Source organism: Odontesthes bonariensis, chromosome 14 (assembly GCF_027942865.1).
Source record: "Odontesthes bonariensis isolate fOdoBon6 chromosome 14, fOdoBon6.hap1, whole genome shotgun sequence".
Taxonomy (NCBI): Eukaryota; Metazoa; Chordata; class Actinopteri; order Atheriniformes; family Atherinopsidae; genus Odontesthes; species Odontesthes bonariensis.
In genome coordinates this window covers 36,711,281-36,999,638 of record NC_134519.1, presented here as the reverse complement: position 1 = coordinate 36,999,638, position 288,358 = coordinate 36,711,281, and the positions used below count along the sequence as shown (strand labels likewise).

Sequence of the window (288,358 nt, the reverse complement as noted above, 5' to 3'; positions counted from 1 at the left end):
CTCTGTGTAGGATCCACTCTGTGCTGAGGGGCCACTCTGTGTAGGGTCCACTCTGTGTAGGGGCCACTCTGTGCTGAGGGTCCACTCTGTGTAGGATCCACTCTGTGCTGAGGGGCCACTCTGTGTAGGGGCCACTCTGTGCTGAGGGTCCACTCTGTGTAGGGGCCACTCTGTGCTGAATGTCCACTCTGTGCTGAATGTCCACTCTGTGTAGGGTCCACTCTGTGTAGGGTCCACTCTGTGCTGAGGGGCCACTCTGTGCTGAGGGTCCACTCTGTGCTGAATGTCCACTCTGTGTAGGGTCCACTCTGTGTAGGGTCCACTCTGTGCTGAGGGGCCACTCTGTGTAGGGTCCACTCTGTGTAGGATTCACTCTGTGTAGGGGCCACTCTGTGTAGGGGCCACTCTGTGTACCGGCCACTCTGTGCTGAGGGTCCACTCTGTGTAGGGGCCACTCTGTGTAGGGGCCACTCTGTGCTGAGGGTTCACTCTGTGTAGGGGCCATTCTGTGTAGGATCCACTCTGTGCTGAGGGTCCACTCTGTGTAGGGGCCACTCTGTGTAGGATCCACTCTGTGCTGAGGGTCCACTCTGTGTAGGGGCCACTCTGTGTAGGATCCACTCTGTGCTGAGGGTCCACTCTGTGTAGGATCCACTCTGTGCTGAGGGGCCACTCTGTGTAGGGTCCACTCTGTGCTGAGGGTCCACTCTGTGTAGGGGCCACTCTGTGCTGAGGGTCCACTCTGTGTAGGATCCACTCTGTGCTGAGGGGCCACTCTGTGTAGGGGCCACTCTGTGCTGAATGTCCACTCTGTGCTGAGGGTCCACTCTGTGTAGGATCCACTCTGTGTAGGGTCCACTCTGTGCTGAGGGGCCACTCTGTGTAGGGTCCACTCTGTGTAGGGTCCACTCTGTGCTGAGGGGCCACTCTGTGTAGGATCCACTCTGTGCTGAGGGTCCACTCTGTGTAGGGGCCACTCTGTGTAGGATCCACTCTGTGCTGAGGGGCCACTCTGTGTAGGGTCCACTCTGTGTAGGGGCCACTCTGTGCTGAGGGTCCACTCTGTGTAGGATCCACTTTGTGCTGAGGGGCCACTCTGTGTAGGGGCCACTCTGTGCTGAGGGTCCACTCTGTGTAGGGGCCACTCTGTGCTGAATGTCCACTCTGTGTAGGGTCCACTCTGTGTAGGGTCCACTCTGTGCTGAGGGGCCACTCTGTGCTGAGGGTCCACTCTGTGCTGAATGTCCACTCTGTGTAGGGTCCACTCTGTGTAGGGTCCACTCTGTGCTGAGGGGCCACTCTGTGTAGGATCCACTCTGTGTAGGGTCCACTCTGTGCTGAGGGTCCACTCTGTGTAGGGTCCACTCTGTGCTGAGGGGCCACTCTGTGTAGGATCCACTCTGTGCTGAGGGGCCACTCTGTGTAGGGGCCACTCTGTGTAGGATCCACTCTGTGCTGAGGGGCCACTCTGTGTAGGGTCCACTCTGTGCTGAGGGTCCACTCTGTGTAGGGGCCACTCTGTGCTGAGGGTCCACTCTGTGTAGGGTCCACTCTGTGCTTAGGGTCCACTCTGTGTAGGGGCCACTCTTTGTAGGGGCCACTCTTTGTAGGGGCCACTCTTTGTAGGGGCCACTCTGTGCTGAGGGTCCACTCTGTGTAGGGGCCACTCTGTGTAGGATCCTCTCTGTGCTGAGGGTCCACTCTGTGCTGAGAGTCCACTCTGTTCTGAGGGGCCACTCTGTGCTGAGGGTCCACTCTTTGTAGGGGCCACTCTGTGTAGGGTCCACTCTGTGTAGGGTCCACTCTGTGTAGGGGCCACTCTTTGTAGGGTCCACTCTGTGTAGGGGCCACTCTGTGTAAGGTCCACTCTGTGTAGGGTCCACTCTGTGCTGAGGGGCCACTCTGTGTAGGGTCCACTCTGTGTAAGGACCACTCTGTGCTGAGGGGCCACTCTGTGTAGGGTCCACTCTGTGCTGAGGGTCCACTCTGTGTAGGGGCCACTCTTTGTAGGGGCCACTCTGTGCTGAGGGTCCACTCTTTGTAGGCGCCACTCTGTGCTGAGGGTCCACTCTGTGTAGGGGCCACTCTGTGTAGGATCCTCTCTGTGCTGAGGGTCCACTCTGTGCTGAGAGTCCACTCTGTTCTGAGGGGCCACTCTGTGCTGAGGGTCCACTCTTTGTAGGGGCCACTCTGTGTAGGGTCCACTCTGTGTAGGGTCCACTCTGTGCTGAGGGGCCACTCTGTGCTGAGGGGCCCCTCTTTGTAGGGGCCACTCTGTGCTGAGGGTCCACTATTTGTAGGGGCCACTCTGTGCTGAGGGTCCACTCTTTGTAGGGGCCACTCTGTGTAGGGTCCACTCTGTGTAGGGTCCACTCTGTGCTGAGGGTCCACTCTGTGTAGGGGCCACTCTTTGTAGGGGCCACTCTGTGCTGAGGGTCCACTCTTTGTAGGGGCCACTCTTTGTAGGGGCCACTCTGTGCTGAGGGACCACTCAGTGTAGGGGCCACTCTGTGTAGGATCCTCTCTGTGCTGAGGGTCCACTCTGTGCTGAGAGTCCACTCTGTTCTCAGGGGCCACTCTTTGTAGGGGCCACTCTGTGCTGAGGGTCCACTCTGTGTAGGGGCCACTCTGTGTAGGGTCCACTCTGTGTAGGGGCCACTCTGTGAAAGGTCCACTCTGTGTAGGGTCCACTCTGTGCTGAGGGGCCACTCTGTGTAGGGTCCACTCTGTGTAAGGGCTACTCTGTGTAGGGTCCACTCTGTGCTGAGGGTCCACTCTGTGTAGGGACCACTCTTTGTAGGGGCCACTCTGTGCTGAGGGTCCACTCTTTGTAGGGGCCACTCTTTGTAGGGGCCACTCTGTGCTGAGGGTCCACTCTGTGTAGGGGCCACTCTGTGTAGGATCCTCTCTGTGCTGAGGGTCCACTCTGTGCTGAGAGTCCACTCTGTTCTGAGGGGCCACTCTGTGCTGAGGGTCCACTCTTTGTAGGGGCCACTCTGTGTAGGGTCCACTCTGTGAAGGGTCCACTCTGTGCTGAGGGGCCACTCTTTGCTGAGGGGCCCCTCTTTGTAGGGGCCACTCTGTGCTGAGGGTCCACTCTTTGTAGGGGCCACTCTGTGCTGAGGGTCCACTCTTTGTAGGGGCCACTCTGTGTAGGGTCCACTCTGTGTAGGGTCCACTCTGTGCTGAGGGTCCACTCTGTGTAGGGGCCACTCTTTGTAGGGGCCACTCTGTGCTGAGGGTCCACTCTTTGTAGGGGCCACTCTTTGTAGGGGCCACTCTGTGCTGAGGGACCACTCTGTGTAGGGGCCACTCTGTGTAGGATCCTCTCTGTGCTGAGGGTCCACTCTGTGCTGAGAGTCCACTCTGTTCTCAGGGGCCACTCTTTGTAGGGGCCACTCTGTGCTGAGGGTCCACTCTGTGTAGGGGCCACTCTGTGTAGGGTCCACTCTGTGTAGGGGCCACTCTGTGCTGAGGGTCCACTCTGTGTAAGGTCCACTCTGTGTAAGGTCCACTCTGTGTAGGGTCCACTCTGTGCTGAGGGGCCACTCTGTGTAGGGTCCACTCTGTGTAAGGACCACTCTGTGCTGAGGGGCCACTCTGTGTAGGGTCCACTCTGTGCTGAGGGTCCACTCTGTGTAGGGGCCACTCTTTGTAGGGGCAACTCTGTGCTGAGGGTCCAAACTTTGTAGGGGCCACTCTTTGTAGGGGCCACTCTGTGCTGAGGGTCCACTCTGTGTAGGGGCCACTCTGTGCTGAGGGTCCACTCTTTGCTGAGAGTCCACTCTGTTCTGAGGGGCCACTCTGTGCTGAGGGTCCACTCTTTGTAGGGACCAGGTTCTATGCCTTGTTCTATACCTGGTTCTATACCAGGTTCTATACCAGGTCCCACACCAGGTTCTACACCAGGTTCCATACCAGGTTCCATACCAGGTTCTATACCAGGTTCCATACCAGGTTCTATACCTTGTTCTATACCAGGTTCCATACCAGGTTCCATACCAGGTTCCACACCAGGTTCCACACCAGGTTCCATACCAGGTTCCATACCAGGTTCTATACCAGGTTCCATACCAGGTTCCATACCAGGTTCTATGCCTTGTTCTATACCTGGTTCTATACCAGGTCCCACACCAGGTTCTACACCAGGTTCCATACCAGGTTCTATACCAGGTTCCATACCAGGTTCTATACCAGGTTCCATACCAGGTTCTACACCTGGTTTTATACCTGGTTCTCTACCAGGTTCCATACCAGGTTCCATACCTTGTTCTATACCTGGTTCTATACCAGGTTCCATACCAGGTTCCATACCAGGTTCTATACCAGGTTCTATACCAGGTCCCACACCAGGTTCCACACCAGGTTCCATACCAGGTTCCATACCAGATTCCATACCAGGTTCTATACCAGGTTCTATAACAGGTTCAGACACAGACACTCAGAGACACAGAGAGACACTCAGAGACACACAGGGACACTCAGAGAATCTCAGAGAGACACAGGGACACTCAGAGACACACAGGGACACACAGGGACACAGAGAGACACACAGGGACACTCAGAGGCACACAGAGACACACAGGGACACACAGAGACACTCAGAGACACACAGGGACACACAGGGACACTCAGAGACACACAGGGACACTCAGAGACACACAGGGACAAACAGAGACACACAGCGACATTCAGAGACACACAGAGACACTCAGAGACACACAGGGACACACAGGGACACTCAGAGGCACACACAGACACACAGGGACACACAGGGACACTCAGAGACACTCAGGGACACTCAGGGACACACAGGGACACTCAGAGACACACAGGGACACACAGAGACACACAGGGACACTCAGGGACACACAGGGACACTCAGAGACACTCAGAGACACACAGGGACACACAGGGACACACAGAGACACACAGGGACACTCAGAGACACTCAGAGACACTTAGAGACACACAGGGACACTCAGGGACACACAGGGACACACAGGGACACTCAGAGACACACAGGGACACACAGAGACACACAGGGACACACAGGGACACACAGAGACACACAGGGACACACAGAGACACACAGGGACACTCAGGGACACACAGGGACACACAGAGACACACAGGGACACTCAGAGACACTTAGAGACACACAGGGACACTCAGAGACACACAGGGACACTCAGAGACACACAGAGACACACAGGGACACACAGGGACACTCAGAGGCACACAGAGACACACAGGGACACACAGGGACACTCAGAGACACTCAGGGACACTCAGGGACACACAGGGACACTCAGAGACACACAGGGACACACAGAGACACACAGGGACACTCAGGGACACACAGGGACACTCAGAGACACTCAGAGACACACAGGGACACACAGGGACACACAGAGACACACAGGGACACTCAGAGACACTCAGAGACACTTAGAGACACACAGGGACACTCAGGGACACACAGGGACACACAGGGACACTCAGAGACACACAGGGACACACAGAGACACACAGGGACACACAGGGACACACAGGGACACACAGAGACACACAGGGACACACAGAGACACACAGGGACACTCAGGGACACACAGGGACACACAGAGACACACAGGGACACTCAGAGACACTTAGAGACACACAGGGACACTCAGAGACACACAGGGACACACAGAGACACACAGGGACACACAGAGACACACAGCGACACTCAGAGACACTCAGAGACACACAGGGACACTCAGGGACACACAGGGACACACAGAGACACACAGGGACACACAGAGACACTTAGAGACACACAGGGACACTCAGAGACACACAGGGACACACAGAGACACACAGGGACACACAGAGACACACAGCGACACTCAGAGACACTCAGAGACACACAGGGACACTTAGAGGCACACAGAGACACACAGAGACACACAGGGACACACAGAGACACACAGGGACACACAGAGACACACAGGGACACTCAGGGACACACAGGGACACACAGAGACACACAGGGACACTCAGAGACACTTAGAGACACACAGGGACACTCAGAGACACACAGGGACACACAGAGACACACAGGGACACACAGAGACACACAGCGACACACAGAGACACACAGGGACACTCAGGGACACACAGGGACACACAGAGACACACAGGGACACTCAGAGACACTTAGAGACACACAGGGACACTCAGAGACACACAGGGACACACAGGGACACACAGAGACACACAGGGACACACAGAGACACACAGCGACACTCAGAGACACTCAGAGACACACAGGGACACTTAGAGGCACACAGAGACACACAGGGACACACAGAGACACTCAGAGACACATAGGGACACACAGGGAAACACAGGGACACTCAGAGACACTCAGAGACACACAGGGACACTCAGAGACACACAGGGACATACAGAGACACACAGGGACACACAGGGACACTCAGAGGCACACAGAGACACACAGGGACACACAGGGACACTCAGAGACACTCAGAGACACACAGGGACACTCAGGGACACTCAGAGACACACAGGGACACACAGGGACACTCAGAGACACACAGGGACACTCAGGGACACACAGGGACACTCAGAGACACACAGGGACACTCAGAGACACACAGGGACACACAGAGACACACAGGGACACTCAGAGACACTCAGAGACACACAGGGACACTCAGGGACACACAGGGACACTCAGAGACACTCAGAGGCACACAGAGACACACAGGGACACTCAGAGACACACAGGGACACACAGGGACACTCAGAGGCACACAGAGGCACACAGAGACGATGGGAGGAAGCCGGAGTCCCAAACAGAACCCAGAACATGCAGACTCCACACAGGCAGAACCAGCTGAGGTTTCCAGCAGGCAGTCCAAGTCCTTGTTTCTGCCACCAACAAGCTTTGACTGTTGGAAGATCAAAGGTAAACACACAGACTGCAGGTTAGCTGTGGGGTGGATATGCATATACTGACACATTTAGCAGTTGTCCATGGGTCCTCTTTTAATTAAGTCAATTTAGTCAATGAGCATCTCCAACACGCATAAAGAACCATCAGAAGCTCAGTACCCATCTGTCACTGTCAGTCCTCATTCACTGAGCTGTGTGCACCAGGGGCCACTCTGTGCTGAAGGGCCACTCTGTGCTGAGGGTCCACTCTGTGCTGAGGGTCCACTCTGTGCTGAGGGACCACTCTGTGCTGAGGGTCCACTCTGTGCTGAGGGTCCACTCTGTGCTGAGGGGCCACTCTGTGCTGAGGATCTACTCTGTGCTGAGGGGCCACTCTGTGCTGAGGGTCCACTCTGTGTAGGGGCCACTCTGTGTAGGATCCTCTCTGTGCTGAGGGTCCACTCTGTGCTGAGGGTCCACTCTGTGCTGAGGGTACACTCTGTGCTGAGGGGCCACTCTGTGCTGAGGGTCCACTCTGTGTAGGGGCCACTCTGTGTAGGATCCTCTCTGTGCTGAGGGTCCACTCTGTGCTGAGAGTCCACTCTGTTCTGAGGGGCCACTCTGTGCTGAGGGGCCACTCTTTGTAGGGGCCACTCTGTGTAGGGTCCACTCTGTGTAGGGTCCACTCTGTGCTGAGGGGCCACTCTGTGCTGAGGGGCCCCTCTTTGTAGGGGCCACTCTGTGCTGAGGGTCCACTCTTTGTAGGGGCCACTCTGTGCTGAGGGTCCACTCTTTGTAGGGGCCACTCTGTGTAGGGTCCACTCTGTGTAGGGTCCACTCTGTGCTGAGGGTCCACTCTGTGTAGGGGCCACTCTTTGTAGGGGCCACTCTGTGCTGAGGGTCCACTCTTTGTAGGGGCCACTCTTTGTAGGGGCTCTGTGCTGAGGGACCACTCTGTGTAGGGGCCACTCTGTGTAGGATCCTCTCTGTGCTGAGGGTCCACTCTGTGCTGAGAGTCCACTCTGTTCTCAGGGGCCACTCTTTGTAGGGGCCACTCTGTGCTGAGGGTCCACTCTGTGTAGGGGCCACTCTGTGTAGGGTCCACTCTGTGTAGGGGCCACTCTGTGCTGAGGGTCCACTCTGTGTAAGGTCCACTCTGTGTAGGGTCCACTCTGTGCTGAGGGGCCACTCTGTGTAGGGTCCACTCTGTGTAAGGACCACTCTGTGCTGAGGGGCCACTCTGTGTAGGGTCCACTCTGTGCTGAGGGTCCACTCTGTGTAGGGGCCACTCTTTGTAGGGGCAACTCTGTGCTGAGGGTCCACTCTTTGTAGGGGCCACTCTTTGTAGGGGCCACTCTGTGCTGAGGGTCCACTCTGTGTAGGGGCCACTCTGTGTAGGATCCTCTCTGTGCTGAGGGTCCACTCTGTGCTGAGAGTCCACTCTGTTCTGAGGGGCCACTCTGTGCTGAGGGTCCACTCTTTGTAGGGGCCACTCTGTGTAGGGTCCACTCTGTGTAGGGTCCACTCTGTGCTGAGGGGCCACTCTGTGCTGAGGGGCCCCTCTTTGTAGGGGCCACTCTGTGCTGAGGGTCCACTCTTTGTAGGGGCCACTCTGTGTAGGGTCCACTCTGTGTAGGGTCCACTCTGTGCTGAGGGTCCACTCTGTGTAGGGGCCACTCTTTGTAGGGGCCACTCTGTGCTGAGGGTCCACTCTTTGTAGGGGCCACTCTTTGTAGGGGCCACTCTGTGCTGAGGGTCCACTCTTTGTAGGGGCCACTCTTTGTAGGGGCCACTCTGTGCTGAGGGTCCACTCTGTGTAGGGGCCACTCTGTGTAGGATCCTCTCTGTGCTGAGGGTCCACTCTGTGCTGAGAGTCCACTCTGTTCTGAGGGGCCACTCTGTGCTGAGGGTCCACTCTTTGTAGGGGCCACTCTGTGTAGGGTCCACTCTGTGTAGGGTCCACTCTGTGCTGAGGGGCCACTCTGTGCTGAGGGGCCCCTCTTTGTAGGGGCCACTCTTTGCTGAGGGTCCACTCTTTGTAGGGGCCACTCTGTGCTGAGGGTCCACTCTTTGTAGGGGCCACTCTGTGTAGGGTCCACTCTGTGTAGGGTCCACTCTGTGCTGAGGGTCCACTCTGTGTAGGGGCCACTCTTTGTAGGGGCCACTCTGTGCTGAGGGTCCACTCTTTGTAGGGGCCACTCTTTGTAGGGGCCACTCTGTGCTGAGGGACCACTCTGTGTAGGGGCCACTCTGTGTAGGATCCTCTCTGTGCTGAGGGTCCACTCTGTGCTGAGAGTCCACTCTGTTCTCAGGGGCCACTCTTTGTAGGGGCCACTCTGTGCTGAGGGTCCACTCTGTGTAGGGGCCACTCTGTGTAGGGTCCACTCTGTGTAGGGGCCACTCTGTGCTGAGGGTCCACTCTGTGTAAGGTCCACTCTGTGTAGGGTCCACTCTGTGCTGAGGGGCCACTCTGTGTAGGGTCCACTCTGTGTAAGGACCACTCTGTGCTGAGGGGCCACTCTGTGTAGGGTCCACTCTGTGCTGAGGGTCCACTCTGTGTAGGGGCCACTCTTTGTAGGGGCAACTCTGTGCTGAGGGTCCACTCTTTGTAGGGGCCACTCTTTGTAGGGGCCACTCTGTGCTGAGGGTCCACTCTGTGTAGGGGCCACTCTGTGTAGGATCCTCTCTGTGCTGAGGGTCCACTCTGTGCTGAGGGGCCACTCTGTGCTGAGGGTCCACTCTTTGTAGGGGCCACTCTGTGTAGGGTCCACTCTGTGTAGGGTCCACTCTGTGCTGAGGGGCCACTCTGTGCTGAGGGGCCCCTCTTTGTAGGGGCCACTCTGTGCTGAGGGTCCACTCTTTGTAGGGGCCACTCTGTGTAGGGTCCACTCTGTGTAGGGTCCACTCTGTGCTGAGGGTCCACTCTGTGTAGGGGCCACTCTTTGTAGGGGCCACTCTGTGCTGAGGGTCCACTCTTTGTAGCGGCCACTCTTTGTAGGGGCCACTCTGTGCTGAGGGACCACTCTGTGTAGGGGCCACTCTGTGTAGGATCCTCTCTGTGCTGAGGGTCCACTCTGTGCTGAGAGTCCATTCTGTTCTCAGGGGCCACTCTGTGTATGGGGCCACTCTGTGTAGGGTCCACTCTGTGTAGGGGCCACTCTGTGCTGAGGGTCCACTCTGTGTAAGGTCCACTCTGTGTAGGGTCCACTCTGTGCTGAGGGGCCACTCTCTGTAGGGTCCACTCTGTGCTGAGGGGCCACTCTGTGTAGGGTCCACTCTGTGTAAGGACCACTCTGTGCTGAGGGGCCACTCTGTGTAGGATCCACTCTGTGTAGGGGCCACTCTGTGTAGGGTCCACTCTGTGCTGAGGGGCCACTCTTTGTAGGGGCCACTCTGTGTAGGGTCCACTCTGTGTAGGGTCCACTCTGTGCTGAGGGTCCACTCTGTGTAGGGGCCACTCTTTGTAGGGGCCACTCTGTGCTGAGGGTCCACTCTTTGTAGGGGCCACTCTTTGTAGGGGCCACTCTGTGCTGAGGGACCACTCAGTGTAGGGGCCACTCTGTGTAGGATCCTCTCTGTGCTGAGGGTCCACTCTGTGCTGAGAGTCCACTCTGTTCTCAGGGGCCACTCTTTGTAGGGGCCACTCTGTGCTGAGGGTCCACTCTGTGTAGGGGCCACTCTGTGTAGGGTCCACTCTGTGTAGGGGCCACTCTGTGTAAGGTCCACTCTGTGTAGGGTCCACTCTGTGCTGAGGGGCCACTCTGTGTAGGGTCCACTCTGTGTAAAGACCACTCTGTGCTGAGGGGCCACTCTGTGTAGGGTCCACTCTGTGCTGAGGGTCCACTCTGTGTAGGGACCACTCTTTATAGGGGCCACTCTGTGCTGAGGGTCCACTCTTTGTAGGGGCCACTCTTTGTAGGGGCCACTCTGTGCTGAGGGTCCACTCTGTGTAGGGGCCACTCTGTGTAGGATCCTCTCTGTGCTGAGGGTCCACTCTGTGCTGAGAGTCCACTCTGTTCTGAGGGGCCACTCTGTGCTGAGGGTCCACTCTTTGTAGGGGCCACTCTGTGTAGGGTCCACTCTGTGTAGGGTCCACTCTGTGCTGATGGGCCACTCTGTGCTGAGGGGCCCCTCTTTGTAGGGGCCACTCTGTGCTGAGGGTCCACTCTTTGTAGGGGCCACTCTGTGCTGAGGGTCCACTCTTTGTAGGGGCCACTCTGTGTAGGGTCCACTCTGTGTAGGGTCCACTCTGTGCTGAGGGTCCACTCTGTGTAGGGGCCACTCTTTGTAGGGGCCACTCTGTGCTGAGGGTCCACTCTTTGTAGGGGCCACTCTTTGTAGGGGCCACTCTGTGCTGAGGGACCACTCTGTGTAGGGGCCACTCTTTGTAGGATCCTCTCTGTGCTGAGGGTCCACTCTGTGCTGAGAGTCCACTCTGTTCTCAGGGGCCACTCTTTGTAGGGGCCACTCTGTGCTGAGGGTCCACTCTGTGTAGGGGCCACTCTGTGTAGGGTCCACTCTGTGTAGGGGCCACTCTGTGCTGAGGGTCCACTCTGTGTAAGGTCCACTCTGTGTAGGGTCCACTCTGTGCTGAGGGGCCACTCTGTGTAGGGTCCACTCTGTGTAAGGACCACTCTGTGCTGAGGGGCCACTCTGTGTAGGGTCCACTCTGTGCTGAGGGTCCACTCTGTGTAGGGGCCACTCTTTGTAGGGGCCACTCTGTGCTGAGGGTCCACTCTTTGTAGGGGCCACTCTTTGTAGGGGCCACTCTGTGCTGAGGGTCCACTCTGTGTAGGGGCCACTCTGTGTAGGATCCTCTCTGTGCTGAGGGTCCACTCTGTGCTGAGAGTCCACTCTGTTCTGAGGGGCCACTCTGTGCTGAGGGTCCACTCTTTGTAGGGGCCACTCTGTGTAGGGTCCACTCTGTGTAGGGTCCACTCTGTGCTGAGGGGCCCCTCTTTGTAGGGGCCACTCTGTGCTGAGGGTCCACTCTTTGTAGGGGCCACTCTGTGTAGGGTCCACTCTGTGTAGGGTCCACTCTGTGCTGAGGGTCCACTCTGTGTAGGGGCCACTCTTTGTAGGGGCCACTCTGTGCTGAGGGTCCACTCTTTGTAGGGGCCACTCTTTGTAGGGGCCACTCTGTGCTGAGGGACCACTCTGTGTAGGGGCCACTCTGTGTAGGATCCTCTCTGTTCTGAGAGTCCATTCTGTTCTCAGGGGCCACTCTGTGTAGGGGCCACTCTGTGTAGGATCCTCTCTGTGCTGAGAGTCCATTCTGTTCTCAGGGTCCACTCTGTGCTGAGAGTCCATTCTGTTCTCAGGGGCCACTCTGTGTAGGGGCCACTCTGTGTAGGGGCCACTCTGTGTAGGGGCCACTCTGTGCTGAGGGTCCACTCTGTGTAAGGTCCACTCTGTGTAGGGTCCACTCTGTGCTGAGGGGCCACTCTCTGTAGGGTCCACTCTGTGCTGAGGGGCCACTCTGTGTAGGGTCCACTCTGTGTAAGGACCACTCTGTGCTGAGGGGCCACTCTGTGTAGGGTCCACTCTGTGTAGGGGCCACTCTGTGTAGGGTCCACTCTGTGCTGAGGGGCCACTCTGTGTAAGGTCCACTCTGTGTAGGGTCCACTCTGTGCTGAGGGGCCACTCTCTGTAGGGTCCACTCTGTGCTGAGGGGCCACTCTGTGTAGGGTCCACTCTGTGTAAGGACCACTCTGTGCTGAGGGGCCACTCTGTGTAGGGTCCACTCTGTGTAGGGGCCACTCTGTGTAGGGTCCACTCTGTGCTGAGGGGCCACTCTTTGTAGGGGCCACTCTGTGTAGGGTCCACTCTGTGTAGGGTCCACTCTGTGCTGAGGGTCCACTCTGTGTAGGGGCCACTCTTTGTAGGGGCCACTCTGTGCTGAGGGTCCACTCTTTGTAGGGGCCACTCTTTGTAGGGGCCACTCTGTGCTGAGGGACCACTCAGTGTAGGGGCCACTCTGTGTAGGATCCGCTCTGTGCTGAGGGTCCACTCTGTGCTGAGAGTCCACTCTGTTCTCAGGGGCCACTCTTTGTAGGGGCCACTCTGTGCTGAGGGTCCACTCTGTGTAGGGGCCACTCTGTGTAGGGTCCACTCTGTGTAGGGGCCACTCTGTGTAAGGTCCACTCTGTGTAGGGTCCACTCTGTGCTGAGGGGCCACTCTGTGTAGGGTCCACTCTGTGTAAGGACCACTCTGTGCTGAGGGGCCACTCTGTGTAGGGTCCACTCTGTGCTGAGGGTCCACTCTGTGTAGGGACCACTCTTTGTAGGGGCCACTCTGTGCTGAGGGTCCACTCTTTGTAGGGGCCACTCTTTGTAGGGGCCACTCTGTGCTGAGGGTCCACTCTGTGTAGGGGCCACTCTGTGTAGGATCCTCTCTGTGCTGAGGGTCCACTCTGTGCTGAGAGTCCACTCTGTTCTGAGGGGCCACTCTGTGCTGAGGGTCCACTCTTTGTAGGGGCCACTCTGTGTAGGGTCCACTCTGTGTAGGGTCCACTCTGTGCTGAGGGTCCACTCTGTGTAGGGGCCACTCTTTGTAGGGGCCACTCTGTGCTGAGGGTCCACTCTTTGTAGGGGCCACTCTTTGTAGGGGCCACTCTGTGCTGAGGGACCACTCTGTGTAGGGGCCACTCTGTGTAGGATCCTCTCTGTGCTGAGGGTCCACTCTGTGCTGAGAGTCCACTCTGTTCTCAGGGGCCACTCTTTGTAGGGGCCACTCTGTGCTGAGGGTCCACTCTGTGTAGGGGCCACTCTGTGTAGGGTCCACTCTGTGTAGGGGCCACTCTGTGCTGAGGGTCCACTCTGTGTAAGGTCCACTCTGTGTAGGGTCCACTCTGTGCTGAGGGGCCACTCTGTGTAGGGTCCACTCTGTGTAAGGACCACTCTGTGCTGAGGGGCCACTCTGTGTAGGGTCCACTCTGTGCTGAGGGTCCACTCTGTGTAGGGGCCACTCTTTGTAGGGGCCACTCTGTGCTGAGGGTCCACTCTTTGTAGGGGCCACTCTTTGTAGGGGCCACTCTGTGCTGAGGGTCCACTCTGTGTAGGGGCCACTCTGTGTAGGATCCTCTCTGTGCTGAGGGTCCACTCTGTGCTGAGAGTCCACTCTGTTCTGAGGGGCCACTCTGTGCTGAGGGTCCACTCTTTGTAGGGGCCACTCTGTGTAGGGTCCACTCTGTGTAGGGTCCACTCTGTGCTGAGGGGCCACTCTGTGCTGAGGGGCCCCTCTTTGTAGGGGCCACTCTGTGCTGAGGGTCCACTCTTTGTAGGGGCCACTCTGTGTAGGGTCCACTCTGTGTAGGGTCCACTCTGTGCTGAGGGTCCACTCTGTGTAGGGGCCACTCTTTGTAGGGGCCACTCTGTGCTGAGGGTCCACTCTTTGTAGGGGCCACTCTTTGTAGGGGCCACTCTGTGCTGAGGGACCACTCTGTGTAGGGGCCACTCTGTGTAGGATCCTCTCTGTGCTGAGAGTCCATTCTGTTCTCAGGGGACACTCTGTGTAGGGGCCACTCTGTGTAGGATCCTCTCTGTGCTGAGAGTCCATTCTGTTCTCAGGGTCCACTCTGTGCTGAGAGTCCATTCTGTTCTCAGGGGCCACTCTGTGTAGGGTCCACTCTGTGTAGGGGCCACTCTGTGCTGAGGGTCCACTCTGTGTAAGGTCCACTCTGTGTAGGGTCCACTCTGTGCTGAGGGGCCACTCTCTGTAGGGTCCACTCTGTGCTGAGGGGCCACTCTGTGTAGGGTCCACTCTGTGTAAGGACCACTCTGTGCTGAGGGGCCACTCTGTGTAGGGTCCACTCTGTGTAGGGGCCACTCTGTGTAGGGTCCACTCTGTGCTGAGGGGCCACTCTGTGCTGAGGGGCCACTCTTTGTAGGGGCCACTCTGTGCTGAGGGACCACTCTGTGTAGGGGCCACTCTGTGTAGGATCCTCTCTGTGCTGAGGGTCCACTCTGTGCTGAGAGTCCACTCTGTTCTGAGGGGCCACTCTGTGCTGAGGGGCCACTCTTTGTAGGGGCCACTCTGTGCTGAGGGTCCACTCTGTGTAGGGGCCACTCTGTGTAGGGTCCACTCTGTGTAGGGGCCACTCTGTGCTGAGGGTCCACTCTGTGTAGGGGCCACTCTGTGCTGAGGGGCCACTCTGTGTAGGGTCCACTCTGTGTAGGGTCCACTCTGTGCTGAGGGGCCACTCTGTGTAGGGTCCACTCTGTGTAGGATCCACTCTGTGTAGGGGCCACTCTGTGTAGGGGCCACTCTGTGTAGGGGCCACTCTGTGCTGAGGGTCCACTCTGTGTAGGGGCCACTCTGTCTAGGGGCCACTCTGTGCTGAGGGTCCACTCTGTGTAGGGGCCATTCTGTGTAGGATCCACTCTGTGCTGAGGGTCCACTCTGTGTAGGGGCCACTCTGTGTAGGATCCACTCTGTGCTGAGGGTCCACTCTGTGTAGGATCCACTCTGTGCTGAGGGGCCACTCTGTGCTGAGGGGCCACTCTGTGTAGGATCCACTCTGTGCTGAGGGTCCACTCTGTGTAGGGGCCACTCTGTGTAGGATCCACTCTGTGCTGAGGGTCCACTCTGTGTAGGATCCACTCTGTGCTGAGGGGCCACTCTGTGTAGGGTCCACTCTGTGCTGAGGGTCCACTCTGTGTAGGGGCCACTCTGTGCTGAGGGTCCACTCTGTGTAGGATCCACTCTGTGCTGAGGGGCCACTCTGTGTAGGGGCCACTCTGTGCTGAATGTCCACTCTGTGCTGAGGGGCCACTCTGTGTAGGATCCACTCTGTGTAGGGTCCACTCTGTGCATAGGGGCCACTCTGTGTAGGGTCCACTCTGTGTAGGGTCCACTCTGTGCTGAGGGGCCACTCTGTGTAGGATCCACTCTGTGCTGAGGGTCCACTCTGTGTAGGGGCCACTCTGTGTAGGATCCACTCTGTGTAGGGGCCACTCTGTGCTGAGGGTCCACTCTGTGTAGGATCCACTCTGTGCTGAGGGGCCACTCTGTGTAGGGGCCACTCTGTGCTGAGGGTCCACTCTGTGTAGGGGCCACTCTGTGCTGAATGTCCACTCTGTGTAGGGTCCACTCTGTGTAGGGTCCACTCTGTGCTGAGGGGCCACTCTGTGTAGGATCCACTCTGTGTAGGGTCCACTCTGTGCTGAGGGTCCACTCTGTGTAGGGTCCACTCTGTGTAGGGTCCACTCTGTGCTGAGGGGCCACTCTGTGTAGGATCCACTCTGTGCTGAGGGTCCACTCTGTGTAGGGGCCACTCTGTGTAGGATCCACTCTGTGCTGAGGGGCCACTCTGTGTAGGGTCCACTCTGTGCTGAGGGTCCACTCTGTGTAGGGGCCACTCTGTGCTGAGGGTCCACTCTGTGTAGGGGCCAATCATTACTGAAAACATGTTTGGCTTTTAGCCTTTTCTACTTTGAAAGAAGTGAGCCAACAGGCTGGCTGCACACACCTTTACCCCCCCCCCCCTCCTGGAAACACCACCACCACCAGTCTTTGGCCGCCTCTTATTGCCCCCGGGGTAATGAGACTCAAAGGCACACACTCCCCCAGCATGACCCTACCATGTGGTCTCAGGCCACCTCCAGCCAGGTCCCAGCCTTCCCCGCCCCTCTCCCCACCCTGCGCAGCTCATGGAGCTCTATTGACACATCAGTAATTGAGCAGGGATAGATAAGGGCCCGTGGACAGGGCCCAGGGGTCCTGACACTGCTGAAAAGCCCAGAACAAACACTGTGTGTCCCCATGCAAGGCTCATTTGGCTGTGCTGTCTCTCAGTTCCCCGATTCCCCGTCATCGTGTCATCCATCCTCTCAGGTCCGAGCTGTGGTCAAGATCAACACATCTTTCTTTAGCGGCCTCACTATCAGCCGAAGACGTGTTTCACTGCTGCTTACAGACAGCTTTAGATGCTCAGCTCATTGTTTTATGTTCAGTCCTACTCTCTACAACCCTTAGAATTTGTTCATAGGAACATAAAAACAAAAAATAATAATAACATTGCTTTTATTTTGTGCTGAAATGACTGTTGATGCGTTTGAAATGTTAAAGCTGTAACATCAGCAGAAGTTGACCTGTTTGCACTGTGAAAGAGGTGAGCTGATGTCAGCCCATATCACTCCTCACAGCAGAGTAGTGAGTGGGACAAACATCACTCTGAAATGGAAAATAATTGTAGTCTCCTGTATCCAGGAATTGGGGGGCCATGGAGCCCCCCACTGCAGCTGGAGCACATGTCACCTGACTGTCCTTTATCCACCTTGTTCCTGAAGTGGCCCTTTTCAGAAGTATGTGATTGATTTGTGTCAGCACAAATAATTCATACATGTTTTACTATTTTTCCTTCAAATCCGAGGTGATGAGCCAACATTGGACCGCAGTGTGCCCACCCTGTGCAGACAGTTATTGGGATTGTTCACAAAGCAGGAACTGTCACAGCTTTCATTTTCATCAAAAAAAATGTTTTTTCATTATAATTTCAAATACTGAAATCATTGATCAATGATTGATTCTAATTTCTTAATCTAATAAAATAAGTTGTTATCTCATCTTTGACTTTTTATTATCTGATCAATGGATTGAAAATCTATCTAAGTCATTATGACGTGAGGATTTAACCTAAAGCTGTGCTCCAAAACTTTATTTCTCAACCTCCTTAAGAAACCAGAAACATGGACTAATAGGGCTCTGATTGGTTCAACACCAAGATGTCACCATGGGTTAAAAATGCATCTTTTTTAAAGCAGTCTGATGATTACAGTTCCAACAAATCTGCAGTGCAACAACACGGTTTCCCATCTGAGTTTAGGATTAAAAGGCAGTAAGGTTTTAGATAAAGAGAGGCAGAACATGTTGTTAGCAGGACGTACAAGCGTGATGAATTTCTCTTCGTCTTTTGTCAGTGAATACGTCTGGGCCCATATGCTGGACTACAAAGCTATGTGAAAGCAGCGTTTAAAAAGCCAGGCCTACCACATTAAAGCCTATAACAATCTGTGTTCATGGTAAGTTATCACTCTCAATTAATCACCTCCCACAATAGGATTTCTGATGTGTTCAAGCCGCATGAAAGCTGCAGGTCAGGCCAAGGGCAGACTGACTCTCAGCCCCCATTCTCCAGCTCCTCTTGCTTCATCACGTCCCTGTGCTGCTGCCAACTTTACATCTTTTTCTTATTTCACAAGCTTTCTTAAAGAAAGACAGAGCTGAGTATAGCGCCATCGAAAATAAACAGGAATGGATGTAGGTGTGGATATCTGAGTGCTTATGTGAAGCAATGGCCTCTATAGTGTGGTGACTGGCTGACCAACTGACTGGCAGGCTGGCTGAGAGCCTTTCTGCCTGATTAAAACCCCTCCCTGCTCATTCCACTGGGACTGTGTTAGCCCATGAATGGTATTGTATTGTTAGCACTCTCCCCATTCCTGCACTGTTGAATGGGTTTAACCACTGGTTTAGATTCAGTTACACGGTTTTGGTTGAAAGTGTCTCCCTCCCACTGCTTTGGACTCCATGGTTTCCTCCGCTGACCTGTTTAGAAGCCTCCATGGAAATGTCATGTTGCCCCTCCCATGGGCTGGACCCAACATTTACTTTGATAGATAACAAAAGATTCATTCCAAGATCGGGTCTATTTTAACCATAAACTGTCAGTTTATGCTGGAATACAAGAGTGTTCGGCTTCATCTCCGGAAACAGTTTCTGAAAATTCCAATATGATAGCACATATGTGTAACTTCTTTTTGGCAAATCTTAATGTGTCATGCTCAACATTAATCCATCCAGCATTTATTAGATATCAGCCTACAGTGTAAAAACTGAATTATCTGTATGACAAAGTAACTGAGTGCAAGGGTAGTTTAGGTCAATTCTTTTTAGAAGTCCTTGTTTCCTTTACACTTGCCGTTTAGTTAGGATTAGACATCATATCTACTGTTTTAGGTTTAGGCAAAACAAGGTGTTGGTTACTGCTTGGCAATAAACGAGGTGGTTAGGATTTGGAATGAAAACTATTTAGTAGTAAGGTTTCAGGCATGTAAGATTAGTCACTTATTGTGGTTTAGAGTCCAATCCTTCATAACTTTGATATGGTGTGTTGGATTCTGGCATGGAAACACAGTTTCAGGGACTTTTTAAATCTGTTGATGTATTTTTTTTTTTAAAAACCATTTTAAACAAATGCTCAAAACTGCTATTTTTTTTTAACCACCACTGTTCCATAACCTCCATTACTGTTGGTATTTTGAGATTTCTAACCCTAACAATGCACTTAAATGAATGCAAACTGGGTTTTTCTGTAAACATATTCAATAAGTTTTTACCTACACCTAACCCAACCTTTGGCAAGTCTAAATATATAAATATATTTATGTGTATGAGTGTATTATATTATCTCTCATTACTGATTGGAACAGTTTATCTGTGGCATTTCTTGTGGTACTATAAGCTTAAAGGGGTCAAACAAACATCTGTGTAATTTAAGGTGGAGGACTCAGTGTGTTGGACACTTCCCATACCGTTTCTCCTACTAAAAGAGAAATTCAAGTTCACAGACCCAAAATTTCTCAGTCCAATTCCCATCAGTCCCCTGGTGTGTTGGCACAGGACAGCCCTGTAATCAATTAGCACTTTTCCCCTTGTCAATTAGCTTGGTCAGTGATTGGGGATATGACTATTTTATTAGAAGAGCCAGCTGCCCTCCACCCCTGCTAACTACATCACCTTCAGCTGGTAACCCAATAACAGCATGTTTACTTGACATTTATTAGACAGATACCACCGACTCCAGCTTTGAGCCCAACATGATCCTCAGTAAAACAGCATTTCCATGACTTTTCACTTGGATTCTGATGTGGAGAATTTCTTCCAAAGGATTTGGTTCTGCGTTTTTTCGGAACTAATATCTGCAAAAACGGCCACCTCAGCTTTCTTTCAGCTCATTGCAGTGATGTTTCGGCCACTTGGGATTGTAAAGAAAAATGCAACCATGTTTCAAATTCCAAGTTTCAATTTATTTACAGCATTTATTTGTTTGTTGTCACGGTGATGCAAAATGTTGAGTTGTCCTTATGATCCTGATCATCTTTATTTTTTCACAGTACATTTAAAAAGCAACCATTTAAAACATTTAGTCAAAAAAGATTAGTTCACAGGAAAAAGGTTGATCCTTTTTTCTTGATAAAAAGACCAGTTTATGTAAGAATTAGTTTACTCAACAATCAATCTTTTTTTCATGCATCTCAGATATTTAAATAAGAGTATTTCAATGTTGCAGCTTACCTGAAGGCTAATTTTCTACATATTCATGAATTTCATCATTCAGCTAAATCAAGAAAAATCAAGGACCTGGCAACTCTAGAACAGACATGTGCATCAGAATATAAGCACTAAACAATAATAACATTGAGTACACATCTGAGCTTTGGCGGACTTTTGTGTTCTTCACACGGCTCTAATACAGAAGGGAGTTTCCGTGGATACCCACTTTGGCTATCTTATACAGCTTGAGGGTGACGCTCCGGAGGGTTTCCTGCTTTATGCGTGTTTATCCTTTCACAGCCATTGGTCTGCAGGAACAACACTTATAGTGTAGGTACCGCGGCTCAATGTAAAAGTAATTGCTTTAATTGGAGATTGGATAAAAAGCGGTGGCTGGTTGTTGAGGGCTTCCTGCCGAGTGTGAGCACTTCTGGGTTAATAACGGTCATTCTGGGGCTGGAAGTGGTCCCAGTCAGCAGTGGGCTCAGGCTGACGTACAGCACAACCAGCTGGGCTTCAACTGCAAAAAGAGGTAGAAGGAAACATTCAATGGATATGATTTAAGATAAAAAGATATGTGAAATATTGTCATTGCTCCTTTTCAGTTCAATTCAATTCAACCGAAGGGAAGAAATTGTTCTTACTTCCTTTCTGTCCATTTTGTTCCTGCTCTGCGTCCTGGTCCTCTCCATTTCAGCTCATCTGGATTTAGGGTCTCATTCCAGGAATTAACTGGGAAGTAAAAGCGTAATCCACTGCTGATGCAAATAACTTTCCTGCTGCCATGGATACACATCATAACAGAAGCAGAGATCATATTTCTCCAGTTTTAGCTTCTCTTCATTGGCTCCCTGTTAAATTCAGAATAGAATTTAAGATTCTTCTCCTTACATATAAAGCTCTTAATGACCGAGCTCCATCATATCTTAAAGATCTCATTGTAAGATATTTTCCTAACAGAGCACTTCGTTCCCAAACTGCAGGTTTACTTGAGGTTCCCAGAGTTTCTAAAAGTAGAATGGGAGGCAGAGCCTTCAGTTATCAGGCCCCTCTCTGTAGAACCAGCTGCCAGTTTGGCTTCAGGAAGCAGACACCCTCTCTACCTTTAAGACCAGGCTTAAAACTTTCCTTTCTGATAAAGCTTATAGTTACACTGAAAAAAACAACTCATAAGATTTACTTAAAAAACTCTTTGTAAGTATTTGCACTCAAATGATTTAAGTAATATTTAATGCTGCAATATCAAGTAAATTTGACTTACCATAAAACACAACAGTTTTGAAGATATTAAGTAACATTTATTTAATTACATCTAAGTTTTAAGTTATATTTATTTAAACAAATTAAGTAAACTCTACTTGTTTTTCATAGGCAGGAATATCATTTTACTCATATACTCAACATAATTTTAAGTAAATGAGTTTCAAACTTAATCACATTTTAACTACTGATTTTATCTGATTCTATCTGATTTTATCTATTGTTCTTATTTCTTTCTTTTTTGTTTAAAATTTAAATCGTGCTTTTTATTTCTACTGTTTTAATGTATCTGTAAAGTACTTTGAATCGCCCTGTAGTTGAATTGTACAGATAAACTTGCCTTGCCTAAATTTTATATATCTGTAGTATTTGCTGTTATGAAGTAACTTAGTAGATTTTAACGATACACTTTCAGAGTAAAGTTTATGTAGTATTTCTAGCTTTATGTACATACAACTATTAAACATTTAAATTGTATGAGGAAACCTAAGTAAAACTTACTCTTACCCCATAATTCATGTATTACGTTAATAAAATGTTTAATTTTACTTAAGAAGCTCGAGTTCTTACTTGTAGAAATGATGACAGTTACTCTTATAAAGTTTACTTCACCAAAAAGTCCCTTTTTTCAGTGTAGGGATGGCTCAGGTGACCCTGAAACATCCCATAGTGAAGCTGCTATAGGCCCAGACTATTGGGGGGGCCTCCCATGATGCACCTCTCCATGTACATGTGACATCATTGTTGTCATTAACTTGTGTTTCTCTAACTTTAGGTTCACCATGAAAAAAAGTATTTTTATGTGTTGATATTTTAATCAGTAATTGCACATATATTTTAATTTCGAACGTACCATTATATTATATTATATTATATTATATTATATTATATCAATTCATTTAAATGAATTTACTGGCAGTCTTTATTGACTGCGCTTTTCGAGAAAAAGCGTCTGAATCGCATTTATTCAACTGAACGACAAAAGCAGAAATCTGTAGCCTACATCAAGTGGGCCAGATTCCACTTTCTTTTTCCAACACAACCAAAGTTTCCCCTGTTCTCCTAGTTTGAATCGGAATATGCTTCAATTTGAACCCATAAACTCCATAAAAGTATGTTCTGCATGTGGGCTTTTGTTTTTGATTGATTTGACGTCCACATAATACCAACTTTCTCCATCCTAAAATGGCCTTTTTGTGCCACTTGACTTTCTCTCACACACAGCCGCATTTGTCTTGCAAATCCTTCCCTGCTGCGTGGCGTTCAGGCGAGGAAAAGAGAGCAGTCGGACATCAGTGAAGTTCAAGCTAGCGAACAAGCGGAGAGGCTGTTCCAGAGCAGAAGCTTTTGTCGATATCAGAGCGGAGAGCTGGTGAAAAATGATGCATGCTTTTACACCTCTGAGTCCTGGCAACTGACGGGGGGGGGGGGGGGGGGGGGGGGGCTCGGGTATAAAAAAAATCCTTCCCTGGAGGCTGAAATCAGTGTTGAAGCAAACAAAAGACCCCCGGTCTTAACGGGTTGAGTGCCCGCTAGCGCGCGACGGGGATCACCAGCGCAGAGTGGAGGAGATGTATGGAGACGCACACGTCCAAACGGCCGTGACTTCAATTTGCATTTCAGCAATTTATCACTTTTTGTTGAGTTATTCAGGGATTTAAAGAGTCCGAGAAAGAAGATCGATCATTTGTCAAAGTCGGGGTGGAGCTGTGAGGTCCAGTTCTTCATCTGGACGTTAAACTGCGCGCGAGCGAGTCACCGTCCATGGCGGTTCTCAGTTTACCTGCGGCCACTTGTCTTCCTTCTGCCTTGAACTGCAGTCTGAAATCTGCCCAGCCCAGTTCATTTCCATTTCCAAAAGGGCCTCTGTGTGAATAGACTGTAATATTTCATGATGGGGCACGGAAAAGCTGTGCACAATGCCTCTCATATCCACCCTGCTTTCAGCGGGAACAAAGATCATAGCGAGAGGTCTTTATGACTAATTCATTCAAAGGCGCATCTCCCGTCCTCTGGCGCGGAGGTCAGCGCGTCGTGTTCGGTGCACCAGGAGGGTTTTCAGGGGCCAGAGGCGGCCAGCTGGCTCTGTCTCACACACACACGCACGCGCGCACACACACTCACACACACGCGCTCGTACACACACACGCACGCGCGCGCGCACACACACACTCACATGCGCTCGTACACACACTCGCATACACACACGCGCACGCGCGCACACACACACGCACACACACACACACACACACACGCACTCACACGCACTGACACACACACACACACACATTAGGCTAACTTTTCCCCAATGCCACAGTGAGCAGAGAGGAAATAGGCTCGAAAAGGCAGGCCCTAAATTCCACTGCAGGAAAACATGCAGCACGCACGCACGTATGTTTGTGCGCGTGTAATCTACTGGTGACATGATTTTCACTTGTGGCACTCGTGTCGGTGTTATTTCTGACGGGTTAAAGTTGAACGTGCTGAATGATGGCAGTGATGTACCAGTTCGAACTTTCTCATTTTTTAGTAACCATGGTGAGTGGATGCGTCATATAAGGCCGCACTAACGAGATGACGTCACACGGAGATGACTGCTGGGCTCTGCTTAGGCTGACCAGTGTCCCTCCATCTTTCAGACCTCCTTTAAGGTCAGTGATGGACAAAGAACCCGCCACACAGCGCGTCCTCGGCTTTGCTGCCCTCGGTGACGCGCTCCATGCGGCCACACCGCAGCACGCAGCAGTTGTGTTAGAAATTCAAACTGGAAACAAGTATTTACGCATGAACACGCAGGAGCCAGGATCATAGATACACCAGGATTAGAAGTTAGAGTTCCAGCTTGTTCAGTACCAGCTGACAATGCTGTGACAGCGTGCAGTTTGTGGGGGGGGGGGGGGGCGGGGCGGCGGCAGAGCTCCAGTTTTTGGGTAACAGCACTTTTTGTTGCCTTCTCAGAAGAGATTCCTTACACGTGCATCATTTTAATGCCAGTGCGTCCTGTTGCTGTAAATATGCTTCCTCTACAGCTTCACTTGATCAAATCTACCCCTGGCCAGAAACATGGGCACTTTGCTCAAATGTAAACCAAAAGCTACCTTAATGAGCTCAAATCTTTATCCAACCCTTTATCCTTTTACAGGAACCACCCGCTCTCTTCTTAATGGGGGGCTCTACTCGCGCGCGCCTGTGCCACTTGTCGCACAGGCGCATAAAGTTGGATCTTTCTAGAAGTTTAATTTCACAGAAAGAACATAAGTTTGAATCTCAAGTGCTTTGCTGGGACAAAAAGCAGCACCTTAGCACCATATGTTTAGTGGCTCCAGCCGTCCAGTCTTTATTAAAGGCAAAAAGTGGTCCTTTAAAAGTTGGAAAGGCTCCTTTATTTGAGTTAGATGGAGCACTTGCGCACAAAACCAGCAGCGCGCATTGCCATTGACTCGCCCTCTTTCTCTTTCTTTCAGCAGTCTGAAGCGGCCACCGTCATCGCTCCAGCATAAGCTTTTCATCTCCAGGCTTTGTCCTCCGTGAAAGTAATGCTGCGAATCAAAGACATGACAATATTTTCCATCAGCTTGGAGACCTGGGACAAGAGCCCTCGAGCTTTGGCAAAAATCAGGGCTGGTTATTCATCCTGTCACTCCGCACCTGTGGTCCCGCATTGAACGTATACAGACCTGTCCCTATTAACATTAATTATTCACAAACAACACAAAGGCTGAAATAGAGCAGGTTGAAGTCTGTTTATGGCTCCTAAACGTTTTATTCCTCTGAAGATGTGCCCACAGCTTTTCTCTTTACCGCACCCGAGTGCCCGTCTCTTTTTCAGTCTTGAGTAGCCCTACAGTTCACATTTTACAATCGCAGCATCTGCTTAATCTACCGGATGAAAATATGACAAAAAAACCGAGCTAATAAAGGATTTGTTACGTCTCAATAATGAGTTGCCCTCACGGGAAACAAAGATGCGTGATGGTGGGAGCCGTATGGTTCCGGGGGCACTCGGGAAGGTTTACGCTCTTGTGAAGAAAGCACCAGGTGATGACAAGAAAATTGCCGTTCCCAGGAGGAGAACACACCAAATCCACCTCCTTTCTCTCCTTGAAAAAATAGAGGACATAAATTAAATTGGTTTATCAAGGCGCAGCCAAAAGAGCTCACTGTTAATTGGCTGCGGGTGCACAAAACAAGCGCAGGACACGTTTGGCCTGTCTGGCCCGCGTTGCGCTTTCAGCATGGTGTCACGTCATTGAAAATGTGTTTTTGTTATTGCAAAACGTCATGCTTTACAGCAGCCATATTGTACTCCGGACAAAGGCTGATGGAACATTAAAGACGTGGAACACGGTGCCAAATCCATCTCCAAGACACTACAAGGGCCTCTCTTTGCTTGCTTTTAGGCAGCTGCTGTCCAGGGACTCGAGCTCAAGGAAATGAAAAGAGACAAAGTTTGAACAACCAGGTGCCTCCCTGGAGACAGATCCCATCTAGTGGGACAAGGACACGCACATAAAGATGTATTTCGGACCAGAAGGTCACGTCTGACAACAGAGAGCGTGGTGAGGGGGGGGGCGATCCCCTCTGACTCCGCTTTCTCTTGCTTCCTTCTCGGTCATTGCCAAGCAGACATCTGTTGGATACGTGCGGCTCATCCCCAAAGCAAATATGTCCATACAATGCACCGGCGGAGTGTTGAGCAGGTCAGCCTCACAAACTTCCTGCAGCATAGAGAAATGCTTCCGAGGTTTTACTAAGACTGCAGGGCTCTGCTCCCCTTGCGGGATAATCTGCAAATCAAGCCGATTTGTCGCTCTTGTTCGGCGTCTCCGCAGCGCGCTGACATGTGGCGCAAAGCGGATTGGGGAGAATTACAGATGGTGTAACCTCTTACTTTCTTCCAAATGTGTTAATCTAAAGCTAATGTTGCTTTAATCACAAAATACTTCGTGGCCATTATAATAAGTTTATTTTCTTATTTGTTCATTTAGGGTAAAGCACAGACACCTACGTGTCAACCACCGACGCCTAAAAGCTCCAACTGCTGCTTCTCACGCCGACAGAGACCTTAATAATCCTCAAAGAAGTTTAGAAGATTTAAAAAAGCACTGCCAAAAAAGTAGAATGCCTAACTGCTAAATATCCGGCGGCTCAGCTTATTTTAGAGCTGTGGATGAAACATTTAAAAGTAAAGTTCCGATTTTTTCTGATTTCTTCCGACTTCTTCAGATAGTGACACATGTGAGCTCAGCTTCATATCAGGAGGAACCTGTTACAGGTCAGGTGGCTAAGCTGCGGGGGCTTTTGGTGCTCCTGAATAAGTCCCAGGAGTTCATTAAAGGTGGAGTTCATTAAAGGTGGAATTCATTAAAGGTGGAGTTCATTAAAGGTGGGCCTACGCGTTTACGGTAAATAGTTTAAAAAAGCTGAATACACAGAAGAAGCTGGGTCTGTTTGAAATGTGTTTTCACAGAGTGTGACCGGCGGCCTGTAACGGGCCAGGTGATGGAGGCATAATGCTGGCTGCCTATTCTCTGAAAAGGAGACTTTTGCTAATTTTACGTTTTATGTCAGAATATCAAAGAATTTAGTTTATTGATTTTTTTCTTCTGCTGACAGGCAGTCCGGCTTTAGTTAGAGGTTTGGTTTCAGCATTCAGAGAGCTTTCCAAGGTCAGATGTCCATCCTCCGCGGATCCGTGCGTTGGTTCTGCGGCACCGAGGAGGAAGCGGCGCGCTGCGTGTCTGCGCGCAGCGTGTCTGCGCGTGAATCAGCGGCCTTTGAGCTCAGTGTCGGGGCTTTTCAACCAAATTACCGCTTGGCGTGGCTCATAATGTCCCCGCCTGGGGAGGACGGAAGCAAATAAAAGCTGTCAGACAGTAAAATGCTGCGGCCCTTTTAAGGCTTGCCAAGCCCCGACCCGGAGTGAAGAGGTAGCCGGGAGTATTTCAGCCTGTCCCTTCCGCTTGACTGCAAGCACACCAAAGGATGTAGAGAGGCTCTTTGCGCCCAGCGCACTAAAAAGCATCAGCTGCACAAAGGTGCGAGAAACTACAATGCTGCCCCTGTCCCCCACCCGCCCCCCGGTAATCAAAGTGGAACTGGCCCTCCCGTCAAACAGATGAAGTTGCACTGACTCGCTAACATTTGACTTTCTAATGGCTGTAATAGGATTACATGCTCCTGGAATGAGAAGAGGATGTGGACAATCTGCTGAGAGAAGGGAGAGAAAGAAAAAGCGCTCCCTCAAAGTGTGGGATAACCCGGAATCTTTAAGGAAAGGACACCGCGTGAGAACTCCCGCCGGGACAGAGACCTGCGCGCACTCACCTGCTGCGGTGGACGGCTCCAACACGAGCTTCTGGGTCTGAGGAGCGGCGTCGGAGCAGCGCTGCAGCGGTTCCCCTTCAGCCGTGTGTCGGCAGCTCGGGCCCACATGGCTCATATAGGAGGCAGCATGTTGGCGGAGTGGGGGCGGACACAGGATGGAGGGATGCCGCTACCACGGGAAAATGTGTCCCGGCAGCACCTGGTAGCACAGAGCGGCATTCAGCAGCTTCCCACCACAGCGCTACACGCCCTCGTGCGCCTTAGACGCCCTCAGCTGCTGTGGGTATACAGTCTGTTCATTAGCATGTTATTTGCATATTTACATCACATAAATATGTCCTGCATTAGTTTGCTTTAACAGCCAGACTCTCAGACGCTCAGAGCGGGCAGCTTTTATCCGCCTGCCGTCCCACGTGCGCGCGTGGAGCTATTCACGGGGACTTTTTTCATGCCGTAAAGTTGATGATAAATTAAAAAAAAATGTCTCAGTAATTTAAAGTAAAATATAATTTTAGGCATCAATTCAATTCAATTAATTTTTATTGATGTAGCGCCAAATACAACAAATGTCATCTCAAGGCACTTAAATCATCATCATCACTTAGATTACATCAGAGCCAAAAGCAACAAAGCACGAGATGTGCGTGGGAAATGGAAATGATGATTACATTATACGCTCATTTAATGTAATCATCGTGATAATTCATATTAATAATGTTTCCAATAAGGAAAGGTTGGTTAGTCCTGCTAACCGTGTGTTAACGACATGCTGATACAGTGACTGTGCAGTAAAGAAGCAGAAGTCTTTCTTCATCAAGTGCTTTTATTTGCAGAATAAATCCTTACAGAAAAATAAAAATAGGATTTCTCTCATTGCAGTTAAATTAATAAAATATATTTGTATATAAACTGTAGAAAAATAAATACACGATTGCCTGTTGCTTAAATTACAAAAAATAAAATTATCAACATGATAAAACTATCGGAGACAGCACAGTGCGCGTGGAAGAGCGCGAGTCCCCGCTCGCATCGCGCACATTAACGTAATGACTTCACGTGCAGCCGCAGCAGAGGCCCGGCGCTGCTCAGGCCACCAGGCCCAACGGGGGCTCGTTTTCAATGTCTGTGAGGCCCGCCTTGCTGTGAAGTTTTAGGGGGTCTTCGGGTGTCCAGACCTTGGCGGTGCGGATGATGTTCTGCTCGCGCAGCTGCTTTTCATCGGACCAGGACAGAGAGTGCCCGGCCAGCGGAGGCAGGCCGTAGTCCGGGTCACTTGGGGAGGGAGACCCTGGGGGGAGAAAAGTGACAGCACAAACATTACTGGGATGCTCTGAGGGGCTTCACCTGCAGCAGCGGCACTCAGAGGGACGGGCTTTAACCAACTTACTTGTTCCTCGGTGGCAGATAATGACCTTCTTAGGCTGCGCGTGCGTCTCGCTGTTGGGGTTTCTAATCGGCAGGTCAGACTGCACCAGCTCGGCCAGGAAGTTGATGTAACCGATGGCGAGCCGCAGAGTGTCCACCTTGGAGAGTCTTTTCTCGTAGGGGAGGGTCGGGATGTGGGAACGCAGCCCCTCGAACGCGTCATTGATGGACTGCATCCTGCGGCGCTCCCTGACGTTCGCGGCCTGCCGCAGCTGCTGCATCTCAGTGTCAGAGCGCAGCCGCCGCCTGCGCTTCAGCAGCGCGCCGCCGCGGTGGCCCCGGTGTGGGGACCGGTCAGGGGTGCTGTCCGCGCAGCCGTAGGAGAAGGTGGAAGAAGAGGAGGAGAAGGACAAGTTGCCCACGTCGTAGTCTCCATCGCGGGGCGCCGCTCTGCCGCCGCAGTCCTTGCTGTAATAGTCTTGGAGGTGAGTGGTGAGGAAGTCCACGTCATCATCTAAGAAGTCATCAGTGTCCAAGTGCCCGTCTCTCGAGGACTGGTCGGTGAAAAACTCGTCATCGTCAAAGTAAGGAGGGGAGGAGAGAGAGTCGAGTCCGGAGAGCGGGTCCAGCACAGAGTCCATGCTCGCGCCTCTGGCTCCTGCTGCGGAACAAAGACACTTTTCTTCTTCCCAAAGCGCGTTGTTCTGAGCTGGTGCTCACGCTCAAAGTTTTAGTTGAAGAAAAGGCACGCGAGGGCTCTTTATAGCGACATCCATAGTCGCGTGCCGCTTGCAATGTGGGCCAACCAATCACAGCTCTGTCCGTGAGGCGCACCTCGAGATAATCCCCAGAAAACCACGCCCCCAGCCGCTGACAGCCAGGACGTCTCAACTGTGCGCTGACAGCGGCTGTTGTCCCGCAGGAGAGTCCGCGGGCAGGCCTTCATCTGCTGGGTTCTGATTAAAGGACGGAACACCTCCCACCGGCAGGTCGGAGAGGGAGCAAACTGCAGGACACAAAGTGTGCAGAGGAAAGATCAGAAATATGAAAGCAGTTTTTCTTTTATTTCAGCCAGCCACCATCCTCAGCCTCAGCCCCAGCCCCAGCCCCAGCCACAGCCTCAGCCTCAGCCTCAGCCCCAGCCTCAGCCTCAGCCCCAGCCACAGCCTCAGCCTCAGCCTCAGCCCCAGCCACAGCCTCAGCCTCAGCCTCAGCCCCAGCCACAGCCTCAGCCCCAGCCCCAGCCCCAGCCTCAGCCCCAGCCACAGCCTCAGCCTCAGCCTCAGCCTCAGCCCCAGCCACAGCCTCAGCCTCAGCCTCAGCCCCAGCCACAGCCTCAGCCTCAGCCTCAGCCCCAGCCTCAGCCTCAGCCCCAGCCACAGCCTCAGCCTCAGCCTCAGCCTCAGCCCCAGCCCCAGCCCCAGCCCCAGCCCCAGCCCCAGCCACAGCCTCAGCCTCAGCCTCAGCCTCAGCCCCAGCCCCAGCCCCAGCCCCAGCCCCAGCCCCAGCCTCAGCCATGACAGAGCTGCGAGCCCAACCCTGCCCTTACTGAGCAGGAGACATGTTTAAATAGTGTGTTAACAGCAGCAATGAGAAGAAGAAGAGTGACAGTATTAATGATTAGAAGGGAAGAGGCGTTGGAAGCATCAGAGAATGAAGCTCCGCAGAGGCGGGCTGAATGGGGCACATTTGCTCGGGATCTGCAGGCTGAAAGAGTCTCGGATCAGTTTTGCTGTTCCTGAGCCCAGCAGCGCAGAAAGCGCGTTTGCTCCCAGTGTGCGCGGGTCACAGCTCATTTATTCAGCAGTAAGTGGGCAGCGCTGCTGCCATAAGCACGTGCACCAGTGGAGTGGTCGATGCGCCACTTGTGCCAGACACTGCGGTTTTGATTGGAAGAACTGGTCGGCAAATAATAGCTCAGTGGAGGGCTCCGGGGCGCGCGCCTCATTGACACCTCACGCGACAAATTAAGGAAGCGCGGTATAAGCAAAAGAAGGCTGCCCACTGATCTGTAAGTACACATCTATTCAGCCCATTCAGTGAAAGCACTCACTTTGTTCTGCGGAGAAAACCAACCTTCTGCAGGGGCAGGCTGCGCGCGCGCGCGCGCACCGTGCGTGTGCGCATACTGGTTGTGCGATAGAAAGCTGCAACCCGGACCCTCGTGGGAAGAAGGCCACTTGTGTCGCTTTGGCCGCTCAATACAGCATGCCGTGGGATAATGAGGCGCGAGCGGCTGTCCGCGTGATGGAGCTGAGGTGGAGCTGAGGTGGAGCTGAGGTGGAGCTGAGGTGGAGCTGCTATAGGCCCAGACTGCTGGGGGAGCTCATCTGTCACACCTTTCCTCACTTTACTCTCTTTATGTATATGTGATATTATTGTGGTCATTAACTTGTGTTTCCCTGTTCCAACAGATATCCTTTGAATGGTGTTACAGTGCCGCCCCCCCCCCCCGCCCCCCTCTTTCCTGTCTTCTCAAACCCCAGCTGGTGGAGGCGGATGGCCACCCTTCCTGGTTCTGGTTCTGCCAGAGGTTTCTTCCTGTTAAAAGGGAGTCGTTTCTCTCCACAGTCGCCTCAGGCACGCCGCTCAGGCCGGGAGATTGGACTGAAGACAAGTTTCGGTGCAATCTGTTGGTTTCCTTAGCTAGGAAACTGTTTTTGAATTGGCTCTAGATCAAATCAAATCAAATTAAATTTATTTATATAGCACATTTCATGTACAAACAATTCAAAGTACTTTACACAAAATAAAAGCATTGCAGCAGGGAGTGGAAGAAGCATTAAAATACATAAAAGAATATAAAGAGAAACAAATAAAATCATTTCAATAATTTAAAAACAAGCAACAGTCAAGATAAGTTAAAAATATTTCATGCATAGACACATGAGAACATATGAATGAATTGGATTATTTTATAAATTATTATGATTACAATTAATTGAATTCCAATTGGCTTGAATTGGACTTTATTATCTAAGTGCCTTGAGATAACATTTGTTGTATTTGGCGCTTTATAAATAAAAATGAATTGAATTGAATTGAAATGTGTGTGTGGATAGATTCTATTTGAAAAAGGTGCGCGCACATGGCGCAGGGACTGGAACTTCTTATTTTAAAATTAAATTATAGTTTTAGAATCAGCCGTGTGTGTGTGTGTGTGTGTGTGTGTGTGTGTGTGTGTGTGTGTGTGTGTGTGTGTTGGTGTGTGTGCTTTGCAGACTCTCTGCAGACAGCCGCCCCCCCCCCCCCCCCCCCCCCCCCCCCCCCGAACCTCTTGATAATTCGAACCGTGCAGGTTTTTAACGCACCGTGACCGCGCGCTCCACGCCGCTTCATTGATGAACGTGCCGTGTTTTCAACAGGCCGACCTGCGCGAGCGAACAAGTGTTTGGGTTCCCATGCAGGGCCCCGCTCTGCAGCCTGCAGCCTGCTGGATGCGCTCAAAGCCTCCAAACCTGCCCCACCGGCCGTCGGGCACGGAAGGCACGGCGGGTGAATGCGCGCACTCACAATTAAAAACAAGAGGCGCACAAAGGCCGCAGAGCAATGTGAGAAGGTGCTTGTGTTGTCAGACAGAGACGGAGAGCTCCCAGGCTGCTGGGGGCTCTTCTGTTCACATTTACCCTCCCAGTCCTTAAAGGACGCAGCAAACAAATGCCCCTCATTTCCCTTCCAGGTCATCTTCCAGGAAACCTTTCCAGGATTCCCTTCCCCACAGAGGAGGGATGTTTTCTGCACTCTGATCCTGAAAGATGACTTGATAACGACCATGAAATGTAGCTCAGTGTGCCCGCCAGACTGGAAAAGGAAATCCAGAAAGTGAACTATGGAAGACAGACGTGTGGAATTAGAGCTACCGCTAATCCTCCAACACAGTGCTAATCCCTGTAATCTCTGGCTACAAGGGATTATCCATCTGGATGACTGTAACAAATTAATGGGATTTACTGCCGAGTGATTTGATGAGTTGAATAGATGCATCTTCAGCAGCTTTCCCTCACAGGGGAAAGGTTTCAGAAAGGTGCTGACTATATCATGTTTCAGCCAAAGAGTTCTGCTTCCACCTCCATGTTGTATCGCTCTGTGTGAGACAGAGAACCTGATGTGTACTGATGTGTAACTGATGTGTACTGATGTGTACCTGATGTGTACCTGATGTGTACCTGATGTGTACTGATGTGTACCTGATGTGTACCTGATGTGTACTGATGTGTACCTGATGTGTACCTGATGTGTACCTGATGTGTACTGATGTGTACCTGATGTGTACTGATGTGTACTGATGTGTACCTGATGTGTACCTGATGTGTACCTGATGTGTACTGATGTGTACCGGATGTGTACCGGATGTATACTGATGTGTACTGATGTGTACCTGATGTGTACTGATGTGTAACTGATGTGTACCTGATGTGTACCTGATGTGTACTGATGTGTACTGATGTGTACCTGATGTGTACTGATGTGTACTGATGTGTACTGATGTGTACCTGATGTGTACCTGATGTATACTGATGTGTACCTGATGTGTACTGATGTGTACCTGATGTGTACTGATGTGTACTGATGTGTACTGATGTGTACTGATGTGTACCTGATGTGTACTGATGTGTACCTGATGTGTACCTGATGTGTACTGATGTGTACCTGATGTGTACTGATGTGTACTGATGTGTACCTGATGTGTACTGATGTGTACCTGATGTGTACCTGATGTGTACTGATGTGTACCTGATGTGTACTGATGTGTACTGATGTGTACCTGATGTGTACCTGATGTGTACCTGATGTGTACTGATGTGTACCTGATGTGTACCTGATGTGTACTGATGTTTACCTGATGTGTACTGATGTGTACCTGATGTGTACTGATGTGTACTGATGTGTAACTGATGTGTACCTGAAGTGTACTGATGTTTACCTGATGTGTACCTGATGTGTACTGATGTGTATTTGATGTTTACTGATGTGTACCTGATGTGTACCTGATGTGTACTGATGTGTACCTGATGTGTACTGATGTGTACCTGATGTGTACTAATGTGTAACTGATGTGTACTGATGTGTACTGATGTGTACCTGATGTGTACTGATGTGTACCTGATGTGTACTGATGTGTACCTTATGTGTACTGATGTGTACCTGATGTGTACTGATGTGTACCTTATGTGTAATGATGTTTACCTGATGTGTACCTGATGTGTACCTGATGTGTACCTGATGTCTACCTGATGTGTACCTAATGTGTACCTGATGTGTACTGATGTGTAACTGATGTGTACTGATGTGTACCTGATGTGTACTGATGTGTACCTGATGTGTACTGATGTGTACTGATGTGTACCTGAAGTGTACTGATGTTTACCTGATGTGTACTGATGTGTACTGATGTGTAACTGATGTGTACTGATGTGTACCTGATGTGTACTGATGTGTACCTGATGTGTACTGATGTGTACTGATGTGTACCTGAAGTGTACTGATGTTTACCTGATGTGTACTGATGTGTACCTGATGTTTACCTGATGTGTACTGATGTGTACCTTATGTGTACTGATGTGTACTGATGTGTACCTGATGTGTACTGATGTGTACCTGATGTGTACTGATGTGTACTGATGTGTACCTGATGTGTACTGATGTGTACCTGATGTGTACTGATGTGTACCTGATGTGTACTAATGTGTAACTGATGTGTACTGATGTGTACCTGATGTTTACCTGATGTGTACTGATGTGTACCTTATGTGTACCTGATGTGTACTGATGTGTACTGATGTGTACCTGATGTGTACCTGATGTGTACCTGATGTGTACTGATGTGTACCTGATGTGTAACTGATGTGTACTGATGTGTACCTGATGTGTACTGATGTGTACTGATGTGTACCTGATGTGTACCTGATGTGTACCTGATGTGTACTGATGTGTACCGGATGTGTACCGGATGTGTACTGATGTGTACTGATGTGTACCTGATGTGTACTGATGTGTAACTGATGTGTACCTGATGTGTACTGATGTGTACTGATGTGTACCTGATGTGTACTGATGTGTACTGATGTGTACCTGATGTGTACCTGATGTATACTGATGTGTACCTGATGTGTACTGATGTATACTGATGTGTACTGATGTGTACCTGATGTGTACCTGATGTGTACCTGATGTGTACTGATGTGTACCTGATGTGTACTGATGTGTACTGATGTGTACTGATGTGTACCTGATGTGTACCTGATGTGTACTGATGTGTACCTGATGTGTACTGATGTGTACTGATGTGTACCTGATGTGTACCTGATGTGTACCTGATGTGTACTGATGTGTACCTGATGTGTACTGATGTGTACCTGATGTTTACCTGATGTGTACTGATGTGTACCTGATGTGTACTGATGTGTACCTGATGTGTAACTGATGTGTACCTGAAGTGTACTGATGTTTACCTGATGTGTACCTGATGTGTACTGATGTGTATCTGATGTTTACTGATGTGTACCTGATGTGTACTGATGTGTACCTGATGTGTACTGATGTGTACCTGATGTGTACTGATGTGTACTGATGTGTACCTGATGTGTACTGATGTGTACCTGATGTGTACTGATGTGTACCTTATGTGTAATGATGTGTACCTGATGTGTACTGATGTGTACTGATGTTTACCTAATGTGTACCTGATGTGTACTGATGTTTACCTAATGTGTACCTGATGTGTACTGATGTGTACCTTATGTGTAATGATGTGTACCTGATGTGTACCTGATGTCTACCTGATGTGTACTGATGTTTACCTAATATGTACCTGATGTGTACTGATGTGTACCTGATGTGTACCTTATGTGTAATGATGTGTACCTGATGTGTACCTGATGTCTACCTGATGTGTACCTGATGTGTACTGATGTTTACCTAATGTGTACCTGATGTGTACTGATGTGTACCTGATGTGTACCTGATGTCTACCTGATGTGTACCTAATGTGTACCTGATGTGTACTGATGTGTAACTGATGTGTACTGATGTGTACCTGATGTGTACTGATGTGTACCTGATGTGTACTGATGTGTACTGATGTGTAACTGATGTGTACTGATGTGTACCTGATGTGTACTGATGTGTACCTGATGTGTACTGATGTGTACTGATGTGTACCTGAAGTGTACTGATGTTTACCTGATGTGTACTGATGTGTACTGATGTGTAACTGATGTGTACTGATGTGTACCTGATGTGTACTGATGTGTACCTGATGTGTACTGATGTGTACTGATGTGTACCTGAAGTGTACTGATGTTTACCTGATGTGTACTGATGTGTACCTGATGTTTACCTGATGTGTACTGATGTGTACCTTATGTGTACTGATGTGTACTGATGTGTACCTGATGTGTACTGATGTGTACCTGATGTGTACTGATGTGTACTGATGTGTACCTGATGTTTACCTGATGTGTACTGATGTGTACCTGATGTTTACCTGATGTGTACTGATGTGTACCTTATGTGTACTGATGTGTACTGATGTGTACCTTATGTGTAATGATGTTTACCTGATGTGTACCTGATGTGTACCTGATGTGTACCTGATGTCTACCTGATGTGTACCTAATGTGTACCTGATGTGTACTGATGTGTAACTGATGTGTACTGATGTGTACCTGATGTGTACTGATGTGTACCTGATGTGTACTGATGTGTACTGATGTGTACCTGAAGTGTACTGATGTTTACCTGATGTGTACTGATGTGTACTGATGTGTAACTGATGTGTACTGATGTGTACCTGATGTGTACTGATGTGTACCTGATGTGTACTGATGTGTACTGATGTGTACCTGAAGTGTACTGATGTTTACCTGATGTGTACTGATGTGTACCTGATGTTTACCTGATGTGTACTGATGTGTACCTTATGTGTACTGATGTGTACTGATGTGTACCTGATGTGTACTGATGTGTACCTGATGTGTACTGATGTGTACTGATGTGTACCTGATGTGTACTGATGTGTACCTGATGTGTACTGATGTTTACCTGATGTGTACTAATGTGTAACTGATGTGTACTGATGTGTACCTGATGTGTACTGATGTGTACCTTATGTGTAATGATGTGTACCTGATGTGTACCTGATGTCTACCTGATGTGTACCTGATGTGTACTGATGTTTACCTAATGTGTACCTGATGTGTACTGATGTGTACCTGATGTGTACTGATGTGTACCTGATGTGTACTGATGTGTACTGATGTGTACCTGAAGTGTACTGATGTTTACCTGATGTGTACTGATGTGTACCTTATGTGTACCTGATGTGTACTGATGTGTACTGATGTGTACTGATGTGTACCTGATGTGTACTGATGTGTAATGATGTGTAACTGATGTGTACCTGATGTGTACTGATGTGTAACTGATGTGTACTGATGTGTACCTGATGTGTACCTGATGTGTACCTGATGTGTACTGATGTGTACCTGATGTGTAACTGATGTGTACTGATGTGTACTGATGTGTACCTGATGTGTACCTGATGTGTACTGATGTGTACCGGATGTGTACCGGATGTGTACCGGATGTGTACTGATGTGTACTGATGTGTACCTGATGTGTACTGATGTGTAACTGATGTGTACCTGATGTGTACTGATGTGTACTGATGTGTACCTGATGTGTACCTGATGTATACTGATGTGTACCTGATGTGTACTGATGTATACTGATGTGTACTGATGTGTACCTGATGTGTACCTGATGTGTACCTGATGTGTACTGATGTGTACCTGATGTGTACTGATGTGTACTGATGTGTACTGATGTGTACCTGATGTATACTGATGTGTACCTGATGTGTACTGATGTATACTGATGTGTACTGATGTGTACTGATGTGTACTGATGTGTACCTGATGTGTACCTGATGTGTACTGATGTGTACTGATGTGTACCTGATGTGTACTGATGTGTACCTGATGTGTACCTGATGTGTACTGATGTGTACCTGATGTGTACCTGATGTGTACCTGATGTGTACTGATGTGTACCTGATGTGTACTGATGTGTACCTGATGTTTACCTGATGTGTACTGATGTGTACCTGATGTGTACTGATGTGTACCTGATGTGTAACTGATGTGTACCTGAAGTGTACTGATGTTTACCTGATGTGTACCTGATGTGTACTGATGTGTATCTGATGTTTACTGATGTGTACCTGATGTGTACTGATGTGTACCTGATGTGTACTGATGTGTACCTGATGTGTACTGATGTGTACTGATGTGTACCTGATGTGTACTGATGTGTACCTGATGTGTACTGATGTGTACCTTATGTGTAATGATGTGTACCTGATGTGTACTGATGTGTACTGATGTTTACCTAATGTGTACCTGATGTGTACTGATGTTTACCTAATGTGTACCTGATGTGTACTGATGTGTACCTTATGTGTAATGATGTGTACCTGATGTGTACCTGATGTCTACCTGATGTGTACTGATGTTTACCTAATGTGTACTGATGTGTACCTGATGTGTACTGATGTGTACCTGATGTGTACTGATGTGTACCTTATGTGTAATGATGTGTACCTGATGTGTACCTGATGTCTACCTGATGTGTACCTGATGTGTACTGATGTTTACCTAATGTGTACCTGATGTGTACTGATGTGTACCTGATGTGTACTGATGTGTACCTGATGTGTACTGATGTGTACTGATGTGTACCTGAAGTGTACTGATGTTTACCTGATGTGTAACTGATGTGTACTGATGTGTACCTGATGTGTACTGATGTGTACTGATGTGTACCTGAAGTGTACTGATGTTTACCTGATGTGTACTGATGTGTACTGATGTGTACCTGATGTGTACTAATGTGTAACTGATGTGTACTGATGTGTACCTGATGTGTACCTTATGTGTACTGATGTGTACCTTATGTGTACTGATGTGTACTGATGTGTACCTGATGTGTACTGATGTGTACCTGATGTGTACTAATGTGTAACTGATGTGTACCTGCTGTGTACTGATGTGTAACTGATGTGTAACTGATGTGTACTGATGTGTACCTGATGTGTACCTGATGTGTACTGATGTGTAACTGATGTGTACTGATGTGTACTGATGTGTACCTGCTGTGTACTGATGTGTAACTGATGTGTACTGATGTGTACTGATGTGTACCTGCTGTGTAACTGATGTGTACTGATGTGTACCTGATGTGTACCTGATGTGTACTGATGTGTAACTGATGTGTACTGATGTGTACCTGATGTGTACTGATGTGTACCTGATGTGTACCTGATGTGTACTGATGTGTACTGATGTGTACCTGATGTGTACTGATGTGTACCTGATGTGTACCTGATGTGTACTGATGTGTACCTGATTTGTACCTGATGTGTACTGATGTGTACCTGATATGTACCCAATGTGTACCTGATGTGTACTTTATGTGTACCTGATGTGTACCTGATGTGTACTAATGTGTACCTGATCTGTACCTGATGTGTATCTGATGTGTACCTGATGTGTACTGACGTGTACCTGATGTGTATCTGATGTGTAACAGGTGAAACATCGTGCTCTCTGGATGCTCAGGCAGAGTTTCTCTGACATCACTGCCTGCAGTTCAGGTTTAGAACAGGAGGTGGTGCTGCAGACAGGTCCTAAACAGAGCCGTTTATAGAGATCTCTATAAACGGCTCTGGTCCTAAAGGTCTGAAGAACCGCCCCACATGGACTGAACGGGTTGGTGGGTTCAAACTGTACATCTAATGATCCGCCTTTTCTCCAGCCCAGAGTTTTAGTTTTAGTTTTTCTATCTGGGTGGGGCTGCAGGGTGGTGTCGTGGCCAGCACCGTCACCTCACAGCAGAGGGTTCCAGGTCCAACTACCAGCTGATTCCTCCTTTCTGTGTGGAGTCTCCATGTTCTCCCCGTGTATGGGTGGTTCTCTCCGGGTTCCTCTGTTGGACAGTGTTAACTGAGGTCAGAGGGTGGAGCAGCTACTCCACCCTCTGACCTCAGTGCAGCTACTCCACCCTCTGACCTCAGTGCAGCTAATCCACCCTCTGACCTCAGTGCAGCTACTCCACCCTCTGACATCAGTGCTGCTACTCCACCCTCTGACATCAGTGCTGCTACTCCACCCTCTGACCTTAGTGCAGCTACTCCACCCTCTGACATCAGTGCAGCTACTCCACCCGCTGACATCAGTGCTGCTACTCCACCCTCTGACCTCAGTGCAGCTACTCCACCCTCTGACCTCAGTGCAGCTACTCCACCCTCTGACATCAGTGCAGCTACTCCACCCTCTGACCTCAGTGCAGCTACTCCACCCTCTGACATCAGTGCAGCTACTCCACCCTCTTGACAGTGCAGCTACTCCACCCTCTGACCTCAGTGCAGCTACTCCACCCTCTGACCTCAGTGCAGCTACTCCACCCTCTTGACAGTGCAGCTACTCCACCCTCTTGACAGTGCAGCTACTCCACCCTCTGACCTCAGTGCAGCTACTCCACCCTCTTGACAGTGCAGCTACTCCACCCTCTGACCTCAGTGCAGCTACTCCACCCTCTGACCTCAGTGCAGCTACTCCACCCTCTGACCTCAGTGCAGCTACTCCACCCTCTTGACAGTGCAGCTACTCCACCCTCTGACATCAGTGCTGCTACTCCACCCTCTGACCTCAGTGCAGCTACTCCACCCTCTGACCTCAGTGCAGCTACTCCACCCTCTGACCTCAGTGCAGCTACTCCACCCTCTTGACAGTGCAGCTACTCCACCCTCTGACATCAGTGCTGCTACTCCACCCTCTGACCTCAGTGCAGCTACTCCACCCTCTTGACAGTGCAGCTACTCCACCCTCTGACCTCAGTGCAGCTACTCCACCCTCTGACCTCAGTGCAGCTACTCCATCTTCTTGACAGTGCAGCTACTCCACCCTCTGACCTCAGTGCAGCTACTCCACCCTCTGACCTCAGTGCAGCTACTCCACCCTCTGACCTCAGTGCAGCTACTCCACCCTCTGATCTCAGTGCAGCTACTCCACCCTCTGACCTCAGTGCAGCTACTCCACCCTCTGACATCAGTGCAGCTACTCCACCCTCTGACCTCAGTGCTGCTACTCCACCCTCTGACCTCAGTTCAGCTACTCCATCTTCTTGACAGTGCAGCTACTCCACCCTCTGACCTCAGTGCAGCTACTCCACCCTCTGACATCAGTGCTGCTACTCCACCCTCTGACATCAGTGCTGCTACTCCACCCTCTGACCTCAGTGCAGCTACTCCACCCTCTGACATCAGTGCAGCTACTCCACCCTCTGACATCAGTGCAGCTACTCCACCCTCTGACATCAGTGCAGCTACTCCACCCTCTGATCTCAGTGCAGCTACTCCACCCTCTGATCTCAGTGCAGCTACTCCATCTTCTTGACAGTGCAGCTACTCCACCCTCTGACATCAGTGCAGCTACTCCACCCTCTGACATCAGTGCAGCTACTCCACCCTCTGACCTCAGTGCTGCTACTCCACCCTCTGACCTCAGTGCTGCTACTCCACCCTCTGACCTCAGTGCAGCTACTCCACCCTCTGACCTCAGTTCAGCTACTCCATCTTCTTGACAGTGCAGCTACTCCACCCTCTGACCTCAGTGCAGCTACTCCACCCTCTGACCTCAGTGCAGCTACTCCACCCTCTGACATCAGTGCAGCTACTCCACCCTCTGACATCAGTGCAGCTACTCCACCCTCTGATCTCAGTGCAGCTACTCCACCCTCTGATCTCAGTGCAGCTACTCCACCCTCTGACCTCAGTGCAGCTACTCCACCCTCTGACCTCAGTGCAGCTACTCCACCCTCTGACCTCAGTGCAGTTACTCCACCCTCTGACCTCAGTGCAGCTACTCCACCCTCTGATCTCAGTGCAGCTACTCCACCCTCTGATCTCAGTGCAGCTACTCCACCCTCTGACCTCAGTGCAGCTACTCCACCCTCTGACCTCAGTGCAGTTACTCCACCCTCTGACCTCAGTGCAGCTACTCCACCCTCTGACATCAGTGCAGCTACTCCACCCTCTGACATCAGTGCAGCTACTCCACCCTCTGATCTCAGTGCAGCTACTCCACCCTCTGACCTCAGTGCAGCTACTCCACCCTCTGACCTCAGTGCAGTTACTCCACCCTCTGACCTCAGTGCAGCTACTCCACCCTCTGACCTCAGTGCAGCTACTCCACCCTCTGACCTCAGTGCAGCTACTCCACCCTCTGACCTCAGTGCAGTTACTCCACCCTCTGACCTCAGTGCAGCTACTCCACCCTCTGACCTCAGTGCAGCTACTCCACCCTCTGATCTCAGTGCAGCTACTCCACCCTCTGATCTCAGTGCAGCTACTCCACCCTCTGACCTCAGTGCAGCTACTCCACCCTCTGACCTCAGTGCAGCTACTCCACCCTCTGACCTCAGTGCAGTTACTCCACCCTCTGACCTCAGTGCAGCTACTCCACCCTCTGACATCAGTGCAGCTACTCCACCCCCTGACTCCCTGAGCTGTTGGTTGTACTGGAGCTTAATGATCTTTGTGTCTTATTTGGAACATATTCAATTCAATTCATTTTTATTTATATAGCACCAAATACAACAAATGTCATCTCAAGGCACTTAGATAATAAAGTCCAATTCAAGCCAATTGGAATTCAATTAATTGTAATCATAAAATAATCCAATTCGTTCATATAGAGCCAATTCAAAAACAATTTCCTAGCTAAGAAAACCAACAGATTGCACTGAAACTTTTTTTTCTTTTGGTCCAATCTCCCGATATTCTGAATATCGGGGGCAGTGATTGGTTTCCTGCTCTGCATCATTTGCGCTGTTCAACCAAATTGAAATAAACAATTCAAATTTGAATGTTTTTGATGTTTTTGAGTGGATGTGATTCTTTCATTGGGAGCAGTGTTCTTTCTGATTTTTCTGGCTCTTTTTCGCAGAATGTTTATGGGATGTGTGTGTGCTCTGTAGGCTTTTCCTCACACTTCCAGAGCCTCTCACACAGGTAAGAATAAAGGAGCAGTACGTGTAGAATGATTTAAATGATTAAATCACTCCAAGGAATTTAAATTCAGATACTTTTTATAATTCTACATTATTAATCATACATTTCTTATTGGTGGAAGTTGAGCGATTTCCAAATATCAATGTAGTTTTACTTGTTAATTTATTGTAATTAAACCAAATCTTTAGTTTATTTAATCCATTTTCCTTCAGAAGTTCATCCCAATGATTATCACAGCACAGGAAGTTGTCATCGACAGAAGGTCTGGTTTTAGTGCTTTGGAATGAGGCCTAATGTTCAGGAAGAACAGCAGAATCATGGGAGAACATCCTTCACTGTCTTCACTCCTGTCCTCCTGCTTGTGATCGATAAATTATTCACAGATAAATAATTCTAAAGAAATAAAAATAATTTGAAGGATGTTTCAAATCCTAAAGGCACCTGGAGGAGAGAGCAGGCTGCAGGAGGCGCTATAAGCAAAGAAACCCCAATGGTGCAAGCCTTTAACCAACAACATCCTGAAGAAGCACGATCATCATGAAAATATCAATCCCAAGCCAGTTTGTCACAGAACTGCTCCTCTGACAGAAATAATGAAATGAAATCGAGCTCTGATTCCATATCTGTGTGATTCTTCAGTTCTTCAATATGTTCTTTAATCTCTGTTTTTCTGTTTCAAAAGGTTAATCAGTTGGTCTGGAACAAAGATCTTAGTGTCAGGATGAGGTGGATGGAGGACATGGGTGCGGACTTTTCAAAAGAAAGTTTGGTTTATTAACAAAGAAAAAACAAAGTATCAACATAAAACGCAGCTGAGCCGGAATCAAAAACGTAACTGAACAAAACAAACAAAAGGACATGGCATGGAATAAATAAGTACATCGAGGAACATGGAGAAAACAGGAATCTTGGCATGGTTGGCAAACAAGGTCAGGTAGGTTAGACAAAGATCCGGCGACAACACAGGGGAGACAGGAGACTAAATAGAGGGCTGGGAGTGATTGGAGACAATGACAGACAGGTGAGGGGAATGAACTAATTAACAGAGAGAAGGGGAAAACCAATGGCAAGACTGAAAAACTAAACATGAACTGAAAATCAAAACCTGGACCAAAAACATGAAAACTAAAAACAATAGTCCCATGGCGTGACACTTAGCAGCTTTGATTGGACTTCATGATCATTTTTATATTATGATGCTTTTTTCAAAGTTGTCAGAGCAAAATGTCATCCCAAAAACAAAACACGGATTTTAATACAAAATGATTTGACAAGCAAAGTTTTTACAATCATTCCAGTCATTACAAACCATGCTCTTTAAGAATCATGTTCTAAATATCTGTAAATACATTTTAACCACATGTTCTCTCCAACTTTTTAATACATTGCCTTGTCTCAACAAGGAAATATTGCGTACTAATCAGAATATTTGAATTGCAATGTATATTTTTTCTGAAAATGCAAATTGATTTAAATAATATTACCATAATGATTGAGCTGAATCCCAAGTTGACAAAAAAGCAACATTTTCTATCAAAAAACTGTATTGTGACGGTAATGACATAAAACTGAACCCTGGTGTTTTTTTTGTTGGTTTTTACAACAAACAAAAGATAAAGAAAAGACCCATTTTTAAAAACAACTTAACCTTCCACTGAAATGAATCACTTGGTAACTCACCACAGCATTGCTTGGGTAATAATATCTTCTTCTGGCTCGTTTCTGACATAAAAAAGGATCAAACAAGAAAATCAGCATGCTCAACTCAAATGTCCCACATTATGGGTGCCACTTCAAAAATGATCAAATAGAAAATAAAGTTGCATCTTTTTTTGTCTTCTCACGCTCCTCAATCGTATTTTTCCAGTTGAACCAGTAGGTCTGTAAGCCAGGATCACATCCACCAGTTTGCAGCTCTTTCCACTCTGTATGCACATTCTTTTGTTGGCTCTTCACAGCATAAGGTCTCCATCAACCTGTCAGCATTTTTACTTTGCATCCCTTTATCATACGCTGGCTTAAACTGCACATTGGCATGTGTTTGGCATTAGCAGGAATCTCTGTCGCGGGACGTAGGTGTCACAACCCAAAAAGGTCGGTATTTGCAAGACTGTACATGACAGCTTCAAGCGTGGCCCCTCCATGTTGAACTTCAGAGAAAGGTTGTGAAGTGCGTCCTTCAGGAAACGCTTCTGCTCTTTCACCTTCTGTCGGGGGGGTGTCTCCCTTTTCCCTGTTGTTGCTCTGCTGTCATCGTCTCGTCCCAAGAATATCTTGATGTTCTCAGTGGCATCCACACTGATTCTGTTTCTGTAGGGTTTCCTATGATAGTGAAGACCAGCAGGCCGTTGGCTGTTTTTCCACATCACCTTTCTTGAGATACCAAGTTGGTGTCGCACTTCTTTCACCAAGTGGTACTCCTTTAGAATCTTCAGTCAGAATTCTTATATATTTTCTTTTCAGCTGAGAAAGCACTACATCCTGAAACAGTAGTGTTCTTCGAGGGGCCTTCGGTTTTAGCTGCATTTGTTGCTTTCATTTCATTTTGGGGGATTTTGAAGTTTTCAGCTTCTCGGAGAGCCTTTGATTTCTCTTTTTATACGACTCTCCACCTTTCTCAAAGCATCATTAAGCTTCAGATGGTTCTCAGCAGAGGTGGGGACTTGGACTCGAGACTTGAGACTTGACTTGGACTCGAGTCCCGATTTTGATGACTTGAGACTTGCTTGTCCAAATCAAAAAAAGACTTGGACTCTACTTGGACTTGAGAGCAAAGACTTGAGACTCTACTTGGACTTAACCCTCTGGACTCGAGTCAAGTCACATGCAGCAAGCACAAATATTAAAATATTTTTTAAAAGTGTCGCATCAATACTGTAGCAACCAGCCAGAAATCACAGCCGTCAGTGACACCTGAACGCCGCCTGAATTTTTTATGTGCAAGTTTCAGCAAGTTTGTGTAGAAATAAAAGGAGAAATACCTCCCAAAGTCTATTGTCTATTGATTTACAAATGCACTCCTGTTACCAGTCTTGGCTGGATAATTAATGCCAATACACACAAAAAAAAGATACTAAAGATATCGCCCAATTTTTTCAATTTCAAATAGCTTTATTGGCACAAGAAGGCAGTGCTTATATTGACGAAGCATCTAAACACAATATTAATAAAAATAAACAAATGAATAAGTGGCAGAACATTAACAATAAAATATAAACAACTTAATTGAGGCGTGGTCATGATCCGTATCATTAATTATAATGGATTTGTTAGGACTTGGTTGGGACTCGAAACAAAAATCATAGGACTTGGACTTGACTTGGACTTGAGAGCAAAGACTTGAGACTCTACTTGGACTTGCAACATAGAGACTTTCTCCCACCTCTGGTTCTCAGCAAGGTCACGGTAAGCTTTTGCCCTATTTGCTCTCACAATTTTGCGTCCTCTCATACGACTTGGGGTTTTATGATGAGAACTGTCAGAAATATCAGGTGAGGATTCAAGAATGGGCACATTCTCATGTTCTCCCTGACCTACAGGAGATATGGGAGGTGTGTTTCCAGCTGTGTAACTTCTATAATCCTCTCTCTGATTTTATCACTGGCCCTTTTGTTTCTTTGGTTAACTTTCCACTGTCGTCTCCTGTATCTTTGTTCCCGCTTTGGTAATTGAGAGATGGCTTTCAGTTTTCCTGTCTCTTTTCTTTTTTGTATCTCTCTTTTTCTCTTTCCAGATATTGCTGATATTCCTCAGGATCTTCCTTGATTTTGTCTGTATTTTTTTGACCGTTGAGCTGGTTTAGCTGGTTTCATGTTGACATCTTCAAATGTAAATTACGGTTGGTCACTGACTGTTCAATTATGTGTCATAGTAAAGTAGTAAATAGTAAATTAAGCTAATATATGGTAGTTATAAGGTAATAAACAGATAAATTGTCATTACCATCACGTGTCATGACTGTGATGATAATGACAATTTTGACTTTTTGCAGAAAATGTTAGCCAAGTTTTAGACTTGCTAAGCTAACTGGCTAGCTGGCATACAATGTACACTAAATATACGTAAATAAAGTGAAATTTCCTATTAATTGATGAAAATACTCAAATAGTAACTTGTTTGGTAATGACGCCTAATAAACATACTCTCAGATCAGGATGTATAAAACATGAAATTACTCACATATGTGGGCATCCAAAAATCAGGCTTCTGCCTCATGTCTGGGAATGTTCCTCTGGAGCATCTCATCTGCATGCAACACTGTAAGTAACTTTTAGTAAAAACTTTATTGCTCTCTAAAACGCTGAGTGTGGTGGTAATGACAGATGTATGAGGGACAGCGATATTCAACTATAAATAAATTGCAAATTGAACAAATATAAAGTATGTGAATTTGAAAAATGTCTTTTTAAGTTGTTATGAGGAAATGCAAAGTAAAGTTTGGATGAATTTAGCATTGTATTTGAGATGACATTTGTTGTATTTGGCGCTATATAAATAAAAAAAAAATGAATTTAGCACTTTTTATTGCTTTATTGAAGAGGGAATGTGAAAATGTCTGGGTTGGGGACAAACCCAAAACAGTGAAATTCTTGCACATTTCAATTCTCAACAAACTGAAAAGGTATTAAATTGTCATCTTTGAGCAACCCAGTCGTCCAAACGTGTAGCTACGTTGGTCCACAAGGGAAAACGTGGTATTGTCACAATTTGGCCCCTAAAATTGTGACAATACTACGTTTTATTTGGCCTATTCATTTGCATTGCTTCGCAACCAGGTCACATGAAGTTTCCCTCTGTTGCTCTTTGCACTCTGGACTTCCAAGCTAAAGGATTTAGCTCGCCCCCCGTTGACTCAGCACCTTCTTCCCCACAGCCAGCACCCTCCACTCCACTCTGGAAACCTTCTTGGATTTACTCATCTTCTCTTGGACACATTAGCCTCTCTCTGACTCATGCCAACCATGTTGTTCTGCTGCAAACAAGTGGAACAAACTGCCAGTGGAGATTAAACTTTCACCAAATGGAGACATTTTTAAATCCAGGTTAAAGACATTTCTGTTCTCATGTGTCTATGCATGAAATCTGCACGATATCTTTTAACTTATCTGGACTGTTGCTTGTTTTTAATCATTTTAATTATTTTATTTGTTTCTCTTTATATTCTTTTATGTATTTTTAATGCTTCTTCCACTCCCTGCTGCAATGCTTTTATTTTATGTAAAGCACTTTGAATGTTTTTTTACATGAAATGTGCTATATAAATAAACTTGATTGATTGATTGAAGTAACTGCACCTCAGAACCAACAGGTACCTGTTGGTATATAAGTAACTGCACCTCAGTTACCCACCCAGACAGTCTAAGGTCTAACTACGTTGCCTTCAGTCTCAAAACAAACCCCCACCCCATCCTCCCCCACCCCGTTCCTTTCCCCAGCAAGATGACCGTCATAATCACCGTGGAAGTCTATATTTTAATCCTCAAAAGTCCTTGAGGGTGCGAGCTGGAGGCAAATGGGTGGGGGGAATCTGACTCATCAGTTGCTGGCTGTAATTGATTTGGGCATTAATCTGGTGGCTCCAGTCTAAGAGCTTGGCTAATATCTGAAGGCACTAAAGAGATCCCTCCTCTGCCCGGGGGCTGTTGATGGCTTCTGGGATAATTGAACAAGGTTAATGATTTCTGAGCGTCGTTCAGGAACAATTCAGCTGAGCTGTTTGTCTGCTTGTCTGTCAAAACAGGAAGATGGATGTATCAAGATACATAGATCCAGTTACAATAAAGACAACCTTTCTCAGTCAACCTACTGGGCTGCAGTGCAGAGAACAGCCATCGCTACAGTATTACATTTCTGATAATAGGGAACTTTTTGTCGGTACAGGAGCCACTTTAAGTTGTAATCACTAAATCATTCTGCATTTATCTGAAATGATTAATAAGAATGTCAACAATTCTCGAACTCTGTTTGCTATGGTTGAAAAAACAGTCAAACCCAGACCTCCTCTCCACTGAGAAATGCAACGAATTTGCCAACTTTTTTAGCCAAAAAATCAAAACAATTAGACAAAACAAGAAAACTAATCTGTGTCTAAAACCTAGAAATAACTCTGATGTTATGTCACAATTTAATATTGTTAATTTAAAAATCCTAGAAGAAACAGTTCGGCATCTGAAATCAACAACTTGTTCTCTGGACATAATACCATCCGACTTTTTAAAAACTGTTTTTACCTCAGTAGAAAGTGATCTCCTACGAATAGTTAACAGCTCACTGGCATCAGGCATTTTTCCCAAGTCACTAAAGACAGCTGCCATTAAGCTACTCCTAAAGAAGAGAACTCTAGACGCCTCTATGATGAACAACTACAGACCTGTCTCTAATCTCTCTTTTATATCTAAGATTATTGAGAAAGTTGTATTTAACCAGCTCAACGACTTTCTGAATGAAAGTGGAAGTCTTGATAACTTTCAATCAGGTTTCAGACGTCATCACAGCACTGAAACAGCTCTGGTCAAAGTGTTAAACGACATCAGGTTGAATACTGATTCTGGTAATGTTTCAGTCCTGGTTCTGTTGGACCTCAGCGCTGCGTTTGATACTGTAGATCACAGAATCCTGTTGCACAGGCTGGAAAACTGGTTTGGACTTTCTGGAGCGGTCCTTAACTGGTTCAGGTCCTACTTAGAAGGCCGGAGTTATTTTGTTACAATTGGCAGCTATGAATCTGAGCGAATGGCCATGAGTTGAGGAGTCCCCCAGGGGTCAATTCTTGGACCTCTTCTGTTTAACTTGTATATGCTCCCTTTGGGTCAGATATTGCAGAACTTTAACATCAATTATCACAGTTATGCAGACGATACACAACTTTATGTGTCTCTGTCACCATGGCGACTGCAGCCCAGTAGACGTACTGTGTCAGTGTCTGGAGGAAGTAAACACCTGGATGAGAGAGAATTTTCTACAATTAAATGAAGACAAAACTGAGATCATTCTGTTTGGTAGCAAAGAGAAGAGGGTCAGCGTTGGTAAATATCTTGAGAATCGGGCCCTTACAATCACTGACCAAGTTGGTAACCTCGGAGTGTTGATAGACTCAGATCTGACTTTCAGCAGCCACATCAAAGCTGTCACCAAGGCAGCTTTTTACCATCTCAGAAACATCAACAGAATTAAAGGTTTCCTCTCCCAAAAAGACCAGGAGAAACTCATCCATGCATTCATCTCCAGTAGACTCCATTACTGTAACGCTCTTTTAACTGGACTTCCCAAAAAGAGCATTAAACATCTGCAGCTCATCCAGAACGCTGCTGCTAGAGTTTTAACCCGGACTAAGAGATCTGAACACATCACAGCAGCTTTAAAATCTTTACTCTGGCTTCCAGTCAGTCACAGAATAGATTTTAAAAGCCTGCTGATGGTTTACAAATCCCAGAACGGTTTAGGCCCAAAATACATCTGTGATATGTTCAGAGAATATAAACCCAGCAGAGCTCTTAGATCCAAGGACTCAGGCCAGCTGGTCCAGTCCAGAGTCCAGACTAAACATGGAGAAGCAGCATTTAGCTGTTATGCTGCAAACAAGTGGAACAAACTGCCAGTGGAGATTAAACTTTCACCAAATGGAGACATTTTTAAATCCAGGTTAAACACATTTCTGTTCTCATGTGTCTATGCATGAAATATCTTTTAACTTATCTAGACTGTTGCTTGTTTTTAAATTCATTTAAATGATTTTATTTGTTTCTCTTTATATTATTTTATGTATTTTTAATGCTTCTTGCACTCCCTGCTGCAATGCTTTTATTTTATGTAAAGCACTTTGAACTGTTTGTACATGAAATGTGCTATACAAATAAATTTGATTTGATTTGATAAAGGATTGTCATTTCACCATTCACTGATGTATTTAAAGACCCCTCCACAAAGCATCTTCTTGGCAGCACACAGAATAAAACATTTCTCTGAAACCTTAAACATGTTCAAATTCCGTCTTAATGAAGACCTCATGTCATGTCCTCCACCAGTGAAAAATGAGTTTGGAAAGATTTCTCTAGAATGAGCATTTTATCAGCTCACAACTGAGCAAAGGGAGTGTTTTTTTCGGCAGGTAGAACATATTTTCAATGAATTGTTCTTTCCAGTCCAGACTGTCAGTTAACCAAATTTAAATCAAAACTCAGTGCTGAAATTCCACTTGAAGTTTTCAAGGATTTTAACACGATTTTAAGAATTTTATTGTGCATCTTACATTCATTATATTGCCAAAAGTATTCACTCACCCATCCAAATGATTAGATTCTGGTGTTCCAATCCCTTCCATGGCCACAGGTGACAGTCAGCTGTCAGTGGTGTTATAACAAAGTGGAAGTGATTGGGAACGACAGCAGCTCAGCCAGGAAGTGGTCGACCAGGTAAAATGACAGAGCGGGTCAGAGGATGCTGAGGCCTATAGTGCTCAGAGGTCGCCAACTTTCTCCAGGCAGAGAACAGGGAGCGAGGAATCCAGGAAGCAGGTTGACAGGTGAGATTTACCAAGCTGGTGGAGCAGGGCGACCCGGCAGGTGGGTGAGGACGTCGGACATGTGAAGCCCCTCTGCACAGACTGGTGGCAGGTGGCGTGATGTGCATAGACATAATAGACGTAGACGCCTCACGGCGTGCTGGAACGTAACAGCGTCGCCGCCATATTGGCTGGGTCTCCTCACTCTAGGCTAGCACCAGAATCAATTGGAGTCGACGGAGAGTGAGCTACTATGTTCGTATTGAGTGCAGTTCATGGTTACAATAACCGGCGCAGTATTGATACCAGATCGCGTGGGATTACCTTTCACAAGTAAGATTAAACAGTAATTTTGTTGGCTGTGAAACTCTCAGCTCATTGAGATCACTTAGCTCTGACACTGTCCCATAGATGGAAAACACAGAAGTCACTGAGCACATGAAAGCAAATTGGAGTGACTGAATGCTCTCTTATATGTAGGCCAAGATTAATTCATTTTCTAATCTTGATTAGATCAGACAATGGTTTTACAGAAAATACATCTATACCTAAAGCATGGCTCCCATGGTAACCCAATGCGCAACCTTCATGTTGTTTTTTGCAGGTTTGAAAATTCATCATCTACATCCCAATTTACTTCCATACAGTTCTGGTCAAAGGGATATTTTTCAGTAAAGATTCCAATCCATATCTGATACATTCGATGCAGAATATCAGTGAATCCTCATTGCATTGTATTTAAAATGCCAACATATAAATGTGGAAGACTGGCTGACCGATGACAGGTGAATTATTCTCTCTGAGTCAACAGTTCAACGTTTGTTCGATGTCAGTCAAGAGCTGTGAATAAGGTTTCAATGTCAGACATCAACCTTCAATATACTGCCTGATTTCAATGTTTTTTTTCCACTTAGCTGTCTGTGACATCTACCAGACCAGAGACACTTATGAGGACAAGAATCAGTTAAAAGATGATTTACTCCTTAAAGCTGCAGTAGGCAGGTTTTCAAAATTCCGAGTCTAAAGTCGGAAAATTCGAACTGATACAACTTTCAGGTCCCTCCCCCTCTGTGAACGAGGTTGTGCACGTGAGTTCACACCAGTGTGCGCGCACTCAAGCTGGGGGCAGACTCACGCTCAGCATGGTTGGTGACTGTTCTGCTCAGATAATAGATCAATAATAAACCTAACGTGATTGGTTAAAAACAGCCGGGAGCACTCGATTTTTGCAAGCACGATTACAGGCTTCAGAGGGAGCTACAGAATTCGGGATTTTTCCTAAACAGCCTATTTAATATTCTACTTCCAGAATCCCATGACAGTTCAAGCTAATATTACTAAAAAAAAGTTGGCGATGGCAGCTTTAACTCTGAACATGAATATCTCCGACCAGGCAGCGAGTCCGATATCAGTTACCGTGCTGATTTAAACAACTCTGACTGGAGGCTCCACTGAGTGCACTGAGCCTCTGCCCTGGCTTTGTTACAACACCCTTCTGGTCCTTCAAAGCCTGGCGTGAGATGTGCTGTATGTTTGTGTGAACAAGAAACAGATGTTTGTAGACCTGTTTGTAGACCCAGACGATTGGTTCAAAAATGCACTATATATATACACGTTTGGGGTGTGATCATTGTCAGTGAACATGGTTTGTAATTTCATCTATCCATAAATGCAAATTAATACTTGTATTGAAACCTTTTAAAAATCCTTTGTAAACAGGAGCCAGATGCACCCTTTTCTCTGAACTGAGCTCCTTTAAGCTGAGGCAAAGTGACAAAGTCATCTGCCCAGTCAATCAATCATTATTTTTTTAATCATCAACATTGTGTTCTTGCTGAGAAAGACTACATAAACAATATAGATGCAAACACTACTGTTTTGTGGTACCTCTGTTGTTTTGGCCTAATGTCGAGCAGATACAGCTCAACTGTAACCCAGTGTTTTGCTGCCATCTTGTGGTTACTGGGGAGAACACAGATTTAGCTTACAGTCCAATGGCTGGAATGCATCATCAATTTGTCACATATTTAGAGAAACTTAAAAAGCACATATGAAGAATAAACATAGTGAATCTGAAGAAAATCAGAGGCACTATCCAGTGATTTCATGTTTTTTTCCCCAGAAATTTCCAACTCGCTAGTTCCACCTTAAATCAAGTTCAATTCAATTCAATTCATTTTTATTCATATAGCGCCAAATACAACAAATGTCATCTCAAGGCACTTAGATAATATAGTACAATTGGAGTTCAATTAATTGTAATCATAATTCATTTCTAAATAATCCAATTCATTCATACAGAACCAATTCAAAAACAATTTCCGAGCTAAGGAAACCAACAGATCGCACTGAAACTTGTCTTCAGTCCAATCTCCCGTCCTGAGCGTGCCTGAGGCGACTGTGGAGAAACGACTCCCTTTGAACAGGAAGAAACCTCTGGCAGAACCAGAACCAGAACCAGAACCAGGAAGGGTGGGCATCCGCCTACACCAGCTGGGGTTTGAGAAGACAGAAAGGGGGGGGGCACTGTAACACCATTCAAAGGATATCTGTGGGAACAGGGAAACACGAGTTAATGACCACAATAATGTCACATGTACATAATATCATTTGAGAAATTAGATTAGATTAGAAAGCTTTATTGTCATTGTGCAACAGACAAACTGTACACAACGAAATTACAGGGGGCTCCACGAGATGCTGGTCCTAATATAAATAAGAAATAAAATAAATAAATAAAAATACCACAAGTGTAAAAACACAAAATGAAATACAAATGGAAAAATACTATCTTACATTATGGCACAAAAGATTATTGCACAGGGGGTTCTGTGAGGGTGGGGTTATTGCACATGAGGTTTTGCATGTTGGGGGCGCTGGTGCATGTGTGCACTCAGGATGGTGATGGCTTTTGGAAAGAAACTGTTCTTGAGTCTGTTTGTCTTGGCTCTGGTGCACCTGTAGCGTCTGCCAGAGGGAAGCAGGTCAAACAGGTGGTGGGCGGGATGGGTGATGTCTTTGATAATGTTTTGCGCTCTGCTGAGGCAGCGAGATTTGTATATGTCATTGATGGAAGGAAGGGGGCAGCCCACGATCCTCTGCGCTGTTTTTATCACTCTCTGGAGCTTCAACCGGTCTTCCTCGGTGCAGAGGGAGAACCACACAGAGGTGCAGTAGGTCAGGATGCTCTCAATAGAGGAACGGTAGAAGGTTAGCAGCAGCTTCTGGTTGATGTTGTTCTTCCTGAGCACTCTCAGAAAGTGCAGACGCTGTTGAGCCTTCTTGACGACAGCCTTGGTGTTGGCGGACCAGGACAGGTCAGCAGAGATGGTGCTGCCCAGAAAGGTGAAGGTGCGCACTCTCTCCACTGCGTTGCCCTTGATGGTGAGGGGAGGTGGATCTGCTCTGTGCTTCCTGAAGTCCAGGATGATCTCCTTAGTCTTTGTGGTGTTCAGAGCCAGGTTGTTTGCTGCACACCAGCTAGACAGCTGCACAATCTCCTCTCTGTAGGCTGACTCATCTCCTCCTGAGATCAGCCTCACTACAGTCGTGTCATCAGCAAACTTCACGATTGTGTTGCTGTTGTGGGCCGGTCTGCAGTAAGAGGTGTAGAGGTTGTAGAGGAGGGGGCTCAGCACACACCCCTGTGGGGAGCCCGTACTGAGTGTTCGGGTGGAGGAGAGGTAGGGACCAAGTTGAACTGTTTGGGCCCGGTTCGTGAGGAGGGCCTTTATCCAGCTGCGGGTGAGTGGGGGAAGTCCGAGGTCAGACAGCTTGCTATCCAGGATGTCAGGGATGATGGTATTAAAAGCTGAGCTGAAGTCTATGAAGAGCATCCTGATGTAGCTCTCTCTGTGTTCCAGGTGGTTCAGCGCGGTGTGAAGAGCGATAGCTATGGCATCCTCAGTGGATCGGTTTGCCCTGTAGGCAAACTGGTAGGGGTCAAAGGAGGGGGGAAGTAGGCTTGAATGTGTGTGAGGACCAGCCGTTCCAGGCACTTAGTGATGATGGGTGTCAGTGCTATGGGGCGGTAATCATTAAGGCTGGTTGTTGGTGTTTTCTTGGGGACGGGGATGATGATGGCAGACTTCAGGCAGGCTGGGATGGAGCCCTGTGCAAGGGAGAGATTGAAGATAGTGGTGAAGACCTGTGTGAGCTGATCCGCACAGGCTCTAAGTACTTTCCCAGGAACCCCATCAGGACCGGTGGCTTTCCTGGGATTGACTTTACGGAGCTCCCGTTTCACATCCTGTGCCTGCACAGTGTATGTGTGGGAGCTGGGGGTGGGTGGGTGGGGTTGGGGTTGTAGAAGTGTGGCTGCATATTTATGGGTTGGGATCTCGAAGCGTGCGAAGAAGGTGTTCAGCTCCTCCGCTAGTAGATCGCTTGAGTCCACAGCCATGTTGCTTCGCCCTCTGAACTTAGTAATCTCCTGGATGCCCTGCCACATCTGCCGTGGATTGTGGTTAGCGAGATGATCCTCTATTTTGCGTTTGTAGTCCTGTTTGGCTTTTGTAATTCCTTTTTTCAGGTTGGCTCTGGCAGCACTGTACAGTCCTGTATTGCCCGACCTGAAGGCGGTGTCGTGGTCCTTGAGGAGCATCCTAACCTGGCTGGTCATCCAGGGCTTCTGGTTGGGGAAAATCCGGATGCATTTATCCACTGTGACATTCCCCATGCAGAACTTGATGTAGGATAGCACAGCCTCTGTGTGTGCAGCCAGGTCCTGGTGTTCAAAGCTACTCCACTCAGTGTCGGCAAAGCAGTCCTGGAGCTGGAAAAGTGCATACTCAGGCCATGTAGTGATGGTCTTCTTAGTCAGAGGAGTGGAGCTTCTTCTGAGGGGGATGTATGCTGGGGTGAGGAGCAGAGAGAGGTGGTCTGACTGACCTAAGTGTGGGAGTGGTATGGCTCTGTATGCTTGTTTAATGTTAGTGTAGACATGATCTAATGTATTTCTCCCTCTGGTCGGACACTTAACATGCTGGTAGAATTTAGGCATGGCAGACTTCAGGTTAGCCTGGTTAAAGTCGCCTGCAATAATGTGGACGCCGTCGGGGTGGACCTGCTGGAGTTTGTTAATAGTGTCTGATAGGACCGAGAGAGCTATGCTAACGTTAGCATTTGGTGGTATGTATACAGCTGTGATTAGCACGACTGTTAGCTCTCTTGGTAGGTAAAAGGGACGGCATCTGATGGTTATGTACTCTATGTCTGGTGAACAGTGTTTATGTATGGTAGAAATGTCACTGGCCCAGTTATTGTGTGTATAAATGCACAGACCGCCACCTCTGCTCTTACCGAAGTTTTTATTGCGGTCCCAGCGGTGAGCGGTGCGGTCTGCTAGCTGTACGGCTGCGTCGGGAATCAGCGGGTGAAGCCAGGTTTCAGTTATGATAGAAACACAGCAGTCTTGTATTTGTCGGTTTCCCTTAATGAGTAGTTCCAGCTCGTCCATCTTGTAGATCAGCGATCTTGCATTGCTGACAAACATACTCGGGAGAGGAGGCTTGTGGGGGTCTTTCCTGAGTCGCAATTGCAGGCCGGAGCGGCAGCCTCGCTTCTGCTTCCTTTCCCTCCTTCGTCTCCGCCTCTTGCCGATAACAATCCACGGAGCTCCCGGTGGCCTCGCTATCTCTGTTGGGATGTTGTATGTGCGGCGGGATTCGTCTGTTATGGCGATCTTCGTGTTAAAACCAATGTCCAATACTTCTTGCCGACTGTAGACTGTATGTGTAGCAGACGCATAGGCGAACACATAGACGAACATGAAAACATGATCTCAAGGATCATTTTTGTTTACAGAATTCACCAAGCGTTGGATTGTTCACCCACTAATAGGGAACGTGAGCTGGGATTAGACCGTCGTGAGACAGGTTAGTTTTACCCTGCTGATGATGTGTTGTTGCAATAATCCTGAGCCACGAGTTAATGACCACAATAATGTCACATGTACATAATATCATTTGAGAAATTAAACGGGGGAAAAAGAGAGTAAAGTGAGGAAAGGTGTGACAGATGAGGCCCCCCAGCAGTCTAGGCCTATAGCAGCTTAACTATGGGATGTTTCAGGGTCACCTGAGCCATCCCTAACTATAAGCTTTATCAGAAAGGAAAGTTTTAAGCCTGGTCTTAAAAGTGGAAAGAGTGTCTGTGACATTTACTGGCAGCTTATTCCACAAGAGAGGGGCCTGATAACTGAAGGCTCTGCCTCCCAAACTGGCAGCTGGTTCCACAGAGAGGGGCCTGATAACTGAAGGCTCTGCCTCCCAAACTGGCAGCTGGTTCCACAGAGAGGGGCCTGATAACTGAAGGCTCTGCCTCCCATTCTACTTTTAGAAACTCTGGGAACCTCAAGTAAACCTGCAGTTTGGGAACGAAGTGCTCTGTTAGGAACATATCTTACAATGAGATCTTTAAGATATGATGGAGCTCGGTCATTAAGAGCTTTATGTGTAAGGAGAAGAATCTTAAATTCTATTCTGAATTTAACAGGGAGCCAATGAAGAGAAGCTAAAACTGGAGAAATATGATCTCTGCTGTTAGTTCTCATCAGAACTCTGGCTGCAGCATTTTGGATCAGCTGGAGGCTTTTCAGAGAATATGTGGGACAGCCCAATAATAAAGAATTACAGTAGTCCAATCCTGAAGTAACAAATGCATGGAGCAGTTTTTCTGCATCACTCTGAGACAAGATGTTCCTGATTTTAAAGAGGAACTGCGGTATTTTCAACATTAAGCCTCTTTTCTGAGTCGTCTGCAATGTTTTAGAACCCCCCTCACCGCTTTTTTGATGTTTACTGCTGTATTTGCCTAATTTTGATTCTTCTCAACCTGCTTCAGAATGGCAAGTCATGTGCATGTCCAAAAAGGTCCGTAAAAGCACCATAAATGTCCGTTTTCAAAATCATCAACTCACCGGAGTGGTTACTGGTGTGCACTGGTAATCCATATCAAATTTCGTTGCGAAAAGTTGCTTCTGTCGTGTTTTATTTGACATTTTGTAAATCCCATTGAGTTCTATTGAAGACTGGATGTTCGTTGATATTACTCCTTCATCGAAACGAAAAGTCAGATTCAACTGCTGAGCGGAAGTTTATCCACGGCTGTGAGGTGGCTAAGAAAATAGTTCGAGCATGAACGAGCTGCCTCGTATGCGAGGATACCCAGCGTGAGCAGCTCAGAGCACACATTTGCGTTTTCAACCCTTTAGACGGGAACGCGACGGTGGAGCGTCTTTAAGATTTCCACTCTGGAGCGTGGGTTCATTTTTTTGCGTTTTTAAGCCCCAAAAACACTGTCGCCGTCTAAACGAAAGGCACATCTGATCAAATATTTTGTCAGTTTCACCCGGGAGTGTTGTCGTGTAAAGCTGGCCTAAGAGGAGATCATTGGTAACTTTCAGCAGTGCAGTTTCTGTGCTATGATGCACTCTGAATTCAATTCAATTCAATTCATTTTTATTTATATAGCGCCAAATACAACAAATGTCATCTCAAGGCACTTAGATAGTAAGTCCAATTCAAGCCAATTGGAATTCAATTAATTAATAACAATCATAATTCATAAAATAATCCAATTCGTTCATATAGAGCCAATTCAAAAACAATTTCCTAGCTAAGAAAACCAACAGATTGCACTGAAAACTTTTTGTTTTTCGGTCCAATCTCCCGGCCTGAGCGTAACTGAGGCGACTGTGGAGAGAAACGATCCCTTTGAACAGGAAGAAACCTCTGGCAGAACCAGAACCAGGAAGGGGTGGCCATCCGCCTCGACCAGCTGGGGTTTGAGAAGACAGAAAGGGGGGGGGGGGGGGGGGGGGGGGGAGGGGGCACTGTAACACCATTCAAAGGATATCTGTTGGAACAGGGGAAACACGAGTTAATGACCACAATAATATCACATATACATAAAGAGAGTAAAGTGAGGAAAGGTGTGACAGATGAGGCCCCCCAGCAGTCTGGGCCTATAGCAGCTTAACTATGGGATGTTTCAGGATTACCTGAGCCATCCCTATTCAAGGTAAAACACAAGAAACGTGTGCTAACGAAAAAATAAATAATAAAATAAAGGACCAGACTCAGTGAGTAATTCCCTATACTCCCTATATAGATCTGCTCCTCACACCACAACAACCATCTTTTTACAGCCACAAGCTACCTCAGCCTCTCACCAACTGCACACCAGTCACAGCGGGGTGGGGATGCAAACCCTGTTCGGGTAGGGGAGAAATAAAAGAGGTAAGATAAGCGGGAATGGGATTCAAACCCTGGTTCGGGTAGGGGGTAATGAAAGTATAGAGGGTGCCAGAGGTGGAGGCAGGGACAAGGACACACTAGCAGATACACTAGCAGATTCAACAGACCTAACTATAAGCTTTATAAAAAAGGAAAGTTTTAAGCCTGGTCTTAAAAGTGGAAAGGGTGTCTGCTTCCCGGACATTTACTGGTTTGAAACTCTTCAAACAGATTATTTCTGTGGAAATGATCACAAAGCTGAGCTGCAACTATTTTTTCAAGAACTTTAGACATAAAAGGGAGATTGGGAGAACTTCCGGGAACCCATCATGGCAGCAGCGTAAAAGACGAGCTCCCCGACCTAGATTCTTGTAAGCCCGAATATATTGACAAATAAGCAACAATAAGTTAGGCAAATAATAATTTAAAAAAGGGAATTTCCATTCACCATTGAGGCAGAAAATCTCTAAAACCCGAGTTTGAAAACAGAGGGATCGCCGAAAGCGAAGCGTTAGCTTCGGAGCTAACGGATTTGGCTAAAGAAGTAAAAGACGGCCCAGAATCCAGCCTAAAGAGTCAAAACGCAGAGGCCCGTTACGCCTTAAGCATGGCAAACTTGGAAACGATTCTCCAGGAACTGCAAGATTTTCGCCAGGAAAGCTCGCACACTCTAAGCGAAAGTAAAGAGGAGATTAAAGTCGCTAACAGCAGGATCGATAACGCAGAGAAGCGGATAGAAGAAGCGGAGGAGCGCCTGCAGCACATTGAGGAGGCTACGTTTGAACTCCTGGAGCTACAGAAACAGTTCGAAACAAGGCTGATGGATCAAGAGGGAAGATCGAGGAGGGGGAATATCAGGATTCATGGACTTAAGGAGGGGCCAGAGGAAGGAGCCGGAAAGATGACGGAATTTGTAGAGAACCTGTTGAGAGAAAAACTGGAGCTACCGCTGTCCTGTCCTCTCCAGATAGAGAGAGCCCGTAGGGCTCTGCCATCACGTCCTTCCCCGGAATCCCCACCGAGATCTATTGTGGTAAAGTTTTTGGACTTTAGAGTAAAGGAAGAGATTATAAAGAAGGCATAGCAGAAGAAGGGATTCATGTACGAGGGGAGGAAAGTGTTTCTGGATCATGACTACGCTCCGGAGGTGCTGAAGAAACGGAAGGAATATATGGAGGCGAAGAGAGTTCTGCGAGAGAAGAATATACGTTTCCAGATGCCATTCCCAGCGAGAATGCGTGTGTTCTATGAGGGAGAGACGCGGGTCTACGACACGGCTGAGGAGGCGACAGAGGACATGGCGGAGCGAGGATTTCGGGTGGCGGTGGCGACACCGGCGGAGACCAGCCTGCAGAAAATAAAACGCCTGACTTGGAAAACCATCGGGGCCAAGAAGGGACAGACACCTAAGGATACAGTAGGAGGATATAAACAACGATTACAAGGTTTTAGGAGAAATTAGGATAAGATTTAAGAGCCAATGTCATTGAAAATGAAAAATGAGGTATGTAATGTCTTTTTAGTTATTTTGGAGGGTCTACCCAAGATAAAAGGCAGAAACGTGGACTTTTTAAAAAAAAAATTTTTTTATTATTTTTATTTCACTACATATGAGGGAATTCTAATCGGGTCAAAACAGTAAGGACATTTTCCTAATAGGTTAGATGGGTCGGGGTGCCACCTAACATTTCGTGAATTCTTTTCTCTTCTTTTTATGTTGGAACTTTGGAGCCGCGGACGGCACATGGACAAAGCTGCTGGCAACAGTAAGAGCCCGCTCCCTCTGGCAGGGAGAGGTCATCTCTTAGGGCATAAATTCCATCATAGCCCATTTGGGGTTATGTGTTGTTTTTCTGTAGCCTGAGGGTTCATCAGGGGAGGGGGGTAGATATGCAGTTACAAGGTGGAAATGAAAACGCAGAAAAAGTTATTAAAGTTGGTGTCTTTTAATGTGAATGGGATACTCAACCCAATCAAGAGGTCTAAAATATTAGGAAAATTGAGAAGGGAGGGGGTGGGAGTGGCATTGTTGCAGGAGACTCACCTGAATGAGAAGGAACATGACAAGCTTAAGAGATATGGGTTTAATCAAGTATATTACTCATCATACAGAACAGGCCATAGGAGAGGAGTGGTGATTCTTATATTGGGAAAATCCATATTTTAAAAGCTTTCAGAAATAAAAGACAACGAAGGGAGATATGTGCTGATTAAGGGGAGATTAGAGGGGCAGCTGGTTGCTATCCTGAACATATATGCCCCCCCAGGCTCTGATTGGTCCTTCTATAGAAAGATGTTTGATATGTTGACAGCTGAGGGAGAAGGTATACTGATATGGGGAGGAGATTTGAATCTCAGACTGAATCCACACCTCGACTGTTCAGACTGCGGGAAGCAAAAATCTATAATCAGTAATACATTTAGAGAATTAATGACAGAGCTGGGAATAATGGATGTATGGAGAGAGCTAAACCCATCAGGGAGAAATTACACATATTTCTCTCCGCCTCACTCAGTATATTCAAGGCTCGACAATTTTTTTATGGATAATAAGGATAGATACAGAGTGGAAACATGCGACACAGGGGTAAGGGATGTATCAGATCATAGTCCAGTATACTTAACCCTGGAATTGTAAAAAGAAACAAAAACAATAATGTGGAGGCTCAATGCAAACTTATTAAAAGGAAAAATGAAGGAGGAACTTACGAAAGAAATCAATATTTATGTAAAGGAGAATAATAATGGTGAGGTTTCTCCATCCACATTGTGGGATGCATGCAAAGCAGTAATGCGAGGGAAGCTGATTACCAAGGCTGCATATTTAAAAAAGCAAAAACAGGGAAAACTTAGAAAATTACAAATGGATCTAAAAGAATTAGAAAAGCAGCATAAACAACACTAAATGAATGAGGAGAAACTCCAAGAAATCAAAAGGATAAAAACGGAGATAAATTGCATTTTGGAAGATGAGATTAAAAAAAAACCTTTTGTACACAAAACAAAGGTACTATGAGGGAGGAGGGAAGAAAGCTAAGCTGCTAGCATATAAAATGAAAAAACAAGTGTCAAAATAATAATATATAAAAATTCAAGGATGCCTCAAATAAGATCAAATATAAGATGGAAGAGATCCAGGAATGTTTTGAAAAATATTACAAAAATTTATATTCACAAGCAGAAATCACTAATAAGAATCAAATGCATACCTTACTGGAATCATTAAATTTACCAAAAATAACCAAAGACCAAAATCGTATACTGACAAAGGAAATTACAGAAGAAGAGGTAAATTTAGAAATTTCAAATTTGAAAAACAATAAGATGGTTACATTTCTGAATTCTATAAATTGTTGAGAAAACCATTGATCCCCCTGTTAAAAAATACATTCAATTGGGTATTAAAAGAAGGAGAAACACCAAGATCCTGGAGGGAAGCTTTTATTGCAGTTATCCCTAAGGAAGGAAAGGATAAATTGGACTGCACAAATTATAGACCATAAACGTCCTAAATTTAGATGATATATTATTTACTGCAGTCTTGGCTAGACATTTACAAATGATTTTGCCAGACATAATTGATTTGGACCAAACAGGCTTCATAAAGCAGAGACAGACGCAGGACAATATTAGGCGCACATTGCTAGTCATGCAAAGTATTATTAAAAGAGGAACAGAAGCGGTAATACTGGGATTGGATGCGGAAAAAGCCTTCGACTCTGTCAGGTTGAACTTCTTACATAAGGTGCTCGAACAATTTGGATTTAACAAAACATTCATTGGAACCATAAAATCGTTATATTTCCAACCCACGGCTAGGATCAAAATTAATGGAAATCTTTCAGGTTGAAGTACATCGAGGATGTCGTCAAGGCTGCTCCATTAGCCCACTCCTATTTGCAATATATTTGGAACCTCTAAGCCAATGGATAAAGCAAAATGAAAATATAAAGGGTATACACATGGAGGGAGGGGAACAAAAGGTAGCGTTGTTTGCGGATGATGTATTGATATACATATCACAACCAGACAGGTCGATTCCAGCACTAGTGAAGACAATGGATTAGTTTGGTCTGATGTCGGGATATAAATTAAACACAAAGAAAACCCAAGTTCTCACCCTCAACTATGAACCGGATCAATTAATTAAAGAAAAATTTAGCTGGGTATCAGACTCAAAAACTCTGAAATACCTGGGAGTCGTTCTGACTCAAGACTTATCTAAATTAAAATCTATAAATTTTAAGCCGTTAGTGGCTAGAATAAAATCGAATATGGGAAGATGGAGTTTAGTTCCTTTTATGTTTAACATCGAGAGTAGAAATGATTAAAACAAATGTCTTACCAAGATTATTGTATTTGTTCATAACTCTTCCTGTTGAAGTGACAGACAAAGAGTTTGCAGAATGGGATAGAATAATCTCGAGATACATATGGCAGGGAAGGAGACCACGGATCAAGTTCAGAACACTGCAGTTATCCAAGGATCGAGGGGGGTTAGCTTTACCCTGCCTAAAGAGCTATTATATTGCGGCACAATTAAGGAATCTCCTGGACATGGGAAACCCATCATACTCAGCAAAATGGAAAGATATAGAATGCGGTATGACGCACAGGATACCATTACAAGCCATAATAAATGATAAAAAATTGAGAATACACTTTGAGGAGGAATTGGACCCATGGATGGGCCTGTCCCTTGACATATGGAATAAGATTTTAATAAAATATGGGTTGACAGAGCAGAGTAGAATGCTTAGGTGGATTGCATATGTTTCAGATTTTAAGCCTAATGTAATGGACAAATATTTTAGTAACTGGGTAAAGGGTCCGAAGATATTTTGGGAGTTAGTAAAGAAAAATACTGTACGAAGTTTTGAGGATATAAAGAGCAATTATGGACTGAATAATAAGGATTTTTTCAGATACTTGCAACTGAGGAATTATACAGAGGAACTAAAAAAAAAGATGGAATCGGGGATAATCAAGATGTTTATTTTAGCAAATGAATCAAACGTGGGAAAAAAATTATTTCTAAATTATACACAAGATTGGAAAATTTGAAGGGTAATAATACCGCATATATAAAAGGGAAATGGGAAAAAGAGGCTAGTAGGAGGCTTTCAGAGGAGAAATGGGAGGAAATATGTAGGCAACAGAGGAAAATAACTTGTTCCCTCACTTGGAGAGAGTTTGGCTGGAAGAATATTGTAAGATATTTTATTACACCAACACAAAGAAAATACCAAGATACAAGATGTTGGAGGGGATGCGGAGAAGAAAGAGCTGGTCACTTCCATGAGTTTTGGGACTGCTCACATATCGGACCATACTGGCAGGGGGTAAAGAACGGTATGGATATAGTTTTGGGGACGAGCATGCCATTCACATTTGATGCTCTTTACATGGGAAGAGGGACGGAAAGGTGGTCAAGATCAGCTGATAAATATATGTTTGGGATCATGACGGTGGCTAGCAAAAAAGCCATTACTAGGAAATGGATGAAGGCAGAGGACCCTAAAAGGGAAGATTGGGTTTACGTAATGCACAATGTTTATATGATGGAAAGGTTGACATTTTCCATCAGATTAGAATCTGGCAAATTTAAGAATTACTGGAAAAATTGGTTGGACTTTGTTTCACCATTGAGGTCAGATTTTGTTGAATAAAACCCTGGGGACAGGAGGAACCCTTACATGGCTACAGATTGTATATAGTTAATTTGCAGGTAAATTTAAATGAGAAGAAGGAAAATTAGGAGACAGGAGGTTGGAGGAACGAACAGTAAATGCCAGGTATTGAAAGTGTTAGGGCAGGTTGAAGTACATAAAGGAAAGGAAGGTTATAATGCTTCAATACAGATACAGAATGTGTGCACAATAGTTTGTTGAATACGGGAAGGATATTGTGAAAAATGTGGAATTGTGGTTGTACACCTGTATGGAAAACAAAAACTCAATAAAAATGTGCAAATTTAAAAAAAAGAAAGAAAAAAAAGGGAGATTGGATATAGGTCTATAATGAGCCAACACTTCTGAATCAAGAGTAGGTTTTTTTAAGTAAAGGTTTAATTACAGCAACCTTAAAAGTCTGAGGTACATATCCTGTCAACAAAGACAGATTGATCAAATCCAATATGGAAGTGTCAATTAATGGGAAAACCTCCTTGAACAGTCTGGTTGGGATTGGGTCTAGAACACAAGTTGATGGTTTAGAAGAGACTATTGCTGTTGTTAGTTCAGAGAGATCAACTGGGCAGAAGCCGTCTAAATACAAATCAGGTTCTAAAGATACTTCTAAAGCTGCTGTACTTGATGATACATCACTGATAATAGTGGGAAGGACTCCATCGATCTTCTCTCTAATAGAAACAAGTAATATGCAGAAACCTGCCGATGTTAGCTTGGCATCCACAATTAAGGATTGAAACATGTATCTTGGTGGGATATTTGATTATGTTCAGAATCTCAATTTTAAACTGAAGAGTAGCTCCCATGCATCTTCATCAGCTTTGGGAACATCAGTTTCAACTGAAGTGGAAACATTGCCAAGTCAAATTGGGCTCGACTGGAGAGGTGTGTATACATTTCATTCTAGGGTCTTTTCTTTTTTTGCCACCAGCCCAGCATGGGATGATTGCCTCATTAGAAACTGTGACGTTTAGCGAATACTTTGTTGACCCCAAAATGGGTCAGTACTGGTACAATTGTCATGTATCTTCTGTTTGGATGTCAGGGAGTGAGCATCAATAAGCATCAGCTTCCTAACCATCATGTGTCAGCCTAAGCAAACCATTCAGTGACAGCAACTACTACTGGAAAGTGAGAGTCAAGCCTTTAGCTTCCACGGAACATAAGAAAGGTTAGTGAACGTGAAGAGATTTCGAAGTGGGTTTATTCTTTGTGTATACCTGCACCACATATTCCAGTCTGTGTGTGTACTGTTTATACTGGGAGGATATGTGATTGGGGACTGGCGGTCTGTCCAGGGTGTACCCCGCCTCTCGCCCGATGACCGCTGGGATAGGCTCCAGCCCCCCCGTGACCCGACCGACGGATTCAGCGGGTATAGAAAATGGATGGATGGATGGATGGATATGTGATTGGGAAAAGCTAAGCTGAGCAAAAGAAGGATTACTTGTGTGACCTTATCAGATAAAACCAAGCTGCAGACTTTGTTCCTCCTTTAGCTTGCCTCCACAGCCCCACTGGTTCTGTTGCATTATCTAAAAAACAGGCATTTCATCTCTGCAAGACTTGGATCGACTTGCCCTGATGTTTCAGAAAATATCTACTCTAAACTACTCTACCATAGACACCATCATATATTCTGCAATTTGTATAGATATCAGTCACAGAAGAGGAGTTCATAGTTGATTTTATTATGGGTTCATCAATAGTAAGGGACATTTAATCATCTCTATACAATACAATCTAAGATCAGGGGAGCATGACAGATCACCTCAACAGAATCTCATAGTTAAAAAAAAGGATTAATAAATAAGAGCATGAATAGACCAAATACAAGGTTTCAAATTAGATATAGATTTATATGTGCTAATATTGTGTCTGCATGCGTCATGAAACACCCTCTTCATTTTCTGTACAAACACAAGAAATCGGTCGCAGATACAGGTTAATATACAGAATGACTATATGTGGCTACAAGATCATGAGGAAAGGCCCAATATAGAAAACAAGGTACTCAGGAAGCACTTCATAGACACCTCATCCATACAATGCATCTTCCAAATGGTGAATTATACAAACTTTATACCACGCAGTCATACGGACACACACACACACACATGCATGTACACACACAGTTTCAGGTGTGGATCACCACGTCTGGGAGATCCTGAGTTTATAGAGTACAATTCCCATCTCTTCCTGAGGAAATAAAGAGCCCCCCAGACCCAAAGAGCTTTACTTCAGGACTGGTTGGAGTTACAAGGATGTTAGGGCTGCAAATATCCAAAAGAAAAGCCCATCAAGTACAACTGAAAGTCCATTTCCTGTCTGAGAACACATGATCCATGTAAATCTAAGACAAATGTAAGTCTAAGTAAATGAATTACTTCATTACATCCACTTAACAATGATGACAAATCTTTTCTGTTCGTCTCATTCTTCGGGAAATTGAAGCTTTAAATATGACCTAAAACATCAGCAGTGTTAGTATCAAATTCAACCTTTCCATACTGTTCTGGTCAAATTGGCCTAATTCATACACATAATGTAAGGAGAGAAAGAAAAATATTTTTGGGGGGACTCTTGAGACTGTTAAATATCACATCTGTGTATTTTAGTTTTTTTGATGGCACAGGGGGGCCTTTAAAAGGGTCCTGATCACTGCCTGCATTCGCAGCCCATCTGCCCCACAGAAACAGTGTCATCTGAGAACCTTGATATGGTGAAAGGTCAGCATGACATGATAAATTCTTGACAAAGCGACAGGCACATACAGCTATAAGAGGAAAACAGTGCCCTGGCCTCCAGTTATACTCCACAACATCATTGACCCACCTGCTTACAGTGCCTTCATCATGTGAAGTGAGCTGAACCCGACCTGGAAGGCAAGCAAGAGGAATGTTTGTCCCCCTCACTTCTGGAGAAGCACCTCTGTGAATCTTTTTATGCTAAAGGAGACCCGCCCTGTTCCTCTTCCCCACACAGTGGCTTCAGTATCTGTACAAATGGCCCTAATCTGCTGAACCCGGCCCCGATCTGCTGAACCCGCCCCGATCTGCTGAAACTGGCCCCGATCTGCTGAACCCGGCCCCGATCTGCTGAACCCGCCCCGATCTGCTGAACCCGGCCCCGATCTGCTGAACCCGCCCCGATCTGCTGAACCCGGCCCCGATCTGCTGAACCCGCCCCGATCTGCTGAACCCGGCCCCGATCTGCTGAACCCGCCCCGATCTGCTGAACCCGGCCCCGATCTGCTGAACCCGCCCCGATCTGCTGAACCCGGCCCCGATCTGCTGAACCCCCAAAACAAGAGGACAAGAAGACAAGAAGACAGAGGGGAGTTTCTAAGTAACATGAGATTTCAGCATACATTCTGACTGGATGATAATACTCCAAATAAATCTTGATTCAAATCTGATGTTTTAGCTCATATTTATGCAGAAATTGATTTGATGATTGAAACTGAGTAAAGATTGATTGACAGCTTTTCTCAGTCACTGGGTTCCACTCCTGTGCATGTGGACTGTTATGAGGACAGTGGTCCAGTTAAATGACCAAGCTGAGCTGTAAACTAAAACTTCTCAACTCATAAATAATGCATCTCACGTTTCAATGTTGCACAGAGATGTATTCACCCCTGCTATAAACTTTCTTTTGGTTTAGCCCTGATCTTGTTTGATACCATGGCTTCAAAGTTGGGTCTCCCTTTGGGAGCCATTTTTTATCTCCAATTAAGAGACAGTGGCTTCATTCGAATACAATCCTGATGTCTGAGAAGTCATTAGGATTTTCATTTGATAAGCCTCCAGAGTGTAAGATAATACAGTACATTTAAGAATAACTTTCTGTTCCCCTAATAACTCACTGGAAATACCTTACAATAAAAAAAAAAAAACATCCTCATTCATCAGCCATGGCCCTTTCCTCTTGATAAGAGGGGTATTTCACATTAAATATGGCTCACTGTCATTGTTACTCTCATAATCATTGAAAAGCAGAGGTAATAAGATGCTGTACATACAGACACACACTAACTCTTTACAAAATAAGAAAATAACTACAGATTACTTTAATCAACACATCATTTTCATCTTAATCACTGATTTGTATAGAAATTCTTCTTTATTCTTCTTTTGATTGCCAGACTGTTGCTCATAACGGCAGTCCTTTAAGGGGTGGTCATAATTCCTTCATCACTTGTAAATCTATAAATATGAAGTGCTTCTTAAGGAATGAGTAGTTTCCATCCTTCCTGTTTCATCCATTCAGACCTAAGGCTTCATTTAAACCGCCTTCTAAAACCTGAGCGTTTTTGTGGTTTTTGTATTTCTCAGCCTGTGAAAACTCTAGAAACATCTGAGAGATTAAAGCTCCCACATTTCTGACACAATTCTGACTTTGTCCTCACATTTATCAATACGTTTTGAGAATTCCAATCATTTCTGTGTTAGTGTCTGATGGGGATCACTCGAGGCTTGAGCGGTGGGATGTAGCAGGTGCAGTGAGTTCAACCCGCTGGTCCACAGTGTGGCAGCCTGATGGCCTTCTTATGTCTTCTAATGGCACTTCAGTTCTCTGATCAGAAAGTCCACCAACATGTAGTCATAGCAGGCCGCAGCTCCACTCTTCACCTGGTTCTGTGACAGCACTGTGAGGGATGCTGCACAGCACATTTCCCACAATGCAGTTTAAAAAGATTTGAAGACCTTTTAAAGTGACAGTAGCAGAAATGGCAACCAAACTGATGCTAATGAATGCCAACCACCTGCTGTACCCGGTTCATCAACTGCCTCCTTCCTGTTTGCTACACTGCTTTACTTAATGCACCATTTCAAACCTCAGAGGTCCATTTATATTATTATCATTAAGATTACCACAGTTCATTGGCAGTATATTAGGCATTTTTTTCTTCTTTCACCAGGGTCACAGAAAAACTCATGAGACTTCTGTCACTGATGGAGAGGATGCACTAACTTCTGTAGGTGGAGCTGCTCCTCTCCATCCTTTCACAGAGCTTAAGGGGGACAGAACCACACTGATAAACAGGAGTGTGTGTTCATCTTCTCACCTCTTTTACACAATAATGTAGAATAGTACAAAGGAATCAATAATGGCATTGTACTGAGGCGTACACACAGATACTGTCTCACATTGCAGGATTTCTAAGTAAATGAAAGTGTGGTCACATTTCAGGACAAGGATTGAGTTCAGCTGAGGCTGAGGGCACAACGCTGCTCTGTCATGAACAGTGGAGTACTCATTATCAAAAGATTGATTTGCTCATCATATTAGCTTCAAGCTTCAGTCAAATCTGAGCTCAGCAGCTTATGTTTGTGCAGCCCATGTCAATGGTTAGAACTTTAGTCAAAGTTTCAGGAAACCTCAACGTTAACTGGACATGGTTGGATGTGAGCAGGCCCTCAGTCAGTGGAGTAGTTACACAGCTGACAGGCTTCCCCAGACATCATCATTTTCCCCTGAATGCCTCTATAAAGTGTCAAAGTGGGGCCTGTGTGTGGAACTGAAACCTCTGAGGTGAACACTTTGCTCAGGATCCTTTGATCACTCTCCTGATCCCTATAATATTACAAGGATCACTATACTATTTTCACTGTGGGACAACTTAAAAGACAGCGCTGAATGCGCACCACATGGCATTGTGATTCCAGTTCATCCCATCAGTTAAAGGGGCCTGTATGACACACTTAACACTTCCATAAAAGTCCCCACAAAATATTGCTTCAGTGTAAAGACACCTTGTTGAATACAAGTCAGCTTGAAACCCAGGATTATGAAGAAGGATAAAGGAAACTGTGCACAGGTGCTGATACAAAAACCCAAATCAGTTGACATTAGTTCTTATATTCCCCTTCACACAGCAGCATGACAGTAAAGCACTTTGTTACTCACTTGATGGCTTTCTGAGTTAAACAAGGAAGCTTAAATAAAAGGAAATTCATTTACAATTAACTGATTCTTTTTGTAGTTTTGGACATCAAAAGCTGAAATCCTAAAGTGAAATGGGGCAAGAGCATAGCTGCCCCAGAGTTGAGTTAGAAATGCCCCTTTGTGAATGTGCTGTAGAAAAGCTGCTGATGGCTCCTGTCCCGCAGTGAGTTTGTGACTGCACAGAACAGCTGTTCAATTTGGAAGTAAAAACCAACACCAGAAAAAGAACGATGCCCAGAACTATGAAAATACAACAAGGTCTGCAAAGCAACTGATTTCTGCATGAAAATCCACGAGGTTGTTCAGTTCCACAAAGAACCGATGTGCGGAGGCGGACAGGAAGCTTGAAGATAAACTGTCCAGAGGGAAGAGACAGAGCCCGCTTGTATTTTACACCAGCCTGTCTGCTTTCTATGGCCAGAGGACCTGAAAGAATCACCTGTGGGAACCATGTGCACGGGCGTGTCAGCCAGGGTTTCCACATCACGTGTGTGTGTGTGTGTGCGCACGATATGTACGATTGTCCATCACCTCTGTGTGAATGCTTGTATCACATTAAAGGAGCAAAGTCAATCCGGTAAGATCTGACCACAGCAGTTAGTCTGCTGCTTCTGCCTGGAGGAGCGCAGCTTTAAGACTGGTTGCCAGGCAGAGTCTGCAGCTGTATACAACTGGAGTCTGCAGCTGTATGCTGTATACTGTATACAGCTGCTCAATGCTTTACGGTGAAGAGGAAAGCAAGTCGCTTCACCTTAAAGCCTCTGTTAGACTCCTGAATTTGGTTTTTCACGTGAAAAGCTTCAGAATTGGTGTTGGATGTGACACACACACACACACACACACACACATCCTCACCAATCGGTGAGGCTGTGTGAGATGAACCATACCTGACAAACCTTTACCCTGTAATGGTATCCAATCATCCAAGGTAGGAAAGACCCATGGAACTCCAGTCAAGCTTTATTCTAATCTAATGGGAAAACTAAGGGTGAAATGTTTCCGTGTACCTCTGGACCCTGGTGTGGACATGTTGGTGTTTTGTGTGGACTTGTGCTGTTCTTGGCAACCCTGCGGAGGTCCCTGTTAGTCTCATAACCTTGTCTGCGCCTCAGGGATGTAGATCTCAATGCTGTCGGCGCTCTCTGTGGCTGAGTTCTGGCGTACGGACGCCGCTCTCTTGGCAGCCATCAGCCGCTTCCTGGCCTCCTGCCGCTGCTTCTCCGAGCTCTCCAGTGAGCGGTCTCTGGCCAGAGGGGGGTGGTGGTGGGGGCCCTTGTGTGGCTTTTTTGGCACTGGAGGTGGGAGCCTCCTCTCCTGGTAAGAGAGAATGGGGGTGTGTGTGGGGGGGGGGGGGGGTCAGGGGAGAGACATGTATTTGTGTACATAAGTGTGGCTGTGATGCCTACATTTAATGCAGCTTTTGCTTTAATGTGAGCTTGCACAGCTAAGAATATTTTGGATTTCTTGGGCTCCTTTTTAATAATCTAGTTTACTTGCTGGATTGATTTACGGACATGTAAACAGAACTTTGCATCCTTTTTATTTGCAGTCAAATGTGTTGGGTATTCCTGTCCTGTCGGTGGATCATCCTGCCCCTACTTCATCTCATCATCCATGAGCTGTTTATGATAGACATGATGGACTCAACACCATTCTGCAGGGAATGAGGAACTACAGCAATCTGTCGGGTGGTGTCCTCTTCTACTTAGGAATATTCTTGTTCTTTTCTATTGAGCTCTTATTAAAACTATCTGTATATTATCATGTTGCAATTTGTGTTGCTTTGATGGATTTGTTTCCCTTTAGTAAAGCACTTAGCTTTGTAAGATAAGAGTCTGAGCTGGACTGGGGGGGTCCACGCAGCTCCACCCACAGGATGCTGACTGAAGCTTCTCCACAGCCCAAAGTATAGAAAAACAAGAATATTCCAAGCATGTGAGAATGCAGAATGTCACGATGAGAAAAAGTCTCTTCTTGCTATTGTAAAAAAAAAAAAAATTCAATATAATAACTGTATAACAGGCTCAGGATAGAGGTTGAATTGAAGAGAAGTTTTGGTGTTGGTTTCTGAGTTCATCCAACTGCTCTTTGTGTTTGACTGATGAAGCATTTAACTGACTTCATCATTCTTTCTTCCTTGGCTTGCTAAGTAAACAGAGCACTCATATTAAAAAGATAGAGATTTAGCAGTAAGAAAGGCCACACACTCTTCTGTTCATCTGTCTTGCCATTTGCAGCAAGCACACAGAAAACATAAAGCCACACATGGTGAGATGGCTGCAGGCAGCAGAGGAGAGGAGGAGCAGAAGGAAGCATGGACGGGTGGATGGAAAGACAGACATGATGGATCCATGGAGGCCCAGACGGGTCAAGGCCCCGTGGTGCTGTTTGCAAGCGTCTTCACTGTCAACACAAAAAACAACAAGAAAGAAAAATGACAACAATGAGAGCAAATGAGGAAGCCAACAGAGTCGATAGTACAACAAAGCAGTCAGAACGAATAGAGCTGAAAGAGAGCACCAACATTTCCAGATACACTAACAGATACACCGAGTGAGGAGGATCTGTGTAATACTGCGTAATACTGCGTAGTCCTGCGTAATACTGCGTAATACTGCGTAGTCCTGCGTAATACTGCGTAGTCCTGCGTAATACTGCGTAATACTGCGTAATACTGCGTAGTCCTGCGTAATACTGCGTAATACTGCGTAATACTGCGTAATACTGCGTAGTCCTGCGTAATACTGCGTAGTCCTGCGTAATACTGCGTAGTCCTGCGTAATACTGCGTAATACTGCGTAATACTGCGTAGTCCTGCGTAATACTGCGTAATACTGCGTAGTCCTGCGTAATACTGCGTAGTCCTGCGTAATACTGCGTAGTCCTGCGTAATACTGCGTAGTCCTGCGTAATACTGCGTAATACTGCGTAGTCCTGCGTAATACTGCGTAGTCCTGCGTAATACTGCGTAGTCCTGCGTAATACTGCGTAATACTGCGTAATACTGCGTAGTCCTGTGTAATACTGCGTAATACCGCGTAATACTGCGTAGTCCTGCGTAATACTGCGTAATACTGCGTAATACTGCGTAATACTGCGTAGTCCTGCGTAATACTGCGTAGTCCTGCGTAATACTGCGTAATACTGCGTAATACTGCGTAGTCCTGCGTAATACTGCGTAATACTGCGTAGTCCTGCGTAGTCCTGCGTAGTCCTGCGTAATACTGCGTAATACTGCGTAGTCCTGCGTAATACTGCGTAATACTGCGTAGTCCTGCGTAATACTGCGTAGTCCTGCGTAATACTGCGTAATACTGCGTAGTCCTGCGTAATACTGCGTAATACTGCGTAATACTGCGTAGTCCTGCGTAATACTGCGTAATACTGCGTAGTCCTGCGTAATACTGCGTAGTCCTGCGTAATACTGCGTAATACTGCGTACTACTGCGTAGTCCTGCGTAATACTGCGTAATACTGCGTAATAATGCGTAGTCCTGCGTAATACTGCGTAATACTGCGTAGTCCTGCGTAATACTGCGTAATACTGCGTAATACTGCGTAGTCCTGCGTAATACTGCGTAGTCCTGCGTAGTCCTGCGTAATACTGCGTAATACTGCGTAATACTGCGTAGTCCTGCGTAATACTGCGTAATACTGCGTAGTCCTGCGTAATACTGCGTAATACTGCGTAGTCCTGCGTAATACTGCGTAGTCCTGCGTAATACTGCGTAGTCCTGCGTAATACTGCGTAATACTGCGTAATACTGCGTAATACTGCGTAGTCCTGCGTAATACTGCGTAGTCCTGCGTAATACTGCGTAATACTGCGTAGTCCTGCGTAATACTGCGTAATACTGCGTAGTCCTGCGTAATACTGCATAGTCCTGCGTAATACTGCGTAATACTGCGTAGTCCTGCGTAATACTGCGTAATACTGCGTAATACTGCGTAGTCCTGCGTAATACTGCGTAATACTGCGTAGTCCTGCGTAATACTGCGTAGTCCTGCGTAATACTGCGTAATACTGCGTAATACTGCGTAGTCCTGCGTAATACTGCGTAATACTGCGTAGTCCTGCGTAATACTGCGTAATACTGCGTAGTCCTGCGTAATACTGCGTAATACTGCGTAGTCCTGCGTAATACTGCGTAGTTCTGCGTAATACTGCGTAATACTGCGTAGTCCTGCGTAATACTGCGTAATATTGCGTAATACTGCGTAGTCCTGCGTAATACTGCGTAATACTGCGTAGTCCTGCGTAATACTGCGTAATACTGCGTAGTACTGCGTAATACTGCGTTATACTCTGTAGTACTGCGTAATACTGCGTAATACTGTGTAATACTGTGTAGTACTGCGTAATACTGCGTAATACTGTGTAATACTGCGTAATACTGCGTAGTACTGCGTAATACTGCGTAATACTGCGTAATACTGCGCAATACTGCGTAATACTGTGTAATACTCTGTAGTACTGCGTAATACTGCGTAATACTGTGTAGTACTGCGTAATACTGCGTAATACTGTGTAATACTGTGTAGCAATGCGTAATACTGCGTAATACTGTGTAATACTCTATAATACTGTGTAATACTGCGTAATACTGCGTAATACTGTGTAATACTGCGTAATACTGCGTAATACTGCGTAATACTGTGTAATACTGCGTAGTACTGCGTAATACTGTGTAATACTGCATAATACTGCTGCGTAATACTGCGTAATACTGCGTAGTACTGCGTAATACTGCGTAATACTGTGTAATACTGCTTAATACTGCGTAATACTGCGTAATACTGTGTAATACTCTGTAGTACTGCGTAATACTGCGTAATACTGTATAATACTGCGTAGTACTGCGTAATACTGCGTAATACTGTGTAATACTGCGTAATACTGTATAGTACTGCGTAATACTGCGTAATACTGTGTAGTACTGCGTAATACTGCGTAATACTGCGTAATACTGTGTAGTACTACGTAATACTGCGTAATACTGCGTAATACTGTGTAATACTGTGTAGTACTGCGTAATACTGCGTAATACTCTGTAGTACTGCATAATACTGCGTAATACTGCGTAATACTGCGTAATACTGTGTTATACTGCGTGGTACTGCGTAATACTGCGTAGTACTACGTAATACTGCGTAATACTGTGTAATACTGTGTAGTACTGCGTAATACTGCGTAATACTGTGTAATACTGTGTAGCAATGCGTAATATTGTGTAATACTGTGTAATACTGTTTAATACTGCGTAATACTGCGTAATAGTGTGTAATACTGTGTAGCAATGCGTAATACTGTGTAGTACTCTGTAGTACTGTGTAATACTGCGTAATACTGTGTAATACTGTGTAGTACTGCGTAATACTCTGTAGTACTGCGTAATACTGCGTAATACTGTGTAATACTGTGTAGTACTGCGTAATACTGTGTAATACTGTGTAATACTGCGTAATACTGTGTAATACTCTGTAGTACTGCGTAATACTGCGTAATACTGTATAATACTGCGTAGTACTACGTAATACTGCGTAATACTGTGTAATACTGCGTAATACTGCATAGTACTGCGTAATACTGCGTAATACTTCGTAATACTGCGTAGTACTGCGTAATACTGCGTAGTACTGCGTAATACTCTGTAGTACTGCGTAATACTGCGTAATACTGCGTAATACTGCGTAGTACTACGTAATACTGCGTAATACTGTGTAATACTGTGTAATACTGCGTAATACTGTGTAATACTGTATAGTACTGCGTAATACTGCGTAATACTGTGTAGTACTGCGTAATACTGCGTAATACTGCGTAATACTGTGTAGTACTGCGTAATACTGCGTAATACTGTGTAGTACTACGTAATACTGCGTAATACTGTGTAATACTGTGTAATACTGCGTAATACTGTGTAATACTGTATAGTACTGCGTAATACTGCGTAATACTGTGTAGTACTGCGTAATACTGTGTAATACTGTGTAATACTGTGTAGTACTGCGTAATACTGCGTAATACTCTGTAGTACTGCGTAATACTGCGTAATACTGCGTAATACTGTGTAATACTGCGTGGTACTGCGTAATACTGCGTAATACTGCGTAGTACTACGTAATACTGCGTAATACTGTGTAATACTGTGTAGTACTGCGTAATACTGCGTAATACTGTGTAATACTGTGTAGCAATGCGTAATATTGTGTAATACTGTGTAATACTGTTTAATACTGCGTAATACTGCGTAATAGTGTGTAATACTGTGTAGCAATGCGTAATACTGTGTAATCCTCTGTAGTACTGTGTAATACTGCGTAATACTGTGTAATACTGTGTAGTACTGCGTAATACTGCGTAATACTCTGTAGTACTGCGTAATACTGCGTAATACTGCGTAGTACTGCGTAATACTGTGTAACACTGTGTAATACTGCGTAATACTGTGTAATACTCTGTAGTACTGCGTAATACTGCGTAATACTGCATAATACTGTATAATACTGCGTAATACTGTGTAATACTGCGTAATACTGCTCAGTACTGCGTAATACTGCGTAATACTGCGTAATACTGCGTAGTACTACGTAATACTGCGTAATACTGTGTAATACTGCGTAATACTGTGTAATACTGTGTAGTACTGCGTAATACTGCGTAATACTCTGTAGTACTGCGTAATACTGCGTAATACTGCGTAATACTGTGTAGTACTGCGTAATACTGTGTAATACTGCGTAATACTGCGTAATACTGTGTAATACTCTGTAGTACTGCGTAATACTGCGTAATACTGCATAATACTGTATAATACTGCGTAGTACTACGTAATACTGCGTAATACTGTGTAATACTGCGTAATACTGCATAGTACTGCGTAATACTGCGTAATACTTCGTAATACTGCGTAGTACTGCGTAATACTGCGTAATACTGTGTAATAATGTGTAGTACTACGTAATACTGCGTAATACTGCGTAATACTGTGTAATACTGTGTAATACTGTGTAGTACTGCGTAATACTGCGTAATACTGTGTAATACTCTGTAGTACTGCGTAATACTGCGTAATACTGCGTAATACTGTGTAATACTGTGTAATACTGCGTAATACTACGTAATACTGCGTAATACTGCGTAGTACTACGTAATACTGCGTAATACTGTGTAATACTGCGTAGTACTGCGTAATATTGCGTAATACTGTGTAATACTGCGACAGTTCAGTGGGAGAGCCTGGATACAATGCCTTCTTACACTCCAACCTTATGCACCAGGAGTTTATCAGCACACTCCCATTTAAAGGAAGCATGAATAAACTGAGGAGAGATTTGACCATCCAAAGTGCTGCCACAGCTTTGCCTCTGGGCATCACCACCTGCACATTAAAAACATAAATACAATGGAAAGCTTCTATCCAGAAAACTGGGATTAGGCTCTGAGGGGACTGGGAAAAATTACTTGTGGTAACAACAGCTAGACCAACGACCAGTTCTATAGCTACATTTCAGGACCCTGTTGGTCTCCAGGGGAATCCCCCCACTCACCTGCAGTGAAAGTGGTGGACAAACAAACAAATCAATGAAACCTATCCCTAAAGCATGTTGGTAGGCTTAGAAAACACAACAAAAAGCCGGCTTTCTGATGCCAGTGGACCTCCAGTCCTGCTTTAGTTGCACTGAGGCAGACTGCTGTTGCTTTCAGATGCTCTAAACCAGTTGTGGGTAAAACCCCAAAGTTAGGACCCATGGTGTCTGTTTTAGGTGAATAGGACATCAAATGATTGATCTGCTGATAGTGTCTGAGGTCTCTGACAGCTTCTCTCTGATACACACTGATGAATCCCTGAATGATAAAATGATACAATGGGACTCTCACTCCCACCATGTGATTCCTACTGAATTGGCTTTCTGGCTGTATAGATATCAACCTGGTCCTGAATCAGACATGTTGAGGTATGGTCAGATTAACATCAGTGGGTGCATAATAAACTGGTAGTCTCACAGGGCCAGATGTGTCCTACTGTATATGCCAAATTGTCACAATGATTTCATTCCAGTGACTTTCTGTGATATTGACTGTTCTAAACTTGTGTTGACATCATTTTCTTTAAAGAGGCCCATTTGCTCACTTTAGTTTTTTTTAGTTAAAAATATTCTCTATCAAGTATTTATTGCATTAACTGAAATAAATGAATTTTCGCTCAATCATGACTGTGTTCTAAAAGCAAATGAACTTCCATGTTTGAGCTGGAATCCATTTCTTTATGCAAAGCAATAATAACATCCATTCAATTCTTTTGTTCAAGCATTGAGTTTGCCACAGTTTGTGTGAATTGATAGAAAATAGATATCACATTCTGGCAGCAGAGCTGTGACACATCCCCTTAAAAGTCCTTTGCTGCCAAACTTGACTTTCAGTTACATTCAAAACAGCCAATAAATAAAAGATTGGACATACTATTAAAGTAGACATCCAGACAGCAACGTTCCCGGACCACCACTATGCTTGATAAAATGCTGGAAATTGACATGCATGTACCTTTCTGTCAGGAGGATCCAGGGGTCTCCAGTTGTTGGCCCTCAGCTGGTGAAGCTCGTCAAACTTGAGGCTTATATTTTCTATTGACAGCTGAAGCATATCCCAAAAACCAGCCAGGTCTGAGGCCACGGGACGAGGGTGGGTGTTGGGGTTCTATTCCAGCATAAGAGGGAGAAAGAAGAGTTACTTAGTCATTTTCCAATTGGTCTGTAGTGATGTGATGCCTAATATGCCAACAAAAAGAGAGATATGGATACATTATATTACTGGTGTCACATGTCGAACTGAGTTTGATCAACTCTTCTTCAGCCCCTGATGCCATGGAAGCTGGTCTCCCTACCAAAAGCTATGCTTTCATGTCTCTTTAATAGCTTAAATGGGCAGCATATTATTTTTAGTTACAGGTTTGAGATATTATTTGGGGGTCAACTGTATAATTTCACGTGTTAAATGTTCTGTGAATTTCTTCAGAGTCACCTCCTATCTGTAACACTTGTCAGTCTGCTGCAGTCAGTTTGGTACTGGTCAAAATCACTCATATATTGTCACGCCCATGAACTCTCGTTTTTAGTTTTATGTTTTTGGTTACGTTTTTGTGTTCATGTCTTGGTTTTTGGTTCTTAGTCCATGTTTAGTTTAGTCATGTCTTAGTTTCCCTGCACTCTGTTTATTAGTTCACTCACTTCACCTGTGTTTTTTCCCTCAGCTGCACTCACTCTCACTCCCTATTTAGTTTCCAGTCTCCCCTCTTAGTTTGCCGGATCTTTGTTGCCATTGATGTCTGTTCACCCATGCTACCAGTTTTTTCCAAGCTAAGTATTTATATTTATTCCATGCCAAGTCTTTTTGTTTGTTTTTTCTACAGTTTGATTTTTGAATGTGGCCTAGCCGCGCTTTGTGTTACTTCGTTTTTTTGGAGAATAAATCCAGTTTTCTTTTCTTAAGTCCGCATCCGTGTCCTTCCCTTCACACCACCCTGACATATATCACTAAACAGTAATACCCATGCTAATGCTATTCTTTTTAGTTTTAAACCCAAAAAAAAATATGCTTCTGTAAGTAAAAATGAACTGGTTTAACCCATTTAGGCCTAAAACGCCTGGAAAAGAATGCCTGTAAAACCTATGGGCGATTTCAGAAAGACCCCCTAAAACCTGAAGTTTTTCTGGAAATTCAGCAATTGTGTCAACGCCTACTAAATGATTGATTTCTCAGCCTCTGTAGCAGATAGAAACAAAATTCAAAAAGTATTTGAGAGCTTACACCTGTGGCTTTCTTTGGACATTGAGTTTATTTACATACACCTTCACGAAAATAGAAAATGTAAAAAGTAAAGTGCAGGAACAGCGCTAGTTTCAATTAGAAAACAGTAATAAAATGTAATTTTATATTTAAATTATTTATCTATTTATTTTATCTCCAGTCTCTTTGTACTGGCAGCACAAGGAGCCCCATGCCCATAGACATTCCAATAAACGTTTTCATCTCCGGCACAGTTACGTGTGACCACCTTGCCATCTTTGCTCGAGCTGGAGTCTGAAGTACCTGCTCACTGTATCTATTCGTCTCGGACACGAGATGCGCCCAAAGCTCCTCAGTAAAAATATGATTAAATGCCTGCAACGGTGTGGCATCTGCAGGTAAATCCACTTTCACCCCTGGTGTGCGGTTGAAATCTCTCCGTCGATTACGGTGGTAATTGTCAGTCTTCCATTCACATTCAAACCCTTCAAAATCATCCTCGCTGTTATCGTCATCTTCAAACATATGTGCTAGCCATAAAGCTCGATCAATTGGGTCAGCACGTTCATCAGCATCATCAAAGCCAAGAAACTCCTCACAATCGCTACCGTCTGAAATGTCTTCCCACTGAAAGTCCTCCATGCTTGTTTGTAACTTACTTAAAGCTGCCGTCGGCAGGTTTTCAAAATTCCGAGTCTAAAGTCAGAAAATTCGAACTGATACAACTTTCAGGTCCCTCCCCCAACCTCTACCAAGCTCCAAACCCCTCCCCCTCTGTGGACGAGGTTGTGCACGTGATTTCACACCAGTGTGCGCGCACACAAGCTGGGGCAGACTCACGCTCAGCAGCGTGTGCACAAGCTGTGATTGACAGGTAGGATTCCTCCACCCTAACTTGATTGGTTAAAAACAGCCGGGAGCGCTCGATTTTTGCAAGCATGATTACAGGCTTCAGAGGGAGCTACAGATTTCGGGATTTTTCCTAAACAGCCTATTTAATATTCTACTTCCAGAATCCCATGACAGTTCAAGCTAATATGACTAAAAAAAAGTTGCCGACGGCAGCTTTAACTTCAAAACAATGACACGAGGAACATGACGACACTCTCATGTGTCTATTATAATGCATTTAATTGGCGCAGAGGTCAATAATTGGTGCAAAACAACCTTATACATAAAAAAAGACGTGTACGCTTTTTTCAGCGCCCCCGGCTTTAAAGGTAGAAATGCGGCAATGCTTTCCCGGCCTCAATGGGTTAAGAAAGTGAAAATGAATTTCTAACCTTAACTGACTGGAAAGGATATACAGTACACCAGTTCTATCAGTAATTTGACAAGAGGCATCGTGTGAGGGTCTTGAATTTGCCAAGGACAGAAAGCACTGTTGGATGACCTTCAAGCCTTCAGGCAGCACTGCAGGAGGAACTGTCATGAAACTATGATCAATATAACCGCATGAACTCAGTAGTACCTTGGAAAACCACTTCCACTAAAGATATTCCAGAAATGAAACTCAAATTGAATTGAAATTCAAAAAAGTGCCATGGCGAAGATGCTACTCTGCAAAGCCATCTCAACTGTATCCATGAGTTCAGAGAAGACAATAGGCCAAGCAATAGAACATTAAAAAAACTGACAGACAAGATTAAAGGGACATTATGTAATTTCTTCCCCCATCTAGTGGTGCAATTTTATTTTGCAAAGTTGAATGAATTTGCTCTCTAGCGCCTCACGTTTTCAAATGTGCGCTGCAACTTCTTGAACTACGGCAAGCGGAATGTGTCAAGATTCAAGAAGCTATAGCTTCAGACTCAAGGTCCATACAAACAAAAAGAAATCAAGACACACAGTACAAAGGATTACATAACACACATACAACAACACTATGAATACAGATGACAGATAACATGTCAGATAACATAACATCTCCTTTGGTGTGCAAGCAATGCAATTAGTCATATTCCGGGAGTTACCGGAAGTGACGTCGACGCAGCGTTAGCATTAGCCTGTGTTAGCAATAGGAGCATTAGCAGCGGTAAATAAACTCCCGGTAAACTTACAAACTTTCTAATGCCTCGTTTTGTGAGTTAAGAGCCTATGTGTACTACGGCAGAAGTTTGGTAACAATCAATGCATTATTAGTGGGATCATTTACAAGATAAAATCTATTTAGCTTTTTTTTTTTTTTTTTAAACTTTATTAGTAAATCAACAAAATAACAGTTTACAAATGTGAGCATAACGCCAAAAAGAAGATATCCAGGGGGAGCATAGGAATAATAATAAAAAGAAGAAGATGATGCACTTACAAAAAGAAAGCTAATGAACACAAAGACATATGTGCCAAGGAATAAAATCTATTTAGCATTAGCGGCTGTAAGCCATTTGGCGGAATATGTTGATTTGAGCTAATAAATGACTTAATTTATTACATAGTGTCCCTTTAAGCAGAGGGGAGAGTCTGAAACTGGGACTGTAGTCCTGGTAACACCAAGGCTAATAATGAAACAGCTAGTACAGCAAAGCTAACCTGGAGAACATGGCAGAAAAAAGGAAGTATTTTACAGCAATTTTTGCCGCTATGTCTTTCATGACTTCCCCCCTCAAAATGCAGTGAATTCCCTGAAGCTAAGAAAATGCTGAAAGAAAAACAGAGTTTCTGACACTAATCTGCAAAAATGCAAGATACAAATGATCAAGTCATAAAGTTCTACCAGAATACTGCAGAGAAAACTAGGGACATTGCCTCCTATGGGTCCAAAGTTAGGTCCCCCACTGCCCCAGACCATGAGGAGATCCAGCTCCTGTAGAGAAATTAGTCTCATCATGTTCACATATATGTATTACACAATTAACCAATGTGTGCAAAAATGAAAACTATGGATGTGCAGTATGTTGTCATCCACACACAAATACCAAGCAGGTATTTGTGGCAAAGCAACTTCGCAAATGTGCACATTGTTCCCAACAGAGCAAAGTTTCTAAAAGTAGAATGGGAGGCAGAGCCTTCAGTTATCAGGCCCCTCTCTGTGGAACCAGCTGCCAGTTTGGGAGGCAGAGCCTTCAGTTATCAGGCCCCTCTCTGTGGAACCAGCTGCCAGTTTGGGAGGCAGAGCCTTCAGTTATCGGGCCCCTCTCTGTGGAACCAGCTGCCAGTTTGGGAGGCAGAGCCTTCAGTTATCAGGCCCCTCTCTGTGGAACCAGCTGCCAGTTTGGGAGGCAGAGCCTTCAGTTATCAGGCCCCTCTCTGTGGAACCGGCTGCCAGTTTGGCTTCAGGAAGCAGACACCCTCTCTACCTTTAAGACCAGGCTTAAAACGTTCCTTTCTGATAAAGCTTTTAGTTAGGGATGGCTCAGGTGATCCTGAAACATCCCATAGTTAAGCTGCTATAGGCCCAGCCTGCTGGGGGAGCTCCCATGATGCACCTCTCCTCCCTCTGCTCTCTTTATTCTCCATGTACCAGCTGAGGGAGATTTTTCTTTCCACAGCCTCGTGCACGTTCAGGAAGGGAGATTGGTTAGGATCAGGCTACATTTGAGCAATGGTAAACTTGCCTGTGCATGTGTAGTTTTAAGTTTAGACTTTCTTATACTCCTCACTGATCCACAGAAGCATGCTGTGTTTCAGTGCTGATTTAAAGCTGGGCCATCTGGGCTTTCATCTGACTCATGTTATTTCCCTCTGTCTTTTGAGATGACAGAATAATTCATCACCCCTCAATGACAGCAGAAAGGCCTACGTTTGCATATCTAGATTTTAAAATTGTTGATCCTGACAGAAATACATTTGCGGACTGTACAAAAATGCGAATACATTGTTTAAATAAAGTGCTGCTCGGTGGCAGGCTTGGTGTTCTGCGAAGAAAACAGCCAGTCAAAGTGGACAGGGCATGACCGTGGTCCATCTTCTGAAAAGTCTTGTGTTACACAGTTTGTGTCATGAGTAAAGGTTTCAGTCCTGTATACTGCTCTGAAATTAAAACATACAACGTCTTTATCTTTTATCACATATCTCATTAGCATTATTATTAGCTGACATTAGTGACTGAGCTTGATAACATATATATATATATATATATATATATATATATATATATATATGTATGTACTTTTTGATTGGTCATTACTGTGTGCATGCTCTCAATTCTTCACTCACCACGTTCTCCTCACACAGCTCTCGGAACTGCTGAAACTTCTGGGACATCAGGAGCTGTGCACTTCCGATAGCGCTCCTCATCTTGCCGAGGACTCAGAGCACAGACAGAGTATAACATTTTACAATATGTCCATCTCTTCTTCAGGAAATGTACAAGTTTTTTTTATCTTTATGCACATTACATGAACATAAAACATGAAAAAAAAACATTTTTTTTCTTTCAGCTTATCAACAATATCATAATGCAGCAATTAAGTTATTTGACTGTGCTACAAATCTTTTGAGGTCCACTAAGCAGATATTAGGTGGTTTCGGTCTGTATCTCTTTTGAATCTCTGATTCTCAGTTTTTCCCACGCAAAGTGGAAATCCCAGAAACCTCTTGTGTTTGTTGTTGTGTATCGTCCACCTGGCCCTTATTCTGAGTTTCTGTCTGAATTCTCAGAGTTTTTATCCCAGTTAGTGCTGAGTACAGATAAAGTCATTGTAGTGGGTGACTTTAATATTCATGTAGATGTTGAAAATGACAGCCTGAATATGAACTTTAATTCTATATTGGACTCTATTGGATTTTCTCAGAGTGTACACAGACCGACTCAATGCCTTAATCACACCCTTGATCTTGTGCTGACTTATGGCATTGAGAGTGAACAGTTAACAGTGTTCCCTCATAACCCTGTCTTATCTGACCATTTTCTGATAACCTTTGAGTTTACATTACTTGACTATACAGTTTCTGAGAAGAAATGTACATATAGAAGGTGTCTATCAGAGGATGCTGTAACCAGATTTAAAGAATTAATTCCATCATCCTTTTCTTCACTGCCATGTGCAGATATGACAGAGGACGACTACCTAAACTTTACTCCAGCAGCACTTGACTCTCTTGTTGACAGCACTATAGTTTCAATGCGTACAGCACTGGACAATGTTGCCCCTCTGAAAAGGAAGGTAATCAGTCAGAAGAGGCTGGCTCCTTGGTATAATTCACAGCTGCGTGCTTTAAAGCAGACTGCAAGAAAGCTGGAGAGACAGTGGCGTTCCTCTAATTTAGAAGAGTCTCAGTTAGTCTGGAAAGATAGTTTAACAATGTATAAGAAAGCCCTTCGTAAAGCTAGAACTGCTTATTATTCATCATTGATAGAAGAGAATAAGAATAATCCCAGGTTTCTTTTCAGCACTGTAGCCAGGCTGACTAAGAGTCCGAGCTCTGCTGAGCCAGTTATTCCTTTAACTCTCAGCAGTGATGATTTCATGAGCTTCTTTATTAATAAAATTGTTTCTATCAGAGAGAAGATTGATGGAGTCCTTCCCACTATTATCAGTGATGTATCATCAAGTACAGCAGCTTTAGAAGTATCTTTAGAACCTGATTTGTATTCAGACGGCTTCGGTCCAGTTGATCTCTCTGATCTAACAACAGCAATAGTCTCTTCTAAACCATCAACTTGTGTTTTAGACCCAATCCCAACCAGACTGTTCAGGGAGGTTTTCCCATTAACCTTCATCTTGTGTTAGTTCCCTGTTACCATCTCTTATGTTAACGGGTCGGTTTAGACCCGTGTTTTAATTTAGTGGTAAAATACACTAAAAACAATCATCTATCATCCAATTTGTTTTCTCATCTCTTGGTTACCTTGTTAGGCTTCTTTATCCATAAAAATATTGGTTTTAATATTTTTGGTGTGGGCCCCTGGGCCTTGTTTTTGTCAGTATACCCCTCGATTTCAATAAAAAAAAAATGTAAAATCAACCTCAAGAGAATCAATAAATAAAAGGTTGTTATGTCACCTGACTATTACTGAGGGGATTTAGAACACATCTCTTAAATAAATTAGTTTTATTTTTTCATTTTAATATTATTAACTATAGTAACATCTATGGTGTTACGGGTCAGTTTCGACCCATATATTTACTTCAAGAAAAAGGCAAAAAAAAGTCTCTTATTTTCAGCAATAGAACTTTAGTACAAACACAAAATGAAAAGCAGTGTGTTGGCTGACAGTGAACTTGTGATTTCAGTTTTGGCTCTAATTATTACTTTATAATCTACCCTATAACTGGGTTGAAACCGACCCTAACAACACAAAGATCTTAATTTCAACTAGAGCATTTTATAATTTAGTGAAAACAATTTTTTTTGTTTTATTTTGTTGAAATAGAGGTTCCTGACAAAGTCATAAAGCCTTGATGCAATAAACAAATTTATATGGTTATTTTATGCATTTAAAACCTAAAAACGGGTCGGTGCCGACCCTAACACAAGACGAAGGTTAATTGACACTTCCATATTGGATTTGATCAATCTGTCTTTGTTGACAGGATATGTACCTCAGACTTTTAAGGTTGCTGTAATTAAACCTTTACTTAAAAAACCTACTCTTGATTCAGAAGTGTTAGCTCATTATAGACCTATATCCAATCTCCCATTTTTGTCTAAAGTTCTTGAAAAAATAGTTGCAGCTCAGCTTTGTGATCACTTACACAGAAATAATCTGTTTTAAGAGTTTCAGTCAGGATTCAGAGTGCATCATAGCACAGAAACTGCACTGCTGAAAGTTACCAATGATCTCCTCTTAGCCTCTGATAGCGGAGTTGTGTCTGTGCTTGTCCTTTTGGATCTCAGTGCTGCATTTGATACGGTCGATCACAGTATCTTATTACAGAGACTTGAACATGTTATTGGGATTAAAAGAACTGCATTAGGCTGGTTTAAGTCATATTTATCTGATAGATTTCAGTTTGTTCTTGTAAATGAATTTCTTTTATTTCTCTATTTATTTGATATGGACAGCAATTACATTGGACGCACCAGATGCATTGTTTAAATGTTTTAGCACAAGTGCTAATTCTCAACACTTGTCCATAGGCAGCTTGGAGAGGATAGGACAGTTAAGATATAGGACAATAAAAATAAAAAGGAAAAAACAGACAGAAATATGGGAAAAAAACAAAACAGCAACAACAACAACAACAACAACCACAACAACAACAACAACAACAAAAAATAGCAACAAGACAATGAGGAAATAAGTCAAAGAAATACAAGCAATTCACAATAAGGAATATAAAAAGGCAACAGAGCAAAGGCAGTATGAGTAAGCAGTAACTAGTTAAGAGCTATTCATGTGTGCACTGTTGATTAGATTTTAGCCACTGTTTGAGACCTTTGTTAAAAACTTTACTATTGGTCTCTAATTTCAATTCAGTGGGTAGAGAGTTCCAAAGTTTGGCCCCTTTTACAGAGAGAGCAGACTGGCAGAAAGAGGTCTTGCATTGTGGGATGAGACAATTACCACCAGTGGATGCTCGTGTGGTCGCTCTGTGAGAGCTCTGACATCTGATGGCCACTTCAGAAAACAGTGTAGACATATGATTATTCAAACATTTAAAAAAGAATCTTAGAGTACTGACATTAATAAAATTTTCAAAAGTTAAAAGGTTGTGTTTCCTTAAGATGCGGCAGTGATGCCATTTCATTGGTTTTTGGTCCATGATTTTTATTGCTTGCTTGTATATGGAGACTATAGGTTTCATAGTGGTTGTGGAAGCCTGTGACCATGATGTGACGCAGTATGATAAATGAGAAAGAATCATAGCATGCATGTACAGTTTTGCAGCTTGGTGAGACAGGTTCCTTCTGATGAAACAAAAACAGTTAAGATTTGGCTTGACCTTCTTACAGATGTACTTGACTTGACTGCTAAATTTCAAATGTTTGTCAATTATGATGCCTAAGTACTTCACCTCATTCACTACTTCAGTGGATTCCTCCTTAATCCTGACCTGAAATAGGTCATGATCAGGCCTGTTACACATTGAGAAGCAAATGGATACCGTTTTTTTTACATTAAGAGTAAGATGGGACAACTCAAGCCAAGCCGAGATGTTTGATAAAGCCTGCGTCAAGTGCTCGCCAGCCAGGCTGGGTGTTTTAGTGGACACATGGATAATGGTGTCATCAGCATACATCTGGCAGTTGACACTTGGGCAGCAGCTCGGCAGGTCATTAATATACATAGTGAACAGCAATGGACCAAGCACGGATCCTTGTGGCACGCCCATGCTGTTAGCTAACATACCAGACTTTACCCCATTGACCCTAACACACTGTTGTCTACCCTCCAGATATGATTTAAGCCATTTGAGAGCTTCAGGCGACAAGTTAAATTTTTTTAATTTACTGAGTAGGACACTGTGATTAACAGTGTCAAAGGCCTTTTTTAAATCCAAGAACACTGCCCCTACAACCTTTCCTTTATCCAGCGAAGTTTTGATCTTCTCCAGTAGATAACAATTTGCTGATTCTGTGGAGTATTTTTTTCTAAAACCAAACTGCTGTGGATAAAGCAGTTGGTTAGACTCTAAGTGCTCCATTAATTGCTCAGCTACAAATTTCTCTAAAACTTTTGAGACTACCGGGAGGATGGCGATAGGCCTGTAGTTACCTGCCAGGTCTCTTTCTCCTGATTTATAAACTGGAGTAATTATTGCAGTTTTCCAGCTTTCTGGGAACCTATTTGTTTGGATTGATAAGTTGACTAAGTACGTGATTGGCTCTAACAGACAACTCTGATGTTTCTTGATAAATGCAGTATTTAAGTTATGGTTATCCTTTGCCATAGAATTACTCATGTTAGCAATAACCTTTTGCACTTTAACCTGGGTTACTTCTTTTATGTAGAAGGAGTTTGTGTGATCCTGGTCAAAGTCATCACAAGGTGGCTCAGTAGATTTAAAATGATTTGCTAATTCTTTCACAGACTCAATAAAAAAATTATTAAAACCATTTGCAATTGACTCATTACTAGTAGTGAGTTCATCACATACATTCAGGCAGTTTATCTTTGGGTGCTTACGTTTACTTGAGTTTGTTAGTCTGTTTATGTGTTGCCATAATTTAAAACTATTGCTATTGGCCTCTTCAATGAGTTTGTAAAAATGCCTAGTCTTTGCTTTCCTCAGCTCAGACACTACTTTGTTCCTCAAACTAGTATAAATAGAATGGTCAGTATTGGTTTTAGTCATTAAAGACCTTTTAAGAGCTAAATCTCTATCTTTGATGAGCTGAAGGATGTCACTATTAAACCATGGAAGAGACTTTTTCTTAGGTTTACTTTTCCAGGTTTTTGTGTGCTTGCTAGTTATGTAATGCAGGATAGATGCAAAAGTGTTTTCACTATGGTCTGTATCTGGTTCTATAGTTGCCCTTTCCCAGTTGACTTCCTTCAGATCATGTTCAAACTCAGCCAATTTGGACTTAGGAATACCAGTTGTTAAAGTGTGATTTTCCGTTTTGGTATGATAGATTAGGCGTTTTTTAGTTAGCTTTCTTATAATCAGTGTCATGTTATGATATAAGAGGCCAGTAATAAGATACGTTTTTATTACTCTCTCTGGCCTATTTGTAAAAATCTATAAAAGTCTATAAGGGTTTCACTCGTTCTAGTAACTCGTGTAGGTCTATCAATCAACTGTTTGTATTTAAATTTACCCATAGTTGATTTAAGTTTTGTCTTGCCCCTTTTGTCTATCCAATTAATGTTAAAGTCCCCAAACAACATACATTCACAAGAATTTTCAACAATAGACAGAAGACTTTCTTAGATCCTTGTAGAAATTTATATCATGAGATGGAGGATTATAAAGCACAACTATATAAAATTTCATGTTTGGTGAGAGAATAACATTAAGTCCTAAACTCTCCACATTCACATTCAATTCAAGTTCTAAAACCTTAAACTGTTTCCTAATATAAATTAAAACACCCCCTCCCCTTCCCTTGGGCCTGTCTTTCCTGTAACATGTGTATCCTGATATATTAGGTCAGTAGGAACGTTGCTGGTCAACCAAGTCTCAGACATACACAAAAAATCTCTTAGACTCCATAAGTAAGTTCTGTATCTGATCTATTTTTGGTAGTATGCTTCTGACATTTATATGTCCTCCCAAAATTCCATTGAGTTTTGTGTCCGAGTTCCAAATGATTTGGGCATGATTCACAGTTTGAAAAAGTCTTGACCGTCTCTGTTTCAAAGTTGCGCGATTTGCTAAATGACTTTTGGCACTCACGTGACACCGTCTTTGTTGACATTCGTCAGTTGTTACAGTTGATTCACCGTGAGGATGGTAAACCATGGCCGGTAGGATGTTGTGTGGGTCTGTGCGGGCCACCGACCTGGCCGCGTTGTCCGTGCCAGCAGTCCCGAGTTGTTCCAACGTTACCTCAGCCGAAGCAGCTACGTGTTCTGGATGATATGGTTCCGTGTTCCCCACCGGGGCCGGAGGATACGACTGTTGCCGCTGCATGAACCCAATGGCCTCTCCGCGGGCACCTGTGGACCTCTGGTCATCTGGCTCGTCGTTTCCACCGACGGCTGCTGGACTCGCCTGTTCCCCCGTCAACAATTCCGCAAAAGAGCCCCGCCGACAGATGTCATCTCTGGCAAACCGACTCCCAAGCGCAGAACTTGCTCCGTCTCCACCGTGACAGACACTGTCCGGCGCCAGAGTCAGGGTGATTTGCGTGGAAGTTGTAGGTAGGCCTATCGGAGCAGTTCTGATGGACGAGATCACTGTGGATGGTTCTAACTGCAGCGGGATGATATTTTGCATTGTTGGGTTAACCTCTGAATTGCAGAGAGGTCCAGGATTTAGATGGACATTTCCTGATAGCAGTAGTAGCAGTAGCAGCATTTTGGCTGATGACGGGTTGGCCTTTCGCCTGGTGGTGGTTTTGCGTGCAGGCGTGAATACCTGAGCCCGACCCTCCTTAAGAATCCGTGTGAAAACTGTGACATAACCAAATCCGAACCAATTTAGTTGTGTTTTTTCTGTTAAAATGCCCAGCGGATCAGCGGTAATATTGTGGGCGTGATGCGCTTTTGCCGTGAGAGACTCCGGCGCGTTGCAGATAAAAAACATTGGCACCAGTAGGCCTAGTAAAACACCGCAGGTTTGCAGGTAGAGGCCGATATTGCCTTGTTCAAGTTTGCCTTTGTGTTTTATGCATCGTTTGATAGTCCAATGCAATAGTTTGCTAAACAGAAAGAAAAGAGTCTTAAAAAATAAGTAGAGGAGATTATGAACGGCGATGTTGGAAACGTTCTGCTCATGAGTGGAGCCTGCCGAACCACTCGCAGCTGCTGCCGCCATAGCCATAATGATGTCAAGCTATCCAAGAAGAATCTTCCTCACACACCAGAGTAAGTCATGGAGTTCCCCAGGGTTCTGTGCTTGGACCGATTCTTTTCACTTTATACATGCTTCCATAAGGTAACATTATTAGACAGCATGGCATACATTTCCACTGCTATGCTGATGATACTCAGCTGTACTTATCTATGAAACCAGATGAACCCAATAGGTTGGTCAGACTACAAGCATGTCTTAAAGACATAAAGACCTGGATGACTCAGAACTGTCTGCTTCTAAATTCAGACAAAACTGAAGTCGTTATCTTTGGACACATGTCCATCCATGAGCTCTATGAACCCCTTCAGTCTGGCTACCAAGTACACCATAGCACTGAAACTGCCCTCATTAAAATCCCTAATGACCTCCTCATCGCCACTGACTCTAGTTGTATCAGCATCCTCAACCGTTCTGCAGCCACCCCATTCTCCTCCCCCGCTTGTCCGATTACCTTGGCCTCACTGACTCCGCCCTTTTGTTTTTCCAATTGTACCTCTCCGGCCGGGAACAATTTGTCACCCACGCTGGCTTTCCCTCTTCCTCAACCCCTGTTAACCACGGTGTCCACCAAGGCTCAGTGCTTGGCCCCCTTCTGTTCAACATCCACATGCTCCCGCAAGGCGAAATAATCCGCCGCCATTATTTCAACTTTCATTCATATGCTGATGACACCCAGCTTTACATTAGCACAAAACCCTCTGCCCATTTCCCCCTCAGTGTCTGGTCAACTGTCTCCTTAAAATCAAAACCTGGACATCATCAAATCTACTCAAACTAAACAGCAATAAGACAGAGCTCATGGTGGTGGCCCCCAATACCCTACTCAGAAAGGTTGGAGGTTTTCTCCTGACCATTGAGGTTCAACCATCTCTCCATCCCCTGAGGTCCGCAGCCTGGGAGTGCTCCTCGACACCACCGTCTCATTCCAGACCCACATCAAATCTATCACCAAATTTGCCTTCTTTCATCTGAAAAACAATGCCAGACTCCGACCATCACTCTCCGATTCTTTGGCAGAAAAACTCATTCACTCCATCTCTCCTTCGTCACCTACCTTTTGGACTACTGCAACGGTATCCTGTTCAGGATTCCCAACAAAACCCTGGACAGGCTCCAGTACGCCCAGTACTCAGCTGCCAGGGTCCTCACTCACACCAGTCCCTGGCAGCACATCACCCCCACCCTCATTCACCTCCGATGGCTCCCGGTCAAGTTCCGCATAAAATATAAAATCCTACTCCTCACTTACAGGTCCCTCCATGGCCTGGCGCCCCCATGGCCTGGCCCCCCCATGGCCTGGCCCCTCCATGGCCTGGCCCCTCCATGGCCTGCCCCCCCGGTACCTGTCAGACCTCCTCCATCTCCACACCACATCCGGCCTGTTCTCCATTCCTCGCCCCCGACTCCGCACCTTTGGGGATCGGCCTTCGGTTGTGCCGCACCCACCCTCTGGAACTCTCTCCCCCCTGATATATGCAATGCCCCATCTCTGGACACTTACAAAACCACCCTCAAAACTCATCTGTTCAACATGGCTTTCAACCAGTAATCCCCATTCACCCTGTCTGTTATATTATCTGTGTATCTTGTGTTCTGCTTGTTTGTTTGTTTGTTGGTCTGAGACCATGTTCTTTGTTTATGATTTTGTAAGGCGACCTTGGGTCTTTTGAAAGGCTCTATATAAATCAAAGTTATTATTAATATTATTATTATTATCATTGGACCTGAGCGCTTCAGGGGGAAATTGTCTAGCTATATAGTTACTCTAGATGGTATTTTCTTGGCTTCTAGTCCTACAGTGAGGAACCTTGGAGTTATTTCTGACCAGGATCGGTTTCTAGACTGCTTTCTTTCACCTTCGTAATATTGTTAAAATCAGGAACATCTTGTCTCAGAGTGATGCAGAAAAACTGCTCCATGCATTTGTTACTTCAGGATTGGACTACTGTAATTCTTTATTATTGGGCTGTCCCACATATTCTCTGAAAAGCCTCCAGCTGATCCAAAATGCTGCAGCCAGAGTTCTGATGAGAACTAACAGCAGAGATCATATTTCTCCAGTTTTAGCTTCTCTTCATTGGCTCCCTGTTAAATTCAGAATAGAATTTAAGATTCTTCTCCTCACATATAAAGCTCTTAATGACCGAGCTTCATCATATCTTAAAGATCTCATAGTAAGATATTTTCCTAACAGAGCACTTTGCTTTCAGACTGCAGGTTTACTTGAGGTTCCCAGAGTTTCTAAAAGTAGAATGGGAGGCAGAGCCTTCAGTTATCAGGCTCCTCTCTGTGGAACCAGCTGCCAGTTTGGGAGGCAGAGCCTTCAGTTATCAGGCCCCTCTCTGTGGAACCAGCTGCCAGTTTGGGAGGCAGAGCCTTCAGTTATCAGGCCCCTCTCTGAGGAACCAGCTGCCAGTTTGGGAGGCAGAGCCTTCAGTTATCAGGCCCATCTCTGTGGAACCAGCTGCCAGTTTGGGAGGCAGAGCCTTCAGTTATCAGGCCCCTCTCTGTGGAACCAGCTGCCAGTTTAGCTTCAGGAAGCAGACACCCTCTCTAGGCTTAAAGGCCTACAGAAAGCTGACACTACACCCAATACATAATGATAATACATACACAGAGGAACAATAATGATCATTGGACTCTACACCAAAACATTTCATAAACGCATGAAATTTGCGATTTTGAATTTGCCGCTAGGAAACTTTCCTGGAATTCCAGACTGGAGTGCCATGGTTTTTCCTGGCTGCCTCAGTGTTGCCAATTTAGCTAGATTTAGCGACTTTTGGCCATCTCTGGCGACAAAAAAAAATAATCTAGCGACTTTCGGGCTCAATCTGGCTGAATCTAGCAACAATTCAACTTGTTTTGTGAGTGACAAATCAGTTGCCCCGCGACACCATACAAGCCGAGACAGAAGCACTGCAGGACGGTGGCAACCCGGCATTTCCTGTCAAAACCGCAGTTTCAAGCTAGCTACAACGAGGGTAGGTTCACTTCCTGTTTTCAAAACAACAGCACGTAATGGCTTTCCCTATGATAAAAGGCAACGGGTATTTTATTTTGTCAAAATAACCGGAAGTGCGTTGCTCACTGCGGCTAGCTTTAGCAGCGCCGAATTTGTCGGAACAAAATGGTAAACAGCCGGTATTTTGTCAGGTTTTCAACACGTTGGGGATCTAAACGACTACTTTCTCACCTGAAAAGTTTCAAATGTTGCGGGGACAGAGGAAGCAGAGAGACCTGCGGTCGGAACTTGTGTCTGTGCCTCCCTGTCCGCCTGCCTCCTCTCTGGTGAAATCAGCCGGAGCCATCCCGCCGTGTTCAGCACCCTGCGGTGCGGACACTCAGGGGGAATCCACCTGTCGCTCTGCCGGCTGATTTCCGCTCTCCGCCAGGTGGATTCCTGTCCGACCGCGGGTCTCTCTGCTTCCTCTGTCCCCAGTGGTGTGAGCTGCTGGTGCTGAGGGCAACACACGCACTTCGTACATCTACTCGCAATAAAAACTGCACTGAACCCAACGTTTTATATTTCCAAGCGACGTCCCGCGGCACACATCGAAATTTGCCGTGAAGAAGCTGTCCAGGTCTGGCAAACTGCTGGCTTCGCTACGAGAACTACTGGGGGTTGTTCCAGCAGCTGGCACTCGCGACGTCACGCACCTGTCGTTCCAGTTTGCCAAATTCGAGTCAAATGTGGTGATAGTTTATTGGGCCTAATCAGGACTATCCAGGGGCCTAAAATTATTTTAAAATCATAAAAAAAAATTCCATGGTATATAAGGAATCGATCTGCTATTTCAGTTTTGTGCAAAAAATCACCTTTCTGTAGGCCTTTAAAACTTTCCTTTTTGATAAAGCTTATAGTTAGGGATAGCCTGATTAACATAGACTTTCAAATCTCTTCGAGATTCTGGTCTGACCAAGACCATAACGAATACGATTCGAAATGGCCTGGTCAACCCGCCTCCCTCGGGTTGCTACTGGTTGTGGCCAGAAAAGGCTGTGCCTAAGCTTAAGCCAATCACACCCCTCTTTCCTCTGACGTATGATTTAGCTACCAGCGGGGCTAACTGGTAGATTAAACTCTTACCAAAGCCAGTAGGGAGCAAGGCGAAAACGTCTTTCCTGTCAAGAAATGATTCAAGGGCTGTTCTTTGCTCGATTTTTAACGAGAATCTCCCGTCGAACACTTTCATTACAGCATCTACAGCAGTGTCAAAAGCTTGACGCTGCTCCATGTTGATATTGAATGAAGCACTTCCGTGTACAATCCATGGGTTGAGTGGCAGTTCACCACGTCACTACCTTGAACACGCCTCTACCCTGGGCCGTTGGCGCTGCTCAAAGTTGATTGCTTCCCGACAAAGTGGGTGGAGTTCCCATTTTTTCGGGAACTCGAATCCACCTGAATGAGCAGTTTGCCTGAGTAAGTGTGGCAGAGCCGAAGGTGTTGCGTCACTGCGAGGGCGGAGCCTGGGTAAGTTAGGGATGGCTCAGGTGATCCTGAAACATCCCATAGTTAAGCTGCTATAGGCCCAGACTGCTGGGGGACCTTCCATGATGCACCTCTCCTCCTTCTCCTCTCTCTCCTCTCCATGTACATGTGACATCATTGTTGTCATTAACTTGTGTTTCTCTCTCTCAGCAGGTATCCCTGGCCTGGTGTTACAGTGTTTGTTGTCCCCTCTTTTCTGTCCTCTCAGCCCCAGCTGGTCCAGGCAGATGGCCGCCCTTCCTGGTTCTGGTTCTGCCAGAGATTTCTTCCTGTTAAAAGGGAATTTTTTCTTCCCACAGTGCATGCTCAGGACGGGAGATTGGATTGAAGAGAAGTTTTGGTGCAATCTGTTGGTTTCCTTAGCTCGGCTACTTTTTTTTCAAGTTGGCTATGAATTGGACTAATTTGGAATTAATCAATTGGATTTGATTGTATTACAATGAATTGGATTGCAATTGGCTTGAATTGGACTTTGAAGTGTCTTGAGATTGTAATTGTTGTAATGTGGCACAATTGAAATAAAACTGAATTTAATGAAATGAAATTGAATGATGTGTATCATGAGATGCATCACAAAAAGACCTACTGTCTTCAGGCAGGTCGTTCTCCTGCTGGTCCAGCTCCATCTGTCGACACCAGCCCTCCATGCGGTCGGTCTCAGCCTGCAGCAGCTTCAGGAACCAGCGTCCATCTCTTTGCACCACTGATCGCTGCACCACCTACCATCACAACATTTAAACTTTCACAAACTGTAGAGACACATGAAATCCGTACATTCACTATAATGTCACAAAATCACGACTGAGGAAAATCGTATATAACTTCGGAGTCTGCATTCTATTAATTCTGGATTATTATAGATTAATTTATGATGTGAAATTCATGGAAGGGCTGATAAATGAAGTTTCTTATAATATTTTTAAGAGGGAAATATTGAATATTTCTAATTGTCTAAAGCTCTTGAATGGAAATAGATTGCATGTGGACAGTATGTGCACACACTTCCAATTAGGGGTATGTGTGGGCAAACACCTTCCACACTAGCATTACAGTTACCTGGACGGAAAGAAAAAGAGCACTTTTGTTCATTATGTTTGGCTGGACACCGTGATAAAAGTCCGAAAGTTGAATTAATCAGGAGGTCAATCATCCCTACAATCATCCACCTCAGAACACCGTAAGCACATTTACTCCCATGTTCTGACCTGGAATTTTAGTAGTACCCTCTCAAATGAAAGTTTCTTCCAATCCAACTGATGTAATTGTTGCCACATTTTTTATCAAAGTAATGGACTCAATAGGTCTAGAATAGAATAGAATAGAACTACTTTATTCATCCCAGCTGGGAAATTATTTTGCAGTAGCAGCGTACAGACAGTAAAAATAAAAATAAGAATAGAAATAAAATAAATAAAATAAAATAAAAAATAAAAATAAAATAAATATAATAAAAATATATGTACATCAAAGTGCAACAATGCAGTTGTGCGGTTATGCAGTTATGGTATTGAGATACCATAATGACACTTAACTATTATTGTACAGGGTGATGGCATGTGGCAGGAAAGATTTCCTGTATCTGTCCCTTCGACAGCGGAGCTGAAGCAGTCTGTGTGAGAAGGTGCTCCGCTGTCTGTCCACTGTGTGGTGAAGAGGGTGCTGTATGTTATCCATGATAGATAACAGCTTCTTCCGTGTCCTCCTCTCCACCACGGTTTCCAGTGACTCTAATTTTTGTCCCAGTACAGAGCCAGCTTTCCTGATGATTTTGTCCAGCCTGTTAGAGTCGCTGGCTCTGATGCTGCTTCCCCAACACACAGCAGCAAAGAAAATGGCACCGGCAACAACACTGTGGTAGAAGGTCTCCAACATCTTGCTGCACACATTGAAGGATCTCAGCTTCCTTAGGAAATAAAGTCTGCTCATCCCCCTCTTGCACACAGCGTCAGTGTTGGATGCCCAGTCCAGTCTGTTGCCGATCACCACTCCCAGGTATTTGTAGTCATCCACCTCCTCCACCACCTCCCCCTTGATCTTCAGTGGCTGTGAAGGCGTCTTCTTCTTCCTCCTGAAGTCGATCACCATCTCTCTGGTCTTGCTGACGTTCAGCCTCAGGTGATTCTGTTCAGACCACTCCACAAAGTTGTCCACCAGTGTCCTGTACTCCCCTTCCTCTCCATCTCTTATACACCCGACAACAGCTGAGTCATCAGAAAACTTCTGTAGGTGACATGACTCAGAGTTGTACTGGAGATCAGTGGTGTATAAGGTAAAGAGAAAAGGAGAAAGCACGGTTCCCTGTGGAGCTCCTACGTCACTGACCACCACATCAGACAGGACACTGCCCAGACGGACAGACTGTGGCCTGCCTGTCAGGTAGTCAGTAACCCAGGAGATCACTGAGTTGTGGACACCCATCCCCCGCAGCTTCTCACCCAGTAGCAGGGGCTGGATGGTGTTGAAGGCACTCGAGAAATCAAAGAATGTGATTCTCACAGTGTCTCCTCCACCATCCAGGTGCATGTGGGCTCGTTGCAGCAGGAAGATGACAGCATCATCAACTCCCAAGTGGGGCTGGTAGGCAAATTGTAGGGGGTCTAGAAACGTCCTCACCTGAGGCCTCAGCTGGGCTAGGACCAGTCTCTCCATGACCTTCATCACATGAGATGTGAGAGCGACCGGTCTGTAGTCCTCTGGGTCGGATGGCCTCGACTTCTTGGGGACAGGAACCACGTGTGACGTCTTCCACAGCAACGGGACTCTCTCCTGACTCAAGCTCAGGTTGTACAGATGTACCAGTACAGGAGACAGCTGGCTGGCACAGGTCCTCAGGATCCATGGTGTGATGCCGTCAGGGCCTGCAGCCTTCCCCTGATGTAGTCTATCCAGCTGCCTCTTAACCTGGCCTGTAGTCACCGTTAGCTGGGGGCTGGTGTTGTTGTCCGCAGTGGAGGAGGGGGAGGAGGTGAGGGGGGAGGAGGAGAGGGGGGAGGAGGTGGAGGAGGAGGAGGTGAGGGGGGAGGAGGGGGAGGGGGGAGAGGGGCAGATGGAGAGGTGTCGTGCAGGAGAATGTCGGTAGGTGTGTTGAGCAACTTGGGACAGTGTGGATGTGTGGGGGGATGGGGGTGACAGGGGGGTGGCAGGAGATGAGCTAAACCTGTTAAAAAACTGGTTAAACTGGTTTGCCCTGTCCAGGCTCCCTGATATCTGCGTGTCCTTCCCCTTCATCCCAGTTATGTGTTTCATTCCAGTCCACACATCTCTCACACAGTTCTGCTCGAGTTTGGACTCCAGCTTCTTCCCGTAGTTGTCCCTGCATGTCCTCAGTAGCCCCTTTCACACTGCCGAATAACCCGCGTTTAATTCGCGAATTTAGCGTGTCCGCTGTTGTGTTCACACTGCCGACCCGGGCTGCCGCGTCAACTCGACTCGCCTTTCGACCCGCGTCGGACCCTATTCTTTTTGCCGAGCCGAGTTTGATGTGAACACAATCGACGCGGGTCGGACGTGGGCGTGACGTGAGGAGTTTAAAAGACAGAATGGACAGCTGATTCAGAACAACAGCGACAGGTGAGGACAAGTTTTACTCTGTTTTAGCCTACATCAAGTTCGAGACATTTTTTAATATGGCCAACTGGTGAGACAAGGAGGTCCACGAGCTCCTCAGCCTCCGAGCAGAGGACGTTATTTACCGCCACATGTCGGGGACGGTGAAAGATGGACCTCTGCTGGAAGGGCTGGCGAGAAAGATGGGAGAGCGCGGTTTCCCACGCAGCAAGACGCACCGTAAAGTAACATCTCCATGAACTGCAGTGCAAAAACGAGTTTTCAAGGTGTCCCGCCATCGTTTGTTTGAAAAATTTGATGCAGACAGGTGTATTTAACCCTACCTCCGGCCCATGGCTTGTGACTACGTCATTGTACACGCCCAGCATTTTATGTGTTTCGTGTGACGCTCTGCGATAGGCAACTCCCCCTGAACTCGGCTTCAGGCGACACGGGTCACCCTGACACGCCAAGCGTTCACATTGCTCGACGCGGGTCGAAGGTGCAATTTGGACCCGCTAAGGTAGCGGGTCGCAGTGTGAAAGGGGCTAGTGTCTCTTTGAGTTCTCGCTGCACTCTCCTCTGCTCCTCTCTGTCTCCAGACCTGAAAGCCATCTTCTTTTTGTTTAGAAGTGCCTTCAGCTCACTGGTAATCCAGGGTTTATTGTTGGAGAAGCATCGCACGGTCCGGGCTGGCGTGACGGTGTCCTCACAGAATCTGATGTAGTCTGTGATGCAGTCAGTCATATTGTCTATGTCCTCCCCATGAGGCTCACAGAGTGCATCCCAGTCTGTTGACCCAAAGCAGTCCTGCAGTGCCTCAGCCGCCTCCTGTGTACACCTCCTCACTGTCCTGGTGCGCACAGGCTGCCTACTCACAAGAGGGACATACCTGGGAGTCATCCTGACCAAGTTGTGGTCAGACCTGCCAAGGGGGGGAAGGGCTGTGGCGCAGTATGCATCCTTGGCATTAGCATACAGGAGATCAAGCGTTTTGTTTTCCCTGGTGGGACAGTCAACATACTGCTGGAAGTTGTTTAGAGTTTTTTCTAGTGAGGCATGGTTAAAGTCTCCTGTGATGATCATGAAAGCGTCCGGGTGTTGAGTCTGGAGTTTGGCAGCGGTCGAGCTGATGACGTCACAGGCCGCCGCTGCATCAGCTGATGGGGGGATGTAAACAGAAATAATGATGGCGGACGTAAACTCCCTCGGTAAATAATACGGACGCATTCCCACAGCCAGAAGTTCAATGTCCGGGGTACAGATCAGTTCCTTCACGTTCACATGACCAGGGTTACACCACCTCTCACTCACATAAAGTGCAATCCCACCACCCTTCTTCTTCCGACTCTTGGAAAAGTCTCTGTCCCCCCGCACCAAAGAAAATCCAGGTACCTCCACGCTGTAGTCCGGAATGAGCGAGTGCAGCCAAGTCTCCGTGAAGCAGAAGATGCTGCACTCCCTGTACTCCCTCTGGGTCCTCACCAGCGCCGTGAGCTCGTCCGTCTTATTTCCCAAAGACCTCACGTTCCCCACAATAACCGCTGGTACCGCTGGTTTGTGCCGTCTCCTCTTCACCCTCCGTTTAACTCCAGACCTGCAACCCCGGCGTCTCCTCCGTATCTCCTCTGGGATCACAGGCCTGTCTCCGGGCAACAGCACAGGCCCACACAGCGCAATCAGCTGTTCACGCGTGTACACAATGCCGCTGCTCCGTTCGGCCAGATTCTCCGTTACAAAGAGTAGAAAAAGTAACAAAAGAACGCGAACAACAGCGACCAAACCTCGTCCAGCCATTGTGTAAAGCTTTGCTGATTGTTTGTGTTATTTCTACTAGAATTAAACTAAGTTAACAAAAAAAAAAAAAAAAAGAACAAAGATTAACAAACACGACGGGAGCTGCTTCTGCAGGCGGCCAGCTGTGCCAGCGCCATCTTGAAAAAGGTCTCTCTCTCCTGACAATTTTTTGTATCTTTCTTCTGATTGGTTCTATTCCTTTGCTATTTCAAACTCTCACGTGTGCAACCACTTTTGAGGAAACCAGATCTTGATCATAATATCCTTCAAAATTACTGGCAAGTTCCTAAATAATCTTTTATCTGAAAGAGTTTAGAAAAATATGCATCTTTACAGTTACTTGTAGCAGCTGAAACAAATTTCAGTCTGGATCCAGAAACTCTTACAGCAATGAGACATCCCTTCTGAGGGTGATCAATGACTTGTTAATAACTGCAGATGAGGGGATGTACTGACTTCTGGTTCTTCTGGAACCCAGTACTGCTTTTGATACTGTGGACAATAGCATCCTGTTAGATTGACTGGAACACTGGATGGGATTATCAGGATCCGTTATACAGTAGCATGGTTGTCCTCTTATCTGTCTGACAGAAAATTTTCTGTTTCTGTAAATAATTACAATTCCTCAATCATTCCAGTTAAATATGGTGTGCCTATGTGGTCAGTTAAAGTTTAATTAGCCTTCTAGTTATTTCCCCTTGGTCATAGTATTCACAGACATGGTTTTTCATTCCGTTTTCATTCGATGCTGATGAGCTTTATCTGCTCCTCAAATCCTGGTAAACAAACTTCAACATCAAACACGAAACATCTTGAAGTTATATCTAGATAAAACAGAGATTGTCACGCAGATTAAACTAATGCCACCATCTGCTGGTTCCATGGTGGAGCAAATTCAGAAGATTTTTAAGAAATCTCCTTGTGAGGTTTGACATCACTTTAAGGTTTGAGCACCATGTCACCAAAATTTTCCAGTCATGATTTACCAGATTGCAAATATTTCAGAAATATGATCAATTTTACTTTTACTTTAAACATACAAATACGGTACTGCATGCGCCTCACAGCAGAGGGTTCCAGGTTCAACTCCCAGCTGGGGCCTTTCTGTGTGGAGTTTGCATGTTCTCCCCGTGTATGCGTGGGTTCTCTCTGGGTTCCTCCCACCTCCCAAAATCATGCATGTTAGGTTAACTGGTGTCTCTAAAATTGTCCCTAGGAGTGAGTGTGAGCATGCATGGTTGTTTGTCTGGTTTGTCTCTGTGTGGCCCTGTGATGGACTGGCGACCTGTCCAGGGTGTACCCCGCCTCTCACCCAATGACAGCTGGGATAGGCTCCACCCCCCTGCGACCCTGAATTGGAATAAGTGGATATAGAATATGGATGGATGGACTTATTATCCATCTAAATAATAAATCTTTAAACAGCTGCCAAACTTCTAACAAGAACACAGAAATATGACCTTACTCAACCTTCATGCTCTGGCTTCTCCAATGTTCTCAGATTGATTTTAAGATGTTACCATTGACGTTTAAGGTTCTTAATGGCTTCTCTCCTAGCTACATATCGTACCTCCTTGTCTTATACACAAGCACTCTGAGATCTTCTTGCGGAGGATTCCTAGTTGTATCTGAAGCACAAATTAAAACCAGAGGTGACAGAACCTTTACTGTGAGGGTGCCAGAGTTGTGGAATGAGCTGCCTGAGGAAATTAGTTTAGCAGATTCTGAGATCTCTTTTAAAATACTCCTCAGAACATACTTTTATTGGGGAGTTGTCACACCGCGGTGAGGTCAAGTGGGTTTTTTGTCTCGTTTCCATGTCATATCTCGTCATTTCCGGTTTTATTTTGAAAGGTTAACTCTCCTCTGGTTTCAGGTCACTTGCCCTTCCTCTCGTGCCCCAGTCTGATTGTGGTATGAATGATTCCACCTGTTCCCTGTTATCCCTGTGTGCATCAGAGTCTGCGTCTCCCCCGTCTTGTGCCAGTGTATCGTATCTGTTCGTCTCATGTGCATCACTCTCGCCTTTTCCAAGCCTGACCACAGCCACGTTCCAAGTATTGCCTTTCGTTATTTCCTCGTCAAGAGAGATTTTTTTGTTCTTGATAAAGTTTGATAAAGTAGTCCTGTTAAAGTACCAGTTTAAGTTTCTTTTCATAGCATTCTTGTTTTTTCCTCCCAGTTGGAGTGATTTCTGTTTTGTAGTGCCTCCGATTTTTAGGAGAGGTTATTTGTTTTTCCTCCGTAGCAGGAGTGACGTTTAGTTAAAGTTAAAGTTTGATAGACATTTTGTTTGTTCCTCCGCATATTTTGATTTCCCTGATAAGTTTTCATAGATACTGTATACTTCTCTCATTTTGGGAGAACTGTATAACTATATATATATAATTAATATTTCTATAGCCTGTTTTGTTTCTCTCTCTGGAGAGACTTGAGAACATCTGCTCCTTACGGGAGCAGAATCGGAAGCTGGATGCAATCCTTGCGCAGGTTCGCAGGCTGGCTGAGATTCCTGGACTCAGAAGAGAAGTGGATTGACCTGGGAGAATGGTTGATTGATCGCTTGGACCGGGCGGAAAGGGTCCACATCCCACAATTCGGCTGAATTCGGGACTTCGCCATGAGATACCAGCAATGGACAGAAAGACAGAGAGCGCAATCAGTTGTCTGTCTGACCTAAATTAATTGTTATTCCAATCTGGTGCCCCATACTGGCTTTGTAGCCAGCTGCATAATCATTGTCCACGTTTGTTATGATAACATGATGCTCTCTCCCATGTGCTCCCCCTCCCTTCCTGAGACTCCTGTGAGATTTGTTGTGGAACTGGCTGACATATTCCAACTTGTCAAGGACAATTGCCTGATCCAACATTCTGTGCAGACTTATTGAACAAACACACACGCATACACATACATGCTCAATTATAACACATGCAACTCCTCACCTCTTCACTGTCCCATTGCTTAAGGTGTTGTTTTGTGTTTATGTTGCTTTTTTCTGTGCTGAGGTTTTTTGAGATCTCAGACCGTATCCTAATAAGGGTACAGTGTGAAGTATGATTTTTTTCCCTCCCCTCACCCAATGTTGTTCCCCTTCCTTCTTATCTGGCGGCGCCTGCACAGCGGGCTGCGATGCCTGGTCACACTCTCTCTCCCTGTTTGTTTTCTGTGTTGTCTGTCTGGACCGAAACTGGAATTTCCCCTCGGGGATTAATAAAGTATAATTGATTGATTGATTGATTGATTAAATAAAAGCTTTGGATATAACATCTCCTGCTCCTGCGTCCTCCATTCCCTGGGTGTGACAGGAGCGTTTACTGATTTTAGGTGATCTTATTGTCTTGTCGTTAATTTCATTCATCCTATTGAATTATTTATTCTTATTTCATTCTTTTGATATATTCTTTGTTTTTTATGCTTTGTGGTATTTCCATATATTCATCATTGTTGTATTTGCTTGCTTTCTTGACTTAAAGTTTTGAAAGTTGCTATAGATAGATTATTATTTTTGATATTATGTCTGGACCTTACAATGTTCAGTGTGCTAAAATGACATAGGCTGAGAAAAGGCACCAAATAAATAAACTGAACTAAAGTGAAGGAAGTTGTGTTACTGACTGATCACCCACATACCTCCAGAATACTAGAGCTGTTGTAGCTGGTGTCAAGTCGGTCATCAGTTACACTGTCTATCCATGGGTCTGGTGGAGGGAGGATCGATGGGTCAAAGCCAACATCCTCATAGTCATCAGAGGCACAGGCATGATAGTGGTTCCCTGAGCCTTGAATGCTAACAGTGGAGGTGGCGGCATCACGGGAATATTGTCGAGAGATGGCACCAGGTGACAAAACTTCCATGTGAGGGTTTGTAGAGTCGAGAGGGGTGTCAAGTAGGTCTGGCAAGTCCAGATCTGCCTGGATGGAATAATCAAGAGTAATCACTAAATAAATCAATGAATGGTTGAGTGAACGGTACATGTTTGCAAAAGGTCAATACTTCCATAGTGCCTTTTACCTAAGCCAGAAACTAAAAGGACTTTAAAGTGCATTTCTCATTTACCCCTGTGTCTGGCATAAAATCTCAGGTAACTTGGGATGAGTGTTTTACCTGAGGAAAGTTCAGAACTTAACAAAGTTCATCTGATTCATGGGCAACTCAGCCCCCAAACCCCAGCAAAGGCTGCACAACCCTCAAAACTATTAGCAATCAAAGGATTTTTTTATTGAACATGTTACTAATTGCACTTTCTCTTTCCACAACAATAAAAAAAAAACTCACAGGATATCAATTCTTTCCAGTCAAATCAAAGTGCAGAGAGAGATTGAAAAGCGGCTCTCAAATGACACACTATCTTCAATTCCCCACAAAAAAAATACGGCAGTAAAAAAACAAACAAAGATCAATCTGAAATCTTCTGTAACAGAGAAATAGTGGGTTGTGATTTCAGTCACTCAATAACAAAACCAAACTTGTAGGACCTTACCTGCACAGCTGCTGTCACACTGTTGGAGCGCAGGAACCGTCGATATCTGACCATCAGAAAGAGACAAACAGTCAATATGAGACATCTACATTTTACCATCAGCGCTGCTAAACAACTGTTTTTTACATTAAAGATCCAAGGACTTTGCATTCCACATATTAAATTTGATGATATTTCTCTTACAACTTCAAATGTCAGCATGACATTTGGCAGGTTTAATTACCATACATCCAGCAAATGCATTAGGTCCTGCAGTCACTGGGGGCCTGCATGACAAGGTCATAGATAACTTGGCTATTCAGTTTAGGGCAGTGTGGCTCCAAACAGATATGTAAGAGACAGAAAACATTTCTGTTTTGGGACACTGAAGATTTTGGCTAATTTTTTGCTCTTTGGCTCCCCATACAGTTGTGGGATGTAAAACCACTGTCACAAAAAATAAATCTGGATGTGAACCCTACAAATGTACAACCGTACACATGAATCGATACAATCGATCACAGCATTCTGTTACAGAGACTTGAACATGGTATTGCGATTAAAGGAACTGCATTAGGCTGGTTTCAGTCATATTTATCTAATAGATTTCAGTTTGTTCTTGTAAATGAAGAATCTTCCTCACACACCAGAGTAAGTCATGGAGTTCCTCAGGGTTCTGTGCTTGGACCGATTCTTTTCACTTTATGCATGCTTCCATTAGGTAACATTATTAGACAGCATGGCATACAGTTCCATTGCTATGCTGATGATACCCAGTTGTACTTATCTATAAAACCAGATGAACCCAATAGGTTGGTCAGACTACAAGCATGTCTTAAAGACATAAAGACCTGGATGACTCAGAACTGTCTGCTTCTAAATTCAGACAAAACTGAAGTCGTTATCTTTGGACCTGAGCGCTTCAGGGAGAAACTGTCTAGCTATATAGTTACTCTAGATGGTATTTCATTGGCTTCTAGTTCTACAGTGAGGAACCTTGGAGTTATTTTTGACCAGAATTTATCATTTGACTCGCATATAAAACAGGTTTCTAGGACTGCCTTCTTTCACCTTCGTAATATTGTTAAAATCAGGAACATCTTGTCTCAGAGTGATGCAGAAAAACTGCTCCATGAATTTGTTACTTCAGGATTGGACTGCTGTAATTCTTTATTATTGGGCTGTCCCACATATTCTCTGAAAAGCCTTCAGCTGATCCAAAATGCTGCAGCCAGAGTTCTGATGAGAACTAACAGCAGAGATCATATTTCTCCAGTTTTAGCTTCTCTTCATTGGCTTCCTGTTAAATTCAGAATAGAATTTAACCCTGAAACATCCCATAGTTAAGCTGCTATAGGCCTAGACTGCTGGGGGACCTCCCATGATGCACCTCTCCTCCCTCTGCTCTCTTTCCTCTCCATGTACATGTGACATTATTGTGGTCATTAACTGGCTTTTCCCTGTTCCAACAGGTATCCTTTGAATGGTGTTACAGTGTTTGTTGTCCCCTCTTTTCTGTCCTCTTTAACCCCAGCTGGTGGAGGCGGATGGCCACCCTTCCTGGTTCTGGTTCTGCCAGAGGTTTCTTCCTGTTCAAAGGGAGTCGTTTCTCTCCACAGTCGCCTCAGGCACGCTCAGGCCGGGAGATTGGACTGAAGACAAGTTTCAGTGCAATCTGTTGGTTTCCTTAGCTAGGAAATTGTTTTTGAATTGGCTCTATATGAATTGGACTAATTTGGAATCCAATTAATTGGATTTGATTGGGCTATATTGGTTACCAATACCTAGGGGTGGGCGGTATGCACGGTATCATACCTTATGCGATATTTTTCACCAACGGTAGAGATTTTTTTGGCATACCTTATACCGCAATAGCTCATGAGTCCGGCAGTAATGCAAAGTTTTGAACATCTGCTTGGATATGCCGGGCGACAGTAATCGCAAGACAAGGTAACACGAGTAATTTGTTTTACCACCTGCGGGCTAACCATGCTCTGGAATATGAAACGAGTCAAAGCCGGTGTTCTGTCGATTTCTGCTACTTGTCGAGATTTGCTACTTTGTGGTTTTGCGCATGCGCCGAGCCGATTTTCTAAGTTTCGTTTTCACGTCCATAATGTTTTGCTGCCCTGCGTCTCAGCTGGTGTGTAGCAGTAACATCCTCAAAATCCTGATTATTTTCTCTTTTGGAAGACATGCAAAGTAATAAAACACTTATCGTATTAACAAGCAATTAGCTTAACATGCACAAATGGGGTGTCTGAAACATGACGCATATTTCAGCATGTTGAATAAGTGGAAGGCGCCTATGAAAGTTACGTTATCCAAGAGGCAGCGGCTTTTCTCTCAGAGTTTATTCGAGGAAATTGACCTTTTCTTATTTTTTAAATATAAATATAACGTATATATTTTTTATATTTCCTGTGTTTTCTGTTTTGCACAATACATTTAATTTAATATTGCTGCAAACATCCTGATTGAAAGTGTTTATTTGGTGCTATGGTAACCACTGAGAAACTGTTCTGTTGTAATTTATATACAAAAGTACCATACCGCGATATATACCGTATACCGTCAGTGGCTCAAATTTTACCGGGGTATACATTTTAGGCCATACCGCCCAGCCCTACCAATACCAATATATTGGTTTGTAATTCACTTGAATTGGACTGTATATTTGAAGTGCCTTGAGATGAGACTGATTTGGTGCTATATAGATAAAATTGAATTTAATTAAATCAAACTAGTTGTCAAGCTGAAGGGGCAGAGAGTCACGTGGGATCGCGAAACGAGATGGACGTGTGAGAGAGCTGCTCTGTCGCACCCTGAAACTAAATTGATTATATGAAACGATAGACTCCATATTTTCAGGGGGAATACTGCATGATAAGTAGGATTACCACCACGAGTTTAAAGGGGAACTCCGGGGCATTTGAAGCGCAATCCATTGCTAGAGGTTGTCAAATACTGATAGTAGGACAAAGACAGGTGCAAATCTGCGCTCCCTGTGTGGAGATCGCGCTGTTCGCGCAGCCTGTCATGCGAGGCTAATACGTGGTGGCTAGGGGCAAGCGCTAACCCTTCCACGTAAAGCAACAACTTGCACACTGCAGAAACGTCACAGCACTTTATAAACCATCCGACAATAAAGTCACAAGCCTTACCATCAAAACCATATGCATGGTTCTCACATTACTGGCATGGGGACGTTACAAAACAACTTTATAAACAGCATGTAACTCACCGGTTAGTTGTACGCTCGCGCATGTGAAAGCCCAAACAATACATGCTCAGTAATATTGTTGTAATGTTTTAAATACTTGAACGCAGTTTTTCTAGAGAAGATAATTGCTTTGTATATGTGATTATCGTCCATCGACTCTTTTGGGCTTTCACATGCGCGAGCGTACAACTAACCGGTGTGTTACATGCTGTTTATAAAGTTGTTTTGTAACGTCCCCATGCCAGTAATGTGAGAACCATGCATATGGTTTTGATGGTAAGGCTTGTGACTTTATTGTCGGATGGTTTATAAAGTGGTGTGACGTTTCTGCAGTGTGCAAGTTGTTGTTTTACGTGGAAGGGTTAGCGCTTGCCCCTAGCCACCACGTATTAGCCTCGCATGACAGGCTGCGCAAACAGTGCGATCTCCACACAGGGAGCGCAGATTTGCACCTGTTTGTGTCCTACTATCAGTATTTGACAACCTCTAGCAATGGAATTGCGCTTCAAATGCCCCGGAGTTCCCCTTTAATAAGTGACAGTTTGGTGAAGCTAAATTAGTCCAGCATGAGTGGAACGTCGAAGCAACGCACTGCTAGGCAAGGTGCTAACTCTGCTAGCTCGCAGAGCTCCAGGGCAGAGCTACCTGCAGATGTGAACAAGGCGCCACCTGGATTTGCCGAATTGCAAGCTGCACTTCAGAACGCAATGGAGGAGATGTCCCGATTCAGTGGAACTTTATCAACCTTACAAGCAGACGTGACAAACGTCAAGAATGATCATGGGCAAATAAAGATGGACGTGGCATCTATTCTACAGCGATTGAGTGAGGCTGAGAATCGGATATCCGACTTAGAAGATAATACAGTAAGTTGGAAACGGCAGGCTCAAACGAGTGCTAAAGAATGCGCTGGGCTACGTGAAATTGTGACTGACATGGCCAACCGGGAGAAGCGGCTGAATGTGCGGATCTTTGGACTGAAAGAAAAGAAGGGAGTTCAGACGAGGTTGCGTGAACGTGTGGGGAGCTTTTTTGCGAATGCCTTAGGAGTGGATGTGGCCAAGTCGGAGTTGCAAATGGTGCATCGAGTCCCTTCTGAAACACCTGACGAGCCGCAGCCGAATATGCCGCCACCGCCGCCGCGTCCTGTCATTGTTCGTTTTCAAAGTTTTCTGGAGAAGGAACGCGTCATGGCAGCAGTGAAAACCAAGGCTCGCATGGGTACAGGAATACACTGGGAAGATTGCAACATTTCTGTCTTTCCTGACATGACCAAAGAGGTGGCAAACAAAAGGAAGCACTTTACTGACGCCAGGAAGAAACTACACGAGTTGAATATCCGTTTCACGTTGGCTTTTCCTGCCACCCTTCGTTTTACATGGAGGGGAAAAAAGGTGAGCTTTACCGATCCCAACGAGGTCATGGAGCTGTTGTGTGAAGAACAAGTGGAATCCGTGGCCGACGACACAGAACAGGGCTAAGCGCAGGAGGAATACTGTTTGGGATTTTTTTTTTCTATTGGAAGCGAGCTGCTTGGAGCTAAAGCGCATATTTTATTTTGATTTTGGCTTGGATTAATATGCCTTGGATATATTCACTAACTCTTTGAACTAAAGCAAGCCTGGATGTTTGCTAAACAAGACAATGCTGTGAGTAGCCCATAGACCTATGAGATGTCTGAACGGTTTTCAGTTTTTCACTCTTTTTTTTGTGCTCAGGTTGATAATGGCTGTGTGGCTTTTATTTGAGCTGTCAAGAGAAATGTTGGACATAGATTTAAATTGTGGTACGATGTAGTGGTGTGTAACCTACAAATGTGTTAACATTTGGTAACAACTATTAGGAAAGGGGGTGGGGCGGAGTCTGTAGGCATCTGATTGTTGCGTCTTACAGACCATGTGTGGGCGGGGATTTTTCTTTTCTGCTAAAAGAAGTTTAGGGAGACGTGGGTGGGGATATCAGGGTTTGCTTTTCTGTGTTTCTTTCTTTGTTTTGTTGGGGGTTATATACACAGCTGGGATGGTGGGTGGGTATTCTCCTCTATGGGCACACTCTCTAATGATGGTAGTATTACCTAATGGCTAAACTGATAAAAATTATATCATGGAACATAAATGGTTCCCAGAATCCTATAAAAAGAAAGAAGTGGATAAGCTATCTGAAGTCTCATCACGCAGATATTGCTTTAATTCAAGAGACTCATATGAAGGGTAAGGAAGCAGAGAAGCTCAAACGGGATTGGGTGGGGCAGGTATTTCATAGCTCGTATAGTAGCAAGAAGAATGGGGTGGCAACATTAGTGCACAAAAAAATAAACTTAGTCATACTCAATCAAAAGAAGGATGAAGAGGGTAGGATTATATGTGTCCATGCTACTATTGATGGAGTAAAAATGAACATTTGTAATCTGTATGCTCCAAACAAAGACGATAGTGACTTTTTTCATATGGTCAATAAGAGTGTTGGGGAACTTGCAGAGGCTCAAATAGTTATGGCCGGTGACTTTAATCAAGTACAAGATGCCTATATAGATCGAACAACATATCATGCATCAGTGCCAAGAGATAGGTTAGCTATACAACTCATGATGAGGGATCATGGTTTGATGGATATCTGGAGGGTGGTCAATCCTAGAGAAAAAGAGTACACATTTTTTTCACACGTGCATAAGTCACACTCAAGGATAGACTATTTCCTAATCTCAAGAAAAATGGCAGATATTGTAATGATTGTAAGATTGGAGCAATAGCTTTGTCTGATCATGCCCCAGTAGAGTTGGTAGTGGAGATGAAGTCAAGTAAACCAAGTGGAAGTAGATGGAGACTAAATGCGTCAGTTCTTCATGATCCTATACTTAAGGCATCTATGGACATCGAGCTAAAGAGCTTTTTTGATCAAAATATAGGTTCAACAGAAAAGATCTCAAATGTATGGGAAGCCTCAAAAGCATTTATGAGGGGGTACTTTATTTCAAAGTCAAGTTATTTGAAAAAAATCTCTAATTTGAAGATAAGGGAATTAGAATCCCAGATCAAAAGTAAGGAAGCCATACTGTCACAATGTTATAGTGAACCCAGATTTAAAGAAATATGTAACCTGAAGTATCAGCTCAATGAGATTTATAATAAGAAGGCAGAATATGCTCTTTTCAGGTTGAAGACCAGTTTTTACGAGACTGGTGAGAAGGGAAGTAAACTGTTAGCCTCACAACTGAAGAAAAAGGATGCTAGTATTTTAATCCCTGCTATTAATAATGGTAGAGCTGAGGTGTCAACAGACAACGCCGAAATTAACTTCATATTTAAGGACTTCTATGAAAATCTATACAGATCAGAAGTGCCTGTTAATGTGTGAAGTGCCTGTTGTTTTTGTTTGTTGTGTTCTGTTTTGTTTTGTTTTGTTTTGTTCTTTTCTTTATGTGTAGGGGCCGTCTGGGGTGGGGCGGGTGGGTGCCTTCGGGTTGCCAAGTGGCTCCCCAAATACGCTGCTGGCCCCGGACCTGGTGAACATCGAGCCCTCCTGCTCTGTGGCGGATCCCAGGAAACAGGGGTGCCTATTGCAGCCATTTCCTGGCTGCCCTCTCCGGGGGAGCCTCACTCCCCCGGTCTTCTAGATCCCCATACCCCTCTCCCTTCTGGCTCCTGTACACAGCACACATTCACACACGTAGGGTTTGAGGGCGGGTGTGTTCTGTGGGGGGCAGCGGATGGGTCCACGTAGGTGGTCCCATTTGCTGCACTCTGCAGTCCCCGCCCTTGTTTTAATTACACCTTAGACATCACTAATCATGAGACACACACACACACATTAGGTTTTGGGGGGCGATAGCACTGAGTGGTATCTGGTGGGCGGGGCTCTTTGGGTATGTAGGCTGCCCGGAGGGCCACGCTCCCAGTTCCACAAGGTTGCTTGCCCCTCAATTTTAAATGCTCACTATTAGAAAATATCAAAGAGCCAGAGGGGAGAGGGGAGGGGTCTTCCCGCACCCCTGTTGCCTGGTTGCTGCCTGGGGCAGGGGGGCCAGGAGGAGGAGTTGTCCTGCTGGTTCGGGGTCTGTGGTGGCTGGGGGGCTGCTGGCCCCCGGATGTGCCCGCTACGCCACACTCCAGCGGAGGTGGGGGATGGATGCATGTGCTGTGCGAGTGTTTGTGGATGTGTTTTTTTTTTTTTGTCTTTATGTATGTATTTATTTATTATTATTATTATTATTATTATTTTATTTTATGTATTTTTTTATTATTATTATTATTTTTTTTCTCTTATATGATTTATGGGGTGACTGGGTCTGGGTCTGGGTTCTGCTGTCCTCTGGCCTGCTTGTGCTGTTCCTGATGGGGGGGCATTGCTTCTCCCCGCTGCTCGCGGCCTCACCCACCTGTGGGCACGTCTTGACTCCCGGGGCGCTTGCCCAGGGGCACTGGGGCAGGCGCTGGCCCACTGCGGTTGGCTGTCTGGGGCGCCTGGCCCTCTCGGGTGTTGGGCGGGGCCCCTGCCGGGGGGTTTTGGTGGCGCTCGGGCTCGCGGGGGCCGGTTCCGGCTCGCGGGGGCCGGTTCCGGCTCGCGGGGGCCGGTTCCGGCGCGCGGCCCATGTCTGGGTGGCGGGGGCCTGGCGGGGCTGGTAGGCTGCCGCCTCTGGTCGCCAGGGGGGCTCTGCCTGATGCTTGTGGGGGCTCTGTCTGGGAGCTTCCTCTGCTGTCTTCTGGGGGGATGCGTGGTTGTCCCTATGATGGGCTTCCCGGGTTCTGTGCTCCTTGGGGGCTGTTGGTGGCCTGGGTCTGGGGGCCCTCTCGGCCTGCTTCTGATTGCTGGGGGGGGGGGGGGGGGGGATGATTGTGCCACTATACACTGATATTTAAGCATGGTTATTATGTGGGACCATCTACGTGTATTGCATGTTCATGCACACACACTCACACTCACACTCACACTCACACTCACATTCACATTCATTAGCCCAGTACCATGCTCACTAAGCAGTTGTTGTGCTGTCCTGTGGTTTAAGGTCACCTGTGTATCATATGAGATTGCTGCTGCTTGTGTTTTTTTTGTTTGTGTGTTTGTTCTCTGCTTGTCTGCTTACAGGTGCTCCTGGTGCTTCTAAGGTTGGATTCCCCACAAAAGCCGTGAATCGTCTTCAGTTTTGTTTTTACAGGTGTAGCAGCTGGTTGTCGGATTTTTCGTTGTTTTTTATGTTTGTCTCTTCATGTTTCTGTTCTTTTTTTCTCTTCTTCGCTTTCCCTCTCTCTGTCCCCCGGTTCGGTTCGGCACTATTATCATATCATGTTAAATATTGTAACAAAAATAAATAAATAAAAATGAGTTGATGGGCGTCAAGGGGAGCTTTACATTCATAAAGCTTCCCTTGGCATAGCAAATGTGTTTAGCATAAACGGTATTCAGATTACAATTCTGCTGCCATAATGCTGGACAGGACAAGGGAAAAAAAAAAAAAAAAGAAGTGCCTGTTAATAAGGATAGATATGCAGAGTTTTTCTCAAATATAGAAATCCCTGTTGTGTCCCAGGCACAAGTAGACATGATGGATGCGCCTATAGACGAAGAAGAGGTTAGAGCCGCCATAATGTCGATGAAATCTGGAAAGTCACCGGGCCTTGATGGTTTTTCGGCTGAATACTACAAGGCAAACATTGACGTGTTGGCTCCCATTTTAACAACGGTTTTCACAGAAGCACTGGAGGAGGGGCTGCTTCCCCCTACCTTTAATGATGCCTTGATAACTGTGTTACTTAAGAAAGACAAGGACCCATATGAACCAGGTAGCTATAGGCCTATTAGCTTGGAGAACGTAGACTGTAAGATTCTTTCTAAGATATTGGCAATGAGACTGGAGAAAGTCTTGCCAACAGTCATTGGTGCGGACCAGGTTGGTTTTGTCAAGGGAAGATCCTCTGCAGATAACCTCAGGCGCTTTTTGCATCTTATGTGGATAAATCGTGAGGAAAATGTTCCTGTTGCTATTTTTTCTCTTGATTCCATGAAAGCATTTGATATGGTCGAATTTGGATACTTAATTCATACATTGGAGACCTTTGGTTTTGGTGAGGGGTTTATTAAATGGGTAAGAGTCTTGTATTCAGCACCGCGGGCAGCCGTTCTTACAAATGGCACCATATCCCCCTTCTTTCAGTTAGGAAGAGGCACAAGACAGGGGGACCCATTGTCCCCACTACTATTTACTCTATTTTTGGAACCTGATGTGATATATGCTGATGACATTTTATTGCTGTTGTCAGAGCCGGTTTCCTCTATTTCAAGGGTTATGGATATTATTGAGAATTTCTCAGGGATCTCAGGCTATAAGATCTACTGGCAGAAAATGAAGTTATGCCTGTTTCTAGTAGTTGCTCACAGGCAGATATTGGGACATTTCCTTTCACTTGGATACAGTCAGGGATAAAATATCTGGGCATAAGGTTAACCACAGATTTCCAAACATTGGTACAAATTAATATGAATCCAATTCTTCAGAATATTAAGACCCACTTTGATAAGTGGAAAATAATAAAGTTATCTTTGTGGGGCAAAATAAATACAGTTAAAATGATGGTCTCCTCAAAGGTTAACTATGTTTCCATGATGATCCCTTTGACCATTCCTGATGCACTGATAAGGCAATATAACAATATTGTTGAAGAGTACTTATGGGAGGGTAAGAAGCCTAGGATTAGTTTGAATAAATTATTCACTACTAGGGGAAAGGGTGGAATGGCTTTGCCAAATATAGAGTTGTATAATATCTCCTTTGAAATGTTTAGAATGGGTGAGCATTGGACGTGGAATGACTCGAAATTAGGATGGTTGGAGATTGAGAGGTCATTGACATTTCCACTTAAATACATAGATGCTCTATCTCAAAAACTACCAGATGCCAAAATAGATAATCCTATATTTTAACACTCTAGGAATGTCTGGATCAAAGTTCATAAATTACTTGGCCTGTGTCCGTACAAACAGCCTTACTCATCTATATGGGAAAATCCTGCAATTAAAAAAGGGAAGAGACAGGTGTATTGGAAGACATGGTATGATAAGGGTATTTGCACCATTGCTGATCTTTTTGAAAAGGGTGGTGTGTTCATTTCATTTCAAGGGCTAAAAGATAAATATAATGTGAACGATAAAGGTGAATTCTGGAAATATCTTCAGTTGCGTAGCTGTGTATTATCTATGGGCTTTGACATAGGGCAAGATGAAAATGTTCTCCAGGGTTTCTTTAAGCTTCCAAGGTTTTTGCAGTCATCCTCTGTTTTCTATAACATGGCTGCTAATGCACTGTATGGTAAAACTGAAAATCTGAGGTTAATATGGCAAAGGGATTTAGGTCTGGAGTTGGAACAAGATGTTTGGGAAAAAATTGTGCATAATATGGGCTGGGCAGTGAGAGACATCAAGACAAGATTTATACATTATAAAATAATTCATAAATACTACTGGACACCTGTTAGGCTGAAGAGAGTTGGTCTAATCAACAGTGATGAGTGCTGGAAATGTAAGAACTCTGTGGGTACTTTTTTACATCTCATGTGGGACTGCCCACTTGTCTCACCCTTCTGGACTCGAGTGATTGGGACAATGGAAGAGCTGCTGGAGCAGCCATTGCCAAGCTCACCTCGCCTGTGCCTACTTGGGGATCAAACTCTAACAGCTGGACTTACAAAGGTCCAGTTTGGACTAGCTCTTGCCGGCTTCCTTACTGCTGCCAAAGTTATTCTAAGAAAATGGAAGAGTACAAGTGCACCTTGTTACAAGGACTGGATGGAGCTCATGACAAGTACAGCCTCTTACGAACTAATGCTTGCCAAAGTGAGAGACAAAGTGTCAAAGTTTTCTGCTATGTGGGATAGTTTCTTGACCTATGTTAAGGATGGAGAGTAATAAGAAGTAAGATGTAATACTCACTGATCTAAGGGAATGTGTACATGATGTGCGCCAGGGGAAGGAGGAGAAAGGGGTTAATGCTGTGTGGGGTTTTGATGTTAGTTATGGTTGTGTTTAAGGGTATTTGGTACAGTATGTGTATTTGATTGTACACCATTGGTGTAATTGTCTTACCCTGTTTTTGAAAAATTTTGGAAAATAAAAAATGTTGATTACAAGCTGAAGGGGCCACAAAGATGTCATCAAAAACTCACAAAGCAAAACAGCATGGTGCAGGGCAAGAAACCAAAGATTTTGAACTGAGGAATCTCAGTATTGTGTTGAAAGCACTGGGGAAATAAAGACAATTATTCCCCCAGTGCAAGTTGCTTTTTACAGAAAAGATTGGGCTGGCTGAATCAAGCAGATGATTGAATCTTAAACACTAACCCCAGGATGATAAGCAAACTGTAGTGGGTTACTGAAATATCTTCTTTCGCTTAATTAGGGTTAGGCATTAACAGAATCTTGAGGACTTTCATGATGTGAGATGTTGGGGCAACTGGTCTGCAGTCAGTCAGGACAACAAGATCTGCCACCTGACTACTGGAGACAAACAGGCAGAGGAAGTCTGCCCTGATGTTGGTTGAGCTTTAGGCTGTGCTAAGATTCATGACGGAAGTGCAGGATGAAAATGTACGAGCATTGAAAAGGAGAATATGGGTTAAGAGAGGGTGTAAGGTTTGTATAGCTTGAGGTAGGGGAGGAGATGATTAACTATTCTTTTCAAAAACCAGTTCAACTCGTAGGCTCTTTTCAGATTTCCATCAAACGGACCCGAATTCTCCTTGACCCCTGTGATCTTTTTCATGCAGACCACACATCCCTCACATTGAACCTCTTGCAACAACCGTTCGTACGCACAGATTTGTTCTTAAATCGTGCGTACGAGTGATTTAAGAGAATTTGCGCATTCACCAATCTTTTCGTATTTTACATTTTCTTTCAGGTACGAACAGAATTTACCAGTGATCCAGACCTGTCGTAGGAGTTTCCTAAAATAGTCTATAATATTCCAATTAAGTTTGCTTGACTAATGGATTGTATATTTAATTACTTTGAAGCAAACATAAATAAATATATACTTTATACCCCATAATGATGCTGACATTATTCTGTTTGACTTAAATTATGCATTAATTGAAAGTTAATTTGACTATATAACAAGGTCAATGGGAAGCGTAACCAGCGGCTGACTTTCTACTTTTGGATGCCTTAGCGCAGTGTTTCTCAATTCCGGTCCTCGAGTACCACTGCCCTGCATGTTTTCGATGTTTCCCTCCTCCAGCACACCTGATTCAAATGATCAACTCAGTGCAGTGGCCTGATTAGGAGCCATTCATTTGAATCAGGTGTGCTGGAGGAGGAAAACATTGAAAACATGCAGGGCAGTGGTACTCGAGGACCGGAATTGAGAAACACTGCCTTAGCGCGTTAGGCTCTTGGAAGAGAGCGTGTGCTCCGAGACCGTGTAGACAGACAAATGGCTGACATCGTGATTTAGATTACCAAGGACTGTGCCGCTGCAAATATGCAGCTTGCTAGAGCCACAACTCCAGAGAGAAACACGCCGATCAAGCCCAATTCCACCACACGTCTAGGTCCTCACCACCCTTGGATTTTTGGCCACTGGAACCTTTCAGAGGGAGACTGGAGACAGATCGGGGGTGTCCCAGTCCTCTGTGAGTCGTGCACTCCCCTTGGTCATCAAAGCTCTCATCAGTTTATCACCCATGGTACATCAGATTCCCATACACCGCTGTCCAACAAGTACAAATTAAGAGGGACTTTCATGCCTTGGCTGGACTGCCAAACATAATCGGAGCACTAGACTGCACACATATAGAAGAATAGAAATAGAATAGAATAGAAAAATACTTTATTTATCCCCCAATGGGGGAAATTCAAATTCGTCAAGTAGCTCAACATTTTTTTAAATATTAACAATGATTGAATTAACAACAATAAAAACAACAATAATTATACTACTACTAACTAAACAATAATAAATGACTAAATGGCAAAATAAACAAATAAATAAAAATCAATCAATCAATTTGAGAAGAACTCAGCAGTCACTGTTATAAAGCCTTATGGCTGTGGGAACAAAGGACCTTCTGAACCTCTCAGTCCTGCAGCGCAGAAAGATGAGCCTCTCACTGCAGCTGCTCCTCTGTCCTGCAGGATGCTGTGGAGAGGATGTTTATTATTCTCCATCACAGAATCTAACTTCCTCCTCATCCGTTTCTCCACCACAGCACCGAGAGGGTCCAGCCTTCTGCCTACAACAGAACCAGCCTTTTTCACCAGTTTGTCCAGGCGCCTACAGTTTGTGTCTGTAGTGCAACTCCCCCAGCTGACAGCAGCATAGAACAGTGCACTCTCAGTGATGGTGTGATAAAACATGCACATCATATCACTGCAGACATTGAAGGACCTGAGCGTCTCAGGAAAAAGAGACGGCTCTGGCCCCTCCTGTACACTGCGTCTATGTTGGCAGACCACTCCAGTTTATTATCCAGCACCATCCCCCGGTATTTGCAGGTCTGAACAGTCTCTATATCCCCTCCATCAATGCAGACTGACTGGTATGGGGTTTTAGATCTCCTGAAGTCCACCACCAGCTCTTTGGTTTTGGTGGTGTTCAGGAGCAAACAGTTCTTTTTGCTCCAGTCAGTAAAGGCCTCCACAAGGTCCCTGTACTCCTTCTTCTGTCCACCGCGCACACATGCCACAACAGCCGTATCATCAGAATACTTCTGAATGTGGCAGGACTCTGAGTTGTACCTGAAGTCTAATGTGTACAGCCACCGGTCTGTAGTCATTCAGCTCCACCGGTTGGCCTAATTTGGGCAACGGTATGAGACAAGAAGTTTTCCACAGCACCGGGACTTTTTCCATCTGAATGCTCATATTGAAGAGCCTCTGAAGAGGGACTGCTAGTTGACCAGCACATTCCCTCAGAAGCCTTGGACAGACTCCATCTGGGCCTGAAGCCCTCTCTGGCTTAAGTCTCCTGAGCTCAGCTCCAACCTCCTCTATAGTTAGAAACAGAGGTTGTAGCGGAGGGATGGCAACAGGAGTGATGTTGCTATCAACCATAGAGATGGGGGTGGGGGTGCAGCTGGACAGAGGAGGGCTAGTGGTGGGAGTTGCTGCAGAGGTGGAGGAGCAGCTGGACCGAGGAGGCCAGGCGGTGGGAGCAGCCACAGATGTGGAGATGCAGCTGGGCTCTGGATGCCTGGAGATAGAAGCTGCCGCAGAGGTGGATGTGCAGTTGGGCTCTGGATGCCTGGTGGTGGAAGCTGCCACAGAGGTGGAGGTGTAGCTTGGCTGATGAGGCCAGGCGGTGGGAGCTGCCGCATATATGGAGGTGTGGCTGGGTTCAGAAGGCCTGGCATTTGAAGCTGCCGTAGAGGTGGAGGTGCAGCTGGGCTCAGGATGTCTGGTGGTGGAAGCTGCCACACAGGTGGAGGTGTAGCTTGGCTCAGGAGACCAGGCGGTGGAAGTTGCTGCAGAGGTGGAGGTACAACTGGACAGAAGAAGCTTGTTGGTGAGAGCAGAGGTAGAGGTGCAGTCAGGCGGAGGAGGAGGCTTGGCGATGCAGGTTGCCATTGAGGTGTAAGTACAGCAGGGCAGTGGAAGCAGTATAGAGGAAGCAGCTGTAGTGGTGGGGGTGGAGGGAGCAGCAGCAGAGGAGGGAAAAGCCACACTGTCAAACCTGTTGTAATAATGGTTGAAAGTGTTGGCTCTGTCCACATCACCTTCTACAGACTGAGAGTTCTTCAGTCTGTATCCAGTGATGGTCCTCATGCCCCTCCACACCTCCTTGGTGTTATTGTTCTCCAGCTGTCTCTCCACCTTTTTCTTGTACTCCACCTTAGCTCGACGTAATCTTTTTAAGCTCCTGTTGTACACTCCTCCGCCTTTCTCTATCCCCATTCTGGAACGCCCTCTTTTTCTGGTTCAGGAGGTCTTTGATGTCACTGGTGATCCATGGTTTGTTATTTGGATAGCACCTTACAGTCCTCACTGGAATCACAGTGTCCCTACAGAAGTTAATGTAGTCTGTGATGGTGCTGACCCTCCTGTCCATGTCAATGTCCATTTCATCTTCCTCCAGCAGTACAGCCCAGTCTGTGACATCAAAGCACTCTCTTAATGCATCACTCGCCTCTGGTGACCACTTCCTGAAAGATCTGGTAGTAACAGGAAGTCTTTGTACACACGGTCTGTATGTGGGGTGTAGATAGACCATGCTGTGATCAGATCTACCCAGTGGTGGAAGAGACACTGCCCTGTAAGCCTCCTTCACGTTAGCATAGAACAGATCTAATGTCTTTTCTCCACCTGTTGGACAGTCCACATACTGTACAAAGCCAGTCAGGCAGGAGGATAGAGAGACGTGGTTGAAATCTCCTGTGATTGCAATGAATGCCTCAGGATGCTGGGTCTGTATCCTAGCAACGGCGTCATGGATGACGTCACACGCCATTGTAGGTGCCGCCCTCGGTGGAATGTAAACAACGATGACGACTGTGTATGGGAACTCTCTGGGCGCATAAAATGCACGGAAACCAACTGACAGCAGTTCGATGTCTGGACAACAAACCGTCTCCTTAACGGTCACATTGCGGGGGTTTACCCATCTCTGATTAAAGAACAGTATAACACCCCCGCCTTTCCGCTTACCGCTCGTACTCAGGTCTCGATCCGCTCGTACGGCTGTGAAGCCGGGTATGTCCACACATGAGTCTGGTGTGTTGTCGTTCAGCCAGGATTCAGACAGACAGATCAAACTGCTCTCCTTATACAGCCATTGGTTCCGCACAAGCGCCTCTAACTCATCACACTTGTTTGGTAGCGAGTTAGCGTTTCCCATAATCACCGAGGGCAGAAAAGGTTTGTACCTCCACCTCCTGTTGTGCCTCTTTGCCTTTAGTTTTGCTCCAGCTCTGCATCCACGGTACAGCTTTTTAAGCTCGGTCGGAATTGGATGTTTAATTCCGCGTCCAATCCTTGACAGTACCAACAGTTCTTCTGTTGTGTACACTGCTTTAGTAGTAGTGCACATTGTCAAAAAATGAATTAAAACAAAAAAGCAGATCAATAAAAACTAACTAAAAATGTTTAGATATAAACAAAAAATGAAAAATGACAAATAATCATATAAACGATGAGAAAAATTGAGAGCTACACAGACTTGCTGCCGATAAGGTCGGCGCATAGCAACGAGGTATACGCATCAAAGCACTCGTGCTGTGGTGGAGCGCACTGAGCTGAAGGCCAGGTGGGTGTGTCTCCATATAGCGGGGGGCAAACTGCTCTACAGCCCACAGAAGGCATGCCCGATTTGAACAATATTGCCATGAACGAGGGTCTCCACCTGAACCAGCGCAGGCAGACCAGAAGGTGTGGTGCCAGAAGACCCCCCTCATGGACCGCCCCATCAAAGAGCCATCATGATGAGGCAACAACTGATTGCACGGCTTTAGTTGCACGGCTTTAGTTGCAGTCATCGAGCGCCGAGCGAAACGTTTTGTTTTTTTAAGCCATTTCTTCTTTATTTCGGTGACATTACGAACTACAGGTGACATTGAATTAACAGCACTCCTAATTGCTTCCCATTTCTTGGCTTTAGCAGGTCCCGTAATTACACTGCTGACACTGCTAAAAAAGACAGATTTTCCTTTTTGGATCTCTGAAAGCAGAACTTCAGTCTCAGAGCCCATTAAGTTGTTCTTTTTGCGCCTTAATAGCATTTTCATGACTCAACACTTCCTGGCACAGGAGAGAGGAAGCACAGCCTTATATGGTATTATTTTGGGTGTGGAGTATGCAAATCTACTATCCTTGTGCACATGCCCTTAAATAAGCACGGGTGGCATTCATCATTTACGCAGGTCGGTTACACACTTTTTCTGAAGTTAAGAGCGTTTGTTGAATCTGATGTGACGTGTTCGTATGAGACCTTCATACGAAAAAAGTGAGAGAAATTTAGAATAAAAATACGAAAATGTTCTTGCATGAGGCCCATTGTTCTTTTGGGGCACTCTGTCTACACTCTGCCTCCCTCTCCGAATCCTCTCTACTTCATATTTAACAACTATTTTAGATCTCTGATGATCAAGGGAAAAACATCACTCACAATTTTTTTTCCACATCAAAGTTGATAAACTGTCACACAGTATTCAGTCTTGGTATTGGTGTCATCTATGTGTGGCTCACAGAGTGCATTCAAGTCTATGGCTTCAAAGCACCCCTTCAGAATTCCTTCAGCTTCCTAAAATTATCTCAATGCAATGATCTCAGAGAGGGAAGAGGGGCAATTGTTGCTACCCATCAATTCAAGAAGGGTTAAAAGGCTATTTCCATCATTCCACAATGAGAATGATTTTTCATTGACGGAAAATGTTCAAGACATTTGCAATGTTTCTCATGGAATGAGCATTTTAAAAGCCTCCAATGGGACCATGTCATGAAGTTTCAAGTCTTTTTGCAGTTCTTTCCAGGCAAAGGGAGCAGCAAACGGGAAAGCCTTTGTTTTGAGATTGAAAATAACAAAACAAATCCTGTGAACGAAAGCTATAAAGCCCTGAACTCTTCAGATGGAGGAAGTTTGAGAGGTAAGACGGAAGTAGACTAAGACCAGGAATACCTAGAATATACCAATGTCATAGCCTACGTACTGACAAGGAGGACCATCTAACACATTCATATAATAAACAGTGATGGGTGAGAGATGTAAAATTAGTAATGAACCTCAGAGCCCTGTGATACAGAGCATCAAGAGCACGTAGACATAGAGACGCGGCATGCGTGTACAAAACATCACCGTTATCCAAAACCAACAGAAAGGTTACAGCAACCAACCTCTTTTTGGATTCATATGAAAGATAGGATTTAATTCTGAAAAGAAAACCCAGCTTCAATTTCAGCCTTTTAGCAAGCTGATGAACATGTGGGGTAAAAGAAAGAGATTCATTCTAAAATACCTAAATATGTATAATATGATATGGATTCAATCTGTGAACCCTGTGAAGTGACAATTGAAGGCAGGTTCTGTGTTTTGTCCTTAGATTTTGAAAAAAGCATGACTTTGGTTTTGTTTGTATTTGTTAAAAGTTTTAAATCATAAACATTTAGCTGAACTGTGTTAAAAGCCTATTGTAACTAGATAAGTGCCTGGGTTGGGGTGGGGCTGCCAATACATCATAAAATTTATAATAAAAATTAAACTGCATTGGACACATTTTGGTTGATATTGTTAATGTAAAAGATAAAAAGAAGTGGCCCTAGAACAACCTCTGAGGCACTCCCTTTGTTACTTTAAGATATTCAAAGGTATAACATTCAGCCTGCAAACACTGTGTTCTATCTGCTAAATAATTTTCAAATCAGCAGACCGTTTCAGGAGACAGGAGACCTGCTCTCACTAAACTATGCATTATAGAAGAAGGATGCTGTCCAGAATAAAATCCATGCTGGACAATCCTGCACATCCTCTTCACGATGTGTTGGTCAGCCACAGAAGCACCTTCAGCCAAAGACTGATTGCACCACGCTGCACCACAGAGCGCCACAGGAAGTCATTCCTGCCTGTGGCCATCAAACTGTACAATTCCAGTGTATGATAGTTATTCATTTCATCATTTATTATTATTTATTTCATTACTTCACCATTTGCAATAACCCGGTCATGTGCAACAACAATAATTAGCTACTGAGTAGCATTGTAAAGACTGTTTATTGTTTATTGTATTTTTGTACATATTGAGATTTTTCCTTATCTTATTCTTATTCATCTTTCTTTCTTTCTGTAACGAGGGCACTGCAAAAAAGGAATTTCCCGCAAGGGATTAATAAAGTAATTCTGATTCTGATTCTGATTCTGATTAGCAGTGAGAGGTGCACGGAATCAAATGCTTTGAGAGGTCAATGAAGAGGGTAGGACAGTGTTGTTTAGTGTCAATAGAATAAATAAAATCGTTAAAAACTTTTTTTAGAGCTGCTGTTGTTGTACTGTCTTTAAAAAAAAAACGGACAGAAAATCAGATATAACTTTATAGTTGACTAAAAACTCTTTTAGTTGATCACTGACAAGTTAATGAGTTAATGAGTTTGGCCAGGACACATAGCTTGGAGATCGGCCTATAGTTATTTAAAACAGAGGGATCACCCCCTTTTAAGAGGGGAGGGACAAAGGCAGGCTTCCATACAAGAGGGATGACATTTGTGTCCAAGCAAAGATTAAAAATGTGTGTTTGGGGCTGCTGCAAGTTTTAAAAAATATGGCTGTAATTTATCTAGGCCAGCAGCTTTAGTGGTATCTAAAAGCTTCAGGTGTTTGTGAACCTTGAATGTTAAAATAGGATTAAAGTTAAAAGATGGTTTGAACAAATCCTGATCAGCTGACCAAACTGAGAAGGAACTGCGATTGTTGGGATTGAGGGACTCAAATAAAGAGCCAAAAGCTATAAAATATTTGTAGAAACAGTCAAGCTTTTTCATGGTGTCTGTAATTTTTTGGGAGCCATTTATTACACATAGGGGAAGCTCTGGGTTTTTTAAATTTTGTGGGATGATTTAGATTGTACCTCGCCTCTCGCCTGATGACTGCTAGGATAGGCTCCAGCCCCCCCGCAACCCGACCAACGGATTCAGCAGGTATAGAAAATGGATGGATGGATGGATGGATGGATGGATGGATGGATGGATTTAGATTGTTTGGGTTTAGGTTTGAGGAAATAGTCAGCTTTAGCTTTTTTGGGGGTTTTGTAGTAAACACATTTCTACGCTGACTAAAAGGCAACCAGTCGGAGCTCAGGTTGGGCTTCAAGCCTTTGCCTATGCAAGATTGCATTCATGAAGAAGACTAGTCAGTTGTGGAGTTAACCAAGTTTTATGTCGGCCATTCACTCTAAACTTCCTCAGAGGTGCATGCTCATTAACAATAAAACCTTCATAGAAGAAAGCCCATGCACTGCCAACATCAGAGATTAGGCTACTTTTATCCCACTCATAATTAAAGAGATCATGAAAGAAATCTTGCTCTGAGGAGTGTTTCATGTGCCATTTAACTACAATGTGGGATTTTGTTTTGGGGATCTTTGTATCTCTAACTGTTGTAAAGACACAGTGGTCATTGATATCATTTGAAAATATTGAACCAGATGAATACGTATGAGGAACATTAGTAAAAAATGTAATCAATCAAGGAAGATTTTTCAGTACATTTAGAGTTGGGACGTGTGGGACCATCAACAATCTGAAACAAGTTTAAAGAGTCACAGTAAGCTTAGAGGTCAAAATGCCTCAAAATCCTGTCCATGAAAATCCAAACAGGATCAGTAACAAGTGGCAGCACTGACAAATAATCCAAATACAATACAAAAAATCCAATACACATTGCAAACAAGCTCAATTTTGCATCAAGAATATTAACACATTTCTTGCTTTGCTTACAGGAACAGAATAGCCCACAAAAGTAACTCAAGTACCATTGTTCCACAACCTGGGTGAAAACCATACTACACCTCTTGAATCTGAGGTTTGAAAGTCAGTCACAGCCACCTTTCCAACACCCTAGAGTAAAGTTTCCCTTGGCAGCTGAGGAGTTTGACCTATAGTTAGAACACACTCTCTGGTCCCCCATCTCAAAAACGGAAATCACTATACTTGTGACACTGAAGAGGCATGTCAGCCAAGACACAAGGCAAATCTTGTCCATCCCTGGGGCCCTACTGCTGGGAAAGTTTTTAACAACCATGGCAACCTCTGCCCAGGTGATGGGCAAGGTTGCTTCAAGTCCTCAGACTTTGCTTCCTCAATGGATTACATGGTGGTCGGATGAGGGAGAAAATGTTTCCTTCTTTCAAAATGCTTCTTACAACACTTGACAATATCCCCAATTAAGGTCAGCAGTTTTCCACCCAGTCTACGCACAACCTGGAACAGGCCCTGTTTTTCCTTTCTGAACTGCTGAACGGTTTGCCAGAACAAACTTAAGACCAACTGAAAATCCTTCTCTATGGCCCAGCCAAATTCCTCCCACATCTGAGTTTCAGCTTCTACAACCACCCATACTGCAGCTTGTCGGTACCTGTCAGGTGACGCCAGAGACAACCACGCCGCTGCTACAGCAAGCGACCCTCTCCCTCCCTGGGGAGAACTCCAACAACAAGGTGCTCAGCCAGAGGTTTGTGAGTGCCCCCACACCTGCCCCATGCCTATCCACCTGGCAAACTCCAGTGTATGAGCGAGGTTCCTGCCACTCTTCAAAAGTTTGATTCCAGAACTCATGCTGGACCCAACTACATCTAGTTGGTACTGCACCACCTCAAACACCATCTCAGGCTCTTTTCCAGTCAGTAAGGTGATGTTCGATATCCCCAAAGGCTGTACACTGTACCCCACCCCTAATATCCTTCCTGCAGGTGGTGAGCCTGAGAGAAAGCTTTTTAACTACTTCTATGTTGTAAAAAAATGTGGGAATAAATTCCTCCACAAGAATGTGAAAGACTGAAAGATTATACAAAACGATTATTTCAAGTTATTACAGCTAAATATTTATTTTTTCTCGTTTGACCTGATAAGTAAAACCTTGGGGTGTATTTTTGTACTTGAATTTCCTTCGGGATCAATAAAGTATCTATCTATTTATCTTGTGTATATCACTTGTAAATACATACAAAAAGTGGCTGAGATGTTAAAGACGTGGATCGGTCAGGGGAAAACTAAGTGGTGCAGACCTGTGATAAGACAAGTGATAAAATCGCTAAACAAGAAAAGAAAAGAAATGGTAAATCCTGACAGAAATGTCTGCCTCACCCTCTGTCATCCTCCACTTGCACCCCTACAGAGGTGTACTTGGATGGGTCTTCTGGATCTGGAACCTCATCTGGTCCATCCACCTACAGGTCACAGACAGGATGAAACTTCAAACCATATTCTCATAAAATCTGATCTTGTAAAATTCTTCTTGCTACTTTTTTTTAATGTAATGGAGACTCAACAGTGGAAATTAAAATCATAGCAAAGAAATATGTGAACACGTGGTCTTGATATGTGCTAAATCAAAGCTCAGCCAATTCATTTATCAAGGTATTTGTTAGCAGAACAAAATGTGCAGAAACAAAATTCAAGGCTCAATATCATATGTAAGTTAGTGAAGACCGTTCATTCTTCCAATGAATACCTGGATGCCGATGGAGAGACATCTGGCCTTCCTAAGGGCTTCTTTCCTATATTCATCCCGGCGGTCTTCAACAACAGGTCCCCTGCTCAGGACTGAGGAGTGGGGCGTGCTGACTGTCATAGTGCTGTTACTGACATGCTGACTGGCTGGTCCATGGACCTGTATAGGTATAATAACAACAATTATGGTGCACAGTAAGAATACATTATTCACTATATATTAGAAATATGGTAAACAAATGGTCATTTCCTAAATGATGTAGAACATAAAACCTGCTTACTGTACAGAATAAATGATCATTTCGATACCAACAAAAACCTTTCCTATTCCAAAACTCAAATAATACCACAAACCTGAGCATTGGCTGCTTCTATGGCAGCTGTCAGGGCCTTCATGCTGTCAATGCTTTCTGTTGAGTTACTCAGCCCTGATTGGATGGTCATGTCACCTCTGGGTCCTTCCTCTTCCATGTATGCATCCTGGTGGGTATTAGGTATGGAGAACTGCTTTCAAGTTCAAACGTTCACGGCACAGTAATATCCCACAGTTGACACAATTTATAACCTTTTAGATTTAGATGAAACCAATAGAAAACCTTATATCCCATATTTGCTGTAGGCCAAAATATGTTAGAAGTAGTTACGAACTCATAAAAAGCTAAGCCAATCTAAAATTATATTTACATTCATCCATCCACTAATGGATGGTATTTGTCTAGTATTTGTCTTTGTGCCTGTTTTGCCATTATCATCAATACATCAGTATTAGTACAGTAGTATACAAGTTTTGAGAGTTTGTGGCAGTATGGCTATGTCACACGTAGGCGTAGGAACCGGGAGGGACGTGTTCCGTATGTCCCACCCAAAAAAGATTTCATATCTGTCAGGTCCCCCCCAATGTTAAAGTCATTCCTACGTTAACTTAAATGGTAAGAAATAACTGCAGTTTAAAGACAGGGTCTCCCAAAGTTAGTGTAACTCAGAAACTACTAAGCATAACAGTGTTATGCAAAATGCAACTGCAAGTCTTTAATGAAACCCGAGTTCCTGCTGTCCTTATACTGGCTGCACATTCAGTTTAGGGTTGATAGTAAGATGTAAGGTATTACTCTGAAAGCCTTTCATGACGTGGCTCCAGGTTATATGTATCAGGATTACTGTCACCTGGCCAGTGAATGTGCAGCCTGGGATCTTCAAGACGAGAAGGGACTGAACTTTTGCTGTTAGGGCATTTTGGCTATGGACCTTCCAGAAGAACTACGGGTGGCTCAGTCAGTATCTTCTTTAAAATAACTCTTGAGGAATTATCAATCACAAGCTTTTTATACAACTTGATTTCCTCTCATTAATTGAAACAGACTTTTATTCCTTATGTTACACCAAGCAACATAAGCAGTAACATTGCTGTTTCTTGGGTTTTATTGTTAATTCTTATAATTTCGATAGTTTTGAACATTCACTGTTTCATCCTTGGTGTCACCTTAATATTCAAACAAAGTTTTCAAACCTTCTTTCCTCTTATTCCCTGTTCCTGCCTGTTCAATCAATCAAAATGATAATAATGCAGAAATTGTAGCCCAATGTGAAATCCCAGAGGACTAACGAGAGCCCTTAAACTCCTATTGGAACATATGACATGATGTTAATTGACACTTCCATATTGGATTTGATCAATCTGTCTTTGTTGACAGGATTTTGACAGGATCAGCCTTTTAAGGTTGCTGTAATTAAACCTTTACTTAAAAAACCTACTCTTGACTCAGAAGTTTTAGCTCATTATAGACCTATATCCAATCTCCCATTTATGTCTAAAGTTCTTGAAAAAATAGTTGCAGCTCAGCTTTGTGATCATTTCCACAGAAATAATCTGTTTGAAGAGTTTCAGTCAGGATTCAGAGTGCATCATAGCACAGAAACTGCACTGCTGAAAGTTACCAATGATCTCCTCTTAGCCTCTGATAGCGGACTTGTGTCTGTGCTTGTCCTGTTGGATCTCAGTGCTGCATTTGATACGGTCGATCACAGTATCTTATTACACAGACTTGAACATGTTATTGGGATTAAATGAACTGCATTAGGCTGGTTTAAATCATATTTATCTGATAGATTTCAGTTTGTTCTTGTAAATGAAGAATCTTCCTCACACACCAGAGTAAGTCATGGAGTTCCCCAGGGTTCTGTGCTTGGACCGATTCTTTTCACTTTATACATGCTTCCATTAGGTAACATTATTAGACAGCATGGCATAAATTTCCATTGCTATGCTGATGATACTCAGCTGTACTTATCTATAAAACCAGATGAACCCAATAGGTTGGTCAGACTACAAGCATGTCTTAAAGACATAAAGACCTGGGGTCCGTTTCACGTAGCAGGTTCAACCAACTCTGAGTCTATTCCTGATCTCTGAGTTGATCTACTCTGAGATAGAAAACTCTGAGTTTTCGGTTCCAGAAACGCTGATTTGAGTGAGTTTAATCAACTCTGAGTAGGTTCACCTTGAGTTTAGCGCGTGCGCCACAACTTTAAAAAGCCAGCATCAATGGAGCCCCGATTCGACGAGTCACCATGGCAACGGGGAAGAGGAGGGGCTACGTTTTTCACCAACCTCGAATTGGAAATCTTAATGCGCTCATACGGCGAGTTTCAATACGTTTTTAGAAATAAGTGCAACACCGCTGCAGCAGCAAAAGTGTAAGTTTAAATGTAGTCCTTTGCAATCCCAATAATATTACAGGGAAACTGCTTGAATGGTAGCCCATTCATTTATTTCATTTAGGTGCAATCCCGCGGGGGAGAAGCGCACTTGACAGCAGTTTAAGATGAAATATAAAAACATTGTTCAAACAGGTGAGACCTCGGCATGGAGGCTCATTTTGATCATGTTTTACACTGTAAAATAAATATTAAGTGACTATTTGACTGTGCAGTTATTTTATTCCCAACATAATGCTGTTTTCACACACATAAACTATGTATTCTCATCTATACCATCCATCCATCCATTATCTATACACCGCTGAATCCGTCAGTCGGGTCGCGGGGGGGCTGGAGCCTATCCCAGCGGTCAATGGGCAAGAGGCGGGGTACACCCTGGACAGGCCGCCAGTCCATCACAGGGCCACATAGAGACAAACGAGACAAACAACCATACACACTCACAGTCACTCCGAAGGACAATTTAGAGTCATCATCTATATCATGTTCTGTTAAATAATTAAGCCTATTTAAACTAACACAGACTTCTACTGAGCCAACAGAAAGAAGGCAGATGCCCGTAAAACGGGGCCACCACCTCTAACGGGAGGGCAGTGGCTGAGGGAATCCACCCCCAAGACACGAGTGCCTTTATAAAATATAATAGGCCTATATATGTCTTTTTTAAGCCTATTCATACAAATATTTATTTTTCTTTTATGTCTTTTTTTTCTTTTGTCCCAACACATTCTGATGGTGCCGCTCAAAAAGATAATTGTCTGTCAATGCAAAAATCTGTGCGCGGTCTGATAACCATCTCCGACGAATATTTAATTCTCTGCGCAGTAATGCTGCACCTTCATCCACGGGATCGTTGTCTAAAGGACATGTTGGTGGAAAAAGTCGCCTCCTACTGTATCTAATGGACTTATAGAAGTAGAAGAACTCGCTCTACTGACTGAATGAATGAGGAAATCAAATGGCGTGTGTGGCTGAAAGAGGGCGGAGACAGAAAGAAACTCGAGGTTTCTTGAATAAAACCTGGTCCCGACCAGGTTAGGTTCAGAGAGTCTGTTACTCCGGTAACTGACCGTGAGGTTAAGTTACCTCTCTTTGTGAAACAGGCTAGAGTTACCCCTATTTCTCAGGGTTGAGTTACCTCCCTTTGTGAAACGGAAAACTCAGAGTTTCCCTCATTTCAGGGTTAACCAACTCAGAGTTTTCACTAAACCTGCTACGTGAAACGGACCTCTGGATGACTCAGAACTGTCTGCTTCTAAATTCAGACAAACTGAAGTCGTTATCTTTGGACCTGAGCGCTTCAGGGAGAAATTGTCTAGCTATATAGTTACTCTAGATGGTATTTCCTTGGCTTGTAGTTCTACAGTGAGGAACCTTGGAGTTATTGTTGACCCGAATTTATCATTTGACTCGCATATAAAACAGGTTTCTAGGACTGCCTTCTTTCACCTTCGTAATATTGTTAAAATCAGGAACATCTTGTCTCAGAGTGATGCAGAAAAACTAATTCATGCATTTGTTACTTCAGGATTGGACTGCTGTAATTCTTTATTATTGGGCTGTCCCACATATTCTCTGAAAAGCCTCCAGCTGATCCAAAATGCTGCAGCCAGAGTTTTGATGAGAACTAACAGCAGAGATCATATTTCTCCAGTTTTAGCTTCTCTTCATTGGCTCCCTGTTAAATTCAGAATAGAATTTAAGATTCTTCTCCTCACATATAAAGCTCTTAATGACCGAGCTCCATCATATCTTAAAGATTGTAAGATATTTTCCTAACAGAGCACTTCGTTCCCAAACTGCAGGTTTACTTGAGGTTCCCAGAGTTTCTAAAAGTAGAATGGGAGGCAGAGCCTTCAGTTATCAGGCCCCTCTCTTGTGGAATAAGCTGCCAGTAAATGTCCGGGAAGCAGACACCCTTTCCACTTTTAAGACCAGGCTTAAAACTTTCCTTTCTGATAAAGCTTATAGTTAGGGATGGCTCAGGTGACCCTGAAACATCCCATAGTTAAGCTGCTATAGGCCTAGACTGCTGGGGGGCCTCATCTGACACACCTTTCCTCACTTTACTCTCTTTATGTACATGTGATATTATTGTGGTCATTAACTCGTGTTTCCCTGTTCCAACAGATATCCTTTGAATGGTGTTACAGTGCCGCCGCCGCCGCCCCCCCTTTCTGTCTTCTCAAACCCCAGCTGGTCGAGGCGGATGGCCACCCTTCCTGGTTCTGGTTCTGCCAGAGGTTTCTTCCTGTTCAAAGGGAGTCGTTTCTCTCCACAGTCGCCTCAGGCACGCTCAGGCCGGGAGATTGGACCGAAAAACAAAAAGTTTTCAGTGCAATCTGTTGGTTTCCTTAGCTAGGAAATTGTTTTTGAATTGGCTCTATATGAACGAATTGGATTATTTTATGAATAATTATGATTACAATTAATTGAATTCCAATTGGCTCTAATTGGAGTTACTATCTAAGTGCCTTGAGATGACATTTGTTGTATTTGGCGCTATATAAATAAAAATGAATTGAATTGAATTGAATTGAATGTGTAATATTAGGTCTAACATATTTGATTCAATGCACTAAAACAATTATGCTTCAATCTTAGCAAACAAATTTGCTTTCTAAAGATGAACTAAATGAAACAGCATGTCAGTAACACAGTCAAATGTATCTAAAGCTTGCCAGCAGCAGTCACCAGTATTTACAGGTCATAGCAGAGAGCAGATAAGAGTCAGTTTTTCTGCTTTTTAGTTGAGCTGTATGCTTGAGGAAGAGTGATCATTCTTTTTTGACAGAGAGTGTGGCTGTAGTGACCTCTGTTCAGTACTATTCTAGACATTCTTATACTGATAACACCCAGGGGCATCCTAATGTTGGCGTGCTCTCTTATATGACATGAGTGAATAAACCCTCACAGTACTCAGACAGTACTGCAATGTTTTGTACTGCTTGAAGAGGGGATTCATATCCATATCTGCAGCACCTGGGCAGACTCTGTGCTGCTCTGGGCCGTGATGGAGATGTATGGCTTGGAGGCTGTCGAACAGGTGGAGGTTCGTGGTGGCACTGGTGGAGGAGTTTTCTTATAGGTGGTAATGCAAGATGAAACTACAAAAAAATAAGATGGGGGGGGGTAGGAGAGAAAGATTTATTACAAATATATACAGTATGCTGTAAAATGAACAGCAGATATCCATCTTATCACAGTCACTGTAAGACAATCATATTCTGCTAAGTATGTAAAAGTCCATCCATCCGTTTTCTATACCCGCTCAATCCAACTGTCGTGTCGCGGGGGGGCTGGAGCCTATCCCAGCGGTGCATATAAAAAGTATTTGTTTAAAATGAACCATAAAAAGATGAAAGATGGAACAGCTGATACTGCATAGCAAGAACAAATAATCAGATGAAAAAATATCTTGGAAGTGTGGTCAGAAATGATCAAATTAAAGTGTTTCTATTTGAATACACAGCAAGTCACATCCCCATGAAACTGAAAGCGTACACCTGGCTGTTACTACCAAGCCTGAGTGAGAAATACATCTGCAGAGAGCCCCCGTGTGCTACCAGCAATGTGAGACAATGCCCTGACTGTTTGTGGTCTGCTAAAACTCATCAAAAACAGTTGGTAAGAGCCAACAGACCAACTGTTAAGGCTCTAGCATGGTTGCCGCGTCTGCTAGCGCGAGCGGTGTTGATGACGTCACGATTTCGTGCCCGCCATGTATAGTGGCGCAAGTCGTTGCGCCAGTAGTTGCAATTTTCTCCATCACAGAGGTGGCGCTGCTACGTTAAGGTTACCGCTACTCTACAACCAGGAAAGTGGAGAAGAAAACAATGCCGCTGTCAAGAGCAGGAACACTGTAATTAATGATACTGCTGCAGTATTCGGATCATTTTAATTTTTTAATTCAGTTAATAGAGGTGAAGGTCTGAAGCCCCCGGCATCAACAGAGTCTCTGCCCTCTTCTTTGCCTTCACGTATCTGTCCCGTAGCTTCTTCCACACGTTCTTACAGAACTCTCCCTCTTTCCCCAAAGTTCTGCCCATCTCTGTGCACCAGTTTGGGGAGTTTACGTGCTCCCTGTGCTGTTTCACTGCAGTTTCGTACAGCTGCCTGTACAAACGCACCTCCTCACTGAGCCTGGTCTCACATCGGTCCATCCGGTTCGTTGTGCTCGGCGCCGCCAAGTTACAAAAATCGACTGGTGCACGACAACGCGCTGCGCCGTCTTTTCAAGGCAAGCGCCAGGCCTGAAACGTCATTTTGACGTCACGGTGCGACACCGCCGTGACAGACGCGGCAACCATGCTAGCGCCTTCATTCTCCTTAGACTGACTAAATGGAGCTGGAGCTCTGTCTGCCACACAGAAAGCTACTCCCACAGCAGCCGACGGCCATCTAAAGCCCAATTCGCACAGGACTTGTATTACCTATGGACCCCCCGTAATTCGGAATAATTGCGGAGAATGTCTGAGTTCTTAGTCCTGTGCGAATGCGCCATGTCCGTGATTTGTGGGGTAATAATTCCGCCGCGAATTACCTACTGTATTTCGGCGAAACACAGACGTCCTGTGGTAATTTAAGTCCCGTCTGAACGCACACCTGTGTGTTCAACCTATGTGTACAACCAGGTACAACGGGGCAAAACAGGAAGTTACGACAATTACGGAATATCCGCTCATGATGTCTGTGATTTCAGTAAATTACAGACTTTTGCTTGTCCCGTCCGAATGCGCCACAAAAAATTACAGAGGTGCGGGGGTAGTTGCGAATTACCAGTGATCCATAGGTAATACTTATCCCGTGCGAATTGGGCTTAAGACACCCTGAGAACAAACAACTCCAGGAGCGCTATGAGAGTCAGGAGGACTGTGGAGTTCCCAAAACTATGTGGCAGTTAGAGAAGAGGTAAGACAAACTCATTTATTTTTAGAAGTGAATTGAACACAAACATTTATCAACGAACTCTAAAGACAGAAGCAACATAAATCAGTGAAGGGTGTGTTCAAATCAACTATGTCTGAAGTGTGTTGTGTGATAATGGTGAAATATTTAAAAGCATGAATAAAGGTTCAGAGTAAATGGGGATTAAAAAGAGGAGGCTGTAGCATATCATCTTGGTAAATAAAAGATCAAATGAACTTATCAAACCAAATCTTGAGAACTTTGGATGTTGGAACCACAAGGCTGCAAGACATACAAAAGGAGAAAGACAGAAATCTTGTGGGAACTGTTTTTTTTACTGTTCTCCACTATGACTTTTTTACTTCTGTGCGTAAAACACATCCATCCACTGAATATGAAGATATCTCGATGTGATATTATGGAAACACAATATGAACACCAGCCTGAAACAGACATTAAACAAAACAGACATTAACGAGTCAACCTTAAAAGATGTGCATTTGATTTGTGTCTGTACACAGTGGATGTGTAAGAAAAGAACAATGAAAATAACATAAATACATAACTAATCATATAAATAAATGTAAATAAACTAGGGCTGGGCAAGTTAACTCATTATTATCGCGTTAACGCATTAATTATTATTTTATTTATTTAAAAAAAATGTTTTAATTAAAAACAAAAACATTTTTTTTAGGGCTTTTATGCCTTTAATGGATAGGAAAGTTCAGAGAGACAGGAAGCAGGGGGCATAGAGAGGGGGAACAACACGCAGTACAGGGCTGTCTGATGCGGGACTCGAACCAGGGCCAGCTGCAACAAGGACTACAGCCTCTTGTACATGGGGTGCCTGCTCATGCCACTATTCCACGGACCACCCCTGTTTTTTTATTTATTTTATTAATCTAAAAGTCTGCTGCTCACAGGCTTTTATTTTGTAAAAGTCTGTCGCTATCTGCTGCGGAACCGGAAAAGAAAGTAATCCGCGGATCCACCAAACATGGAGAAGGGTACGGAACTTTTACTCTGCTTCTTCCAGACGGCGGAGTCGACAGAATAAAAGTCATTGTAAACACTGCCAAGTTGAATTGTCTAATTCCAGTCTAAAATATCACTTAAAGGCAAAACACACAACTGATAGCAGCAAGTCATTCAAGGAAACAGACAGTGGAGCGAGGCTTCTACATAAAAACTACAGAAAGATGCTGATGTTAAAAGTGTGTTTGCACAACAAATGTTATGGCACTTTCATTCATATGGCAGCACATTTAAAATAAAACTAAATGCTAAAAGCTATACACTACTTTTGGATTCATTTTTGGATTTTGCGTACAAATGCAATTAATCGTGATTAATCAGGGAAATCATGTGATCAATTAGATTAAACATTTTAATCGTTTCCCAGCCCTGAAATAAACAGAGATAACTTGTCTTTATTGCTTCAATAACCAGATGTTTCATTAAAGCTAAGTTGCATATAGGACAGAGGCTCCATATCAAAGCATGTTGAAGACACTTTGATATCCTTTTGCCTGAATATATTAGGAACTGCAAGGACAGACTTGATTATTCACAAACATTCAGACATTGAAATCCACTATTTTGCTCAAGGAAGTTTCTATATTTAAACTGATGAGCATGAAGGGAGGTTAGTGTTCAGTCAAGTTGGCACTTGTGTGACTTCTGATTATAGTCATTCAATTCAAATGAGGAGAAGATGAGATTGGGGGAATGAAAAGAGATATTTGCAAGTTAGCTTTAAGAAGACATCCTACAGATACATACACTATACTGCCAAAAGTCTTCACTCACCCATCCAAATAACAAAATTCAGGTGTTCCGGTCACTTCCATGGCCACAGGTGTATAAATTCAAACACCTCAGCATGCAGACTGCTTCTACAAACATCTGTGAAAGAATGTTTCGCTCTTAGAAGCTCAGTGAACTCCAGCGTGGTACCATGATAGGATGCCACCTGTGCAACAAGTCCAGTGGAGAAATTTCCTCTCTACTAAATATTCCACAGTCAGCTGTCAGTGGTGTTATAACAAAGTGGAAGTGATTGGGAACGACAGCAGCTCAGCCAGGAAGTGGTGGGCCAGGTAAAATGACAGAGCGGGTCAGAGGATGCTGAGGCTCATAGTGCTCAGAGGTCCCCAACTTTCTGCAGAGTCAGTCGCTATAGACCTCCAACCTTCATGTGGCCTTCAGATTAGCTCAGGAACAGTGCATAGAGAGCTTCATGGAATGGGTTTCCATGGCAACTGCATCCAAGCCATACATCACCAAGTGCAATGCAAAGCGTCGGATGCAGCGGTGTAAAGCACGCCGCCGCTGGACTCTACAGCAGTGGAGACGTGTTCAAGTGTAAAGTTTGGTGGAGGGGGGATCATGGTGGGGGGTTGTTCTTCAGGAGCTGGGCTTGGCCCCTTAGTTCCAGTGAAAGGAACTCTGAATGCTTCAGCATACCAAGAGATTTTGGACCATTTCATGCTCCCAACTTTGTGGAAACAGTTTGGGGATGGCCCCTTCCTGTTCCAACATGACTGCGCACCAGTGCACAAAGCAAGGTCCATAAAGACATGGAGGAGCCAGTTTGGTGTGGAAGAACCTGACTGGCCTGCACAGAGTCCTGACCTCAACCCGATAGAACACCTTTGGGATGAATTAGAGCGGAGACTGTGAGCCAGGCCTTCTGTCCAACATCAGTGTCTGACCTCACAAATGAGCTTCTGGAAGAATGGTCAAAAACTCCCATAAACACTCCTAAAGCTTGTGGAAAGCTTGCCCAGAAGAGTTAAAGCTGTTATAGCTGCAAAGGTCGTCGGAGTTTGACCATCCAGACTACATGTGTTTTGTAGAAACGACTTGCAACCATGTTCTCAAATGTATTCTGTGGGGGGTACTGCAGGAGAATGGCATACTAGCATAGCTTTTGCAAGCTATTCTGTCCCTGTAACCAAAGCAAGAGCTGTGTCTGCATTCTTGGCACGACCTACCCCTTTTCACCGATTGTGTTTGTAACTTTCATGGACAGGATCTCAAGGCGTAGTTGTCGGGGAACCTTAGGGTCGCATCTCTACTTTTTGCGGTTGATGCGGGTTCTTTGGCTTCTTCAAGCCAAGACCTTCAGCATGCACTGGAGCAGTTCCCGGCTGATTGTGAACTGGCCGGGATGAGAGTCAGCTCCAAATCTGAGGCCATAGTTCTCATCTGGAAAAAGGTAGAATGCTCTCTCCGGATGAATACCTGTCTCAGCAGTGGAGTTTAAGTATCTCAGGATCATGTTCACAAGTGATTTATCATCACTTGGAGTGAGAGATGGTCAGACGGATTGGGGCTTCGTCAGCAGGAATGAGAGCGTTTCTCCAGTCTGTTGTGGTAAAGAGGAAGCTGAGCCAGATGGCAAAGTTTTCAATTTACTGGTCCATCTTTGTTCCAGGGGCTGCACAGTGGTGTGGTGGTTAGTCACCTCACAGCAAGAGGGTTCCAGGTTCGAATGCCGGCTGGGGCCTTTCTGTGTGGAGTCTGCATGTTCTCCCCGTGTATGCATGGGTTCTCTCCGGGTACTCCAGCTTCCTCCCACTGTCCAAAAACATGCATGTTAGGTTAACTGATGTCTCTAAAATGTCCCTGGGAGTTAGTGTGAGCTTGCATGGTTGTGTGTCTCGTTTGTCTCTGTGTGGCCCTGAGATGGACTGGCGACCTGTCGAGGGCTTTCCAGGGTATTGACTTTCTGATCAATGTGACATAGAGAGTGCTGGTCAACAACACCTTCTCCGACCTGTCCCACACCCCTTAAGGCTGCTTTATTTCACCTCTGCTTTTCATTACACCGATGACTGCAGGTCCACCCACCCAGACTGTCACCTGGTGAAGTATGTGGATGACACAGTTCTCTGTGTCACAGTCTCTGTTCACCTCACCACAGCTCAGTGCTCAGTGAGATTGAGCAGTGGTGTGACAATGCCTTCCTGAAGCTAAGCGTGGAGAAAACCAAAGACAAGGTGGCGAAATTCTCCAACAAGGAGAGGGAGAACCTGTTAGTAATACCCATGGGCAGAGACAGTAGAGATGGTGGAGATGTATACATACCTGGGCCCAATATTTGACAGCATTCTAAAGTTTCTCTGCAACACTGAGAGCATTCTAAGGAGATGTCAGCAGCAGCTGTATGTCTTGTAGAAGCTCAACAGCTTTGGGGTCCACAAGAAATCATTGATGATCTTTTGTTACTTTGGAGCGACCTTTGTTCCCAAGGCCACTTCTCAAACCACAGAGTTCCCTATCTCTCTGCACTGGACCCCCCACTCACCCTGTGCAGGAGGTACAAAGTCATTACTCAGTGGGCTGTCATTTATTCTAATGCTAACATTCACTGAAGGTAGAGTATGAATAACACAAAGTGCTCAAAATGTTAACCCCGCAATCTGACAATCTGCCAACCTCTGAAAAAATCTTGAATATTTCAAATACAGTTTCTCAAATTTAACACTGAGTTTGACCTGATGTTGTGAGGCATAATCAAACGTCCCCAATAACTGACTTATTACTAACACTGAAACCCTATTATCTAATAAAACACATATGTTATCTCTGTATGCAGCTTCGGAGTGGAGCTGAACTCAAATATGGCAGAGTGTTGACATTGTGCTTTCTGATTGATTGATATGGTCTGCCAAATAGTTTCAAGTATACCTACCTCATAGTCAATTAACTTTTGCCCAAGTGCGCTTACATATCGAAGATATGCATCTACGTCTCTGTTCTACCAAGACATGCCCCCCCAGCACCAATCAATTAACATGGCTGCTGTGCGGCTGTTGTCAGGGATCTTTGTGACCTCAGGGTACGGCTTTAAAAAAAAAAAAAGAATTGGAATGCAATGGATAAGGTAAAAAAAAAAAAAAAAAAGCTGTAGCATAAATTTTAAAAAAGGCTCTCAAATTGCCCTAAAATTAGAAGCATTTTGTTGTTGCTGCCACTGGACGGCAGTGGTGGGGCTGAGACCGATAACAGAGATCAGGACATCAGGAATCAAACAAACAGAAGAACCTTGAATGAGAGAAAGCACATTCTCCAAAGGGCAAACAAATGTGACGCTAAGGTTGATGATGATGATGATGATGACAGGGCTTGTTTGGCTTTTTTAGATTTAGTTTTTGTTTTACTTTTCATACATATGTATACATTTTCTGTATTTTGATTTTCTTTGTGTGACCTTTGACTCCCTCTGGACATCACCTCCTGTAGTTTTGCGCTCTCCTCCTCAGTTGACGAGAGGCCCTGCTGGGGAGTCTAGTGCTCCTGTTTACTGAGTGGTTAAATGCAGGAAAAGTCCTAAAAATGGTTCAAACCTTGTCTTGTAGTGTTCTTAGCATGAACTGTTGTTTTTCTGTTGAGTGCAGTACTTTATTATAACATGCTAACTAGCCGATCTTAAGCTAGGCTGTGAGAGCATGCAGGTGGCTTCTCATGCGGCCCACTTTTCTTCTTCTGTCTCCTCTTAAAGGTGTGCATGTAGAGGCCCAGTCATGTGAAGTTGCTGTACTGAATTTCTTTTCATTTAGAAAGTGTTGGGAGAACTAAGCCGCCCCGGTGAGACAGTTGACGCCTCTCGTCAGTCACGCCACACAACGCAGATACTGCATTAAGTTTCAAGCCAGGCCGGTCACATGTACACAACCTTTTCTGTACCATGTGATCAACACATGCATTATATAATGGATGAGAAGTTTCAGTTGAAACAGCTGACAGAAAAGCTGACATATATTGTGCAAAATAGTGAATGGGAGTACAATCTGAATCCAGCCAGACTGCTCCAGAAATGTCTGGATGTCAGCTGTGTGGCCCTCACTCTGCTGCTCATGTCAGACGAGCCCCATGCCTATTCATTTAAATAGTTCATCCACAGCTCAGGTAAGCTGCCTAACACTTGCTAGCTCTCCATCAATGACGACTGCAAGTTGCAACACACAAGATCTGAGATCTTCCAGAACCTGCAATTACTTCTCCAACACTTCTGCAAAAATATTTTTCATTTGATGTATTAAATGTAAGCTGATTTGAGCTCAGAAGTTCAGAATAATTTAGAACCATCAATGTTTTATTCAACCAGATTTAACAAGCATATTGTGATTGTGAATCCTGAGGACAGTCTCAAATATACTCTGTTAGGCCAAATCAAAAGTCTGTTCTAAAATCATTGCTTTTTTCATTTTATTGGAATTTATTTTTAATATTTTTAATCGTTTTTAATATGATGAGATATGCTGGCATCTGCTCAGATGACTGTGGCGCCCACTTTCCTACAACTCCATAGCACCATGTCGGCCTACCATAGAAGCATGATGATTCAGAGGAGCTGATAATAAAGACAGGAATGCACACAAAGTAGTTCATTTCGGGACCGTGAGCTTAGTTAAGAATTTAAAATGATGAACTATGATCATGAACTATATCTATTTTATTTATTTTAATCTATCTGTATGAGCTATTATTTGCTGCCTGGGGCATCTTTTCATTGATAAAGCACAAGGCAAAGACATTAGAAAGGGCTAAAAACACAAAACACTTCAATCATGATTGTAGAGAATGGGTTGGAGTGAAATGCTACAGAAAGTAAACAGTGTTACACCTTGTTACCGTTCAGATAGAACTCTAAACCTTGGCTTTTTATGCCTTACTATTTAAAGGTAGGGTAGGAGATCCTGGATTTTGAGTCCAGCGAAGCTGCATTTTGAAAATACACAGGTAAAAAGTCCCAACCCTTTTCTTCACTTTTCCCCCGAAGGCACGCCTCTAGAGTACATGAACGCGCACGAGCACGAAGGTGCACGAAGGTGCACGAAGGTGCACGAAGGTGCACGAGCGCTGTTCTGACAGCAAGCATCGATCGTTGCCGTATTTAGTATTTAGTATATGATAACTATACGTTTAATAATGCTAGGTGCTAGCCAAGCTGGCTCTAGTTTAGCTTCCTGCCAAGCTTCTGGACGTTCACGGAGCAGGGTACGCGCACAGGGAGAAGGAGGGGGAGGGAGGAGCAGATTGCAGTTTGATAGACGGCATCAGAATCCAATCATTGTGAACGGTCCGTTCACAATGATTGGATACTGTTTTTCCTAGATTGTACGTTCTAGAGGCCACTAAAACTTTTCATTTTTGTGTCAAAACTTTTAATTAATTGGTTGCAATGGGGGTGTGAAGAGTATTTCAAGCAATATGTAAAAAAATGTTCCAGAAAAAGATCCCCTACCCCGCCTTTAACATGTTCATGTGCAATCATGAGATATGCCAGATGACATGTTTTTGTTTCAAGCCTAAACTTACTTAAGCTTTAACAGCCCTTTTGCCTGTCAAACTTTCACAAAGTTGCTTAAGTGAAATTTTTGTTGTTGTACTGTATACAACCCAACCCAACCCATACTTTTCTGCTTTGTGGGTTAAAATGAAGATTTGATCAAACATGGTGTACAGTCGAAAAGTCAGCAATTAAAAACAAATGAAATCTAAATTAACCTGATATTTCACAATAGGACTGGAGGCATCCTTCAGTTCTGTAGACATCAGAGCAATATTTAGTCTCCAATGATGCGGAAGCGGAACTATCTACTGTACAGCGCGACTGTAGAGGAATCAGCGTGGTTGGATAAAAAATAAATGCACTATGTACACATCTCTCTCTCTCAGCTGACTATATAAGAATTCCCAGAAGAACATCAAATGTAGGTCATGTCCAGTTAAGCACTATGAAAACGAAGTCAATCCTAATCCCAAGCAGCCAACATGAAGTCCCCTGTTATATTCTCTGTGTTCTCATGTGAATACCACACATTAATCGTCCCTTTCAAAGATGATTTTTTTGTGAAATTTCCGCTTCATTGTTAGGTTATGTACACAACTGCGAGCTAAAGCATTTAGCATTAGAATCTTTGTGGGCCTGGACTGTTTTTATTTAGACATATTGCAGCTAATCATTTAATCTGTTAATCATTAAATTAATCTACAGAACTGCAATAAAATACGGTTTTCATTTCATTTTAATGTTTATTTAACAGGGACGATACATACAGCATTGCCACAAAGAATGAAAAATGCGATGCATACAAGACGTCTAGCTTCAGCTAATTTGCAGTCTTTGTCCCTGGTCAGGTTAGAGTTGGAAGTTAACACTTCTAAACTAGTTACCTACAATTTTTCAAGAGGATCCCTGGTTTACATCGTCATCAAAACACAAGCATGTTTTGAACAAAATCCCTGTTTTGTTGTTGAAGACTTAGAATTTCATTGCTGACTGCAGGGACCAATTTACTGTAATTAGGTTTTTAAAGCTCTAATGATTTCTGCAAAATGTGGTCATATAGATTTAGATTACCCTAAGGATGCTGCATGTGAAGCTGTGCTTGGTATGCAGATTTGAAGTTTCAGCACTGAGTTTAGAGGAAAAGTTCACTTTGAAAGAGCAAGGGAGCAACGATCTGAATTAGTTAAGGAAGAAATGGAGAAGCAATTAACTGATTTGAAATATTTCTATATGCACATTGCGGTTGCTATGCGCCTTATCGGCAGCAAGTCTGTGTAGCTCTCAATTTTTTGCATTGTTTATATGATTATATGTCATTTTTAACTTTTAGTTTTTATCTAAACATTTGTAGTTATTTTTAGTGATCTGCTTTTTATTTACATTTTGTTTTATTTTTATTTTTTGACAATGTGCACTACTACTAAAGCAGTGTACACAAGAGAAGAACTGTTGGCACTGTCAAGGATTGGACGCGGAATTAAACATCCAATTCCGACCGAGCTTAAAAAGCTGTACCGTGGATGCAGAGCTGGAGCGAAACTAAAGGCAAAGAGGCACAACAGGAGGTGGAGATACAAACCTTTACTGCAGATATGACAGAGGACGACTACCTAAACTTTACTCCAGCAACACTTGACTCTCTTGTTGACAGCACTATAGTTTCAATGCGTACAGCACTGGACAATGTTGCCCCTCTGAAAAGGAAGGTAATCAGCCAGAAGAGGTTGGCTCCTTGGTATAATTCACAGCTGCGTGCTTTAAAGCAGACTGCAAGAAAGCTGGAGAGACAGTTTAGAAGAGTCTCAGTTAGTCTGGAAAGATAGTTTGATAATGTAATAACGACTTGAACATGTTATTGGGATTAAAGGAACTGCATTAGGCTGGTTTAAGTCATATTTATCTGATAGATTTCAGATTGTTCTTGTAAATGAAGAATCTTCCTCACACACCAGAGTAAGTCATGGAGTTCCCCAGGGTTCTGTGCTTGGACCGATTCTTTTCACTTTATACATGCTTCCATTAGGTAACATTATTAGACAGCATGGCATAAATTTCCATTGCTATGCTGATGATACTCAGCTGTACTTATCTATAAAACCAGATGAACCCAATAGGTTGGTCAGACTACAAGCATGTCTTAAAGACATAAAGACCTGGATGACTCAGAACTGTCTGCTTCTAAATTCAGACAAAACTGAAGTCGTTATCTTTGGACCTGAGCGCTTCAGGGAGAAATTGTCTAGCTATATAGTTACTCTAGATGGTATTTCATTGGCTTCTAGTTCTACAGTGAGGAACCTTGGAGTTATTTTTGACCAGAATTTATCCTTTGACTCGCATATAAAACCCTCTCTACCTTTAAGACCAGGCTTAAAACTTTCCTTTCTGATAAAGCTTATAGTTAGGGATGGCTCAGGTGTTCCTGAAACATCCCATAGTTAAGCTGCTATAGGCCCAGACTGCTGGGGGGCCTCATCTGTCACACCTTTGCTCACTTTACTCTCTTTTTCCCCCGTTTAATTTCTCAAATGTTATTATGTACATGTGACATTATTGTGGTCATTAACTCATGTTTCCCTGTTCCAACAGGGGCCCGTTGCACAAAAGTAGGATAAGGGATTAAGCGGGGATATGTTGGCTATCCTGGATCAACTTATCCATGATCCAGTTGCACAAAAGTAGGATAAGGGAAGTGGGATATGTTCAGACGTAAGTTACCATGGAGATTTATTCGGTGAAGCTAGCCTGCTCCAGACCAGGCTAAGTTCCAGGATCTATTTAATCTCATTCCTTATCTCAGTCAGCGGTCGCCACAATTGGAAACCAATATTTATTCCACTGCCTAGAACATATTGTTAAAACATTTAACTATACCCACTATCATTATTGAAACATTTGTGATCATTAATTACAATCATTTTAGATAACTGATGATTTTAGATGAACCACTAGATAATTTAGTTTCCCACAGACTACACATAAAGTACATCACCATATAAATATAAATACACATTAGAGAGTACCATGATGTTCCTTTATTGAACAAGGATGAATCAAAGCAAGTAAACCATCAGCCCCTTTCAAAACTGAAGTCACACAGTGCTCTACAAGACAAAAAGCACAGAATCAAAGCATGCAGTTTGAGACAAACTGTTTGTAAAAATGGGCTACACAAATAAAATTGCCTTGCCTATACAGCACAAAAACCTAACAAAAATTCCTCTGCCATTGCAGGCCCAACTTAAAGCAACATGCATATTAATTAAAATAATTTAACAACTATTGTCTCTGACCAGCCGACCACAGCCGTCATCCGGGAAGATGGCAGGAATGTCCCAGTCTATGAGAGCTGGCACTCTGGGGGCCCTCTCCTTTCTCAGGCAGGCCACATTGTGGAGGACAGCACAGGCCACAATGATATCACATGCCCTGTCTGGGCTGACTCTCAGGTGGGTCAGACACTGAAAGCGTGCCTTCAGCAGGCCAAATGTCATTTCTATCCGGGCCCTTGTTCTGGCATGGGCATGGTTGTATGCCAGTTGTGCCTCCAGAGGGTCTGCAAATGGAGTGAGCAGAAAAGGCTGGCAGGCATACCCTCTGTCACCCAGCAATACACCCAGGAATTCACCTGTGAATACAAAATGTTACCATCACAACCTCATAAGTAGTGACATTCTTAACACAGCCATGATGTTAAAAGTGGTTATCAATAGAGGTTCTGTGGCTCACCTTGTGATAGGCGCCGATAGATCTCTGAGTTCCGAAACACTCGGGAGTCGTGGACCGAGCCGGGCCACTTTGCCACAACATTACTGATCAAATAGTCAGCATTGCAGATCATCTGAAATGATAAGATGTTAAACCAATTAATGCACAGTACAGGCAATGTACAGTGTTCATTAATTTACTTTATCAAAAGTTATGTTCACCTGTACATTGATGCTGTGGAAGTTTTTCCTGTTCACAAAATCCCCCTCATGGCTACCTGAGGGGGATTTTATTTTGATGTGTGTGCAGTCCACTGCACCAATGACATTGGGGAAACCTGTAATACGATGCAATGAGTATCTTACTCTGAATGTTAACATTGTAATTGTAACTGTAATTTAAAAAAAAAAATTCTTACCTGCAATCCTATAGAACTCCTCCTTGATGTCACAGAGTCTTCTATGCCCAGGGAAGGAGATGAAGATGCTTGCAAGTCCTTTAATTGCGTTTTTTTTTTCACTGCTAAAACAGTACAGGCAATGTGTGGGCAGGCACATTCTTAATAAAAAGTTGCTGCCATGTCCATTTTGGTTGCTTGCTTGCACTTGACTCAGAGCGCGGATCTCGAAAACACATGAGAAGCTATACAGAATCATACGCGGCGGACAGCACAGCTTTATGCCACGCACACAGGCTCCACACCTCCACACGCATCGCGTCTGCAATCATAACTCATCAGGGGAAATCACATTTTGCCAATATTTTAGAGACCCCCCAACATTTCCCAAATCATGTTTTCGGGGGGGTCTCGTGTCAGTTTCAGGGGGTCTCGGATCCCCCGAGTCCCCCGTAGTTCGAACACTGCCTAATTGTGATAGTTTCAGTGGAGTGGTGAGTGTGATTTGTGCACTACTTACGCATTCAGGCGGTCAGCAATGGTTTGCCACGCTTGCTCCCTTTGTTTTTTTAACTGTGGCAGTATTTCCTTTTTGTTTTATTTTCTCCTTCACCTCTTCATAGGTTTCCATTAATAATTCTTGCTCCGCTGGGGAGAAATACGCCGCCCTTGTTGCCATGGTGAATCAGTGAATCTATGATCGATCGTGGGGTCTATTTAAGAAAGCCGTGTGCAGCACTTATCCAGGATCGCTTTCACCTGGCTTAATGAATCCGTGTCTGCTCATCCTGGCTTGGCCTTTGTGCAACCAACTGAGCCTGGGCGCCTTGTTTTGGATTCCTTGAACCTGGCTAAGTAACTCATCCTGGATGTCTAAATCCTACTTTTGTGCAACGGGCCCCAGGTATCCTTTGAATGGTGTTACAGTGTTTGTTGTCCCCTCTTTTCTGTCCTCTCAAACCCCAGCTGGTGGAGGCGGATGGCCACCCTTCCTGGTTCTGGTTCTGCCAGAGGTTTCTTCCTGTTCAAAGGGAGTCGTTTCTCTCCACAGTCGCCTCAGGCACGCTCAGGCCGGGAGATTGGACTGAAGACAAGTTTCAGTGCAATCTGTTGGTTTCCTTAGCTAGGAAATTGTTTTTGAATTGGCTCTATATGAATTAATTTGACAAATTTTGAATTTAATTCATTGGATTTGATTGGATTATGATTACAATGAATTGAACTCTAATTGACTTGAATTGGACTGTATCTTTGAAGTTCCTTGACATGACATTTGTTGTGATTTGATGCTATATAAATAAAACTGAATCAAACTGAATTGCTTTTAATTTTATCTCCAATCGGCATGATAAATATATACATTTGCTTTGGTTATCCTTTTTTTTTGTCAAGCTCATTCTGAGCCACCTCTCTGCGAGCGACACAGTGGAAGGGCTGGCTTACTGCTCCAACCAAAATCATGGACTGCATATTTTATGACCCATTTCAGGCATGATATATGTAACAATAATGGCTTCACCAATCTGTTAACAAAATGGCAGTCAGTCATTTAGTCATTGGTACCTTTTCTGTTATCATCCTCATTCAGATATGCCTCAAACAGAGATTGGACAGTAAAGCAGCAGATGTATATCACTCTCTATTGCATTGTGTCACAGTAGTCTCATGTCAGGTCATCACTACATAACAATTCATATCAGCTTGCCAAGTGCATTGTGGTTTTGTAAAACAGTGTTGGTGGATGGAAACAACTGAGAACGTTTTTCAACGTGTTAAAACTTTTGGAGTGGTCAGTTTTATTCTGTGAGGGTTTCACTGTCTCACAACCCAGAATTAGATTTAGCAGGTATAGAAAATGGATGGAAGGGTTTCACTGCACAATAAAAACAGCTTACCACAGTCATCGACTCAACCAAAACATCAATATTACTGACAAACAGCAGTGTTTGTCAGATTGGTCATATTTAGAATAAAATAGACAAAGCTTTTGAGATGGGCTAATCTGTGATTGACAAGTGGTTGACATACAATAATTGGTCTGCACTTATGTAGCATCTTTTAAAGTTAGCTGAGGTTAACAAAGTGCTTCAAAATATGTTTCACAGTTACCAGTTTACAGATAACAGCCATCCAATATCCCAGCCATGCAAATTACTGCCGTTGGGAATAACTTGGAGCTCAGTGTCTTGTCCAAATGGAAGGGTTGGAGACTTTACATTAGTGGCCAACCTGCTCATACACCTGAACCAAAGCTACCCACATTGACAAACAGTGCTATCAGCCTCATTGGTGGGTTCTCAGTTCATAACTCAAAATATGTGGTTTCAGAAACTAAGATGGTGATGGCTAAAATGTTACATTTCAGTTTGGTAGATAAAATACATATGTATTTTATGTACAATCTATTTGAAATGCACTCTGCTTTTTTAGTCAACTCAGTTTTAGAAATTCAGATATTTATCCTTTAAAGAGTAGAAGGGGAAATAGTCTGGAAACAAATCCATCCATCCATTTTCTATACCTACTTTGTCCCATGTAGTTTTCTATAGCAGAGGGGCAGGAGCCTATCCCAGCTGCTACTGGGTGAAAGGTGGGTACACCCCTGACAGGGTCCATCACAGGGCCACACAGAAACAAACAAAACAAACCACCATGCACACTCACATTCTCTCCCTACAGTCAATTTTGAATTATTAATCCCACATGCATATTTTTGGACTGTGGGAGGAAGCTGGAATACCCGGATAGAAATAAATTATGCTCAAGGAGAACATGCAAACAGCATAAAGAAAGGCTCCAGCTGCGATTCAAAGCTGAAACCTTATTGGTGTGAGGTGACAATACTCCACCACAACACCGTTCAGCTGTCAGGAAAATTATGTTTTTCTAAACTATTTGCTTTTTGCCACACATGGAAACATTCCATACCTTTTTCCAGACTTGGAAAATCCAAAAAGTAGGTACCCTAGAACTCCTTGAATTATTAAGGTACCCCCCCCATTTAAAAAAATGTAATTAAAAATTCAAAAATTTAAAATTGTTTTCAAAAAGTTGCTGTACTTCAGTGTGTGCTTCTGTGTTGCACATTGGTGCTTCCATGGTTGGATCCACCCTGCATTGTTTGTGAAAACCAAAGGAATACTCTACCCTATCATCTATCCATCCATTCATAACTTATTTAGATCCTACCTTCGCAAAAAGGAAGAAGGACCAAGTGGTAGCACCAAAGAAGAGAATTGGAATTTTGGGCCAATCTCTCCACAAAAACGACTCCAGGGTCTGAAGTTGAAGGTATAAATGTATATTGACAAATAAATTAATCACATAATCTTTTAGTCTTAGTTTTCTCTTCATCACAACAGATAGGTACGGTGTCTGTATCACTGAAAATCTTGCATTCATCCACCTGGCAATGTCCAATGACATTATTCCTACGCTTGTGAACAAGACCCTGACATATTCACGTTCTCCCTTTTGAGACGATAACTTTTTCCCAACTAAGAGCAGGTAATCCACCCTTGTTCGACAAGAAGAGACACTGTTGCCCGGATTCAATGCAGTAATGCAAAGATGTGCCAAACAGGACATCCCAAATACATCCAGTACTTTAAGGAAGTTACCTCATCTACCCAAGGGCCCTGTGACGAAGAGATTTGACCCACCTCAGCCCAAGAGATGGTTAGGCCCCACAGATTGTCCCGTTTATTGAAAGCCATTACAGTGATGAAATGATTGTGACTAAGATTACCAGTCATATATATACTACAAAGCTCCGCTTCAAGTCACCTGAACTGAACTGAACCAATTGCAATTTAGTGACATTTAACAGTGATAAAGTCATCTTTATTAGATTCAACGGCATAGTCCAAATATATAAATGGTTGCTAATTAGCATAGGCCCTTGTTTATGATTAAATAGTTTTACTCAAGCCAGATACTCCAGAAAACAAAGAAACATGTTATTCAGAGGAGGGCTTACAGACAAAAAATAATAATAATAATTCAAATTAAATGCAAAAAAAAAGATGATAGATAATGGATAATGATGAAAGACATTTGGCCAAGAACTATTTTATTTGCTTGTGAGAACTGATATGAAAAGTTTAAGATAAGAAAATACGCCCAAAAATATTTAGTTTGGCATCCACCCCCTACCTGTGCTGCTTTGGATGGTCCTGACAGTGGTGGCAGATGTGCGTGGTGGTGAGGATGGTAACAGCAGCAATGGCCTCCCTCCTTCTCCTTCCTCCTCCCCAGCACAGCCCTGGTCAATCGCCCTCACATAACTATGGCTTCGCATACGAAAGCATCCTGGCATGGGCAGGGTGTCCATGGTCTCCAAACTGTCCATGGCAGCTTCCATAGCCTGAGACTGCATCTCACTATAGACCTGCTCGCACACTTGCTCAATCTGCCCATTCACCTCCACCTCACTTAGCTGGAGAACAGGACATCAGATGGGGAACAGGCAGACAAAGGGAAACAAAGAATTAAGAATGAAGTGGAGGGGGAAAATCCAGACTATAAATCAAATCATCTCACTTTTTGAAACACATTCTGTATGCAGGTCAATAGTGTGATATTGAGGTCTTTCTTCCTGTCAGAACATCTTTCGTGCAGAAAGTTTTTCTGACGGACGTTTCAGAAGGGCTTGTTTTAATCCAAACAATATTTTCCTAAAACTAACCAGGTAGTTTTGTGCAAAACCCTAACTAAAGTGCAATTTAGAATAACAAATAATTCATAAAGATTTACTCTTTGTTATAACCAGGATGGTCTCCTGGTTAACAAACATGGTGTGACATGTTTGAGCAATTGTTTCTTAAAAGCATCTGACCTACATAGACTTTGTTGTTTTAGGCTGACTTAAGATGATTTCCTAAAGGCTTTCTACCAGAAAGACCTGTGGGAAAATTGGGAAGGGGTGCTCAATTTGAGCCTTGGTCTACCAGACAGGTAACAAACTGCTGTTGTCAGTGGTTGGGGTTAATAAATCAAATAAAACTACGGGGACCAGCCATAGCTGGCAAGGCCTGAGCAACAAACCATCATCGCAGGGTTGTTGTCACAAAAGTAGAATGGGAGGCAGAGCCTTCAGTTATCAGGCCCCTCTCTGTGGAACCAGCTGCCAGTTTGGTAGGCAGAGCCTTCAGTTATCAGGCCCCTCTCTGTGGAACCAGCTGCCAGTTTGGGAGGCAGAGCCTTCAGTTATCAGGCCCCTCTCTGTGGAACCAGCTGCCAGTTTGGGAGGCAGAGCCTTCAGTTATCAGGCCCCTCTCTGTGGAACCAGCTGCCAGTTTGGTAGGCAGAGCCTTCAGTTATCAGGCCCCTCTCTGTGGAACCAGCTGCCAGTTTGGGAGGCAGAGCCTTCAGTTATCAGGCCCCTCTCTGTGGAACCAGCTGCCAGTTTGGCTTCAGGAAGCAGACACCCTTTCCACTTTTAAGTCCAGGCTTAAAACTTTCCTTTCTGATAAAGCTTATAGTTAGGGATGGCTCAGGTGATCCTGAAACATCCCATAGTTAAGCTGCTATAGGCCCAGACTGCTGGGGGGCTCCCATGATGCACCTCTCCTCCCTCTGCTCTCATTGTTGTCATTAACTTGTGTTTCTCTCTCTCAGCAGGTATCCCTGGCCTGGTGTTACGGTGTTTGTTGTCCCCTCTTTCCTGTCCTCTCAGCCCTCAGCTGGTGGAGGTGGATGGCCGCCCTTCCTGGTTCTGGTTCTAATGGAGGTTTCTTTCTGTTAAAAGGGAGTTTTTTTTCTTTTCACAATACACATTCAGGACGGGAGATTGGATCAAAGAGAAGTTTCGATGCAATCTGTTGGTTTCCTCAGCTAGGCTACTTTTATTTTTAAATAGGCTTTGTGTGAATCGGACATATTTGGAATTGAAATCTTTGGATTATGATTCTATTACAGTGAATTGGATTGTAATTGGCTTGAATTAAACTGTATCTTTTGAGTGCTTTGAGATGACATTTGGAGCTTTATAAACAAAACTGCTGAATTTTATTGAATCGGGCTTGCTCCTGCTACAATGGCTCAGGGATTAAACCAATACCGGGCTGTGACAACCACTCTGAGTGCAGCTGCAGCCTTTGTTACTAAATTTGTATGTGATGCTGATGGGAATGAAGTCTGCCCATTTGGAGGTCTTGATGTGTAGTGCCACCAAAAGCTTCTGTTACTCGGGGCCTAAAGGCCAAAACACACTGGCACCACATGTCAAAATACACACTCCTAGTATCTTTTTCAAATCAAAGTTAAGATCATCTCAAGGCAGTTCAAGAACAGTCCAATCAAAGTCAATTAGAATCCAATTCATTCTAATCCAATCAAATCCAATTAATCAAATTCAAAATTAGTCCAATTCATACAGAGCCAATTAAAAAATTGCCTAGTTAAGGAAACCAACAGATTGCACCAAAACTTCTCTCTGATCCAATCCCCTTGTCTTGAGTGTGCATGACGCGACTGTGGAAAGAAAAACTTTTAACAGGAAGAAACCTCCATCAGAACCAGAACCAGGAAGAGCGGCCATCTGCCTGGACTGGTTGAGAGGACAGGAAAGAGGGGACAACAAGCACCAGGTGCCTCCAGTCGCAGGCAACTCTAACTTGAATGTCTCCCCCTAAGTGCAGACTTTCAATAAGCTTTATGTTGTAGCCTGTGAACGTCTTTGTGACTCTGACTATTCTGACTTTATGGGCTCAACATCTGAAACTAATTCTTCTTGGTTCAAGGGCTGCAGCCCTTTGGTAAGTGTGGGCTGAATCCAGTTGGATTCTTGTTGGCTCATCGTCTGACATTACTACACCAACATTCAACATGATGAATGATCTGCTCATGTGGGCGCATGACGGTTCATATGATATTAAACGAGTTAAACACAGCTTTGGATGGTGATAACTTCTTGGTCATGTTAATTGTCTCAGATGACAAAATTAGAAAAATACTAAATGTAATCGAAGAGGTTGTCAGATCTTCCATTTTTGATCTGGGCACAAAATCAGAAAACAGATGTCAGTTCATTAACAGATTTTTCATTTTGGTTTAGGAATTAAAATCGAAAATACAAGTGTTTATCTATTTCTTGTTTACTTTTGAAACAGGAATGAATGCATGATATACAGATTTGCGCAAAAATAAATGAGCTGTTGCAGCTGGAAACATGGCCCCAACCAGAGAGCTGTCAGTGGAATCAATGCTAAAGGGTTATTAAACTCCTTCAAGAAGCTAATTCAGCTCAGACTGTGGTAAAAGATGTTGGTTGTTCCCAGTCAGCTGGGTCTCAAATGTGGAGCAAGTACAATCAAAATGGGAAGGTGGTAAAACGGAAACATACAGGTCGACCAAAGAAGTCAAAGCAATATGTCTGAAAATAGAAAATGTCCAACAAAGAAATGAAAAACATGGACAGAAACACGAGTCAATGTTTGTGAGAAACATGTGAGAAAATAGCTGAAGGAAATGGGAGAAGGCAAACATAAAGCATCACTAACACCTAAAGAGAAGAAAAGCAGGTTATAGTGGGCTGAAGAGAAGCAGTCATGGACTGTGGACGGTTGGACGGAAGTGAGATGAATCAACAAGGAGATGATGCTGGAACTTTAGTTTGGTGCAGATCCTATGAAACACAGAAAGATGACTGACTGAAGAAAACCAGCACATTTCCACCATCACTGGTGATATGGGGCTGATGGCAGGTAAAGGACCAGAGATAACAGTCATTCCCTCTACAGGGGATGTACAGGTGGACACCTTTTTTATTCCGTAAATTGAAAGGGGGTTTGGGGACCTTGAGGTCTTCAGCCGTCTCTGATGACCCTTTCTTTTCATATTAAAAGCTGAGAAACAGCAAAGACTTGCAGATTAGGATTTTAAATTAGCTTTACGGTAAATCTTCCTATGTTCAGAGAGCAGGAGGATTTAAAAACACAGAACCTGCCCTGTACATGCAGCCCAGGCATAAGAACAACTGGTCATTCTGTAAATCCTGACCTTGATTGGTTGTGTGGTCTTAGAGTGCAGAGCTAAATAAGATGTAATGGTATCAAATCAGTCAGGATTTTTGCTGCTACCCACAAATTCCACTTCAAAGGACCTCGCGTGGAAACAATGTCAAACACCACCATGGTAAATCCATCCAAACTTTAGCCTCTGTTTGGTGGCAATATATATATAATATATATATATATCTATACATATTATGGTGTGATATTATAAATATAAATGCAGCAGTTTTGGCAACCAACCTGACTGATGGTGCTCATGGCTCTCATGTAGCTTTCATTGCGTGAACGGTATTGGGGTGAGGACAGCAGCGATTTGGGGTTGAGCAGGGTTTTGGGGTCCAGGGTATCCAGGCTTCTATTGATTGACACCTCACTCACCGCACGCAGGTAACTGTGACTCCTGATCTGCAGTTTGGGGGAGTGCTCCGTCGAAATCCTGACAGACGGATAACAAGGATGTAGAGTTGTACATCAGGTTATCTCTGAAACATTTTCATTCACATTTAGTTATTCAGCAGATGCTTGGCCAAAAAGACTTACCATTGAGAAAACAACGTTTCAGATTTAGTGTTGTAAGAAACTCTGGACTAATCATTGAGTGCTAAATTAAATTAAATTGATCTAAGTGACAGAATATAAGTAGAATAGTGCAGGTGAAAGCAGGTTAGGGGTTTCAGGATGTTAGAGGTACTAGGAGAGGAAGTGTTCTCTGAAGGGATGAGTCTTCAAGAGATTCTTGAAGGTAAAGAGCCCCTGCTTTGATAGAATTATGGTGCTTGTTCCACCATTGTGGAACCACAAATGAGAACAATCTGAATTAAGACTGCCTTGCGCATAGGGATGGCAGTACCAGACAAAGTTTCTAAAAAGAACACAGTGGTCCAGAAAGAGCATAAGCCTGTTAGACATCTGTGTGCAGACCCCAAAGTCAAGCTGTTGGTAGCATTAGTGACTTGAAACTGATTCAGTTAGCCGTGGGTTGCTCGTGGAGGTCAATGAGTAATGGAGTGTCCTTCTTGGCTGATCAAAGACCAGACAAGCTGTTAGGATTTGTGGATTTTGGACTTTGGTTTAGTCATTTGTTTTACTTAGCATTTATTCCGTTTGCATTTCTCTAGTCTTAATTTCTGTTTTTGTTCATAGTTGCTAGTTGGTTTTTGTTTTAGCTCATTTTATGGTGTTGAGATATTGGTTTGTTTCCAGGTTTCTGCAGTCTGCAGTAATCCAGCAAATCCACCAAATAAATAATGAGAATAAATATACATGTATAGATAGGCTATATATCCGATCCCTGATCGGGATGAAACGTCCGATTCCGATCGAGTCTGAAACCACGTGATCGGCCCCGATTTACGATCACGTTATCGGATCGGGACATCCCTAGTCTCTGTTGTATTCTGAGTTGTACGTGGTACCGTTAACAGATTACATAGATTCACCCAGCAAGTTGACTGTTTTCGATTCCTTCTTTTACTAACTAAAACTACTTTTCTGAACCCAGCCACACCTTCACCTCTGCGGCAGCTTCAACTGACAGGCATCCTGAGCACAGCTGCATCTCCACATCTGTGGCTGCTCCCACCGCCTGGCCTCCTCGGTCCAGCTGCTCCTCCACCTCTGCAGCAACTCCCACCACTATCCCTCCTCTGTCCAGCTGCACCCCCACCCCCATCTCTATGGTTGATAGCAACATCACTCCTGTCGCCATCCCTCCGCTACAACCTCTGTGTCTAACTATAGAGGAGGCTGGAGCTGAGCTCAGGAGACTTCAGTCAGGGAGGGCTTCAGGCCCAGATGGAGTCTGTCCAAGGCTTCTGAGGGACTGTGCTGGTCAACTAGCAGTCCCTCTTCAGAGGCTCTTCAATATGAGTATTCAGATGGAAAAAGTCCCGGTGCTGTGGAAAACTTCTTGTCTCATACCGTTGCCCAAATTAGGGAGCTGAATGACTACAGACCGGTGGCTCTGACATCTCATATCATGAAGACCTTGGAGAGACTCCTTGTTCGTCGCATGAGATTGCAGGTTGCTGAGGCTCTTGACCCCCTCCAGTTTGCCTACCAGAAACACATAGGAGTGGAAGACGCGATTCTGTACATGTTGGATGTCCCTGGTTCATATGTGAGAATCATGTTCTTTGACTTCTCCAGTGCCTTCAACACCATACGGCCTCCCATACTGAAAGACAAGCTGCTCGGTATGGGTGTGGCCCCCTCCCTGACATCATGGATTAAAGACTATCTGTCTGCCAGACCACAGTATGTCAGGATGGGGAAATGTGTTTCTGGAACACTGGAATGCAGTACTGGGGCTCCACAGGGTACTGTTTTGGCTCCTTTTCTTTTCACCCAGTACACATCAGACTTCAGGTACAACTCAGAGTCCTGCCACATTCAGAAGTATTCTGATGATACGGCTGTTGTGGCATGTGTGCATGGTGGACAGGAGAAGGAGTACAGGGACCTTGTGGAGGCCTTTACTGACTGGACCAAAAAGAACTGTTTGCTCCTGAACACCACCAAAACCAAAGAGCTGGTGGTGGACTTCAGGAGATCTAAAACCCCATACCAGTCAGTCTGCATTGATGGAGGGGAGATAGAGACTGTTCAGACCTGCAAATACCGGGGGGTGGTGCTGGATAATAAACTGGAGTGGTCTGCCAACATAGACGCAGTGTACAGGAGGGACCAGAGCCGTCTCTTTTTCCTGAGACGCTCAGGCCCTTCAGTGTTTGCAGTGATAGGATGTGCATGTTTTATCACACCATCACTGAGAGTGCACTGCTCTATGCTGCTGTCTGCTGGGGGAGTTGCACCACAGACACAAACTGTAGGCGCCTGGACAAACTGGTGAAAAAGGCTGGTTCTGTTGTAGGCAGAAGGCTGGACCCTCTCAGTGCTGTGGTGGAGAAACGGATGAGGAGGAAGTTAGATTCTGTTCTGGAGAACAATAAACATCCTCTCCACAGCACCCTGCAGGACAGAGGAGCAGCTGCAGGACTGAGAGCTTCAGGAGGTCCTTTGTTCCCACAGCCAGAAGGCTTTTTAACAGGGACTGCTGACATGTTCTTCTCAAAATTATTGATTGATTTTTATTTATTTGTTTATTTTTCCATTTAGTCATTTATTATTATTTAGTTAGTAGTAGTATTATTATTGTTGTTTTATTGTTGTTAATACAATCATTGTAAATATTTTAAAAAAAATGTTGAGCTACTTGACGAATTTGAATTTCCCCCATTGGGGGATAAATAAAGTATTTTTCTATTCTATTCTATTCTAATACAGGAATCCTATTGGGTCCCAGCTTGTTCTCAGAACAGCTGTCAGTAGTAGGACTACTATAGCAGGGACACTGAACGCATCATGGCATGCTATCTTTGTTCTGAACTCTGGATGTTCTGCTGCTCCTTGAACATCCTGCACATCCCCTTGTGCCCTGCGCTGCCAGGACAGATGATGTAAGAGGAGGAGGGGGGGTGCCCTGCGTTTCTCGGTTGATGGTGGTCGCGGGAGTCCTGGCTGGGATAGAGACATCCTTTGGAGACCTTGGGTGATGTGGAGTAAAGGGTCTGGTGAGGGGGGAGGGCTGGGGGTTGTTTGCCTCGCTGCTGTGTCCTTCAGTCTAATCTGTACAGTCATGTTTGGGTTTGCCGTCCCAACAGCATGACGTAAGTGTGCACCAAGTAATCTGCATCCAGTTCGATTCGGATGCATGCCATCAGCTCTGAAACGCTTCTTACAGTTCCAAAAGATACTAAAGTTATCAATGAACTTAATCCCATGGGCGATGCATGCATCTAGTGCTTAACCATGACAGACAGGAGCAGCGCCCTCATTTCTGCTGACAAAGCCCCAATCCATCTGTCAATCTCTCGCTCCAAATTGCCATCAATCATGAACACAATCCCAAGATATTGAAAGTTCTCTGCCTGAGGCAGGGACTCATTCCCACTCCACCTTTTTTTCATTTAGGAACTATGGCCTCAAATTTGAAAGACCTGACTCTCATCCCAACTGCTTCACACTCAGCTGCAAAATGCTACAGTGTGCACTGAAGGTCATGGCTTGAAGAAATCAACAGAACCCAATCTTCTGCGATAAGCACAGATGCAACCCTATGGTTCCCAAAACAGACACCCTCCTTTCCAAAACTATGCCTTAAATCCTGTCCATGAAAATCACAAAAAGGTTTGGTGACAAGGGCCAGCTTTTGCATAGTTCAACACACACCATAAACAAGCTTGACTTTGTGCCAAGAATGTGAACAGCTCTTGCTTTGGTTACACAGGGACCGAATAGCCTGCAAAAGCAACTGGGACCTCATACTCCCATAGAACCCCCCACAGAATCCTTTGGGGGACATGGTCATAAGCCTTCTCTAAGTCCACAAAACCCATGTAGACTGGATTGTCAACCTCCAATGACCCACGTTCATGCTTGACTTTGGGGATGGTATTCTTCTGGTCATAAACCTGGCATTTCCCACGCCAGACATACTGCTGGTCCATATGTCCAAACAGTTCTAGTTTGGTTTCATCAGTCCATAGAACTGTCTTCCAAAACTTCTCCAAATTCCTCCTGGCATATTCTAGTTGACTTTTAATGTTCCTTTTGGCCAAGAGTGGAGTCTATCTTCAAGTCCTTCTTTATTCGGTGCATGTCTTACAGTTGTCACTGAAGCACTTGTACCAGCCTCCGTCAGGTCATCCTCTAGGTGTCTTGCAGTAACACAGGAGTTTCTTTCAGTTTTCCTAACTAAGAAGCGAAGGGCCCTTGATGAAATTTTGAGCATTATTCCATGGGCAAGAAAGTTTGCAGCTGTTCCATAAGTTTAACACTTCCTAATAATGCTCCCAATGCTGTCTCCTGGGATGTTCATTTTTTTGGAAATCTTCTTCTACCCAAAGCCTTTCAGGTGTGATGAAATAATCTCCTCTCTCAGCTTTTGTGGAAGCTCCTTTGTCTTTCCCATGATTTCAACTCACATTGGATACCTTCCTGGATGGGGTTTTATTTATGCATCACAGCTAAAGCAAATGAAGGATCATTATAGAGTTTCCAAAGGCCTAATTATGTTTCAACTTCACTTAAGACCATAAAAACTGTCAGAAAGCTTATAGGGTTGAGTGATTGGGACATGGCTATGTTAACAAAATATACTGTTACACAAAAATACGACGTCATACCTTTTCTGTGTTGAGTTTATTTATCACTCAGTTCATAAAGAAGTAATCCAAAGCAGAATCATGCTCTTTGAAAAAACTTTAATTCTCAAAATCCTTAAAACCTATGGGGAGTTGAAGGTTTCTGATTGTACACCACTGTGTATAATCAGAAACTTACCCAGCAGCTTATGCAGTATATATATATATATATATATATATATATATATACTGCATAAGCTGCTGGGCTGCAGTTCTCCTTCCTCAAACATTGTGAAACCACTTGCAATGAGCCAATAACAGATCACTTTTTTATGCATGGGAAATTTAGAGATTTTAAGTTTTTTAAACGTTTTGAAAAAAGTTTGAAAACATTTGAAATACACATGATGTTTATATCACTACACTTTATCACTATGCAAGTCAGTTATTTTCTTAGAAAACTCCTTGTTTGCTCCTTGTATAACTTAAATTATTGATGTAGACAAAGAAGTCAAGTGGGTTTCATGATGTCTTCTGATATCATTTTTACCCCATTCATAATATCTCTCCTCAACTGAATATTTTCCATTTTGCCTTTTCTATTACAGAAACTTTTACATACCCTTCGTTATGTGGACTCCAGGTCATTTATATATACGCTTATAAATAATTTTGTCTGCATTGTGTCCATGATAAGTATAATGTATTTTTTTTATTTATTTATTTTTTCACACACACACACACACACACACACACACACACACACACACACACACACACACACACACACACACACACACACACATCAACATATATATGCATGTTTTTTTTAATATATATATATATATATATATATGTTGATGTGTGTGTTGATTTCCCATGCATAAAAAAGGGATCTGTTATTGGCTCATTGCAAGTAGTTTCACAATGTTTGAGGAAGGAGAACTGCAGCCCAGCAGCAGAGGCAAGAGGGCCACACACTCATTTGAATGTTCAAACATCTGTGCATAACAAATAAGGTAAAGGTATACATATGCATGTTAAAGCACATGGTGTTAGATAAATATGAAAACAGGAACTTCTGCTCTCTAAATATAATAAAAACCCAAAAATGATTATAATGTGATCAATGCAACGCCTCCCAGAGCTCCACTTTGAACCACACCATTAGCTGTTGTAGTTTTATTATTCAGTGCTAATAGCTGAGTTCACTGCTGAATCTGAGTGTTTAATATAAAGCTGCTCTTACTATACAGAAAATCTAATTGGTTGGAGTTGACTGTAAAATCATATAGAAACACTTGAAGAAAAAAATAATACCTTAATAATAGTGAAAAACAAGTCATTGATGGTGAACATCAGGATAGAATCAAATCTTACTGTAAAGTGGTCATCTCAGTCAGTGACGGCTGCGTGGCTTTCAGGTAGCTGGCCCGGCGGGCTTGGACCTTTGGCGAGGGCTTGGGACTCCCGTCAGAGTCTCCGCTGTCGTCTTCAGCCATGGCCTTGACATAGCTGCCACTCCTCATCCTCCGACAGGGAATATCATCCTCCTTCCCCAGAGGAGAGAAACCGCTCCACTCATCTTGAGGTACCTGATGACCAGGTGGAGACGAAAGAGAAACGCTGTCAGGCTGATCGACCTCAGTGCTCTCTGAGTCCCCGTCACCAAGCTGACCAACCAAACTGCCCTCATGATTAGAGGAAACCATGAAAAATAGAGCTGGCATGCAGTACAACAATAAACACAACACAGAACACGGTGTGCTATCTAACTACACCAAGATATGGCTCACACACATGTCCATACACAGCTGCCACACTGCAGTCAGACTGCTGGCTAATTAGCGCGGAACAGTATGTTTAGAGGCCACTTAGAAATTTCTCTCTGGCTAGTTCAAGCATCTGTTTTGCAAGTGTAACTTTAGTTCACAGAAACAGAGATAGGTCCACAACAGAGCACTGCAGAGTGTGTAATAATATAAATAAGTCTGCCTGTATTTATGCTTCATATTGCATGTCACAAGCATTTAAATGAACCTGTTAATAACAACAAAGAGACAAACAGCATGAGAAATGCAACACTAGCCTAATTCTTTAAGAATCAGTGAGAAAAAGACGCTGACGCGATCTGCCGAGCGAAATGTCTCTCTCCTTTCCTTTGTATATGTGTGATGTCAAAGAGACACAAATGAGCAGTTTGTCTATAAAAAGAGAATGCGGGGAAAGGACCAGCTGCAGTATCATCAGCAGCGCCTCTCACCCACGCACTGGCTTCACATCCGCTGCAGCTCCTGAAAAACCAAGCACAGCTACTGTCTACAGATTTCAGCTCATTATTTCCCCTTCTGTTTGTTGGCCATTTGATGCATTTCCATCCACGTTAGAAGAAAATATGACCGTGTTCGTGTCACATACACAGAAACTTCATGTCTGTCATATGTCACAAGTATCTACTGTGGATCTTACACGACAGAATGTAGACGGTTTCCTTGGCAACACTGTTTTGATGGCTTAAGGCAGCAGCATTAGAAATAACAGGTAACGGTGCAGTGAGAAGCCATGCAGCTGAGATGCTGAAGATAATCATGTGCAGACTGAGAATTTAAAGCACAGGGGAAAGAGTATAGAGTATATACATCAAATATCCCATTTATCCTTTTCATTTTGGATTCATTTTCAGCTTATTATAATAATAATGATAATAACAATATAATAATGATTAGCCCTGATCTATCCAGGTTGTACCCTGCCTCTCATCTGATGCCAGCTGGGATACACTCCAGTCCCACCACCCTGAACAGGATCAAGCCAGTACGGAAAACGAATGGATGGATGGATAAATAGATAGTAAGACCTGCCTATTGTGCTGTTTTAACATGAATCAGAAAAATCACCTGTGATGTCACTCATTCAAGTACAACAGAAAATTCAATTCAGTTTTATTTAGAGTGCCAGAACAAAAGTCATCTCAGGGCACTTCAAACACAATCTTTCTTTTAGTTTTTTGCTGCCTTACATCAGTAAAACTTAAGAAAGATAGTTCAATAGATCTTTCTCAAAGCAACAAATCTAAATAATGGCGTAAAAACTATAATGTAGCAGGACAGTGGAACAAATGGAAAATGAGCCTTTAAGTCAGCTATGTGACTCACTAATGTGAGTCAGGATCTATATTTATCTTAAGTTTAACATGAGCCACTGTAATGGTCATATCAGACCAAGTCGTACTGAAGCAACAAAACCTTAGTGTGTGACAAAGAAGAAAAATCTGTCATGCTTTGCTGGACCAGTAAGGAAAAAGGCTATACCATGTGTGAAAGGTTGGTGACTGTGTGACCACATGAAACATTTAGTCATTCAAATGAGGAATTTCCCTATTGGCTGCAACCTCTCTCACAGCCTACAAACTCAATGTGAGGTAGTGCTCTTAGCACATAGAGCCGACTCATGATAATAATATAGGGACCTAAATTTTCAAAACTTAGGTTCTACCACACAACAGCTGAGACTGACATTATTGTTGCCCATGTTTGCTGTAATGCTGGTAAGACAATAAACATGACTAATCTGAGGATACCTCGAGAAAGTGCACCTCATCGAGGCTAAACTGAACTTCCTTCAGGAAGTCGCAGTGTTGAAATCTCCTCTGCTGTCATTGTGGATGGGTCCAACATGACCTGCACCATTACTGCCACGGAAATGGACCAGTAGTTGCCTTAATGTGACTAAGGCAATAGCCTTCCCTTGGTCATAATTCATCAGCGCTGTACAGCAGGTACAAAAAGTTTCCCAACTTAATTTTTGGTATTATGCATATTCACTTCTACATCCCCTCTGATGCACTTAACTGAGTGAAGGCTGTAGGCGACTGTCAGGGCATCTCTACCAGATGACGTGTTAAAGAGAAGGGAGAAAGATTTTGTCACAGCTCATGATTTTCTCATGTCACAGACTAATGGGAACAACTAAAGAGACTGACTCCACAACTTTTAAGTGTTTATAAAAGCATAGTTCTACTGCTGGGATAGGCTTCAGCCCCCCCGCGACCCTAAATTGGATTAAGGGTCCATAGCAAATGGATGGATGGATGGAAAACCATAGTTCTGTTGCTGTATAAGAATTATGTCAGATCAATGCATTCATAGTTGGTATGAGGTGTTTGTGCTGATATGCTTTGTTTGGTTTCCTCCAAACGTGCTGCTGTGCATTATGAGCAAACATATCCACTTTGGTCTGCTCTGTCCAAAGGACATTGTTCCAGAAGTCTTGTGGTTTGTTCAGATGCAGCCATACCTGTTCAGTCTGTTTCTAACTGTGCTGTCATGACCTTTAACCTTTAACATGCTGACTGAGGCCTGCAGAGTCTGAGATGGAGCTCTTGGGTTTCTGACCTTGGGGTGACCTTTAACCTTTAACATGCTAACTGAGGCCTGCAGAGTCTGAGATGTAGCTCTTGGGTTTCTCACCTTGGGGTGACCTTTAACCTGTAGCATGCTAACTGAGGCCTGCAGAGTCTGAGATGGAGCTCTTGGGTTTCTGACATTGGGGTGACCTTTAACCTTTAACATGCTGACTGAGGCCTGTAGAGTCTGAGATGTAGCTCTTGGGTTTCTGACCTTGGGGTGACCTTTAACCTTTAACATGCTAACTGAGGCCTGCAGAGTCTGAGATGTAGCTCTTGGGTTTCTGACCTTGGGGTGACCTTTAACCTTTAACATGCTGACTGAGGCCTGTAGAGTCTGAGATGTAGCTCTTGGGTTTCTGACCTTGGGGTGACCTTTAACCTGTAACATGCTAACTGAGGCCTGCAGAGTCTGAGATGTAGCTCTTGGGTTTCTGACCTTGGGGTGACCTTTAACTTTTAACATGCTAACTGAGGCCTGCAGAGTCTGAGATGTAGCTCTTGGGTTTCTGACCTTGGGGTGACCTTTAACCTTTAACATGCTAACTGAGGCCTGCAGAGTCTGAGATGTAGCTCTTGGGTTTCTGACCTTGGGGTGACCTTTAACCTTTAACATGCTGACTGAGGCCTGCAGAGTCTGAGATGTAGCTCCTGGGTTTCTGACCTTGGGGTGACCTTTAACCTTTAACATGGTAACTGAGGCCTGCAGAGTCTGAGATGTAGCTCTTGGGTTTCTGACCTTGGGGTGACCTTTAACCTTTAACATGCTGACTGAGGCCTGCAGAGTCTGAGATGTAGCTCCTGGGTTTCTGACCTTGGGGTGACCTTTAACCTTTAACATGGTAACTGAGGCCTGCAGAGTCTGAGATGTAGCTCTTGGGTTTCTGACCTTGGGGTGACCTTTAACCTTTAACATGCTGACTGAGGCCTGCAGAGTCTGAGATGTAGCTCTTGTGTTTCTGACCTTGGGGTGACCTTTAACATGCTGAGGCCTGTAGAGTCTGAGATGTAGCTCTTGGGTTTCTGACCTTGGGGTGACCTTTAACCTTTAACATGCTGACTGAGGCCTGTAGAGTCTGAGATGTAGCTCTTGGGTTTCTGACCTTGGGGTGACCTTTAACCTTTAACATGCTAACTGAGGCCTGCAGAGTCTGAGATGTAGCTCTTGGGTTTCTGACATTGGGGTGACCTTTAACCTTTAACATGCTGACTGAGGCCTGCAGAGTCTGAGATGTAGCTCTTGTGTTTCTGACCTTGGGGTGACCTTTAACATGCTGAGGCCTGTAGAGTCTGAGATGTAGCTCTTGGGTTTCTGACCTTGGGGTGACCTTTAACCTTTAACATGCTGACTGAGGCCTGCAGAGTCTGAGATGTAGCTCTTGGGTTTCTGACCTTGGGGTGACCTTTAACCTTTAACATGCTAACTGAGGCCTGCAGAGTCTGAGATGTAGCTCTTGGGTTTCTGACATTGGGGTGACCTTTAACCTTTAACATGCTAACTGAGGCCCGCAGAGTCTGAGATGTAGCTCTTGTGTTTCTGACCTTGGGGTGACCTTTAACATGCTGAGGCCTGTAGAGTCTGAGATGTAGCTCCTGGGTTTCTGACCTTGGGGTGACCTTTAACCTTTAACATGCTGACTGAGGCCTGTAGAGTCTGAGATGTAGCTCTTGGGTTTCTGACCTTGGGGTGACCTTTAACCTTTAACATGCTAACTGAGGCCTGCAGAGTCTGAGATGTAGCTCTTGGGTTTCTGACATTGGGGTGACCTTTAACATGCTGAGGCCTGTAGAGTCTGAGATGTAGCTCTTGGGTTTCTGACCTTGGGGTGACCTTTAACCTTTAACATGCTGACTGAGGCCTGCAGAGTCTGAGATGTAGCTCTTGTGTTTCTGACCTTGGGGTGACCTTTAACCTTTAACATGCTGACTGAGGCCTGCAGAGTCTGAGATGTAGCTCTTGTGTTTCTGACCTTGGGGTGACCTTTAACCTTTAACATGGTAACTGAGGCCTGCAGAGTCTGAGATGTAGCTCTTGGGTTTCTGACCTTGGGGTGACCTTTAACCTTTAACATGCTGACTGAGGCCTGCAGAGTCTGAGATGTAGCTCTTGTGTTTCTGACCTTGGGGTGACCTTTAACATGCTGAGGCCTGTAGAGTCTGAGATGTAGCTCTTGGGTTTCTGACCTTGGGGTGACCTTTAACCTTTAACATGCTGACTGAGGCCTGTAGAGTCTGAGATGTAGCTCTTGGGTTTCTGACCTTGGGGTGACCTTTAACCTTTAACATGCTAACTGAGGCCTGCAGAGTCTGAGATGTAGCTCTTGGGTTTCTGACATTGGGGTGACCTTTAACCTTTAACATGCTGACTGAGGCCTGCAGAGTCTGAGATGTAGCTCTTGTGTTTCTGACCTTGGGGTGACCTTTAACCTTTAACATGGTAACTGAGGCCTGCAGAGTCTGAGATGGAGCTCTTGGTTTTCTGACCTTGGGGTGACCTTTAACCTTTAACATGGTAACTGAGGCCTGCAGAGTCTGAGATGTAGCTCTTGGGTTTCTGACCTTGGGGTGACCTTTAAAGGCCTACAGAAAGGTGATTTTTTGCACAAAACTGAAATAGCAGATCGATTCCTTATATACCATGGAATTTTTTTATGATTTTAAAATAATTTTAGGCCCCTGGATAGTCCTGATTAGGCCCAATAAACTATCACCACATTTGACTCGAATTTGGCAAACTGGAACGACAGGTGCGTGACGTCACGAGTGCCAGCTGCTGGAACAATCACCAGTAGTTCTCGTAGCGAAGCCAGCAGTTTGCCAGACCTGGACAGCTTCTTCACGGCAAATTTCGATGTGTGCCGCGGGACGTCGCTTGGAAATATAAAACGTTGGGTTCAGTGCAGTTTTTATTGCGAGTAGATGTACGAAGTGCGTGTGTTGCCCTCAGCACCAGCAGCTCACACCACCGGGGACAGAGGAAGCAGAGAGACCCGCGGTCTTGTGTCTGTGTCTCCCTGTCCGCCTGCCTCCTCTCTGGTGAAATCAGCCGGAGCCATCCCGCGGTCTTGTGTCTGTGTCTCCCTGTCCGCCTGCCTCCTCTCTGGTGAAATCAGCCGGAGCCATCCCGCCGTGTTCAGCTCCCTGCGGTGTGGACGCTCAGGGGGAATCCACCTGGCGGAGAGCGGACACACCGCGGGATGGTTGCCCTGAAATCAGCCGGCAGAGCGATCATCAAGAGCTCTGCCGGCAAGGTTTCTGACCTTGGGGTGACCTTTAACTTTTAACATGCTAACTGAGGCCAGGAGGCCAGCAGGAAAATAAACTGCAGGCCCTGACTTTGGTAGTTTTCCAACCTTAAATTCACTGATGAGACAAACAAATGAATTTAAGAAGACAATTGAATTAACAATTCTCAGCTGTGAATATTTTAAACACATTAAAGTTGGAAAAATGGTGTAAAACATCACATCATATGGTGTGAAGAGCCAGAATGCTTTCAGGTGAAGGGAAAAAAGCATGTGGTAAGAGGAGGTGGTAATGACCAGAAATCCTGTAGGATTGGGGTAAAGAAAGCAGTCCAGCACAGAACTGAGGATACTAATCTGTATCCATCTACCAAACATCAATACAGAGCTAAAGGACGCAAACAACAAAAAGACATCGAAAAGATAAAACCTAGCCACAGCCTGTTCACTTTGCTGCCATCTGGAAAGTAATACAGAAGTGTCTGTTTCCATAACACCAGACTCGAGAGCAGTTTCTTTTTTCAGAATGGAAGACAAATTGACCATATAAATGACTTTTTGTGAACTCCACACGGTCTCCAAAATGTCAGTGGGAAGTTTTTTTTTACCTCTTTTGGGAAACTGATGACACATACTCTCTCACTCTCTCTCTTTAACAGATCAGACTAATTCAATTAATTCATTTGAGAGTCTAAGTGCAAGTGTTTTCTCTATATAATTATTCCCTCCCAATAGACCCTAACTGGTGTGCTCTGCATCTTCTTGACTGTTGGACACCGTCTGTGTTGGCTCTGTCCGTGAAAAAGATCACTCTGATTGGGTTTTTAGCATAGTTAAAGGTTACAAAAGGTCATGGCTTTGAAAAGCAAACAGTAATATCATCTGCAAAAATGCTATCACGGGTTTTCAAACCAGACAACTTCCTCTTGCTTACTATGCCTTGAGATCCTGTCCATGAAAATCACAAAGAGGATCGGTGAGAAGCCCAGTTGCCCGGTGGCAACACAGAAACCAAATAACCTGCATAGCGACTGCGGTACCTCGTACTCCTCCAGCACCATTCACAGCTTTTCTTTGGGGACACAGTTGTAAGTGTTCTGCAAATCCACAAAAACACATGTAGACAGGTCGGACCCCTGAGTAACTCAGCGAGGGTAAAGATCTGGTCCACTGACCTAGATGAAATTTACACTGCTCCTCTACAGTGGGTGGTCTACCACCCCAGTCAGCCACTCCAAGGACGTAGTCCCAGACCTCTATCCGACATTGAAGAGACATGCCAGCCAAGACAGACCCACAATGTAAAGAGCCTTCAACATTCTTGAGCTGAATCTCATCCATCCCTGGCGCCCTAATGCCAGGAAACTTTTGGAAGCTTTATAAGTCAACTGTGTTATTTTCTGATGCATAGCACTTAATTACCAGTCCATATGTGTTAGTTTTTTCTGTAGTCCTAACACATGAAACATGTCTAACTGAGCCAGAACTATGTTGGATACCAAAACCACGAATATCACTACGAGCCAATTATGCCAATATCAAAAGAGTAATATAGTACATTTGGCTGTTGTACATTGTGTGCTCAGCATCACTCTGCAGGACCACATGCTACTGTAGGTTAGCAACTGCTTTCAGCTTGCACCATAAAATACTAAACTAACACACACACACATTCACAAACATTAATCCCACAGTACAAACTACACTCTGTTGTTTATCATTGCAAAAAGCACAGTTGATTGTGAAGGTATGACAGTGTGGTGTTTTTCCTCATACACATGGCCCATATGAAGGAGTTAAGCTTTCTTTTGCCTGCAATTTTAATGCCAAATTTCTACTAATAACATAATTTTGTGGATGTGGTCATATCATTTGAAACTGCAAGAACTATTTAAAATGTCACATGGTTACAAGCAAATGTGGCTGAAAGGTAAAAACTGAGTTGACAACTGCAGAGTTTCATGCAATTTTGTCCTTATAAAGCACTAAAGTACTCCTAAATACTAAAAGATAGAAACTTGGCACCACTTATAAAATATGAAGCCTGACAATGGGCTCTATGTAAAGAGTAAACAGTTTTTTGAGAAGTTATTGGATTTGAACAAAAGTTCAGCTTAACATAACACTTTAAACAACACAGCTCAGCACAACAACAAACCATCAAGACAAAACAGTGAGAAAGACAATGTAACTGGTAGAGAGACAGGAAGGGAGACTACTAAATCAAAAATGAGGTCTGTAAATAGGAAAGCATGTTTTTTACCTAGCATAGAAAGTAAGGCTGCTACTGACTCTGCACTTACTTCTCTCTTCAACTCAAAAGGAGGAAAGAGGAGGAAAAGGAGAAAGAAGAGGAGGCTATCCAAACTAAGGAAGTAAAGGAGGTGGGTTGGTGGGTGGCAGGGTGCTGGGTGGATAAGAAGCCTGGGGGTGAGGTGGGTGACTGGAGGAAAAGCAGGGGGTCAGAGCAATAATAGATTTGTGCTGGGGAGCAATGTACCAATGTACCCTCCAGATCTGTGGACAATTTGTCACAAAATAAATAACACTTTAATAGTGCCTTTTTAACTTTCTCAAGGTTCAAAGAGCTACTTTACATGTGTTTCTCTTTCATCCATTCACACAGACCCTCATAGTTTCCTTAGCGAGGAAATTGTTTTTGAATTGGTTCTGTATGAACGAATTGGACTAATTTTAAATTGAATTAACTGGATTTAATTAGATTATGATTCCACTGAATTGCACTCTAATTGGCTTGAATTGGACCTTATAATTGAAGTGCCTTGAGATGACATTTATTGGGATTTGCTGCCGCTCGCCTCCTAACTGGAACACCTAAGAGGGAGCACATTACTCCCATTTGAGCCTTCCTCCACTGGCTGCCTGTGCATTTTAGAGTCCATTTTAAGATTCTTTTATTTGTTCTTATATCTTTAAATGGACTCGCCCTGCCTTACCTCTCTGAGCTGCTCCATCCTTATGCTCCTGCCCGGTGCCTCAGGTCAGCTGATCAGCTGCTCCTGGAGGTACCGAGGGCCAAACGGAAGCTCAGAGGAGACAGAGCTTTTTCTGCTGCCGGTCCTAAACTGTGGAACGACCTCCCATTTCACATCAGACAGGCCCCTTCACTGCCCATTTTTAAAACCCATTTTTATTCCCTGGCTTTTAACCCAGCATGAGACTCTGTTTCTGTTATTGTTTTATTGTTTTTATTGTTTTAATATTATTATTGTTTTTACATTGTTCTTATGTTTTATGCCTTGTATTTCGTGTTGTTACTCCTGTACAGCACTTTGTTTCAGCCACGGCTGTTTTAAAGGGCTTTATAAATAATGTTGAGTGGAGTTGAAATTGAGTGATTTGGCGCTATATAAATAAAACTAAATTGAATTGAATGTAGTGCTTGTCACACATGGAGCGTTTTTTTTCTCTACATTCACACACCAATGAATTTATCTGGGGAAATGTAGTATTCAGTGTCTTACCCAAGGACACTTCAACATGTGGACGAATCAATCACTCAACCAGATGACCCATGGATGCCCCATGAAGATGTTTTAAAATAGTATGTACTCTTCATGGTCCATACAGAAAAGTTTCAAAGCCCTAAAATTTTCCATCTTTTTTGTTTCAGACTGATCTTAAACAAGGTTCAGTTTATCTATTATTATTTTGTAATCAGTTTACACACAATACTCTACATAACCCCTTGTTAAGATATTCCCGACTGAGCTCTGGTGCATCCTGCTTCTATCAGATGCTTCTACACCTTGGCTCGAGTTATCCTACATCTTAAATTCATTAGCCATAGTCAACAGCACACACTTGTCTATGAAAAGTCTCACAACTGATTAAGTATGTCCGAGTGAATACAAGTCATGGTTTCTAAAGAACGGTCTGTAGACCCAAAGGAGTGGAAAGTGTCAGGGTACAGATGTACCCAAGTTCATGATAGTCTCCATCATTTTCAAATTAAACTAGTTTGGAACTGAGTATTTGGTATTAAATGCCTTGGCCATAGAATCCAATTGTCATAATGAAGGAGATCCAGAGTACCTTTGCAGTACCAATCCAGCCTTCATGGTAGAATGGCCAGAAAGAAGCTATTTGTCACTAAATTGAAAATGATTGCTGGACAGTTGGAAGTTTAGCAAAGGGCACCTGATCTAGTTTTATACAATAATTCATAGGATGACTAACTGTTGTTGCAGTCAAATTTGCTATAGCCATGTACTATCTGAGGGGTATGAATACTTACATCAATGGGAAAATCCAGTTTAATACAAACAAAAGTCCAACAACTTGTTTTTGCCATGTCGTGCTGGAGTAATCAATTCTAATGATATCTGGTCCTATGTCTTTTTAAAAGTTAAAAACCAAAAGTCGAATGAAGTAAAGGTTGTCCTGATTTTCTGCTAACATTTCAGTATGATACAGGTTGTTAAAGTAAATGCATTGCTTACTTCTGTCAAATGGTTTTCACTTTGTTGGTTGGGTCTCATCTACCAAAATGAATTCAAATATATATACATTTTAACTGATTTTTTTCCCCTTATTTTTTTTCCAAATGCCTTATTCGTGTTAAAGGAATCAGTTGATACATTGATTACTCACTCAGTGTAAAAGATGATCAACTATTATCATAGCTGATATTAAGTTATCCTTCCTTTTCATCAACACCCAAGGGTACACTGATGTTCTATGATCCAACTTAATATCCAGAATATATTCATCTAGAAGAAGTTAACATTTTATTGTATTTTTTTAAACATTCTAAGAATGACTCAAAGTTGTATGTAAATTGGGTAAATGATGGCGAAACCCCTCATATTACAAGCTGCAGAGTGGCCACAGCCTTAGCAGGTGATACTTCCCTGCCATGGAAATCAGCAGACACCATTCCTGGAAAAAGACTTTGTGACCATTTGGTCTCAGCTTAACCAGCAGTTCACACCTCCAGTTTTTTATTTAGTTTGTCTTTTTTTCTTTCCAGGTAGTAGATTAATTGCAAAATGTCCCATGAATATCCAAATGTCTAATTTCAAAGAGAGATTTTTGGAGATACAGACATCCAAAACACACGGCAGAAGTTCCCTGTAACTTGTTGCCAATTTAGAAAATTCTATTGAAGATGTATGACTAATATTTGTCCTCTTACACCACTGCCTGTGACTATTAGAAAAAAAAAAACCAATAACTATTCATAAAGAACTAAATCTGATGTACACATAGTGGAAACATAGAAATAAGAATAAAAAATTATAGTTGTCGTGAAAAAAATAGGGGCCCTACAGGTAAATTCTTATCTGAAAGACATGATGATAAAACTCCCCTCATCGATCGGTTACTTTCAAATGGTTTTTTTTAGCGCAACTGAAATTCTAAATTGAAATAGTGCATATTTTTAGTGTCTGGCAGAAATATTGATGAGATGTACAACACTGATCAAAACTTTAAAGGCCAAGTACCAATCTGTTTTCAGAAGCAAAATAATAGTCATACAATATTTCTAAGTGACATTTTCTAGCCTCTAAACTTGATCAGTTATTTCAGTTCAAAACTTCTAAATCTGACATACATTCTAGTTACTTAATCAACTATTTTTCTTTTGCTCTAATATTTGTTATTTCCTCATATAGATTCACCTTTTAATAGAAAAAATAGAAAACAATTGAAGTGTTAAACAGACTTGACACAGCATAGCCATCATGTAAAAATGTCAAATAAGCCTCTGTAGTAAGTTCAAAATTTCATAAAGATAACTTTTTGTGAAGGTAGAGCCATGAGGAAGTATTAAAAAGGAAGCAACTTACTTCTTCCACGGGAACTTAAATTACCAACCATATCTGGACATTCATGTTGTAGGAATAAAAGATCCACTACTAGATACTTTTAACAAATGACTTCTTGAGCTCACTGTCAGGTAATTATAATTGATAATATTTACAGATAACTGTTGTACATTGTCTGCTCAGCATCACTCTAAAGGACCAAATGCTACTAGGTTAGTTATCTCTGCCTTTAGTTTGCGTCATAACTTAATGGGAGTTATGGTCATAACTTATCTCTGTAACTAAGATGAGTCCCAATGCCAAAACTGTTTCAAAACTTCAGACTTCCACAGTCTGCACAGCAACAATATTAGCCAAACTTAATCCCACTTTCCTCTTCTAAAAACAATGTTAACTGATAAAATATATATTTGTCAAATTTTATCCAAAACAATGAATTTGATCACCCCAACAATCAATTGAAGAACTCAACAAGAGCTCAGGAATAAAGGTTATGAAACAGAGAGATGTTTGTGGGCAGGGATACAAGATCTGGGCTTTTGACAGCAGGAGGCATTTTACAAAGGTTAATCGCAAATTATATAAAACGTTAAATTATGAATGACAGCTGTGGTAGTTCTCTCAATTTTTCAATTCAGGCATTGATATCACCCTTTTCTACGAGTGCAGCATCCTTAAATTCCTGAAGACATCTGTAAATCTGGACTGCCAGAAATTGTTTTCCTACCTGACTCCAGTTCATAATTTGAATCAGTTTATTTCGGAAGTCGGATCAGTCTTCGATCAAGCTCTTGGTCACCTGCCTTTGATTAGGAACGATCAGTCATGAAGTGCCTGACTAACCAAGCCCATTTATCATTTATTTCATAAGAGTAATGATTCAAATTGAATTACAGCTAATGCGAAACCATTTATTAAGAGTTTACTTACAGTGCTCAGAAATTATTTTGGTATTGGGATAACCATAAACCTTTAGATCATGCCACACTAACACCTAATTTAGTGTTTTTATACACAAACAATGCACGTCATAAAACAAGTAGCTGGACTCTCAAAAACTTTACAATGTCCCGCTGTTCACTCCAGTGAAGGGAAAGGGCCAGGGAAAATCTGACTGATTGGCCATTATCAAATAGAACATTATGTCTAAGTAACAGTAGTATATATTTTTTTAACTATAACTAAGTTTGAACAATCTAAAGTCTGGCAAGACTGGACACCACTGAGTTGGAGGGAACATTGGTGAGAAAATAAGTGGTGGAAAAAAGGGAGTCAAAAGAGGGGATAGGGGTGAACTGTCTGGTTTTGGATGGGAGTCATGGAGGAATTATTTACCTGCAAGAAATGGCAAGAGCGCTCCTGCTGCTGACTGCCCTTAGATTTGACTAGAGCTCTATCTAGGTTTAGGTTACCGGATCCTGCGCTGGCTCGTAGCTGGTTGTGGCTGGTGTTGTTGGTGTAGACCTCTTGGGCCCTGCTCACCGTTAGGCTTGATGACCATGCCCCTTTCTTCACGACGGGCCCATCCACAAGACCAAGTGGCAGCAAGGGTCCACTTCCTCCACCGATACCGCCACCGCTGTTATTGGTGCTACCACTAACTGGCACACATGTCGATGACGCTGAGTATTTCACATCGCTGTTGCTCCGGGAGGCTTTGAGTGCTGAATTGTGATGAGTGTGGCCATGGCGTGCATGGGTGTGTGTGTGCTCATTGAGTGTGCCATAAGGGTCCATCATGAAGTATTGCTGGGATTGTGAAGAGGGGAGACTTGGGAGGGGAGTCTGGGGGAACTTGTCAGGGTTACTGTCAGGGAACCGGCCCATTGTCATGGCAATAGGCGAGGGGGATATGGAGGGGGAGGGAGAGGGTGGAGGCTGGTGGTGATGAGGGTGGTAGAGACACAGCTCCCGTTCCAGGTTGTCATCTGAGCTCCAATATCCAGAGCCTGGAGCAGATGCTGAGCCATGGAGCTGGGGGTGGTGGTGGTGGTGGTAGCTTCGGTGCTTGGGCTCAGCTGATCGACAGCGCTCACGACTCTTGCTGCGCTTCCGATGGCGCACTCCCGTTGGAGGAGTTGCATCTTCTGGACTGGCCCTTGAACCACCACCACCTCCACCACCACCACCATTAATGCTCCCATTATTGGCCCCTTTAGATGGCTGTGTATGGTGTGGCCCCTCCAGTGAGTGTGACTTTGTGAATAGTTTCTGGACTGAGTGGACCAGGTGGCGAATTCGCCCAGGGCTGTCGTTGTTGTCGTTGGTCCCCATCCCCCCACTGTGGGCCAGCACTCCTCGCTTGTACTGCAATGTATGATAGCCATCTCTGGAAAATGGTGGCTGATGCTCAAACGGGTCTGCAAAGTTTACTGGTACCTGAGTCTGTGTTTTAACCCCATAGCCCCCTCCACCTCTTCCTCCTCCTCCTACATATGGTACCATGCCCATACACTCATCCTTTACCTCAGGATGGTGAGATGAGGAGGTGGAGTGGCACCTCCTTGGGAAGGTTCCATATGGGACAATGCTGTTGCTGTCAGAGGGGTACAAGGTACGCTGAGCATTGTAGTAGGGCAACTCAGCTGGATGTGGCATGGCAATGGGTATCGGCATGTCCATCTGACTGATCAAATATGGCTTGCGGTCAACATGGTGACCAAGTGGATCATATATTGGTTCATAGGAGACCATATGATGGTGACTCCGACTACCTGACAGGCCTTTCATGACAAGGCAAAAGATGGATGAATGGGAAGAGGAATGAATGACTGATAGATGCCAGGGTCCGTTATCAGAGAGAAGCTGCAGAAGACTGTCCCTGGGAGGGGAGCTGCAGACTCTGGAAGACAAAGGGGGAGGAACAATAAAACATCAGTTAATGCAAGGCGTGCCCAACATAATATAAAGAGCTAAGCAAAAATAATGAGACATAAATGTCTTGTTGTGAATACATTTTATTGGTGTTGTGGATTTTTAGATGTTCAACTTAACGTTTAACCTTTTTAGCAGTAATCTCAGAAGTAAACAGCAGAAGAACTGTATAAAGCCATTTCAAGATTGAAAGCTAATAAGGCTCTGGGTTCAGACGGACATCCATCCGAATAGGATAAACATTTAAACTTTAAATTACATCTGTGTTGCTCAACTGTTTTAATCATACACTGAGAACAGGGGAAGCCCCCAAATCATGGAAGGAAGCAGTTATCTCTATCATCCCAAAAGAAGGAAAAGATAAAAGGAATGCAGCTCATACAGACCAAAATAATAATAATACATTTTATTTACAGGCGCCTTTCAGGGCACTCAAGCTCATCTTACAAAACGGCAACAACAACAAAGAATAATTAAAAATAATTAAAATTACTAAGAGCAAAGAGAGTTAGAAGGAGTAGGCCTGTTTAAAAAGGTGGGTTTTCAGATGGGATTTGAAAGTGGAGAATGAGTCTATGTTCCTGATGCTGGGGGGGAGTGAGTTCCAGAGAAAGGGAGGCAGAGCGGCTGAAGGCTCTGGCCCCCATGGTGGACAAACGGGCAGGAGGGACAATGAGGCTGATAGAAGAGGTTGACCTAAGTGTCCGGGAAGGGGTGTTGATGTGGAGGAGGTCAGAGAGGTATGGGGAAGAAAGGTTATGGATGGCCTTGAAGGTATGGAGCAGAATTTTAAAGACCAGGCGAAATTGAACAGAAGCCAGTGAGGCTGTTGGAGATCAGGTGTAATGTGATTGATGGATGGAATCCTGGTGATGATGCGGCGGCAGAGTTCTGGACTAATTGGAGTTTATGGACTTGTAGGGGAGACCAAAGAGCAGGGAGTTACAATAATCCAGGCGGGATTTAGGGAGTTGGGAGTAAGGGATGGACGGAGACGGTTGATGTTGCGTAGATGGTAATAGGCTGACCAGGTAATGTTAATGATGTGGGCATGAAATGAGAGAGTACTGTCAAGGACGACACCTAGATTAACCTGTAGGGAGGAGGAAACAGAGGAGTTATTGACGGGGACGTTGAAACTTGGAGTGTTAGTAAGAGAGGATTTGGAACCAATGAGGAGAACCTCTGTTTTATCACTTTTGATTTTCAGAAAATTAGAAGAGAACCAGGTTTAGATTTCTTGTAAGCAGTCACAGAGGGAGGAGGGCGGGAAAGTGGAGGTGGGTTTGGTAGAAAGGTAGAGCTGGGTGTCGTCTGTGTAACAATGGAAGTGGATGTTGAATCTGCGGAAAATCTGACCAAGGGGAAGGAGATAGATGATGAACAGGATAGGGCCGAGTACAGAGCCTTGAGGAGAGGAGAGGGGAGATGGTTGGGATGTGAAGGTTTTCAACTGTATGAACTGAGTGTGGCCAGAGAGATAAGATTTACACCAGTCCAGGGGTGTGTCGGAAATGCCAATAGATGATAATCTGTCAAGATGGAAGGTGTGGGAGATGGTGTTGTCGGGATATCAGTCTTGAATGTAAACTACAAATTATTTGCTTCAATCCTATCAAATTTGACTTGAATCTATTGTTCCAGAGCTGGTAGATTTACATCAAATAGGGTTTGTGTTAGACAGACACAGGACAATTTAAGAACACAACACAACAAGTGGTGAGTCATATTACATCAGAAAATATCAGTGCAGTGTTGATCAGCCTAGACGCCGAAAAGGCATTTGACTCAGTGGGCTTGGAATATTAGTCGCATTCGGATAGACCAGTTCTAAGAACGGTCCTCCTTGAATTCCGTTCTGATAACTGCCCTTCCCCAGGGGAACTGTTTCAGTTTGCATTCGCACATGAGTCGGGACCCTGATAGAGACTGATGCGACGCAACCGTCTGCGACAGTGACGTGTCACTTTAGCGCCACATTCAACAACAAAACAGAACAAAACAAAACCCGCGAAAGTAAGGAGAGAAGAAAAAAACACCACAAAGAAGCTAATATGGCGAGCGGGGAGGCCACCGTGTTCATGGTCTGCATGATGGTGATATTAATCATGGACGATCATGTCGGGCGTCTAACATGGAGGCTGGAAGAGCTCACAGAGAGAGTCAGGAGACGCAGGATGGAGCGCAGGCCATACTTCTTGGTTTCATGAAGGAAGGAGAGCAGAGCGCCGCAGACAAAGGAGACCACGTGGAGGTTTAACTTATTAAACACGCCAAGGTTGTGTCCGTGTTGTATGAGTAAATATTTCAGCCGTGACAACATGACAAGAGGCGTAGCTAACAACCACCAAACACCTCCGTCAGATGTGTTCCTATAGAACCCAGAAAAGACCCAGCCTCGGAGAAGGAGCTAAAATGGTTATAGGAACTGAGGGCCATGGTCCCGAGTTCCTGTATGTGCGAATGCGGGAAAAAACATCCCCGTTACTGAAAAGGTTATAGGAACTACCAAAGGTTCCTACTGTGCGAATGCGGCTATTCATACAGGGTACTTGCAAGATTCGGCTTCAAAGATGGTTTTATTAAATGTATTCGAGCGTTATACTTCTCGTTAATAGCCAAAATAGGGGTTAATGGACACCTGTCGCAAACTATTTCTTTAGAAAGAGGGACACGCCAGGGCTGTCCCCTGAGTCCGACCCTATTCACATTATTAATTGAACCCTTGGCTCAAGCAATTAGAGAGGACTCTGAGATAAAGGGGTTTACAATTAGAGGAGAAGAACATAAGACTTGTTTGTTTGCAGATGATGTTCTGCTTTTTATCATGACCCCAGACTCAAGCATCCCTAAATTGATGTCCCTGCTAAATAAATATAATTCATATTCTGGATATAAGCTAAATATTCCAAAAACGCAAACACTAACTCACATTTATTCATACTCCCCACCCAGATACAAAAGGGAAACACGATTTTAAATGGGACTCATGGGAATTAAAATATTTAGGAATAAACATTACAAAAGATATGTCAAAACTCTTTGAAAACAACTATGGCCTCATTAATAAAGAGATTAAATCTGACATTTCTAGATGGACCCTCCTCCCACTAGATATGAGTAATAGAATAGAAATAATTCAAATGAATGTGTTGCCAAGTTTTTTTTTATCTCTTCCAGTCATTGCCTTTAGAGGTACCCCCAAAATTTGAGGGTACTCAAATCTCCTTGGAGAAGAGGTGAGAGAAAAAAACTCCAAAATCACTGACAAGGAGACAACTGCTTAGCCCTTGTCAAACTCGACCAACCTTGTATGACCCAATAGGCTTCGCAACACCTGCCAAACAGGAGGGGGACATTCTTGTCAGAAGAGCTTTTCAAGAAGCTGGAGGCCAAACTCTGACCCGAGATGCATGGGACAAACCTCTGTCTGAAAGACTGAGAGAAGAAGCCATCCACCTGTTTTAGGAATACACAAGCCTTAACCAAATAACCTTCCACAGTAGCCTCACACCAGTCAAAAGGATTGGAGGACCCTGGGAAATAACATTCTCTGATGGAAGTGACCAGGGCAATGGAGCTATTGCACACTTCAGATGGGAAACTGAAAAAGGCATCCTGGTCCTGGCTTGTCGAGTCCAAAGCAAAACTCACACCACTTGACCAAAAGGGAGAACCAGTGAAAGCTGAGGTCTGTGGTGCTGTCTTTGCTGCAAGACTCAGATACATTGAAAAGCACAGTCGAATGCAAGTTGAACGTTGGCTCCATCTGCTGGACAGTCAAACCGTGCTGGGAGCAATCCAAAGATACAGCTATGGGTACCAGACCTTTTTTGCAAACAGAGTTGGAAAAATCCAGAAGTCCACATCTGGTGAAGACTGGAGATGGATTCCAGGTGAACAGAACATTGTTGACCTCATAACAAGAGGAGCAACCCCAGAAGACCTCAAAGAGGACTCTGTGCGGCAAAATGGACCAAACTTTCTGAAATGACCTGTGGAAGAGTGGCCGACAAAGTCAGCCAAAGATATCGCTGCGTATGCCAAAGAAAGTATAAACAAGCTCCAAAGGAAATGTTTCACAGCAACACTGACCTGAGCACAGGTGAAAATGGTTCCAATCTCTGCTCCAGGCAAGACTGACCAAAGTAAGGACCTGCAAAGTAGCCTTAGTGAAAAAGAACACTAAGCCCAGGTCCAGAGACCACCTGCTTGATCTTGGTGAGAAAAATCCTTGACGTCTGCAAGTTCAGCAGTTTAACCAAGCTGATTAGAGTCATTCCCTGGGTGTGGAGAGCTGCCACAAAATGGAGAAAAATGCTGGACAGATCCTCAGCCACATGTAAGCCAAAGGGGGTGGGAATTTTTTCAGCCCAAAAGATCAGGTCCAGAGCCAAAAAAGCTGCACTTACCTTCAGGGATGTGCTCAGGGATCTCTTCCTTGCGGAGGTGACCGTTCCAAACACCACACTCAACGGACTTGCTGTGGTCAGAAATGAAAACACAGAACTTTTACTTTGTGGAGGGAGGTTTCAAATCTTTAATGAAGACTGCAGTACCAATCTTGCTTTGCATATCATGGATATCAACCCTTCTAGCTTAAGAAGCCCACAATCCAAATCATGAAGAAATTGCAGGTACACTTCTCTGGATGAGAAGGGAAAGAACGGGTGGTAAGTGGCCGGAAACTAGCCCAAAAGATTGTTGACAACTGTGTGACATGCAAAAAAGCCAAGGCCAGAAGATGCCAGCAGATCATGAGCGACCTTCCATCTGAGCGAATAACACCAGCCAATCCATTCGAGTACACAACAGTGGACTTATTTGGACCTTACGAAGTGAAGGATGAGGTGAGAAAGGAGGTGAAGCTCAAAGTGTGGGGAATTGTCTTCTGCTGCATGGCATACAGAGCTGTGCACACAGAAGTCGTAAGTGACCAGTCAGCTGAAGGCTTCCTGTTGGCCTACCAACGATTCACAGCACTGAGAGGGCCACCAAGGAAACTGTGGTCGGATCCTGGAAAGAATTTTGTTGGAGCCAGACCTGCCCTCAAAGAGCTCTACATGTTTCTGGACCAACTGGAAAAGTCAAAGATTGAAAATTAAGCCTCCAAACTCGGCACAGAATGGAGCTGGAAAATCCATCCAGCAGACTCACCTCATAGGAACAGAGCTGTTGAAGCTGCTGACCGCACTGTGAAGCAGGCTTTTTTCACAATCTGGGAGGTAATGGAGTCTTCATATGGGGTGAGTTTCAAGCCTTCCTTTATATGGCTTCCAACCTCGCCAATGAAAGACCTATTGATGCCAGGACTCAGAGACGGGAGGACTGTGTAGAATACGTCAGCCCGAATTTACTTCTGCTCGGAAGAACTGGAATTATGGAGCCATTTAGCAGGACCAAACCTGTTTGTCAGGACCAAGTGGCACACAGCACACAGGAACATGGCCATTGGAGATGTTCTTTGGCTGGCTGACCAAAATACCCTGAGAGGTCAGTTCAGGCTTGCCAGAGTCGGGTGATGTCAACATTGACAAGATTGAAAATGGAACAACTGAACCCAATACATTACGCAACTGGTGTGACCTCCTTTGGTTGAAGAACCAGGAGGTCAAGTGGGAGGTGTTGTGTCAAATCCCAATTCCCAATTCATTCACAAGAGCACGTTCACAAGAGCACATTTAAGGCCCATTTATGCCCTACGGAACGAAATTCGTCTGTCCGGTCCATACGTTGCTCCCGGAGCTTCTGTTTATGCCTCCGTCCGTATTGCGCACGTCCGTAAGAAATCCTCTAGAGGGCGGTATATATTGAGTCATTGTCGGCCGCGGGTTTGAGAAACATGGCGTCAATTGAGGAAGTTGCAGTCATACAAATGTATATACCCCCTGACCATCTCACAAATCCTCTCCTCCATTACCTGGCATTTTTAAATCTTAAAATTTTTTAATCTCCTACTCTTCGTTCTTCTTCTTCCTCCATAACCTCCGGAGCCAACACGCTCCTGACTCTCTACTGCCCCCACGAATTCCTCTGGTATTGCGCCGTTTTGCACGGAGCTCACTGGATTGCTAAACTCTTGACCTACGGACAAACTGACGGATGAAACGACCCCCGGAACCGGGTGAAAGCGTCCGTTTCCGTATTTACCGTAGGGCATAAATGGGCCTTAACAAGGCACTCTGATGCACTCCAAACCTGCAGAGGGCAACCACACACAAAAGGAGGTGGTGGAACCCAATCTTTCAGTAAGTGCTCTTAGCGGGATCATATTCACCTGCGCACCCACTGAAAGAGCATGGGATGACACTGCACGAAAAGAGGGATTTGTGTCACTGTGGACGGCAGTGAACATCCGCGAATTTGCCTAATTTTCGGACGCACCTGGGCGCTTGCAGGCAGACAAACTTTAAGTTTGTTGAGCGAGAAAATCGTCGGAAACGAACCCGACTCGCGGCGGGCTCTCACAGCGGGGTGCTAATGGCCCAGCGATTAGCACCCCGCTGTGAGAGTGCCTGGACCTCTCACTGGCCTCGCTGGTATTGGATGAAAAAGGCACGTGATTACATAAAAAAGCTCCTGTAAAGCTGACCGCCCATTGGCCAATAAGGTTAATATATGCATACTTTATATGGGCATATCACTCAGCAATTATGATTAATAATTGTGATTATGATTACTAATATTCCTGGGATGTTTGTGTACTTCATATATTCACGTCATTCTTATAAGCTGCACTATGACTAGGCTAATGCAGGCATGAATGACGTGAATCTATTGAGGAAATGAAAAAGGAAACTTTTTTTTTTAAAGCGCTTTTATTGCCACACCACACAATGTACATAGCTTTCATTGTAATAAGAACCATATTGATAATAAAGAATTGAAAACTATATACACACACACTGCTGTAGCCTACAATATACACAATAAGCCTAAACGCCGCCGTTTGGAATCCGCATTCTTCGCATTACTCCGGTCCCTGCAGGGTCTGCGGGAGTTGTCAGACGTCCTCATCCTGGATCAGAAGCTGGCTTCTGGGAGCTGTTGGAATAACCAATAAATAATCAAAACATAGTCTATCCATGCACAGCATATTGACAACTTATAAAGTAACGAAAGTCATATTGACAGCGTATATGTTCTTACTCCCTTTCACTCTTCTGTGGTGAGACTGTGAGTATTTCGGGTTGGCTTCAAGACGCGCCTGTAGCACAGCACACAGGTCCGTCACGCAGCTAAAACAAACAAGAGGAATGAATAAAATGACCAGTGCTTAAAAGTATCAGTGCCAGCCGTGGTAAAAGTCAGCGCCGCTCACCCTCGATAGTGTCCCCGTCTGCCTCTCTGAAGTTCGGACTGTTTGACACCGCCTCCTTCAAGCGACTCGTTACATCCATATTGTGAGGTGACAGTAGCCTGTAAAAACAACAGGCCTATGGTTAATAAAAAAAAACTGCATTGACCTAACGTAACATCGGGTCCAACTCAACTAGATATTGGGAGAACATTCACTTATTCTTACCCTTGACCTGGAGTATAATGCCACGGTGAGTTATGCAGGCGGCGAACTGCTTCCTATAAATTGAAAACACGAAATTCATTTTTTTAAATAAAGCAACTCACACTGGTTTTCACGTGATGGACACAATTAAGTTGAGTTTAGCCTAAAGCCACAGTCAATAACCTACTCTTACCGCGGTTTTCGGATTCTGTATCCGCCTTCTCTTGGGGGTGCGCTCTTCAACTTCTCTGGAATGTAACTTCAGTCCGTTCTCGACGGCCATCTTGCCTCCAACCTAGCGAATCTCTGGTCGATTCCCTCCAGAACCCTCTCCACGACCGTATCCACAGTGCTGGCCACCATACGTGACATCCCGGTCATAGCATTCAACAGGACTTTCATTTTATCTGCCTGTAAGCAAGTGAGTAAGTAAGTTTAATATACAGCACATTTAAAATCAGCGAGATCTGTCCCAAGTGCTGTACAGTGTCAACAAGACTAAAATTAAACAATCAAATGGTCATGTGCAAGTAGAAAAAAAACACACAAACCTGTAGACCCGCAGAGAGTTGCTGGGGAGTTGAAAGCAAGTCGTCTTCCAGCCATTGTATTCCGCAAACCAGGCCAGTTTTCACAGTACGGGACCTCAGCGATTTCTGTCTGCCTTTCTGCCGCCAGATCTGCTCCTTAAACTTTTTGTTTACACTGCACGACACAATGTTTCTCATACGTGATTGAACGAGAGCTTATGCGAGCCGTTAAGCTCCACCAATCATATGCGTAAACGTCATTACACGGAATACTCGCGAGACAACCTCCCGTCCTTTTGCTATTTAATGTTGTCTGACCACAGCTGGCAATTTACACTGTTTTGACTCAAAAATGGACTCTGCAAGGACAAAGAAAAGACCTCGGCGATATTGTGACCATTGTGACACCGAATTAAGCCATACACAATAAAACACTGAGCGCACTACTGCACATTATGTATACAGGCCAGATTTCTATATTTTTATTTCTATATTTCTATTTTATTTAAGAAATCTTTTAGAATATTGCTGTTGCATGCTTATTTTATCTTTATCTTATCTTTATTATTATACATTTGGACATCCAGTGCGGGCAACAAAGAAAAGAATTTCATTGTTCAGGGAAACACGTTTCTAACTGCACATATGACAATAAACCTTTGAATCCTTGAATTTTGCCCACAAAAAGCGGTTACAAAAGAGGTGTTTGGGAGAAAAAAAAACAGATATGCATCACCTGTCACCAGCAGACAGCGTGCACCTCTTCTTTTTCAAGACAACACAGCAACAAACTTGGCTGGAGTTGGAGGTGATGGTGAACGTGTAGAAACAGGCCTGCCCACCCCCCACCTCACCTCACCCCACCCCACTTGAAAATGACTGTGGCAGCTCCTGACCTGATCACTGGCATTTACATATTAAAGGCTCTCCTAAGTAGGGGAGGGGAGGGGGGCATGGGGGAGCAGTTGCCAGGTCAATTTGCGACAACTTGGGCCAAGTTTTCACTTTTACCACCGCAAATGCAGGGGCTTAACATATGCGGACATGTAAGGGGCCACATACATCCACAAATCCCTCTTTTCATGCAGTGTGAAATGTTGCTCAGTTAGCCCTCGCTCCTGCCATTGTAAACAAACAAAGTATGACCACAGCTCCTGATCAGTCAGAAGACGCAACTGTTAGGAAAGAAAAAGTTTGAATGGGGATGATGTGTTGAGGTCATGCTTCTCCATGACTGTTTAGGTGAATGAGTAAACAAAATTCAGTTTAAGTTAGATCATTTTGATTATGCTAATATAAGCTTATGTACTTTGTTGAAACTTTAAGTTTATATACTGTTACTTTAATCATTAACTGGTTTGGGATCCTAGGTTAATTTGAATGACTATATTTATTTTGATAATTAAGTAACGGTAAAATTTATTCTTCATGAAACTTTGTTGGAAAATGTGTATTGAAACTTATTTGAGACCAATATCTTTTCCGTTATCTTGAAGGTTATCAACATATTCCACGCCCTAATCCAAAGCCTATTCCAAAACCATCTTCAAGAAAATACAATCAAAGAACAGGAAGACTTGAGTTGTCCATCGCATTCTTCATCAAGCAGTTTTTGAAGTTTGGGCAGAGTTGTGGTCACAAAAACGCATAGAACTTGTCAATACCTTTTGAAGATATTCTTGGCAAGTAGGAGGAAAGCTATAACCAGAAAATGGTTGCAATTAGACCCTCCAACATTGGACCAGTGGTATGGGATCATTAAAGAAATTGACTGTATGGAGAGACTTACCTTTATTTTAAGACTTCAGTTGGAGAAATGTAAAGAACGCTGGGAAAAATGGATTGTGTATGCACCTTGAAAAGTATGGCATATCGTGATGTACTGTATGTGTAAAATAATATTTTGTCTTTAACTGTAACACCCACGATATTCTCATGTTCTTTGTTCATGTAAATGAATAAATAAAAAGTAGAAAAAAAAGAATTAGTATTTAAACAGTCCTCCTCATCATGCTGTTCACATTTTGACATCATGAGACCGAGACGACACCAAACAATTGATCAACAGTACCTCGCCATTGCATATAGTGAAAGCTCGAAAGAAAATGGTATTTCACTAATTTAGAACAATCTCACTTCTGTAATCTCACAGTCTGTAATGATAGTTTAACATCATAGTTTAGTTAATAGTTTAATAACAGCTTTGTGCAAAGATAGAAGTGTTTGTAGAAGAGAATAAGAATAATCCCATGTTTATTTTCAGTACTGCAGCCAGACTAATTTAGAGTCCAAACTATGCTTAGCTACGTTCAGTAGTGATGACTTTGAGCTTCTTCATTGATAAAATCATTTTTGTTCGAGAAACAATCACTGATATAATTTCAAGTAAAGTAACTTTAGAATGGACTGTAAAACCTGTTTTCTGTTGTCAAACATGGCTAACTGTGAAAAAACTACCGGGCCAGACGGAGTGTCCATAAGCAAGCTGGTGGCCGAGCTGGATAAGCAACGAACAAGCTCAAAGACGACTTTTCTGCTTTAATACAGGAGTAACTCTTCACACTGCAAGCCTCCTTTAGTGCACTCACTGGAATTGTGAATGGCTTTCAGACATGGCTAAATGCAACCAAAAGTCTGGCCGGTGACAACTTTGCTGCTCTTGTGGGAGGGAGCAGAGCCTTGTCATTATTTAGGGTCAGAATGTTCTCTTGTCAAGGTAATAGCGGAATATGTTGTGGCCATCTCAGACACACTGGTGCCAAACAGGGATTGTTATGTTGAGATGTTAGCAGCAAGTATAAGAGGATCTCACAAACTGTTGTCGTTTAGGGGTGGGTATTGGCAAAGAAGTCACGATTCGATTCGAATCACGATTCACATGCCACGATGCGATACTATCACGATGCATCACGATACTTGAATTATTGCGATGCATCGCGATGCATTGCATATTTTCGCTGAACATACTTAAAAAAAAATACAGCCATTACCAGTGGCTGACTGGCTGTGTATGATCTGGATAGTGTCTTCAATTGATACATAACTCAAAGCAAATCAATTCATAACTGTATTTATTGAAACAACTTTTGGAGGTATTCCCATTAAAACAGATATTACTGGACACAAATATTACTATTACTGGACACACTCATCACAAAAAGTGCATAGGATTTATAAAACTTAAAATAACAAAATAGGGATGATCAGTACAGACACCCCCCATGAGCTGTCACCTTACCGTGGTGGGGGGGGGTTTGCGTGCCCCAATGAGTCTGGGAGCTATGTTGCCTGGGGCTTTAAGCCCCTGGTAGGGTCACCCATGGCAAACAGATCCTAGATGAGGGACCAGACAAAGAACAGCTCACAAGACCCTCTATGATGGAAAAAACCATTGGACACCATGTTCCTTCGCCCAGGCGTGGGTTACCGGGGCCTCCCCCTGGAGCCAGGCCCAGGGGTGGGGCCCGCCAGCGAGCGCCTGGTGGCCGGGTCTGTGCCCGTGGGGCTCGGTCGGGCACAGCCCGAAGAAACGACACGGGTCCCCCTTCCGACAGGCTCACCACCCGTGGGAGGGGCCATGGGGGTCGGGTGCATTGTGAGCTGGGTGGCAGCCAAAGGCAGAGACCTTGGCGGTCTGATCCTCGGCTACTGAAGCTGGCTCTTGGGACGTGGAACGTCACCTCTCTGCTGGGGAAGGAGCCTGAGCTGGTGCGCGAGGCTGAGCGGTTCCGGCTAGATATAGTCGGACTCACCTCGACGCATGGCTTGGGCTCCGGAACCAGCCTCCTCGAGAGGCACGAGATCAGCTGAGACACGTGAGAGTGTCGTCATGTTCCTCATGTCATTGTTTTGAAGTTATATCGAACAAGCATGGAGGACTTTCAGTGGGAAGACATTTCAGACAGTAGCGATTGTGAGGAGTTTCTTGGCTTTGATGATGCTGATGAACGTGCTGACCCAATTGATCGAGCTTTATGGCTAGCACATATGTTTGAAGATGACGATAACGACGAGGATGATTTTGAAGGGTTTGAAAGTGAGTGGAAGACTGACAATTACCACCATAATCGACGGAGAGGTTTCAACCGCACACCAGGGGTGAAAGTGGATTTACCTGCAGATGCCACACCGTTGCAGGCATTTAATCATATTTTTACTGAGGAGCTTTGGGCGCATCTCGTGTCCGAGACGAATAGATACAGTGACCAGGTACTTCAGACTCCAGCTCGAGCAAAGATGGCAAGGTGGTCACACGTAACTGTGCCGGAGATGGAAACGTTTATTGGAATGTGTATGGGCATGGGACTCCTTGTGCTGCCAGTACGAAGAGATTACTGGCAATAAAATAAATAGATAAATAGATAAATAAATCATTTAAATATAAAATTAAATTTTATTTTATTTTATTACTGATTTCTAATTGAAAATAGCGCTGTTCCTGCACTTTACTTTTTATTTTATTTTATTACTGTTTTTTTATTGAAAATAGTGCTGTTCCTGCACTTTACTTTTTACATTTTCTATTTTCGTGAAGGTGTATGTAAATAAACTCAATTTCCAAAGAAAGCCACAGGTGTAAGCTCTCATATACTTTTTGAATTTTGTTTCTATCTGCTACAGAGGCTGAGAAATCAATCATTTAGTAGGCGTTGACACAATTTCCAGAAAAACTTGTTGCCATGTAATATGTTTCTATGTTGTTCCTGTTCATAAATTACCTATAAGAGGCTCCAGAGATGAGTCCAACCACTCTTTTCTCCACAACACTCTTCATGCAGCCGAGCAAAAGATTAGGCTAAGCATATCAAAGAGCAAAACGCGACACTCCTCGACTCCCCAATCTTTTTGGTGAACCTGACAGCTGGAGGGGTGTCAGTCCACCTCCTTGTCACGGCCAAGTTGCCCTTGAGCAAGGCGCCGTACCCCCATGCTCCCCGAGCGCCGTGAATAGCTGCCCATCTGTCTCTATGAGTGTGACTCTGTGCATGAGTGTGTCAACAGGTAGGTTAAAAGCGGAGGACAAATTTCGTGTGTATACATATATGCCAATAAATCTGATCTTAATAGATAGCATCGCTATTATGGGAAACACTAAAACCTGTTTTGTGGGGATAAATAATATTCTCAGAAGCCCACAATAAAGACCGAAAACGAGCGTAAGAAGACCTCATTAACTCTACTTTGAGATATTTGCAGTGCTATACAACAATACAGAAAGTCTAACATAAAGATGGCGCACAGACGCAGTGGCTCGGTGCTCTGCCTTCTAGTGTTTTGTGAGAGAAAGCAAAAGCGAGGGCGCAGGGCCAGTGTGCTAGCGAGGCTATGGAGACAGCCTGCTAACCACTCCCCAGCACTTTCCTCTCCAATGCCAAATGGCTTCTGGTGGCAATAAACAACCTCGGAATAAACAACAACAACAAGAATAGTTGCATTCTGTTGATCACGTAAACCTTGCCTCACTCATCAATTACGGACTCGGCTATCCAGCTAACGGGCTACACACACAGGGGGGGCTGTGTGTGTACGTAAATAACAGCTGGTGTAAAAACGCAACAACTGTCAGTGTGACTGTTATATGCATATCCATATATCATTCCAGAGAGTTTACTGTGGTCATCATCACCGCTCTCCCAAATTTGATGTTTTACTACAGGGCAGCAAATATACAAAAAATTATCCATTGGTTTCAGGCCGCTGACACAGACTGGTGCAGTTCCGAGGCCAAATTCTGTAAATCTACATTACTTGCTGCACTGTTAACATCAAAACTTCCTCTCTCCCCTTCACGCTTTGCCTTCAGCCCAGTTGTATCTTCAACGCTGAAGATTTGGATCCAGTTTAAGCAAATATTTCTCTTATCTTATCTTTCCAAACTCATCCCCATCTGTGACAATCATCTCTTCCTAGCTTCCAAACTGGATGGCATTTCCAAACACTGGGAACTCCTTGGTCTTAAGACTTGTAAAGATCTATTTATAAATAACATTTTACCAAGCTTTACCGAATTGACAAATAAACTTCGATAGCTTCAGATCTGGCACTTTATTCAGACACTTTTATCATAATTTCCACATTTACCTGGAAATTCAGATGTGAATGAAGGATTACAAGCCCCTTTAACTTCGAGAGGCCAAATTTCTAATATATACAATCTAATCATGTCATTTAAGAATGTATCCATTGATCACATAAAAACAAAATGGGAAATAGAGCTGGGATCTCAGTTATCAGAAGCTGAATGGGACTGGGCACTGAGCTTGATAAATGGAACCTACTCGTGTACGACTGAATCTGACTCAGTTTCAAGTTCTATACTCCATGCACTACAGTAAGGCCAAACTGGCCAAAATATAGTCGAACAAGGATGATTTATGTGACCACTGTGGACAAGAACGGGCAAACTCACATGTTTTAGTCATGTTCTACATTGAGTGAGTTCTGGACATCAGTATTTGGGGATCCTAAATGAAGCCTTTTGTTTGGACCTACAACCTAGCCCTATAATAGTAATATTTAGGGTCTCGGGAGTGAATTCTTAGTATATCAGAGAAAAGAAAATGTTATTGCTTTTGCAACCTTGATAGCAAAGCAAAGAATATTATTGGAATGGAAGAAAAAATTGCCACCAAAGCCCTCAATATGGCTCCAGGATATGTTGATATTTCTGAAAATAGAAAAAAAAATCCAATATTTCCTTAGAGGGACAACCAATAAGTTCTTCAAAGCCTGGGACCCTTTTCTGGCCTACTTTGACAAACCCACCACCATAATCCAACAGTGAAGAACGACTGCTGCACTATTAATCATCATGAGATCATTAGAACCCACACTTTTTTTTTCATGTCAATTTTTTTTATTTGATTCTTTGTTTACTTATTTATTTGTTTGCTTGATATGTGTCTGTTTGTTTGTTTATTCTGTGTTCCCTCACTCGGCAGGGGAGTTGGTTGCAGGTGGGATGGAGCTACAGAATGTTGACAAGACAATGTAAAACTGTACTGTTTGTATTGCGTTTACTTATTTAAAATAATAAAAATACTTGTCAAAATAAAAATATTAAATTTTGATTGAAGAGTTCTAGCTAATTACTATCCTCTAATTTATGTATGCAGCTCTACACGTTTTCAACAGAAACAATTTGAATCAATTTGAACATCAATGATCTGCAAAAGCACCTATCCTGAGGGAGTTTTCATTGCTGCTGGGGACTTCAACCAGGCCAACATGAGGAAGGTTCTCCCTCATTTTTACCAACATGTGGACTTTGCGACCAGCAGTGACAACATCCTGGACCACGCATACACAAACATCAAAGCAGCACTCAAAGCAGCCCCCCCCCCCCGTCCCCACATAGGCTCATCAGACCACATCTCTGTCATGGTGATGCCGACATACAGACCACTGCTCACCAAAACAAGGCCCTCCTCAAAACTGTTTAGTGTATGGCCAAAGGGAACAATGACAGCACTGCAGGGCTGCTTCTAATGCACTGACTGGTCCATGTTCAGAGAGGCTGCCACCAAGGACCAGGAGGTTGATATCGAGGAGTATGCTGTGACTGTATCAGGCTGTATTCCGAAATCACGGAAGATGTCCGTGAAACAAGACGCATCACAGTAAGGGCAAATGAGAAACCGTTGATGACTAAGGAGGTGCGAGTCCTGCTGAGATCAAGAGACTCCACTTCCAAATCTTGAGACACAGCTGCCCTCAGAACAGCAAGAGCCTATGGACACAAAATCCAAGACCATTTTCAGGACCACAGGAACAGCAGGAGACTGTGGCAGGGAATTAAATCTGTCACCGACTATAAGACCACTCCTCAATCCTGTGATGTGAACACTGATTTCTTGAACCAACTCAATAATTTTTTTTCACGGTTTGAGGCACTCAGCAACATGCCCGCGGCGAAGGCCACTCCACATCTTGAGGAACAGGTGCTGTGTCTTGACCCGACTGAGGTCTGCTGGACCCTAAGGAGGATTTATCTAGGAAAATCTGCCAGTCCTGAACAGATACCAGGCTGTGTGCTCAAGGAGTGTGCACAACAACTGTCCTTACAAACATATTGAACACCTCCCCCCGCCAAGCTGTTGCGCCATCCTGCTGTTACCTAAAAAGTCAGTTAGACAACTGCAGCTTATTCAGAACTCTGCTGCTCGAGTCCTCACTAAGACCAAAAAAGTGGACCACATCAGTCCAGCTCTGTGGTCTTTACACCGGCTGCCTGTCCATCAGAGGATAAACTTTAGAGTTCTGATGCTGGTCTATAAAGCTCTGAATGGTCCAGGACCAGAATACATCAGTGAGCTCCTGACCCAGTATGAACCTTCCAGACCCCTCAGGTCATCTGGATCCGGTCTTCTATCAGTTCCCAGAGTCAGAACCAGACATGGAGAAGCTGCATTCAGCTTCTATGCTCCACATGTCTGGAACAAACTCCCAGAAAGCCTCAGATCAGCTGAAACACTCAGTGGATTTAAGTCCAGGTTGAAGACGCACCTATTTTCAGCTGCGTTTGAATAAAGCTCAAAACTTAATCACATTTTAACTACTGATTTTATCTATTGTTCTTATTTCTTTCTTTTTTGTTTAAGATTTAAATCATGCTTTTTATTTCTACTGTTTTAATGTCTCTGTAAAGCACTTTGAATCACCTTGTTGTTGAATTGTGCTGTACAGATAAACTGGCCTTGCCTTACAGAGCCTCAACAATCATCCCGGTTCCTACAAAAATCCACAGTAACAACCTTGAATGACTATCGCCCGGTAGCACTCACACCCATAATCATGAAGTGCTTCGAAAGGCTGGTCAAAGGTCACATCACCTCCACCCTACCCCCTTTACTTGACCCACCCAATTTGCATATCGCCCTAACCACTCCACTGAGGATACCATATCCACTGCATTCCACCTGACCCTGGAACACCTGGAAAATGAGAACACACTGATGCTGTTTGTGGATTTTAGCTCGGCCTTCAATACCATAATCCCACAGGATCTGATCAATAAACTGGGCCCACTTGGACTGAACACTCCCCTGCAAAATTGGATGCAGGACTTTTTAACAGACAGGCCTCAATTTGTATGCGGTAGTAGCATACGTCTCAGTAGCAGCGTCTCAGACAGGAAGGCACTGGGGAGAGTGGTAAGTTCAGCTGAAAAAATTGAAAAAACTGTCGAGGGCAACAAGAATCACCAGGGAACCCACTCACCCTTGTCATGGACTGTTTTCTCTCCTACCCTCAGGCAGAAGATACCACACCCTGCCATGCAGATAGGTGAGGCTCCGTGACAGCTTCTACCCAACCACCATCAGAATTAATAACCTCAGACCCTACATTATTTTATCTACCTCTATTATCGATTTATTGTTGTTTGCGCAGACATTTTTGCACAAATATATTTATATTTATACTGCTATTCTTTTATATTCCCTTAGGATATTTATCCAAACTGTTTTTGTCGTGGCCAAAATGCATCGTAATTTCGTTCTGCAGTGCAAATCTGATGTTATGTTCAATGACAATAAAAAATAATCTGAATCTGAAATTAATAGAAACTAAGTTTAATCTAATAAAAAGAAAAAATTACAATATCAATCCAAAGGGGAAATTATGATGTTGCATTAACTCTAGAATGGCGCTGCCGTAGAGGCAGGCAGCTTGGTCTCGTGTTTTTGTGTCTGTCTCTAGGGTTTATAGACAATGGTCCAAAAAAGAGAGAATATCCAGTGAAAAGGTCTTTTTGATGTGAGAGGTCAGAGGAGAATGGGCAGACTGGTTCCAGATGATAGGAAGGCAACAGGAACTCAAATAAGCGCTCGTTCCAACCAAGGAACGCAGAACTCCATCTCTGAACGCACAACACGTGGAACCTTGAAGAAGATGGGCTGCAGCAGCAGCAGACCACACCGGGTGCCACTCTTGTCAGCTAACAACAGGAAACTGAGACTACAGTTTGCACTGACTCACCAAAACTGGTCAATCGAAGATTGGAAAAACGTTGGCTGGTCTGACGAGCCTCGACTTCAGCTGCAACAGTCAGATGGTCGGGTCAGAATTTGCCGTAAACAGAATGAAAGCATGGATCCATTCTGCCTTGTCTCAACGGTTCAGGCTGGTGGTGTAATGGTGTGGGGGATATGTTCTTGGCACACTTTGGGCCCCTTAGTACCAGTTGAGCATCTTTTAAATGAAGCAGCCTACCTGAGTAGTGATGCTGACCATGTCCATCCCTTTATGACCACAGTGCACCATCTTCTGATGGATACTTCCAGCAGGATAATGCACCATGCCACAAAGCTCATATCGTCTCAAACTGGTTTCTTGAACATCACAATGAGTTCCCTGTACTCCAATGACCTCCACAGTCACCAGATTTCAATCCATCCTAGATGTGCAGCCGACAAATCTGCAGCAACTGCCTGATGCTATCATGTCAATATGGAGCAAAATCTCTGAGGAATGTTTCCAACACCTTGTTGAAAGTATGCCACCAAGAATGAAGGCAGTTCTGAAGGAAAAGAGTCTCCAATCTTTTACTAGCAAGGTGTACCTGAGAAAGTGGCCGGTGAGTGTATGTGTATATATATATATATACATATTGGAGACAATTGAAAAAGAAATATGATAGTCAACACTTATGTAAGATATGGTTCATTCAAATATGATGTGAATAATGATGTTACAGCTAGTTACTAGCCGAGTCACAAAAAGGACCAGAGCGCAGACGCTGCCACAACAGAGGTTGAGTTAAGACAAGGTTTGTTCAATAAGAAGTGCTGTGAGAAGCCAGAGGGATAATCCAGCTGAACAGGAGTTTCTGAGAGGAGAGGGAGATGATTACTAAGAGTTCAAGTGTGAGACTTTATCCAGATAATGATCGGGTTTGCTCTTGCAGAATCCAGGTCGGTGTCCGTGCAGAGGGGGAGTATAGCTGGCTGTGGTGAAGAGGTCCTGAGTACACAGTTGGGTGAGCTGGTAGGTAGGTGGGTACGGCAGGTAGGTGTGGCAGGTGGATAGCTGTGGTGTCAACAAGAAATGCTGAGACGAAGTGTAGGAAGCCAGAGCAAGAAAAACAATGGGGAAGATGGCTGGAGACACAAGGAAGCAGGGTAAGTAATACAAAGGAGATTTTCACAAATAAAGCACAGGAATCTGCCAAATAACCACAGTATGAAGTGAGACAATCTGGTGAAGACTGGTTGCTCCAGCAGGTCCTTTAGAAGAAGCCTTGATGAGGGCAGACGAGGAACAGGTTTGAGGCTAGGAGCTAACCAGACTCCAACCCGGACTTCCTGGAAACTGCTGAACCCCACCTAAGGCCCAGAAACAAAAACAAACACTGCAGCAAGCCTGATTGTGACAGATGAAATGTCAGTTTGTTGAAGGGATGTCCCATTCTGTGGGGAAATATTTCAACCACTACCACGAGTAGCAGTTTCAAGGGGCAAGGAGAAACTCACAATTAGGGGGAAGGTGTAACATTAATAAATAGGACTGTAACTTAGTGTTGTGTAATAGTATTATCGATGTCAGTAAGATTTTGTAGAAAAATAACGATCTATATAGAGTACTGCCATTCTGCTTGAAAATACAGAGTTACAATTTAATTGACCTGTTAATTTATTGGGCCTATCTGCCCTAATTTAAATCCAGCTGAAATGATAAAGAGTCATGTGAAACGTGCATCACAAGTGAGGAAACCCTAAAACATTTTTCAGCTCAATAAGTTGTGCCTGGAATAGAGGCCAAAAATATCAACAGGCTAATCTCATACACAATCAAATTAAGTTAAAGATGCACCTTTGGGATGTGGTGGAACGGGAGATTCACATCCTAGATGTGCAGCCGACAAATCTGCAGCAACTGCCTGATGCTATCATGTCAATATGGAGCAAAATCTCCAATTCACCACTGTGAATTTGGCTATATTCATAGTCACTATAATGTCCCATAGAGAAAGTCAGAGGCGACAGAAAGTCTCTAACACTTTCTCACACAGTCTGCAGCCTCCTGTAATGCACTTCAAGCACAATGAAGCTGAAGAGGCTTGCAAGCACAGCCACATTTCACTGAGCAGTAGGGCAGAGGCAGTGAGAGGCATTTCTGTTGCAGGGCAGAAATCTCACTTTGACAGGTGTATAAATTGCCAAGTCAACCAGACTGGCCGTGTTTTTGTCTCCACTTTTTAGGCTGTGGTATCATACATTTTGAATTTGTCTTTCACAGTATGAAAAATACAATTCTTTGTGGCTTGACATTGGGTAAAAAGTATGATTTGTCTCACATTCAATGCAGACTTTATAGTTCTATCCGTATGACATAATTGATTAACAACCAGAGCACATTTGCCATCTCCAACTGGGATCGAAAGAGGAACTGACAAGCTCAGAGGCATATGATTTCCAGACTTTCGAAAACTTAGGCGTGCTTATCAATTCGTATCCCTGGTCCAGGGAGGGTGTGAGGTCTGGAGTTGGAGGCAGGGGAGGAACATTTTGAGTGTAATTCTGAACTGAACCTACTAAATAAGAAGTTCAACTCATTGGCTCTGCACAGACTTTCAACAATCTGATCTCCCTTTTCTATTAAGCCTGTGGTGTATTTCATTCCTGACCACACATTATTGGGATCCTGATGTTATATATTGGAGCTTGTTTTCCAGCTTGTACTGTACCCCTTGCTCTCTAGTTTTCTTTTCCAGTTATTTCTGAACAATCCTCAACAGTACCTTTCTTCCTCTTTCCTAAAGGCCACTTTCACTGGTGATCCTGAAGTGATTACTGAGCAAGCGCTTCACTGTATTGATGAAGATTCTCCACACAGAAGTTGAGATGAGATAGATTAGATGATATGAGATGAGACCTTCCTTGACCTTTGACACAGCCTTTATTGGTACAAGTTTTCATTTACAAATAATAACCTAAACTAAATCAACGAGATAAACAAATAGATAAACACCCACACCCTATATACATACATACATACATACATACATACACATATATACTTTTTTTCCCCCCTACCACACCACAGAATTCACTCCCAATGCTCCAAACTGAGACAAATCCCTCTGGTTCTGAGGGAATTTTATAGTAAGTAAATTTGACCTTCAGACACACTGTCAAAAAACCTTTAAACATAAACTCTAAGACTGTGGATCCTGTTCCCTTCATTTCATTTTGCCCTGAAAGCCTGATGCTCATCTTTGCCAGACCAAACAAAAAATTAACCAAATGAATGGTTTTACAGTGCAGTGCAGAGTATTTGGGACCAAAAATTAAGAGACTGTCCTTTAAATTGAGTCCCAACACATGGAGCCAAACTTTAAGCAGTGAGAAAAGTGGAACTAGTCTTGGACATCTTAGCCAGAGATGTAGAGTTTCCTCCGCTTGATGGAAGACACAATGACTTTCTGCTCTTGGAGTTGTACAGGCCACATGTCTGTTCGTAGCCACAGCCCCGTGCACCACCCTCCACTGGAGATCTGCAGTGCGCTTCTCGATAGGAGGTTTGTACAGGGACCTTCAGCTGCGTCTGGAAGATGAACACGGTGGCAACAAATCAAGCCACCTCAACTCATGGACACCAGCCAAAGATGGTCTATTTAAAACCTTCACGGCTACATTGTACAGGCTCTTTCTGGATGCGCCAAACAGGTCTCCAAGTTCTGGAGTCCGAAAGAACAGCAGTGCCCCATCTTCTTCCTCTCGTTCTTCCTTCCTCAGATTCTCTCTAAACAGACCAGGAATCCTATTTCTCAACAGTCTCTCTATGAAATGAAGAGAAGCAATTCTTGTTCCTTTGCTAAATTCGTCAACGGTTTTCCATTGAGGTCCTGCAGACCTCGGATGTTTCAGCTTTGTCGAGCTTGGATATTGTGTGTCTCACACTGATGGACTGGAGCATTTGGCTTTGCAAGAGTGGGTTGTAGAACATTGGTTCTTCTCCAATACAGCCATAGAACTGAGAGCAAGATCTCTTTGCTCTCAAAACAGATCTCCAGGCAGTGAGCACTGTGTAGCGTTACCGGGTATTTATATACGTATTAAATATAAGGATTTATGAGATGTTCTTACAGTCTCAAATAAACCTTACCTCGAATTCAGGGCACCACCAACCTAGGTTTTGACTTAATTTAAGTCACAGTCAGGTAGGAAAACTGTTCGAAATCTTACGATCCTGGTGTTAAATTAATATTCAATTAATAATCAGTCTCATATCTCGCTACTTTCGTGAAGTTCTCGTTTGGTTGGACAGACATTACGTAAAGAAAGCATACGACACAATCTGTGATTATAACATATATATAGATATATGAGCTGTTTATTACAATGATATGATCTTAGACATGAACCTTTAAACAAACAGGAGATGCATTGAATATGGGTGATTATATAAAACACTTAGTGAATATAAAATAAAATATGGGAATGGAGAGATACTGGATGTATTCAAATAGTTTAGGTTGGCTGACTATTTGAAGCTAAATACTGACATTTCGGATTAATGTATCATTCTGTGAAAGCCTCGAGACATCCATCAAACCCACTTTAAGGTGAAAACGGGTCGGTCTTACTGTGCTGAAGTTCTGTTTAGTCAGCTCGGACCACGGCAGCGGCCACGCGGGGTCCGAGGGGATTTCTCTTCCGCTCTCTGGGCCTTCCTGGTTGTGGTGGCTGACTTTAGCGGACTTCTCAGTTGTTTCTTTCACCGGGAAACAGGAACGATGGTGCCGAGGACTGGGGTTAGATGGTCGAATCTTCTTAGTGTCAGTGGGTCCGTTGCTTCTCTGATGAAGTGAGCTTAAGTTCACAGAAGATTAATAAAAGGTTGCTTGGAGTTGGCTTTCTTGGTAGGAAAAGGTGATGATGGCGTGAAACAGCGGAGGTTAGGACGTGCGACGTAGAAGGACGTGGATGGCGAGGGACGAACAAAAACACGTAAAACGTGCATCTTCAGAGTATTTCAATCTGTTTCTTTGTTCGGGTCTTTCTTTCTCGTCTCCGGGGTCTCACTGGGTTCTGGAGGGTCTCCTCCGGTCGTCCGCTGCATCGTTATCCACACGTCCTTCCGTTCTCTCCTGAGATTATGGGAAAACTCCCAAACTCCGGCGAGCTCTTCTCTTCTGCTTAAACCATCTCTAAAAGTCTCTGAGCAGCTGTTCTCTGCTCAAATCTCCTTCTGAAACTCTGGGTTGGAACCCTTCTGGAACAAGAGGCAAGAAGCAAGAGAGCAGACACCTCAAGCGAGCCAGCAAACGAGAGAACTAGAGAGAGACAGAGAGCCAGAGAGCGCACTAGAGAGAGACAGAGAGCGTGTGTTTTCTGCGGGTTCCGGGTTTTGACTCTCGGAGGCGGGGCTTACACTACTTTTTCAGCCAATGACATGCTTGAACTGTGTGCATGTCTCTGTAAGGTGATCTGTGCTATAGGGGGATTTCTGGATGAGACAAAGAACTCTGTGTTTCTCCATTACTCCCATCTCATAGAACATTTGTCTCGTTGATTCTGAAAACACCACATCTTGTTAAGATATGCAGATTAAAGATATAACATAGACTTGTAATATAAAGACATCAAAATAACACACATGATAAAGACAATTATGACTTTCAAAATTCAGATGAATATCTATGAAATCGTGACATATGAATAGTGAGTCACACAATGCTAATTTCTGTGTTAACAATGGGGACACTAAACAAATACCAAATAGATACCGAAGGGACATCGTTAGAAGTTAATAGCTGCATATATCTTGCCCATTTTACTGAGTCCTCTGGGATTTAAATGTTCAACTAATCAACACTGCAGACCACTAGGGGGCAATGTGGTTCCATCAGGCAGGTTGGGCATTTTCCACCAAAATCAGTTCTTTGTCAATATTTAAGCCAGAATCGTACAAATTGTCTCTATATGCGTCTTGTGATCAAGCTGGAAACCTGAAAGAAATTGTACACGGTTATCAAACACATTTAATATAGTTTTAAGATTCGACTAAAAGTGAGTCTTCTCAGTTCGTGTGTAGCCATCTGGTCGGTTTGCTGGTGAAAAGGGGTGTTAAAGTGTCAACTTTCGAGTTATGGTCTAGATAAGATAGTAAGTGTCCCACTTTTCCAAGAGTGAGTTCGACTCCCCAAAAGCTCTTAAGGGTGTTGTAAATTAGGCAGTTTCTGTCTCTTTTTCCTTTGTGGAAAGAAAATGAAGATCTGGTTTATATCCACATACGTAAACATCCCCCACAGGAATGTTGGTTTTGTCAAAGTTTGAAAAACTCTTAATCCACACGGCACTGTGACTGCTACATTCCCCCATTCGAATCGGATCTGAACTCGTGGCTGATCCGAATCGCAGGTGAAGAAGTCCAGTGTGTCCGAGTCTGGTGGTTGCTAGGACTCTCAAGAGGGTTATGGTGGGTGTCTCGAGACAGCCTAATACAATTCTGACACAACAATGGCTATAAACGTACAATGGCTATAAACGTAACTTTTGTTAAGCTTACTTAACCTACGTAGTGAATGTCTAATAGCTAAAGATAATGTTCATAAGTAAAGGTTTCTAAGCCTATATAATTTCAAATGGAAAATCCTAGTAAAAAGCATGCCGATTTCTTTTGGAAAAAGATCAATGTTAGGGGAGAATTTTACTCATTGTTAGAGTCATGATCTAGGATGTGGTATTTCTTAATAGTTAGGAAATGAGAACGTTTACTACCTGAGTGTGAGCATATTCGCAGGACTTTATACGATCAGTAATGTGTAACATATTTGTCGCGGCGGCGGTCCTGGACAGGGCTTCACTGTACAGCAGTAACGAGTGATATTCTAACTAAAAGGATCCATGGTGAAAGCTGTTGTCAGTATTTCACTGCTAATTTTGCTTTTAATTCAGTTATAGACCAGTTTCCCCCATTTGTAGATGTCACATGGGTGAAATAAGGTAAGTTGAGTGTGTCACCAGATGATGATAGACTTGAAAATTGAAGTTTTGAACACTGAGGTGTCCTGGATTCAATCTTGAGGCATCATGATACTACGGAGTAGTTTTATCGTGATTAGGTAAGTGATATTTTGAGAGTAAGCTTCTTTGCTTCCTTTAAGAGTTAGCTATGGTTAAAGGTTTGGTATTCGGGGTTACTAGAATGTTTGTTGGAGTGTATGGTCCTACCTCCAGGAACAGGCTAGCATTTCTAAGTCTCTGTTAGCACGGTTGGGTTCTGAACTTTTTCATTTTCTTTTAGTAGCAGACTTTTCAGGCTATCAATATCATCTTGACTGATGGCACTTATTTCACTAGACCATTGCTGAGATTTGATGTGGTCCTTGTCGATGACTCTGCTCATCTCAGTTGTTTTCTGATCTGGTGATGGTTGTGACCATGCAGTGTGTGATGGTTTATAGCGAGACCGAAGTCTATAATTGCAGTTGCGGTTTTGAGCAGACTGCTGGTCATGTCGATTTTGAAAAGACATGTCTTTTTGCGGGTTTGAATGAACACTGTGGTTTTCACTGTGGCAGTGATTTGGGTCATGGCTGGGCCATGAGGGTTTGGAATAGTTGTGTTTGGAGCCTTTCTTAGGCCGTTGAGAATGTGGCCAGTGGGGGACCTCTGCTGGAGGTCTGCCACTTTGTCCCACTTCTAACTCTGGGGACCAAGAACCAGGGTTCTGGGTCTGTGTGGTGATGGGTTCTGGCTGTTTAGCTTGTCTATGTTTTTGGAAACCTAGACTGGCCCATTCACGTAGCTGCTGAATGGTAGCAGTGTGAGGGTTAGCTATAACTCCTAAGTGATAGCTGGTAGTTGGATGGAGGTTTTGAAGGAAAAGAGTTTTGAAACTCATGTCTTCTTCCATTCCTACCTTGTTGCTGAAACCAAAATAAGCTTTGAGGAGGCGGTAATAATACTGCTGAGGCAGCTCATTCCATCCCTGTTTAACCATCATGGCAGCGGTTAAGCCAGATGGGGTCAGCTCGTCTGAAAACTCGCGTTCGAGTGTTTGGCAGAGGAGTGTATAGTCGTTCCGGATGTAATCGGGTTGACGTTCAATGAATCTACTGACTTCGCGGCTAGATGTAACCTTAATCAAGTAGAATTTGTTGTTAACTGATGCGTTTGGAAACCTTCGCAGGAAGAAATCAATGTCGTCCAAATATGCTCGGGTGTCATGTGGCGTCCCAAGAGTCGGCTCGAATCTGGGCACATGGCGAGCAATTTTGTCAAGCTCTTCGTCAGAAGGAGCTTGTGGAACTTGGGGTCCTAGAGTAGGAAATGATTGATCCGGTTTACCTGGATCATAAACGATCTTTTCAGATCTGAAAGAATTTGTTGTCGTTGAAGACGGGGGTGAAACAATTGAGCTCTTGTAGGCTGTTTTCACTTCAGGAAAAGGGTTCCCTGTGTCTTCCTGGGGGAAACCGTGTGTTTCCTGTTCATGTCCCGTCTCCAAAGACTGACGTAGGTCTATCTCAACACCTTCTGGTTTATCTGATAGGTGTTCCTGCTGTGGATGAGCGGCGTTTTGCTCATCCTTAGCTTTGCTTAGCTGTTCTGTCAACAGCTGCATTTGTTCCTGCTCAACATTAAGATGCTTGTCATCAGTTGGCACTTTGGCTGTTAAATCCTGCACTTTCTGCAGAACCACGTGTAGAGATTGCTGGGACTGTTTTTGTGCTTGGTCCACCTTCTTCAGTTGGACTTGGGTTGAAATCAACTCTTGTCGGCAGTTTTGAAGTAGCTGTTCAAGCTTTTTGTTGTTTTCATTGAGTTGAATAATTTGTTGGTTTGAGTTTTCAACCTGTGTTGTTAACTCTGTTACTTGGGCATTAGCTTGGCTGGATGCCTTCTCAGTGGCTTTAAGTTGGTGTTGGAGGAATTTGGTTTCCTCCTGAAACTGTGGCTTTTTCTGTGACCGAGTTTTAAGTTTGTCAGCGGCTTGTTCCATCACTTGGTGTGCATGTTTAACGAACACCACAGCTAGACTACTTAACATTTTGGTCAGAGATTCTTCTTTGGGCTTTTTAGCTTTTGTCTCAGCCGATGGCTTTAAACTGATTGGCTCTGTTTCAGGTGTTTTAATGCATCTTTTCTTTAAGGCATAACCCAGTATCAACTGTTTTGTTAAGTCCATCATCTTGTTTTTCACTTGTCTCAGAAAGGGTTCTTTCTGAAAATAAGTTTGAGTTTGGAACAAGGGAAAATAGTTGGGTTAATGTGAAGGTAGTTGGGAATAAGGATTGTTTTCCTGAAATTAATTTCTTCCTTTTGAATTTGTTTACTTGAGAAACAAATAAGGAAGGATGTTAAAATAAACACGACTGTGTTATTTTACTCAAAAATGGAAGAAATGCATTTAATTTAGAAGCTTATCATTAACCGTTATGGTAAAAAAAGATGGAAAACATTAATGCTAACACAAAAGGGAACATACAAGCTCTTGGCTGTTGTTTTCTTTAAGCCTTAGTGTCTTATAATCAGTTCCTGTTAAGGTAATCTGATTTGGTGAAAGACACACATTTGAGATAAATTAGCTTCAATTAATGTTTCCAAATAACAAAGTTGGTATTGTTTATGTCAAACAATTGATTCAAATGCATTAAAGAATATTCAAATAAAGCTGGTATTCGTTAGTACCAAGCAAAATGATCAGCTTTCTTTGTGATCCTATTTAATGTGATCCGAAGCGCTCACATGTCAAAAAGCTTCAAGTGGGCGGGTTTGAGAGAAGGGAGTGAGGAGTTGACGTCACTGGTGACGATTTCTAGCACCGCCCACCAATAGTCCTTCAAGGATTCAGTGAATTCGCCTCATTTCCCCTGGGGAATGAGAGGGTTAACTTCTCTCACAGACAGTGCACAAGCGATGTTGTAGTTTGCTCACAAACTTTTAAACACAGCTTTGCGAAACTCACAATGCTTGAGACACGGCGGCCTCAGTTCAGAATGCTTCTAAAAGTCACCAACTTTGATAATAACAACAAATAGAGTCACCAACTCAATTTTTCTGCAGCAAAATTGGTCTGTCCACTACTGCCGTATATTATTTTAGTTAGGGCTTGTAGCATTTTAAAAATAAACACACCCTCAGTTTTTTCTTTCAACTGGGTTCAACAGACACGGCGTTCCGGTCGTTTATTTAATAATACAAAAACAATTGACTGTTTAAGTCATTCATGCCATCACGTTTTGTGACCGTGTGTATTTTATTTATTTATTTTATCAGGAGCGACGGCTCTGACTCATTCAGTTAAGCTCAGCAGCTTTAACTTTCAATAAGTAATCTGTATTACTTTATTTTAGGCGTCACAACGCTCCGTTAAACAACGTTTAAACTCGCTCCCCCACTTCATGGGGTTTCAATATAGCACCTTGATGCTTTTTTTTATGTCCGGCTGCAAGATTACAGCGGATCAAAACTCCTGTGTTTGAGGAGGCTCTGAGTTGACTAAATTCACCGGGACTCGCGGCTGAATTTGTGATACTCATAAACCCTTTAAATTCAGCGTTCTTGCGCTGTGCATGCAATCTTTATTCTGGGAGGAGACAGCGACAGCTGGCTGCTCTTCTGCGGTGTGCAATTAATATTGCGCACCCACGGATTTGGAGAGTTATCATGCGTCCACGATTACTCTGATAAAGTGCTTTTAGTCATTCTAAGTTTATAAAGACAGACACAGCCACTGCTTGCATTGCTCACACACAGATAATGAACCAGCCAATATCATGTTTATGCTTTCCTTCACGTAAGTCAGTCTACCGTAAAACGCCTCGCACGGCGCACCAAAAATATGTAGCGTTACCGGGTATTTATATACGTATTAAATATAAGGATTTATGAGATGTTCTTACAGTCTCAAATAAACCTTACCTCGAATTCAGGGCACCACCAACCTAGGTTTTGACTTAATTTAAGTCACAGTCAGGTAGAAAAACTGTTCGAAATCTTACGATCCTGGTGTTAAATTAATATTCAATTAATAATCAGTCTCATATCTCGCTACTTTCGTGAAGTTCTCGTTTGGTTGGACAGACATTACGTAAAGAAAGCATACGACACAATCTGTGATTATAACATATATATAGATATATGAGCTGTTTATTACAATGATATGATCTTAGACATGAACCTTTAAACAAACAGGAGATGCATTGAATATGGGTGATTATATAAAACACTTAGTGAATATAAAATAAAATATGGGAATGGAGAGATACTGGATGTATTCAAATAGTTTAGGTTGGCTGACTATTTGAAGCTAAATACTGACATTTCGGATTAATGTATCATTCTGTGAAAGCCTCGAGACATCCATCAAACCCACTTTAAGGTGAAAACGGGTCGGTCTTACTGTGCTGAAGTTCTGTTTAGTCAGCTCGGACCACGGCAGCGGCCACGCGGGGTCCGAGGGGATTTCTCTTCCGCTCTCTGGGCCTTCCTGGCTGTGGTGGCTGACTTTAGCGGACTTCTCAGTTGTTTCTTTCACCGGGAAACCGAAACGATGGTGCCGAGGACTGTGGTTAGATGATCGAATCTTTTGGGTGTCAGTGGGTCCGTTGCTTCTCTGATGAAGTGAACTTAAGTTCACAGAAGATTAATAAAAGGTTGCTTGGAGTTGGCTTTCTTGGTAGGAAAAGGTGATGATGGCGTGAAAAAGCGGAGGTTAGGACGTGCGACGTAGAAGGACGTGGATGGCGAGGGACGAACAAAAACACGTAAAACGTGCATCTTCAGAGTATTTCAATCTGTTTCTTTGTTCGGGTCTTTCTTTCTCGTCTCCGGGGTCTCACTGGGTTCTGGAGGGTCTCCTCCGGTCGTCCGCTGCATCGTTATCCACACGTCCTTCCGCTCTCTCCTGAGATTATGGGAAAACTCCCAAACTCCGGCGAGCTCTTCTCTTCTGCTTAAACCATCTCTAAAAGTCTCTGAGCAGCTGTTCTCTGCTCAAATCTCCTTCTGAAACTCTGGGTTGGAACCCTTCTGGAACAAGAGGCAAGAAGCAAGAGAGAGACGCCTCAAGCGAGCCAGCAAACGAGAGAACTAGAGAGAGACAGAGAGCCAGAGAGCGCACTAGAGAGAGACAGAGAGCGTGTGTTTTCCGCGGGTTCCGGGTTTTGACTCTCGGAGGCGGGGCTTACACTACTTTTTCAGCCAATGACATGCTTGAACTGTGTGCATGTCTCTGTAAGGTGATCTGTGCTATAGGGGGATTTCTGGATGAGACAAAGAACTCTGTGTTTCTCCATTACTCCCATCTCATAGAACATTTGTCTCGTTGATTCTGAAAACACCACATCTTGTTAAGATATGCAGATTAAAGATATAACATAGACTTGCAATATAAAGACATCAAAATAACACACATGATAAAGACAATTATGACTTTCAAAATTCAGATGAATATCTATGAAATCGTGACATATGAATAGTGAGTCACACAATGCTAATTTCTGTGTTAACAATGGGGACACTAAACAAATACCAAATAGATACCGAAGGGACATCGTTAGAAGTTAATAGCTGCATATATCTTGCCCATTTTACTGAGTCCTCTGGGATTTAAATGTTCAACTAATCAACACTGCAGACCACTAGGGGGCAATGTGGTTCCATCAGGCAGGTTGGGCATTTTCCACCAAAATCAGTTCTTTGTCAATATTTAAGCCAGAATCGTACAAATTGTCTCTATATGCGTCTTGTGATCAAGCTGGAAACCTGAAAGAAATTGTACACGGTTATCAAACACATTTAATATAGTTTTAAGATTCGACTAAAAGTGAGTCTTCTCAGTTCGTGTGTAGCCATCTGGTCGGTTTGCTGGTGAAAAGGGGTGTTAAAGTGTCAACTTTCGAGTTATGGTCTAGATAAGATAGTAAGTGTCCCACTTTTCCAAGAGTGAGTTCGACTCCCCAAAAGCTCTTAAGGGTGTTGTAAATTAGGCAGTTTCTGTCTCTTTTTCCTTTGTGGAAAGAAAATGAAGATCTGGTTTATATCCACATACGTAAACATCCCCCACAGGAATGTTGGTTTTGTCAAAGTTTGAAAAACTCTTAATCCACACGGCACTGTGACTGCTACAACTGACTGGTAAAAAACAGTTTGTGAGAAGTTCATGTTATCCAGAGGCAACAGAAATAGGTGTTTTTCATATCCCAAACCATTCACTGGTCTGATCCAGTGAAAGCCTCCCCAGTAGAAACTTACCAATTTCTTCTGAATATCTTCCACGAGTGTAGTCGGAGGTTCAAGTACAACGAGCCAGTGTGAGAGCAGGGGGAGGCTGCCAGGTTGTTAACAACCAAAGCCCTAGTAGGACAACTGGGGCTGGACACACGTACACAGAGACGATCGGGCACAAATGTTTTCACTTAGACCCTCCCAGTTTTTATTCTGGAAGTCATTATGACCCAGGAGTTTAATTACCTCTCTGTTCCACAACAACTCAGAGGGTAAAGTTGCCTCTTCTCTAGTGCTATTCCATATAAGGCCATTTTTCTTTCAAGACTTAGATGTCATTGTTCCTAGTAATGACGGCTGTGATGTCATGAATAGGCTGACATGGTGATTCTTCGCTCTGCAAGGGACAGTCCTGTAAGTTTCTGTCAGAGTTGATTTAGTAAAGGCTCGATGGCTTTAGTATAAATCCTCCCAGACAATGGACATCTTTGGGATTGGTCAGCTAAGTCCTCCCCCTACCTTCAACAACACAGTAGCACCCGAATACAGTAACTTCACCCATGAAATAAACTTATTGCTAAAACCAAAGGCTTCAAAAGTTTTAAACAAGTATATATGGTCAACTCTATCAAAAACTTTCTCTTGGTCAATGGAGAAAATTCCAACATTTAGGTTTTGAAGCTTTGATAAATCCATAATGTCCCGCATCAAAAACAAATTGTCCATTATTGTACATCCAGGTACATAGTAGGTTTGGCTAGGGTATACTATGACATCCATAAAATGTTTCAGCCTATTTGGGCACAAATAGTGGTGACACTTTCACATACAGATCGTCCAATACAAGACCCATTTCAACCAGTGTGTGAACCAACTTCTCCTCGCGGAGAAAGCCCACAATGGCTTTATTCATTCTGGATCCATAAACAATGTTCTCATGACCGATGTGTTCGCCTATGGCCAACAGAATCTGTTCCACAGAGTACTATGGATTAGCCACCACTCTAACCCCATGTCTAATAGACAGGGGAGGCGAACCCTCAACAGGGAGGGTCACCATTAGTCTGTGAATTGAAATTCTATGTTTACTATTAAAGACGTTTCTTGTACCAACTCTGAAAATTAATTAATCAAACCTCTCTTCCCTTTTCATAATAGAAAAGAAGAAAAGCTTGAAATGTAAAAAACTACAGTTCAGATGTTCCGAACTATCTCAATCGCTCCATGTACTCCACAAATACTCACACACCCAAACTCCCAGCATGAAGAGAGGAGAGGAAAGGTTTTGTTTTGTAAAGTCCCTTTATTGGACCACGACAAGGTGAAAACAAAGCAGTATGTAACATCGCCATACAGAAAAAAACAACCAACAAAACATATTACATTCTTTCACAACTCAAAAATTGATGATTAATTGCCCATCTCTTCCCACAGAACACAAAACTTCCCCAAAAGCCCACACACTTGTGAAACCTTGAATGCTTTCCATAATTTCATATAGTTGTGTTCAACCCTTAGACAAGCCGTTAATAGGCCGAAGACCGAAGACCCATCATCGGATTTGTGCTTCCAAAGTTTTGGCTCCTGTTTCTGCATGTGAGACAAATAATCAACTTGGCAGACCCTGTAAAAAGTTCAACAATGTTTAAACATATGTCTTCTTTGCAGAATACCTTGAACCAAAAATAAATAGCTCAAATAAAAAGTCTCCCCAAGACCCAGAAACATTTTTTTTAATAACTCCAATAAAGAAGCAAGCCGTGGACACTCAACAAAGATGTGAGCAATGGTTTCAGTTTTGGCACAAAACAAACAATCTTCCTTAACCCCAGGATCAATTTGCGCTCTGTATCTGTTTGTAGCTATTGCTCCATGTACGATCCTCCACTGGAGGTCAGCTTGAACAGGGACCGCCAGCTGCTTTTCGGAGAAGAGCCTGAGCCAAAAAACTTAATCCACCTCGACTCCTTAACTACAGACAATGTCTGGAGGTTAAGAACGTTAACAAGTCTGGTAAAGTTCAGTCTTTCCAACATCCTGAAATTTTCCCAGATGCAGTGATATGAGGGACAACAGCTGACTCTCCCCCTACAGCCACTCCCCCACCGCTGGGGAGACAGACAAAGAGCGGGAACCATACTCACTGCCCTCGTTTCACTGGTCACAATGATACTGGTCTCTCACAAAATCTCTTAGAGGCTGTGGTAGAGCAGAGTAGATTTCCTCTACCACTGCCATTACTCCTGCCATTCTCTCCACCCTCACCAACTGCCTCATCGACATCAAAGCCTGGATGAATCACAACTTCCTCAAACTCAACAGCAATAAAACTGAAATTATCATCTTTGGCCCAAAATCCACCCTCCCCACCTCCCAGCATTTCTCACTCTGCATTGATGGTCACTCCGTCACTCCCTCCCCCCTGGTCAGAAATCTCGGCATCATCATGGACCCCACACTCTCCTTCAAATCCCACATAAACCAGGTTACCAAAATAGCCTTCTTCCACCTCCGCAACATTGCTCGCTTCGCCCTACTCTCTCCCCCCCAGCTGCCGAAACACTCGTCCATGCCTTCATCACCTCCAGACTCGACTATTGCAATAGCATCCTGTATGGCCTCCCCTCCTCTGCTCTTCAAAAACTGCAATATGTTCAAAACTCAGCCGCCCGACTGCTCACTCACTCCCCCTCCAGAGAACACATCACTCCCATCCTTCAACAACTTCACTGGCTTCCAATAAAACAGCGAATCTGCTACTCCCCCACTCGACGTCGCCGCTCCTCTGATGCAAACCTCCTCACTCCCATCACCAAGACCAAGTACCGCACCCTTGGGGACAGAGCCTTCTCCATCGCTGCCCCTACCCTTTGGAACTCCCTGGCCCCCGCCATCCGGAACTCCGATACACTCCCCTCATTCAAAAGCCAGCTCAAAACCCACCTGTTCAAAATCACCTACAACACCTGATAAAATGTTCCTCTCCCCCTCCCCTATGTGCCTAAAGTCTGTAACAGTGTTTTTCTCTTGTCTTTTTGTTTATAATGTCTCGTTTTTGTCTCTGCTTTCTGTTTGTTCCTTATGTAAAGCGTCTTTGAGCATTTGGAAAAGCGCTATATAAAACTTATATATTATCATTATTATTATTATTATTATTATTATTATTATTATTATTACCACTATTGATCAGACGGATAGAGGTGATTTTACCTCTCCCCCTCATGACGTCCATAGGTGAAGCAATGAACTTTCTCAGATGACCCAGTTTGGTGCAGCAGACATCCAATTTTGAAGCATCGGAGTCTCTAAGATGGTATTGAAAAACAAAGGCTCCTGGAAAACCCACATACCTGGAATCTCACCAGGTGTACGTGAAGACTTAAGAATTTTCTAGGTCTGCGGTACAGAGTAGTAGAAAGATGGAAGTCCTGTAAAGTCCACGTTGTCAGACTGCGTCAAGAAGAGCTGCTTATCATATCCCAAACGGCCAATTCTTCTCAGTAGCAGTCTAGCTAAATCTACCCAACTTGGACCACAGTCATAAAGGAGTCTTTGTGCTGTCTTCAGTCAGATCCAGTTTTGAATGGATACTTTTCAGTGCCCCCCCACCCCCCCCCTTCAGCTACAGGCAGGTAGAGAGCTGTTGCTTTGACCCAGAGCTTACCGGCCAGAAAAACTCCAAAATGGTTCTGTGGATGCCCTTCATTAGGTCCCTTGGTGGTGTTAAGGCAATAAGTCTGAGAGTGCCAAGAGAGTTGAGGCGACCAAGTTAATGGCAACTAATATCCTTCTGCTATATGACAATCGGGGTAGCAACCATTTCCATTTAGACATCTCCTTTACCCCCTCCCAATTTTTGGAAATAAAACCCTCAGTCCCCAGAAAGACCCCCAACACCTTCAGCCACCCCTTCTGCACTCCAAACCTGCAGGCAGACTGGGCACTGCCTTGTCCCTCCACTGACCCAACAACAGTGCCTCACTCTTTGCCCAGTTCACCCGTGCAGATGTTGCTTTTTCATTCAGCAACAAGGTATCCTGCAAACAGTGAACATCTCCCTGGCAAGACACAAAAATATAAACATCATCCGCATGAGCAGAAAGAATTAGGGGACGCACAAGGCTGCAGGACTCGGGCAAAGAGAGCCCGCCAAGCCAGGTCCTCAATCTGCACATTAAAGACTCAAAAGCCAAACTATACAACTGTCTGAAGATGGGACAGCCTTGTCTTATTCCACACTGTACAGAAATGGTCTGGCTCAGCCCTGCTCCCATCTTCACCAGATACTGTGCATTGTTATACAGTAAATCATACGGTGGCCGACATGTGAAAATGCGCTGCAAACGCCGAAACAAATCCAACAGTAAAATGCTGCAAGAGAAAAATGCGGCAATAACAAAAACGACCGGAGCACACGCACTGCAAACCCCAAAACACATGCAAGAGAGAAATGCTGCAAACCCCAAAACACATGCAAGAGAGAAATGCTGCAAACCCCAAAACACATGCAAGAGAGAAATGCTGCAAACTCCAAAACACATGCAAGAGAGAAATGCTGCAAACCCCAAAACACAACGGAAGTTCGCCAGGCCACTAGGGGGTCTCGACCTGTGGGATAGGGGATCGACTATGGGAGATCTACCATATTAATGAAAGAGAAGAAAGTCAAAAGGTACGTTGTCATTTATGTCTTTTTTAAACACTTGGCCGTAATCTTTTACCTTATTAAAGCGACATAACTCCGCTGCTCTTCTATAATAAAGTAAAATATTGCGGCCAAGTGTTTAAAAAAGACATAAATGACAACGTACCTTTTGACTTTCTTTTCTTTCATTAATATGGTAGATCTCCCATAGTCGATCCCCTATCCCACAGGTCGAGACCCCCTAGTGGCCTGGCAAACTTCCATTGTGTTTTGAAGTTTGTGGCGCGTTTTTTTCTTACATGTCTTTTGGGGTTTGCAGCGCGTGTGCTCCGGTCGTTTTTGTGATTGCCGCATGATTGACTGTGGGTGGGGTTCTTCACCAATCCCATCTACAGTCAAATCTAGAGAACAGTTGAAATCCCCACTAATGACGGTATACTCTTAATTGTAATTTAGTAATTCATTGTTCAGAAGAGTGAAAAAACCTACCCTTTCTGATCCATTATTTGGAGCATAGATGTTAACAAAGCAGAAAATAGAATCTTCTATCTCTGCTCGAACAACCGTCCCTGGACCACTTCAGAACAGGATCAAATATTTGCATTCACAGATGTTCTAAAAAGAATAGCTTCCCCTGCACTAAAGTTTGTTCCACGACTAAGCTTCTAAGGTGCCATTTATACTAATCTGTTTCTATATCGTTTCTATCGCGGATGCACTGTCCATTTACATTAAAATACTGGAATACGACTTCATAGGTGGAAGGATTCAAAGACGCCGGAGCCCACGTAAGCATTCGCATACGATGCTGATTTTAGCAGTTGTAAACGGGGAGAAACGAGGATCCGCAGTGCTGAGCTCTAGCTACTGCGGACGTACTCCTCCCTGATTCGCTAGGCTGGTATCGTTGGTCATGTGACTTGAGTGCTGGGAAACTAAAAACAAACAGGCGTGCTTCACTTCAGTTACACACTTCCTTTCTATTCGTGTCATCGAGAAGAATATGGAAATCATGGACAACCACGATCAGCATGGGAGCCTGCTCCATGTCCTACTGCTGGTAGTACGCTGTGCACAACAATACGTGGCAAGGAGGCGCCAGATTCAACAAGCTTTTATGATGAGAACCCAGCCACTGCAGCAACGCAAGCCGTACATGGAGCGCCGCTTTTGGGTTAGAACGGGAAGAAGCAGCGCATGGTGGGACAAGTTGTTGTCGCCGAAGAATGGTGCGAAAACTTTCGAATGTCCAGAGCAGCCCTGATAAATCTAGCAATAATAAATAATAAAGCATAATAAATAATAAAGCAAGGGCGATCATGTGATGTGATGGCTGATTAGTCATGTGACTAGCGAATCAGCCGATCCCCGTTTCAGAGTAAACAGTTAGGCTTTTATTGAGAGGACAGCAACTTTGTGTTTAAATGTAAATAGTTTGCAAGACGCCGACACGAAGAAATGGTGAAATGAATTAATGTAAACAGAGCCTTAGCTCCCTCCCACCTCAGACTCCAGTCTGTCTCATCAGAACTGGCACTTTTTGTCTCGTGCAGGAACAACACACCAATCCCTTTCTGATTTAAGGCATCAGAGATGAAAGTTTTTTTCTGTGCGTCCCTCCCACCATTTATGTTTAAACACCCTATTTAGAGAATCTTCATGGAGAGGTCAGTGGAGAGAGGAAAACACCTTGTGAAGCATGATCGTTTCATTTTCTTTTCTTCTTTGCAGTTTCAGCCTTTCTCAGATTTGTTACATGCTTTTTTAGATAGAAGTGTTTCTCCTCATCTGGAAGATCAACCCAAACTGCATTTTCAGTGTGTTAACAGACCGAGGGAAGTTTCCATTGTCTCTGCAGAGAATACACATCTGTCTTTTCGCTTGTGTCAAAACGTCCTGTACGTACATCTGCGTCTGTTCGGGTGGGCGTATGTAAAACTAAAATGTAATTGATAAGTTTACTTTTGCCGGCTGGTGCTTTTTCCATAAGCTAAATATGACTGCGCTGAGCACTTCACTGGGTGAAGCTAACTAAAAATGAGTAAGCAGACTTTTAAACAGTTAAATCTGGTCGAAACGTTTGCCAAAAAGAGAAGAAATGAAGCGAATGTTGTCGCTTCACCTACTCTTTCTCTGGATGTCACGGACACAGCAGCTGGACCTGGGAATCTCAGTCCCCCTCCTCCCGCGGACAAAGCTAGCTTCTCTGCCTCCACAGTTACAACCCCCCCACAGCCCAGCCAGCAGCACACAGCCACAGGTGACCACGAGCCGTCTGCTTACTGACATCTCAGATGTTGGTACACTCAAAGCAGATGAGCTTAAAACAGCTACAGATTCAGTGAAACTTTTTGCCTTGCAAAACCGATTCATACCCCCGAGAAACTGGTAGCCCCATCACGGATGATATTTGGGAAACAAAGAAAAGTTTTTCCATTAAAATGTATATCCTACACAGAGGTACAGCATATCACAGGATGGACTGGTTTGTGTGTCCTGTGTGCTTTTTTCATCTGGTGACATGATTCTCCGAACGAGGCCAGTGACTGACTGGAGTAATGCCAAGAAAATTGTCACTCAGCACTTGTCCACGCAAGACCACCGGAGTGCCCACTTACGTGCTTCAAAGTTTTTTAGACGCGTCTGCTCGGGGGAGAAACAGTCTATTTGTGGAGCATTAGCTCGCGCCTACCAAGAAACTTTGGAACGAACCAAGTACGCCCTAAAAACAATTATTGAACTTATTTGGAAAGCAACACGTACCTCTTAGAGGTCCCAATGATGCAAACCTAAAACAGTATCTGCAGCTCGCACCTTCAAATACAACTTACTCTGGACATCAAGTACAAAACGAAATAATAGACTTATGAGGGAAACAGATTCAGAACACTATTCTTGAAAAATGCAAAAGAGCCAAATAGTTTTCTGTCCTGATGAAACAGCTGACATCAGTCATTCAGAACTCATCTCTCTTTTGGTCTGTGTGGAGGGGGCGTGGCGCATCAGCTGCAGGAGAGAGGTGTGGAGAGAGCTCAGGGGAGCAGCACCAGGTGAGTGATTAGTACACCAGCATCCACTTGTCTAGTCACTCTCCTTTATAAACACAGTAGCGTGCTGGAACCAGGGAGAGGAGAGAAGGAGAGCAAGCCGGCACGAAGCGCAAGAAGGAGGCCGCGCTGGAAGAGCATCACCAAAGAGTGAAAGAAAAATAATAAAAGCATTATACCGTCACAAGGTCTCAGTCCTACTTAAACAGCTGAAAGAACCCGCAGTGGCTGTGAAAACGCCACAGTCTGCTATGTGGATTGTGACCCTGGAAACTTTACCATTTGCGAGGACTTTTTGTGCTTCATCTCTACTGCTGATACCACTGAAACCTTAACAAAAACTACACTAAACAAGTTAGATGACTTTGAACTACAGCCAGATATGATGGAGCTGGGAACATGAGTAGCAAGGTGCGAGGCGTTCAAGCTCGCATTAAACAGTATCCATCTGCCACCTATGTCCACTGCAGAAACCACGCACTTAACTTGGCAATCGTGCATTCAACACGCATCCCAGTGGTTCGAAATGCACTACTGTCCAAGATGTGTCTTTCATCCCAGCCTCATCCAAACGGATGCACATCTTTCTGGATAACAGCAGTACACATCAGCGTTTGCAACAGTTTTCAGACAGACGCTGGTCTCAGCATGATGTGTGCATGTCCACTGTCATAAAAAACTACAAGTACATCTATGTCACTATGGATCAACTAAAGACTGAAAGGGAAAAAATAGATCTCAACAAATGCTTAATACTGCGAATGAGTTTGTGAAAAATATTATATTTAATGCACTATGTAAAAAAAAATTATATTAAAATATTATCAAAAATATTGGTTGGGACAAGTAACTCTGTCTTCCCCAAAGACTGGTCCCTATGGTCCCTATGATCCCTATGCAAACTTCCGCCCTTGCTTCTCCTCTCCTCTCCTGTCTTCATCTCTCCTCCTCCTCCTAACACTCGTAGGTCCGTGCGTCCAACCATCGATGCCACGCCATCGTCCACTCTCACTCGTTTCTTTGGTATGAGAAAACGGTCCATTACTCTCTACATACTCGCTAACTAGCGGCTATGGCGCTACCAACCACTGCTAACGTGGTCTAGTGCGCCGTCTGTGTACAAACCAGCCAATCAAATTGCACGACACATGAGAAGCAAAAGTTCAAGGGTCATCACGATAGGAACGTTATAAACAATGTAATTTCTCGTCAGACAATTGTTAATGTTGTTTAGTTTTTAATCCATAAATATTTCGAGGGAAGGGGGGGCAAAGAGGGGGGCGCAGCCTTTGACATGTGGGGATTAAGACCCTTGTATTTCTGTCTGCTCTCGGGAGCTAAAAATAAATCCTTCCAGAGTTACTAGTGTATCCGGCGTTAGTCTATTCACCCAAGTCTGTGTAAAACACATGACGCTGCACTCCCGGTACTCTGCTGAGTGTCAGGGAGAGATTTTATGCTCCCCATAATAAGAGATGGAATGCTTGGCTTGTGTTGGCTCTTTTTTCCTAGCATGTCGCTCCAGCTCTGCTTCCTCTATGCCTCTTCTGTAGCTCCAGAGGGATTTCAGGTCTCTCCATTGGGAGCACCCTCTAGTATGAGGCCAACAGCTGATCCCGAGTGTAAACAATGGTGCATTGGTTGACTGGATCTCCAGATGTGGTTTGAAGGATGTTAAAAATGATAAAAACACACAAAAATACTATCATCATATGTGTATTTTGAATTTCCCCCATTAGGGGATAAATAAAGTATTTTTCTATTCTATTCTATCCGTGGGCACAGCTACACGGCCGAGTAACAGTGAAAAAAGTACTAAAGACACGCAGACTTAATGGAGCTGCTGTAACTGGCTGCCACTCGTAAAGCATCTATGCAAAAATGCTACTTATAGCCTTTTGATTCAAGATTCAATTCAAGATTTATTGTCATTTGTACAGAGAGACACTGGGTCATGCTGTGCATTGAAATTCTTGGTGACAAGGCGTCGCCAACAGCATTAAATAAAGATAAGTAGAAAAATTGTGCATAAAAAAGACAAAACAAGTATAACTGTGCATTAAAAAAAAAAAAAAAGGGAAATGTGCAACTATATATATATATACACATGTGAGAATATGTACATAACTAAAGTGGCTGAGTGCCAATGAGTTACTGGTTGAGTAGCCTGATGGCCTGGGGGAAGAAACTGTTCTTTAGTCTGCTAGTCCGAGCCCGGATGCTCCGGTAGCGTCTACCAGATGGCAGAAGGTTGAACAGTCCATATGAGGGGTGGCTATGGTCCTTGGTGATTTTCAGTGCTTTTCTCAGGCATCTTGTGTGGTAGATGCCTTGCACGGGGGGGAGGGAGGAGCTGGTGATGCGCTCGGCTGTCTTCACCACCCTCTGGAGGGCCTTACGGTTTTCAGCAGAGCAGCTGCCGAACCATGCAGTGATGCAGCCAGAGAGGATGCTCTCGATGGTGCATCTATAAAAGTTAGTGAGGGTTTTTGTAGACATGCCAAACTTCTTGAGTCTCCTCAGGATATAAAGGCGCTTCTGGGCAGTTTTCACTGTCATGTCAGAATGTCTACTCCAGGTTAGGTCATCGCTGATGTGCACACCGAGGAATTTGAAGTGGGAAACCCTCTCCACCTCAGCCCCGTTGATGTGAATGGGGGCGTGCCCCTCCTGCTGTTTCCTGTAGTCCACAATCATTTCCTTCGTCTTGCTGACGTTGAGAGAGAGGTTGTTCTCTTGGCACCAGGTAGCTAAGGTACTGACCTCCTCCCTGTAGGCAGTCTCGTCGTTGTTGGAGATGAGACCCAGGACGGTGGTGTCATCAGCAAATTTGATGATGACGTTGGAGCTTAAAGTGGCCACACAGTCATGTGTGAACAGGGTGTAGAGGAGGGGGCTGAGCACACAGCCTTGGGGGGCTCCAGTGCTCAGGGTAAGTTCGGAGGAGGTGAGGTTCCCCATTATCACCACTTGGGGCCTGCCCGTCAGGAAGTTCAGGATCCAGTTGCAGATGGAATTGTTAATACCCAGGATCTTGAGCTTGGGGACGAGCTTGGCAGGCACAATCGTGTTGAATGCAGAGCTATAATCCACAAACAGCATCCTCACGTATGTGCCCCCTTTATCCAAGTGGAAGAGGGCGGTGTGCACTGTCAGTGCGATGGCGTCATCAGTTGCTCTGTTTCGCCTGTAGGCGAATTGAAGAGGGTCCAGGGTGTCGGGGAGGGAGGAGCAGATGTATATCCTGACTAGCCGCTCGAAGCACTTCATGATAGTAGAGGTCAGTGCTACAGGACGGTAGTCATTCAGGCAGGAGATGGAGGGTTGCTTGGGGACAGGAACAATGGTGGTCTGTTTGAAGCTGGTGGGAACCACAGACAGACTCAGGGAGAGGTTGAAGATGGAGGTGAATACCCCCCCTAGCTGGTCGGTGCACGCTCTGAGGACTCGGCCTGGGATGCCATCCGGCCCTGCTGCCTTCTGTGGGTTAACTCTTTTGAAGGCTCTCCTCACGTCGGTCGTGGACAGGGTCAGAGTGCGGTCGTCCTGGTCCTCAGCTAGCCTCACTGCAGGGGTGTCGTTGCTCGCCTCAAACCGAGCGTAGAAGGTGTTGAGCTCGTCTGGGAGAGAGGCGGCGGGCGGGGCATCACTGCTATTCCTTCCTCTGTAGCCTGTGATGGTGCGTAGTCCATTCCACATGCGTCTGGGGTCAGGGTTGTGGTAGACAGACTCCAGCTTGTCCCTGTAGGCTCTTTTGGCATCTTTGATGGTCTTCTGGAGGTCGTATCTGGATCTCCTCAAGGCCTCCAGGTCTCCTGAGCTGTAGGCAGACGACCGTGCCAGAAGTTTGGCACGTACTTTGCCGTTTACCCAGGGTTTCTGGTTGGGGAAACTCCTGACGGTGACCTTCGGAACGACATCATCAATGCACTTGGAGATGTAGGCAGAGACAGAGTCTGTATATTCGTCGATGTCTCCATCGGCTGCATCACAGAACATCTGCCAGTCTGTAGTCTCAAAGCAGTCCTGGAGGATGGAGGTCGATTCTTCACTCCAGCGTTGAACTACTCGAGTAACCGGTTTCTCTTGTTTGAGGCGTTGTCTATAGGCGGGGAGAAGCAGTATGGAAATGTGGTCTGACTTTCCAAAGGCAGGGCGGGGGAGGGGTTTGTAGCTGCCCCGCAGTAGGGAGTAACAATGGTCGAGAGTCTGGTCACCGCGAGTAGGAAAGTTAATGTGCTGGTGATATTTAGGCAAAACTTTCCTCATCATAGCTTTATTGTAGTCGCCTACCACAATAAAAGCTGCCTCAGGATGAGCATTCTCAAGTCCAGTTATAATCCTATGCAGGTCCTCAAGCGCGCTGCCTTTGTCCGCCAGGGGGGGTATGTAAACAGCTGTTATGATGGCGCAGCTGAATTCTCGTGGGAGGTAGAAAGGGCGCGCTTTTACAGTCAATAGCTCCAGATCTGGTGAGCAGTGTGTTGTTAAAACTGCTACATCCGTACTCTAGCGTGAATTAACCATAATACACACACCCCCACCTCTGCTTTTGCCTGATTCCGACGTCCTGTCCTGACGGAAGGTAGTAAATCCAGTCGGGGAGACGTCGCAATCCGGCACCGAAGAATCCAGCCATGTTTCTGTGAACGCCAGCACACAGCAGCTGGAAATATCACGCTGAAAGGAGATCCTCGCGTGTAGTTCGTCCAATTTATTGTCCAGGGATTGAACATTGGCCAGCAAAATGCTCGGGAGTGGCGGGTTGTTGCGGTGCGATCGGGATCTGTAGAGAATACCGGCCCGTTTTCCTCTTTTCTTTCTTCTTCTCCGGCGTCCAGGTAGGAACGGCAGGACAAAGGGATCCCAGCTCGCCTTTCACACACTCAGTCATAGAAACGATCTAATCTTCATATGGCTCACAGGGTGCATTCTAGTTTGACATCTCGAAGCACTGCCTGAGTTTTTTCAGCTTCCTGTGACCACCTGCTTGTAGTTCTTTTTGTCACGTTACTGCTTAAAATGAGCCTGTAGGCGGAGGAGATGAGTACAAGATTATGGTCTGATGCCTTACCGGAGGACAGACAGAGGAGCTGTCTGCATGCGGAAACTTTGTCTGTTTCTCCACAGAAAAGATACTCAGTGTGGTCCATTGGGAAAGCACCTTCCTTTAATTACACAAAAACATTCTGAGATATAATACCAATTTCACCAGGCGCTACCTACTCAGAATACTATCAAAAGCACATATTTCTCAGCACTGACAAATATTCATCTGGCCAATAATGCCAATGTTTAATAGAATAAGTGAGATGTGTAGGAGAAGTAGAAGAGGAATGAGAGTATAGGAATTGACAGAAACAACCCCAAAGAAATAATAAAGAATGAATAAGAGAGAGATAAGAGATTGACAGTTTAATCCCCTCACCAGTGTTTTATCACCACCGCCTGCTGCATGTTTTAGAGCCATATGTGCTAGGCATGCTGGGTTGATGCTGTGTGTAGGCGGAAGGAGAAATGAAAATAGGGCTGAGATCAAGTTATTTTAGGCTAAATGGAAGCTGGCAAACAAAAAGCCTTTGAGTCACACTCTGAGGGTTGATACCAGAACTGGAGACAGACAGGATACTTTGTAGCCTGTTGGGAAAGTAATCTTATACTAACAAAATGGATGAGTATTAAGTTGTGCAAAGTAGCAATATTCTGTATTTTTTTTATTCTGATGTCCCGCACTTCTTAAAAGGCTTTGTTGAAACTCACACTCTCTGCTTGAGTTCAGGAGTAGAGAAAGGTGTGCAGGAGCCAAGCTACAAACCCGCTTTTCACAACTCAATCCAATCAACTTCACAGACAGTGGACCTTTTGGTTTAACACTGCTGTTGTTTTCCTGGCTTGCATCAAAGTCCTCTACAATTTAGTCAGATCTTAGAACATGTTTTTGCTAACTATTAACTCCAGTCTAAGTTTTTCCTCCTGTGGACTGCCTTGAAGAGAAAATCACAACATTGCCGATCCCTGGCATCCCTGGCATCACTCATTTGGAGAGCCCAAACCTATCCTGTCACAGCTATGAGCCCAGCCGACTCACAAAAAGGACTCAATAGCAGACATAGAACACAGGGAGATTCAGAGATAGCACAGGGTTTATTTACAGGAACTTGGTGTAGGAAGCTAAAGGGAGGTCACGAAATAGGGTGGCGTCAGGAATCCAACAATGAATGCCCGTCCTGGCATGGGATACCAAAGCACGGAGAGTGGACGGCAGAAACGGTACTTTTAACTGGCGATGGAACAAAGGAGTCAGCCTAATTACCACTAAATCGGAGAGACAATCTGACAAAGACTGGTTGCTCATGCAGCTCTTTCAAAGAATGTCCTGATGAGGGTAGATGAGGAACAGGTGTGAAAGCAAGAGCAATCCAGACTCTGCCCAAGGCTTCCAGGAAGACTCAGAAGCCCACCCAAGACTCAGAAGCCCACCCAAGACTCAGAAACCCACCCAAGACTCAGAAACCAAAGCATGATCTTGACAACTTCTTTGTTTGGACTGATGATAAAACGCTGTTATATATCAAGTCAGCTAAGAGAATAATTCTGTTAAAATAAATGTGGAGCACCTAATCTTGGTCACACAGTAGTCCTTTTCAAAAATTGGAGCAAAAAGGAAAAATTAATTATGGACTTTGCCCTTATGGAACTCCATATAAATATATTTGTAAACATTTTTCCCAGATCTTGAAAATAATGATGCTTGAAAGCAAAGGGCACACAATAATCCCTCCAGGTCTCAAAGAGAGGATGTTGTATCAAGTCTAAATAGGTTAACTTGTGTAGATCAACATGGTCATTTATACTGAATGCCAAACATGGAACAGAGATGGTCAAGTGTAGAGATTTGATTTAAAATGGCAGCAAAAAGTGCCCACTGTTCACTTTTTTTCCTGACAATATGCTCCATAAGCAATACAGATAGAATACATACTAATGCAAACATGTTGATTTCCTAATCAGCATGCAGTAGTGCAACCTTTGATTAAAAAACCAGGACTAGATACTGATGTTCTTGCAAATTTTAGACCTATCTCTAAATTGCCTTTTATTGCAAAAATCCTCGAGCAGATAGTTTGCAACCAATTAATGTTTTTTCTGGAAGAGCACAAAATTCTTGAGATTTTCCAATCTGGTTTTAAAACCCTACACAGCACAGAATCAGCTCTTTTTTGTTTAATATTTTTTATTGATGAGTATACAAGAGTAACAGAGGCACTTCCATATACCGGTATACAATGGTGTGGTCATTAAACATGTTTGTACCTTAGATTTAGATTTGTATATTTTTATATTTTAAGAACAAACAACAATTGCAGAAAAAAATAGCCAAATAGACTATACAATGAAAAAGGATTTTTGAAATAGTCTGTATAAAATGGTTAAACTCTCCGCATAAACATAACAGAAATACATAAATAATAGTAAAAGAAAAAAAAGGGGGAGGGAGGGTGTGTGTGGGGGGATTATATTGTCGCAAAAAAGTCCATAAACAGTTGCCATTTATTGTAGAATTTGCTCAAGTTTCCCCTTCTTGAATATTTAATTTTCTCTACTTTCAAAAATGACATAGTCTCTTTGATCCATTGTGTGCTGGAAGGAGCTGTTCTGGATCTCCAATTCAGAAGGAGGTGGCGTTTAGCAATTACAGAGGTAAAAGCTATTACTTCCAATTCTTTAGTGGAGGATAGGGTATAGTCTTCTGGAAGACCAAAAAGGCCAGTGTGTGGTGAAGTGTGAATAGTCCTTGAGAGTACCTTGGACATGGTGTTGAAGTAAATTTTGTCAAAAATTCGTAAGAGCTGGACAAGAGAAAAATATATGCGTAAGACTACAGGGTGAGCCTCCACATCTGTCACAGACATCTACCATATTTGGGAAAATCTGTGCCAACCTTCTTTTCGAATAATGGCATCTAAATACAACTTTAAACTGTATCTTTGATCAAAAATCACTCCCAGCTCACGCTCCCAGGTCTCCTTTGTGTTGGTGGATAAATGATCATCATATGATTGGATAGAATTGTTGTCAGGGTGCTTCCCACTTCCTTGTTGTCTGGTGTGTCCCTGCCCTCTTGTGTCTGTTTGTCTGCCTGCCTGGGAGTCTGGAGCTGGGCTGGGCCTGCAATCTCCACACCTCACCTGGTTCTCATTTCCAATCAAGCCACCTCTCCTGCTGCAATAAAGCCTAGTTCAGACCTCCACTCCTCGCCAGTTCGTCTGTTCACCCACTGTGGTAACATCAGTTGGCTGCTACATCCGGCATCTGTATGTTTTGTATTGCTTCCTTAATTCTATCTCAGTCTGCTTTAGACTCCCACCAGTCAAGGAATTACATCGCTTGGCTCAGCCTCCCCGTCCGGCCCAGGTCTGGAAACTCTGCCTGCTCACTCGCCTGCTCCAGAACACCATTGTACCCATCTACAATACAGACAATTATTCACTGGCACTATCTCCCTCTTCTGGTCCTCTGTTCTGCCTTGTGGGTCAGAAATCCCATCCAACCCTTAACAATTGTAAACCTTTGAGATTAAAGACCTTTGTGAAGGATTAACTTGTAGGAGTTCGCCCCATGGCTGCTTTGGTGGAAGGTGAGGGAAGTTGAAAAATAAGGATTTTTGCACAGTTCCTCACCTGGAAATATCTAAAAAGATGAGAGGGTGGAAGATTGAATTCAGTAACCAGGTCTGCGAAAGAACAAAATATCCCTTCCTTATAGAAATCCTCAAAACATTTCAGTCCCTTATCATGCCATAAGGAGAAAGTGGAATCAGTAAACGAGGGTTTAAACACAGGATTCTTTAACAATGGGGTTAAAGCTGTGGGAGCAGTACATTTAAAATGCTTCCTAAATTGAAACCATATCTTGAGTGTGGCAATTACCACAGAGTTGCAGGTAAGGCCAGAGGGGTTAGTGGTCGTCGGGCCGGTCAGTAAAGCAGAAAGAGAGACTGGGGGACACGACTGTGCTTCCAGCTGATACCAAGGTACATCAATTGACTTGGACCAGAGTATAATTTTAGCTATGTTTGCGGCCCAGTAGTAGAATTTGAAAATTTGGCAGAGAGAGGCTGCCATAGAACTTAGAGTTCTGAAGTACTTTTTGTCTAACTCTAGGTATCAACAAAAAAATACAAATAATCGAGTCAACTGTTTTAAAAAAACTTTTTGGTAAAAATATAGGCAAACATTGAAAAAGAAATAGAAATTTTGGCAGAACACTCATCTTGACAGTTTTTATTCTCCCAATCAAGGAGAGAGGAAGGGAACCGCTGAGAATGAAGAATGCGCCGCTGAGGGTGGCAGCTCGTTGGAGTAGCTCTGTACCTCACATTGAGATTTTTTCTTTTTTCTAAATTTCATTCCTGTTTTTTCTTGGAAGAAATTGCATTTTTTGGACAACTGTTCCTTCCTGCCTTGGATGCTGTGCAGCTGGATTGATTTTTCCCAATACTTTTGTATATTTTGCTCTTTTGTTATGATGCATAACCACAGCAACAGGGTGGTTTACAACAGGGAGCAGCTGATTAACATTGGAAAAGCAGAAATAATTCGACTACTGAAGCCAGAAATCCCACTGGAATTGAAAAGGAGGCGTCGTGGATGCAGAGCAGGAGCAAAGAGGAGAGAAAGAAGAAGTTCAAACCATCTCTGCCATCCGTCATCATGGGAAATGTAAGATCGTTAGCTAACAAGTTGGATGAACTTCTAGCCTTGACAAGGACTCAGCAAGAATATCGGGAATGTAGCATTATGTGTTTTACTGAGACATGGCTGCAAGATCATATCCCCGACTCCAGCGTCTCTCTGCCGGGCTTCCTGACTGTACGAGCAGATCGAGATTTAAAGAGTAGCAGGAAAAGGAAAGGGGGTGGATTGGCAGTGCTTGTCAACAACAGATGGTGTCACCCAGGACATGTTACTGTGAAGAGTCGTCTCTGCAGTCCTGACATTGAACTATTGGCAGTAAGTTTTCGTCCATATCATTTGCCAAGAGAGTTCACCAGTGTTGTTTTGGTGGCTGTTTACATTCCACCCTCAGCTGTTGCCGACACTGCATGTGATGTCATCAGTTCCGTTGTTGCTAAGATACAGACACAACACCCCAATTCTTTTGTGGCAATATCTGGTGATTTTAATCATGCCTCACTCTCTGTTACACTGCCAACTTTTCAACAGTTTGTCAGCTGCTCTACCAGAGAAAACAAGACATTGGATTTGTTTTACACACATGTCAAGGATTCATACATTTCCAAATCAAGACCTTCCCTGGGTAAATCAGATCACAACCTTGTTTTTCTCTGTTCAGCATATAAACCCCTTGTCCAGACACTACCTGTCACAAAAAGAACTGTTAGAAAGTGGTCACATGAAGCTGAAGAAGCCTTACAGGGTTGTTTTGATGCAACTGATTGGATTTCTCTTTGTAAGCCACATGGAGAGGACATTAATGCCATGACTGAGTGTGTGACTGACTATATAAACTTCTGTGTGGACAACACCATCCCCACCAGAACAGTAAGATGCTTCCCTAATAACAAACCCTGGATCACCAGTGAGCTAAAGGAACTATTGAACAAGGAAAAAAAGAGTCTTTAGGGAGCGAGACAGGGAGTTACTGAGGAGTATACAGAAGCAGCTCAAAGTCAAGATCAGAGAGAGCAAGGAGGTGTATAGAAAGAAGCTTGAGAGTGAACTGCAGAGGAACAATATCAGAGATGTGTGGTCAGGAATGAAGAAGATCACAGGCCTCAAGCAGAGGGAGGATCGGATGGATGGAAGTCTGGACAGAGCAAATGAGCTGAACACATTCTTCAACAGGTTCAGTTCAGGAACAAGCTCACCATCCTCCCCTCCTGTTCCCAGCCAAAGAGACATCCCACCCTCCTCTGACCCAGAGCTTTCCTGTAACATCTCCACCTCCACCTCAGTCATGGATTCTTCTGCTTCCACTAGTTTGTCTTCAACCCAATCAGGAGATGCTGCTGTCCCCTTTGCCTCCCCCTCCCACTTTTCTGTTTCTAGAAGTCAGGTGAAGAGGCAGTTGGAGAGACTGAACCGGAACAAGGCTGCAGGTCCAGATGGTGTCAGCCCCCGAGTCCTGAAGGCCTGTGCAGAGCAGCTCTGTGGGATTCTGCAACATCTTTTCAACCTTAGCTTGACCCAAGAGAAGGTACCACTGTTGTGGAAGACATCCTGTCTGGTTCCGGTACCACAGAAAACTCACCCTTCAGACATCAATGACTACAGACCTGTTGCCCTGACATCCCACATCATGAAGGTCCTGGAGAGACTCCTGTTGACCCACCTGTGTAAGCAAACCAGCACATATCAGGACCCCCTGCAGTTTGCTTATCGCCATGGAGTTGGAGTTGAAGACGCTATCATACACCTGCTTCAACAAACCCACTGTCATCTGGACAAAGCAGGCAGCACTGTGAGGATCATGTTCTTTGATTTCTCCAGTGCATTTAACACAATCCAGCCTGATCTGCTTCGTCTGAAACTCCAGAAGACTCAGGTGGAGGCCTCAACAATCACCTGGATTAATGACTACCTGACAAACAGACCACAGTTTGTCAGACTGAAGAATTGTGTGTCTAACCAGGTGATCAGCAGCACAGGAGCACCACAGGGGACTGTACTCTCACCATTCCTTTTCACTCTGTACACTTCAGACTTCCAGTACAAGTCAGACTCCTGTCATCTACAGAAATATTCAGATGACTCTGCAGTAGTCGGGTGTATCAGAGATGGACAAAAAGCTGAGTACAGAGAGCTGGTGGACCGCTTTGTGGCATGGTGTGGGAACAATCATCTCATCTTGAATGTTAACAAAACAAAGGAGATGATTGTAGATTTCAGGAGAAACAAGGTCAGATCAAACCCTGTTTCCATCATGGGAGAAGAAGTGGAGGTGGTTGAGGAATATAAATACCTTGGTGTTCATCTGGACAACAGACTGGACTGGAGACACAACAGTGAAGCAATCTACAAGAAAGGACAGAGCAGACTGTACTTCTTGAGGAAGCTAAGGTCCTTCAAGGTTTGCAACAAGATGTTGCAGATCTTCTACAAGTCTGTTGTTGAGAGCATCATTTCCTCTTGCGTCATCTGTTGGGGCAGCAGCATCAGAACCAGGGACCTAAAAAGACTCAACAACCTGATAAAGAAGGCTGGTTCTGTTCTGGGGACGACTGTGGAACCTCTGGAGACAATAATGCAAAGAAGGATTTTGCATAAAATCAAGAGAATTATGGACATTCCTGAACATCCTCTCCATGAGACTGTTATCGGAAAACAGAGTCTCTTCAGTCAAAGGCTTCTTCAGTTTGGATGCAAAACGGACCGCTACAGGAAATCATTCCTGCCCACAGCCATCAGCATCTATAATAACTCCTTGATTTAATTGAGTTACATCAACATTTAATTTCCCTCTGGGATAAATAAAGTATTTTTGAATTGAATTGAATTTGAATTGAACCCCATTTTTGAAAGTCTGCCTTAATCTTGGCTAAAAGGGGAGAGAAATTTTCAGAGTAAAGAGATTTGAACGGCCTGGCTATGTTAACCCCAAGATACCTAAATTCCGAAGGACTCAATTTGAAAGGGATGTCTGACTGGGAGAGTTGCATCGCTAGTTTATTGACAGGATAACATTCACTCTTGGCAACGTTAACTTTATATCCTGAAAACCGTCCAAATCTACGAAAGAGTGAAACAATGCCGGGGCAGTCTCCTACTGGATTTGTGACATATAGTAACAGGTCATTGGCGTATAACGATAATTTGAGCTCTGTGTGAGTCCTGGTGATGCCATTAAAGGTGAGAGAGGTCCTCACGTACAGAAACAAGGGCTCTATTGCAAGTGCAAACAAGAGAGGGGATAGGGGGCAACCCTGTCTACAACCTCTATTTAGAAAAAAACAACCGGATTGAGTGTTATTAGCGGTAATACTGGCACAGGGGAGAGTAGGCGTAACCATGATATAAAAATTTCACCAAATCCGAATTTAGCTAAGACTAAAAATAAATAATTCCATTCAACTCGATCAAATGCCTTTTCAGCGTTGATCGTTATCACTACTTTGGGTAGCGTTGATGTTTCTTTCGAGTAGATTACGTTTAGCAAAGTGCAAACATTATAATAGAACTGCCGCCCCTGTATGAAGCCAGTCTGTTCCTTAGGAATGATTGTTGGAAGGACCTTTTCAAGTAGGCGGGCCAAGGCCTTTGCAAGAATCTTTGTATCCACGTTCATTAAAGAGATTGCCCTATCTGAGGTACAAATATCAGCATCTTTGTCCTTTTTCAAAAGAACATTAATAGAGGCTTGTCTCAATGTAGGGGGAAGAGAGCCGAGTGATGAAGATTCAAGATAAATAGAGTGAAGAAATGGAGTAAATTTGACCTGAAAAGCTTTAAAAAATTCGACAAGAAACCCTTCGGTTCCCGGGGCTTTATTAGTTTGCATGTTTATTGCTTTATTGGTTTTATTAGTGGCCTTGCTATTATATTTTATGAAGGCACTTGTGTCTTGGGGGTGGACTCCCTCCAGGGATTCCCTCAGCCACTGGCCTTCCAATATTCTGGCTTCGGGCCAGCTACTCCGCCTCCGTTAGAGTTGGCGGTGCTGGGCCACCACCCGTTTTACGGGCTTCTGCCTTCTTTCTGTTGGCTCAGTAGAAGTCTGTGTTAGTTTAATAGGCTTAATTATTTAACAGAACATGATATAGATGAGAAGACATTTATGTGTGTGAAAACAGCATTATGTTGGGGATAAAACAACAAATAGCCACTTAATATTTATTTTACAGTGTAAAACATGATCAAAATGAGCCTCCATGCTGAGGTCTCACCTGTTTGAACAATGAGCCTCATTGCAAGAACCGTTCGTACGCACAGATTTGTTCTTAAATCGTGCGTACGAGTGATTTAAGAGAATTTGCGCATTCATCAATCTTTTCGTATTTTACGTTTTCTTTCAGGTATGAACAGAATTTACGAGTGATCCAGACCTGTCGTAGGAGTTTCCTAAAATAGTCCGCTGTTATTCCAATCAAGTTTGCTTGACTGGATTGTATATTTAATTACTTTGAAGCATAAATAAATGTATACATTATACCCCATAATGATGCTGACATTATTCTGTTTGACTTAAATTATGCACTAATTGAAGAGTAATTTGACTCTGTATATAACAAGGTCAATGGGAAGCATAACCAGCGGCTGACTTGCTACTTTTGGATGCCTTATGCCTTGTGTACACCAAGAGCGACCTATGCTACCTGAGTGCCGGAAATCATTATTTCTCTATGGAGGGTGAGCGACCAGAGCGAATTCCAGCGATTAAACTCAAGCTAATATTATGGTAATGAGCGCGTCATAGCTCATTACCATAATATTAGCTTGAGTTGGTTCGGTTGTACGGGTCCGACAATCCACGGGGTTCGCGGAAACAGACGTGTAAACTGTGGTTCCTAGTTCCTACGTATTTATTTAATAAATTTTAATGTAGAACATGCACGTGTATGTTGTTTAATGTTACTGATGTGAATTTGCTATAGATCTCAAAAATCCGAGTACAGCCTGGCATGCTTGCTGAAAATGATATAGTATGTGTATGTACGATGAGTAAAGAACAGCGTTTGGTTAATGCTGATGGTGTTTTTTACGTGTTAAGTGCCTCCACCAGGTGGTAGTAATACTTCATATTAGACTCTTGCTTTTCCGAGACAAACTATCCGGTCTTGACACTATGCTCGTCTTCCGAAGTGAAGAGCCAGTTGTTTTCTTTTGTTTGAAGCAAGATCGTGTTCCTCTCAAAAGAGCGGGGGTGCTGCACAGCCGCGGGGCCTTTAAAAATTGAACATTCTAAATGTGACGTCACGAGCGAACAAAGCTACCAAAGTGAATTCTCAAGCGAAGCTTCTCCAGCTACCTCCGCTACCAGGCAGCGTAGGTCGCCCTTGGTGTACACGCAGCATTAGCGCATGTGTGCTCCGAGACCGTGTAGACAGACAAATGGCTGACATCGCGATTTAGATTGCCAAGGACTGTGCTGCTGCAAATATGCAGCTTGCTAGAGACACAACTCCAGAGAGAAACATGCCGATCAAACCCAATTCCACCACACGTCCAGGTCCTCACCACCCTTGGATTTTTGGCCACTGGAACCTTTCAGAGGGAGATTGGAGACAGATCGGGGGTGTCCTAGTCCTCTGTGAGTCGTGCGCTCCCCTTGGTCATCAAAGCTCTCATCAGTTTATCACCCATGGTACATCAGATTCCCATACACCGCTGTCCAACAAGTACAAATTAAGAGGGACTTTCATGCCTTGGCTGGACTGCCAAACATAATCGGAGCAATAGACTGCACACATATACGCATCAGAGCACCCGTGCTGTTGTGGAGCGCACTGAGCTGAAGGCCAGGTGGGTGTGTCTCCATAGAGCGGGGGGCAAACTGCTATATAGCCCATTTTGCACAATATTGCCATGAACGAGGGTCTCCTACTACAACTGATTGCACGGCTTTAGTTGCAGTCATCGAGCGCCTGGACATGGCGAGACCTTTTTTTTTTCTTTTAAGCCATTTTCATATCAAACCATTTCTTCTTTATTTCGGTGACATTACGAACTACAGGTGACACGGAATTAACAGCACTCCTAATTGCTTCCCATTTCTTGGCTTTAGCAGGTCCCGTAATTCCACTGCTGACACTGCTGAAAATGACAGATTTTCCTTTCTGGATCTCTGAAAGCAGAACTTCAGTCTCAGAGCCTCTAAAGTTGTTCTTTTTGCACCTTGATGCCATTCTCATGACTCAACACTTCCTGCCACAGGAGAGAGGAAGCACAGCCTTATATGGTATCATTTAGGGCGTGGAGTATGCAAATCTACTATCCTCGTGCACGTGAACTTAGATACGCACGAGTGGCATTCATCATTTACGCTTTCATCATTTCTGAAGTTAAGAGCGTTTGTTGAATCTGACGTGGCGTGTTCGTACGAGACCTTCATACTAAAAAAGTGAGAGAAATTTAGAATAAAAATACGAAAATGTTCTTGCATGAGGCCCAATGTTTTTATATTTCATCTTAAACTGCTGCCAAGTGCGCTTCTCCCCCGCGGGATTGCACCTAAATGCCATCCATCCATCATCTTCCTCTTCTCCGGGGATCGGGTCGCGGGGGCAGCAGCTTGAGCAGAGAAACCCAGGCATCCCTGTCCCCGGCCACTTCCTCCAGCTCTTCTGGGGGGACCCCGAGGCGTTCCCAGGCCAGCCGAGAAACATAGTCTCTCCAACGTGTCCTGGGTCTTCCCCGGGGCCTCCTCCCAGCACCTAAATGAAATAAATGAATGGGCTACCATTCAAGCAGTTTCCCTGTAATATTATTGTGATTGCAAAGGACTACATTTAAACTTACACTTTTGCTGCTGCAGCGGTGTTGCACTTCTTTCTAAAAACGTGTTGAAACTCGCCGTATGAGCGCATTAAGATTTCCAATTCGAGGTTGGTGAAAAACGTAGCCCCTCCTCTTCCCCGTTGCCATGGTGACTCGTTGAATTGGGGCTCCATTATGCTGGCTTTTTATAGTTGTGGTGCACGCGCTAAACTCAAGGTGAACCTACTCAGAGTTGATTAAACTCACTCAAATCAGCGTTTCTGGAACCGAAAACTCAGAGTTTTCTATCTCAGAGTAGATCAGCTCATAGTTCAGGAGTAGACTCAGAGTTGGTTGAACTTTCTTTGTGAAACGGACCCCAGGGCTGCCCCATGTCACGATCCTGTTTGTGATTTTCAGGATCTCGAAGCTTAGTTGGGGAGAGGAGGACATGTAACCTCAGAGTGAGGAGCTCCACCATCTGGAGGGAACACGTTAGACTATTTACCAATTTGGCATTTTTCCTGTTTAAATGACTTACAATGAAATATATAAATACATTTTGGGAGTTGTATTTCTCCATAAACGATGCCTTTGACTTTGAAAATGCGAAATATTTTTAATCACGAAATAAAGCAAACATTATACTTGTGTGTGCATTAAGTATTCTCAGGTTGACGAGATTGTTAGGTTTTCTTTGATGTTCCAAAAATTCACTTTTAATCTCACCTGAACAGAGTTCCTTTTTCTACACATTTGGACAGTCTCCAAGATGGATTTAAATAAAGGTTTCCTTTTTACCCCCGTTCTTCTTTAAAGTCATTTTTCACTTTTCTGTACAGCTGAGCTTTGTGTGGGTGTAGCTTCAACTGTTTTCTGTGGAGTTGAGCAGCCCCTTCACGGTTACATTTGGGCTATTTCTTAACTCTCCAGTTTTTAAGTTGTTGTGGAAACTTTATTGTCATGTAGGGTACACCAAATTACTGCTCCGCATTTAACCCATCCAGGTTGGCACCTGTTGAACACACACATGCACACGGGCACACTGTGTTCACTGAAGCGTGGGCAGCCATTCACAGCGCCCGGGGAGCAGATGTTGTGGTCTGCAAGGAGGTGGACTGCCATTTGTTGCTCTTGTTGCTTGTTCTCAGAGTTTTGGTGGTCCATCTTTTCTTGACAGATATGTTGTGGCACTATATTTGTTCCATTATCTAATAATGAATTTAATGGTTATTTACCAGGAAGCTCAGTTAGGGAACCACAACCAAAAAAAACTCATCACTTTTTACTGGGGTATGTGCCCTAGTGTTGATCAGCTGAGCCCCAGTATAATCTCATGAATAAGCTGACAGTGTGGGACTTGAAATAATAATAATCCACTATATAAAACACTGTCATTTAATTCAACACAAGCTGTAGTAAGCACCAAAAGCGTCTCTACACAGCATTGCATCTCATGCACAGCAGCGTTTGTGACAGAGCATCTTTGATTACAGCATGATGACAAGACACAACCCATAACGTGAGCAGCGAACTTCAGCTAAACTCAGATTCATGTTGATGAATGGCTCACGTCTGCTTTAAATGTTTCCGCACTCACCAGATAAGTCAACTGACGTACTTTAATATTTCAGAAAAAGTCTGTCACAATTTCACTTATTTTTTTACTATACAACCTATAAAACCTATTGTATAAAAAAGTCAGGAGCTGATTTACCGGATCAAACTTATACTGTAAGGAAATGTCCATATTCTGTGGTGGTTTTTTGGTTGTTTTTCAGGTGAGAGGAAGATCAAAATGAAGTTATTTTTCTTCATTTCCAACAACAAGCTAACTCAGTTTAATTATATTTGAAATTGATATGTATCATGCCTCTGATTAGTATAGATTTGAATTCTGTTTGTTTTTTATGTCTGACCTTTGGATAAAAAAAAAGAAAGATTCCACAGAACGAGTCAGTCATTGAAATATTTTAAATGATATGAACTGATTGAAGCCATAGTTCCTGAGATTCTTTTGTTTGGGTGTTGACAGAAAGATGAACAGAATGCAGGAGGACAGAGGAAGCTGATGAAATGTCAGGGAAAAAGCCAAGAGACGGGTGACACCACCTCCCAGAGGTGAGACCAAAGGAACAGTTGCCACAGTAACAGAAAATCTTATCACTAAGTTTTTGCAGCTGTATTACTTTTTGCCTTTATGGCTAAAATGTATCAATGCTCATAAGCTCCATTTACCAGCAGCAGCTGTATGTCAGCAGAAACTCTGGGCTTAGTGAAAGAAGTTTAACATACTGTGTTGCACATCTCATACCTGTAGTAGGCCTTTACACTAAAAATGGGATTTGGTAATGGGGGGCCTGTGCCTCAGTAGAGCTTTGACGCTCCTGAGCACAGCCTTAGAAGCTGGAACAGATCCTGATGGTGACAGTTTCCATCACCGTTTTTATTCACTAATGCTTTAGGTTAAACTATACAAAATGGTTCAGATACTGGGTTGAAATGACTATAATCCTAAAGTAAGAGACTTCATAAACATATAACAGAAGTGGGATGAAAAACTAAACCAACTGCTCTATGGAGCAGACAGTACAGGTGTTGTCAGGGAAAATTGCCCAAATTGTCACCATTTCATGTATGATCATAGTTTACCTTGTCATGCCATCATAACTTACTACTGTTTATTCTACTATTACTGTCCATTAGACTACCTCACATAAGGAGCTTGTCCCTAATAGTGAGACATATTGGACATTGTCATTGTTTTTTGAGGATTTCAGTTCGGATTCATTTGCAGATGAGTAACAGCAACGGTAAAAGAGGTGGTGTGAGCACTTTCTTAGCAGGAGGGCAAATATGGAACTTGATTAAGTGTTTTTTGATCCACCAGGCATCCTGCATTCGGTTCAGCTAATTCTGAGCGACATTACTGCAAACAAGTTACACCCAGGACACCAGGTCATCATCTGAAATATCCTGTTAACTGGTCAACCAATGATGGGATGTCAGAGCAGACTAGACTCTTGAGAAACGTCACCAGTGTGCCTCAGAGAGGGATTACCTGTTTGTGCTGGGCAAGGACAACATCCAGGGCAAATAAACAGACTCTTTGATGATCTTCCATCGTAATTTTAAGGCTGTCAAATGAGAAACTGTCTAGTTGTGGGATATTAAGCCAGACAGCCAGTGGTAGGTGGTAAAGGGAAAAACAGATCGCCAATATTTTTGGATTCCCCAGAAGCCATATCCATAGAGCTGCTCAAGAAAGAAAACTTCCCATACAATTCATAAGAATGCTGTCAGATGCCCTCCTTACGGTCAGCAATCTTTTTCTTTTTTTGAGTAGTTCAATGGTTGTACAAATACAATGGTTCAATCTAGCTCCAGATGGCAAAATTTGGTGAAAGTGAATAGTTAGTCTAACTGCTCGTCTCACAGTTGATGGAAAATTAAAGGTAGCACTGCAGGTCATTTAGTTAGAAATGAACTAAGCTGGCCACTGGCTGTACTGTACTAGAATAAAAAATGGAGCCACTTCAGACAAATGCATAGTGGTTGGACAACTTTACAGCATTCGATAATTCCAAAAAAGCTTGGACTCTGAGAAATATTTAAACAGAGAAATAATGCAAAAATGTACAGTGGCACAGTCAGACTAAATAAAACGCACTTCCTGCACTGCTAGCAAACCATGGGCAGGGTTTTTTTGAAAGGCAAAATGTGATAACTCGACATTCAGCGCTGCAACAAAAAAGAAAGACAAGAAAATATGACGAGGCACACCTAGCTCTGGGCTTCATCAGAAAAAACGGTGGGTAATAAAGAGAGACCACGGTTTGTAGTATATCTCAAAATAATAGAAGCTGAACAACTCACGACAATACTTCAAGACTTCTCATCTTGAGCTCATAGAAAAGCTAGTTGATTTCTTCAGAAAAAAATCCTCAACTGTTGTACACAACTGAGTCACTTCCCTAAAACAGCATCTGTCCCATCAAATGCTCAGCTTGCCTCCGACAAAGTCGGATGTAGAGTTGTCCAGAGTAAGTATTCACATAGTTTCAACTTTGACTGATGAAGCAGCAGCCAGGAAACTAAAGATTATTCCGAATTTCAACAGTACTATTTCAAGGCGCATTTATGTCCTGTCAAAAGATATTGCAAAGCAACTAAATGATAAGATTTTCTACACAAGCATTTTGCATTGCAGCTGGATGAAGCAACAGTCAATGGCAAGACACTGTTTATTCATAATGTGATAGAAGATTTGCTTTTCTGCCAATGTGTGACAAACAAAGCCACCAGTTGTTAAAAATCATTGACACTTACTTGAAAGAAGCAGATCTTAAATTAAATGGAATGGGGGAAAAAATCAGTTGAAAAAGAAAATTCTATTGCATAGGAAAGAACACAGTCAAAATCTTTTGTTTTGTTTAGCCCTCTCTTTACCAGTCAGCCTTTCACACTGCTCAAACTGAGACTGACCGGTCATCTTTTATTAGCAGCTTGGAAAATGGCCAGGGTGCTTTCAGACATATTGGGAAGAAAACAGGTAGTCACATCCATTCGTGTACTTTTTTAAGAAAATCGCAGCATTCTGCAGTCATATACTCGAACAGACTAATTGCGACTACAATTATATTAATCGTGTAGCTATTATCAGTTATTTTCAATACTTAGATTCACGCTGGCTGCACGGTGGTGTGGTGGTTAGCACTGTCGCCTCACAGCGAGAGGGTTCCAGGTTCAACTCCCAGCTGGAGCCTTTCTGAGTGGAGTCTGCATGTTCTCCCTGTGTATGTGTGGGTTCTCTCTGGGTTCTCTGGCTTCCTCCCACTGTCCAGAAACATGCATGTTAGGTTAACTGGTGTCTCTAAAATTGTCCTTAGGAGTGAGTGTAAGCGTGTGTGGTTGTTTGACTCGTTCGTCTCTGTGTGGCCCTGTGATGGCGGCCTGTCCAGGGTGTACCCCGCCTCTCACCCGATGACCGCTGGGATAGGCTCCAGCCCCCCTGCGACCCGACAGACAGATTCAGCAGGTATAGAAAATGGATGGATGGATAAGTTCATGCCACTATAACTTGTCTTTTCTGCAAGTAGGGTTAAAAAACCAAAAACAGCATTTATAAATAAAAGCCTACCCCTTAGATTGTTCCACAATTGTTTCGAGCATTGCTCCAAATGTCAGTACCATACCAACAAATATGGACTCTAAAACTGAAATTATCAGTGAAAGCACGAATCTTTGCTTCAACAGTATCCACTTTTACTCGCAGTGACGGTTTGGCGAAGCAGCCAGATAGTAGATGGATGGATCTCCGATGCCTCAGCCTACAATATGTGATGTTGAAGTCAATTAAATTCAGTGAATTTCAGGGCACTATAGAGAAAAATTAAACGATATAATCCAAGGGCAAGTGAATACAGTCAATTTCAATCCAAATAAAATTTGATTGTAGTCTGTTTTAATCCAGTCCATTAAAATTCTTGCTCCTGGATATCATAAAACATCATCTGGACTTAACCAGGTCAACCAGCAACCTTTAACTCTCAGAGAGCCATGTGGACCCGGTTTCCACGGAAAAGAAAACACTGGGAGCCGCAAATACTTTCGACATCTAAAATGAAGGTATTGGTTTTTTACCTTTACGCTTTGTATAAGCAACTATAGTGTGTCGCTTACGAAATCCATGGAGTGCTACAGAGAAAATGAAATTTAATTTATCTAATGAACACATTTTGAACTCTTAAAAAAATAATAATAAAAAAAACACGCCGAGTTGAAGGTCTCTTTCTCACCACAAATTAGGCTGGTAAGCCACTCTCGTCAGAGGTAAATGCAAATGAATCTGCCCAGGCATCATTAAATGTTCAGTTTTCTTTTTTTACATTTCTCCATACTTGGCCTACCTGGGGTTGAAAATCTCCATAAATGCACAGCGTTTTTGGCGGGCATATACCGGCTTTCGGCGCGTGTGATGCATATTTTGAGCGATAATAATAAAAATAATAAAATATCATTTTATTTGTAATATTTCAAGATCACAATAATCTTCCAATTTAGAACTACAATAAAAAAAAACGAACCAACACAAATAGAATGCACTTCAACTGGATACTTTTTAATTTATTTTCACAAGCCACGCAGAGCCGCAGCATCAGGATGAAAGAGCGGCGGGTTGCCAACCCCTGGGCTCGAGCAATCAGGTGTGTGTTAACACAATGTCAAGGAGGAAAGACATCAGCAATGATCACAGAGAGGCAGCTGTTGCTGCCCATCAATCTGGGAAGGATTATAAGGCCATTTCCAAACTATCTGCAGTCGATCATTCGACAGAGAGAAAGATTATTCACAAGTGGAAAACATTCAGGACAGCTGTCAATCTTCCCAGGAGTGGACGTCCCAGCAAGGTGACCCCAAGGTCAAAAAGCCAAGAGCTACATCTCAGACTCTGCAGGCCTCAGTTAGCATGTTAAATGTTTGCTTTCTATATTTTCTGCTTTATCTGCAACATGAAAATAATGTATTATCACATAAACATTACCAAAAACAAAACAAAAAAAATAGGTGTATTCCCTCATATGGAAGGAAGTTGTTTTATCCAGTACTATCAAACTCTAGCTTTTGAGACATTTTTCTACAACCTTTCCACTTTTCACTTAAAGTAAAAGCAGAGAAGTTTCTGACCTTAAAAGTATGTGCTTGCACATTCTTGGGCCTGAACCTGCCCAGGAGAGCCCAGGGGTGGAAAAAATGGTCATAATGTCATAACCAGGCCCGACACAGCTAATTTAAATTATTATCAGAAATTTTTAAAATGTATCTTTATTTATTAAATTAAACCAACTGTGTTGACTTTAAAGGTTAAGATTGAAAAGTAAGATAAAAGGTATAAAATGTTCATGTTGCTCAGATTTAAAATCAGTGTGAGAGTGAGTGCTCTGTACTTTAGTTTTTTTTAAATATGTCAGAGTGCGTGCTCTGTAGCTTTATTTTCAGCTATGTTAGTTTTTCCAAGGTATCCTTGAGCTCAGACGGATGGAACAGATGGTCTATTTATCTTTAAGTATGACTGTGAACAATTATTGAATGCTAGTACTTTTTTTGTAAAGTATGTTTTAATAGAGAATTACAGGACATGTGTTCTGCAAGCTTATGGTAGGTGCTAATTCTGTCAATTACTTTGATCATCAATATTTGATGGAAATGTATTTATGCACTGCTGATTATGATTCTGTTTTGTAACACTTTTCAGTTTTACTTAAAAGACAAACGAACAAAGGTTACTTCATTAAACAACGAGAAAAGTAACAAAATCCAGAGAGTTGTGAGACCAAGGTTGTCCGGGGACCTCCAGGGGTTGTAATAGACCAGAGGTCCGTTTCACGTAGCAGGTTTAGTGAAAACTCTGAGTAGGTTAACCCTGAAATGAGGGAAACCCTGAGTTTTCCGTTTCACAAAGGGAGGTAACTCAACCCCGAGAAAGAGGGGTAACTCTAGCCTGTTTCACAAAGAGAGGTAAGTTAACCTCACGGTCAGTTACCGTAGTAACAGACTCTCTGAACCTAACCTGGTCGGGACCAGGTTTTATTCAAGAAACCTCGAGTTTCTTTCTGTCTCCGCCCTCTTTCAGCCACACACGCCATTTGATTTCCTCATTCATTCAGTCAGCAGAGCGAGTTCTTCTACTTCTATAAGTCCATTAGGCACAGTAGGAGGCGACTTTTTCCACGAACATGTCCTTTTGACAACGATCCCGTGGATGAAGGTGCAGCATTATTGCGCAGAGAAATAAATATTCGTCGGAGATGGTTATCAGACCGCGCATAGATTTTTGCATTGACAGACAATTATCTTTTTGAGCGGCACCATCAGAATGTGTTGGGACAAAAGAAAAAAAAGACATAAAAGACAAATAAATATTTGTATGAATAGGCTTAAATAAGACATATATAGGCCTATTATATTTTATAAAGGCGATCGTGTCTTGGGGGTGGATTCCCTCAGCCACTGCCCTCCCGTTAGAGGTGGTGGTGCTGGGCACCACCCGTTTTACGGGCATCTGCCTTCTTTCTGTTGGCTCAGTAGAAGTCTGTGTTAGTTTAAATAGGCTTAATTATTTAACAGAACATGATATAGATGATGACTAAATTGTCCTTCGGAGTGACTGTGAGTGTGTATGGTTGTTTGTCTCGTTTGTCTCTATGTGGCCCTGTGATGGACTGGCGGCGCAGGGTGTACCCCGCCTCTTGCCCATTGACTGCTGGGATAGGCTCCAGCCCCCCCGCGACCCGACTGACGGATTCAGCGGTGTATAGATAATGGATGGATGGATGATATAGATGAGAAGACATAGTTTATGTGTGTGAAAACAGCATTATGTTGGGAATAAAATAACTGCACAGTCAAATAGTCACTTAATATTTATTTTACAGTGTAAAACATGATCAAAATGAGCCTCCATGCCGAAGTCTCACCTGTTTGAACAATGTTTTTATATTTCATCTTAAACTGCTGCGCTTCTCCCCCGCGAGATTGCACCTAAATGAAATAAATGAATGGGCTACCATTCAAGCAGTTTCCCTGTAATATTATTGTGATTGCAAAGGACTACATTTAAATTTACACTTTTACTGCTGCAGCGGTGTTGCACTTATTTCTAAAAACGTATTGAAACTCGCCGTATGAGCGCATTAAGATTTCCAATTCGAGGTTGGTGAAAAACGTAGCCCCTCCTCTTCCCCGTTGCCAAGGTGACTCGTCGAATCGGGGCTCCATTGATGCTGGCTTTTTAAAGTTGTGGTGCACGCGCTAAACTCAAGGTGAACTTACTCAGAGTTGATTAACCTCACTCAAATCAGCGTTTCTGGAACCGAAAACTCAGGGTTTTCTATCTCAGAGTAGATCAACTCAGAGATCAGGAATAGACTCAGAGTTGGTTGAACCTGCTACGTGAAACGGACCCCAGCTGTCGGTTGATACTCTTACTCCTAGCACAAATAGTGCAAGCAGTCTCGAGGGATGGCCACCAAAAATAGTGTTGGAGGAGAGTGAGTGCAGTAGATCCTTGGGTGGCATGCGAATTTGGCAGTATGGGCCCAGTGGATAACAGCGGAGTGGGAACAAAACCGCGGTTGGGGGGACCAGTACCAGGGTCAGGGTCCAAGGCCAATTCCTTGCCCCCCACCAGGCAAGTAGACGGAAGAATCCGGGCAACTTCAGATGATTCTTCCTCGGGGGCAAACTGTCTGGACAGGGCGTCTGGCTTGACGTTGCGTGAACCTGGGCGATGAGAGATGGAAAAATTAAAACGGCCAAAAAACAAGTACTAGCTGGCTTGACGGGAATTACGGGAATTGAATGTAGGAGAGGTTTTTATGATCAGTCCACACAATGAAAGGTTGTTTTGCAACCTGGGAACCAATGTTTCCACTCCTCTAAAGCTACTTTGATGACTAGGAGCTCTCGATTACCCACGTCATAATTTTGCTCGGCAGGAGACGGTTGTCGGGAGAAAAAGGCGCGGGGATGGTTGTCCAGCAGAGGTTGAGCGGAGGGTGCGGGAGCGAGTGTGTTGGTGAAGGAGGTTGCTGAGGTAGGTGGGCGCTAGGTTGTGGAGAGCTTTGTAAGTGAGGACAAGATTTTTGTAGTGGACGCGGTATTGTACTGGGAGCCAGTGAATTTGGATGAGAACAGAGGTGATGTGGTCTGAAGATTTGGTACAGGTGATGATCCGGGCAGCTGAATTCTGAATGATTTGCAGTATGTTGATGAGTTTGGTGGGGAGTCCAGTGAGCAGGACATTACAGTAGTCGATGCGGGATGTGACAAATGAGTGAACCAGGATTTCAGTGCTGGATTGGGTCAGTGATGGGCGGAGTCTGGAGATGTTGTGGAGGTGGAAGAATGTGGGTGCAAATGAAAGGGTGCTGTCCAGAATAACGCAGAGGCTCTTGACTTGGGGTGAAAAGGGGACAGCAAATCCGTCCATGATGATGGGTGGAACTGTGTTGTGATGTGATTTGGTGAGGATGGATTTGGAGCCGATGAGCAGGGCCTCGGTTTTTATTGCTGTTTAGTTTAAGGAAGTTCCTGATCATCCAGCTCCAGATGTCTTCAAGGCAGATGATGAGAGAGGTGGGAGGGATGGCAGCGGTGGGTTTGGAGGAGATGTAGACCTGTGTGTCATCAGCGTAGCAGTGAAAATGGACCCCATGGTGACGGAGGAGTGTGCCCAGGGAGAGAAGGTAGATGGTGAACAGAAGTGGACCCAAGACTGACCCCTGGGGGACACCCAGTGAAACACCCGAACACCCAGACTTGTGGTTCCTTAGATGCACGAATTGTTGGCGGTCAGTGATGTGAACCAGGAGAGTCCAGCACCAGTGATCCCAATGCCAGCCAGGCAGTCCAGGAGCAGAGGGTGGGAGATGGTGTCGAACGCTGCACTGAGGTCGAGGAGGATGAGAATGGTGAGTAGTCCGGAGTCAGTCAGGGAGAAGGTTAGAGGGATTTCCAGGTTGGTTTGTCCTTATTTATTTCCAGAGGGAATCCAAGGTGGAGGGGAGGGTGCTGGCTGTGGTGCAAGGTTCCTGAGTTGGCAGTGGGGCGAGCAGGCAGGTAAATGGAACAGGCTGATGAGAGGAATCCAACCATGGACGTTGATACTGGCTTGACAAAACCAGAGCACGGAGAGTGGATGAGGCAAACGAGGAATAGGAGACAAAGACAAGGTAAATACTTGGAAAAACAACAAAAACACTGGAGTCCTTCTAATTACCACTATGATAGTGACACAATCTGGTGAAGACTGGTTGCTCATGCAGCACCTAAAAAGGTGTCCTGATGAGGGAAGATGAGAAGCAGGTGTGACAGCAGGAGCAATCCAGACTCCGCCCCGGGCACCCAGGAAACCTGCCCAGCCCCAACTAAGGTCAAAAATAAATTTCTAATTGTCTGGATCATGGTTTGCTGTGTTGTTGTTTTGGTTTCTGACTAAATAGTAATAAATGCCAGCTCTCAGTGGACTAAGGTTTTCTTTTTTCAATTTAATTTTAATAACTTCTATTTTTCTAAACATACATATAAAACGGTATATAACAGTTGATATATGTGTGATATACATGGTAATATATAATTGTTTATATCTGCCAATGTATAAAAACATACTGTATACGATATATAATATTCAACTACATATTACTGAATATTTGTTTTTATATTATCCTGTCACAAAAAGGACTGTTAGAAAGTGGTCACATGATGCTGAAGAAGCCTTACAGGGTTGTTTTGATGCAACCGATTGGATTTCTCTTTGTAAGCCACATGGAGAGGACATTAATGCCATGACTGAGTGTGTGACTGACTATATAAACTTCTGTGTGGACAACACCATCCCCACCAGAACAGTAAGATGCTTCCCTAATAACAAACCCTGGATCACCAGTGAGCTAAAGGAACTATTGAACAAGAAAAAAAGAGCCTTTAGGGAGCGAGACAGGGAGCTACTGAGGAGTATACAGAAGCAGCTCAAAGTCAAGATCAGAGAGAGCAAGGAGGTGTATAGAAAGAAGCTTGAGAGTAAACTGCAGAGGAACAATATCAGAGATGTGTGGTCAGGAATGAAGAAGATCACAGGCCTCAAGCAGAGGGAGGATCGGATCGATGGAAGTCTGGACAGAGCAAATGAGCTGAACACATTCTTCAACAGGTTCAGTTCAGAAACAAGCTCACCATCCTCCCCTCCTGTTCCCAGCCAAAGAGACATCCCACCCTCCTCTGACGTACAGCTTTCCTGTAACATCTCCACCTCCACCTCAGTCATGGATTCTTCTGCTTCCACTAGTTTGTCTTCAACCCAATCAGGAGATGCTGCTGTCCCCTTTGCCTCCCCCTCCCACTTTTCTGTTTCTAGAAGGAAATGCAATAGGATTATGCAATAAAATGCGCTTCCTCTGGAAGGAATCATGAAAGATCCAAAGATCAAAGGTTGAAAGCACAACTGGAGAGGACAACCGAGGCTAAGTTAGCCGTTGAAAATTTGAAACGAAATTAGCAAAAGTCATCCAAAACGGCCAACACTAGTCTATGAGAAGCCATTTTTCTTATATGTCTCCAATAAAAACCATAAGATTTCAGAACTAATAAATCAGAGTAGGTATGTTGTGACTCGGACAGGATGTTTGCAGGTTGTGCATCTTTTGACACGTCCGGATGTGAGAATACAGAAGTGTACTACATCGGGTCCTGCAGATGTCATTCCACGTGAGTTGGAAGGAGAACCACATGAGCGTGTGTCAGAAGCTGTGAGATACATTAAACTGAGACCTGACTTAGATGCAACTTCACTTGTGCAGGCTGACGTCACTTATGTTGTGCATGGTTCATGTTGTGAGGTCATTTGGGTGATCATGAGGTTTTGCAGTTGTGAAACAGGAAGGGGGAGAACTTTGTGACGGTGAAAGCTGAGAAGTGTGAACGGCCATGTTCGGCACAGTTGGCTGAACTGAAGGCACTAACGGAAGCATGTTGACTGGTGGAAGGTAAGGTTACGAATGTATACACAGATTCTGCATAGACTCATGATATTTTCTCTTCGTTTGAAGCAGTTTGGAAGCAGAGAGGGTTCAGGAGGTCAGACGGAAGTCCAGTGCAACATGAGGTCCAAATGAAGGAGCGGATTGCAGTCATGAAAATTGAAAATTGGCAGTGATACAGTGTCAAATAATCGTAGAGGTAACAAAATGGTTGGTAAAGGTAATATCGCGGCTGATGAAGCAGCGAAAGTAGCATCAAAGTGCCAGCTTGCTGTTTTGGCACCAATGGTGTTACTGGAGCCAGAGGTCGCGCCATCACAAGGATATTGGTCATACATATTGGATAAATAGTCGTAAATTTTTTTTGGGTAAGAGAATTGTTTCATCTGTTTGTCTTTCCATCAGAGATTAGCTCAAATAATGGTTAAGTGTTTGTTTATAAAGGTGCAAGAGGCATTCTGCAGCAGCTGCGAATCAAGCAGCGCTGTGGGGCCGTTTATCGTCCACAGAGTCAAGGGATGGTTGAGAGAATCAATGGAACCTGGAAAGTGAAATTGAATTGAATCTGTGCTTCAACTAAACTAACTAGATGCTCTGCCGCTTGCACTAATGAGCTTTCGTATGCAGACTCATAGAGTCATGCACTAACACCGCATTAAATGCTAACGGGTCGACCCATGCCGGCACCTCAGTTCCCACTTGAGCAGGTGCAAACAGAGTGGACAGCTTACATGAGGCAACTAACTGCAATCCACAGAACAATCTATCCACAGGAGGAGTTCAGAGACTCGAGTCTCAAACAGCTGGTTGAGAGGCCAGTGGTGCCAGGCGACCAGGTGTACATCAAAGTGTTCCGGAGGAAGTGGCACGAGCCAAGACGGAAAGGACCGTACACAATGGTGCGAGCAACGCCGACGGCAGTTCAAGTGGAAGGTAGCAACACATGGTACCATTTGAATCACTGCACTAAGGTTCGGACTAAAGACACAGACGGAGTTAAGTCCGAGGGAAAGGATGAACAAAAGGAAGAGGTTAAGATTTCTGGCACTGTGAGCATCCAGGTGTGGGTGTTGGCCGACAGCATGAGCTCAGGAGAACGAAGCCTGGAGATGTTGGACGGGATCCCGCAGACTGGAGAGGCTGGAAGGGTCCCGTGATGAAGCCACCCCGCAGGGAAGTAGCCAGCCTGGGTCAGATGAGTATGATGCAACAATACACACCCACTCAGACCATGCCACGCCACAAACTTTGCCAGCAATACACACTAGAGCTAGTCGTGAAGAGGTATCTGCTAAGCTTGAATTTAAGTTCATGGAATAAATGATTTGAGGAGGGGTGGATCATGGGTCCGGTGGAGGAGACGACCAAATCACCGCCTCTGGACGCCACGACAAAGGGGCAATCTGGTAAGATCATGTCAGATTGGGTCAGAAGTAGTTGTTCACAATGGTTGTAAGAATAGAAAGATTTTTCGGGGAAGACTAGGGGGACTTGATACCATTAGCACTACAGGACAGAATAATCATGTTAATCCAAGAACAAATGGAGTGTACATGCACAGGTAAAGTCAGGAAAACAGTGCAACTGTGGAAAATGGGTTAAGGCAGCACAGGATATGTGGTATAGATGGGCATGGTACACTACGAGAGAACTGACAGCGACGGAGTGTCTCATATGTGCAGACGCTCCAGGAGCATTGCCTGTTGTTGTTCCAGAGCCACACACCTTCAGGGACTGCAGTGGTCCAGCAACGGGAATGCAGAGAAGGTAGATTCACATCGGCAGAGGATAAATGGTTATTGTTTCCTATGTGTGGTAGTAAGTGCAGATTGATGTTTGGGCCAAATAAATTACATAGTTATTTTCAAAATAAGGGAGGGCCACAAATTGGAGTCTTCTTGTGCTGAATTTAATCTGGGTACATCACAGGATGGGCCTCCGACTGATGATAGAGTAGATTACGATGGTGAGTTTGGATGCTTTTGGAACTCGCGTAGGTAGTACTACTGTTAAATGAAAACAAGATTTATTGGGATTTATTTATTTGGATCAAAATGTGAAAATATAGAAATGATCATTTTAACTCTATATCTTTTTGGGGATCAGACACACCCAGTAGCTGAGAGTTACTGGATGTGTGGAGATGATGTTTTGTTAAATGTGTTACCCAACAGGTGGATAGGTCTTTGGGCACTGGTGAGGAGGAACACATCAGTTGTGGTAGTGTATGACAAGGTAAACGAGATGCGAGGTTTGGTTGTGGAAAAGGGAGAGTGAAAAGATCTAGTGATGGCTACATCATGGATAAGCACGTTTACGTGGATGCAATAGGGCAGCCGAGAGGGATTCCTTTTGAGCTCAAAGCACACAGGGAGATTGCAGCTGGATTTGAGGCTGGTTTGCAGGGAATCATATTTAACAAAATGGGGAATGGACTAATTACATATAAGACAACCAACAGGGAATTCTTAGCTACACGAGTGAAGGGTTTGCAGGCTTTGGAGAACAACTACATGAGACGAATATGATGGCTTGGTAGAACAGACAAGTTTTAGAATGTATATGAGAAGGGAAAATGGTGTGTGCCAGATGGTTGGGAAAATGTTGTACATTTATACCCGGGAACACTGCAGCTGATAGAACGTTTACAACGGCCGTGAAGGAGTTCAGAGAACGGAGAGAGGAGCTAACGCGTGATGCTGGTGGAGGTGAACGGTGGTGGACTGGTCTGTTTGGGATTTTGGGAGAAGGGGGAGCGATAGCAGTTAAGGCGGGAATAGCAATATTGTTGATAGTGAGGATGGTTTCCCTATTGGTGTGTTGCATTATACCCGTTCTGAGAAGGTGTTTGCTGCAAGTGATGTTCAAACAAACAGCGGAAGGAATCTGGAGGCGGATGACCATGCGAGACCAGGTCTGAGGACCAACGCATGGGAGAGCGGGTCAACGAATGAAGGTTATCAACGGGCGGTTCACAAGTTTCTTTCTTCGAGGGTGGAACCAAGTTTAGTCTGACAGGGAGAAGAGATGCTGAAGATCTCTTTGATTGGGAGTGATGTACTGGCGACCTCTCCTCCCAGAGTTAGCTTAGCAGTTCCAGACCCAGCCGGACGGATGTTCGGCCAGAAGCAGACGACACCAGAGCACAGGAGATGGGACGGGACTGGAGGAGCTGCATTACATTGCATTTTATTACTATTGTTGTGTGATAATCCATAATTTTATGTATTGTACGTGATACAAAACGGTGATTAACTGATTTGAAGGTGGTGTATTCAGTTTATGTGTATTATCAATCAAAACTGATCACTGATATGTCCATTGCCAATTGTGTCAGTCAACTGTTCGGAGTGCGACCTTGGTAAAGTGGTCGGTCGCCAGTGGGGGGGGCCGTAGGTGAATTTTCCCAAGATAAGAACATGAGTTACGGAAGTAGCAGCCGGTGGGTTTTTCGCACCTATGCACTGCGAACAGTGGACAAGTGTGATGGCAATGTAAAACTTGTAGTGTTGTTGAAATCAATATTGTGTAATTTAAGTTAATCATTTAATATGATTCGAGTAGACACATATATATATTCCTTTTCATGTATTCAAAATGGTCCCGTTGATTAATATTGTAGAATTATTAGAATAATTTAGTGTTCATTATGTTAATTAATTCTTAATTAACTATGTGGGATGATTTTCTTTTATTTTAGATTATTTCTTTATTAAATCACTGATAAGTGATTTCAGGGGGGACTATGTGGGAGAAGGATGTCATGACATGTTCATGACTTCTGGCCTAGTTACATCCTGGGCCTTGTTGACTGGTTCAGAATATTGTTGATAGTTAGAATGAGTTGTTTAACATTAGGCACCTCCAGAGAGTGCCACGTACGCTTGTTTTGATAAGGACCGGCATAAAGATAGATCACAGAAGGAAGACGACGGACATTTTGTACATTCTGTATGCACAGAATGCTACCCAATGTTAATTTATTGCTAATCGAAAGCTCAGTTAATGCTTACTCTGTATGAAGTGACTCAGGCTAAAGGCGTTGCCCCAACTTTTGCTCACATCCGGATGCTTCCGATCCAATCCACACACAATGTCCTCCACCAATCCAGATGATCCAATGTACGTCACAGCTACGTCAATTCTGACCAATGAAATAAAAATATTTTTTGACCAATGAAATCTGAACACACCTCTAAATCTAACTCCAGTGAGACACGTCTGAGACACGTAACTTCTAACCAATAAAATATGAACACACCTCTAAGCCTGCCTCCAATGAACCACGTGAATTTCTAACCAACCAAATCTGAACACATCATTACATCTGCTTCCTAGACTGTTATTAACTCCTCCCAAGCCTAACAATTGAACCAGACATAACAATTGAACCACACCCCAACTCAAAATGGCGTTTGTCACACTTTTTGTTACAAGTTGAGAAAAAGGAGGAAATACAACCTTTCAGCTGGACAGAGAAGAAATACAATTTAACACAGAAATAACAGTTGCACTATTCTTCACCTCGAAATGGCATTTGTTAAGAAAGAGAACGAAATACAATTTAACACGCTGTGGACAGGGAAACTACAAATCAAAAGATACAGAAACAATGCATAAGCGAAAAACTTTCTTTATCAGGAATGTCACATTCACGTCGAACGACGTGATGAATCAATGGCCTAAGGACAGAAACTCCCCCTTAGGAATTGCGAAACCAACATTTACTCGACTGATAACAACTCTGCAATTAGCACATTACCTAAAGAAAACTAATAATTATTACAGTTCAACCATAAAGTGCCCCTGGAAGACACAAGGAAAGAAAATGTGATCACACACGAACATTTGCAGCAGCAGGAAACTCTCAAGGACAAACCACGAGCCTACACACCGGCCTCGTGAACGCGCAGCACCCTCTGTCCCCCTGAAAGCCAAAACACATTCACTCGCCTGTTAAGAATAGAACTTTAGAAACTTAACACCAATCACAGCAGTACTCAATAATTCAATAATAACAAGATGCACTCAACGAAAAAGTCATAGCACATTACTGCAACAACTCCTTATCTCCCCAAGTTATTAATGTGGCAACTATAACAATGAAGCAAATTATAACAATGAAGCAAATTATAACAATGAGGCAAATCTGAGTTTAACTTAAAATACTACGAATACTCAAAAGTCAAGGGATGATATGAGTCAGAACCTTTTTTCTTTTCTTCTCTTTCTTGATTCACACAAACATCAGATTTCACACACACATTGACAGACAACAGAGACCGGTCCCACGCACTCACACCAAGTCGGTCGATCACCAAGTCAGTCGATCACCAAGTCGGTCGATCACCAAGTCGGTCGATCAAAGTTTTGTGTCAGTCACCGTTCAAATCTTCACATTTTTAAATTATCAATTTCTTTCATTTAGACTTTTAATTTTTCAGGAGATGTTGGTGTCGGCAATATATGGAATACAAAATGTGTTTTCCCTACAAGCCTTGTGATATGGTCTCTGACCAAAGCAACAGATGCTGACATGTATTTATCAGCTTCGCTGTGACCTCTCAATAATAATCTCCTGTGGCCAATTTCATAAACGAATTTGAATTTTCTTCTCAAAATGTCTTTATACTGAGGTCTCGGATAACTCTAAAGAGTTCTAGGCAGATATATAAAATGATATAAACATATATACTTAAAATGTGCTCCTCATAGAACTGGATTTTTTCATTTCAGAGTTTTTTTTGAAAGCCTGATTGATTCAATCGTTGAACTTTAATGTTCGCCAGTCAATCAATTATCAGTATTCGTTTTACTCCTTGACTAGTGAAAATAATTTTCACGTATGTTTAATGCGTCTAGTGTACCCCGTACTCCCGTCAGTGTTCCTCCCCCCCATGCATTGAAGGATGGCTGATAGAACGCAAAAGGTACTATTGGTGGTCGCTCAACGGCCTACCCGCTTCTTTACAGCTATTAATTAATCCAGTTTGAATTCATCCGATTCACAATTGGCCGGAGCGCAGCGACTATAGTCCTTCTTAATTACCAACAAAAAAAATACAATACAACCACACAAGCCAGACCAACTGCTCACAGCTGTCTGCTTTACAACTCACATCAGCTGCTGTTTACCCAATTTTTATCCCAATTCACACATATGGCACCTCTTGGCCCAAAATTTCCCAAACAATTTCAGCAGCCCCTCTGCGCAGAAGTAAACAATGGAAGGGCTTACCGTGTGCAGGATCCGTCTCTCTCCTGTGTTCTTTTAAATTTGGGGAAGCCGGAAGAAGCCGTCAGCTGTGCTCCACTAACCGAGATCAACTGCGTAATGGTAGGAACAAAATCCCACCTGCCGGCTTGTTACAGCTGATGTCGGTTGTCGGGGCACAGAGGACACGCTCCGCCGGGATCCAGATGCAAACTCTCACGAATTCGGGGTCACCATTATGTTGTGGAGAAATTAGAGTCGAATCCCGCGTTGGTCAGCCGTCCATTGGGGAGTTTATTGAACAAACCGTCACAGCAAAACGTGCATTCAGAATGTACAAAATGTCCGCCGTCTTCCTTCTGTGATCTCTCTTTATGCTGGTCCTTATCAAAACAAGCGTACGTGGCACTCTCTGGAGGTGCCTAATGTTAAACAACTCATTCTAACTATCAACAATATTCTAAACCAGTCAGCAAGGCACACGATGTAACTAGGCCAGAAGTCATGAACATGTCATGACATCCTTCTCCCACATCAGGTGAAGAGGCAGTTGGAGAGACTGAACCGGAACAAGGCTGCAGGTCCAGATGGTGTCAGCCCCCGAGTCCTGAAGGCCTGTGCAGAGCAGCTCTGTGGGATTCTGCAACACCTTTTCAACTTTAGCTTGATCCAAGAGAAGGTACCACTGTTGTGGAAGACATCCTGTCTGGTTCCGGTACCAAAGAAAACTCACCCTTCAGACATTAATGACTACAGACCTGTTGCCCTGACATCCCACATCATGAAGGTCCTGGAGAGACTCCTGTTGACCCACCTGTGTAAGCAAACCAGCACATATCAGGACCCCCTGCAGTTTGCTTATCGCCATGGAGTTGGAGTTGAAGACGCTATCATACACCTGCTTCAACAAACCCACTGTCATCTGGACAAAGCAGGCAGCACTGTGAGGATCATGTTCTTTGATTTCTCCAGTGCATTTAACACAATCCAGCCTGATCTGCTTCGTCTGAAACTCCAGAAGACTCAGGTGGAGGCCTCAACAATCACCTGGATTAATGACTACCTGACAAACAGACCACAGTTTGTCAGACTGAAGAATTGTGTGTCTAACCAGGTGATCAGCAGCACAGGAGCACCACAGGGGACTGTACTCTCACCATTCCTTTTCACTCTGTACACTTCAGACTTCCAGTACAAGTCAGACTCCTGTCATCTACAGAAATATTCAGATGACTCTGCAGTTGTCGGGTGTATCAGAGATGGACAAGAAGCTGAGTACAGAGAGCTGGTGGACCGCTTTGTGGCATGGTGTGGGAACAATCATCTCATCTTGAATGTTAACAAAACAAAGGAGATGATTGTAGATTTCAGGAGAAACAGGGTCAGATCAAACCCTGTTTCCATCATGGGAGAAGAAGTGGAGGTGGTTGAGGAATATAAATACCTTGGTGTTCATCTGGACAACAGACTGGACTGGAGACACAACAGTGAAGCCATCTACAAGAAAGGACAGAGCAGACTGTACTTCTTGAGGAAGCTAAGGTCCTTCAAGGTTTGCAACAAGATGTTGCAGATCTTCTACAAGTCTGTTGTTGAGAGCGTCATTTCCTCTTGCGTCATCTGTTGGGGCAGCAGCATCAGAACCAGGGACCTAAAAAGACTCAACAACCTGATAAAGAAGGCTGGTTCTGTTCTGGGGACGACTGTGGAACCTCTGGAGACAATAATGCAAAGAAGGATTTTGCATAAAATCAAGAGAATTATGGACAACCCTGAACATCCTCTCAATGAGACTGTTATCGGAAAACAGAGTCTCTTCAGTCAAAGGCTTCTTCAGTTTGGATGCAAAACGGACCGCTACAGGAAATCTTTCCTGCCCACAGCCATCAGCATCTATAATAACTCCTTGATTTAATTGAGCTACATCAACATTTAATTTCCCTCTGGGATAAATAAAGTATTTTTGAATTGAATTTTGAATTTGAATATTATCTATATTTGTAAAATATATTGCAGTATAATGCATCTATTTCATTTTGTTGCTCCGTCACATCAGTCACCCTTTCCTTTTGTCTCTCTTTTGTTTAAGGTAGGTGCCAGGAGTGAGTGGGGATTGAAATTTGTTATTGTTGTCTGTTCTTCTCCGTTTTCTTATTTTACAGCGGCTAACAAGCCCCCAGCTGAGTGCTTCGGTGCTGGAGTTCTCCCCAGTGAGTGAGAGGATCGCCTCACTTTGGCTGCAAGTCGCAGGAGGGAAGGTTCTGACTGTTGTTTGTGCATATGCAAACAGACAGCAGCTCAGATTAACTCAGAGTCTCTGGGTGATGTCCTGGGGGGTACCACCTCAGGATTCCATTGCTCTTCTTTGGGGGACTTCAATGCCCATGTTGGCAATAATGGAGTGACCTGGAGAGGCGTGACTGGGAGGCCTCTGTGATCTGAATCCGGGTGGTGTTTTGTTTTTGGACTTTGCTAATCATGATTGCTCATCACGAACACCATGTTCGAGTCTAATGTGGTACATAAGGGTACCTGGTACCAACCAGGCCACCTTAGACCAGAGGTCAATGATCAACTTTGTAATTGTGATATCAGATCTGCGACTCTGTCTTGGACACTCAGGCGTAGAGAGAGGCAGAGCTGTCAGCCAATCGTCACCTGGTGGTAAGGATCAGTTGTTGGGGAAGACCGGTGGGCAGAACTGGTAAGCCTAAACAGGTAGTGAGGGTGAACTGGGAACGTCCGACAGAGGCCCCTGTCCACGAGGTCTTGAACTCGCACTCATGCCTGTCATGGTGGTAACCAAAGGCCCCGCTGGTGGATGCCAGCGGTAAGAAAAGCCATCAAGCTGATTGTTCCTGGGGTCACCTGGCAGTGGAAGGAGCACTTTGAGGATCTCATCAATCTGTCTGGTACTCCATTGAGGAGGCAGAGTCTGAGGACTTGGGGGAAAATTCTGGAAAATCACTGTGATAATGAGCTGCCTGTCGGCAAAGTGGCGGGGGTGGACGGGATTCATCCTGAGAATTTAAAGGCTTAGGACATGGTGGGGCTGTCTTGACTTGGCTTAGTTACTGAGGGGGACATGAGAATTTGACCATCCAGTCTACATGTGTTTTGCAGACTTGCAAAAGTTCTACGACTGTGTTCCAATAAGGATTCTGTTGGGGTGCTGCAGGAGTATGGGATACTGACATCGCTTTTGCAAGCTATTCTGTCCCTGTATAACCAAAGCAAGAGCTGTGTCTGCATTCTTGGCATGACGGCTGCTCCTTGTCACTGATCTTCTTTGTACTTTTCATGGACATGATGTCAAGGTGTAGTTGTTGGGGAACATTAGGGTTGTATCTCTGCTTTTTGCGGATGATATGGTTCTGTTGGCTTCTTCAAGCAAATACCTTCGGAGTGCACTGAAGCAGTTCACAGCTGAGTGTCAAACGACTGGGATTTAAGTCAGCTCTTTCAAATCTGAGGCCATGGTTCTCAACCGAAAAAATGCTAGGAATGCTCCCTCTGGGTCGGGGATGAGTCCCACCCTCAAGCAGAGCAGTTGAAGTATCTCAGAATCTTGTTCACGAGTGATGGTAAGTTGGAGCAAGAGATTGACAGACAGATTGGGGCTTAATCAGCAGCAATTAGGGAGCTGCTTTGGTCCTTGGTGGTAAAGAGGGAGCTGAGCCCGAAGGCTAAGCTTTCAATTTACTGGTCCATCTTTGTTCCAACTTTTACCTATGGTCACGAGATCTTGGTAGCGACTGAAAGAAAGAGGTCGTGGAAACAAGTGGATAAAATTGATTTACTTTAGAGCAGAGGTCTCACACTCGCGGCCCACGGGAGGATAGTTTGTGGCCCTCGCCTTAATATGAAAGTTTAATGTTAGTGTGGCCCGCGATTTTAATATGAATGGTTGTGTGCGGGGCTGATTCAACTCGGCAATACTGTATTGCCGAGTTGACACCATTTGCGTTTCGACTGCGCAGGCACGAGAGAGAGAGGGGTGTGGGGAGAGGTTGCTTGTGAAACCTGTGCGTTTCTGTCCAAAGCGATGCTCTGTTCAACGAGCGCTTGTCAGAGGGCGCGCTGATGGGTTTATCAGCAAAATAAGCCAATAACGTTCGGTGTGGGAGGGCGTCGATTTACTCTCTGACAGTCACCTAAGTTACCACTCAAACCTGTGCATCCTGCCAAATGGCAGAGGGTGAATCCTCAAGTAAAAAACGAAAATATAAGACTCATTTTACAGCAGAACATACTAAAGTATATCCATGTCTAGTGAAGCTGAAGAATGATGACACCGTGGCAAGATGCACTGTATGCAATAATGACTTCAGTATTGCCCACGGCAGACTTAATGACTGTAAAAGACATGTGGAGGTAGGCTAAGTTGGACTCGCCATCATCTGCATTTTATTTCTGTAGGTTAAAAATAAAGCAACCCCCTGAAACTGACACGAGACCCCCGAAAACAAGATTTGGGAAATCTTGGGGGGTCTCTAAAATATTGGCAAAAATGTGTTTTATTGATATTGAAATCGTGTGTAACGGGAACTATTTGCATATCCGAAGTGTTGTGTTTACATCAAAGATAAAAATTAACAGATATGACAACGACTGCATACTGCCAACACAGTCTATCCCCATAATTTCTCACGAATTCTATCTCTAGGCCTGTTTGTGTGGTTGTGCCTCTTTCCCACGCTCCTTTTGATACAATGTATGTTGTGGGTGTGGCCGAAGTTTGAGAAAGTGTTTTTTTAATCATTCCATCTTCAGTCAGATCAAGTAAGTGCAAGTGGTCAGCGTTAACAATGGCTAAACGACAGCAAGGCACTCTTTCCAATTTTGGATTTTTTAAGAAAAGCAAAAGTTCCGAGGAACAACGAGATGTTCAGTCAGCAGATTACAGTGGACAAGCGTCCGCAACCACCTGGGGGGTATTCCTAGAAAGTAGCTAAAGTAAGCCAGGCTATAGCCGGTAAGCGTCGCTTGAACTAGCGCCATCTCCCAATTAAGCCTCAAGTCGTTCCCCGAAGCCATTCCAGCTGCATCTCGTTGAAGCTAATCCAAGCGAGGCTTACATAGCCTAGCTTAGTGCGAGTGCACGAGCAACGTAAGAAGCCCTGACGAGTGGATGGTGGAAAAACCGAGATCTGTGTGAAAATGAGAGCGAGAAGCGCTGTTATTTTTTCGTCAGCTGAACAAATAATGCTGATGGAGCTGTATGAGGATTTTAAAAGTGTCATCACCAGAAATGGTAATACAGCTGCGATCAATAAAGCGAAGAAACGTCATGGCAAACAACTGCAGACAGACTAAATGCGTAAGTTATGAAAGTTTCATACCATCGACATTTATTTTACTGTCCTCATGTATTTATGCTCTCCTCTTTGTGTTATAATGTGTTTACATAAAGCATGCTGAATTGTCTCTGTATGAGATGTACAGCACAAATATACTGGCCCTGCTCACTTTATTAATAACCCAATAATCGACACGCATCATCATACTTTGTGACTATAATATCGTGAGTGTGAGACCCACATATTAATTTTTCACTGTTATATCTCAACAGGAGCAATCTTAACAGCCAAAAGTGTACCTGGCAGCAGGTGAAGGTAAAGTACAGGAAAATATTTCAGAGTGGTAAGTAGCCTTTGAAGAAATGTGTTTGTCCAATAAAGAGAGATATGGAAGAAACTGAAAATAAAAAAGATCAAGCCAGAGATCATGAAACTGGAGAGGGATGTTAGTATAAATTCAGGTGGGAGAATTTCGTGTTGTGAACTGTATTTAATTCTGTTTTCTCTCCACAGCTTGAGAAACATGTAATAATAATTAAACAATTCAACTCAACTTGAACTCAAACTTGTCATTATTGTACGGTTCATGCAACGTGTTAGAAATGTGTTTTTTACATTTATATTCACAGTGGGGTGCCATGACCTAACGTGTGGAAAGTTATAAATCATCTCTGTCCATTTAGCGAGCATTAAAGAGAAACAAATAAAATCATTTAAATTAATTTAAAAACAAGCAACAGTCAAGATAAATTAAAAGATACCGTGCAGATTTCATGCATAGACACATGAGAACAGAAATGTTTTTAACCTGGATTTAAAAATGTCTCCATTTGGTGAAAGTTTAATCTCCACTGGCAGTTTGTTCCACTTGTTTGCAGCATAACAGCTAAATGCTGCTTCTCCATGTTTAGTCTGGACTCTGGACTGGACCAGCTGACCTGAGTCCTTGGATCTAAGAGCTCTGCTGGCTTTATATTCTCTGAACAGATCACAGATTGTAAACCATCAGCAGGCTTTTAAAATCTATTCTGTGACTGACTGGAAGCCAGAGTAAAGATTTTAAAGCTGCTGTGATGTGTTCAGATCTCTTAGTCCGGGTTAAAACTCCAGCAGCAGCGTTCTGGAGGAGCTGCAGATGTTTAATGCTCTTTTTGGGGGACTCAACGAAGAAAAGACTTCAGCCTGAAAAGTTGTCCACAAGACAAAATGTATAAAATATGAAGTATACTATTAATTCAAGATGGCTCTGTCAGAAGTCAGCCATGGTGCCTGAGAACTTTAAGCAATGAACCTGTATTTAATTTGGCCAAAGGTCATTTCTATCTGTGCCCTTGTTTTAGCATGTGCATGTGCATGTGCATGTGCATGTGCATGCCCTTGTTCCTGGATCAGGATATGGTGTGAGGAGGTACGGCCAGCATGCATAGCCTCTGTCCCCAAGCAGGACACCATTGAACTCTCCTGCAGAATAAGAGAAATGTTGGATGGATATACATGTGTTAAGACTTGGCAATTTGATGCAATATGTGCCTTATATGGCTATCTATAATAAAGTATGACGAGCACTTTAAATTCCTTAAGATGACCTCTACACCTGACCTCTCATTACATTACCAAAATTCTGCCTATGCTACACCTTACTTCAAAAGTACACTCCTTCGGGTCAGTAAAATTCTTGCACCTTGGGCAAACCTCTGTGCCAGTGAGGATGCTCGGAAGATCCTAGAATCATGAACTGATCCCGGCCATTTAGCCTCAATGTTGGAAATGAAATGAGCTCCATCACAGATCATCGGTATGCACGGAGGATAGGAGTCAATGATGAGGTTTCACAGGGCATAAATGTAACATTGCTCAGCGTTACTCAAAGGGGTTGATGTGGTATTTTTCAAAATGAGAAATCCAGTTCAGAGTCTATGGACAATTATCCCCAAGTGTACCTGAACATTTAGGATATGGAAAAATGTTCGGTGTACATAGTCAGCCTCCACGGGTCCAGCAGGGGCCTGGACAATGTGACAATGTTTAAATCCAGACTGAAAACAGTTCTATTCAGATGTGCATATGATACCTGAAAGTATTTTATCTGCACTCTTCACTTTTAAATTAATTAATTAATGATTTTTTTGTTTTTTGGAATGATTTTATTGCCTTCTTGTGATTTTATGTAGCTGTAAAGCACTTTGAATTGCCTTGTGTACGAATTGTGCTCTACAAATTGCCTTGCCTTGGATGCGTACATGGGTACAGTACGCCCCCCCCCCCGACACTCTCCCTCTGTTCAAGTCTAAACTCAAAACCCATCCGTTTAACTTTGCTTACCTACAGTGATTGCTCCGTTCTGTGTATTTTTAATATGGTAAGATGTTTTAATTCCTGCGTTTTATCTAATATCTTGTTTGTACAGTCCTTGACTGTTTTGAAAGGAGCTTTCAATAATTTGTATCATTAACATTATTACCTGTCCCCCATTTTTCTGAGTCTGGTCCTACGTGGGTGTAGATCGGATGTTTGTTAGGTATTGATTAGTTTTAATGAATACCATGTTCTCTCTCATTTAATTTCATGCTTATGTGTGTATAGTTGCGTTTCTTTAGTTGCACTGGCACCGACTGATTGATTTTTCGAGACAGTGAAAGTGGTGATATGATAACCACAGTTTTTGTTTCGTTTTTTAGACAAGACATGAGTTGCGGGAGCGCAGAATTCTAGGTGAACATTTCTTTCCGGAGTCCGTTTCAGCCGGTCGGACATTTTTTGAGTTGCAGCTAAGCTAAGCTTCAACTTTAGCCTGCCCGAGACCAGTTTAGTTCAGCAGCATAAACTACCATGGTTACTCAGCGGGCGTTCAAATAAGCCACCTTTATGGAACGGAACTCTCGCTAACTTTAGCCAGAAGTAGCGAAATAAGCCAGGCTTTCCGCTAAGCCAGCTTCTAGTAATACCCCCCTGCACTACTGGGAAAGCCGGACCCACGGTCAGCATGCAGCAGGATCGAGCAGGCAGTGTGGAGCCGGTGGGTGAGTCCACGTCCATGGCCCTCTCTCACCTTGTTGCCGTGCAAGATTGGTTGTTTTATTGTGTATGCCGATGTGAACATGATTTCCAGTGATCTTTGGTGGATGTGTTGAGTAGGCCTATGTTGTGTTTTTCTTGCGTGTGGTATTATTGTTGACGCGATGTTGTTTTTGTGCATGCCAACGGATATGATTTCCCCTGGTGAGTTATGATTGCAGACGCGATGCGTGTGTGGAGGTGTGGAGCCTGTGTGCTTAATTGGCATAAAGCTGTGCTGTCCGCTTATGATTCTTTATGTAGGCTTCTCATGTGTTTTCGAGATCCGCGCTCTGAGTCAAGCGCAAGAGCAAGCACACTGCCATTATTACTGGCCAAACATGTCTTGTTCAAAGCCTGCAGTGAAGAGAAAGGTTGGTGATGAGCACAGACAATTTCAGGAAAAGTGGGAAATTCAGTATTTCTTTGTTGAGCACAGGGGCATCCCAATGTGTCTTATTTGAGAAAGTTGAAGTTCACAAGGAATACAATTTGAGACGTCATTACACAACAAGACATGCTGAGGAGTGTGCTAAATATGAGGGACATGAGAGAGCCAACCAGGTTGCTAATATTAAAACATGTCTACTGAAGCAACAAGATTTCTTTAAGAAAGCAACCAAAGAGAATAATGCAGCAGTTGAAGCTAGCTATGTGGTTAGTGAGATGATTGCTAAAGCAGGAAAGCCCTTCACAGACGGTGAATTTGTCAAAAAGTGCATATTGCAGGCTGCAAGTATTGTCTGTCCAGAAAAGAAAGGTCAGTTTAGCAACATCAGCCTTTCTGCGAACACCGTGGCAGAGCGCATTTCTGTGTGTTTCCCGCAGGAAATTGCTTAGTCAAGGTGGTGAGTCGTCGGCCGGGACCAGGGGTTTTGCGCGGATAGCGTTCCGTCGGGTGGCGGGGGGGCGGGGGGTTACTTGGAATGGGACGGGGGCTGTTAGAGCAATAACAAAGCTGTTTAAGAGCTGTAACACTTTTTTATTTACATTATTAACTATTTACATTAACAACCAGTAGGTGTCGCAATTCAATGTTATCAATGCTGTCTTTTAATGTCTGAGCCTGGCAAAGCATTATTACTTCGGTTTAAAAAAAAAAAATAAATAAAAAAAAATTCTATATTTTTTTTTGGGAACGTTGGCAAGGCGGCAGTGCGAGTTTGCTAAGGCGGCCGCCTTAACTATAATGCGCTGCGGGAAACACTGCCAGACCACCGCTCAGGAGATAGTTCACCAGCTGTGTGATGCCATTGAGAATGCCGGTTTGCCATGGAAGAAGTTTGTTGGAATAACAACCGATGGAGCGCCATCAATGACAGGGAGGAAAAATGGACTGGTGGCACTTGTTCAAAAAAAACTGGAAGAGGAGAATGTGGAGGAGGCCATTGCTCTGCACTGCATTATCCATCAGCAGGCTCTTTGCAGCAAGTGCCTGAAGTTTGACAACGTGATGTCTGTCGTTGTAAAATGCATCAACCAAATTAGATCCAGGGGTTTAAAGCACTGAAGGTTTCGTGCTTTTTTTAGTGGAAATGGAGTCAGAATGTGGGGATGTGCTCTACTTCACTGAGGTACGCTGGCTCAGCGGGGGAAACGTATTGAAGAGATTTTTTGAGTTGAGAGAAGAAGTGAAAGCCTTCATGGAGAAAGATGGGGGTTCTGTTCCCATGCTAAGTGATCCCAAATGGCTCATGGATTTAGCTTTTCTTGTTGATATCACACATGAGCTGAATGTACTGAACAAGAAGTTACAAGGCCAGGGGCAACTTGTCAGTGCTGCCTTTGACAACCTGAGAGCATTCTCTGCCAAACTTGTGCTATGGAAAGTCCAGCTCTCTCAGACAAACCTTTGCCATTTCCCAGCATGCAAGGCACTCATGGATGCAGGCACACCATTCAGTGGTGAGAAGTATGTTGATGTCATTTTGAAGCTACAGGAGGAATTTGATCAGAGATTTGCAGACTTCAAGAGGCACAGAGCCACATTTCAAATTTTTGCAGACCCCTTCTCATTTGATGTGCAAGATGCCCCTCCTGTGCTTCAAATGGAGCTCATTGATCTGCAGTGCCACTCTGAACTCAAAGCCAAGTTCAGGGATGTGTGTGGAAAAGCAGACAAGCTCGGGCAATTTTTGAGAGAATTGCCCCCCAGCTTCCCTGAGCTTTCCCGAGTGTTCAAGCGGACCATGTGTCTTTTTGGGAGCACATACTTGTGCGAAAAGCTCTTTTCTACCTTGAACTTCAATAAGTCCAAGTACAGGTCCAGACTTACTGATGAGCATCTTCAAGCCCTACTGAGGGTCTCAACTGCTTCCTCCCTCACGCCAAATGTGGCTCAGCTATGCGAGAGGAAACGCTGCCAGGTCTCTAGCAGCAAGAAGTAGGCAGAAGCCATGTTCAGAACAATGTTCCTTTCAAGGTTAAAGAACTGTTTGTCACACCCATGGACTCTTGTTTTCAGTTTCATGTTCTAGGTCACGTTTTTTGTTCTTAGTCCATGTTTAGTTTTGCCATGTTTTAGTTTCCCTTCACTTACCAGTTCATTAGATTCACTCACTTCACCTGTGTTTTTTCCCTCAGCTGCACTCACTCTCCAATCACTCTCACTCCCTATTTAGTTCTCAGTCCTTTGTGTTCTTTGCGAGATCATTGCCAATCATACCTGACCTGCCTGAGTTGATTCCCGTTCTTCCCATGTTCTTCGTCCCCCTCGTAAAGCTAAGTGTTTATTTATACCATGCCATGCCCAGTTCTTTGTTTGTTTTGTTCTCAGTTATGTTTTTGAATCCGGCTCAGCCGTGCTTTTAGTTTGAACTTTGTTTTTTGTTAATAAATCAGCTTTTACTTTTGAAATCCGCATCCTACCTTCCCCACCTTCACCCCCAAGACCTGACACTGTTAATACATACATGTGACTGTGAATAATAATACATTTTTCTAATCAGCCATGTGGTTTCTTCAGTTTTCTATATCTGCTGTATTATTATTGTTTTCATTATTATCATTTTATTTATTTATTACTGATTGATAATTATTTTTCTTATATTTGATAACATTAAGTTTTTATCCGAGCCTAAAAAACCCTAATGCGGCCCAGCCTCACCCAGACTCTACCTCCAGTGGCCCCCAGGTAAATTGAGTTTGAGACCCCTGCTTTAGAGGATGGCTGGGCTCAGCCATTGAGATAGGGGGAGAAGCTCGGCCATCTGGAGGGAACTCAGAATCAAGCCGCTCCCCATGTGCCTCGAAAGGAGTCAGTTCGAACATCTGGTTAGGATGCTTCCTGGCTGCTTTCCTTTGGAGGTTTTCTGGGTACGTCCAACTGGGAGGAAGCCCCAGGGCAGATCTGGAACACGCTGGAGGGATTATATATCCCATCTGACCTGGGAAGACCTTGGGGTCCCCAAGGAAGAGTTGAAGAGTATTGCTGAGGAGAGGGAGGTCTGGATTTCTCTCCTGAACCTGTTGCCTCTGCGACCTGACCTCAGATAAGCAGAGGACGATAGATGGATGGATAATTTTATTATTTTTATTTTTTTAATTTTTTTAAAGGAACAATTGATCAGTTAGTACTTTTCAGACCACAGTACTTTGTTTGTGTTTTAGAGTTGTCTTAAAGAAAATGTGTTTTGGTTGTGAGAGCAATTTAACCCTTTTCAGCTTAATCAAAGACTCAGCAATTGCAGATCAGTGGATGTGGTTAATTTTTCCTGGAGAGCAACAGAGTTGGGAAAAGGTTTGGATTTTTTTCTCCATATTTCACAGATGACAGTTTATGAAAAATAATAAGTAAAAGATTCACGTTGTAGGCCGACTGAAGGTAAAAAACACACTGATGCATTCAGTTGTCTTAGGTATGAATTTAGTAACACAATTCTTTGCTTTTATAAACCACCAAGAAACACTTGGTGGTTGTTTACTCACACAAACAACTGCACAAGTACAAGTACTAAGCATATTTACCAAACAGAGATATGCTGCTAGCTGATATGCTGCTAGCTGATATGCTGCTAGCTGCTATGCTGCTAGCTGCTATGCTGCTAGCTGCTATGCTGCTAGCTGCTAGCTGCTATGCTGCTAGATCTACTGAAAGCTGGAACTGTGCTGGGGACTGCTCAGGAGCTTGTTGAGCTGAATGTACGAAGAATAATGTTGACAAGTGTGATCAAGACAGTAGACAACACTACACACCCTGTACACTGATTCCCAATCTAGGGTCCCTGCCCTGCTTAAAGGGATGCCAAGGATCACAGAGGGTGTGTGTGATCTTCACTCCACAGAGGCTGCAAAAATTTGATTTGCTCACGTAAAAGTTATACCACATTACCTGGACTATCAAAAAGTCTGTGTGAGGATACAATGCATGTTGTGAGTGCACCTACAACTCCATAAAAACTTGAGTTTATCTCAAGGACACATTCACTTACAAGGAGGACAACCATCTGATTTAAGGTCCTGAATCAAATAACATGCAGTTTAATTGTGCAAACTGGAGTGCAGAGTTAGAAAAATTTGAGACGAGGAGCTGCAACAATATCCACATGAAATACGCCAGTGGCACTGTGTGTCTTTCTGGACTGATTGGTGTACCCATTTATTCTGCATGTAAAAACATGCTTTATGGAGGAGAAGAAAGAAAGGTTTCCAGAGAAGAAAAAAAATGGTGATCACTGCTATACATAACACCGTGATGAAACAGCACTGTCACTATCTTTCTATCCATCTTTGAATGGGATCCATTGTGTCTCCGTACTGTGCACATTTTACGCAGTTAGCACATTAGCAGCTGCTACAGTAGATGAGTCCTGTTTCCACATGGGGGATGTGATATGGCAAGTAGACAGTATCAAAGTAACATTCATGTGATCGGAATGATGCACGTTTCCCCAGGAGAAAATTGCATTGTAACAAGCAGAGTTACTCCCTTTACCTGTAAGTGGTTATAAAGTTGTTGTCATCCGTTCTTACTGAAGCTCTGTTCAAATACACCCTTTCTCTCTGTATGCCGACCAGTAATAATGGATCTTTGACATGATGCACCTGGTTGCTTAAGACTCAGAGGTGTTAGAAAGCGTTATGAGCTATCTAAAAATCCAAAATGAGTCAAGCAAGACAGAACCACTAGCTTGGCATCCTCCAGCTCAGTTTGCATTTTTGCTAAAACTCTCTGAAAATTCCCTTTTAGACAAGAGTATTCTTTGCAAGGATTGAACCATTTGCTATAAACAAATAACTCCTTGATGTGGTCCTGACGGAACTCTACTGATGCACAGAGGAAAGTGGAACTGATTTCATACAGCTGTATAACTGAAGAGACAAAGAGAGAGAGACATTAAGAAATGCTGGGGGCCATTAACAATTCCCTTCATCGCCTAACACTATTCAAAAGGAGATGTGCGTCACAATCTGTGTGGAAAAGATTTTTCATTTCTGGCTTTTCGCCCACTGACTGTTCTGATTCAACACACTCGTTAGAGCAAGGAAGAAATAAGAGCAGAGAAGAGTGTAGGCATAACCTCCTTCTCAGAGATATCTCCGAAAAGATGAGCTCTGCAGTTCTGTTTTTCTCAGGAATTAAAGCCAGGCTTTGTGCATGCCTTTGAAGCCTACAATAGACAGACAGGCAGAAAGGAACAGCTCTGTGGTGGGATGTGTGAAGGAGGTGGGGACGGAAACAACCAGCTGACTGTGAAAGAAGCATGAATCATGTCTTCAACACTCAACTCCTCCTGTCATACAAATTCTTTAGACTGATGACTTTAGACTGAAAACGCCTCTGTAACTACACTCTGTATGAGTATCAAATAAAGGAAATCATGGCTTTCACAAAGGGAAGAGAGAATATTACTATGGATGTACGAATACATAACACAGTCCTCTTTAAAATCACACTCAAGGGCTGTTAAGTTTTTTAAGTATGCAGGGACATTAGTTTAAACGAGCCCGCATTACTGGCTAATGGGACCATTTGAATCTGTTCTATTTTGAGTGGGTGTGTCAGGGAAGTTCCATGCTTGCTGGAGCCATGATTGTGGGTTTTGGCTCCGTTGTTCTGCATGTTTTGTTTCATTAAATCTTTCTGTGTTGTGTTTTCGGTCCAGCTGCTCTTGTAGGATTAGCAGAGCCTGGACTCGAGCTTATCCAGTGATAACGTACCGAATGACAACGCAGTTGTGAAGAAGTGAAACATATTATTGAAAATGATCAATTTGATGATCAATTTAATTGATTATTTTCCTTTGGGGTTGATGAAGAAAATTTTAATTTCGTCTTTTTTCATTATCACCCAGGTCTTTGAAGAATAGTACACATAGGGAGGTTTCCCGTTTTACTCTTGTATGGATCTTGTGAAAAACTTGCAGTGGAACAATAATGCTTTTTCAGGGTTTTTCCTGCTCGATGGCACAGAAATTTGGTGTTTCCTTGATTACAAACAGTCACAAGCTACTATGTGGGAAGATATATGTTCAAACATTACACATTACAAATACAAGACTCGTTCTAAATAGGACCTGTCTAAGTCTTCAAACTAGACCTACTCTGCACTTCTTTCACAAGCTGACAACAACCTCCTGGGGTCATAATAAGGGGGCTCCAGCCAGTCAGCACTGAACCTTATCTGCCCATAGTTCTCCTAAATAATTGACGGTCACTAAACAGCCTGATCAGACAAACATTATCATTTTAAATGGAGCAGCCCTCTGGGAGGGTACCGTAAGTGCTGAGGACTGCGGTTCAGTCAACACGGCCAAGCTTTGTTTGTGGAAGCTGGCTCAACAAACCCTGAACCTCCACTCGCAGATAACCGGTTCTATGTCAGTGGTTCTGACCTTTCTTTGTAAACTCAGATTTTCCTTTACCCGATCAGTGCACCCTAACATGACTTGTCTGTATTACGCATCATTTGAGCTTCCTCAGCACAAAATATGCCCATCATCTGACACTTAATGTATAAGAACTGCGGGTTGTGTTATTGAACAGATGAGAAAAATACACAGCTCAAAAAAATAAAGGGAACACCTAAACAACACAATGTAACACCAAGACATCCACTTCTGTGAAATCAACCTGTCCAGTTAGGAAGCAACATTTGCTGTTGTGCAAATGGAACAGGCAGCAGGTGGGAGTGAGAGGCAGTTAGCAAGACCACCCCTATAAAGGAGTGGTTCTGCAGGTGGGGACCACAGACCAGTTCTCTGTTCTCATCCCTGCAAGATCACAGGAACAAAGAGAAGGCATTAAGAGTGCCTCAGGGTGTCAAATAAATCTTTCAATTGACAGTTATTTGAAGCATTCCTCTCTTCCCCTACTTGTAGCAACAGTGCTGTGTTTTTCTGTTTTTCTGTAAATTGGCTGTAGCTCTCCATGACCTTTGAATAAGGTAGGTGTCATCTCATTGGTCTGGAGCATTATTACACATCAAGACGCAACACAGCCATGGTCATCCTGGAGTGTTAACTTATGAACAAGAGACAAGATCCTCATAAGGGACGGAGAAGTGTTACACCAACATGACACATGATGTTTTTACATGTAAATAAATTAGGGGAGTGCCTGCAGCCATTATAGCTTTCAATGGGAATGGAAATCTGGTTTGTGCACCGTGTGCAGTTTCACAATAATTGATATTCATAAAAGACAACCATACAAACATATTGCTTTATAACTGATGAAAACAATGCACATATACACCTCTGTTAAATGTATGCAAGTTCTATTGTTCCTTCTTGAGTAAACTGCTAGCAAACCAGTGCCAGTTCACTTTCCTTCCTTACATATCCACATCACCATGTCCAAAATACCTGCCTAATGCATAGTTTGGCAAGCCCAAAAACACAGCTGTCTAGCACAACATCATCTTTGACCAATCAGACAGCCTGGGCCAATCAAAAGGAAGACCTTAATGGTACATGAGCTAAAACAGGGCACTGAAAACAGAGCTGGGCAGCAAGTGTTACTGAAACAATACAAGCTAAATAACGTACATCTCTTCAAGCAAATACAAGATGTATTAACTCAGGCTCTTTAAGATTACTGTCCAATGGCTGTCAGGCTTTATTTGATCTTGGTGTATACACACACACACACACACACACACACACACACACACACACACACAAGAATCTATGTAATATCCTGCACATAAGCTATTCCAGCTCCTGTGTTTCACAGATTAATTTGTTAACCAGCGCAGATCTGTTTCACATCTAGTGACTGGAGATGACACCCAGAGGTCTCATTATTTTACTCCCCTAGTGGAAACCTGATTAAGTTGTTTCCTGAAAACAGTCTAATGAAAATATTCAGCTTTTGAGTTCAAATGGGAGATGTGTAGAACTATGTATCACCATAGTGATTCTGCTCCTAAAACAGATGCTGCAGATGTGAGACTTAACCATACTCAACTGTTTTTTAATTATTAAAGCACCAATTATGTCATTTTAAAATATATTGTAGTTTTCTTTAACCACTTAATGCCTGAATTTATATAGCTGTATATATAAAAATGTTTTAGCCTTTAAGTAGATGGTAAATAATGCTGAGATTATTCATTTCACTTTTGCACAAAAAATAAATAGAAATTTTGGTATGTTGCAAATTTGCGACAACAGGCATCCTGATCAATTTGGAGTCAATTTGGTATGTTTGGTATGTAATTTGGTATGTTGCTTATTTGCAACACCAGGCATAATGGTCAATAATAAGATAACAACAACACAGTAATATAACAGTGAAAAAACAATGTTTTTTTATTCACCCTTTTTTTTTTTTACATATTTATTTATATAAAGATTCCTAGGTCCGTAGTGAATATGGACTAACCGGCATTGGGGGAATAAAGATGCTATCTCAGCTGGTTTATTGAGTCAAACGGTTTGTAGCATATATGCGACAATAGGCGTTAAGGGGTTAAATAATATTCAGTCAACCCTTTTTCAGTCTCTGGATCCACAGTTTGAACTAGTGTTCTTGAGTGTATAACCTGTGAATGAAAGTTTATTTATCGAGCTCATTTCATCACAAATAAAGTTAATGTAAGAGTTTACATTGAAAGACATGGTTTCTAAACATATAAGCACAAGAAAAACATGAAAAATCCAACACCTTAATAATACCCCAATGACAAATATACACAGTTTTTGAACACGTACAGCGCAATGCAATAACCAAAAAAACTTATAAGGGCCCAAAGAAAATGAACTAATAGCAGGATTTAGAAAGGGATTCTACACTGAACACAGAGTACTAGAGTAATATGTTCAAAAATCTGTGTTCATGTAAGACTTCTGGCAGCTGCATTCTAATCAGAAGTTGTCCTACTGACTGTTTAGCTAATTCTGCAAATAAAAGAGTTTCAGTTCTGTACTCTGCTCAAGATGAACGCATGGCTCTATCACTTGTCAGTTCAATAGTTCACTAAAGTGACTAAAATTTGTTTGACAACAATGTTGACCCTATAAATGTCTGGGAATTTTTCAAATATCAAGTTAGACTGGAAGTCATTAAAAGAGGTAAAGGAATCGAAGAGGAAAAATAGATGAATCTGTGCTGATGAATAAACTGAACCATCTACAAACAAAGAAGTGTATCTTACCTGAAGAAGAATTACAACTGAAAAATCCTCGATTCGTAAAGAGTATTTCATTAGTATAATAAACTACTAATACTATTGGTATTAGTAGTTCAAAGATGCATTTATGAGATCTCAAGCCAAACGGCTGGAGGAGGGAGAAAAAAACACAATCTATCTTTTTGCTTTGGAAAAAGAAACTTTAAGAGGAAATCCTTAACCAGGAGAAATATCAACGAAACTCTCTCCAAAGATCCGAAATGAATCTAAAACTTTGGAACAGAATTTGATCATTTTCATTTAGAAACAACTCTGAGCCTCCTGTGACACAAATCTCTCCAGCATTGAATGAAAACAGGCTCCTTCCTCTCAGAGAAAAGATCAACTCCCTGGCACTGGTGGTCTTTCAGCTAAATGTTATCCACACTTCTGGGATATCCTCCAGGAAGCCCATAACTACTAAATGCATCAACCGTGGGGAAATGACTCCTGTAATAAAGCATCGTCTCTCTTATTCCCAAACCTGACAAAGACCCTCTTTTCATTGATAACTGGCATCCCATTACTCTCATGGCTATTAATCATAAACGGCTAGCTTTAGCTTATGCAAACGGATTGAACAGATTATATTAGAGACCTGATTTTATTCTTAGATTTCCACAAGCCATTTGACAGAACGGAACATTAGTTTCTTTGTCTTTGTCACCCTTTGGCTGTGGCACTGTCTTTATCCACACTATTCAAATGTTACACAACAACATAAGCAGCTCAATCAGAGTCAATCTGGAAACCTCCAATAGATTCTCCATTCAAAGAGGAGTCAGACACGGCTGCCCTATCTCACTTATGAAAGATAATCTCTTCTATCAGTTTTTAGCAAACAGTAAAAAAAACTTCTCAACTGGCTGATGATCCAGTTTTTGATCTAACTGCCAGACAACAGCTACACTTTTTGAACATCTTTACATGTAAATGAACCCATATCAACTGAGGTCAATAAAGTTTCCCAGCACTTTATCTGGAAAAACAAAGCAAGAAAAAAAGTGCTTAACAACTGCAAAGAAGAGTAGGGCCATCAAGTCCTGGGTTTGACTGATACTGTTCATTATTGGCTGAACAGATGTCTTAGTAACCTTTGATGGATGATGTCTTTGATGGATCTAGAAATGTCTTCTTCAGCCTTGGAGGAGGTATGCAGTCAAGGGTAGAAACTGTTTTCATGGCTTCTAAGCCAGACGGAAAAATGAATGGCGTGACTGATGGAGCGAGGGGGAGACGGTGCCTTGATTCTAACTCTGAAGATCATAAGATCACGATATGCAAGAGCACTGACAGTATGCTGCTCACTGTTCCATGCTGGTGAGAGTGAAGGTGAGCACGCTTCTGGCTTGTGATGCAGCAACACCTGCACCACACAGCCAGCATTAGTCACAGCTGGAAACATCAGCCGAGGTGAGAGCTCTGGATCATGTGTCCACTTTTCTGTCACTACTTCACCAGGACACACACATCTGAGTCCGGACTCAGAGTCTCTGTGACCCATGAAACTGATTCCCACCACAGTCAGATAATGTGAGCAGAACCTACAGTAAAAACACGTTGTGCTGATGTGTGGCTACAGAATATGGAAGTGCTGCTCCGGAATGCACTGCAGGGCTCCACGTCAGGGGCCCATCAGGGGCCCATCAGGTGACACCACAGCCCTGAGCCCACAGCCAGACAGCATGAGAAGCAACCCAAACTAATATACCAAGAAATCCATCCATCAGTAGACCTGCATTTAACATCTTGGGTCAAATTGTTGGATTTAACTTTCCTTTAAAAATGTAAAAATAAAAATAAATAAAACTAAATCAATAAATGCAAATTTAATCAATGTAAAAATAAATCAATAAATCCAAAATTCTGCAAATGAAGTCCTCTCTGTCAGGTCATTGTTTTATCAGTACAAAAAGCACGTTAAACACTCAAAAGTAACTATAATTCTCAGCATTATCATGGTCATCTCCACAGTGAGAGAATGGAGCATTAGTTCACCACTGGTGGCACACACAGTGTCTGTGGGATTAAAATCATAAAAGGATCTTGGAGACTTTCAGAAATGTAGCTACATGAATGGAACATGTTGAGTGAGTGTGCTGTGTTTTACCTTTGTCTTTATGGGTAAGAACACAAAGTCAGTAACTAAAGGCAGATCTAAGCTTCTCCTCCCCTGTCAGCTGTCTGCGCAGTGTCTCTGGGTTCTGTGTGGAAGTAAGACGCGGAGAAGGAAGGATCTGACGCCCACACGCCCGTTTCTCTCTCACCAGCAGCGGAATGAGAAACATGCTGGGGTCTCACGTCCTCTCATCCTCAGCCACAGGCGACACGACGCCAGCTTCTCTGAGATCTTTCTTTAACTTCTAACTCATCTACAGCCTCCACACCTCCTGCAGCATCCCAGCCATCCCATCAGCCCGGGTTACCGGTCTGTCCGCCACAGCATCCCTCCATCCAGCTGCGCATATTTAACTGAGCGGCTTCAAGGAGGGATGGCAGCGCGTGCGGGGGACCCCCTCGGCTTCGCTGTCTTTATGGGATGGAGCGAATGTCACAGAACATATTCCATCATCTGCCAGCTTTTGGAGCTACTAGAGAAAAAAGCCAGCATCTTAGGGGATATTCATGACCATGTTAAAGCAAATCCTTCCTAATTCCCCCACACAGCATCAGTGTGCGCGCGCTGGCAGGAGCCCCTCCGGCTCATCTCATTTCTGCCATTAAATATCTGCCTGAAACTTCAGGTGGTGCTCAGAATAACGGTGCGTGGGCTGCGAGCTAAATATAGAAATAGAGCCAATAATGGTGAGATGGATCTTTCGGACTTAAGTGGAGATTTTTGGTCACCTTGTTTGAAGCATTGAGTGGGAAAAAATTAAAAATGAAAAAGGCATAAACCAGAGAAATGGAATTCGAAAGCTGTGGATTTCCACACGCGCGAGAACGGCATCGATGCGAGCTGCTGCTGGATCTCCTTTAACGCCAGTGCGGCTGCACACTGTAATGATGGCTGTCACAGCCCGCCACCGGTGTGACTCATTCAGCCTCAGATGCAGCGACCGACGGCGGAAAAACGCGCAGCTGCATCTGCTCTGCGCGCCAAAGCCAACATCTGGAACATCTGCTTACCTCCAGAAGCTCCTCACACCATCACCGACTGCCTAATCCACAGCTCCTGCCGCTGCGCGCGAGTCTCAGGGAGCGTGCTGTGGACGTGCGGGCACAGCGCGGGTCGCTCCAGCCTGTGGTCTGCAACAACTGCGGCAGCAAGTGCACCCCAGTCAGGCAGAATTCCACCGGAAGACAGGCAGGGGGGGGGGGGTGTGTGCGCTACAGAATAAAAGTCAAATCAAATTTGACTAACTGAATTGTTGCATCAACCCCCACCAGGACCACCTCTGCAGTAGTATCACTTTCAGGGTGTATTTCCAGCTGCGCAGGTGTTGGCTCTGACTGAGACTACATCTTCTCCACATGGAAGCAATAAAAACACACCCCAGGTCGGCTGCCTTAATACCATTCAGATCCTCCTCTGTGAGAATGGTTGAAGCTTTGAAATCTGAATCAAGTTCTCAGTATTGAACTTTCTTGAGTAAAAGATCATCCATTCGAATAATCTGAGATATATCTCGATGTTTATTATTATGGAAACATAACTCAAGCAACACCAGACGCGAAAAGGCAGTCACATAGAAAGAAAGCATGAGAGGATGTGCATTTGTATATGTACTTGTACGGTATATATCTAATATAGGAATAATAGGACAGAACCTTCATGTGACAAAACTGCATCAGACGAAGAATCTAAACACTTTTTGCTGAATAGTTTTTTGAATATTTGTGGTTTCAGAGCTGCAGAGCCACATTACAGCTGAGTGTCAGAGTGGTTGCATTCTCATTGCAGCACGGTTTTCTTTTTCCTAAGTCCTGAAGAATTTTTCCTTGCACTTTTCTTTAACCCCACAAGGTTTCCACGATGTCAAGGAAAAGAGCTGAGGAACAGACGATAGAAGGTCATCTTTATTTTACTGTTCGACCAGACCCAAGGAGAGGTAATGACAGGAGATGATGACATACGCAAATGCAGGGTAAAGAATAAAAGAATAAAGAGTGGGAAAATGACCCACAGCCATAGAAATTCTTCACAAAACATTCCACACCAACTATGTGTAGGATCTACAGCTAGACTTCCACTGACCTTTAGTTGTAAAAATTTGGCCTTTAATTGTCTTACTCAACAATCATAAAAAGGGTCCAGGGACCTCCCCCTTCTGTCACCTATCCTTGTCCCAGTATACATGCACAGGAGTAAACTGACTGAAGAATCCATCCGGCGCCATGACACTGTGGACTGAACTTAAGAACAAGCCAGCAGTGCTAAAACAAAAGCTCAACTGGGTGCTTTAATTCATTCTATGGAATCTGTTATGTTTGATGTTACTGCCTTCTATGTGACCTTTATTTTGAAATAATCAGCAACGGAATCCGGAAGTAGTAAGTGTTTGTAATTACCACAACTTGAGGCAAGTGGAACTCAGGAGGCTGTGTTTTAAGTAGATCATTAAAAAGTTAGCTGTTGCCAACCTGTCCCATGTGACTGCATCGACTTGGGCAACATTGTGTCAGAGTAAATTAGATTACAAACCCATAACTTGTAAAAGAAGAAGAAAAAAAGAAAAAAGGGAAAAAGAAAGCAAAAGAAAGAAAATTTGGGTTCCAACCTCACGGATGGAGGGGAATGATCTAATCTGTGTGACACTGTTTCCGACAGCATCCTGAGTTTATGTTCACAGGCCCACTTAAAAAAAAAAAACATTGAAGAATAAAAATAGAGTTTTCTCCTATGGTGTATTTCAGATAAAAAAACGGACAGAAGTGAAACGTGAAATTCAACACTGTGATGCTACGCTGTACTCAGAGACACAGGCATCGAGCAAAGCCCATAGTGCCAGTGTTCTCATTATAGTTTGCAGCATCATTGCATTTTGAGTTTTATTTTATTATTTATAGATACTTGAAAGGATAAATCAAAGAAAGAGGGCTAGTGTGGAGGGAGGAAAGTAGAGAGTTTGAAAAAAATGTCCATCCAAAAACCAGGTAACCAACTGCTGCATCTGTGGAGGGAAAACAAAGCAAACTGTGGCCATGTATGGGATCGTCAGGAGCACCTGCAGCAGCATAAATGAAAAGAAACACACAACGAACAAACAAACAGCAACAACATCACCAGCAGCAAGTATATGAGAAGGAAAGTCACTATAGTGAATGATTATTATTAAAGCCAAAAGTCGCATTGTAACAGTGGGGTGAGTATGTGAGTGAATGAATGCTTGTGCATGTGATAGATAGATAGATAGATAGATAGATAGATAGATAGATAGATAGAAGCAATCCAGTTATAGCTTATAATGGGGCAAGGGGGCCGCAACCACACCCCACTCCAGAGATCAGGAGCAGACAGAAAAGGCCCCCCAACCAGGGCAACCAACAAAACCCATGAGGTAAGGAGAAACCAGACAGCCCATCATACGAAAGCCACGCTCCAGCCCAGCAGACAACAGAGGAGCCCCTGGTAGACCCCCCACAGTGAGAAGGAGGCAGGGAACCAGGGGTGCCTGGCGTGAGCCAAGCGCAGGACCAAGAACTTGCAGACAACTCATACTGCACAGTAATGAAGATTCTGAATCATGGCTCCTGTGGACATAGCGGAAGAGGAGGATGAGGATGTGGCATAAGCAGACATAGGACTAGGACAATGTACAAGATCAATATTAGATGTTTACAAATACAGAGACAGATCAATTACACAGAATTTATACATTGTGGACTGCAGCAGTCCAACCATTCCAGGCTTCAAAAGATGTAAAGCTCTCGGCTGTCAAGGTGCTGTATGGAGTCACCAGTGTTGTGGAGAAAAAGGAGTTGGACTCACCTTTGCAGCCTCTTATGTGGAATTTATTGATCAGAACGACAGAGACATGTACATGGCAGCATGCACGGAAATTTCCAGTGACCTGAGTTTGTGAGACCTTCTTATACCTCTTGATATCATTCTGTGTGTATGTGGCCCAAACCTAATCTCTATCTGGAACCTGCTGTCTGAGAATGCTGCTACATCTTCGTCATTGTGTAGACAGAGTTCATTCTGGCCCTAAACAATATGTGGCTCGAGCAGTGGCAAGGCCCTGCTCTCCCTACACCAGCTCCACCAACAAACACTGCGTCACTCTGTCATGATTCTGGACAGTTGTTTGACCTACATGCAGAAAAACCCAAGGAAGACCAGTATCGGTAAAAAGGGTTTATTTACAATAATTAGAAAAATGTGCAAATGATGAAGATTCTCTGGGGCAACGGTCCGGGGCTGGTACGTACGGCGCATGCGCAGGAGGCTCTGGAGACAAACAGGTGAATGATGAGTGGAAATCAGACAGTTACAGTGGATATTAAATGGATGCTTGCTTGATGGTTGATTGATGTCCACCAGGGGAAGGTGAGAAGGATCTGAATGGTTGAAAATGAAGAGTGAACTGTACCGGGAGGAGTCCAGGAAAACGGTCACGGAGGATGGTTTGACCAACGGATCAGGTTAGAATCTGGTTCTGCAGGTGAATATGAGGAATGAGGAGTCCAGTCTTGCCAGCAGTGGTTGAAATAAACCAGGAGGACGGAGAGTCTTGTAAGTTATTGGGGTTTCCAGGGAACTGGAACCGAGTACAGACCATCGACAGGAGAAAAACCTGAAACAGGGAACGAGAACACGGAATTAAGTCTTCAGTAAGAAGATTGAACACAGAATTCACAGGTACGGAGGGCTAGAGTTACCACGACCAGGGATGTTACCTCCAACACCGAAGCTTCGAAGCACGCTTCAAACTGGACAGGGTAGTTATGGTGAAGCAGTGGGCCGGAGCTTGCTTCATGTGACGTCACTGATGACGTTTGAACCACTTCACTGCTTCGAGTTGATAGGCGGAGCTTTGAACATTTGCCGCGATTCAGTGTATTCAAGATGGCTGAAGCCCCGGTTCATGTCCCCGGTCTACACGTATTATACGTTACGAACAGCTCTCGTTTTTTGATATTCGGAGTTTTGGATTATTCTGTCATGGAGCAACCAAGCGTTCTAAAGTTTGAGAATATTTCGATTTGGTGCCACCTAATAAGGTAATGTAAATTCAAAGTGTTCATTAGAAAGCCTATAGCCTACTATGCAGTAGTGTGATAGTCATGGTATGGCATGATGTTATGCAAGAGGTGCAGTTCTTACTGACGCCAAATACATAATAGCTAAGATGAATAACGTATTAACAGGTTGTTACTTTGGTTCTACAGGTGCAGTGTTTGCTTTGCCCCCAGCTGCTGATGTATAATAATACGTCATCAATGCTGAGGCATTATAAAGCCAAACACGAGAGCACTCAGCCTCGTGCCACCAATCAAGGTAAGCGCCACATAGATATACATGGAGAATCAGAAAGAATGTCAATTAAATGTGTGTAAGTTACTTTTCTTTATTCATGTTTTTTTTTTCTTTTTTTAGGATCCAGGAAGCAAGAGCTTGATGAACCTCTTGTGGACTTCATAGTGAAGGACTCCAAGCCTTTCACTGTGGTGGATCATCCTGGATTCAGGGCATTTTTGGCAAAACTGGATCCTACATACACCATTCCAAGTAGGAATACAGTTAAGGCCATGGTGGAGAAGAGGTATGTGGAAGAAAAGGAGAATCTGTGGAAGCTTCTGGACAATGATGCAGAGGATGGAAAAAAGCCACAGCAGATGCTATAGTGGAGGTTATATAGTGCTCTGGACCGAGCAGAGGATCCACTGAAATATTGGGCACAGCACAAAACTGTATCCAAACCTACAGCACCTAGCCAAACTGTTCCTTGTCACACCAGCCTCCTCTGTTCCCTGTGACAGAGTATTTTCCAAAGCTGGAAAAATTGTCTAAAAAAAAAAAGAAACCGTTTGAGCCCTTCTACTGTGCAAAAATTACTTTTCTTAAATAAAAACACCTGAAGTAACACAGGCGCCCTCTTTATTACACCAAGCACACTCCCAAAGAAAATATGAATGACAAACCAAACATTGTTTTTAAATTATTATTGTTTCATGGGTAAATTACTCAGAATCTTTAATGAGGTACTAAAAAGACATATGTACAACACACATACATACATAAGTGTTATTATACACACAAGAGATTCGCAGGGCTTCATTTGGTGCAATAATCGCTACTGCCAGTAGATGTCACCCAAGGGAATTGAATGAAGCTTCGGGAAGTGAACCACTTTATGACAAAATGCTTCAAAATGATTCAATGCTTCAAAAAGCCTCATTTTGCCATCACTGACCACGACGGTAAAACACTCTGGTGTCGAAGTGCTGGCCGACACCTCTTATCCTCCTCTGACGAGGGTAGATGAGTGCGAAGGAAAACGCACCTGCAGAGCCTGTGGCCCAACCCTGCTCATTGGCGCCATCTAGAGGAAAGACTGAGGAACTGACGCAAACGGATCCCAACACACTCAGTGCAAAGACATATTAGTTTGTATTTGGATGTTTTCAAAAGCATTGGTGAACTCCAGGGAGAGTGCAGTTTCTGGATAGATGTCAATGCAACACCGAAGGCTTGTCCATAAAGGAGGCTGCCATTTTCCCTCCGAAACTGTCTCAGGACAGAAACAGACTAAATGAAAAAAGAGAAACCTACACATAAAGTTACTGTGGGAATCTAGAGGGTCAGTGGACTAGTAATATGCAAAAAAAAAAACTAAACACGCAATCTTTTTCTGGACTTTCGGTACTTAAAGTGACAATAAAGCCACCCGCTAAACAACGTAATATGCAACGTGGATGGAGTACAATACTTTTGAGTATATTAGATGCAAGATCAGGCTTTGGGGCCATCAAGCTCAGAGAGGAGTTTATTGCTCATTATTCCTCACACCATATTAGGGAAATAGTTTCCTCAGTTTTTCCTTTGTAATTGTGATAGCACAGGATAAAAATTGACAAGATGTATGATGGTCTAGGTTGGCCGTCTGGTGTAATGGACAACATCAATGTCTTTCAGTGAAAAAAAGAAAGGCACAGCCATAACCTCAGAGCCATGCTCAGCAAGATGAAACAAGACCCCTTTAAGGTGAAAGCAATCTGTGACACGCACCCACCGGAAAAAAGGTAGAGCTGCAGACAATTCTTGCCATTGTGAATTACCTCACTAGATTCACTCCCAGCCTGGTTTAGGCAAGTGTATCACAAAGACACCTACTACAATGAGTTCAAATAGGACAAAACAAATGAGGAAGCAGATCAAATAGAACCAAAAAAGACCAAGAGAACAACTGGACTAGGGTTTGCGCTAGCCTATTTAGACTTTTTTTTTTCAACACCTTGTCCTGTCCAACATTGTTACAGCAGAATTGTAATCTGAATACCGTTTATGCCAAACACATTTGCTATACCAAGGATCTATTTAGACTTTTTAAAAGGAAGTGAGACTTCAAATGAACGCGTCAAAGGATGGCATGGGTGCTACAGTCTTACAAGATGGCAGACCAGTTGCAACACCTCAAATCTGCTCAACAGCAAAGTACAGAGCTACAGTTCCTGTAGTTTGTCAGAGATTAGGTCAAATCAGGTTAGCCATTTAGCAGGGCCAATTGGACTATTTCATGGAGCTGAACAGGATGGACTGCTGAAGGAAAAAAATCTAATTGTGATCCTCTGTCTCTATGATTTGAAATGTTAGAGAAAATGCACAATGGCCTAAACAAATTTAGAGGGGGTCAAAGTTGGCGATCATAAGAATTCTATTTGACACTGTTTTCTCCAGCATTAGCACTGTAGTTTAAGTGTAACTTTTACCTTTAAAAGGGGAGATGTGACATATACCAAATTCTAATCAGTTTTCACCCGTGCAGCATGGCAACCAACATTTGTTGTTTTACTGACACTTGAAAATCAAAAGGCCACACAGTGTTACAATATCCTCCACCACCTTCCATCCATCCATCCATCCATTTTCTACACCCGCTGAATCCGTCAGTTGGGTCGCGGGGGGGCTGGAGCCTATCCCAGCAGTCATTGGGCGAGAGGCGGGGTTCACCCTGTACAGGTCGCCAGTCCATCACAGGGCCACACAGAGACAAATGAGACAAACAACCACACACACTAACTCCTAAGGACAATTTTAGAGACACCAGTTAACCTAACCTGCATGTTTCTGGACAGTGGGAGGAAGCCGGAGTACCCGGAGAGAAACCCACGCATACACAGGGAGAACATGCAGACTCCACACAGAAAGAACCAGCCGGGAGTTGAACCTGGAACCTTCTTGCTGTGAGGCAACGGTGCTGACCACCACACCACCGTGCAGCCTTCCTCCACCACCTGATAATGCCTAATAACTAATACTTTACTCACTTTACACACTGAGAGGGATTTTGGGCTGTAGTGCCAAAGCTTTTGCATGCCACTGTGTACGATTATTGTTTATTGTATAGCATTACATTGTTATAATATTCTTTTTAAAGTAGAAATGTCAAAATTTTTCGGAACCTAAACCCGCCAGAAATCCCCCTGCTGTAATGCAGCCGGTCAAACCATACGCATGAATATGGATGTTTCCTTACACAAACACAAATGCTTTTCAATAGGTTTCTATGAGGTTTCTCATTTGTACAAGTTCATTTCTGTAGAAGAATTTCATGCCTCCCCCCCATGAGCTGTCACCTTATCGTGGTGGGGGGGTTTGCGTGCCCCAATGGGTCTGGGAGCTATGTTGTCTGGGGCTTTAAGCCCCTGGCAGGGTCACCCATGGCAAACAGATCCTAGATGAGGGACCAGACAAAGAACAGCTCATAAAACCCCTATGATGATGAATATTTTTGGACACCGTGTACCCTTGCCCGGACGTGGGTTACCGGGGCCTCCCCCTGGAGCCAGGCCCAGGGGTGGGGCCCAGCATGGGGGGCGCCTGGTGGCCGGGTCTGTGCCCGTGGGGCTCGGTCGGGCACAGCCCGAAGAAACGACACGGGTCCCCCTTCTGACGGGCTCACCACCCGTGGGAGAGGCCATGGGGGTCGGGTGCATTGTGAGCTGGGTGGCAGCCAAAGGCAGAGACCTTGGCGGTCTGATCCTCGGCTACTGAAGCTGGCTCTTGGGACGTGGAACGTCACCTCTCTGCTGGGGAAGGAGCCTGAGCTGGTGCGCGAGGCTGAGCGGTTCCGGCTAGATATAGTCGGACTCACCTCGACGCATGGCTTGGGCTCCGGAACCAGCCTCCTCGAGAGGGGTTGGACTCTCTTCCACTATGGAGTTGCCCACGGTGAGAGGCGTAGAGCAGGTGTGGGCATACTTATTGCCCCCCGGCTGTGCGCCTGTACATTGGGGTTTACCCCGGTAGACGAGACGGTAGCCTCCCTCCGCCTTAGGGTGGGGGGACGGGTCCTGACTGTTGTTTGTGCTTATGCACCGAACGGCAGTTCAGAGTACCCACCCTTTTTGGAGTACCCACCCTTTTTGGAGTACCCACCCTTTTTGTTCTGTGCCTCCATTGGCGGCCGACCGGAGCTCTGGCCGTAAGGTGGTCGGTGCCTGTCGTCGCGGCAACCCTCGAACCCGCTGGTGGAAGCCAGTGGTGAGGGAAGCCGTCAAGCTGAAGAAGGAGTCCTATCGGGCCTTTTTGGCCAGTGGGACTCTGGAAGCAGCTGATGGGTACCGACAGGCCAAGCGGAACGCGGCCTCGGCGGTTGCTGAGGCAAAAACTCGGGCTTGGGAGGAGTTCGGGGAGGCCATGGAGAATGACTTCCGGACGGCCTCGAGGAGTTTCTGGTCCACCATCCGGCGGCTCAGGGGGGGGAAGCGGTGCACCGTCAACACCGTGTATGGTGAGGGCAGGGCTCTGCTGACCTCAACTAGGGACGTCGTGAGTCGGTGGGGGTAATACTTCGAGGGCCTCCTCAATCCTACCGACACGCCTTCCAATGAGGAAGCAGAGTTGGGGAGCTCGGACGTGGGGCCTCCCATTTCTGGGGCTGAGGTTGCCGAGGTGGTTAAAAAACTCCTCGGTGGCAAGGCCCCGGGGGTGGATGAGGTCTGTCCTGAGTTCCTCAAAGCTCTGGATGTTGTAGGGCTGTCTTGGTTGACACACCTCTGCAGCATCGCGTGGACATCGGGGGCAGTGCCTCTGGACTGGCAGATCGGGGTGGTGGTCCCCCTCTTTAAAAAGGGGGACCGGAGGGTGTGTTCCAACTATAGGGGGATCACACTCCTCAGCCTCCCTGGTAAGGTCTATTCGGGGGTACTGGAGAGGAGGATCCGCCGGATAGTCGAATCTCGGATTCAGGAGGTGCAGTGTGGTTTTCGTCCTGGCTGTGGAACAGTGGACCAGCTCTATACCCTCGGCAGGATCCTGGAGGGTGCATGGGAGTTCGCCCAACCGGTCTACATGTGTTTTGTGGACTTGGAGAAGGCGTTCGACCGTGTCCCTCGGGGACTCTTGTGGGGGGTGCTCCGGGAGTATGGAGTGCCGGACTCCTTGATATGGGCTGTTCGGTCTCTGTATGACCGGTGTCAGAGTTTGGTCCGCATTGCCAGCAGTAAGTCGGACATGTTTCCTGTGAGGCTGCCCTTTGTCACCGATTTTGTTCATAATTTTTATGGACGGAATTTCTAGGCGCAGCCAGGGCGTTGAGGGGGTCCGTTTTGGCGACCTCAGAATCGGGTCTCTGCTTTTTGCAGACGATGCGGTTCTGTTGGCGTCGTCGGGCCGTGACCTTCAGCTCTCACTGGAGCGGTTCGCAGCCGAGTGTGAAGCGGCTGGGATGAGAATCAGCACCTCCAAATCTGAGACCATGGTCCTCAGCCAGAAAAGGGTGGAATGCCCTCTCCGGGTCGGGAATGAGATCCTTCCCCAAGTGGAGGAGTTCAAGTATCTCATGGTCTTGTTCACGAGTGAGGGACGATTGGAGCAGGAGATTAACAGGCGGATCGGTGCGGCGTCTGCAGTGATGCGGCTCTGCACCGGCCCGTCGTGGTGAAGAAGGAGCTGAGGCAGAAGGTGAAGCTCTCGATTTACCGGTCAATCTATGTTCCTACCCTCACCTATGGTCACGAGCTGTGGGTAGTGACCGAAAGAACGAGATCGCGAATACAAGCGGCCGAAATGAGTTTCCTCATGCCTCGCTCTGGATTCAGCTCCTTTGCTTAAGTGTATTGTTTGAGTTATGGGGATGTTTTTCTGAATGGCTGAAGTGAGTTTATTCCATTGTTTCAGTTTGAGTTCTACCTTAATTTTCCTTTGGGATAAATAAAGTATCTCTGTTCTGGTCCGACAGGACCGCAGCTTCAGGCAAGACCAAAGGCGGAGGTTTTGCACTGTACATTCATAACTCGTGGTGAACAGCTACAAACACTATTGAAACATTCTGCTCCCCCGATTTTGAATACCTGGCAATGAAGTACAGACCGTTCAAGCTGGTTAGAGAACTCCGCTCTGTTATGATCGTAGCGGCCTACATCGCACCGCAAGCTAATGCTAAGTTAGCGCAGGAGGAGCTGTACTGCCAGAGGCTGCTGTGATCGTGGCTGGAGACTTTAACCATGTGGAATTAAAAGCTGTGTTCCCCAAATTCCACAAGTTCATCAACTTTCCGACCAGAGATAATAATACACTGGACCAGGTTTATTGCAATATTCCAGGAGCATACAAGGCTGCAGCAGCTCCTCACTTTGGCAGCTCACATCTCTGTGGAGCTGCTCCCTGCCTACAGACCTCTGATCTGCAGGACCAAACCAACCACCAGAACCATAAAGGTTTGGACTGAGGAGGCTTCTTCAGCCTTGGGGAGTGTTAGTGGGGAGTGCTAAAAGAGAGAGCTGATCTTGAGGAATTCACATCACCTGTGCCGTCCTATATTAGCTTCTGCACTGATGCTATTCTACCCACAAAGACAATCAGAGTGTTTCCCAATGAGAAGCCATGGGTACAGGCCCGCCGATAGGGGGGGACAAACGGGTATTTTGTCCCGGGCCCAGGAATAGGGTGGCCTAAAAAAAAAAAAAAAATTTAAAAAAAAAGGAATATGCGCATTAGTCCGCAAATATGTCCAAATGTTTCAGGCACGCACGCCAATCAGGCTGAATTGATTTGAGAATCATTCCCGGTCAGCTGAATGACAGCCAGTGTAACACGACTCTGGTTTAACCTTATTTTGTTTAAAATAAGCCAGTAAAATAGTAGTGAAATTGCCATTTAGATAGAGTTGAATGTAACGAATGGGTTATAAACGTGACGTTTTGGGGTAGCCAGTAACTTTCGTTTAGACTGGGCGGGGGGGCCCATTCAGAGAATTTTGACCCGGGCCCAGCCAAACCTGTCAGCGGCCCTGCATGGGTAGATAGTACAGTGAGGGCCCTGCTTAAAGCCTGGGATGCTGCCAACAGATCTGGCTGGCTTAAAGCAGGGCCCGGAAAGAACTAAAAAAGGGCATCCAGCTGGCAAAGTTCCGGTACAAACAGCGCATTGAGGAGCCTTGTGATTTATTCAACGACAACAATCCACGTAACATGTGGAAAGGCATCAGGACCATGACGGACTAAAACAAGGAGAGGACGAGAGTTAAGGCTGATTTATGGTCGCTTACGGAGAGCCCTCTCCGTCTACGGAGACCCTCCTGGAGACGCTCTCCATTGCTTGCGTGCGTCGGCCAACATTCCTATATATCCGTCGAGGAGACGGAGACTCGCGGAGACTGCAAGGGTTGTGATTGGTCGGCTAACAACATCATTTCCGGAATCACTTTTCCGGTTTAGCTCCTTCCTCTCAGAACAACAACACCGCCATTTCTGAAAGAGTTTACTGTGTGCCGGTCAACATTTGGTCAAAATTATTTGCATTTCAAAATCAATAAGCTCCAACTCCAACAACAGTCTTTCTCTCTCGGTCGCCATCGTTCACTGTGAGGAGTGGAACGGAGCCGGAAGGTGAACAATCAATCAACCACTTTCACCATAGACGTCGCCAGATTGGGTCGTCTAGCGTAGCGCCGCCTACTGATCGGGAGGTGAACTGCCTTGCGTATCCGACATCCTGACGAAAGGATGGACTACGGAGACTGCTTGAGGGATAGCGACAGAGAAGCATACTGAGGCCTTTAGCGTTGCTCGTGCTCGTTTATTTCTGAGCTGCGCATGAGCGCATGAGGGAGTGTGCCAGTTTACATCAAAAACAAAATATAGCATTTTCCAACCTATTACAGGTGCAACTGAACACGTATCGTTGACATGTGCAGTGCCACTTGTGAGAATTTCTCATCTTAAAATACACATTAAAGAGTGCAAAACTGTCTCATGCCATTTTAAACAGTGTGACAAGCCATTTCGAGTGTTGTCTTCATTCTCTTCTCATATTTCTAGAAAACACAGACACAGTTCTGAAGATGGTCTGGTTGACTCTGTTGTACGGGTCTAAGCTGTACAACAAGGAGCATTTCATGGGAGTGCCCAAACAGATCGACTGTCTGATACTGACCTAAATGCTCCAAAAGATGTACTTGGAGAGCAGTCTGATGTGTACCCAGAAAATGTAGATGAAACACAGTTTTTAAAAATTGTAGCTCTGTTTTACCTTTAACTGCAAGCTAAGTTGCTGCTTCCAACTACTGTAATTCAACAAATTCTTGAAGGTTTTCAAGAAATACATGATATCAGTCAGTCACACATGCTGTTTAAACTCAAAGAAAAAATGGTTGCACTCGGAGTCTGACGCAGACATAAACACAGCAATTGATGTTCTGAAAACAGAAGGTTTCTTGAAGGCTTGCAATACTACCACACTGAAAGCAGATCAAAGATGGAAAACTGTGTTCAAAAATGATTTTGATTATGTTGAGCCTGTGCCCATTTGCCTGGGTAAAAATGACAATGTTTTGCTCAGTATATACCAAGCAGACTATTAAATCTCTCTATGATTGTGAGTCGGTGAGAGAGCAGTACAATCACTCTCGTGTTCCATCTAATGACGTGTGTCAAGATGTTTGAGATGGTACTAATGGAAAGAACAACTTGTTGTTCAAGTCAAAGCTCTAGGATTGTGGCTTAGAATCAAAAGAAGACTTGAAATATGTGCAGCAGGAGGACATTGCAGACCTACTGCCTGTTATTCAGCACCGGAAGCTGTTGGATGCATTTAAAACAGGTCATTTTTCTGTTTAAAATTTGTACCAGCCACATGATAGGGTACAGTAATATATTTGAGCTGTGTTAAGTGTTAGAAGTCAAAATGTTATGGCAATCATAACCTTTTTTGCTACTTTTGGTTTAAGAGACAGAGATGGTTACTCTCGATCTTCAAGTTTCTCCAAGCTTCATACCACTGTCTAGCTCATCACCGCTCGATTCTAGTTCACCACTGTCAAGTCCATCACACCCGCCATCAGCTTCTGTCTGATCTGTCAGACAGCAGCAGTAAAAGCAACAGAAGTTCTCCATTCCACATATCCCAAGCATGGCCAGAAACATTCCAAGTTCCATGGGACAGAATGCCCCTGCGGATCTGTTCAGCCATTGCCAACCCTGCAGATCGACGTCAGATGGTTAGAGTTCTCGCAGATGAGATGAGGAAATATGAGGCAAACCCCACACGACCCTAGTGTCTCACAGTTTGTCAAAGTATTGTAAGGCAGTACCCCCAGACTTTAGCAGATGTCTTTGCAGATGGCTCACTGATGGCGTGGGGTTACACTTCACTTCTTATTCAAGTCAAGACTCGTATTGAGAATTTAAATCTCAATACTCTCAGTATAACTTCCTGCTTCTGAAGAGTGCAGACGTGTCTCTGCTTCCTCCTGCTTCCTCCTGCTGCTTATTGCTTTATTCACTTTTAAATCATTCTACTTCTTTCCACAAGTCTTGGATATAATTTTATTCTTTTATTCTTTTTCTTTTAATTGTATATTTGTAAACGGTATTAGCCCTCCTGTTTACAAAGAGAATCGGACAGAACAGTGTCTCCTAACCCTGCAGTATCAGTGAGCTGCACACAGTGTGAGCTACTCTCTGTGAGGATAACACAGCTCGAGAAGAGGATTGAAACACTGCAAGACATTCGTAACAACGAGGAATTTATTGACTCTATTATAGCTCCTGTGCAGGCTGTGGAGCCTTCATGTGCCAAAGGACTAACTCAGATCTTTCTACACGGGATCACAGCTGATGTGGAATCTCACACTGCAGCCCTGGCTGACACACTTCCCTGGATCTGTCCAAATGACACTGGAATATCTGGTGAAGCTCCCAAACCGGACGGTCCGACTGACATCTCCCACTGGAACAGTGTTGGTGCCAAACCCAAATCATCAACCCCAGCCAGGATCTGGTCTCATGTTGTCCGTCGCAGAGGTAAATCCAGCACCAAAACTAAACCTCCAGCACTCACTCCACCACCTGAAGTTCTATTGCATAATAGATACGATCCGTTGACTCAAAATAGAGTGTGTGATGATGAATGTAACCCAAACATGAAGACAAACAAGAGAAATGGCCCCAAACCTCAGCCAAGGGCTAACCAGATCATCAGGAGAAGCCCAAATCCCACAACCAAGGTGAGGACTACAGAAGTGATCGACACCTCTACACAAAAAGGAATAGACACCATTCTAATCGGGGATTCTATAACACAGCATGTCAGAATGGCAAAGACGGAAAATATAACTTTTTCTGATACATCAGTCAGGGAACTGATAGATATTTTGCCGACCATTCTGTCTACTCATCCAGATGGCACGAGGATCATTGTCCACACAGGGTCTTTTGATATTCTGAGAAGGAAGACTGGCTCTGAGATCCTGAAGAAGGATTTTTCTCTGCTGTTGGAGAGACTGTGTCACTATGGAGCACACCTGGTCTCCATTTCTGGCCCCATTCCTACTGTGGGTAAAGGAATTGAACTTTTCAGCAGACTTCTTGGCCTGAACACATGGTTGTCAAATGCATGCACCGCCCATGGGATTAAGTTCATTGATAACTTTAATATCTTTTGGAACTGTAAGGAGCGTTTCAGAGCTGATGGCATGCATCCCAATCGAACTGGATGCAGATTACTTGGTGCACACTTACGTCATGCTGTTGGGACGGCAAACCCAAACATGACTGTACAGATTAGACTGAAGGACACAGCAGCGAGGCAAACAACCCCCAGCCCTCCCCCCTCACCAGAGCCTTTACTCCACATCACCCAAGGTCTCAAAAGGATGTCTCTATCCCAGCCAGGAATCCAGCGACCACCATCAACCGAGAAACGGTTGATGGTGGTGCCCCTTACATCATCAGGACACAAGGAGATGTGCAGGATGTTCAAGGAGCAG

General features: G+C 44.1%; 2 protein-coding genes across 3 annotated transcripts; both read right to left on the bottom strand.

The window, feature by feature from the left end:
• Positions 1–28,890: 28,890 nt before the first annotated feature.
• Positions 28,891–29,811, bottom strand: ptf1a (pancreas associated transcription factor 1a). Its single transcript, XM_075482429.1, has 2 exons — positions 29,193–29,811; positions 28,891–29,093 (listed from the first exon to the last, which is right to left on the bottom strand). The coding sequence occupies exons 1-2, from the start codon at positions 29,809–29,811 to the stop codon at positions 28,891–28,893; spliced, it is 822 nt and encodes a 273-aa protein (XP_075338544.1).
• Positions 29,812–67,344: 37,533 nt separating this feature from the next.
• On the bottom strand, positions 67,345–273,229 carry LOC142399497 (disks large-associated protein 1-like). 2 transcript variants are annotated; one of them, XM_075484215.1, is made up of 15 exons: positions 273,111–273,229; positions 176,531–177,890; positions 162,987–163,201; positions 156,703–156,898; positions 152,603–152,885; positions 135,111–135,235; positions 129,765–129,890; positions 129,412–129,570; positions 129,045–129,127; positions 107,075–107,120; positions 106,224–106,505; positions 97,834–97,966; positions 85,560–85,651; positions 80,163–80,315; positions 67,345–72,931 (listed from the first exon to the last, which is right to left on the bottom strand). In XM_075484215.1, exons 2-15 carry the CDS (start codon positions 177,776–177,778, stop codon positions 72,707–72,709), a joined length of 3,366 nt encoding a protein of 1,121 aa, XP_075340330.1. In that variant the 5' UTR covers positions 177,779–177,890; positions 273,111–273,229; the 3' UTR covers positions 67,345–72,706. The 2 variants fall into 2 exon arrangements, with proteins under 2 accessions (XP_075340330.1, XP_075340331.1); XM_075484216.1 differs by having other exon boundaries at positions 177,515–177,890.
• Between the last annotated feature and the right edge of the window lie 15,129 nt (positions 273,230–288,358).

Excerpts from the sequence above, each read along its gene's own strand:
- ptf1a (XM_075482429.1), bottom strand. The coding sequence starts at position 29,811 with ATGGACTCTGTGCTGGACCCGCTCTCCGGACTCGACTCTCTCTCCTCC. Across the intron at positions 29,094-29,192 it reads TATCTGCCACCGAGGAACAA|GGTCTCCCTCCCCAAGTGAC; the intron begins GTAAGTTGGTTA and ends TTCTCCCCCCAG.
- LOC142399497 (XM_075484215.1), bottom strand. The coding sequence starts at position 177,778 with ATGAAAGGCCTGTCAGGTAGTCGGAGTCACCATCATATGGTCTCCTAT. Across the intron at positions 156,899-162,986 it reads ACTGAGATGACCACTTTACA|GATTTCGACGGAGCACTCCC; the intron begins GTAAGATTTGAT and ends TCCGTCTGTCAG. Across the intron at positions 97,967-106,223 it reads ACAGCTCTAGTATTCTGGAG|GTGGTGCAGCGATCAGTGGT; the intron begins GTATGTGGGTGA and ends TTGTGATGGTAG.